The sequence below is a fragment of the Anabrus simplex genome, chromosome 2 (assembly GCF_040414725.1).
Source record: "Anabrus simplex isolate iqAnaSimp1 chromosome 2, ASM4041472v1, whole genome shotgun sequence".
NCBI classification, from domain to species: domain Eukaryota; kingdom Metazoa; phylum Arthropoda; class Insecta; order Orthoptera; family Tettigoniidae; genus Anabrus; species Anabrus simplex.
In genome coordinates, this window is record NC_090266.1 from 589,696,130 (window position 1) to 589,984,487 (window position 288,358).

The following is a 288,358-nucleotide window of genomic DNA, read 5'->3' on the forward strand; positions in this document are numbered from 1 at the left end:
TAACACAGACTTCGAATCTTACCACATCTTAAGAAATCGCACAAAGCACTTAATCAGAAATAAAAAATGTATATATATCCGGAATTTAACTAACAACTTGAATTTTTATCACGCGTGGGACCAACTTAGAGCTCTGGGAATAGAAAAACATCAACAAAGACAGACAACTCCTGACATTCCACTTGACGAACTGAACGATTACTTTAGTAGAATAAATACTCAACCTACCCCAATTAACTGCACCGATTCACCACCCTCCCCTCCATCCAATCCACCATTCACACTTCACAGTGTCACAGAAAATCAGGTTAAAAGGGCTTTGTACTCGATTAAATCAAAGACTACAGGTGTAGATGATATTCCTATTAGTTTTATACATAAAATTACGGGTGCTGTCCTGCCTATACTGACGCACATACTCAACTACAGTTTACTAAACGGAACATTCCCTCCTGTCTGGAAAATAGCCAATATTATACCAGTACCTAAGAGTTTACACCTACAATCACCCTCTGACTATCGTCCTATGGCCATACTCCCTGCACTTTCTAAAGCCCTTGAACGCTTAGTATACGAGAAAGTTCTGGAATACCTAAATAAAAATGCTCTTTTGGACCCTTTGCAATATGGATTTAAGAAGGATCACAGTACCGCGACAGCACTTTTGAAGGTTACTGAAGACATTAGAAACGCTATGTACAAGCAACTGCTCACTATACTTATCCTTTTTGAATTCAGTAGCGCCTTTGACACTACAGTAATTCTGACTATGATAAAGAAAATGGAACTGCTAACATTCGACCTGGCTGCGCTTAAGTTTTTTAGTTCTTATTTGAGTAACCGTCAACAGCGTGTAACAGTAAATGACAAAGCCTCTAAATGGAAAATGAAACTTAGTGTTGCCCCACAGAGCAGTATTGCGTGGCCCCTAATTTTCTGTATTTATATCAATGACATACCATCTGTGACAGGAAATAACACACACCACCTCTATGCTGAGGATCTTCAAATATATCGACACTGCAAGACATTAACAATGACCTCCGACGACTCAGTGTATATGCAAAATGAAACACTCTTATAATAAACTGCACAAAATCTCAGGCAATCATATCTGGATCACGAAAATTACTGAGTTGCTCAAACAATGTCGCAATCCCGCCTATCCTACTGAATGGTAACATTATTCCCTCGGCGTAATGATGAATGAAACAGTTGATTGGTCTGATCACACGAAAGAAGTACGTAAAAAGATATTTGGAGTTCTTCACCCTCTTATACGGCAGAGGGATGTATTTCCGTTTGAGCTACAGGCCAAAATAATACACGCACTCATTCTCTATATTCTTGATTATTGTGACGTTGTTTTAGTTGACATGACGAGAGAATAAACATTTAAACTTCAATGAGCACTGACTTCCTGCCTGCTATTTATTTACAATTTCGGGTACGATGTTCATATCACCCCGTACTATCAGGCTGTCTCATGGCTGATGTCTGATAAATGTCGGAAGCTACACAATTTAACGATGGTGTTTAGAGTGGTAGCTGAAAGTCAGCCCTTTTTATCAACATTTCACAACTTAAATACACGTTCCAGATTCATTCTTTCTATTCCACTGCACCGCACAAATAAAATTAATAGATCATTTGTGGTGACTGTCGCAAGATTATGGAATACCCTGCCAGCTCAGGTCAGAGAAAGTAGCTTTTTTATAAATCACGATTTAAGGCCACCTGCCGAGACTACCCGCTGAGGACAGCTGACTGAATTGTTGAAGTATGAATGTGTGCGTGCCTGAGGATTAGTCATTTTTAAGAGTTTTTAATATTGATTAGTTTTAATATTAATTTAGTTAGTAATATCTTTAAAAATACTTTCAATTCTATTTTAATTTATGTAGTTTCAACTATTTTAATTATCTCAGTATTTTATTTAAGATTCTGATTAGTATGTGGTTAAGTGTACGAGGGAGCTTGGAGCCCTAACTTCGCCACTGTACAGAAAGCACTAATAAATAAATAAATAAATAAATAAATAAATAAATAAATAAATAAATAAATAAATAAATAAATAAATAAATAAATAAATAAATAAATAAATATAGAAGGTAAAGCGTATGGATATAGATACGTATTTTGTTATTTGGTAAAGAAAAATTCACGCCACAACATATACTAGGTATGGTTTATCTTGTCCTATTAGTTTCCTTCGCGGTTAGGGCCACACAGCTGTAAGCTTGCATACGGGAGATGGTGGATTCGAACCCCACTGTCGGCAGCCCTGAAAATGGTTTACCGTTGTTTCCCATTTTCACACCAAGAAAATGCTGGGGCTGTACCTTAATTATTAACGCCACGGCTGCTTCCTTCACACCCCTAGGTCTTCCCTATCCACCGTCGCCATGAGACCTATCTGTGTCGGTGAGACAAAAGCAAATTATTAATTACTTTCCCTCGCAAGCCTGGGATACAACATATAGTACCTTAGTATAAAGTTACAGTTTTGTGGCGCTAATATTCGTATCTAAAATATTTTTATTAACGTGCCAGAAACCAACGACATGGAGCTGTTGCCAGTTCAACACCGTTTTAAGGGCCACCGACCCAAGTCGGGATTTGAACCTGGAAACTCGGACTCAGAAGGATAGCGACTCAACCAACTGAGCCACATGAAAAGGAGGCGTTTGTGATTATTGTTATGAATAGATGCAGCAGTGTTTTTACAAATGTTTTATGAGGAGCATTTATTAAGGCGTACGTTTTCCAACTGTCCTAAATCCATGAGGCCGGAGAGAAGAACTAGCTGGAAACTGAAGAGACTTGCAGGGGTGTCGCTTCCTTCTCTGTTCACTTTTCCAAACCAAACTCCATGGCTTAACAGCCCCGAAGGGCCATCGCCTACCAAGCGACCGCTCTTCAGCCCGGAAGGCTGCAGATTACGAAGAGTCGTGTGGTCAGCACTACGAATCCTCTCCGCCGTTATTCTTTGCTTTCAAGACCGGGGCCACCATTTCACCGTCAGATACCTCCTCAATTATAAACACGTGGGCCGAGTGTACATCGAACCAGCCCTCAGATCCAGGTAAAAATTCCTGACCTGGCCGGGAATCGAACCCGGGGCGTCCGGTAAGAGGCAGGCACGCTACCCCTACACCGCGGGGCCGGTTGGTTACTTTTAGGTCTCCTTATTTTAGAATTTGACTTAAGGCATCCTGCATTCGATTCCCGGCACTGACAGAGTTAAGAAAGGCATGGGATGGGGATGATACAGCCTTGTATTTGGGTGCATTAGAGTTGGAGTTGAGTCTCCCGCAATCGAAATATCTACGAGATAGAAGGTAGTCACCTTCACGGCGTGTAGTAACAAAGTGGTTCCTTTTTATAACAAGACAAATTAAATGAAGATTGTACTTCCTCACAAACGAAGAACGATATTACCAATTTTACGAACAGTTTCAATAATGCAGCCGGTTTATGCTAAGAGTACAGAAGCTATGATTGTACACGGTAACAATCAAAACCATCAATATCTACTGAAGATTTGTCACAGCACTCGGTAGGACCGGCTTTCTTTTCATATCCACCGGGCGAATTGGCCGTGCGGTTAGGGGCGCACAGCTGTGTGCTTGCATCCGGGAGATAATGGATTCAAACACCACTTTTGGCAGCCCTAAAGATGGTTTTCCGTGATTTCCCATTTTCCCACCAGGCAAATTCTGGGGCTGTACCTTAATTAAGGCCACGGCCGCTTCCTTTCCACTCTTAGCCTTTTCCTTTCCCATCGCCGCCATAAGACCTACGGTGCGACGTAAAGCAAATTCTAAATAGAAATTAACCCCTTCCAAGGAAAATGTGTATCCACGCTACTGGCCTGGACTTACACCCGACCCAATGAAATTATGTTTTGGGTACGCCACTGCATCCACTCACCATTTAAGGTACAAGGTAAATCCGAAGAATGGCGGGATACTCAAAATACACCACCATAAATGATGCGAGTATGGCTCAAAAGTATAAAGAAAGGTAAGGGATGGGATCTAGTGTTTTAAGTAGAATCCGTATCATCAGAACGTGACTTCCCATTTTAAAAATGTTTCATGCATCGACTGCGATTCAAGCCTGGGCCGTCCTGATGAGAAGATAGAACCACTGGAACTGAGTTATCACGCCTGCCATTACAAAATAGTTACCCTCACTTTTGATGGTACCATTTGAGGTTCCAATCAGTTCCCGGGCATTTGACAAAATATATAGGCCTACCTATCGAACTTAGGCACGCATCCGCGATTGTCTAGCTACTGTTAGAATAAAAATAAACCTTTTTCGTAACTTATCAAGGATGAATATAGTTCTGGCTTCTCAGTGACAAAACGGTCCCTCTTCAAAAAAAGTTGCGTATATGGCACAAAATGAGGAACTAAGTGCAGGTCACAATCCTGTTACAGTCTTCCCAACGCTGTAACTTAAACACAGCACATCTCTCAACCACGGCACAACCCGAAGACCCCTAGGACATTGCTGTTTCCGGGAACCGATGTGCAAAAGCTGACACGATGTTGTAAGCTTGCAACTGTTCATGGCCGTGGACCCCGTTATCTTGGTGATCACGTTCTGGACCCTACTGAGTAATCTCTTGCTAATTGCCCCTTTCCTCATGTCTTGACATTTGTCAACACACGGTTACATTCACAATACTGAGGCCTTCATAGGGACATATCCCCGCACACCACAATCCTAAGTGTTTTCCTTTCATTCAAACAGTACAAATATGGAGAATTATGTATGGCCCTATTGAGCCTTGCTAGTAGATTATTTGTCGCTACATTAATTTAACATTTCGGCGTAAGTTTTTAAGTTGATCATACCGTACGTAAAACAACGGCTGATCCTCGCTCTAGTTTCAGTAAACATTTTTGGGGGGGCCGGCCCCCCTGCCCCCCCTTGGCTACGCCAGTGCATGAGCCATTGGTTGATAATGACAAGATCATTCTCGTTACGTCTTATTTTGGGGTATGTAACCGACGTTGTGCAATGAATTAGTAACGTCACCAAGAAGGTAACGCTAAACGGTAATGTAGACGAAGACGAATTATCAATAAAGTCCCAGTAAATGTATATCAGTGCGCAGTGGAATAGTAAGAGGGGCTCAGAAAAGGAGGACCGTCAGGACCGATAATCGTAAGGGCGAAACAAGATAATAGGTTTTCAAATACCATGTATATTTATTTTTTCTTGTCGAACCAGCGGAAAGATAACAATATATACTCTAGAAAGAACAATTTGGCAGGACTAGTATTTTCTTATAAATAGATATACTATACAGTATAAAAAAGGAGCGTAGAAATAGAGATTAATTAAAGTTTGGCAAGACTGACAAAATGGAATGTACAAAAAATGTAAATATACGGTAAATTAAATAAGATCATGACAATTAAAGAGGAATAGACTATAAATTGAAAACTGTACAATGAGAATGGAATGTACAAATAGCTATCAGTAAATTTACAATATACATGAATTCTCAAAACATGGCTGATAATTAGCAGGGGTACAAACTTGAAGTAAGTTAATATATTTAAAACTTGTTGATAAATAATAGATTTTCCAAATATATTAAGTAAACCTAACAGCGATGCTAAAGGTAAACATGTGCTAAATAAATGCACTGATGGATAAATATGTGATACTGACGAAAAGCGTTATCAACAACTCAAGTATATTTTTAGAAGAAATATGTTATAGGAAAATTCGTTAACATAAGACGTGAGAAAAAGTTGATCAAAGGATCATAGCACATACTTATAATGTATGCTTATTATAACAAGTTCCATAATAACATGAGTGTGCCATAAAATGTTAAACATAAATAGGAAAGTAGTTCCAATGGATCATAGTACATGCTTAGGATTTGTAGTGGCAGCCACATGTTCCATAATAATACAAGTACGCATAAAAATGTGAAATATGTCGGGAAATCTTATACGAGGTACTTAGCTAGTACAACCTCTGGCATAAAGGGTCAGGATGGGAGAAATAGGATACCAAAAGAACACAACGCGAAGTGTACGTCAGATAGTGGATATGGTAGACGACCATCCTGTTCTATGGTTGCAATTTGACATGAATAACGGTAAGTTCTTAGCATAAGTGTCTTGATTGTCCACAAAGCGTAGACCACTCCCCCAACTCCCGCCAAGATGCCCGCAGAAAAGAAAGGTTATGTATAAAATGTGAATAAGAAGGTCTCCATATCTCTCACCTCAGGGTAGCAGCAGCGAAGTGATGGGCAGAGAAAATCTCATGCCCCGACGAGATATTTTTCTCTTTCAAGTTCTAGACTCCACCTGCCGAAATAGGCAGGGTGGCGAGAATATATAGGCGAAGAGATCATTCCAGAAAATGTATTGTGACAAACTGCTGAGCATGTGATGTATGGCGTCAGCGTAGGAAACAGATGAGCATCAAATATGGCGACCAGACGAATATCAGCGGGAGGGAGTGGATGAATAAACGCAAAAACATATGCAGAGTAGAGATGAAGAGGTAAGTTCACCAAAACTGTAAAGTCAGTATATATAGCACACAGAGTAGGAAGACACATTCTCCCTCCACTTCATATACAGCTAGGCCTCATGAAGCAATTTGTTAAGGCCTTGAACAGAAATTCAAATTGCTTCAAGAACATTTGTAAATCTTTCCCTGGACCCAGTTGTGAAAAACATAAAGCAGAAACCTTCGATGGTCCTCAAACTCGCAAGCTCATCAATGATTCAGATTTCAGTAAAGTAATTACTGACATCGAAGCATCTGCCTGGTGTAGTTGTGTCTGTGTTGTCAGGAACTTCTTGGGCAATCATAAAGCAGATAACTACGAACAGTTGGTCCACAACATGCTCACATTCTTTCATAATTTGGGGGATAATATGAACATGAAGGTACACTTCCTTCATACTCACCTAAATAGATGTCCTGACAATCATGGTGATTTCAGTGAGGAACAATGAGAAAGGTTCCATCAAAATATCCAAGTCATAGAGGAAAGGTATCAGGGAACGTGGGACAGGTCCATAATGGCAGACTTCTGCTGGAATCTCCAACGCAACTGTCCTGATAACTTACACAGGAGACAACCATACATACAGAATTTATCCAAGCAATAATTGTGAAAACTATTATGCGTTCGGTTATGAACTGAATCTAGTGTCACTGTATAGTCATATGTCCACTTTATAATGATTTTCCTTTGTTTTCAGGCTGTTTGTGAGTATATTATACTTTTCATATTCATTTTCCTGTTTTTAATATATTTTCCGGTAGGACATTCAATATCACAAAAACTAGAGCCAATTGAGCAAAACCGTTATTATGTTCGGAATCAGCATGCAAAAGTCAACCTAAAATCACTCAGATCTGACTGGCTCCAAGAGGGTTGTTGACCGGTATAATTAATCCAAGATATTTCACTTTATTTGTTTTATCTATTTCCGTATCGTTTACGAGAAATTTATCACTAATTGAGTTAATTATTTTATGTTTAGAAATAATTAAGTATTTATTTTTCCGCAGATTGGTTGTCAATTTGTTACACTGATACCAGTATAAGAGAGTGAGTAAGTCCTGATGCAAGTTTGTTAAAACTGTATTCTTATTTTTGCCTGTATAGAAGATATTGGTGTCGTCAGCATTTGGTAAATTTAGTTAAGTCGCTGCAATTATGTTCCTTTCTGCATCGCTCCGCACTTACATTATTATCATATCAAATAATACTGCATCAGCATCAGCGTCACCATTTCCATGTATGTACACCCTAAACATCAAGTCGCGTATTGTCTTTAGATTTAGGCCGTACACCTAGAGTCCTCATGCGTCCGTTTATCGTAGCTATTAATGTATGTGTAATGATGTAGTAATAAAAATCACCACTATCAATGACTACGGTACTTGTATATATTTTTACTAAACGGACATACAATATAACACATAGAAAAATGCACACAGTAATTATCAATTGATCCATCAACCTTTATCTGTACTAAACTTGCTTCATTCAGCTCGCATCATAACAAATGGACTCTTACAAGTAGACTGAACTCACTCACAACAAGATCACCACTCTTTATTTACAGTCTGCTTACATTTCCAGATAATTCTGATTTCTCATAACATCGTTTTACCTTAAGATACCTATGGTTCTGCAATTACATCGAGATACTCTTGCTAAGTCCATGTTCTAGACCTTCCTTGAAACAAATTGATCATTTTGACGTATTGCCTCAAGATTACCAGAAAGACCTAGAATTATTACATGGACGTCCTTAGAACATTAATGTTCCTGAGTTCTCTTAAGTCAAAACACACTTACACAACGGTAATTTACTTAAGTACTTGGAACACATAAAGGATTATCTAGAAGTTATAAGCGTAACTAACCTAGATACGTAACTCTTAAACACAAAACCTAACCTTAATACCTTACATAACCTAAAACATATTTGAAATTTGTTTTCCGAGTTACACACACATATCCTAATTTGCGACAATATCTCCTTATAACTTAAAACAATGTCTCACTTCTTATCGACGCTTCCTAGGTGATAAATTGTATTTTGCCTAAGCGTTATCATCCAATGTGGCTCTTGGATGCAAGTCTCCTTCCAGTTCAGTGTGATCGGTTCATCATCATGAGTGGATTGCTCTGTGTCTTGGGTCATTGGTGCCACACTGCCATCACTTCTCCTCCAGCTAGAACAGATTCCGTCACTGCATCTGGCTCGCCCTGGACTCTTACAGGTTTATTCACAGGCCGTAGCTCCGCTACATAGATCATGACTGCAGGGTGGTATTTCCAGCCTGTTTTCCATTTCGATGGGTCCAAGCACGTCAGCGAGAGCCCTGTATGTAATCTGCCCATCTTGTTACCGAATAGGTGTTTCTACTGCAGTGCCTCATGCTCAAGTAGAAGGACCTGGTCTTCTTTGGGGTCAAATGTCTTGGCCTGGGAAAATGTTCTCTTCTCGGCCAATACATGCTTCCTCTGTATGTCCTGCTGTTGTTGTGCCACCATTCAGTGAGGGAGAGTATTGTGTCATCTTGACCATAAGTAAGAGATGATTGAACCTTCCCGTCACCGAGCAATTCAGTTGGTGTCCATGGAACAGCTCTGCTGGGGAATATCCAGTGACAAAATTGATGCATCGTCGTAAGGCGAAGAATGATTGCCGTACCTGATGGTCCCACAGTTTGTGTTTTTTGTCGGTCAGTGACAACCAAAGGTCTTGCCCTTCGGTGTTCTGGGGTATGGATCTCCCACGGGCATTTTGGCCGTAGTCCCTGATGACTCGAGTCTGTTTTCTGGTTGCTCGTCTTGGTGCAGGCACAAGCATATCACCTCTGGATGTAGTTCTTGGCAATTGTTTTTAACAATTTGCATTTGATCAACATATACTATCCGCCAGATGTATATATAACGGCCTCACAATGGTCCAGATTTTTTGCGCAATTTGATTCGCTAGAACGTGTCATTATATCGGGAGACGTTAATTGCCACCATACGTTCTGGGGAAGCGAAAAAGATACCTCTAAAAGAACAAATTTATTACGGGAGTCCCAATCACATAATTTAATTATTCTCAACGATGGTCACCAACATGACTTTCCCCACCAGGTGCCCCACCTAGTGCGGTGGATCTAACCCTCTATAGATAACATATAACCCCCAATATTGAATGGCAAACGCTTAGCGACACTCACTCCAGTGACCACTTACCCATATGCGTCACATATGGTTTAGGCAAATTCCCCTTTAATTATAATACTAGTACCCAGGGGCGATTTCTCCGAGCATGCTACGCTTGCTGCGCAAGCGCAATATTTTTCTAAAGCAGGCGAGTTAAAAAAATTACAATATGTACCGTATCTGTAATAGATCTGCATTATACAAATCGCATGTTGCATTTATCTTGGCGAGTCCAGCGAGGCTTGCTCGTATCTTAGGAGCTTCAGCGGAGCTGTCGACAAAGCGAGAAATGCATGCGCGCGCAGGTTTCTTCTCTCCAAGGCCGGTTGCATGCTGTCACGTTTGTAATGTGTAGTTGGAAGCTCTGGTCTGAGAGCTACAGATCTAGTGTGTTGTGTCAGTGAGTAGTGTACTGTAAGTTCCTGATCATCTATTCTGAATGATTTGACGTGCTGCAATGGGTTCCGAACCGTGCATTATTGACAGCTTGTTATCAAATCTATTTTCTCGGAGGACTATCCAAGAGAAAACAGACATTATTAAGAATGGTAGGCCCTGTCCGGCGCTGCCAGATTTAAAGACACAGCACAGGGAGAAAAACAGAGAATATGTACGTTCGTTCTCTGTATCTCAGCTATGTTGTCGATTGAAAAAGGATTGCTTGCAAAAATTAGATTACAGTCCTCTTTCTATGATGAAGTTATTGATGGTTTTGTAAAGAGAAGTCGCAGAGTAGTGTTTGTTTTCAAGTAGGAAGATCTAATAAATAGTTGCAGTTTTTCTGTGCACATAGTTTGACGTTTACTTCTTTAAATTATATAATCACTGGCTTGTCATGATTTGTTAATAATTATAAAATGTGTCTGATTGTTATTCTTTTGGCCATTCTTGAAGGTGTGACGTAACCAGTTTGAATGCATGATTAAAATGTTCATGTGATTTAGCGATTTTTGGGTTTATAAATTTTATTCATTCAGAACTATGCATGTCCCACCCCACCAACTTTCACGAATGGAAGAGCAAGCCTGACTTTCATGACCAGCATTCGCCCCTGCTAGTACCCATCTTAGTAATATTCGATCCTTTAGTAATTTTGACAAACAAATTTACTGCACATTTTTGTATGAAAATCTTCACAATATACTGCCAAAACACTCGATTATTCGAACCTCATACTTATACACTCAAAGTACGTGAATGCCCTTCATCCTTACTCCTAAGTTATCGCGCCCATTTCAGAAGATATATTGGTGGAATAGTGAATGTCACAATATGATCATTCAACGCAAATTTTTATTTAAACAGTTTAGAAAAGACATGATATTAGATCGTTACTTAGCGTTAAAAAGACATAATGCTCACATCAAACGAGTCTTTCTTGAAAAATGACGTGTTTCCTGGAGATCTTTTATCTCATCGCTTAACCATCATATTTCCGCGTCAATCCTCTGGAATGCTATTCGCGCACTTAACTGTGATGTGACCTCACATAATACCGTTCGGTTATAATGCCCGACATTCTCCTTTCTTTCCTTCACTCGCTAACACCGGATTTTAAAGTTCCTCGCCGCTTCCAATCATCTCGTAACAAAATCCTCTCAATTTACCTCTTTCTTAAATCCAATCCAATTCAATGAGTTACAATATGTACTAGAATCCGTCAATAGTACTCCTGGGCCAGATAGCATTACTTACACGATGCCCAGATTATTACCTTCCTCAGCCCATATGGTTTTGCTTTCCCTTTCCAATAAAATTGTATTCACTTCGCATATACCGGCCCAACGGAACATTTTCCATTTAGTACCGAGACTAAAACCAGGAAAAGATCCACATTCCCCTGAAAATTATAGAGGTATTGTTCTAAGTACCTGTATCCGAAAAACCTTTATGAAAATTCTTCTCAACCGATTCGTGTGGGTCCTGGAACAATAAAATTTGCTTCCAAAAACCCAATATGCATGCCTCAAAGGGAGAAATACGCAAGATCCCATCAATGTTTTGATCATTGTCCTCTTATTGGCGCGTCGTAGAAAGCATAGTACTATTACGTTCTTTCTTGACATTAAAAGTGCCTATGACTCGGTACCCTTAAATCTATTATGAACATATCTAGATTCGCAAAGATATCCTCTCCCTTCATAGCATTATTGGAACAGTTATACACATATCGTACTCTTATTGTTAAATCAACCCATCCACCAATTCCCGGTCGCAAAAAATCCCAGGTTGTGCCTCAAGGGGATATATTAAGCGGTGATCTATTTGCTCTCCTTATGAGTGACCTTGAGCGTATTATTACAACACGAGCAAGAGTACTTTCTTACGCCGATGTATGTTTCCCACGAAAATATCGATGAATGTCGTAGGATAATTGTTCAATTAGTGAGTGAAATCATCGATTGGTTACAAGAGCATGGTTTCACTCTTTCTATCCCCAATTGTGCTCTATGTTATTTACACATAAACGTGCATATGATAGATCACCCTTAATCTTGAAAGGATTTTCAGTTCTCTTTGTTTCCCAACATCTTTATCTAGGTGTAATCTCGGACCACAAATTAACGTGGAAACAATACATATCGATGATTAAACTAAAAACTGATAGTTTCATTAAAATCTTACGAACAGTTACAATCAGAAGTTTGGGGAGCTGACCCCAGAACAGCTATTCTTCTATACTGTGCCACTATCTGATCAATAATGGATTACCGTGCTTTTTTATCGATATAGCTTCCGCCACCACACTAGCACATCTAGATGTGATTCAATTCCATGCTTTACGAGTATGCATAGGAGCTTTAAAAACTACCCCTACTAATGCATTACTAATTGAAGCGGGCGAATACCTTTTATGGATTCGTCGACAGATTCTCGCTATCAAGTACCTCCTCAAGCATTTTACCTTAGCACAGTCTCCACTCATTCCCATGCTGAGACTTTTGCATACATATTATTCTCAACATGCTGCTCGTGGGAACCGAGCCCATGCCATATATACCGCTTATACGCCCATTAGCTCACAAGGAATCGACTTTCTTCGAATGCCTAAACTTCCTATGTACTCTATACCTTATGAAAGTCTACGTTTTATACCATCCATCATCTTTTCTTCAACTGATGCTTTTTCAAGTAAAACAAAATATTATTATCTTCCTGCCGCTAAATTTAAACGAGTTCGAATCTACTCCTCTGAGTTGGAACTTAGTATCTATATCGATAGTTCTAAATCTATTCATGGCACTAGAGCGGCTATCTTTACCCCAACCATATATGCTTCTTGCGTTTCACCTCCCCTTTTATTGTTCTATATTTACTGCAGAAGTATTTGCAATACGTCAAGCTCTCCTTCTCATTAAGAGTAGTTCTTACAAAAAGGCCCTTATCTATACGGATGCTCAAGATGTTCTACAGGCCTTATGCTCTAAAATGCCCTCATTTAATTGGTATTTATATAATGTAAAATATTTACTATATTCCCTTGAACAGGCTGGTACGTATATCACACTAGTATGGATACGTGGACACGCAGACATCCCTGGCAACGAGAAAGACGATTTTGCCGCTAAACAAGCATGCGATCAATCTACCTCACCCATCTCCATTGCAACATCACCCTTAGATTTTCTATCTGCGACTAATATTGAAGCTTACCAGAAATGGCAACATGCTTGGATGCATTCGTCTTGTAAAAAGGTAATTTTTATTATCAACTATAACCCACTATCCCTCATAAAACCTGGTACTTTTACGGAACTTATTCTCGACGGTCATTACAAATATCATCCGCTTACGTTTCAATCATGCATTAACCCCTCAATATATAAAGTCCGTTTTCATCTTCCTCCTCAAGCTCTATGTGTGTGTGGTTTGTCATAGCAATCACATCATATTTCAATGTCCGGATTATGAGGTACTCAGACGCACTTTCTTATCACGTTCAGTGAAAATTGCTATACCCTTGCCTACCAGTATATCTTGCGTATTATCCTCATTTTCACCTATTCTCATTGACAGTTTAAAACAGTTCTTGATGACGCTAACATAGTGTTATAATAATATATCTAGCCTAACTGTGGCCAAGTATTTTCCTTATGAACCGTGTCACATACCTTTAGGATCGACTACGGGTAATCTTACCCACATAATCAGTGAGCTACGGGTGCTACGTGTGCTACTTCCCTACTTAGCATTTTGGTTTCTTAGTATTAACTCGCCCCAAGTGCGTATTACTCCAGACTTATCGTACGGTAGATGAATGAGTGTAGTTATTACTAAGGTTATAGTGACCAGACGATAATTAATAGCGTCCAAACACACCACTCAAGAAGAAGAGAAGGAGAAGAAGAAGAAGAAAACGAGCAAGCAGTATAAGCAGCGTTGCCTACGAGATATAAAAGGCCGGGACATAGCTACTATTTTGCCGCTGAAAAGACGGCCCGACCGTGTTCACGGTTTGGCCGCCAGATGCCAGGTTTCTGTTCTGCTCTTGGCGGACTTTCACATTGTGATGTGCGGAGTAATTGTGATGTTGTGTTGATTTCATGCAATTTATTGTGCGTATTGTTTCTGTTGGTGAGTGTCCGTGAGGTTGAAAAGCGTGTATCTCTATATGCTTGGGATACCGCTAAAAGCAAGAGAATGTGACGTTCCATAATTTTTCTTCGGAGTGCGGTTTAAGGGAGTAATGCAGGCAAGCTATTTCGAGGCACGAGTATGTAGTTTGCATTTTAATACATCAGATTTCAGTGTAAGCATATCAATCAAGCGAATTCTCCCTAACGAATTTCCTTCTGTTTTTAGTGTATATCCTGTTCACAACAGAAAAGTGTCAAACGCAGGAAGGCTCCAGCTCCAAGAAATGACGTATTGCCATCAACATTTAGTAAAATTTCTGATTCAGATACCGGTAACGATGAACATACCATATCTTCAGCTTATAACTGAACTACGTCACCTACAAAGAACAAAGAAGTACCTACAAGTCCCGTTTCTATGTCAAGAAAATGCTACGAATATCTATGTTAAATCTAAATATATATTGATGAGATTTCAAATAGGAGATTACGAAAAACAGTCTTCATATTGAGAAGTAGGATACGGTAATGAAATCAGAAAAATGATTTAAGATATCTGAACTTGACCAAAATGTAAACCAAGTTCAAAATAATGGTACAAATGATCAATTAGGAGCTTTATTCCTGATAGAACAAACTGAATCTTACGATAAGAAAACTTGAAATACAGAGGAAGGACGGTAACAATTTGCGTCATCTGGCATAGGAAAGCACCTACCAGCTACAGATTTGAGATCCTTGCACTGCCTAACTGTACCACATCAGAAGATGCTAAAAATTATATAGGACTAGCTGATGTACCCGTGCTTCGCTACGGGATTCTCAGAAAACTGTCTTTGTGACTTTTCTAACTGAAGTCAACTTAGGCCATTACAAAAATGTCAGCAGAAATGTAGCGATTAAAAGCAATGTTATCATATAAAATACTCTATCAAATGAAAAACCGCACATTTTCTCACTTTTAACGAAGATTACAACGCTGCCGATTTAACAGTCCGAAGTTCCAGTGATGGAATGACCAGCCCGCAGACTGCCGTGAACACTCCTCTGCGACATTATTCCGTTAAATATGCACACTGCCCATTCCAATCAGTGCCTCAGAGTGGGGTTTGAATAGCTCGAACGTTATGAGGGACCATTTTGTTATGTACCACAAGTATCAGAAAAGTTAAGAACCAGAGGAATGGCACGCTTAAGAAGACTGTTATCTAACTCCCCAGCTACTTCCCGCCAATATTCAGGCAGGCTCTTACAGTCGGTACGACCGGGCGAGTTGGCCGTGTGGTTAGGGGCGCGCAGCTGTGAGCTTGCATCCGGGAAATAGTGCATTCGAACCCCACTGTCGGCAGCCCTAAAGATGGTATTCCGTGTTTTCCCATCTTCACACCAGGCAAATGCTGGGGCTGTACCTAAATTCAGGCCAAGGCCGCTTCCTTCTCACTCCTAGCCCTTTCCTATCCCTTCGTCGCCATAAGACATATCGTGTTGGTGCGACGTAAAGCAAATTTAAAAAAATACTCGGTATACAGCAGTAACCCCATCTATCGGAGATGAGTGGCAACAAAAGACACAAAGCACATCACACCAAACAATGGTCCATGTAATTTTATTGTTGATCAATGTTATGAGCTTTCTGTATTGTCGGCCTTCACATTTAGTTTTTCTTCGACTCTATGATATTAGGGCGTCTTATAAAATTATTTATAGCGTAGACTAAAGTTCCTTATTCTCCGACTTTACATACCGATTTTCATTAAATTCTTTTTCTCGTGACTCGGCGCTGACATGGAATTAGCAAAAAAGAAAAATCCAAAATAATGATTATCTCCGTTATCATAGCCGATACGGTAAAATGTATACGACATAAATGATCGGAAATTTAATACTATATAACTTTAGTTATTTAGTAGGCCTATTTGTCGATAGAACCACTGATAACACAAATATTTGAGAATTAAATGTTAGGCTTTCCCTTAAACTACCATTTCACTCAGCGTGAATAAAATTATGTATAGCCTAGATTGTAGCGACTTATTCACCGACTTTGCATACTGATTTTCGTTAAGATAGGACCACTAATAAAATAAATATTTGAGAATTAAATTTTAGGCCTTTCCCTAAACTACAATTTTTCTCAGCGTGAATAAGATTATTTATAGCCTAGATTGTAGCGACGTATTCCCGTACTTTTCATACCGATTTTCATTGAGATAGGATCACTAGTAACATAAATATTTGAGAATTAAGTTTTAGGCCTTCCCCTAAACTACCATTTCTCTCAGCGCGAATAAGATTATTTATAGCCTAGATTGTAGCGACTTATTCTTGGACTATACATATCGATTTCATTAACATTATCTTCAGCCGTTTTCTCGTGATGCGTGTGCAGACAGACAGACAGACAGACAGACAGACAGACAGACAGACAGACAGACAGACAGACAGACAGACAGACAGACAGACAGACAGACAGACAGACAGACAGACAGACAGACAGACATTACGGAAAATTGAAAAGTGCATATCCTTGTTACTATGGACACGACCAATACAGAAATACCATCCTTTTTAAATTCTAACCAATGTACAGACAAAACTCTTGAATATATATATTCTAATGGTGAAACGGTCATAACATTGCTCTCCAAACAGCGGCTTCAATACGAACGTCGCAACATCAGATGTGTGGAGGAAAAGGTAGGATAGCTGATAATTTATAAGATGGTGATTAAACCCAAAGTTATTTATGACCGCAGTCTCGATCAGTTTATTGGATACACTGAGGCAGAATTAGAGAAAACGGGAAGAAGTGACAAACTCGCTAATAGACTTCTCTGCTTCTTTCGTGAATTACTTATTTCGTTTAAGCAAAGTGTAAGAAATACGTTATAGAAAGTAAGCCATACAACTGCTCTTGCTCTATTTTTTATCTCACATCTGTTTGGTGTCTTCTGAAATTGCTAGTTTTAATGAATTTTTATAGGTTTTCGTACTGGTACGTGTTGTAATGAGCGGGCGAGACAGCTCAGTAAAGAGAACTCTAGCGGCACTTGTCGGAATTATCTCGAGGACGAGTCTAGTGTGCTGTATTATTCGCAGCCCAGCGCTCAAGCAGTGCAGTCCTGTAAGCACTAAGCTCCGGCTACCAAGAAACCAGTAACCAGAACGCTAGTTACCTGCCGCTAACTGCGATACCTATGCTCCAGCCAAAACATAGGGTTCTACCAGAGAGCCCCTTCACCACGGGAATAGGCCACCTGCAATACTGCCTATTTCAAATCAACAATTGCTAACTGCCACGAACAATACGCAGAAACCGCAACCGCCTGCTAGCCAAGTTCACGGCAGGCCCAAGCAAATTTGTCAGAGCCCTCAGTGAGGTCACTGGTTCGAGGCTTGTCCCGTTGCGATACGGCAAAACTAAACCTGCTTTGACCGTGCCCACTGAGAGAGCACCTGGTATGATCCTTTCATTTTTCCAATACCTTACGAGGTCCACCTATCCAGACACGCCCGGTTCCACCACCGCCGACGCATATATACAGCCATCCAGCCAGTCATAAAACATGTCCAGCTCTTAGAGGAGCTCTCTAACGGATGCATAATTATTTTCCCTATGGATATTGAGGGCAGCTATAGCGCCATTCTTGAACATCTACAAACTCAGGACATCCGTTACAGAGTGGGTTTTGGGTACGCGCTAGACGTCGAAGTAGCTACCCAATCCGAGCTGGACGCAACACATGCACATACAGCAACTCAAACTAACCCTACGCCTCAAACATTCACTAAACTTTCACAAACTCACTCAAACCATGCACATCAGTCAGTACAGACAGACGATCCACCAATCATCACAGACTCACCCCTCTCTCCCCCACCAGCATCCGAACCCGGGACTGAGACCCCATCAGTCTCACAACCGAGTACGGAAACACACTCCAGATACACTCAGACTGGGAGCAGGCGTAAAAAACCTGCCCCTAAGTCCAAGAAATCACCAACATCCAACACCAACACCACAGAGACTCGAACCCGCACCCCCTCCTACACATCACTCATCACACAGTGTTTCAATTGTCTTCGACTGAACCACTCTGCAGCCTCGTGCTCAGAGGCTCAACGGTGTAATCGGTGTGGCGGTCCCCATCGTCACACTGAGTGCCCTGTACCACGCAGCCAGCCGAGGTGCGCGAACTGCCATGGCAGTCACGCCGCCTCATTTCCTGGCTGCCCGTTCTTGAAGAAGGCAATTCGAAGCCATTACAGACGCGCCAAACACTTACAGGCTCACCACAACACACCACAGACACCACTCAGCCATGACACTCTGCACCACTCGAACCCAGGACCTTCCACCAATGCACATACCACCCAGCCCTGCCAAGCTTCCCACGCCCTGATCAGTATACTCTCCAAGCTATTAACAACTCCGGATCAGCCTTTACTCCCTACTATGCCTGCCAAGCAACTGATACTCAACTAAATCCCGCCCAGTAAACCGTCCCTGCTCAGTAACAAGCAAAGATCTCACTTCTCACTTCCCTTAAAAGACTGGAACATACGGAAACCGAGGCGGGAGCACTACACATTAATGCTGCTTAATTAATAATGCTGCACTTTCCAAATTTAACACCTACAGATGCTGTCAAATTATTAATTAACATCCGCAGATACTTGCACTTTTAAAGTAAAAGTGCAAGTTGCGAACTCAAGATACGATGAAGCGTTACAAACCTCCTAACGTAACAATAAGCTAGGCAAACTCTGCTCCAACAGGGTGAGCCACATCGTTCACTAAAATAGCTGTGCTAGCCATGGTCACCGAATGTGAATTTTGCCTTAGGCACCTAACACACAAAAACACTACTCGCACTAACAGTTAAGCAACACCGGGAGTGGTCACCCACTGGATGGTTGTCCGCAACATGTACACACACATACATTCAACAATAATACGTTACTATCAATATACTATAAATATTATCAATATACTGAGAATTAACACACAACAGATAAATTAAATATACCAACAATACACACAACTGCATAACCAACATTAAAGGCCGACAGAGGAGTCTCGAAGAGACACCGGTATCGGCACAACACTACCACCTATCTCTCGAGATAGGTAAAACATGCAGAGTCCTAGTGTGCTGTATTTCCCGGCCTTGTGTATCTCGTAGGCAACGGTCTAGTGTGCTGTATTTCCCGGTCTTATGTATCTCGCAGGCAACGATAAGCAGCCATTGGATGCAGATCGAACAGGCAGAGCACGTAGGCAACGGCAAGGGTTTGACAGCGGCATAGATCCTACCCTTCCGAGAACCCGGCTCAGACTGAATAGTTTCGCCCTCCACTCGTTTGGGCGCGCTGTTGTACATCACGTCACTCACCCAAGCCCACAAGACGAATACGGCAGCTCCTATTGGTAGAAACATCTCCCGATTGCTATTGGTCGATTTGAGTTTGACAACTTGGACCACGTTGGACGACCACGTTTCTGACGTTTGTGACATTTTACTTCACTTTGATTTGTATGCTATCTGTTATCTTCGTTTGCGTGTTTGAAGAAAAAGTACAAGAAATTTGAGGTAAGCATCCTTACTGTTCTTGTTTTACTAATCTCCTGAGGCCAGAACATGAAAACATACCACACCAAGGCAAATGAATTTCGGATAATTTGAAACATAAGTGCGGCCAGTATCCAGTATTCGGGAGATAGTAGGTTCGAACCTCACTGTCGGCAGCCCTGAAGATGGTTTTCCGTGGTTTCCCTATTTTCACACCAGGAAAATGCTGGGGCTGTACCTTAATTAAGGCCACGGCCGCTTCCTTCCCAGTCCTAGCCCTTTCCTGCCCCATCGTCGCCATAAGACATATCTGTGTCGGTGCAACGTAAAGCCAATGGCAAAAAAAAAAAATTGAAACATAATCGCCTAGGCCTAAATTTTCTGTTTTATATCTTATTGTTTGAATAATGTTTGAGGATATTCCATTCTATTTATAAATAAAATCCTATTAAAATGATACTAGGCCGCAGGAGGTTAAGTAAGTTAATAAGTTAATGATTGACAGTTGCTATTATTTTTGGCTGTTACATTTTTGGTACCTTTTTGCATGGTGGTTGATATGATAGTTACATAAGCCTACTTGAAACAGACACCTTAAAATTCAGTTGATGTAATGTTATATTAGGCCTATGTCTGATAAGCCACTATCGTTTTGATAGTATTGATATTAGCAGTAAAAATATAAACTGATTACAATGTCCTTAATTATTTTCTTCTATTTCTTTTCATGTCTCAGACCATGCACGAAAAGTGCCAGATCTGTGGAATTTACACAGATAGCGAAGAAGGCTGGCAACAGGGAATTTTATTTCATCATTTCCCTGTTGCTAGACCTAACCTTTGCAGAGAGTGGTTGGTCGTTGTGGGGGTCGAACGGTTGCGGTAGCTTCCTCCGAAGCAGCTGAGGAACCGCACTGTGTGTTCGAGGCACTTTCGTCACTCCAGTTATCCAAGACCCTTATCAAGGATGCTGTATAAAGATGCTGTCCACATATCCACAGCAACCGAGTGGGAGGTCGGGTGTTATATGATTTGGAAGGAGCAATAGAACACTAGAAGTTCAACGTACTCTGTTATAACTTGTTTGTGATCATAACATTCAAATAGTTCAATTGTGCAGTTAATATTTACCTGTCTGATATTATTGTTAACGCCCCGAGGGGAACGAATTGAAATTTATATTCATATTGAAGTTTTACGTAGTATTCACCACCCGGCTACTCATTCTTGCCACCCGCCTCTTTGCATTCTCTTTGGGCAACGGCAGAGCAAAGTCCACGTAAAAGCGAAGCAGCAGAAGAAGAATAATGTTTTTGTTTCAAAGTGACATGCTTGTTTAACTACAGCCAGCTGGTTCTTGTGCTTGCGTAAATGTAATGGGAGGATGACAGCTGTGAGGACGGTCAATAATAATAATAATCATTTGATTACATCCATATGTGTTATTATTTGATTTCATCATGGCTATTTACGACAATAAACATTGGCTTTTATCTCACATTCGAAACTCCTTTATGTCTTCTGACGATACAGGTAGGTCTAATTTAGAACGTTATAGTAATCCTGACAATTATATTGTGTCCCATAGAATCAACTAACGCAATGGAAATTGTGGCTACCCGTGTATTAGTAGAGGACGCGCTTTAATATCCACTTATGGTTCGGGGTAATAGGTATTTCTTATTAATTTTCCGCGTAGAGACTTTCCATTTTTATTAATGTGAAGGGAAAGTGTTCTCCAAACTTAATTGAATATTTGTTTACCATCTTAGATTGTTTACTGAGTTTAGGCCTATATGTATTTCGATAATATGTATTTATATCACTTCGATTGCTGTTAGTTTTAAGGGGCATGGGAGTGCCAGAATTCAGGGTTCTTCAACATGCCCGTAAATTACTGTCACATTTATGTACGTTTAGTACTGTACTTTGATCTTGCAGACTTGAGCATAGGAACTAAGCCCCTAACAACAATGGTACGGAGTGCTCTTTCAACCTTTCAAATTGAAGAAGGCCTACATCTTGGAGTGGACACTTGTAATGGGGTTAGAAACACGCGATCTGGAGGTCAGCCTAGCTATTTCAGTTTATTGTTAACTTCTGTGGGTTGTTACAACCCACCGGGGATAACTTCATTTAAAGTTTACCCTCTGTCATGTTCATGCGTTCCAAGACACATTTGTTCAGTGGACTCAAATGCTACAATTCTGCTATTTGGTCTTGGCATGGGACAGTTTTCTGTTATTAGGAGTGGTATATCTCCACTTACTTCTTTTAGGTTATCTTTTATCTCCAAACTCTTATCTGCAAGTACCTGTACCGGTTGCAAAGAGTATGGGCACAGTTGCAATTGCTTTTGTAGAATTTTCCACACTCTTTATTTCACTTCAAATTTTGATAAAATCAACTGTTGACTGGTCCTATATACTAATTTTTAAAGGCTCCAAACAAAACTTTCACATTCTCGATCAACCCTGCCTTCAGTAACACTTGACCTCCACACGTATCCCTTTCCTTGACAACAAATGCATCATCCTCTGTTAAAAAACTATTTGTACCACATTGTGGCTATTAACATAATGAAATATTGCTTCATTACTCTCAACGATATGTTCCAACAAACCCTCATCCCTTCCGTCATAGCCAACAAACACACGATAAGAGATGTCCAAATTACTGTTATAATATGGACTGAACGACGGCACTGTTAAGTCCCTAGAGTCTGCAGTCAAAGTAGCCATTTTCTCAAACAGTGACGTACACATTTCCTGCCCCATTACAAATAAATAAAACTCAGATGGTAGTACGAAACATCATATATCCCTCTTTAAAGCAATGATATATCCTGTCTCTTTGATGTGAACCATGTTTCTTGGTTGCCGTTTTATTGTGAACATTGTGACCTTTCACACAATTCTGTGAACAATACTCCACCATTCATCATGGCGTTCTGCTGTGTGCATTATTCTTTCAAGTGGAGATTTGTCAAACTCTTTATCTGGTCATTATAGAGGTTTGGGGCACTTGTTCTCTGTCTTTTTCATTCAACATTGCCCTGGATCAGATGCTTCTCGATGGCGTCTCACTGGATGACATGGCTGAAAAACTTTCATTGTTTGGATGGTTGGAAGTAGGCCTGCGTTAGGGGCTATCGTTAGATCCTTCAGAATAGAGTCATTTGTTCCTCTTGCTACCTGTGATATTTGTAGCATTCTGTGATGGCATATCATCTCAAAAACCTTGATTCTCCTATAACATACAGAACTTATAGTCCAGGACTCAGTGCCATACTTGACAATAGGAAATACCAAAGCTTGAACCAGTCATTTCTTTGCTTTGTATGATGATATTTCCATATCGTTATTAGAACAGACAGTACATTCATAGCCAACCTGTTCTTCTTTTCATTTCACCTTCACGTATGTTATACTGGAAATGCAAACTTCATGATAGACTGTATTTTACTTGAGATCTATATCCTGTGTGAGTTGAAAAGGGCAAGGTACTGCACCCAGTCTCTTCACTACCATCAAGTAACACCTGTTTGGTTTAATTTAAGGCCTGCTTCTGCACTAAACCCTTCAAATTAGTCAGCAGCATAGTATCGTCTTCATAGCAGAGGATGGAGGTAGTCTTGCCATTTCTCTAGTCCTTTGTGGCTTTTCTGAAAATCCACTCTCCATTGATTTTGAATGGGAGTGGTGACAAAACACATCCCTGTCTAACGCCTTTTCCTGCCTTAAAGGGTTCTGATAGGGCCTAACATCCTATCGATTCTGACATATGCTTTTTTGTTGGTATACAATGATTTTATCAGTTGTATAAAATGACTTGACATTGCCATTTCTTGAAGCACTTGGCAAAGATAGTTCCAATTAACATTATCAAATGCTTTAGACCAGGGCATCTCAAACGCCCCAAATCTCACGCGTGCAAATTGAGGTGCAGAGTTGCTGTGCACAGTGCATCGGTCCCATTCGGCTCAGCACGGACCAACGCTTAGTCTCTGGGCTACTCAGCTAAGCTCGGTTCAACTCGGCTCGGATTTGGAGCACTGCGGAGCAAGTGAGGAAGAGGGAGACAGGCGTGGGGAAAGAGAGAGACAGCGCTATTGCTCCAAATCGAAGAGTGGGGGTCTGCACTCTGGTCGACAAAGCAAAGTCGTCTTTTGCACCGTGCACAGTGCATGCACCTGGTGCATGCACTCTGAGAGGCCCTGCTTTAGACAATCAAAGAAACAGAATATAGCAGGCACATTAAACTTGTAGAATTTCTGTATCATTTGCCTCATGTTTATTATCTGTTCTCTTGTTCCTGATCATGGTATGACAAAATCTGCTTGCTCTAGGGGTATTTGCGGAAGTGCTCTTGTAAAATATTTAACATAACCTTGCTGATATGGTTTATTAGCGAGGTGGTTCTGTAGTTTGCACAATATTGTTTTGATCCATTTTTGTGTAGTGGGATATATGTTGATTCCTTCCACTCAGTTGGTCAGTTGCAAGTGCTCCATATTTTGCTTCATGTCTGTAACATGTCAATCGTGGGTTCCTTTGGTGCTTTTTTTCATTTGTGCTACTGTTCCATCTTACCCACCCAATCTGTTGTTAGCAAGCCATTATACAAAATTGGCACTAATAATTTGTTACTATGGAATGACACTGATACCTATAATAAGGTACCGCATTTATGTAAGGAACATTAAAAAGAACTAACTCATATTTTGCACTTTGAATGTATCATATACAAACGGAATTCCATTACAGTGCTTTTATTCATCACTATTCCCGTAGTTTGTTTTACGATAGCCATCAAGCACTTTTTCTAGCTTATCCGTGAAGAAATTGTAGCACTTATCACTCAAAATAAATTTAAAATCGAAAAAGGAATTTTTCAGCTTTTGGAAAACACAAAGTACTGAACCTAATATTAGAGTGAAAAATTGTGAGTGTATGTTCACGTTTGTTCCTCATATTTCCTCTGTTTCAGAAGTGAACAATATCTTGCCTTTAGTTCTACACTTAGTAGTCAGTAATGCCAAAATGTGTCTGCCAGTCTATCATTTTGTTTTATAAGTGGAGATAAGTAAACTGTTTTGCTTGTATTTACATGAAATGTTGAGGAGTAGGTAAACTTTTGTTTCTGACTATATATTGCCATCCATCGATTAAGCCACTGATGAACTATCAAGCTTTTGGTTATTTTCTTTTCAGTATTACACAGTTCAAGTTATGCACACAAGTGATTCTAAATACTTGCAAGTCAAAGGACAAACTGGTTTCTGGTAGAGAAGATGTGCCATTGCTATTTTGGTGAAAATTGGAATTTTAGGATAATGAGAAGTTGTGTGCTTCAGGTATTTCCCTACTGCTTTGTTCATTGCAGGACTTTCAGATAACGTGAAAGATAGGGGTTGTTATCCGTCTTGGAATGTAAGCAGAACAGGCTCTTGAGAAAAATAGTGGACAGTTGCAAAAATATGAAGTGAAAAAATTAAGTTAAAATAGACCCTAACATCAAAATAGGCATTTTCAGCATACAGTACAGAACACGTTTATTTAGCCCTAATTTTCCATAACAATGTAAATCTAATGATAGGGTGAGAGGGAGAGTTTGTGTGTGCATGCATGCACGTTTCTGATACCCCACTTCACAGGTTGGTATCTTATGGTATGGTGTAATTTGTTTGACTTTTGACGTGCTTTTTATGCCGCTGTAAGTATGCAGAATAAGACACTTTCCAATGTATTGATATTACTCAAGCATCACTCTTGTGTACTACAGCCTGCTGAATTTAATGCTGGGAAAAAGGGAATAGTACAGGGAAATCAGATTCAGGCACTCTTTTGTTGATTGAATGCTCTGCGTTTGTTCACCTTTCTCACATCCAAGCACATGTGAACACTCCCATCCTTCTTGGCTACAACCATGTAAGGGTTCACATACTGACTACCGGTATATGAAGGTTCAATAATTCCATCCACCCAACATTTCTGAGAGGACCTCGTTTACTGCTCTGTCGTAAACACAAACTCAAGCAATCAGTGATATCAAATTTCTATTCATACAAATGAGTCTTTCTTGGCTTTGCACTAAAAACATCTCCATATCCTACTAATGATGAAAACAAACCAGCCCTCTGCTCCACCACTAAATAAATTTTATTCATAGTCTCCAGGAACTGGCCCCTCTCGCGACTCCACAGGCATGTGACGGGTTTACCTGTGACCGACTATCACAACTTACATATACTTCTACATCGTAAGCAATCTGGAAACAACCCAGCTTATGAACAAAAGTTCCCTCATCAATTTTATACTCTAATCTTATGAAATCATGAAAACTATCTCCAAAAGAATTTAACCATTGTGCTATTGTAACCTGACTCAATCCCTTGAATACCCAACCATTCAGCCTCAAAACTCACAAAATATTCTAAATTGGGCACTAACATACACACCTGAAAAACAGTCTCACTACCTGTCTTACCTGGAATTGCTACCTGGCTTTCAATCCTACGAGATTTACTGCCCATAGCAGACAAAGTGAATGTGTTATACACCAGAATTTCTTCAGATATATATTACAATCTTAGTATTATTATAAAACTTCAGGTTTACACATGACTTCTCACTATGAGAATGCAATAATGTCTTGACCTTCTCGCCCCAAAATCTCCACTTCAGGTACAAGCATAATGAAGATAGCATCAGGCTCTTCCTTGTCACCAAATACTTTTTGCACAATAACTCCGCTTTTATGTCACTCATAATTTACTTTTTTCATAGCACAGATACAAATTTTGGCACTGGACTGCCTATCTGACCCAACTAGAAGTGTGATTCTGGTTTTGAAGTATTAGTGGTTTGGTGTACATTACTACTCCTATTTACTTGGTCCTGTGGTCTCAGTTCCGTGTGGTCCCCTACTTTCTAATTTCAGAGCGTATGATCCACAATCCGTCTGGACTGAAGCTTACTGGAAGCTACTTGGTGGTGATGAATTCTCTATAACTGTTGCTCTTAGGAATTTTTCTCGGTGGTTTTACACCACAGTGTCAGATTAAGTGAACCGAGATATTGTGGAAACTCATGTAATTATATTCGCAGTGTAGTGCAGTTTTATAATTTAAAAAATTATAGTATATTTTAGGATGCTTTGAGCTACTTCTAACTACGACTCAGAACAAATACTACTTAGAAAACCGTACTAGTCCAGCTGCCAAGCCTAAATGGTATGCTGTGAGGGTAATGCTGCACGTACACATGGCTTAATAACCCAAGATTGCAGTGATTATTCGTTAGGTGGCGTGAAAGACTTTATTGGTACCACAAGTTTCATTAAAATCTATGTATATAAAATAAGAGTTTTGTATGTACATTGATCAGAATTTGAAAAGAATGGTATTTCTGTATCGGTCATGTCCACAGTAACAAGGAAATGCACTTTTTACTTTTCCGTAATTTCTGTCTGTCTGTCTGTACATGCATCACTAGAAAAAAAAAGAGAATTTAATGAAAATCAGTACGCAAAGTCAACGAATAAGTCGCTGCAATCTAGGCTATAAATAATTTTATTTTCAAATATTTGTTATTAGCGGTCCTATCTCAATAAAAATTGGTATGCAAAGTCGAGGAACAAGTCGCTACAATCTAGGCTATACATAATTTTATTCACGCTGAGTGAAATGGTAGTTTAGGGGAAGGCCTAAAACTTAATTCACCGAGCTCGATAGCTGAAGTCGCTTAAGTGCGGCCAGTATCCAGTATTCGGGAGATGGTGGGCTCGAACCCCACCGTCGGCAGCCCTGAAAATGGTTTTCCATGGTTTCCCATTTTCACACCAGGCAAATGCTGGGGCTGTACCTTAAATAAGGCCACGGCCGCTTCCTTCCCACTTCTAGCCCTTTCCTGTCCCATCGTCGCAATAAGACCTATCTGTGTCGGTGCGACGTAAAGCAACTTGCAACTTAATTCTTAAATATTTACATTACTAGCTGACCCGACAGACGTCGTTCTGTCAAATATAAATGACAATGGAACGAACTGAAATTCAATCTGTACTGCACGCAAAAATCGGAATAATGCAAATGAGGAATCATCAACATCAAATGAGTTAATTTTCTACTGCTACCAAAAGTTAGTAACAAACTACTGGAGAACGTGTTACCATTACCTGCAATATTAATATCTTGATTGTAAATAGGAAAATGCTCAAATAGGTCACAGCATATCACTACCCAGAAATAACCCCGATTGACTGTAACGTAGATGGGAACTGTTCAACAGGTCTTCAAATCCCTCACAGAGCCATAATTATCCCCTGTTGCAAATCAAGTAATTTGATGAGTTGATGGCGTGAAGATAATGTGGCAAAACTTACTCCTCTTTGTTCGTAGGGAATAACTATCATAGAAAACACTGATTCCAGTGAACACTATGAAGATATTTTTCATTGTAAAGCTTTAAGGTACCGTACACGATATTTTTTGTTTGATTACCTGGCGCGTAAATAAACAAAGTTGATAGTTTTCTAACACGGAAACAGGCTACATACAATTTTCCATGCGAGAAACATGGCTTTTCAAGATTAATGCTGCAAACACTCAATGAATGCCCCTGGGATAATTTATGGTCATAGCAAAGGCGACCCGCACTGTAAACTGCAGTCGTTTAAATTCAAATGGTATGTCAGTCGGAATCAAAGGGATGCGTGGTATCAAAACGTCTTCTCCTTTGTACTTCCCCGTTAGAATTGTTGCTTCGATCACGTTGTTCAGTAATGTTTTCACCGCTAGCCTTGTGCCGTTACAAAGACGCGGTTGGTTGATATTTTGTAACATTATGACCATTGATCCGACCTTCAATTGAAGAATGTGAGGCGGCAATCTTGGCAAATCCAGCGAGTTCAAAAATCTGTAAATTAAGGGCAGGTTTATTATTTTTGCCACAAAAAACTACAGAATAAAATAAACAAAGCAATACGTCTGTTTGTTACATGTTAAAAGAAAGCAATGTTATATGTTACCTTGAAAGTTGGCTTGAAATTGTCACGAAGTACCGTACATCTGTTGCCCCAAATGAAGTCATTTGAAAGCAGTTGTTATATTTTTGGATATTTGTAAGGAAATGTATGGAATCTGTTCCTGAAACCAATGAGTACAATGGATCTGATGGTGGAATCAGTGGCACTAATTTCACTTTGCCATTTGCGCAACACAATCCAGCGGCTTCATTTTTGTATTTCAATGCCTTACAATTTTGGCAAATTGAGTGCATAGATCCAATAGCAACGCATTGGTAGGCACTGTAGTCAATTGAAACATCGTAACTGAAAGCTGCTCGATTCAAACTTGCAATATTATTAGCTGAACGACGCGCTGCACGGGTTTGTGATAGTCGAATCCTTTCAGTTTCATTTCGCTCTTCACGTTGTTGTGCAGCCCGATTAGACTGAAAATTAGCTTGGCTTGTAGCATTTCGAGTTCTTCGACCGAAGTTTCTCCGCCCGCGTCTTATAGGCGGCATGAGTCTTGAAATGAGTATATTGTATATGGAAGCACACTCAAAATAAACCAGTCAACCAAAGAAATCGATGAACTTGTTTGCTGAGAAGCGAAGATTTAAAAACAATCAGGGTAGACAAAGGTCTTCAACTATAACAAAACACGACAATGCATGCGACTGTCTGGAGAGCGTGTTTGGAAGATCCGTACCGGAAGTCGAGGCAGGCAGACAGCCAGCCCGCCCGCGCGAAACCAAAACCCAAGGAGACATTCTTCCTGTCACAAACTGAGAAATGAGCGAGATAAGAACTTGGGGTTTGTTTTAAAAATAACTTCCATATCCGAAGACCATATTCCTCGCTTTGACACCCCCCCCCCCCCAATGCAAATTCAATAGCAAAGAAGTTGGCCAGCCACTGACTTTTTCGTGCCTGCACATAAAAATCTCTGAACATGACTGAAAAGAAACACAAATAGTGCATGTTCTTATCATTTAAATTTAAAAACAAACTTACCTACGTCGAGCTGAAATGTTCCTTTACCAGCAGTGAAAAAATTACAAATATAGTGAATGTAAAATAGGAGTTATGACATGATAAGTTCTATGCAATGAAGATTTTGCATTTGAGGTAACATTCCATTATATTAACATTTTCACACTCAATTACTTTGTAAACCCTGTTTTGTTAACGGCATCAAATGCGGCTTGAAATTTTGTACATAATACGATATTCACCCAATTTAACCGATAACATTGAGATTTACGGACATTTGGCAAACGCGCTGGATTAGAAGAGGACAGCGCTAAGCGCAAACGTGGGAGAAGGAAAGAGAGACGAACAGTTTGAATGGAAAAAGAGAAATGAGGCTTTTACGTTTTTCCAGACATTTTTTCCAGTTTTTCTCTTCGTAAAAACCTTACTCGGACTTCGACGAATATTTGAAAAAAAGAATTAGCCGAATTGCTCCAGCCGTTCCCGAGTTTTGCGCTTAGCAACACATTTAGCGATTCATTTTTATTTATATAGATTAGTGGTCCTATCGCATTGAAAATCTGTATGCGAAGCCAAAGAATGAGCCACTACACTCTAGGATATAAATAATTTAATTCACACTGTGTGAAATGGTAGTTTAGTGGAAGGCCTAAAATTTAATTCCAAAATATTTATATTATTAGTGGTCGTATCGATAAATACTACATAACCAAAGTTATATATTATTAAATTTCCGACCATTTATGTCTCATACATTTTTACCGTACGGCTATGATAACACAGATATTCATGAATTTGTAGTTTTGTTGCTAAGCCCATATCAACGCCGAGCCACGAGAAATTGGGTTAACAGAATTTGATGAAAAACGGTATATAGAGTCGGGGAATAAGAAGCTACAGTCTAAGCTATAAACAACTTTATTCTCCCTGGATGAAATTGTAGTTTATGGGAAGGCACCTAAAATATAATTTTTAAATGCCTATGTTGTTGGTCCTATCGAAAAGTACTACATAACAAAAGTTATAGAGAATAAAATTTCCGGTCATTTATGTTTTATTCAGTTTTAACTACCGAGTATGATACGAGTGGTATTTCAGAGTCGGAAGAAAACTAAATCTGAAGGCCTGCAATATCGAAAGCGCATAACGTTGATCAACAATAACATTATATTGACCATTGTTTGTTGTGATGTTCTTTGTCTCTTATGCTGCCTCTCAACTCCGATAGATGGGATTACTGCAGCGTACCGAGTGTAATAGCCTGACTGAATATTGGCGGGAAATAACTGGGGAGTTAGAAAACTTACTTCTTTATTATATCATTCCTCTGGTTCATACATTTTCTGATACAGCTGGTACGTAACAGACTGGTTCATCACAGGATTCCAGCTATTCTATCCCTACTCTGACGCGCTGTTTTGAATGAGCGGTGGGCATACATAAGGCAGAGGCTCACTTAGTAGAGTAGTAGTAGTAGTATGGCCTGGTCTATAATAACTGTACCGGGCGGTACACCTCTACACCGTTTATTTAAAAGTTGCGCCAGTTGAAACTCCTCTTCTGGAGGAAGGTTGAACTTTATCTATTCTATTAATTCTCTACTTTCTCAGAAGATGTCACCACGTGGAAAATTTTGAGTTTTTGAACGGTGTCACTTTTGATGTGTTTTTGTTTCGCTTGAAGTAAGAAGTGTGAACTTTCTCTTCTAGAGGACACTACTGAAGATCAACAATAGCGCACCCTAGTGCGGAGTCAAAGAACTATTTTGTTGGAGAAATTTTTATTTCAAAAGTTTGTTTCTTGTTAAATTTCTTTCTGTTATTGTTTAAGTTGGCTGTATACCCCTCTTTTTCCCCTTGTTTTAGATTTATCCAATCCCGAATTTCTTTTAGTAATTTCTGACCAATCTGGTGTATCTTCCCCCAACTTGTATCTGTTGCGGGGTCCTATCCAATAAAAACATTGTGGGCGGGTGTTTTCATTCCCCTAACGCCTAGAAACTTCCGCGAGAGTATTTAAACTGCTGATTTTGGGGTCTCCGGGCCACTTCTGTTCCATCTTTCAGTGTATTAAGTACATAGCAGGAGGCGGGAAGCGCCTCTTTCTTCTTCAGCCGTTCAACACCAGGTAATGGCCTATTAATAACTTCTTTTCTTGCTAGGTCGGCAGTTTAACACTCGCGGCGGGTTCGAAGCATTTCCATCATGTAACCTTTTCCTAAAATGTAATTACTCTTTTCATCTTTTTCTTGTAAAGCTACATATTGGGATAGAGAGTGCTAACCCTCTCGAGCTCCCACTCACATTTGTTTTGAGGTGAACTTATTTTCTCAAACTATTCTTCGTTTATGTAATGTAAAGTGTTCTTCTCTAAGTCACCTCTGTAGTATGGGATTAGCCCTTGCGTTAGCGGCCCAGAGCCAGATTAGGTTTTAAAAACAAAGTGTATTAGGAGTGCAAGTTCGCCTCCTCTCAAATTGTTATTTTAGAGGTCATGTAATCAACCTTCTTTTCATGTAATAGACCTCCGTAGGTTGGGTATTTTACCCCTGTGAATACGTCCTTAGAGGACAGCTTGAAGGTAGAGTTTGGTGTGGCCTTGTGATAGGCTTACAATTTTGAGAGCGGATCGCTCTTTGAAATTTGTTTCTGTATGCCTCGTGCAGGCTTTATGTGTAATGTTTGGAGCCAGTGCTCCTGGGCATGAATGGGGTTTTCTGCCCCTTGGCTAAAATTTTTTTTGGAGTAAGGCGGGGCTGATTGCCCAAGAGTTATGAAGTAAGGGCACTGAGCCCGAATCCAGTAATATTGTACCTACATTTTTGCTACTCTGTACCTGTTATGATTGTTATCTCTTGTTTTTGAAAAGAAAATATAACCTAGTTAAATTTTAAATTAATTTTACATTGCACGTAATTTCGTAGCTTGAAACCCATTCACACCCGCACCTTCTTTCACCTCTACCTACCACGGATATCTCCGTAACAAGTGGTAGCAGAGCGTGGTTGAATGGGTCTCAATTTAGCCCCTTTTGACGGCTAAACATTGCTTTAATTCGAACTCTAACAATTTTCTCAGTTGCTGGAATTTTTGAGTTTTTTTTTTATTGTTCTGTCATCATGTCCGGCCCTCGCGATGTTCTCCTCCTTAACTATTTGCGCAAAGAGGAGTTGATATACGAGTTAACTATCAGAAACGTTCAATCTGGAGGCACGGTTGCAATAGACACTAACAAGCTTAGAGAGTCCCTTGATTTGCCCATTTCCATCCCCAATTTGGGAGAGAAAGAAATTGACGACTCTCTTTCCACGATCACGGAGAATATTACTGGGCTAGCTTCCGTAGTTAGTTTTTTTGATGAAAATGATCCGTCTCCTAACCAAATTAAGCGTGTGCAAGGCAGATTATATCACTTTTCAAATAGAGTTAATGATCTGTTGTCTCTGAAGGTGAATGACGTTGAGAGGAAGCAAGCTAATACGCTCCTTGAAACTATCTCTGAATTGTCTAGTAAAGTCACTCAATTGTTAACTAGGGAAGTTCCTCCCAAATCTGATCAGCCCACCATAGTGAATGTAAGTAGTGAGGAAGAACCTGCTAAGGGAGAAGGCAATAGGATAACCGTTGCTGCTCAAACTATCTCTGCCCCATTGGACAATGAGTCTGAACGCCGCACATCGTTGAACAATGTACGTGCTGAATTAACTTCCTTGCCATTGAAACCTTTACCTACTATGTCGCCCGGGTTTAGCAGCTTGCCTCATCCATTGGCAATGTTGCTCAGAGGTATATCCAAGTTTTCCGTTAATACCACCAGTGACGTAATTTCATTTTTAAGATTTCTAGTGGAATTTCAGGATCATGCCCTTGTGTTTTCTCTTTCCCCATGTCAAATTTTGCAAATTATCTATCCTTATGCTATTGGGGTTCTCTCAGATAAAATAGTAAGAGCCATAGCTGAACAGTCATCTATCGAAGATTTCCATGCACATCTGCTTGCAAATTTTATTCCTGCCCGCGCGAGGTCATCTCTTATTCAGAAATACTATTATCGGGTACAGCGCTTGGATGAAAACCTGGCAGACTTCATCCAAGATATTAAGTTTTATACTAGGGTGTTTGCTCTCCACTTCCCTGAGGATCAGATCGTGCAAGCTATTATCGAAGGGATTTCACCACCCTACAGGTCATATTTGTGTTTCGCGGCGTGCCCGCAAACCTTCTCTGAACTGGAAGCATTAGCCGTCTCTGCGGAAGGAGTTAGGTATGCCGATTCCTTGCGTGTGGCAAAAGAACCCCCGCCTTCTTTTAGTAATACTCGGCTTCCACCTCGCCGATCAGTCACCCCTCGTAAATGTTATGCTTGCGGGTCGCCTGACCATCTGCGCAATAAGTGTCCTCTGATCAAGTCTAGTAGGGCAAATAATGGAGCTGGTTCATCACAAGGCTGTTTTAAGTGTGGGGCCTTCTCACGTATCGCCAAAAATTGCCCAAACTCAAATAGCACCCCCTCCTGCTCAACTTCTGGTGCAAATTCCACCTATGCCAATAATAAAAAGTGACTAGTGGCATCGGCTGAGTCGACTAATCCATCTTCCCGAGACTCAGCCCCTAGTAAACAGGTTGTAAATGCAGAGAACAATCAGCCTTCAAATTCATCTTTTGAATGCCCTAAAGAATGTCTTAGGATTGCGGCGGATACCCCCGCACCTGTTCCTTTTCTTAAGATTGAGTTAAATAACGAGCCTATAACAGCTCTCTTAGATTCAGGCAGTGTTTGTTCGATTATTTCGGCTGAATGGTATTCTAAATTGAAATCTGTTTGTAAACTACCTGACCATGTCTCAGCTCTTATTCAATATGTTTCGGCTAATTCATCGCCATTAGAAATTCTAGGTTCCGTACTGGTCAAAATTCGTATTTTTAAATTTACATGGAAAATCAAACTGTTTGTGGCTAAGCACTTGTCTTGCCCCATCATATTGGGAGCGGACTTCATTTCTCACACTGGTCTTGTGCTCGATCTCCAGAGTAGGTCGTGCACATTCAAATTTGCGTCCAATTGTAGAATTCCCTTGTTAAAGTGTAATTCTGTATCATGTTCATCTATTTCGCCTACCCAGGATGAGATGTTGTTAGACCTTAGACATCTACCTGAGGAGCAGGCTGATAGTATTCGGAAACTGTGTCAGTCGTTTCCCGAGGTGTTCTCTGATACTCTTGGTGTTACTGACCTTATTGAATACAAAATTGAGGTCACGGATTCGATTCCTGTCCGTTTTCCACCGTATAGGCTATCTCCACCTAAAATGAAGGCTCTGAAAGAAATCATCGATCAGATGTTGAAGGATGGTATTATTAGGCCCTCTAAGTCAGCGTATTCTTCGCCTATTTTTCTAGTCCCGAAACCCCAAGGAGGCTTCAGGCCTGTCATTGATTACAGGGCTCTCAATCGGAAGGTGGTGTTGCAATCTGTGCCCCTTCCCGACCTTCATTCTTGCTTTTCATGGTTTCGTAAGGCCAAGTTCTTCACCATCTTGGACTTGAATCAGGCCTATAATCAAATTCCCCTTGCCGAAGAGTCTAAACATCTTACAGCGTTTGCCACGGACTGGAACTTATACGAATACAACCGCGTGCCTTTCGGGCTCCCCACGGGGGCAGCTGTGCTCACTAGGCTACTAGATAGGGTCTTTTCCGACATCAAATTTGAGTACTTATATCACTACTTGGATGATGTCGTCGTATTTTCCGAGACTTTTGAAGAACATCTAGATCATCTGCGAGAAGTTCTGAATCGCCTTCGTAAGGCTGGGTTAACTGTCAAGTTGTCCAAGGTTGCCTTTGCTAAGCCCTCTATGTCATTCCTAGGGCATATTGTGTCACCCGATGGGGTAGCTGTCGATCATTCTAGAACACAGGCCATCCGTGATTTTAAACCTCCTAAGGACATCAAAGGTATCGCTAGATTCATTGGTATGGTGAATTTCTTCAGGAAGTTTATTCCTAACTTCGCTAATAGAGCGGCGCCCTTAAACCTTCTTCGTAGGAAAGGCATCAAATTCGAGTGGGGACCTTCTCAACAAGCCGCTTTCGAAGATCTTAAATTAGCTCTCTGTAATGCCCCTGTACTTGCTATGCCTGATTTCTCGAAGAAATTCATCGTCCAAACGGACGCGTCGTCGTCAGCTGTAGCTGCAGTCCTTCTTCAAGAGACTGAACTAGGGAGGCGTCCCATCGCCTATGCATCTAGGACTCTATCGGCTCAAGAAGCCAAGTATTCCATCTATGAGCTCGAAGGGTTGGCAGTCTTATTCGCCTTAGAAAAGTTCCGTCTCTATCTGGAACATGTCAAATTCGACCTGGAGACAGATAACCAAGCCTTAAGCTGGGTCTTAGGTAGACCGCGTCGTACTGGTCGTATAGCCCGTTGGGCCATCCGTATTTCCGCCTTCCAATTCGATGTCAGGCATATCAGAGGTACCGAAAATGTTGTGGCTGATGGACTCAGCCGTATGTTTTCAGACGAGGTCGAGACCCATGAACCGGTCGACAGTTCATCACCTTCCGAGTCCATACTATCCGAGGTTAATGCCATCCTAACCGATGCTCCCATGCTCTTTAGGGATATCGAGAAATACCAACGTGAAGATCCTACGCTGGCTCCGATAATGGAAACCCTTTCTTCTGGGGAACATGCTGTCCCTTATGTTCTGAGGAATGGTGTTCTATGTTGCCCTTCGAGGCATGATAAGTTGATGAAAGTTGTTGTTCCAGCGGTTCTTGTACCTATGATCTTCAAATACTATCATGAGACCCCATTGGGGGGGCATCTTGGAATCTTTAAAACTCGTGAAAAGATTCGTGAAATGTTCATATGGAAAGGTATGGACGGTGAAATTCGGGAACTCGTAAAAGCTTGTAAATCTTGTTTGATCAGTAAACCCACCATGTCCACTAAAGTAGGCCTTTTGTCTTCTCATCAAGCGTCGCGCCCCATGGAACGCCTGTATATTGATTATGTGGGACCCTTCCCCCAGTCAAAGGGCAATGCCAACAAGTTCATCTTTGTGTGTGTAGATGGTTTTACAAGATTTTCCTGGTTATTTCCGACTAAGCTGGCTACCGCTCAGTCAACCATTACTTGCTTAAATTCTATTTTTGCTTCTTTTGGTCCGTGTCAATATATTGTATCTGATAATGCTAAGGCGTTCACATCAAATTTATTTCGTAAATTCTGTTTTGACTTGTCCATCTCTCATGTAACTACTTCTGCTTATTACCCTCAACCATCTCTGGCTGAACGGGTTAACCGTAATCTCAGGTCCGCACTCATTGCCTATCATCATGAAGATCCTTCCAGGTGGGACACGTCCCTGCATTGGATAGCTTTTGCTTTGAATTCGGCGGTTCATGAATCTCACAAGTTTACTCCAGCTTCTTTGATGTTCAAGTTTGTTCCCAACTCGCCGCTCTCTAACCTCTGGTCTTTGAATGACATTCTACCCGAGACAATAGATCCGGATAACATTAAAGATCTTTGGAAGAAACCTAAAGCCAATCTTAAAGTGTCTCATGAAAAGGTTAGGGAAAGGTATGATCGTGGACGGAGACCCACCACTTTGAAGGTAGGTGACCAGGTTATGGTCAAAAATTTTGTTCCCGCGGGCAAGCTTGCCCCCAGATTTCATGGGCCTTGTATCATTCTCGATTTTCTTACGCCGGTTACCTTATTGCTAAGTAATCCAGCCACCGAGAGGATATTTAGAGTTCACCTGTCCCAGGTGAAACCGGTGTAATTTCTGTGTTAACTTGCTTCATATTATTTTGAAAGGATATGAAGGTTATATTTTTTTTGAGTTTCACTTTTAAGGCATTCTGCCCCTTCTGTAATATTTTGGTTTTAGATGTAAGCCTTGTGTAAAACCTGCCCCGACCCGTTAAACTGCCATCCTGTTCTTGCCACGGCCATTACCACGCTCCCGTCTCCTGCTCCACCTTACACTGTGGCTTCATAATAGTAAATGCCATGGATATCTACACGCCGCTGGCCCCTCAACCTCTCCACAAGCCTGTACCCTCAAAGAAGATGATAGTCCAACACAATTCTGCCGCCTAGCTTTAATGTTTCAGCGCCCCCGCAGCCGCGCAGCGCCGTGCAGCGACTGGGGAGGGGGATGGGCCCCCTCCTCTCCAGCGAGGACGACATGTGCACGGCGAGCCGGAGCTCTCCTCCCGGCCAAGGCTGATGTGCGGCGCACGACCTGCTACATGCCCGCAGCCTGTATCTGTTCACCGCGGGCGCGGCGTACTTCAACACCTCTGCTCCCCTCATAGTGCGGGCGAGCGGTATCTCAGGGTACTTGAGGGGTCCGAGCGGCCTCCGTTGGACGCAAGCTGCAACGGCCGGTCTGGCCATCCGACTCAATCTACATCAACTACATGGACAGTCACCATAAGCAATAACTACACTTGGGAATTCAACAACAATATTTGGTGGACATTGCAAAATTTTTCTTCACCTTTAAGTATTAAAAGTTTATCTTCAGAAATTCAAATTCTACAAACATAAAGACTTTCATTCACCTGCAACAACAACATTTTGAAACTGAATTAAGAAATCTTGTAAATGCTTCTGCTATCTATCTTCGTATCAACATCATTACTTGGACTTTGTTTCAAACTGATTTCATGTGTCACCCCTGGAGGAACTTTTGGGGGGGGAGGTCTGTACCGGGCGGTACACCTCTACACCGTTTATTTAAAAGTTGCGCCAGTTGAAACTCCTCTTCTGGAGGAAGGTTGAACTTTATCTATTCTATTAATTCTCTACTTTCTCAGAAGATGTCACCACGTGGAAAATTTTGAGTTTTTGAACGGTGTCACTTTTGATGTGTTTTTGTTTCGCTTGAAGTAAGAAGTGTGAACTTTCTCTTCTAGAGGACACTACTGAAGATCAACAATAGCGCACCCTAGTGCGGAGTCAAAGAACTATTTTGTTGGAGAAATTTTTATTTCAAAAGTTTGTTTCTTGTTAAATTTCTTTCTGTTATTGTTTAAGTTGGCTGTATACCCCTCTTTTTCCCCTTGTTTTAGATTTATCCAATCCCGAATTTCTTTTAGTAATTTCTGACCAATCTGGTGTATCTTCCCCCAACTTGTATCTGTTGCGGGGTCCTATCCAATAAAAACATTGTGGGCGGGTGTTTTCATTCCCCTAACGCCTAGAAACTTCCGCGAGAGTATTTAAACTGCTGATTTTGGGGTCTCCGGGCCACTTCTGTTCCATCTTTCAGTGTATTAAGTACATAGCAGGAGGCGGGAAGCGCCTCTTTCTTCTTCAGCCGTTCAACACCAGGTAATGGCCTATTAATAACTTCTTTTCTTGCTAGGTCGGCAGTTTAACACTCGCGGCGGGTTCGAAGCATTTCCATCATGTAACCTTTTCCTAAAATGTAATTACTCTTTTCATCTTTTTCTTGTAAAGCTACATATTGGGATAGAGAGTGCTAACCCTCTCGAGCTCCCACTCACATTTGTTTTGAGGTGAACTTATTTTCTCAAACTATTCTTCGTTTATGTAATGTAAAGTGTTCTTCTCTAAGTCACCTCTGTAGTATGGGATTAGCCCTTGCGTTAGCGGCCCAGAGCCAGATTAGGTTTTAAAAACAAAGTGTATTAGGAGTGCAAGTTCGCCTCCTCTCAAATTGTTATTTTAGAGGTCATGTAATCAACCTTCTTTTCATGTAATAGACCTCCGTAGGTTGGGTATTTTACCCCTGTGAATACGTCCTTAGAGGACAGCTTGAAGGTAGAGTTTGGTGTGGCCTTGTGATAGGCTTACAATTTTGAGAGCGGATCGCTCTTTGAAATTTGTTTCTGTATGCCTCGTGCAGGCTTTATGTGTAATGTTTGGAGCCAGTGCTCCTGGGCATGAATGGGGTTTTCTGCCCCTTGGCTAAAATTTTTTTTGGAGTAAGGCGGGGCTGATTGCCCAAGAGTTATGAAGTAAGGGCACTGAGCCCGAATCCAGTAATATTGTACCTACATTTTTGCTACTCTGTACCTGTTATGATTGTTATCTCTTGTTTTTGAAAAGAAAATATAACCTAGTTAAATTTTAAATTAATTTTACATTGCACGTAATTTCGTAGCTTGAAACCCATTCACACCCGCACCTTCTTTCACCTCTACCTACCACGGATATCTCCGTAACAATAACAATTAGGGCTATTCCAAATTATAGCACCACAGTTCATTTATTCTTCTTCTTAAGACGCCGTCTCCGAGCGGAGGTTGGCGATCCACGTAATAAGCTGTAATAATTGATACCTGTCACCTCTCATGATATGTCCTAGGTGTTGTGTTTTCCTCTGTTTTATGGTGAGCAGTAGTTCTTTTTCCTTTTTCATCCGACGAAGGACCTCGGCATTTGAGATTTTCATTACCCAGAATATCCGCAAGAGACGGCGATACAGGAACATTTCGAAGGCATCAATACGTTTTTCTGTGATTGGATCCAGAGTCCAGCTTTCACATCCATATAGGAGAACAGAAAATATATAATAGCAGATCATACGAATTCGTAGTTGGAGACTGAGATCTGACCTCACAAAGAATTTCTTCATGGTAATGAATTGTTTCCTGGCCTGATCAATTCTAGATATCGTCCCTGTTTTGCTAAAACGGCGAATGTAACAATGCTCTTCCTCTCCATTATGTTCCTTAAGTCTGGTCACGCCCCCAACCACATATTGATATGCAGTCCATCAGAACAATTTGCGTTGAGTTCATTTTCCTATGCGCATGTGTGAAGGAAAATGAACCTTAAATACATCACACTCTAGGAGTGCTTAAATGTCATGCAAACATACATTCCTTCAGTATGGTACAGTAAAGGAAAATGAACTCAACGAAAATTGTACTGATGGACCGCATATAAATATATGGCTGGAAGGCGTGGCCAGTCTTAACGGGAAATAATGGATAGAAAGAGCAGTGTCACATTCGCCGTTTTGGCAGAACAGGGACGATATTATCTCCCGTTTGGAGTTACGTTGGTCATCCAAGATGGTACTCAGATATTTGTGAGAAGACACTTGCTCAACTATTTTATCTTTTATTGTGAGATTTGTCCGAATTGTCTTCTTAGAGAACATCATCAGTTTCGTCTTTGAGGGGTTAACATATAATCCAAACTCTTCACTAGGCTGAACTAAGGAGTTTATCATGCACTGAAGGGCAGGCATGTCATCAACTCTTACAACAGTATCATCTGCATATCCGATGTTGATGATTTTCCCGTTAATTTTGATCCCACCATAGTCTGCCAATGTTTCTTTAAATATTGCCTCTGAGTAAATGTTAAACAACAGAGGTGACAGTACACAACCCTGGCGGACGCCCTTGCTGATCGAAGCAGTTTCTGAAGTTCCTTGATCAGTTTTGACATTTGCAAATTGATTCCAGTACAGGTTACTGATTATACATAAGTCACCGGAGTCAATACCTGTTGATCTCAGAATCTCTATCAGCTTATTGTGCCTGACACAATCAAAAGCTTTCTTATAGTCTCAAAATTCTTAAGAATAGCTTCTTCCTCTTCATTTTTATTAAATTCTGCATTCATTTTATTCCAAATTAGCAGTCAAGAGGGGGTTGGAGGAAAAATTTGCCTCCGGGTCAGACAGATTTATACCCCGTCAGTGTAGTGAATTGATACTCTCCGACTCATCGGGTACTCCTAGGAAACAGATTAGTAAAAGGGCGTAGTTTTTTCCCTGGAGACTCCACTATTCAATACCTCCCCTGCCGAAAAAAAAGACGAAGAGTGTTCACGAATCATGGCTGTCTGTGGCTTGGTCATTCCAGCTCTGGAACATTGGACTGTTAGATCGGCAGCTTAGTCCTGTTCAGTAAAAGTGAGAAAATGTGTCGTTTTTCATTTGATTGAGTATTTCATATGAAAGCATTGCTTTTACTCGCGCCATTCCTACTGACGTCATTGTAATGTATGATAATTTCAGTTGGGAAAACTACTAAGACAGTATTTCTGAGGATGTAAAAAGGCAGGTGGAGAGTGAGTGTCTACCGTTATAATGAAAGCTCCCCAACCTGATTGTGACTGATGGTAGGCAAGTGGGCCTGCCATTACAGTGGAAATACCCTAACTCAGACTTCACATGAGAAAAGATGTTTGGTGATTTCCCCGTCGCATTTCTAGGGTAACGTTAAGAGCTATGCAATTTCATAAAATCTTGCTCACAACGTGTACACTACCTAACCTAGAATTCTGTACACAATGTAGAATTCCATAGCGAAGCACGGGTACATCAGCTAGTAATTATACAAATTGATACAAAGAACTTGCATTTTGTAGAAAGTACAATATATTTGAACAACTGATTTCAACTACTGCCATTAAACCAATTTTGTCACATTACTACGCAACACTTCGTCATCAAAATCTCCACGTTTGATTTCATTACTGTATAATTCTCAATGTGCTAATTGACAATGAACTAATTTCTTTGCTTACTGCCTATGACAAGAATTTTTGTGATAGCATAGGAAATACAATGAGAATGGGGCAGATTCTAACTCCTAAAGGATCCAGATCAGTGGTAATTGATTGATACAAAGAACTGTCTAAGCTAAAGATTAGTACGTGGTGTATCCTCCAAGGGCGACAATGCAGGTGCTGATTCTGGCATCCATTCGATCATACAGATGGCGAATACTGTCTTGGGATACATTATTCCACACCTATTCAACCTGTTCACGTAGTTCTGCAAGAGTTATGGGTTGACGAGTCGCACGTGTCAGTTGTCGTCCCATCATATCCCACACGTGCTCGATGGGAGACAGTCTAGAGATTATGCTGGCCAGGGAAGTTGCAGCACATCTTTCAGAGCACGCTGTGTTTCAAGTGCAGTGTGTGGGCGAGCATTATCCTGTTGGAACAACACATCACCTTCCTATTGCAAGAATGGCAAAAGAACAGGTCTTACAACATTCTGCACGTATCGAATGCTGGTCTGCGTTCCCTCCATGAACACCAAAGGTGAATGAGAGTTATAGCTTATCGCACCCGAGACCATAATGCCTGGGGTGGGGCCAGTGTGTTTTGGACGAATGTACTCTATGAGACAGCGCTCGCCAGGTCTACGTTGTACACGCAAATGACAATAACTTGCATGCAGGCAGAATCTGCTTTCATCGCTGAAGAGCATGGCCCGCAATTCCATCTTCCGAGTGATCCTCTGACTGCACCAGTCGAGCCGTGCACGTCCATGCTGTGGTATGAGTAAAGACGGGCTAGAGGTGTGCGTGCCCATAGTCCCACTGCTCGTAACTGATTGGCAACAGTTCGTGTTGACACTTCTGAGCTCACAAAACCTCTTATCTTTGCTGTGGTAGCTGTACTATCTGCCACTGCTGCCCTTAAAATACGACGATCATGGCGAACGTCTGTGTTGCCTGGATGTCCAGAACCTCACCTACGGGTGTGATAATGTTCACGAGACCATTGCAACCAGCATCGTTGCACAACTGATGCAGCATGTCCAACTTGTGTGGCAATTCTCCAAAAGGACCATCCCGCCAATCGGAAGGCCACAATGACCCCTGTCAAACTCGCTCAATTGGCTGTAGGAAGCACGAGTGCATCTCCGTGGCATGGTGCCTGTTTGCTTCACACGTTAACACCACACTGAGCCTGAGGGCTGTAAACATTCCATATTAAGAGGTACACGCAGATAGCACTCTGGCAGCGATGTGACTACGCTATCTGTTGGCAGGTGACGTTGGGACCATTATCAGTACGTCTACTATCCCCCAGGTGATATCTGCCATCATCAGATCAAAATCAATGTCATCTTTCCAGGTGTACTAGTTTTTTTCCCGGCAGTGTATAAAGAACAACGTAGAATGCTGATGATGCATGATGGAATAGAATCAACCTTTCATATACCGGTAGTCTGTGTATGCAAGACTATTGCCCGCAGGACATACATTATATTTAGAAATACAATCATTGAACCAAGGAAATTAAATACAGGCTCATTGCTGGGAATGTATATTTTTACTAAGAACACACAAATTATGGACTGGTACTAATTCCAAACGGGGTAGTATAGTAAGCCTATAGGCTGCAGTGAAACCAGATTGATGGGAATGAGCCCTTGTTAAGAAAACAAAAACCACTGTATTCATGACCCCAGATTTTATCTGAACATTGATGGTTTTTATAAATGACTTTTTTTGCAAATTGGATCCACTGATTGTTTTTAATTTCGTATTCATTTTTCATCATCATTTTTAAAATTCTAGTCAGTGGATATATTTTAAAATTTTTGTTAATCATTGGTAGTTATTTCCCCCCTCCGTGATAAATATTATTTTGTCTTCAGAGGCATGGCTTCCAATATCATTGTGTCAGATGCTTTTACCTGGTTCAGCTAATAATCTGAACAAACTGATGTTAGTTCTCTGTGCCTTGTTGATCACTAGTTTTACTAACGCTTACTAACAGTTTCTTCTCTTATTTCACTGTGTTGCTGTTCTTTCCCCTCTTCATGAAAAAGGATGATTATCATGATTGTTTGCTTTCGGGAAATGGTGGTTTCAAATCCCACCATCGGCAGCTCTGAAGATGGTATTCTGCAGTTTCCCGTTTTCACACCAGGCATATGCATGGGTTGTATCTTAATTACGACCACGGATGTTACCTTCCCAATTCTGAATCAGTGCAACGTTAAACTACTAGATGATAAAATTAATATTGTTGCTGGCTCTTTGTACAATATCTTCCTTGATGAATTTGTTGCCATCTTTGCTCAGTGGTGTTTTAATGCCCGTTGTACTTCTTCATGCTATTTAATACCAGTAAAACTGCAAATATGCGTTGGGATCGACATACTGTATGTGAAGAGTACTGATTGGAATCTTTTAAATTCACAGTCATACTAATCTTCTATCCAAAGCCGGGAGGAAATACTAAAGGTGCAACATGATTACAGGTCACAGTATATTGTATCATTACTAAATGTGCATTTTAATGACGAAGTCCACCCAAAATCACATTGAACAATTAAGAGAATCATAACTTGCATTCATCACTATGTACAGTTGCTCAAGAATTGCAGTTGCACATAATTATGGAGATAACACATGGGCCGAAGGCAAGGAAACATATTTTATCCTTCTAGGATTAACATTTAGTGATTTGTCATGGACCGCATATTGATCACTTAGATGGCTTCCAAACATCACCATTATTTCTGTGTTAGGTGAACTATTTTCTTTACATAATGACACTTTTTTTACCATTGTATCAACTGTTACTATACAGGCTGTCCCAAAAAAAACACCGACAACACTTATAGTATGTTCTGCGGGTAGGCAAACAGATCCATTTTCAAGAAGGAACCCATATCCAGAAACGCACGGCTTGGACGCTGTAACGCATCGAAGTGTGAGATGGGTGTGTGTTCTGCATGTTGTCAATAAACCCAACATGAGTAGCACATCGGGCTCACTACAAACGACATTCAAACTGTGTACCTCCTACGCCATTGCAGAGCCTACATTGGCAGTGCTGAGCCTCTTTGAAACATTTCAGTCGCTCCATGGACTCGAGCGATAAGGTCCTCCGCTGACGTTACAGGAGTGTCATACACCATACTCTTCATACTACCTATCTGGAACTGTCCGGCTTCTCTTAGTCGTCTCTCGATGGCCGCGAATGTGGAATGATGTGGGATACATCTGTTTGGAAAACGTTCCGCACACAATCTTGCAGCAGCTCTACCATTGCAATCCGCTTTGCCGTATGCAAGCACCATGGCAGTCGTTTCTGTAGCTGTGAACTGGTACATGTTGCACTGCTGTTAACAACGTTACTGCGCTGGCAGACTACATTACACAAGTAACGCGGTAGGATGCGTGTCAAGGACTGTGCGGAGGAATGTAGTGCATGCGCAGGAATGTTATTAGGCTGAAGTTGTTCATCCGCAGTACACAGATGGCTAAAGGGTTGCATACTTTCCGTATTAAGACACCAAATCGGAACAAAGTTTTACAGCCGTTCTCAGACTTCGACGCACTCCGGCGCTTAAACCATGAATTTCCATACAGGGGCTCCTTCTTGAAAACCGATCAGTCCGCCATCCCGCACAACATACTAAGCCTTGTCGGTGTCTTTTCGGGACACCCTGTATACTTAGTTTTCACACTCTCAGCATTGTTTTATACTGTCACTATTTCAATATAACCTGCAGTTACTCTTCAAAGCAGAATGCATTTTGACCTTTTTTCTTCTCTTGTAAATTGCATTACTTGATTTGACTGGTTTTTTTTTTTTTTTTTTGAAGTTTCTTTACTTCGCACCGACACAGAGAGGTCTTATGGCGACGATGGAATAGGAAAGGGCTAGAGGAGGGAAGGAAGCAGCCACGACTCTAATTAAGGTACAGCCCCAGCATTTGCCTGGTGGGAAAATGGGAAATCATGGAAAACCATCTTCAGAGCTGCAGACAGTGGGGTTCGAACCCACTGTCTTCCGAATGCAAGCTCAAAGCTGCATGCCCCCAACTGCATGGCCAACTCACTCAGGAAAGGGTCTCTAAATGTGTGAAGTAATTTGGATGGCTTTTGATGGTATAGAGAATGACTTGACTGGTTTATCTTGGTGACATGAAAGTGAAATGATAACTGTAATTAAATATCTTTTAGGGTGGTCAGAAAGCAGTACGAGGAAATCCTTAAAAAGAAAAAATATTTGAATTTGGAATGCAAACCTATTTTGGATACATCCTTTGTGCCAGGCATCTGTACATTAAATTTACTTTCTACTTTCATCTTGGGTATTTACTATCTGTAAGGAATTTTTACTTTTTTCTCCGTAGGAATGTGTGAACTGATGATGCTTGGGGAAGATCTACCTCGAAAACTTAGCACTTTGACAAAGTTCGATTGTTATCCAGGTGTTGATGAGGGTGATGAAGAGGAAGATGACATGGATGCAATGGCACAGTCCTTTGATATTCAGTCAGGTAATATTTTACTACACTTACTCTTGGTTTGCTTTCATTGTATGGACTGTAAGCATATGAGAACAATTTTTGTGAATTTTAGGAGTCATATTTTCCAGTGTGCCTTGCTGTAGTTCACAATAATTTGCACTTTTCTGTTAGTTTATACATTAAGTAAAGTAAGAATTCTTTCTCCAGTAAAGAGTTTAGTAGTTATTGAAGACCAAGGTTTCAAATTTAAATGTTACATCAAACAAATACTCGACGACATAAAACATCAATCATCTCATAGCTAAGTAGTAGCAGTTTGCAAAAAAGTATTCAGACAAAAATGACATTGAAACACACAGCAACCAGTAAACCTCTGAAGACCTTAAAACAAAAAAGGCTGAGAATATTGGGAAGAGAAATAGCTGCTGGTAAGATGCTACCATAGGAAATGTTACTGCTGGACTGGTAATCGAAACCGGGACCTACTGGATTGTAGTATGGAATGCCATTGCAACAATGCTAAGTGGATAAAAGCTGTTAAATAAAAATTGATACATATCTGAAGCATTCACTAAACTTACTATTTTTTTTTTTTTTTTTTTTTTGCTAGTGGCTTTACATCGCACTGACACAGATAGGTCTTATGGTGACGAAAGGAAAGGCCTAGGAGTTGGAAGGAAGCGGCCATGGCCTTAATTAAGGTACAGCCCCAGCATTTGCCTGGTGTGAAAATGAGAAACCACGGAAAACCATCTTCAGGGCTGTTGACAGTGGGATTCGAACCCACTATCTCCCGGATGCAAGCTCACAGCCGTGCGCCCCTAACCGCACGGCCAACTCGCCCGGTAAACTTACTAGAAGTGTAGAATCATCTTCTGATGTTGAATCTGGAAGTTGATGCATTTCTTCATCGGACATAATGTTCAAAGACTCGTCCTTGGATTGATTGTCCGAAATGTCATTTACGGCGTCAATATCTTGTTCTTTCATTAGTTGAAGCACAGACATAATAAACAGCCTTGTCGTAACTACAGTTGGTTAGAAATATTGCACATTGGTACTACAAGGGGAGTTCAATATATAATGCAACACATTTTATTTCTCGGCCAAATTTGGTTAAAAAATTATAATTTTGTTTGGGAAATCTTTGAATATTCCTGCTTCGTCTCATAGAGTTTCATTAATTTTCGACTAGTGGCAATGCTATAACTAGCCTTCAAAATGGCGTCTGTAATGAAGGTATTAACTTGTAAAAATCCTTACAAAAAATGTTCCACCCTTTCAATACCATAAATTGTCCTTATTGAAAAGACTACATTAAAATATAATAGTGTTACATGTTTCGTTCCACTTTGGAGACATCTTCAGTCACACACTAAATCATTTTGAAAATACGGTAAGTCTGTGGGTTTTGTGACGCGACGTATTTGCGTCTTGTCGATTCTTGAGTCATAAAATGTACAAACATGAATGTGATGTGAATCACAAAGTCCAACTAGTACACGGGTTAAAATATTGCTGTGTACATGGATTGCACAGATGTAATGCAACATGAATGGCTTTATAAAATGAATTAATCATTTAGATAACCCAACATTATATACATAATACCACATTTAAATTAGCTTCATGCGGTGAGTCATTGAAAGAGGGACTTTTGATGAATAACACAAGTTGATCATAGCCGACGTTGTTAACAATATGGGCCTAAAAAAGGGGAAGGGAAATATAAATGAATGAATAAGTGCAATGTGAATTATAATGTGTGTGCCCTTCTGGTCACTCACCTCCTCGCCTGTCCCGTGCCGTCCGATTCACTAAGGTCGTTGAGAATTGACTTGGAGGGGAGGTTGTGGAGAGTTTGAAGTGGGAGGCGAGATGTGGCGTTGTATTGCATTACTGTGGTGCCTCCGAGTAAATAATTTAATGATTATCACTTCGATAACTGTGAGGGCAGATCAAATGTAAACGGGAATTATTTTTTAAATGTATAGCATCAACCAAGAAAATACACATAGGGAGAGTACTTTTCTACATAGTGTCCTGCCTTCGATACACATTTTCTCCATTAAATTGGTACACTTTTATGCCGTCCCGAATAAAAGAAGACATACGTGTGCATAGCCAGTTGCGCACAAACTCTTCTACACTTGCATCATCAGTGAACCGCTGTCCTCCTAGGTCTTATTTGAGTTGTCCAAACAAATGGTAGTCGCAGGGCGATAAATCTGAACTGAACGAAGGGTGTTCCAGAAGTGTCCAGAATTTCCTCCAGTTTTCCCCGCATTAAAGTGGCAGTATGCGGCCGTGCATTGTCATGGAGAGGAATGACGTTTCAGATCGGTTGCCGGTGTTTCTTGTTGTGATATGCAGCTTTTGTGTCATACAAAAGGTGGCAGTAACAGGCTGCATTAATTGCCCTTTGTTCCTGAAGAAAATCCACCAGCAAAACACCCTTGGAATCCCAGAAAACTGTTGCAAGCACCATTCCAGCAGATGGGCGTGTTTTGGCCTTGACCAGACCTGCTTCGTCTCTTCGCCGCCACTCCATGCTTGCTTGCTTTGACTCTGGAGTGTAATGATGCACCTAAGTTTCATCACAAGTCACAATACGATGCATGAAATCCTCTCCTTCCTCCTCGTAGCGACGCAGGAGTCTCTGACAAACTTCCTGGCGTAAAGTTTTTTGTTCCTGGTTGAGGAGATGAGAAACCCACCTGGCAGACAATTTTCTGATATGGAGTTCATCTCAGATGATGGTTTGAACACTTCCATAACTTATTCCTACGGCTAAAACAATTTGCGACATTTTTATTCGCCGATCTTCACCAACAATGTCAGGAATGGCAACAATGTTGTCTGCAGTGATGCTTGTTCGCGGTCCCTTTTCATGAGGGTCATTTTCCACAGCTTCTCTTCAGGCCACAAATTTTTTAGCCCACACATACACTCGAGTCTGCAAAAGTGTTTCTTCCCCAAACTGTGCGTGGAGCCGTCTCAAAATTTTGGAAGGTTTGGTTCCCCTTTTGCGAGAAATTTGATAATGATGCGTTTTGCAACAGACGTGTGCACCTCTTGCTCACTCATGGTGTACTGAAGCAGCCCAGCTCTCCACCGTCATTCGCGTGCACAAACCCCTTCTCCAGACACCCCCACCAACATCCTGGCAAAGCCCCGCATCGGAATTATTACTAACAGCAGCGGTACATTCAAATTCCCATTTATATTTGATCTGCCTTCGTATGTTAATTTCCTCCAATATTTCATTCAGATTATGTGCCGGTTTACATTTTTGATCAATATTTATAAAAATATTCAATAGATTCCCTTTCCTACTGAGTTGGAGAATTTGAAGGTCTTGCTTTGTATCAAAGTAATAAACTTCATGGTTATATCTGTGAATGTATGATTGGTATCCACCATATGAGAACCCATTGCCAAGAATCTGCCGTATTTCGACGCATTAACATGTTCCTTATATCTGATGGAAAAATTGCGCTCTGTCTGTCCAATGTAACTTGCGGGACACTGCTGGCACTTCAATTTACAAACACCTGATTTCTAAATTTATTATTGAAATTGTTGATACTGTGCTGATTATAAAAAAAAAGTTGAGCATTATTGTTTGTTGTCTTGAAAGAAACTCTCATATTAAGGTTTTTAAAAACATTTGTACCATAATTTCATAGATTTTGCTATGACTAGGTCTTTTTTAGTATCTTTAGTTAATGTCAAAAACGATTTCTTCTCGACTTTGCTAATAATTTTGTGAATGAACTGCCTGTTGAACCCATTTCTTTTTGCTATTAAATAAGTAGTATCCAATTCATTCTTTTGATCCAAGTCTGTCATAGGCATACTATAAGCCCTATGAATCATGCTATAAAAGGAGGCCCTCTTATGTGCTTCTGGGTGCATGGAATCTTGTCTGATTATGTTCACTGTCTGAGTGGGTTTTCTAAATATTTTATATCTAAGCTTATTCGAGTCATTAATGACTGTAATATCAAGAAAATTTATTGTCTAATTATTCCCACTTTTTAAAGAAAATGTAATCTGTGAATCCATATTATGGAATTGTTCCAATACCTCCTCCCCATTTGTAATGCTGTGATCAGTTATTGTAATCGTGTCATCCACGTATCTCAACCAAAATATTATCCTTTGGCATTGTTGATTTTAGTATTTTTGAGAAAATCCATGTAAATTTCCACCATGATCCCCAAAGCCCATGGGAAGACCTTCCTGTTTATGAATCTGACCATTAAAGGTGAAATAATTATTAGCGGTGGCGAACTCCAAGATATTAATGAAATCCTCTACCTCTTGCCTGCTTAAATTACTATACAGTATTTCAGTAGATTGTTTTTTACTAGTCTTATCGTTTTTGATACTGTAATATTCAGGAACATGTTTTTGACATCAGATGAAAAAATCTTCTGGTCCGATTGCGTGTTTAAATCTTTGGTCTGATCACAAAATTCTTTGGAATTCTTAATAGACTTATTACTTGCAAATCTAGGATGTTTAAAAAAAATTGTATATAAATCTAGAGGTCTTGTATGTAAGGCTATTTTTGAAATTGATGATAGGTCTTATGCACCTTCGTTAGTGCCCTAGCCGCGGGGATACTGGGGTTCATATTCATTAGTTTTTGAGACTCCCTTTCATTAAGGATGAAAGAAGATCATTTAAGAAGTTGCTTTTAAGTTTCTGTGGATAATACTGGTCTGGTCTTCTTTTAATAACTTTAAATGAATTCTTGTTAAAGAAGGCTTCAGTTTTCTTTATGTTTGATTCTTTACTCATAATGACCCTTGCATTCCTCTTGTTCACCTTAGTCAAAATTGAATCATTCTCCTTAATTTTCTGTTTCAGTGAACCTATTATTTGGTTGTGATGTGAAGGAACTGTAACTTTGTTGTTACTTATTAAATTAGTAAGTTTTTTCTTAATATAAAATCTAGTCTCGGTTTGGTTCTCGGTTGGTAAATTATGTACTGCACTTCCAGCTTCCGCTGTGATTGTGATTGCGTCGTTGAGTTTGAACTGAACGGGCTAATGGAATTTGGGACTTTTCTCCATAACTTTTATTTCAGACTCATCAAATTGGGTCTTGGAAAGATTGATAACAGGCTTCTGAAATTCGGTGATGGTTGAAAGGGCCTGATTATTGTAATCCACGAACGACGGAGAATAACAATCGGTTCTCTCATTGCGCCTGAGTGTATTAGTTTTGTTAACTAACTTGTTCTGTTTATCTCCAAGTAGGTCCAAACTTTTACCATTGATGACATTTTGAAAAGAATTTCATTCTGTTGGGACAAAGGAGGAAGAAGCAACTAGATGGGCCCCATCTAACTGAGTGTTAAGCAATGCTTTTTTTCTTTAGAGGAATTTAATTTCGTTCCTCATCAATAGACTGTTGGATTTCTCGTGTTTTTTTTATGCCAGTACGACAAAACATTCTTGTTTTGAACAAATTTCAAAATATCAGGGATGAGTCCCCCTTTAAAACAGTTTTTAAAAAAAATAATGTCCTTACCCATTTTTGCAACTTTGGTGTTTAGACTTAAATATTTGTTAGCTCTACATGTCTGGTTGGCATCAGCACATGTATTGTAATGAAGGTGCAACCAAACAGGGAGCAGTTATTGAGTTTCTTTTGGTGGAAAACCAGGGCATCACAGATATTCATAGGCACTTGCAGAATGCCCGTGGAGACCTGGCAGTAGACCAAAGCACTGTGAGTCGTTGGACGAGGCCTGTTTCATCATCGCAGCAAGGTCGAGCAAACCTGTCTGATCTCTCGCGTGCCAGTCGACCACACACAGCTGTGACGCCTGCAAAGTTGGAACGTGCAGACACCCTTATTCGAGGTGATCGACGGATCACAGTCAGACACCTCGCTGCTGAACTTGACATCTCTGTTGGTAGTGCTGACACATTTATCCACCAGTTGGAGTATTCAAAGCTTTGTTCCCGCTGGTTTCCTCGACACCTAATGGAAGACCATAAAGAGCAAAGAAGAAATATCTGCACAGAATTGCTTGCTCGTTAGGAGGCTGAAGGTGACAATTCTTGTCTAATATTGTCACAGGCTGTGAAACATGGATTCATCACTTCGAACTGGAAACAAAACTGCAATCCATGGAATGGCGCCACACCATTCGATGTCCTTCCTTGTAGTGAAACTATCAACTCTGAAGTGCATTGTGCTACTCTAAAAAATTGAAGAAATGACCTCGTCGTGTTCGTAGCTACAAAAATGCAAACAAACTTCTCCTCCACGACAACCCAAGACCTCACACAAGTCTGCACCCCCAACAGGAGCTCACAAATCTTCAGTGAACTGTTATACTTCATCCATCCTACAGCCCGAATCTCGCGCCTTCTAACTCCCATCTGTTTGGCCCAGTGAATGATGCACTCCATGGGAAGCACTACATGGATGATGAGGAAGTTATCGATGCTGCACAGCGTTGGCTCCAACATTGACCAGTCGAGTGGTACCATGCAGGCATACGGGCCCTTGCATTATGGTGGAGTATGAAATGGCGTATGGCTTTTAGTGCCGAGAGTGTCCGAGGACAAGTTCGGCTCGCCAGATGCAGGTCTTTTGATTTGACCCCCGTAAGCAACCTGCGCGTCGTATTATGGTGGAGTAAGGCTGTAGCACTAAACGGATATTATGTTGAAAAATAGGGTGTTGTAGCAAAAGGATTGGCGGAGTAACATGGTGTATTTGAATCCTCAATAAAACCAACCTGCTTTTAGAAAAAAATGTGTTGCATTATATATTGAACTCCCTTCGTATATATGTCACCAAACGATGAGGAAGTTTTGTGTCAACGCTCAGTGTATTCAGACATGAATACTATAACCAATATCAGAGGATACTTCTCCTCTTGCACAGCTGGCATGCTTAGTTGCCCAGTTGTGATAGTGTGTGGTTGTTGGGAGAACAGGAAGAAACAAAAGACACATAAAAGGCAAAGTTCTATGAATGTATATGTCACTATAGCTAATGGGTCAAATCAGACCCATCTGCGGTTCTTGGTATATGCAGATATTTTTTTTGCTAGTGGCTTTACGTCGCACCGACACAGATAGGTCTTATGGCAACGATGTGATAGGAAAGGCCGAAGTGTCGGAACGAAGCGGCCGTGGCCTTAATTAAAGTACAGCCCCAGGATTTACCTGGTGTGAAAATGGGAAACCACAGAAAACCATCTTCAGGGCTGCCGACAGTGGGATTCGAACCCACTATCTCCCGGATACAATGTTGATATTTCTCTTAGGGCCTGTACTACAACTGTCAGATAAACAGCCAGATACGTAGGCTGCAGTTTTGCAAACTAGAAGTTAAATATTTCCTTGCGTACTACCAACGGATTTTAACGACATTATTGTAATGCGGAAGATGTAGTAACATTTTTATTGGGTTGGTAATAAGGTTACTGAAAATATAGTGAAATATAGTGAAATTTAGTGCGGTGGTATACGTGTTCCCTGGTGTTTTCGTTTATTTAGCTCTATTGCTTTTGAAATTGTATTACTAAAATCCAATATCAGACTCTTATTAAGCTATAATGTGGAAGTCCAGGTCAAAAACAGAATTAGGACTGAAATATACACATACGAAGAAATGTTAAAATTAATTAACTGTATAACGAAACTGAAGCTGTTATAGAAAATAAAAAGACTGCAAAATGTAACCTGGACGCAAAAGTTAAGATTCAGGTTATGTATCTTTTTTGTCTGGTACTATTTACGAGGTTGCGCGTTACGACGAAAGTAAAGTTTTGTCTATATTCGTAATTAATGCCACTGATGCAGCGTGGGATCATTAATTTTATTATTAATTCAATTTATTGTTTGCTCATTGAATAAGTAGTTAGTTTCTTTCTTTTCAATACAATGTGAGAATAGTAACTGGCAACATTTATCTCACTTTAGCGTAAATACTTTTGTAGCAAGTTGTTATGAAGTAAAAGAAATATAACCTCCTTAACATCCTCATTCGACGGACGAATTGTCATGAACAACGTTGTATACCTTTACTCCATATGTGCGTCGCGGATAGATTTAGAATAGAACCCACGCTTTTGATACGCATTTTAATGATTAGGAAATGTGTACTGTCACCTCTAGTGCCCTACCGACTACCATTTACAAGGTAAAAAAGTGTTAGACTATTGGGGCTCAAACCCACGAAAAACTGCTTAGCAGCAAACTACGTTGCCCTAACGACCACGGCTACCCATGAAGCTTATGGCTGACTGCTTGTGTGCTACTGATATACTCAGTAGCAACAACTTGCTAGCTTGGGAAATCTTTAAGAATTCTGTGATAGCTGGACAGGAAGCATGACATACTTTATAAATATATACATAGATTACATTGTAACAACTTAATTTCGTACAGCATCATGCAGATGTAGATTCATCTTGATGAGTAGCCATCTTGATTCTTTACAGTAGCGTCCCCGATAGGAGCGAAGTCCCAGATAAGAGCGTTAACAGCCTCTCCAACTTTGGCATAGCAAAACTCGAGAATATTTTCCCAGATTGAACATAAACGAAAGTCGTAGTACGCGTTTTCAACCAAACTTCCAGATAAATGTCCAAACTGCCACATAAATTTATACCGCACTTTTATCTGGCTGTCGTAGTACAGGCCCTTAATGAGTTGTTCCAAAATTATGAAATTATGTATGGATGTTTATTTTAATTATTGATGAAAAGTCTTAAAAATTTCAGGATCCCAAGTAAAATAAAAAGAACTGTATAAAAGAATTATCAAACATCAATGATCTGCAGTTAGGGCTGTCGCCCACGTAAACATTCCAGTAATGACCCACCTGTCGTTCTAGTGTGGAGCAGGAGATTGAGAATGGTGAAATGGTGTTAATGTAAACAGATAAAGGTAACACCGGCATTTAAATTTTCTAATTGAAAACATTAATGACGAGATAAATAGCTATACTGCCAACAATTTTCAATATTGTTGAAGAGGGCTTTTAAGGATAAAATATATTTTTTCAAGTGCTGCAACTCCTACAAGTGCTACAAATCAATCTTCATAAAGAGACGTTCTTCATTTAGACTTATAGTTAATTTTTAGCATTGCACAATTTACAATGCACAGTTCCAAGTCAGCTCATTTATGAACACAATCAAAGTTATGAATAAGCTAAGTTTTGTCACAAACAATTGGCCAATAAACTTGCTTAGTTCAGTTGTTAGGAATGTGACAAGCAGTATTTCGGTTTAAAAACTTATTCTTAACCCAATGTGGGCAGAAACATTTTATGTCCGTACGCGAACCGAAAATTTGGCAAATTAAAACTCACCCAGAAATATCGAACTTTAGCTATAAACACGCATATTTACATAAGATTAATGACTTACCTTGAATATTGGATGTAATCTGTCGCAGAGGTGTGTTGGAAATTATCAATTTTTTTTTTTTGCAACAACAAGAATAGGATAGTGCTAATGGGCGATTTCAGTGCGAGAGTTGGAAATAGAACTGAAGGATATGAAAGGATGATTGGTAAATGTGGGGAAGATACGGAAGCTGATAGGAATGAGAAGCGTTTACTGGACTTCTGTGCTACCATGGGTTTAGCAGTTACGAATACATTCTTCAAGCATAAAGCTATTCGCCGCTACACATGGGAGGATAGGAGTACTTGATCCATTATAGACTATATCTTAACCAACTTCGAATTTGGAAAATCTGTTAGGAATGTACAGGTTTTTTGGGGATTTTCTGATGATAAAGACCACTAGGCCTATATGATCTGTAGTGAACACAGTATCTCTAGGACTAGGATAAAGTGAAATCAGTCTGCAAATGAATAAGAGTAGAAAATCTCCAGGATGAGCAAATTAGACAAAAGTACATGGATATGATTAGTGAGAAGTTCTGAACAGTGGGCATTAAGAAGGTTCAGGATATAGAAAGAGAATGGGTGGCATACATGGATGCTGTAGTAAAAACAGCAAGGGAATGCCTAGGAACAACTGTGTAAAGATGGGAAAAAGTGATCTTGGTGGAACGATGATAGCTTGTAAACGTAAAGAGAAGGCTTATCAGAAATGGCTCCAAACAAGAGCTGATCCAGACAGAGAATTGTACGTAGATGGAAGAAAGAAAGCAAAACAAATAGTTGTTGAATCCGAAAGGAAATCATGGGAATATTTTGGTAATAATCTGGAAGCAGGTCAAGCAGCAAGGAAACCTTTTTGGAATGTAATAAAGAATCTTTGGTAGGGAGGGATAAAGGAAATGAACAGTGTTTTGGCTAATTCAGGTGAACTCATAATAGATCCCAGGGAATCACCAGACATGTGGAGGGAATATTTTGAAAATCTTCTCAGCATAAAAGTAAATCTTCATGGTGATGTCGCGAACAACGGAGCTCACAGGGGGGAGGAAAATGATGTTTGTAAAATTACACTTGAGGAAGTGTAAAGGATGGTAAATAAACTCCATTGTCATAAAGCAGCAGGAATAGATAAAATTAGATCTGAAATGGTGAAGTCTAGTGGGATAGCAGGGATGAAATGGCTTCATAGAGTAGTAAGATTAGCATGGAGTTTTGGTAAGGTACCTTCAGATTGGACAAAAGCAGTAATTGCACCTATCTATAAGCAAGGGAATAGGAAGTATTGCAACAACTATCGAGGTAGCTCATTGATTAGTATACCAGGCAAAGTATGCACTGGCATCTTGGAAGGGAGGGTGCGATCAGTGATTGAGAGGAAGTTGGATGAAAATCAGTGTGGTTTCAGACCACAGAGGGGCTGTCAGAATCAGATTTTCAGTATGAAAAATGTTCCAGAGGAATAGGCAGTTGTGTTTATGTTTCGTAGATCTAGAGAAAGCATATGAGAGGGTACTGAGGGAAAATATGGTTACCATAATGGGGGACTATGGGATTAAGGGTAAAAATCAATCAAAGGCATGTAAGTTGACAATTGGGCTGATAGGTAGAATGAGTTCTTGGTTCAGGTTACTTACAGGGGTTAGACAAGACTGTAATCTTTTACAGTCTTGTTTTGTAGTTTACATGGATCATCTGCTGAAAGGTATAAAGTGGCAGGGAGGGATACAGTTAGGTGGAAACGTAGTAAGCAGTCTGGCCTATGCTGATGGCTTGTTCTTAATGGCAGATTGTGCCGAAAGCCTGCAGTCTAATATCTTGGAACTTGAAAATAGGTTCAATGAGTACGGTATGAAAATTTGCCTTTCGAAGACTAAATTGATGTCAGGTAAGAAATTCAACAGAATTGAATGTCAGATTGGTGATACAAAGCTGGAACAGGTAGATAATTTCAAGTATTTAGGATGTGTGTTCTCCCAGGATGGAAATATAGTGAGATTAAATCAAGGTGCAGTAAAGCTAATGCAGTGAGCTCACTTCTGCGATCAACAGTATTCTGTATGAAGGAAGTCAGCTGCCGGACAAAATTATCTTTAGATCGGTCTGTTTTCAGACCAACTTTGCTTTCCGCTAGCGAAAGCTGTATGGACTCAGGGTATCTTATTAATAAGTTAGAAGTAACAGACATGAAAGTAGCGAGGATGATTGCTGCTACAAGCAGGTGGGAAGAATGGTAGGAGGGTACTCGGAATGAGGAGATAAAGGCTGAGTTAGGAATGAACTCGATGGATGAAGCGGTATGCATAGACCGGCTTTGGTGGTGGGGTCATGTGAGGCGAATGGAGGAGGATAGGTTACCTAGGAGAATATTGGACTCTATTATGGTGGGTAAGAGAAGTAGAGGGAGACCACGACGATGATGATTAGACTCAGTTTCTAACGATTTAAAGATACGGGGTGTAGAACTAAATGAGGCCACAGCACTAGTTGCAAATAGAGGATTGTGGCGACATTTAGTAAATTCACAGGGGCTTGCAGACTGAACGCTGAAAGGCATAATGGTCTCTAATGATGATGCAGGTATGTATGTTTTTTTTTGCAGCTGCATGCTAGTGCATACAATGCATGAGTCATCCCACAAATAAGTTATTAGTCATGAAGTTATCACTGGTGAAAACTTTCACAATTATGGTACTCCTGTAATAACTTTCTACACTATTACTAGATATTTACACTTGAGATAGAATTTAGTTGCATATTTCTATCAGGACACTGATACCAGATTGTAGAAATTTCCACAGTTTATGACGTGAGAAGATCTTGAAACATTTGTGAGGATGGATGCAAGGAAATGCACTAGTTCTCTGGTCCCTATTATCCATTAAATGGGGCATCCCATTCAATCTCTCACTTGATGGGCCTCCTGATGTCTGTCACTTGCTGGATCTTTCTGAATATTTGCATGTGGCCATTCGTTCTGCCACCAGGGATTCAACTAGATGATTTCTAAATGCCTTGTGTTTGATTGGAATTCTGTTGGCTTCCTTCTGTACCATAGAGTATAACAAATATGAATTTACTATGGATATCTCCAAAAGCCAAAAGAACATCTTTCAGTGCCCTTTGTGCGGTCTCCTCAAGAATGGATGAGAGGCTAAATAGTGGTCGGTTCTGTCTACCCTGCCCAAATGTTTGGTGTAAATTAGTGCTTGATTTGGCTTGGAAGTTGAAGGTTTATTAGGAAATTTCAAAGGGACATCTGTGACCTCATTTTTGTCCCTTTAGTGACCTGTGCTGAGCATACATATCACCCTCTTGTCCTTCCAAGCCAAGACTAAAATTTGTGCTTTCCGTAACTCACTATATCACCTTTCTTCACTTTTTTAACCTTTGCAGGCTTCATATTTTCTGGCATACCTTTCCTGCTTGGTATGACTGTACCAGTTGCTACCATTCTCATGTCGAACAATTCTCCTGCCAATTGAGGTGAAGTGTAGTCAGTGTATATGTGGAAACCTGAGGGCAGGTAATTTGGTTTATTTATGAGAGAACATAAGTTCTTATCCACCTCTGTGGTCTTCAGTGGGATCTTCATTTTTGAGTCTTTCCCATATAAGGCTCAAAGTTAAAAAGATAGCTGTTAGTGCTATCTGAAAGTGCAAAAACTTTCAATCCAAACTTTGTTGGTTTATTTGGGTTATACACTTTGAAAGCCATTCTACTTTTGAAAGAGACTGTATTCTCATCCACTGAAATTTGTATAAATTTGAATTTAAAAAGCATACATTTCTCCCTGATTTTTTAGAATACCCTGTATTAGTTCCCCCTTTCTAAATTGTTTATTTCCCTCTGCATGGCAAAATGTAAATTCCAGAAGAGGAGCAAAAATTCATCACTGAAGAGAAATATCACAGAGAAGAATAGTCTTGGATGTCAGGAAGGGGGTGGAGACCAGGGTTAATATTTACGCCAGTCAAAGCCCTTATATTGGATAGTAATGGAGATGACCTGTTTTTGATTCTACATCTTCTAAAGCTCATTCCACGTTAAGAAAACAGTATTGCTCTTATGGACCTACAAGCAGTGAACACACCCCCTCTGAGGCACCCATAATTCCTCGTGATTAAGGGATATTATACTGTACCTTGTAATGCATTATGAAAGGTAGATAAAAGGTATGAGGCATTTTTGCCTGCGAATTATTAAAATAACTACATAAGATTCTCTTTTTCATAAATACATTTGTAGGGAGGAATCACAATGGCAGGAACAGCTATCGTTTCGTTGCCTTCCTTCATTTTCCTTCTTCTGTGTTCCTCTGGTACAAGCCTCGTGTAGTCCCTCACTCTGTGAACCACCAGCAGCTCACTTCTGTAGTGAAGTCATCTACAGTATTTATTTGTTGCATCTGTTTTCTAGCCTTTATTGCCTGGAAAAAATGATTAAATGCATTTAAATGCATCCCTCACCCTTTCTGCCCATAACAATTATTTGTCTCTCCCCCAATTTGCTTCACACTTCATTGCTGAGGTTTTTTATGTGCCGTAATTTAAATCTGATTCTGTACAAACCAAAAATAGACACTGTAAATCCCCCATTCCCTTTAATTCATAAAATTAATTTGTAGCTTACGGCACCCCCTCTGAGGCACCCATAATTCCTCGTGATTAAGGGATATTATACTGTACCTTGTAATGCATTATGAAAGGTAGATAAAAGGTATGAGGCATTTTTGCCTGCGAATTATTAAAATAACTACATAAGATTCTCTTTTTCATAAATACATTTGTAGGGAGGAATCACAATGGCAGGAACAGCTATCGTTTCGTTGCCTTCCTTCATTTTCCTTCTTCTGTGTTCCTCTGGTACAAGCCTCGTGTAGTCCCTCACTCTGTGAACCACCAGCAGCTCACTTCTGTAGTGAAGTCATCTACAGTATTTATTTGTTGCATCTGTTTTCTAGCCTTTATTGCCTGGAAAAAATGATTAAATGCATTTAAATGCATCCCTCACCCTTTCTGCCCATAACAATTATTTGTCTCTCCCCCAATTTGCTTCACACTTCATTGCTGAGGTTTTTTATGTGCCGTAATTTACATCTGATTCTGTACAAACCAAAAATAGACACTGTAAATCCCCCATTCCCTTTAATTCATAAAATTAATTTGTAGCGTAGTTTCTTCCGCTTTTTGTCTTGAACTTAAATACTGAATTTCACAAGTTTATGTGCCGCCGTTTTCCCGTGGTGGCGTTGAGCAGAACCATTTGATATGGCAACCCTGTTGCCATAAGAGCAATACTGTTTTCTTAACATGGAATGAGCTATAGTTGGAGGTGTTGCCTTTTGTTTCAGTTTGTTACCCTGAATTACTGTTTCCTGGTGTAGTATGTTAACAATTTTGGTATCAAAAATTAGTGAAAAGTACTCTATAGGCTTGGTCGCCATGTCAAAGTATGAAGGTAAAATTGGTCCTTGATTAATATTGTACCGGGCGAGTTGGCCGTGCGGTTAGAGGCGTGCGGCTTTGAGCTTGCATCCAGGAGATAGTGGGTTTGAATCCCACTGTCGGCAGCCCTGAAGATGGTTTTCCGTGGTTTCCCATTTTCACACCAGGCAAATGCTGGGGCTGTACCTTAATTAAGGCCACGGCCGCTTCCTTCCACCTCCTAGGCCTTTTCTATCCCATCGTCGCCATAAGACCTATCTGTGTCGGTGCGAAGTAAAGCCACTAGCAAAAGAAAAAAATAGCGATTAATATTGTATATCGGAATGGTATTTGAACGTTCTGGATCTATGTTACTCACGTCAGTCCATTTGTCAGCTGTTTTGTTCTTGAGTCTCTCTTGCACTGAGAAGACACTGTTCCAGGATTCCCCTTTCAGCCAGACCTAAAAGTGTCTTTTACTGCCATCTATTGAGTTATTTAAGTACTGCATGCTCCGGTACCTCTGGATCTCTGATGATCTAATGTATTAAATTCCGCTCACTGGCAACCTGTTATGGGATTTAACATATTAAATACCGCTCTCTAAGAGTTAGAGCTTAGAAGTGCACCATTTTATTGACAGAGTGCATGTAAACATCTGTGTTAACTAGCCAAGAAATCTCTTCGATAATGTGCCTCTTCTTTTTGATGTGCTTATATTTGGTGAATTTGGAAAGTTTCAGCTAATAACTTTTGTGTCAAGAAGTCGACATCATCATCATCATCATCATCATCATCATCATTTCCCTTTATCCAGCTGTAGCCGAGTAGGGGCAAATATGGTTCCTCTCCACTTTCTTCGATCTTTCCACCACTCCTCCTCCAACACTGTGTCCCAGTCCAGGTTTCTTTCTTTAATACTGCGTTGGATTGTGTCCTTCCATTTCAATCGTGGTCGTCCACAGCCTCTCCTTCCTTGCATTTGTATTTCCATCACCTTTTTTGGCATTCTTTCAGCACTCATTCGCTTTATGTGCCCAAACCATCTTAGTCGGCTCTTCTCTATTCTATTGTTCATTTTTTCCACTCCAATTTCTTCCCAGATTTTCTCATTCCTTATTTCGTCTCTCTACTCTTCTGTATCATACTCCTCAAGAACTTCATTTTGGCTGCTTGTATTTGACTCTCATCCTTCTTTGTCATTGTCCAAGTTTCTGCTCCTTAAGTTTATGGGTTCGTAATACATCTTGTACATAGTTTCCTTTGCTTCCATTGGCACATCTTTGTCCCACAGCATGTTTCTTTCACTATGATAGAAACAGCTTTCAGCTTGAATCCTCTTACTAATTTCAGCATCCAGTCGAGCATTCTCCATTAATTCACTCCCCAGGTATTTGAACATCTCCACTACTTCCAGGGGCTTGTCTGTAAGTCTAATCTGACCTTTTCCTTCCTTCTCCCCTCTAGTCTTAACAAGAGTTTTACTCTTTTCTACACTTATTTTCAATCCATACTCTTTCATCTTCCCATTCACCACATCCAACTGTTTTTGAACCTTAATGTCGTCTTCTACCCAACCCACAATATCATCTGCAAATAACATGATGTTCATTTTTCTTCCTCCATATGCTGCTCTTGCTGTTTTCATGATGTCATCCATTACTATTGTAAACAGGATTGGTGATAAGTATTCGGGAGATAGTGGGTTCGAACCCCACTGTCGGCAGCTCTGAAGATGGTTTTCTGTGGTTTCCCATTTTCGCACCAAGCAAATACTGGGGCTGTGCCTTAATTAAGGCCACGGACACTTCCTTCCCACTCCTAGCCCTTTCCTATCCCATAGTCGCCACAAGACCTATCTGTGTCGGTGCGACGACGTAAAGCAGCTTCCAAAAAAAAAATTTTGTGTTAGAACACTTCCCTGTCTCAGCCCACTAATGATTTTGAACCAACTTGTCCTGCCAACTTGTGTTTGCACGCAACTAAAACATTCCTTGTACATTGCCATGATAATTTTTATTAATCCCTATCCAATTCCTTTTTGCACCAGACTGTCCCAAACTTTAGTCCTGGGGACACTGTCATATGCCTTTTCAATGTCAGTGAATGTCATCACCATATCATTCCCATACACCCATTGCTTTTCCATTAGTTGTCTCATAATGAAAATGGGCTCTATTGTTGACCTTCCACTTCTGAAACCAAACTGATTTTCCTGTCTCTGATTTTCAACCCTCATCCTTATCCTACTTTCCAGTATCTTCTCCATTATCTTACCAACATGGGATATCAGAGTAATTCACCTGTAGTTCTTCATTACTTTCTTATCGCCTTTATTGAAAATTGGGATGATTATATTCCTTTTTGCCAATCCCCAGGGACCTCCTTATTCTCTCAGACAATCCTGAGAACTCGATATGTCCACTGCAGGCCTACAGCTCCAGCTGCCTTTATCATCTCAACTGAAATTTAATCTATTCCAGCAGTTTTTCCATTCTTCATCTTTCTTACTGCCATTTCAATTTCATTAATTGTAATTTCTTTATCCATTTCTTCAAAACTAATTGCCTTTCCTGGTCGTCCATTGAATGACTGTCATTAGTTCTCATGTTCAGCAACTTTTGAAAATACTCTCTCCCTATTTCTTATTTCTTCTGGCTTTGTTAATATTATGCCGCCTTCATCCTTCACAAATCTGGTGTTTACTTGATCTCTCTTTTTGTTTCTTAAAATACCGTACAGTAATTTCTTGCTGCCCTGCATATCATCTCAATTTCTGTGTGAATTAGGCCCAGCTTTTCCTCTTTTCTTCCTCCACTACTTTCGTGGTCAGATTCTTTGCCTCCACATATTTTCTTCTACTTTCTTCAGTCTTAGATGTTTTCCATCATACCCGAGCCAAAACTGCTGGACATAAAGAAATGAAATTATGAGGATACATTTATATTACAATGTAGGTGATCGTTAAGGGAGGATTTTTGGATATTTTAAAAATGTAGAATCTTGTATTTATTTTTCACCCCCTTAGCAACGGAAATAGCTATAGGTATACCTTTAAAGGAGATTCCAAATACCTATTCCACACATCTGTAACATCTTCAGATTTTTAGATATACATAAGTATCTCCATAAAAAGAATTCAACCCCTTGATAAGTCCTTCCCCACCCCACCTAAGTGTATTTTCCGAAAACAAAAATACATGTCTCTTTATTTTTAAAGGAGAGTCCAAATACCAATTTTCACGTCTGTTACTTCTTCAGTTTCTAAGATATAAGTATCCTCATAAAAAAATAATTCAACTATTTTTCACTTCTTTTCAACTCCCCGTTAAGTGCCTTCTCCGAAAACAAGAAGGTACATGTTCCTGTATTTTTTAAGGAATTTCCAAATACCAAGTTTCTTGTCTCTAACATGTTACGTTTTTGACATATAATGTAGATATACTGGTACTCATTTTTATAATTCACCCACTTTTCCAATTCTTTCCAGCCCCTTAACTGGATTTTCCGAAAACAAAAAATACGTGTTTCATCACTTTTAAGGGGATTCCAAATACCAGTTTTCATGTCTGTACATCTGTAACACCTTCAGCTTTTTAGATAAATGTATACTCATAAAAATAATTCAACTTCTTCTTCACTTCTTTTCACCCCTCTCCCGCCTTAATTGGACTTTACGAAAACAAATAATACGTATTTCTTTATTTTGAAAGGAAAATCAAAATACCAACTTTCATATCCGTAACAGCTTCAGTTTTTAAGATAAAGTACCCTCATAAACATATTTCAACTCCTTATTTACTTATTTTCAACCCCACACCCTTTACATCGATTTTCCGAAGAAAAAACAAATGCGTGTTTCTTTATTTTTAAAGGAGATTCCAAATACTAATTTTCACATCTGTAACATCTTAAGTTTTGAGGTATAAGTATCATCATAAAAGTAATTCAACTCCTTTTCCACCCCCACCCTTCCTACCCGTTAAGTTGATTCCCCCCTCCCCAAAAGTGTGTGTTTCTTTATTTTAAAAGTAGATACCAAATACCAATTTTCACATCTTTAACATCTTTGGTTATTGAGATGTAAGTATTCTCATACAAAGAATTCAACTAATTTTCAATTCATTCACCCCCCCTTAAGTGGATTTTCCGAAGACAAAAGAACACGTGTTTCTTTACTTTGAAAGAAGATTCCAAATACAAATGTTCATGCCTCTAACATCTTCAGGTTTCGAGATATAAGTATCCTCATAAAAAGAATTCAACTCCTTTTTCACCCAGGCCCGTTAAGTTGATTCCCCCCCTCGGAAATACGCACGTTTCTTTATTTTTAAAGGAGATTATAATTACAAACTTTCATGTGTGTAGCTTTAAGTTTTTGAGATAAAAGTTTCTCCGTAAAAAGAATTAAATTGTTTCACATCCTTTCACCCTCCCTCCTTAAGTGAATTTTCCGAAAACCAAGAATACTTGTTTCTTTATTTATAAAGGAGCTTCCACATGCCAATTATCACGACTGAAATATGTTCAGTTGTGAAATATATGTATCCTCATAAAACAGAATTAAACTCCTTTTTCACTGCCTCCGCCCCCAAGTCGATTTCTCCCAAAAATGTGTGTTTCTTTATTTTTAAAGGAGATTCCAAATACTAATTTTCACATCTGTAACATCTTTAGTTTTGGAGATATAAGTATCCTCATACAAAGAATTTAACTAATTTTTCAATTAATTCACCCCCTTAAATGGATTTTCCAAAGACTGTTTCTTTACTTTGAAAGGAAATTCCAAATACAAATGTTCATGTCAGTAACATCTTCAGTTTTTGAGATATATGTATCCTCATGAAAAGAATTCAACTCCTTTTTCACCCTACCCCCTACCCAAAAAATGCATGTTTGTTTATTTTTAACAGAGATTCCAAATACTTATTTCCATACCTGTAACCTTCAGTTTTGAGATATAAGTTTCTCCAGAGAGGAATTCAATTTTTTTCACTTCCTTTCACACTCCCCACTAAGTGAATTTTCCAAAAACAAACAGTACCCGTTTCTTTAAAAGAGCTTCCAAATACCAATTATCACGACTGTAAATTCGTCAGTTTTGGAGATATATGTATCCTCGGAAAAGGAATTCGTCTCCGTTTTCATCCCCCCTCCTACCAAGTTGATCCCCCCCCAAATGCGTGTTTCTTTATTTTTAAAGGAGATTCCAAATACCAGTTTTCACGTATGTAACATCTTTTAAATTTTTTTGTGTATACATATTCTCATACAAATAATTCAATTAATTTTTCAATTCTTTCACCCCCTGCCCCCCCCCCCACGTTAAGGGTTTTTTCCTAAAATCAAAGGATATGTTTTTCCTTATTTATTAAGGAGATTCCAAATACCAATTTTCACGTCTGCAACATGTAAAGTTTTTGAAATATACTGTAGATATGCTAATTTTAAAAATTCACCCCCTTTTTCAGTTCCCCTTAAGTGGATTTTCCAAAAAAAATTTGTTTCTTTACTTTTACAGGAAATTCCAAATACCAGTTTTCAAATCTGTAGTATGTTATATATCTGAGATAATTTACAGATATAGTCTTTTTTTAAATTCACCCCTTTGTCATTCCTGTTTATCCCCTATTCATCGGATTGTCCAAAAACACAAAAATACGTTTTTCTTTATTTTCAAAGATGATTCCAAATACCAATTTTCATGTCTGTAACATCTTCAGTTTTTGTGATAAAAGTCTCCTTATGAATGGTGTTCAACCCCTTTTCCCCCTTTTTTCACCCCCTCTAATGGGATTTTCCAAAAACAAAAAAATATGTGTTTATTTTTAAAGGATATTCCAAGTACCAAATTTTACGTATGTAATCTTTTAAGTTTATGAGATACGGATATCCTCATTTTAAAAATTCACCCCCCCCCTTTTCACTCCCTTAGCGACAGAATATTGAAAAATCCTCCCTTAGTGAGCACCTACACCCTAATATAAATGTATCTCCAAAATTTCATTTCTTTATGTCCATTGTAGTTTTGGCTCGGCGATGATGAATCAGTCAGTCAGGAAATGTTATTTTATATGGATAGATTCACGTTTTAACATCGTTAAATTGTTCTACTTTGTTTGTAGATCATTTTTATCGTTGTATAGCGTTCCATACTGTCATACATTGGTTTTACACTTATGTAATGACTTAAAGTTAATATTAACAGAACAATTAAAAGTTAGATTAGTTTTAAAGAATATGTAAAAGCAATATCAACATACAGCTGTGTTGCACTCAAAGACAGGCTTTGACAATTTTGGGGTACTTTAACCAAGGTTTGCCCCTGAGCTTTGTTAATAGTCATACAAAAAACAGTTCTTGTTGGGAATTGCTTTCTTTGAAAAGAGAATGTCAACTTTTTGTCAGTTACAGCCATTTCACTGAGGGATAAGAGAATAATTGCATGACAGCTTATAACCTCTTAATTGTAGTAAATGTTTGTACATATTTTGTATCGCTAACCATGTATTTGTAAGTTCTGACACAGTGTCAACATTTTCCAGTAGCATCATTATCGCACCTTTTTGTTATTTCCCTAATTACTCGTCACTTCTTCCAGTAATCTGATATTGTATTTCATTGCTGCATACTTGACTATAATGAAAGAAGAAACCACCACCACCACCCCCATCCCTCCCAAAAGAATCTCGTCACCTATGATGACCATATAGCTGTTAGCATGCATTCAGATGATTAGTTTGAATCCTACTGTCATCTGCCCTTAACCCAATCACATCATTTGACGACCCTAACTCGTCATAGTTATTCGTGGCATATGAATCAAATGACGAGCTTTGCTTGTGGCGATGTACAGCTGTACATCAATCCGTGTAGTTCAGTCACTAACCCACAGATGCCACTTGTACACATTCTGAGCTGAAGTTTACACATGTGGCTTCGGTTTTTTCCATTTCACCAGGTTCTCACACACTTCCGGAACAAGAGATAAGAGAATCTTTTTTCATATTATTTCGCTCTTGTCAGTTGCCATCATGGCGTTAAGCAGATGTGCTGGTGTTGATGAAGAAGGAATACGGAAGCTAATAGATAGTGTTTTAGAGAGTGTTATTGAATTCAGTGATGTTTGTGATGACGAAATAGACCCTGAAGTCTTTAGTTCGAGTACTAGTGATGCGTATAATAGTTCTGATGACGCGGAAAGTGATGCAAATAACGACGGTGTGCTGAGTCTTTCGAAACGGGCTCGTACCTCGGTAGAGACTAACTTGACTGACTGGAACTGGACAAAAAGTGACAATAAACCTGTTGTACATAAGTTTAGTGAATACAGTGGGGTTAGTGAAAACTTATTGAGAAAGTTTGATACGCAGCCACTATCTGAACTCCGTTTTTTGTGAATACATGAACCCTTTGTGTGACAAAATATCTGTCGAGACAAATTCATATGCAGCAAAACAGTTGAGCAATCCTGACAGAAAAATGTTGAAAGACGATGACAAATGGTTTGAGACTACACCCGACGAAATTAGGGTATATTTTGCGTTAGTTATACTAATGTCACAAGTGCGAAAGTCAAGAATACAGTTATACTGGAGTAAAAACAGGTGTATAAACACTCCTATTTTTCGTGAAACCATGAGCAGGGGAAGATTTATTATAATTTCACGATATTTACATTTTGTTGACGATGAACAAGTCGATAGTAGTGACAAACTAAGAATTAGGCCTATAATACAACATTTCTGCTCCAAATTTTCAGAATTATATTTACCTTCACAAGACATTGCTCTAGATGAAAGTCTAATGAAATTCAGAGGCCGCCTTTCATATGTCCAGTGTAATAGGTCTAAACATTCTAGGTTTGGAATAAAAATTTACAAAATTTGTGAATCAAGTTCTGGCTACTGTCTGTCTTTCAAAATTTATGTAGGTGATGATGTAACGGATCCAAGTCTGCCAGCAAGTACAAACGTGCTCAACATGTGTGAACCCTTGTTAGATAACTGGTATTCTTCCCCAGATTTATTCAAAAGGCTACACGACAAGCAGATGAATGTAATTGGAACTGTTAGACAGAACCGAAAAGACATGCCTCGCGATATCAGTAAGACGAAACTAAAACGTGGAGAGTATGAGACGTGGGCTGCCAACAGTATGTTGTGTGTGAAGTGGAAAGATAATAAGGATGTTTTCTTTCTCACCACTAAACACAAATCAGCTGACATGACAGGGACAGGTAAACTCAGACGAAAGAGAGGACAAACCCCGAGGGAAGAAGTGATAAAGCCCAAGTGTGGCCTTGAATACCAGAAGGGGATGGGTGGTGTTGACCTTCAGGATCAGGTTACAGCTCTGTTCCCCATCATGCGACGCTCAGTGAAAGGGTATAGGAAAATATTCTTTTACCTCCTAGATATGTGTATTTTCAATTCCTTCACTGTGTATCACAAGATTGCTGCTAACAGAAAGACGAGCTACACGCACTTCAGAACTAGCATTGCACAGCAGCTACTAGAGACTGTTCAGTTGCCGGAGTACTCGGTTCGAGGTCGACCTTCAGCAAGCACCACCCCAACCAGATTACAAGGTAAATCATGTGCCCACTTTCCCATGCGTATTCCCCATACAGAGAAGAAATCAAAAGTCACAAGAAGGTGTGTTGTGTGCTACAGCCGGGGTAAAAGAAATGAAAGTTGCTGGCAGTGCAAAAAGTGTGGCGTAGCTCTTCACTTAGAAGAATGTTTTGAGGTGTACCACACCCAGCAGACGTACTGAAATAACGGCATTGGTAAGTTTATTACTTCGTTATCATGCATGCCAATTTTCCGAAAGGAATATTTACTGGTTGGTTTTGTATGATTTTCTAAATAATAGTGTGATGACGACGGCCGTAGAGCGGTATTTAAATGTGATTTCTTAGTGAACTCCTATGGTATTTAAATGTGAGGTAAATGGGTTAATATGGTTTTCTGCGGTTTCCTATTTTCACACCAGGTAAGTTAAGGCCACAGCCGCTACGTTTCCAATCCCAGCACTTCCCCATCCTTCTATATGTTAGTGCTATATTAAACTTTTTGCAAGAAGAAACTGGTGTTACAAATGTGACAGACTGCACGGTATAGCAGTATATTGCGATGAGAATGTGGAGGTTTCCAGGTACCAGGATACTATTTTAGGTTTTCCACAATACTTAACTTACAAGCTGTCTGTGACTGTGAAATAAGTTTCAGAAATATTTTGATTAGGTTGCCAGGATTAGTAAATCATAACTATATTTTTTACAACTCGCATGTCCATTTTCAGGAGAACATTCTGAATGTGTTCTCACTGGAGGTATTGGTTATTCCAGTTGCAGCTGTTTATTTATTCATGATTATGATGGAAAGAATTGCTGCAATGGATAACTACAACAGGACTCAAACATAAAATGAATAATTACAAACCAGTCAACTTGACGTGTTGCATGTAAGCTTTGCAAAAGCATGCTTTTTCATTATATTAGACAAGTTTGAAAATTACTAATTGGTTTGGTAGGAGGTAGTTCAGTTTTAGGAAAGGTTATTCTAGTGAGGCTCAACTTACAAGATCAAGAGGTCAAATATACTATTTCGCTCTTGACCTCAAGGCTTTTGATAGGGTAGGTCATCGGGGACTGCTGATGATAATGAGGGTTATTGGACTTGACAAAAGAGTGATTGAATAGGTGCCTAAATTTCTAGAATATAGAACTCATAGAATTAGAGGTAGTGAAGTATTAGCTGATCCAGTAGAGTTTAAGAGGTGGGTTCTGCAGGACAGTATTGTTGGATATGTATGTTTTCTTATACTGTGTATATAGTGTACTAGCTGCAGTACCCATCGTTGACTCCCTAGCTACTTTCCGCCAATATTCAGGCATGCTGTTTTACACGGGACGTAGCAGTAATCCTGTCTATCAGACGAGTTGCAGCAGAAGAGACAAATCACATCAGTTGGGGTTTAGGAAAGGTTTTTCCACTGAAGCTCAACTTGTAGGATTCCAGCAAGATATAGCAGATATGCTGGATTCAGGAGGTCAAATGGACTGTATCGTGATTGACGTATCTAAGACATTTGATAGGGTAGATCATGGGAGACTACTGGCAAAAATGAGTGCAATTGGACTAGACAAAAGAGTGACTGAATGAGTGGCCATATTTCTAAAAAAAACCTCTGAGAATTAGAGTAGGTGAAGCTGTATCTGTCCCTGTAATAATTAAGAGGGGAATTCCTCGAGGCAGTATTGTTGGACCTTTATGTTTTCTTATATACAGCGTGTAACTAAATATGTGGGAAAGCTCCGGGGATTCGATAGAGGACCTGACAACAAGCAGATCATGTCCTGTAAACATATCGTTTATTTGCTTTCGTTTCCATGTTACAGGCATTGTTTGTGGTGTACATAACTCAGACTAGTTCACTATGCATTTGTGTTGATAAAGTGTAATACAGTTCTCTATGCAAGGTGCTCAAAATAGGTACCACGAGCTGTAATGCAGGCGTCCAAGTGCCGCATCATTGACTGTTTCACTCGTTCCCATATTCCAGGCGTCTGTCGTATCTGCTGACACCCTTACTCTATTCGCTGACGCAGGAATTCCACGTTATGAGTAGGTGTGGCATACACAATGGCCTCAAATGACCCCATAAATAGAAGTCTAATGGTGTGAGATCAGGAGAACGAGCAGGGCACGGTGTCGGTCCCTGACGCCCTATCCATTTGTTTGGGAATCGCTGATGTAAAATTGCTCTAGCAGCAAGAGCAAAATGAGGCGGTGCTCCATCATGCATGAGCCACATGCGCTGAATTGAATCCAGTGGAACGTTTCCAACAAACCTGTGTGGAAGTGTGTACTTTGCTAAGCAACTGACATCACCTGGCTTTGAAAGCAAAACAAATGCACACAGACTTGAATAGGGACGAAACACACGAGTGGCCGGTGTGCCCTACACAAATGACCAAATTGCATAGTGAAATGGTCTATGTTATGTACACCGCAAACAATGCCTGTAACGCGGAAACGAAAGCAAATAAACCGTATGTTTATAGAACATGTTCTGCTTGTTGTCAGGTCCTATATCGAATCCCAGGAGTTTTCCCACATATTTAGTTACCCCTTTTTATCAATGATATGTGTAAAGAAGTGGAATCAGGGATAAGGCTTTTTGCAGATGATGTTATTTTTACAGAGTAATAAATAAGTTACAAGATTGCGAGTAACTGCAAAATGACCTCGATAGTGTTGTGAGATAGTCAGTAGGCAATGATATGATGATAAACGGGGTTAAAAGTCAGGTTGTGAGTTTCACAAATAGGAAAAGTCCTCTTAGTTTTAATTACTGCATTGATGGGATGAAAGTTCCTTTTGGGGATCATTGTAAGTACCTAGGTGTTAATATAAGGAAAGATCTTCATTGGGGAAATCACATAAATATGATTGTAAATAAAGAGTACAGATCTCTGCACATGGTTATGAGGGTATTTAGGGGTTGTAGTAAAGATATAAAGGAGAGGGCATATAAGTATCTGGTAAGACCCCCAACTAGAGTATGATTCCAGTGTATGGGACCCTCACCATGATTACTTGATTCAAGAACTGGAAAAAATCCAAAGAAAAACAGCTCTATTTGTTTTGGGTGATTTCCGAAAAAAAGAGTAGCGTTACAAAAATGTTGCAAAGTTTGGGCTGAGGAGACTTGGGAGAAAGGAGACAAGCTGCTCAATTAAGTCATATGTTTTGCAATAAATCAGCTTCATTTCCCGTATAAAACCCTATTTACAATGAATCAAAAACAGTAAATTTCTACTTTTTTGATACTTATATTTGCATTAAGCAAATCAATTAATCATACTGTATACAGTGCATGTTTCATTTCATTTGGAACATCTTTAGCTGTATTACAACGCTTAGATGAAAGAAGATAATTACTTTGTAATTTCATCTAAGCGTGAACAGATAAGGAATCTGCTATCTGGGCAACTGCCCTAAATGCAGATCAGTAGTGATTGATTGATCACAACAATGATCAATATAATGTTACTGTTGATCAATTTTATGAGCTTTTGACATTGTAGGCCTTCTCAATTAGTTTCCTTCCGACTCTGGAATATTAGAGCATCTAATGTAAAGGCAGTCCTTCCTTCTTTCATGACTCCCTTTTTTCTTATTCTTCAAGCGATCGTTCCTTTACGACATTTTCCCCCATTTTTTATAATCATCTTCACATTTTTACTTGTTAATACTTTATAAGATATTAATTGACTGGAACTTGTATTCTGTCTGTAAGTTTTGTTTCGGTATGTAATACTTTTTGATAGGACCAATAACATAAATTTTAGGCACCTTTCCCGAAACTACCATTTCATACAGTGTCCATAAAAATTATTTATAACCTAGACTGTGGCTTGGCATTGATAATGGCTTAGCAACAAAAATTGAAATTTACGAATATCTCTGTAAAAATGTATAAGACATAAATTATTGGAAATTTAATTCTATATATCTTTAGTTAGGTAGTATTTATCAATAGGACCATTAATAACACTAGCCTGCGATTATAAACATTTTGTTTGTTGCCTAAAGTAAAAAATGTGATTTTGTATAATGTCGATGTGCTGAATCCGAATTTTCAATCCCTTTACTAGTATCACGTAAGGTTTTCTTGCAAAATAACTGTACATGTATTGTATAAATTACTCGAATTTCATCGCAAACGTTTTCATAATACTTTTTTATTTTAAAAAATTTAATATACACAACTTGCTGAAATGAATGTGTATGGTTGTTAATACCACTATAAACGGTCCGTTGTTGGACATTATAAATTTTCCAGCTAACTCATTGCTGGTTGCCAGCGTTTCGCCCCAGTGTGCTAAGTTGGGCTCATCAGTTGGTAAATAGCATACCCACCAGGACGCATGGCTAGTGCATACCGTGGAGGCCATTGCATAGGCTTCTTGGAGCCAGTGGCAGTGGCAGTGCCAGTGCACTATGAGAAACTTGGTCTCATTGCCAAAAATTGACGCCTGCCTGGCCATCAGATGATATAGATGTTGATTCCCATAGGGAACTTGAAATATTTCTCCCGAATGAGTAAATTTATAATACCCACTTAATTGGGACAAATATTTCAAGTTCCCTATGGGAATCAATATCATATGGTTGTTAATACATGTCACTAGAGTGTTTTTGCTTTATTTTGTCTTGTTTACTTCACTATTGGAAAGTTGCACACAAATTTTACACTCTTTTTTTCTTTTTACTTGAGACAGTCCTCATGTTCCTTTTTCTTTTATGTTTGTCTTCAGGTATTTCACGCTTTAACATCCAGCAATAGTCTGCAAGCATACTGATGTTCCAACGTCCCTGGTATCTTCTTTCGAACTCCAGCACATCCTTGTGAACTCATTCGCTTTGTTCTTCGCTCAAAGATCCTAGATTTTCAGGAAATAATCTAGGTGAGAAAACAGGAAATGAATCTTCATATTCATGTTACAACCAAGTTCCTTGTATGCTTCAAGTATGTTAGCCACAATGTTTCGGTAATTGGGATCCTTGTTGTTACCTAGAAATTTTGAAACAACTTCACAGAGAGATATCCATGCTGCTTTCTCCTTTTCATCCATAGTGCTTTTAAATGCTGCATCTGACATCAATTTTCTTATATGAGGACCATTAAATATACCTACTTTTAATTTTGCTTCAGATAGCATTGGAAATTTCTCACATATGTACTTGAAACAGTCTCCTTCCTTATTTAAAGCCTTTACGAATTGTGGAGAGGTGGCACCAAAACTTTAGAAGGACTCCCAAGGCTTTGGCACACAACATTTTTAAAACCGACTTCCAAACTTTCTCGAGGTGGCCAGTTTTTCTTAGTCCAGTGATCAACTCATGCCCTGCTATCCCACAGGCAATGAAAGCATGGAAATTTGGTAAAACCAGATAGTTGACCCAGCAGCATAGTAAGAACTTTAAAATCACCACAAACTTGCCAGTTGTGTTCACTATAGTTCACTTTCAATAACATCAGTTGCAAATTTGCATATGATTCTTTGAGGATCTCTGAATAGGCAACAGGCACTGAACCAAAAACGTTTCCATTATGAAACTTAAGTCCTTTAAACTTCAGGGGCCATTGAACTTTGATGTTAGGCCCCTTAAAACAACAAGCATCATCATCATCAACCTTTAAACTTTGCCTGGAAGCAGCAATGAACAGTCTCCATTCACTTGGATCCTAGTTTGGAAGTCCAAGTTTTAGCATAAGTTATTTCACATTATTGCAATATACAAGGTAGCCATCTTCAGAGAAAAAGGATTTAAATTCTATTTCACATTATCTGTACCAATAGAATGAAGTTTTGGGACAGAGCAGATTTTTTCTTGGAGTCTAGAACCCAACAACTCAGCTAATTCTTTAGAGAGGGCAAGATCCCTTACCAGGTCATTTAATTCACTCTGGTTAAAACATCGGGGGTTCTGCAGCAGACGATCCTGGTAGGTAGTCACTGTTACTCACCTCAATTTCCATCACTTCTACATCATACGTGGGTAAAAACTGTTCAAGATTTTCTGGTCGCACAGGGATTGGTACATCAGGCCCATGGGGGACAGGTAAACTTGCTGACTGAACAACTGGATACACAATTTGCCTTTTATTTTTAGAATTGAATCCCTCCACATCACACGAACAGAAGTAGTAGTCATTACTATGGTTTGACTGCTCTCTCTAAACTGTGGGTATTCCAAAATATAGCAACGGTTATTTGCAGTTGACCCAATGATGAAGATCTTCAATGCATACTCTACATACTTTGTGGGGTGCTCCCCACAGTCTCCAAGTTTGATTCCAAAATAGGCCAGATATGATTTTTTTTTTTTACAAAATCTGCAATATTACGCCTTTGCTAAGGCAATGTGTATTTCCCACATATATAACAAAAGTGGTCTGGATCATTTATACATGAGCGATGCAACTTTCGTACTGAACTACAAACTCACAACATTCTACTTCACAATACAGCTTGAAACTGATATCTTTTCCAGATGACACACACACTACTGTGTGAGAGAAACTAGGACAGGATGTGTAAGTTTTCACAAAGATATGAATGTGTCTGTCACCAAGGAGTGGCTATCTATCTCCCACAAATAAACCTAAGATGGCAAGGGTGCACGTTATCTCGATCTATCTTCCTGAACTTCATATTACTTGTCCGTATTGAACTGAGATCACAATTGAATTAAAAATCGAACAAGTTCCACCTTTTTCAATACAAAATACAATGTTGTTGGATGGTTTTTTCCAACATAAATTTCATTACAGAACTAGTTTCGGTGTTCCTCTAGACACCATCATCAGCTGCATAGTAAATGAAAAAACTTGGCGATATAAACATGAACAACAACAACATATTGCTATACTTAACTCCTTAATATCTATATTATGCTAGGTTAAAAACTCTAATTTTATATTTTATTCTATTTTAAATTTTTGACTTACAAGGTTTTTCTGTTACAAATTAGAGTTTTTAACCTAGCATAATATAGATATTAAGGAGTTAAGTATAGCAGTATGTTGTTGTTGTTCATGTTTATATCGCCAAGTTTTTTCATTTACTATGCAGCTGATGATGGTGTCTAGAGGAACACCGAAACTAGTTCTGTAATGAAATTTATGTTGTAAAACACCATTCAACAACATTGTATTTTGTATTGAAAAAGGTGGAACTTGTTAGATTGTTAATTCAATTGCTATCTTCTTGAGGCGCGACACCCCGTATCAGGTAAGAAACATCTGGTGCCCTCGGGGTTTACTATAATCACGTTAAAAGCATTCTGAATACTTTTGGTGTTCAAATCCTGACATCATAAAACTACACATGGTACAGTATTACAGTTTACATAATTACTCTTTGGGCATACAAAAATTAAGTTATAAGGAAAATAAAATAAAATTTAAAAAAATTAAATGGTGCGTGATAGAACTTTCTGGTTTTGAATTCAGCATGCTAAAAATACCCCACAAACAATTAAACTTTGGAGGCAGAAATTTGATTGCAGACCAGTCAGTGTAATGTAATTATTTGAGAATTAAATTTTAGGCCTTATCCTAAACTACCATTTCATTCAGTGTGAATAAAATTATTTACAGCCTAGATTGTAGTGCATCATTCCCCGACTTTACACACCGATTTTCATTAAATTCACTCCCTGTGGGTGGGGGACGCACATGTAGAATACACCCGCGGTCTCCCCTGCCTGTTGTAAGAGGCGACTAAAAGGGGCGACCTAGGCGCGGACATGGATTGCGGTTTGGTATAATGTGTCGGACCTCCTGTGGGTGGGAGAGGCTGAATACATCCACAGGTAATCCCTGCCTGTCGTAGAAGGCGACTAAAAGGGTCATATGGCCATGGTCCCCTCTTTATTTTTTATTGTTTTTCCGAGGGTCAGTTGTAGACCATTTACAAATTTTTAGTGTGCGTGCTGCTCGGCGATGGAGCTCCTTCATGTGCGACTACGCTTGAAAGCCCGTTCCAGCGACCACCCAGGAAGCGGCGGGTGTGAGTGTCATCTACCTGGGCAGTAGTATCCGCCTGACAACACAGGTCCCCGCACAGCCGAATGCCAGAAGGACATATTCTTATTAATTTTTTTAATTTATTTTTACTTATATTTAGTGCTCTGTACACGCTATGGGGTACATGCTATTGCGGGTGACTGGAGGAAGGGAGTCCTCGTGCTCATTGCCTCAGTCCTCCCATATAAGGCATCGTCCAACATCGGACGCAGGCAATACCAGCTATGACCAGGTGGGCATTGCCTTGGCTGCTTGGTTCGGCTACAGAGACCCCTGATCGGAGTGGGTGGCATTCGGGGAGGACGATTTCGGGCGTGGCGTCGAAACAACTTCTGCCTGCCACCTCGGGTAGTTCGCTACCCAAGTCTTTAACTTTTGATTCCCTAAGGGGGGCAACCCCTTGGGAACAAGCACAGCGAATTAATCTTGATTCCAGCTTCCCTAGGTTCCTGGTTGCTACCAGAACCGATGAGCAGGATTTCAAGCTGGTTAAATTGATCCTTTTCAGTTGCTACATCGAAGGTGTATATGGTGAATTGAGGACCTGAAGAAAATGCGCAATGGTGGTTTGCTTCTGAAGACGAGCACTGCACTCCAAGCTGATCAATTGCTTAAGTGCAACCACTTTGGCGATATCCCCGTCAAAGTGGAAGAGCACAAAACCTTGAATCTGGTTCGTGGAGTTATTTTCCACCGTGATCTCATGCTGAACACTGACGATGATTTGATGGAAGACATGAAGCACCGTGGTGTGACCCACGTCCAGCGTATCACACGCAAAGTCATCGGTGAAGACGTTGCCACAGGTGCGTTCATAGTCTCCTTCAAATTGTCAGTGTTGCCCGAGAAAGTCAAGGTAACAACGTATCGTTGCGATGTGAGGCCGTACATCCCACCTCCTATGCGATGCTATCAATGCCAGAGATTTGGGCACATGGTATCTTGTTGTTCGAATCAGTCAGTGTGTGGTACATGTGGGAAAGTAGCTCACGGTGCTCACCTCCGTACAAGTGCACTAACTGCTCTGGTCTTCATTCTCCTCGGGATCGGAACTGTCCGACCTATCTGAGCGAGAAAAAGATCCAGGAGATCAAGATCCTGGATGGTCTTTCCTACCAGGAAGCGCGCCGTAAGTTTAATTCTCTGAATACACCGGCCAAGACACTAGACTTCAGCTTGATAGCTCAGTCCCTGCCAGGTTCCTCATTTTCATCTGGAACACCTTTCCAGAAGATCGCTGCGCCCAAGGCTGCGATTGCTCCTGTGAGTAACGCCGCAAAGAGAACAAGCTCGAAGGTGGGTCCAACCCAGCCTTCGACCACCAATAAGCCTGTGCCGGCTAAGAAACCTACTCCGGCACAGAAGGAGAAGAAGACCACGTCTCCTTCCCCTACGAGGTCGGCGAAAGCCGCGTCTAAGCCGGCGGAGGCGGCATCGTCGACCAGGGCTGGGAAATCCCCTCCCAGCCCGTCTAAACAAGAATTGACGGCGGGGAAGAAGAGCTCCCTTACCAGGCGTTCTTCCAAATCTCCTACAAATGTGGCCTCACGCCCTCCACCTGGATGGCCTGATTCTGCACCAGCAGGTCTTCCTTCTGGGAAACCTGCACGCTCCCCTCGTGGACAGAAACCCCGCCCCCGGACTACGTCGAAGAAATTGAAGGCCTGCATCACCTCGTCTAGTGACGAGGCGCTGCACATGGAGCATGAATCTCCATCTTCGGATGGGAATGTGAGTGTAGGTTAGGTTAGGTAGCATTACGCTGCTTTTCTCCTAAACCTCAGAAGTCCACACTTACAATATGGCACTGTTACAATTGAAACATGCTAATTTAGCATGGTTTCTAATGTGATTATACCGATGTCTCCAAGAGTAGATATCTGGCTGTTCCTATAGTTATTGTATTTCAACCTTCTGTCGACAGAGGGCAGCTCCCTCTGTCGCGAGCGTGAAGGATCTTTTCTCGGCGAGACCTTTGTAATATCTTCTCCTTGAAGTAATGTTGGGCTGTTTATGCTGGGAAAAGAAGAGATGTGTCACACACACACAGGAGCGGCGTTTTTGCTTTTCTTATGGTGGTTTTACAAGTATAAAACTATGCAAAACTGCTGCATCATTTGCATGCTTCGATGAATGATATTGACGGTAATGTAATGTTTTAAATTTATTTGATGTATTATCTTTCTTTTTATTATGGCCGACCGAAGTCCATATCGGTACTCGAAGCGAGAATGGCATGTGTATGAGTTGTGTAGGTGATTGTGGTGCGTCAAAAATCTGGTCTCTGATTATTTTAAATGAATTTCTCGATGAAGCATTTTGCCATTATTTGGAGGTATGGCCTATGTGTTGGCCAGGTCTATTCTAGCCGTACGCAGTATGTAGGTGATGGATCTACGCCTGACCGTGGGGTCACAAACGTCCTACTGTCATTTGCCCTAGGTGGGCTATATATCTACTACTGACGTGAGACCTTATTGATGAAATGTTGAACTGCACTCCACGAGTTGCCTTGATTTTATTTACTCGCACCAATCTGCCGGAATTTTTTGCCTGTGGGGCAAAAGGATCGCGTGATTGAATGAATGTGTAGTTGAATGAGCCGAGTGCCAAGATGACGTATCGATCTGTTGAATTTATGCCTATTTGTTCCCTATCACGCCTCCTTTTCTCCTGGGTGCGAAATCTTTATTTTGTATGGTGTGCATCCTAGTTGTTTACGACCTGGAGCTCGCCATGTTGGTTTATTTCTTTCATGGCCGTGTGCAGGTCCATGTTTTCTGTTATTGTTTTGCTTTGCGTTCATTGCTCCATGGAGCATTGTCTTTGCCCCTCGTGGATTATTTCCTTGGTCTGGCAGTTTTCTGATTTAATCACTTTATTATTTTATCTGCTCCTTGGTGTGTGGGAATCGATATGAGAGGGGTATTGTTAAAAAAAAAGGTGGATATTGAAAATGACTCCCACGCTTGAAATTGCGTTTCTATTCCTCGCCGAAGGAAAGATTGAATAAAGATTGAGTTAATGATATTCAGCTCGCGGTTTTTAGTAGCGAGGTCAGTGGTGGAATAAATGCTATCATCTCAAGAGTAACTGTGCTCTATGCATGTAAGAAAAGATGAGGTCACGAGACCTTGGTACGATTATCTTTTGGGCTCACGCCGAATATGTATGTATTACCTTGTTATTATTTCTGGTTATTTCATCTAATTAATCCCTTTGATTTACATTACATTACAATAAATTCTCATCTATCATTTATACGGATTCTTACTCGTAGTAGTGCTAGTTGTTAGCTTTTATTGTTTGAGGAGAATAACGTTTTCAGCTCAGGGCTATGTCTTTTGCCCTTGCTGATCGGGGATCCACGGCAAATTTGTTTCCCTACGATGGTCGTGATTCACTATGTGTGTCCTATAGTTAGGGAGGGTGTGGCTCAGAAATGGTAGCAGAGACGTGCTCGATCAGAATATCTCATCTGGAAAAGTGCACGGGTGAGATAGAAATGGGAATGGTATTCTGTTTCGGATGCGTTAAGAAAAATCGTTATTTCTTTTCGATTTAACCTATTGAAACTTGCTATAGTTATTCTGATCTTGTGTGTCGTTTATTAATTAACTCTTTCGATGACCATTGTGTATGTGTGGGTTTTTCATTGCTGACGAAACCTTGGCTGAAATATGGAAAGTGATAAAGTTGTTGACATGAGTGGTGAGAGTGCTGTATTTGCTGGAGAGGTCTCCGATGTCGAAAGAGAAAGGCGTGAACGTATTAATCGGGATAGTGCTTCTGCCCTATCAGGTAGTGAGAGTAATATGTGCTTAGGAAATAATGCTGTTGTTGATAGAAATTGTGCCCTCGATGAGAATCGTGTCGATTTGGTTTCTCCCTGTTATGGACCCAGTAGTGAACATAGTCCTCATATTAACCCCGTTTTCGATATAGTTAGGAAATGGAAGCTCAATATCTCCGGGGAAGGGGAAAATTCTAATGTGGTTGAATTTCTTGAGAGGGTCGAGGACATCGCTGAATGCAGCTCGATACCCCTTAACCTTTTTGTTCCTGTAATTCCGGGGATGCTCGAAGGGCCGGCGTTAAGATGGTTTAGGTTGGTTAAAGCAAATGTCCGGTCGTGGGAGGATTTCGCTGATCGCATTAAAAAACGTTTCGGGTTGTCCGATATGGATTATTGCCTGAAACAAGAGATCTTTAGAAGAACCCAAGGCGTTGGGGAAGGTGTTGACGACTATGCAACTGGTATTTTGACCCTGTATAACCGATTGGGTTTGAAGGTTCCTGAGTGTGAAATTTTCGACCAGTTTTACCGAAACCTGTCCCCTCAATACAAATTATTCATTAAGAGATCCGAGGTTCAGACCGTCGATGATGTTATTAACTTGGGTCGCGAGTTTGAATCGATCGTATGTCAAAATAAACAATATCGTCCCCCTCCGACTCCGTCCGAATGCTCTTTCCCCGACGTCGCCTGCCGCACGTCCGTCAAGTCAGTATCCTTTGATGCCCCCCCTTCGCCGTCGCGCCCCTCGAGTAGTCCCGAGCGAAGGACCAGCATTGTGTCTCCGGCTCGACGCTGTATTAGCGCCATCCAACCCTCCGAGTCGTCTGTTGAACGTGGTTCCGCTACAAGAAAGTGCTGGAATTGTTGGTCAAAATCGCGACTGAAGTGTTTTAAATGTGGCCTCGTTGGTGTCACTGCGCGTGTATGTCCTAGATGTAGTTCCGGGCAGGGAAACTGAACGCGCGCCGGCGAAATGGCCCTTCGTTGGCGCAAAACGTCGGTGTTAACAAAAGGATCTGGGGCCTTCCTTCGTCGACACCCTGGGCCAAAGTTCGTATGGTGTCCCGCACGCTATGCGCCCTGCTGGATACTGGTTCCAGCGTTTCCTTCTTGAATCTGAGCCTTGTGTCTTCCATGCATGTAAAGTATTTCTCGGATTGCAGGAAGATAGATAAGTTTATGTCTGCTGAAGGCCGTCAAGTGTGTCCGGTAGGCCGCGTCGTATGCCACATCAAAATTCATAATCTTTCGTGGAATTGGAAATTTTGTTGTTACAGATCTGTCTGTCCCGATCATTTTAGGGACTGACTTTATGCAAGCGACGGGTCTATCCATTGATTTCATTACTCGAAGTTTCGCCTTCCGTTTCCGGTCTGACCTAATTTATCCTTTCGAAACCCCCTTTCTGCGTAATATTGTGTGCCCTCTTTCTACTTTTGTGACTCCAAGTGTGTCGTGTGACCTAACCGACGGGCAGAATTTGATGCTAAACAGTTTAATGGAGGAATTTTCTGATGTTTTGACGCCTGAGTTGGGTTGTGCGAAAAACTTTTCTTATTCAATTGAGCTCAAAGATAAAACCCCTGTTAGGTCCCCTCCTTTCGGATGTTCGCCTCTGAAGTTGTCCGCTATGAGAGAATGTGTAGACGAACTTTTAGAAAAGAAGGTCATCAGTCCATCCAAGTCACCTTATGGTAGCCCCGCCTTCCTAATCCCTAAAAAAGACGGGAGTTTTCATTTCATTGTTGATTACCGCAAGGTAAATAGTAACATTGTGTTTGACAGCTTCCCATTGCCCACCATCGAAAGCGCCTTTCAGCATTTTCATGGTGCTAGGTTTTTCACTGTCTTCGACTTTAACTCGGCGTATTACCAGATTCCTTTGGACCCAAAAAGTCGCCCTTGTACAGCCTTTGTCACCCCTTTTGGTCTCTTTCATTTCAGTAAAGTACCCATGGGCATCTCGATCGGGGGACAAGCGCTTAGCCGGGTCATGGATTCGATCTTTGGCGATCTAAAGTTCTCCTATGTATTTAATTTTCTGGATGATCTCCTCATATACTCTGCAAGTTTTGACGAACACTTGGCTCACCTACGTGAGGTACTTAGTCGTTTGCGCAAACACGGGTTCACTATCAACCCCAAAAAGGTCTCTCTCTGTTCCAAACGATTGAATTTCTTGGGGCACGTCATCTCGGATTCCGGCATAGCTGTAAACCCTGAGAGGGTTAAATGTATGAAAGAGTTTCCTCAGCCCTAGAACGTCCGCGGCGTAAGAAGGTTCTTGGGTATGGTGGGTTTTTACAGTCGGTTTATCGAGAATTTTTCTCAAATTTCGGCCCCTTTGAATCTTCTAAAAAGGAAGAATTGTCGTTTCGTCTGGGGTGAAGCCCAAACCCTTGCCTTCAATCAGCTGAAAGATGCCCTTTGTCGAGCCCCTGTTCTCCACAGCCCCGATTTCTCCTGCGATTTCGTTCTCCAATGCGATTCCAGTGAAATTGTGATTTCCGCTGTGCTAAACCAAACCGACGAGGACGGAAAACTAGTCCCGATATATTTTAGCAAGCTACTACACGGGGCCGAGTTAGGTTACTCCATTTACGAAAAAGAATGTTTGGCCGTCGTGTTGGGTGTTGAAAAATTTAGAACTTACCTCGAACACCGTCACTTCTTTGTCCACACTGATAATCAGGCCCTGTTGTGGATGAGTGCCAACGTCAAACGACTTGGAAGAACAGCCAGGTGGATTCTTCGACTGTCTGCGTATAAGTTCACCATTGTACATGTTCGCGGAAAGGAAAATGTCGTGGCTGACTGTCTGTCACGTATGTTTGACGGAATAAACATGAGTGAAGCCGAGGACGCGGAGAAATACCATAGATCTGATAGTGCTGGATGTGTTAATATTTTGCAGAAATATCCTTGGTCATTTTCTGATATTTCAGAGCACCAGAATACTGATGACGAGTGTCAAAAACTGATGAAAGGTGTCGCCGATGGGTCACATCATGATAAATCATTTTGTATTACATGTGGATTGTTAGTTTGTCGTTGTGGTAAAACGGGAAAGGACAAGATTTACATTCCAGATAACATAAGACGCATGGTATTACATTATTACCCTGACTCTTATTTAGGGGCGCATTTGGGTCAGTACAAGACATTGCATCGCGTTTCTCGTGACTTCTACTGGCCAAATATGAAAAAAGAAGTGCTCGAATACGTGAAAAGCTGCGACATGTGTCAACGGTCTAAACCTGCCAAATCATCTCAATTTGGGTTGCATTCCGCTGATGTGGCAACGTACCCCGGAGAAAGGTTATTCGTAGATTATTTCGGCCCTCTCGTCAAGTCCCGTAAAGGCAATGTTGGAATCCTATCTGTCATTGATGGTTTCTCAAAATTCGTCTGGTTGTTCCCAGTGCGCAAAATCAACTCTAATAACGCCGTTCACTTCTTGTCTCGTCACATCTTTGCAATTTATGGCCCCCCAAAAAAGTTGGTAACTGACAATGCATCCACTTTCAGCGGTAGTAATTTTCGTCAATTGTGTTTTGAGTGGGGAGTGAACCAGATATTTCTCAGCCCTCACTACCCTAAACCGTCTCATGTAGAGAGGTTTTATTGTAATCTTAAGGCCTGCCTAACCGCGTTCCACAGCGCTGATCAGCGCAGTTGGGACGAAAACTTAAATTTCTTTGTTCTAGCTTTCAACAGTGCCTATCTGAGTTGGTGCGACGTAAAGCAACTTGTTAAAAAAAAAAAACCCTAGCAGTCTTTTATTACAAGTTTTCCACTTATATTACAAGGGTATATTAATAGTGTTTTTTTTCTCACAAGACTAGACAATTGTAAACAAATTTAGCAGTTTTATTTGTTATTCTTTGAGGAATAATATAAGTAAAACAGAAACACTGTTTCAACAATTCTCTTCTCTTATAACATACACTGATTAGGTCTTACAGTGATGATGGGATAGGAAAGCAATTATAAAATTAGGATCTCATCCTTATTTTATTGCTTAATTGTTAAAACATAGGACGTTTTGTTCATACACTGACTGACAGTGACAATGCAACACCAAGGAGGAGTGGTTTGAAAGGGATGAAAGTTGGGGAAAAAACAGAGACGGCACGGATGAATAATTGATGTTTATTTCAAACCGATATGCAGGTTACACAATGCGCACGGCATCGACTCAGTAGGATGTAGGACCACCGCGAGCGGCGATGCACGCAGAAACACGTCGTGGTACAGAGTCAATAAGAGTGCGGATGGTGTCCTGAGGGATGGTTCTCCATTCTCTGTCAACCATTTGCCACAGTTGGTCGTCCGTACGAGGCTGGGGCAGAGTTTGCAAACGGCGTCCAATGAGATCCCACACGTGTTCGATTGGTGAGAGATCCGGAGAGTACGCTGGCCACAGAAGCATCTGTACAACTCGTAGAGCCTGTTGGGAGATGCGAGCAGTGTGTGGGCGGGCATTATCCTGCTGAAACAGAGCATTGGGCAGCCCCTGAAGGTACGGGAGTGCCACCGGCCGCAGCACATGCTGCACGTAGCGGTGGGCATTTAACGTGCCTTGAATACGCACTAGAGGTGACGTGGAATCATACGCAATAGCGCCCCAAACCATGATGCCGCGTTGTCTAGCGGTAGGGCGCTCCACAGTTACTGCCGGATTTGACCTTTCTCCACGCCGACGCCACACTCGTCTGCGGTGACTATCACTGACAGAACAGAAGCGTGACTCATCGGAGAACACGACGTTCCGCCATTCCCTCATCCAAGTCGCTCTAGCCCGGCACCATGCCAGGCGTGCACGTCTATGCTGTGGAGTCAATGGTAGTCTTCTGAGCGGGCGCCGGGAGTGCAGGCCTCCTTCAACCAATCGATGGGAAATTGTTCTGGTCGATATTGGAACAGCCAGGGTGTCTTGCACATGCTGAAGAATGGCGGTTGATGTGGCGTGCAGGGCTGCCACCGCTTGGCGGCGGATGCACCGATCCTCATGTGCTGACGTCACTCGGGCTGCGCCTAGACCCCTCGCACGTGCCACATGTCCCTGCGCCAACCATCTTCGCCACAGGTGCTGCACCGTGGACACATCCCTATGGGTATCGGCTGCGATTTGACGAAGCGACCAACCTGCCCTTCTCAGCCCGATCACCATACCCCTCGTAAAGTCGTCTGTCTGCTGGAAATGCCTCCGTTGACGGCGGCCTGGCATTCTTAGCTATACACGTGTCCTGTGGCACACGACAACACGTTCTACAATGACTGTCGGCTTAGAAATCACGGTACGAAGTGGGCCATTCGCCAACGCCGTGTCCCATTTATCGTTCGCTACGTGCGCAGCACAGCGGCGCATTTCACATCATGAGCATACCTCAGTGACGTCACTCTACCCTGCAATTGGCATAAAGTTCTGACCTCTCCTTCTTGGTGTTGCATTTGCTCTGTCAGTCAGTGTATTTTGAACATCTTCAGCTACAAACATTCTTACAAGGTTAAATTGGTATTGCTTTTAATGTACTGAATGTATGTATTTTAATGTATTGAATAGGTGGAAATCAAAGTTTATGAGGATAGTCTCTTGCAACTCGCCCTGTGGTGACAGTAGTGACGATGAACAAGTAGTTGTAAGATAGCCAAGACATTTCAGGGATAGAACACGTTACAATCACGTGTGAGTATAATGAACGTTTTAGGCTAGATTTTGCAAAATTTACTTTTCTGTTGCATCAAGTAGAGGGGGTATTAAAGTGCTCTACCAACAGAACTCAGGCTCTGACACCCCCAAAACAACTGCATTGCATTGGCTAGAAAGTGGAGCACAATATCACTGCATTGGTGACATGCATGGTGTTTCTGAGGCTAGTGTTTGTAGAATGATCAAAAACGTTGTACAAGCCGATAACATGCACATGCTACCTGATCACGTGCATTGGCTTGATGTTGGTCAAGTAGTCAATCGGTTTAGTCTTATTTGTGGGACTGTGGATGGAACCCTAATTAATATGAATGCGCCAAGAGATTTTGAACCTATCTGTGTTGACAGACATGGAAGTTATTCCATAAGTGTGATGCTAGTTTCTGGTGCTGACATCATTTTATTATGCCTATGCAAATTGTCCAGGCTCTACAAGCGACGCCAGAGTTTAACGCAACAGTGAACTTTTCCACAAGATGGAAGAAGGATGGCGACCATTTCCAAGAGCGGTTCTTTTAGGTGACTCGATTTATCCTCTCAAACCCTGGTTAATACCACCCATAATTAGAAATGAAGGCAATCAGACTCAAAGAGCATTTCTACGAGCACATTAAAAAAAACTAGGAGAGTTGTGGAGTGTGCTGTCGGTCTCCTAAAAGAGAAATTTCCTTGCTTGAATCATTTCAGGCTTGAATCTGATTATGTATGCAATGTAGTTTTGTGCTGTGTTGCTCTCTGTAATCTATCTAAGGATGAGAACCTCGTCTAGAACTTAGAGGATGAAGAAGATGCAGGACAGGGAAAATAGGGGAACAATTCTTGACAAAGCGGAAGAGGATGAAGAAGTTAGGGAGGGAAGGGGACTATTACGGTGAACTTGGAGGACCAGAAAAGCTGACTTTCTTTTACCAACACTTTGCTTAATGCTAACGAAAGTTAGTAGGTTATATCCTCCAGAAAGTATGCAGTACATCAAGGTCAGTAGGATAATACTGAAACAGTGTCACTCAATTATTTCACCTTTAATGATAAGCTAAACATAAACCTTGACACTACACAACTTACATTTCATTGCTTGTAAACTACGATAGACAATTGACCTATTCACCTACATCATTAATCGCTAAAAGAGCATTGTTCATGACAAATTAATCATTAACTGTCCCATTGAGAACGCTGGCAGATTCGTTTTCTCCTTATAATGTTTTACTGCCGATATGATTAGTCAAACTGCAGTGTGCCAGTCCCAGGATCTGCTCATTCTCCCAAACATTCCTAAAACTTCCACACGTATCTGCATAATAAAATATCATAGTGAGTTTCCAGAAACCCCTATATGTATCAAAATTATAGCGGAATACATGTCGTATACAAATATTACAGAGACTTCTACAGTTTTTGACTACACAGATTTTGAGGTTAGACGTATTCACAATAAGTATTTGAGGTTATACAAATTTACAGTACATATGCACAGGGAAATCATATGTTAGTCGTACTACATTTAATAAAAGTGAATTAATAATTGAAGGTTTTACAAGAGTTAGGCTAGGTGTATGATGGCGTACATGTAAGAACTGGCATGTCACACTTATTACAAGCAGTTCATTTTGGCAGCAATTTTATGTCTCCTATAATTTATTTATGCTAAAGTGATTACCTCGAAGTTGCAGACCTTTGTCAACTGCTGTGTAAGGAAAATTCTAAACATCTACACTGGCCAGAAGTAATCTCCAATCATGAACTATGGAGAAGGACGGGTGAAACCGAGATGGCCATACAGATAAAGCGGCAGAAATGGAAATGGATAGGGCATACGTTGAGGAAAGGGAATTAAGCCATTGAGAGAGAGGCACTGAATTGGATCCTGCAGGGTAAAAGGAGGAGAGGAAGGCCCAAACAAATGTGGCGAAGATCTGTACACATGGAGGCAATGGAAGAAGGCAAGACCTGGAGGGAGGTGAAGAGGTTGGCTGAAAACAGGGTCAGATGGAGATGCTTTGTTGATGCCCTGTGTTCCTCAAGGAACAACAGGAAATTAAGTAAGTCAAGTATAATTTATTTATGAAATCAATTTAGGACTGCTACTGAAACAAGTTTTATAACTTGTAAATTTAAATTAGAAGCTTCTAATTTTATGAAACAATGAGCATGTGTCTTATAATATGTGTGTTTAACATTTATGAAACAGGCCCCATTCTCCAGACTGATTGAGTGAGTGTTGAGAAGAAAGAATCAAAATGTTATGGATTGAAGAACTTGAACAGTCATGCAGACTTGTGGAAATATATAAAGCAGTAGTCTTCCATTAAATGACCTGCATAAGCAGAAACGTATCAGGAAGAAGAAGAAGAAGAAGTGGTCTTTCATATTAGTTTCCTTTATGAGCACAGTTCAAGATAGACACATTTTAATATGATTTACTACTGCTAACATCACTACAGTAACAACTTATGGTATAGGTGCAGTAAGGTTCATTTTCACAAGTTGTTTGGAATTGACAGTCATAGAAGCAGCTCATTACTTCAACCATGCCATATAGGATGATTTGTAAGTAGTGTGTCCACTTGCAGTTAGATCATATGAATGTTCTCATTGCAGCAGCCTTTCTTTTTTTTCATTTTTGTGGAAAGGTACTACTTGGAAAGGTGTGTGAGGTTATATGTGGAATAAGGATAACTGTGACGTGGGCTTCTTTGGCAGCAACGATTGACAAAATGTTCTTTATTAGTTGTTCAGGTCATGGGATCACATTAAGATGATGACTGACAACCCTAGCAGACAGTCTTTCAGTTGATCGTTTATTTTTTGAGTTGTTCTTCATTTAGGTTGAATATTAGGTCTGTGGAGTTTTATTTTAAGCACATAGATGATTATTCTGGTTGAAAGTTTGAATTAAGTAGATAGAGGTATCAGGTGATCTCACAGACTCATTCTATTTAAGCTGTTGTGATTTCCTAATTTGCCTACTGCTTAGGAATATTCTGTAACCAGACTTGGATGACTGTTATCAGGTTGTCAGAGTGGCAACAAACCTAAGAGATGAGGCAGCATGTCTGGCAACATTTTTAAAATTTCAGATATTGATCTCAGTGGTCTCCAGCACAGAACAGAGTGGACAGTAGAACAACCTTCACACTGGCATTAAGGTGCTTGTAACGTACCGTTGGTTTTGGAAGAGGGTGTGGTTGAGGATGTAATTCAAGCTAGAGGCAAGCCAGCAAGGGTTTTTATTGTGCCAACTAATAGCAGTAGTATCATATAACCTATTCATAAACAGTGTATTTTGCACTGTCAAGAATGTATCCTATTTTCTTTCAGCAAGGTATATCTACATGAGCATTTGTATGTAGGTGTCTTTGTTAAATTTGAGGAAATTGCTGTAATTATAGTTTACATGAATATCTGTTCAGTAGTTGTACTTTAATACAGTGGGAATGTTCAGATATTGGAATCTCTTGAATATCGGATGGGGTGTGTGTTGGTAACAATGGACATTCAAATTACCATTATAAGTAGCTTCCAAACATGCTACTATACAGAAGGTGGAGTTGACCCGTATGTAAAGCCGAACACGGTGCATGCTTTGTGCCGTAACAGGCTAACCTTTGAACTGAAGTGCATTTACATTTTAACACTCATGTTTGAATTTTCATTGTTTTAAAATTTGTTTTGCTGCTAGGATTGTAAAACTAAATAACTTTTAAGAGAACTGGCATAGTGCTGTATGAAGCACTGGAATTCAAAGTACTCTGTTACACTAGACATTTGGGCATTATCTATATATATAAAAGAACATGTCCTGACTGACTGACTGACTGACTGACTGACTGACTGATTCATCCTCGCCAAGCGAAAACTGCTGGACATAATGAAATGAAATTTTGAGGATACATTCATAGTACAATGTAGGTGCTCGCTAAGAGAGGATTTTTGGATATTCCGTCGCTGAAGGGGTGAAAAGGGGGTTAAAATTTTAAAATGAGTTTGTCTATATCTCAAAACTTTAAAAGTTTACAGATGTAAAAATTGGTATTTGGAATCTCATTTAAAAATAAGGAAACACGTATTTATTTGTTTTCGGAAAATCCAAATAGGAGGGGTGAAAAAGGGTGAAAAAGTGGTTGAATGCCTTTAATGAGGATACTTATATCTCAGAAACTGAAGATATTACAGACCTGAAAATTCGTAATTGGAATCTCCTTTAAAAATAAAGAAACACGTATTTTTTTTTGTTTTTTGAAAACCCAATTAATGGGAGGGTGTACAGGGGGGTGAGTTTTTAAAATGAGTGTATCTATATCTCAAAACTTTAAAAGTTTACAGATGTAAAAATTGGTATTTAGAATCTCCTCTAAAAGTATAGAAACATGCATTTTTTGTTTTCGGAAAATCAAATAGAAAGGGTGGAAAAGGGTGAAAAAGTGGTTGAATGTCATTAATGAGGATACTTATATCTCAGAAACTGAGGATATTACAGACCTGAAAATTCGTATTTGGGATCTCCTTTAAAAATAAAGAAATACGTAATTTTTGTTTTTGGAAAATCCAATTAATAGGAGGGTGAAAAGGGGGGTGAATTTTTAAAAAGAGTGTATCTATATCTCAAAACTTTAAAAGTTAACAGATGTAAAAATTGGTATTTGAAATCTCCCTTAAAAATAAGGAAACACGTATATTTTGTTTTCGGAAAATCCTAATAGGAGAAGTGAAAAAGGGTGAAAACCGGGTTGAATGCCTTTAATGAAGATACGTATATCTCAGAAACTGAAGATATTACAGACCTGAAAATTCGTATTTGCAATCTACTTTAAAAATAAAGGAACATGTATTTTTTGAATATCCAATTAATGGGAGGGTGAAAAGGGGGGTGAAATTTTAAAATAATTGTATCTATATCTCAGAACTTTAAAAGTTTAAACATGTAAAAATTGGTATTTAGAATCCCCTTTAAAAATAAAGAAACATGTATTTTTTTCCGGAAAATCCCAATAGGAGGTGTGAAACTGAGGGTGAATAATGGGTTGAATGCCTTAAATGAGGATACTTATATCTCAGAAACAGAAGATATTACACACCTGAAAATTGGTATTTCAGATCTGCTTTGAAAATAAAGAAACACGTATTTTTTTTGTTTTTGGAAAATCTAATTAATGGGGGTTAAACAGGAGTGACAAATTGGGGTGAATTTTTAGAAAGACTACATCTACAGTATATCTCAGAAACGTAAAATGTTACAGATGTAAAAACTGGTATTTGGAATCTCCTGTTAAAGTAAAGAAACAGGTATTTTCGGAAAATCAAATGAAGGTGGGGGGTGGGGTGAAAATCGAAAAATTAATTGAATTAATTGTATGAGGATACTTACATCTAATAAAACCTAAAGCTGTTACAGACGGTATTTAGATCTTCTTTTTTAAAAAACAACGCGTTTTTAGGGGGGGGGGGGCGGGAATCATCTTTGGGGACGGGTGTGAAAAGGAGTTGAATTCGTTTCATGAGGACACATATCTCAAAAACTGAAGATAATCGGTAGTTAGAAGATCCTTTACTGTTAAAGAAACAAATATTTTTTTCCGGAAAATTCACTTAAGTGGGGGGGGGGGTTGAAATTAAGTGGAAAAAATTAATTATTTTTATGGGAATACTTATATCTCAAAGCTGAAGGTAACACACGTGAACACTGGTAGTCTATTTGGAATCTCCTTCCTTCTTTTTTGGGAGAGGGGGGAATTAACTTAACCGCGGTTGGGTGAAAGAGGAGGTGAGACCAATTGATTTTAATGTTCATAATGCACTTATAAGAACCTCCGTGGCTCAGGCGGGAGCGCGCCGGGCTCTCACCACTGGGTTCCGTGGTTCAAATCCTGATCACTCCATGTGAGATTTTGTGCTGGACAAAGCGGAGGAGGGACAGGTTTTTCTCCGGGTACTCTGGTTTTCCCCGTCATCATTCATTCCAGCAACACTCTCCAATATCATTTCATTTCAGTTGCCATTCATTAATCATTGCCCCGGAGGAGTGCGACAGGCTTCGGCAGCCGGCACAATTCCTATCCTCACCACTAGCTGGGGGCTTATGCATTCCATTCCTGACCCAGTTGAATGACTGGAAACAGGCTGTGGATTTTCAATGTACTTATTCTGATCATAAACCGATCATTTTAACCCTTCCTGGGATCGTTTTCAAGAGCCATCTTTTCCTTTGGAGAACCTTCTTAGATTACAGTAGATTCTTCTGGCATATAAATAAAAATGTCAACACATTTGAAATAAACGATAGGAATGAGATTGACCGTGCAATTGTTCAACTCTATAATAAGGTCAATAATGCACGGAAGTATGTCATTCGTATCGCCAGAAATCCTGCGCACTTGCCTACGGGCGAAAAATGGTGCTGGTCATACTGTCATCAATGACAATGGCAGCAGATGTAATTTACCGCCAAGTAGCGGTCTTGCATCTTGCTGTGGATTCCAGAACATCAATAATAATAATAATAATAATAATAATAATAATAATAATACCTAAATTCAACTAATTTCACCCACCCTAATAATAATAATAATAATAATAATAATAATAATAATAATAATAATGTTCTGGACCGTCGTCAAAATGTGCGGACCACGCTGGAAATGGGTCCTGGCCTGGTAATGACTACGATTGCTGTCCGGCCGCGGGTTCAGTACCGCCAAGGCACCCAAGACGACACCAAGCCGGATCACCTCAAGGATTTGATCCATATTAAAATGCTTATAGGAAAGGATGGCAAAGATTTAGGGACCCAACTGGCCGGGTGGAATACCTGTACCTAGCCCGGGAAGTACGAAAACGATTGCTGGAAAGAAAGATTGAAAAATTGGGAAGAACCTTGCCGTAATCTCTCAGAAAACGAGTCAGATCGCGAATTTTGGCGGATTATCCCAGAAAACGAGTTAGATCGCGAATTTTTGCGGATTATATATAAAACGTTAAGCATTTAATTATAAATTTCATTATAATACCGTAGCCAAGCACGGTATCTTGCTAGTAACTAATATGTTTACTGGCTGTAAAATGCAAGTTATGTAGAGTTCTAACTAGACAAATTTGCAAAATTGTTCTCTGAACAGAATATGTAATCATTTGTGTATATTTTCTTTGTTTGATTTTAAGAACTTGGCTGGTTTATTGATAAATTAATTTTTTATTTCAGATATTGATTTTGGTGTAATTCGTCCAAGATCAAACACAGCACAGCGTCTGGAAAAAATGGATCAAGATCGTAAGAAAGCTGCAAGAATTAAACATATTAAGTGGGAAATGAATTCAGCCACATTGACAGGTACATGAAAATTACATATTACTCTTGCAGATAAATAATTAATTTCTTAAATTAATTAGAAAAATGTTTGTAGCAGAGCTGAAACCAATTTAATATGTTAAGATAAATAACTGAAATGACTCTAATATTTACAAAACCTTTTATTTTCGATCATGGTTTAGTTGAGTGTATATGATCTCTCTTTGGAGGGTAATTTGTGTGCAAGTAGAAATTGAAATATAAGGTGTGCTCATTATCCTGTTCTTTGATATTATCTTCACAGATCCTCATGATCTAATTAAGATTACTGTAGAAGTCCGCTATAGCGAGGACGGCATATAACGAGAACCCTGTTATAATGACAGTTTGTGTCCGTCCCTTCAAAATCCCTAAATTAAACTGTGTATTATCCTTCAGTTACAGCGAGAGCCCTATCACTGACGCATCAGTTGTTACGAGCAATTAAGCATACACGATTTTCTCCGTTACCGTTATTTATGCATCCTAGCGATTATGTTGCATGCGATCAATCAACCTTCAGTATTGTTTCCTCACTATGTCCATTAGTGAGTTCTCTCTTCGACATTCGAAGGCAGTGTCGGAGTCGATTGGTAATACCCATTGACTGTTCTTCCGTAAAGGAATTTTGACATAAAAGAGAACAGTTTTTCATAATAAATGCGTAAATGTGTCCACAAACATTTCTTAACTCGTTAAAAATAAAGGTTGAATAAACGATCACTGAATTTTAATGTTAAATACTGCAATTAAGTAAGAATGGGATACACCTCAAGATATGTCAGAGTGCATCATTGATTTCAGAGGTTCGATTATACGTTCTCGTGTCTGGTTAAATTTTGGAAAGGCTATTCCCACGTAAATTTATAGCAAGAATGTTATCACTTCTGTACTGGCACTTGTATGTGTTTTCATGGTATATATACGGTTAAGTTAGGTGACACTGTTTGAATAAGGGTACAAGCGTTTGCCACAAAATGCAATCTTCGGTATCGTTTTCTCACTATGTGCACTTACAAACTCTCTCGTCAACATTTGAAATCTATTAAAATCAAATTTAAAATCATATTTATAACAAGTAATTTGAAGGTGATGTCGAAGACGATCAGTCATACCTGTGAACTGCTGTTCCGTAAAGAAAATTAGAAGTGAAAGAAAAGAACATGTTTATGTAATAAATGCATAAATGACGTGGTCGATAGCAGTTGTCAACTCGTTATAAATAAAGGCTAAGTAAATGAAGACTTAATTGTAATACTATACACCAAAATTAAGTAAGAATGCGATACACATTAAGATATGGCAGACCGAATCACTGACCTCAGTGGTTAGTTTATATCTTCTTGCGTCTGGTTAAACTTCGGAGAGGCTATTCCCACGTAAATTTGTAGGAGGATTGTTATCACTTAACTAAGGTTAAGTTATAAGGAGAATCCCACCTTGCAATACTTGTCAATTACTTATAACTGTTTTATTGTTTACATGATATGATCTAAGTTAATCTCTACATGTATACTAAATAGATAGAACATGTTTCGTTCCGATTATGGAACATCTTCAGCTAAAAGAATAAACAAAAATGGCAAGACAATTAAAACACATGTAATTATTATGGTGATGAAATAAAATGTTCATTCATGTTGGGTTAAAATTTCCAACAAGTCAGGGTCCAAGTAACGAAGTAAAATCGGCATAAGGGGTCTTCTTTATGCTGGAGACGTGTATACTTATTGATCTTGAAGATAAAATTAGTAATTTGAAAGATTTTCTTAGAATATGGTTGTCGGGGGAAACTCATGTAAACAACCATAGTTGAAGTTGAGTTTTGGCGTTAGATTGTTAAAATGAGTCGGAAACAAGAAGAAATAAAGTAAGGAGAGAGATATTTTAAATGAGAAAACCTTGTATGTTAGTGAGGTATAAAAGGATATATGAAATTGTTTTACCTCACAGTTGGCCGTATTGTATTTAGCGTCCTCCCTTACACCGTGTCATCAACTGACTGAGTTCTATGTGTGTGTGTGAGGAATTTGCAGTAGGCGAGGAGAAGCAGAAGGAGAGGTAGAGGAAGTGGGGGAAGCAGGGGGAATGTTGTGTAGGGTGGAGCTAACCGAGAAGTGGTGTTGTGATAGGCGAGGGGAAACGGAAGGAGAAGTAGGGGGAATGTTGTGTAGGGTGGAGCTAACTGAAAGGAGGTGTGTTGGAATTTTTTTGCATATCTTTTTTGATGGCTTTTCTAGATTAGTCTAATTTGGTAGCCTCTTCTAGCAATATATTGATATTCTCCGTTATTTCGTTAATATTCTGGCTGGGGTTTTGTTTCTGATCAATCTCAATATAGATATTTTCCAAAATATTCATTAATTTACCTTTGTTTAACATTTGCTGAATGGTAAAGTCCCTTACTATTGTCATAAAATTATGTTTATGTTCAGTCATATGAAGGCTTATGGCCGAGTATTTCCTGTGTTTCTCAGAATTAATATGTTCCTTGTATCTTACTAAAAAATTACGTCCTGCTTGCCCAATGTATGAATTGGCACAATTTGAACATTTTAAGTTTTTATATCCCCGAATTTAAATATCTGTTATTACTTGCAATGCTTTGGTAATTGAAAATTAAATGTTGATTGTTGTTATTGGTGCAAAAAGCAATTTTGAAATTAAGTTTCTTAAAGTATTAGTAATCTGGTAAATGTTCCCATTATTATAAGTGAAAGTGGCAAAGTTTTTCTTTTTATGTTCTTTTATCAGCTGCGTTTGAGGTTTATTCTTCATTTTATTTATTAATCTATCTATGTAATGTTTTGTGTATCAGTTACTTATCACTATATGTAAATCAGATTAATTTTTTTTTGGAGATCGTTTCTGGACAAGGGAATGTTAAAGGCTCTATTTTACATGCTTGAAAAGGAACTCCTTTAATGTGCCTCAGGATGGTATGAATCTTTTTGTATGGTATTTATAGGTTGGGTTGGTTTTCTAAAGATTGAAAAGGATAAATTTTTTTCTTTTCCTTCGACTGTTAAATCCAGGAAATTTAGTTTTTTATTGTTCTCCATTTGAAAGGGTCTAAACTGTTGATTTGGTCTATTAAATTAGTGCTACTATTGATTTGGCCTATTATATTAGCGCTACTATTGATTTGTTCATCTACAATTGCAAAAATGCCATCAACAAACCTTAGCCAGATAACGATACCTATTTCTTCAGTTAAAATTTTATGTTTTTCTAAATGATCCATGTAGATTTCAGCAAGGATGCCTGATGCTGGGGATCCCATTGGGAGACCTCTCTGTTGATATACTGTGGTATTGAAGGAAAAGTAATTATTGTTAAGGGTAAATTCTAGGAGTAGCATAAATTCTTCTATTTCATGGTTACTAAGTTTCTTATGTGTCCTTAAGTTGTTCTTAATTATATCTAAGAGTTTCTTTTGTGGGGATGGTAGAATACATATTGGTAACGTCGAATGAGTTCAAGGTGAAAGATGGTTTTAATTTAGTGTTCTTAATACTTTTACAAAATTCTATTGAATTACTGATTATGGTTCCACTTTGGAATTATAGTATTTTATTAGAAAACTATTGATAAATTTAGAGGTTTTGTAGGTGGGGCTGTTTTTAAGGTTAATAATTGGTCTTATGGGTGTGTCAAGTTTGTGTATCGTAGGCAAAGCTCTTGCTGTCAGTAGTCTTGGATTCATGTTAATTAAGCTTGATATTTCATTCTCATTAAAGACGAAATTAATGTTTTTATGTATTTGTTTTAATTTTCTTTGGGCAGAGTTAGTCCAGTCTTTTTTTAATTGTAGTGAAAGTATTATCTATATATATATAAAATAACTTGTCCTGACTGACTGACTGATTCATCATCGCCGAGCCAAAACTACTGGACATAAAGAAATGAAATTTTTGGTACATATTCATATTAAGATGTAGGTGCTCGCTAAGAGAGGATTTTTGGATATTTCGTCGCTAAGGGGGTGAAAAGGGGGGTGAAATTTAAAAAAGAGTGTATCTATATCTCAAAACTTTCAAAGTTTACAGATGTAAAAATTGGTATTTAGAATCTTCTTTAAAAATAAGGAAACACGTATTTTTTTGTTTTCAGAAAATCCCAATAGGAGGGGTGAAAAAGGGTGAAAATGGGGAAAAATGGGTTGAATTTCTTTAATCAGGATACCGGTACCTATATCTCAGAAACTGAAGATATTACAGACCTGAAAATTGGTACTTTTGATCTCTTTTAAAAATAAAGAAACACGTAATTTTTTGTTTTTGGAAAATCCAATTAATGGGAGGGTGAAAAGGGGGTGAATTTTTAAAATGAGTGAATCTATATCTCCAAACTTTTAAAGTTTGCAGATGTAAAAATTGGTATTTAGAACCTTCATTAAAAATAAAGGAACACGTATTTTTTTGTTTTCGGAAAATCGCAATAGGAGGAGTGAAAAGGGGCTAAAAAGTGGTTGAATGCCTTTAATGAGGCTACTTATATATCAGAAACTGAAGATATTACAGACCTGAAAATTGGTGTTTGGGATCTCCGTTAAAAATAAAGAAACACGTATTCTTTTGTTTCTGGAAAATCCAATTTAGGGGGGGGTGAAAAGGGAGTAATATTTTAAAATGAGTGTATCTATCTCAAAATTTTTAAAGGTTATATATGTGAAAATTGGTATTTAGAATCTCCTTTAAAAATAAATAAACACACGTATTTTTCGTTTTTGGAAAATCCAAATATTGGGGGTAAAAAGGGGGGAGGGTAAATTTTTTAAAATGAGTGTGTATACATCTTAAAACTTTAAAATTTACAGATGTAAAAATTGGTAGTTAGAATCTCCTCTAAAAGTAAACGAAAACGTATTTTTGTTTCCTGTAAATCCCAATAGGAGGGGTGTAAAAGGGTGAAAAATGGGTTGAATGCCTTTAATGAGGATACATATATCTCAGAAACGAAAGATATTACAGAACTGAAAATTTGTATATGGGATCTCCTTTAAAAATAAAGAAACACGTATTTTTTGGTTTTGGAAAATCCAATTAATGGCGGTTAAACAGGAGGACAAATTGGGTGAATTTTTAAAAGACTATATGTACAGAATATCTTGGAAACGTAAAATGTTACAGACGTAAACAGTGGGTGTTTGTAATCTCCTGTAAATCTAAACATAGGTGATTTGTGTTTGGAAACTCCACTTAAGGGGAACTCAAAAGGGGTGAAATTTTAAAATGAGAATTTTTACAGTTTATCTCAAAAAACTTAACATGTTACAGAAGTGAAAAATGGTATTTTTTATCTCTATTAAACATAAAGAAACGTGTATTTTTAGCTTTCGGAAATACCACTTGAGTGGAGGGGGGGGGGGGGGGGTAAAAGTGACTGAAAATGGTGTTGAATTCTTTGAATTAGGCTACTGATATCTCAAAAATGAAGATGTTACAGACGTGAAATTTGATATTTGCAATCTGCTTTAAAAATAAAGAAACACGTATTCTCGGAAAATCCAATGAAGGGGGGGGGGGGGTGAAAGAAATGAAAAATTAATTGAATTAATTGAATGAGAATACATACATCTAATAAAAACTAAAGTTGTTACAGACGTGAAAATTCGTATTTGGATCTCCTTTAAAAACAAAGAAAAACGCGTTTTGGGGGGAAACCATCTTGGAGGGCGGGAGTGTAATGGAGTTGAATTCCTTTCATGAGGACACATAAATCAAAAACTGAAGAAGTTAGAGTCGTGATAATTGGTATTTAGAAGATCCTTTACTATTAAAGAAACAAGTATTTTTTGCGGAAAAATTCACTTTGGGGGGGGGGGGAAGAGTAGTGTGAAATGAAGTGAAAAAAGTAAATTATTTTTATGGGGATACTTATATCTCAAAACTGAAGGTAATAGACGTGAACATTGGTGTTTGAAATCTTCTTTAAACATAAGAAACAAGCCTTCTTTTAATTTTTGTGGGGGGGGGGGGGTGCCGGTAAATAAACTTAACGGCGGTGGGGTGTAGAAGGAGGTGAGACCAATTGATTTTACTGTTCTTAATGTACTTATAAGGATCCTCGGCAGCGCGCCGGCCTCTCACAGCTGGGTTCCGTGGTTCAAATCCCGTTCACTCCATGTGACATTCGTGCTGGACAAAACGGAGGCGGGACAGGTTTTTCTCCGGATACTCCAGTTTTCCTGTCATCATCCATTCCAGCAACACATAATAATAATAATAATAATAATAATAATAATAATAATAATAATAATAATAATAATAATAATAATAATGTTCCGGACCGTCGTCAAATGTGCGGACCGCGCTGGAAACGGCTCCTGGACGTGTAATGACTAAGAATGCAGTCCGGCCGCGGGTTCAGTGCCTTCTAGGCACCCAATATGACACCACGCCGGATCACCTGAAGGATTTTATCCATATTAAAAATGATTATAAGAAAAGATGGCAAAGATTTACGGACCCAACTGACCGGGAGGAATACCTGAGCCTAGCCCGGGAAGTACGAAATCGATTGCTGGAAAAGAAGATTGAAAATGGGAGGAAACATGCCGTAATCTAATAGAAAACGAGTCAGATCGGGAATTTTGGTGGGTTCTCGCAGAAAACGAGTCAGACCGCGAATTTCGGCGGATTATATATCTAAAACAATAAGCATTCAATTATAAATTTCAGTATAATACCGTAGCGAAGCACGGGTATCTTGCTAGTCTATATATAAAAAGTAACTTGTCCTGACTGACTGACTGACTGACTGACAGACTGATTCATCATCGCCGAGCCGAAACTACTGGACATAGAGAAATGAAATTGTGGGGATACATTCATATTAACATGTAGGTGCTCGCTAAGGGAGGATTTTTGGATATTCCGCCGCTAAGGGGGTGAAAAGGGGGGTTAATTTTTAAAATGAGAATATCCATATCTCAAAAACATAAAGGTTTAGAGTAATAAAAATTGGTATTTGATTTCTCCTTTGAAAATAAAGAAACACGTATTTTTTTGTTTTCGGAAAATCAGATGAAGGGGGGTGAAAAGGGGGGGGAGTTGAACACCTTTTTTGTGGAGACTTACAAGTATATCTCAAAAACTGAAGATGTTATAGTCATAAAAATTTAAATTTGGAACCTCCTTTAAAAATAAAGAAACATGTATTTTTTTGTTTTTGGGAAATCCACATAATGGGGGTGAAAAGGGGGGGGGGGTGAATTTTTAAAATGAGTGTATCTATATCTCAAAACTGTAAAAGTTTTCAAACGTAGAAATTGGTATTTAGTATCTCCTATCAAAATAAAGAAACACGTATTTTTTTGTTTTCGGAAAATCCCAATAGGAGGGGCGAAAAGGAGTGAAGAATGGGTTGAATGCTTTTAATGAGGATACTTATATCTCAGAAACTGAAGATATTACAGACCTGAAAAAAGGTATTTGGGATCTCCTTTAAAAATAAAGAAACATGTACTTTTTGTTTTTGGAAAATCCAAACAGTGGGGGGTTGAAAGGGGGGTGAATTTTTAAAATGAATGTATCTATATCTCAAAACTGTAAAAGTTTACAGATGTAAAAATTGGTATTTAGTATCTCCTTTCAAAATAAAGAAACACGTAATTTTTTTTTGGAAAATCCCATGAAGGGGGTGAAAAGTGGGGGGAAATGGGTTGAACACCTTTCATGAGGAGACTTATATCTCAAAAACTGAAGTCATGAAAATTTAAATTTTTAACCTCCTTTAAAAATAAAGGAAAACGTACTTTTTTAGAAAACCAAATAATGGGTGGGGGGGGGGAGGGTCAAAAGTGGGGTGAATTTTTAAAATGAGTGTATCTGGAAACTGTAAAAGTTTACAGGCATAGAAATTGGTACTTAGAATCACTTTTCAAAATAAAGAAACACTTATTTTTTTTGTTTTTGTAAAATCCCAATAGGAGGGGTGAAAAGGAGTGAAAAATGGGTTGAATGCCTTTAATGAGGATACTTATATCTCAGAAACTAAAGATATTAACAGACAAGACAGTTAGTATATGGTATCTCCTTTTAAAATACAGAAACATTTACTTTTTTGTTTTTGGAAAATCTAATTAATGGGGGTTAAACAGGAGTGACAAATTGGGGTGATTTTTTAGAAAGACTATATCTATAGTATATCCCAGAAACGTAAAATGTTACAGACGTAAAAAGTGGTATTTAGAATCTCTTGCTGAAGTAAGGAAACAAGTATTCTTGGAAAATCCAATGACGGGAGGGGGGTGAAAATAGAAAAATTAATTGAATTAATTGTATGAGGATACTTGCATCTAATAAAAACTAAAGTTGTTACAGACGTGAAAATTGGTATTTAGATCTTTTTTAAAAATAAAATCACGCGTTTGGGGGGGGGAATCATCTTTGGGGGCGGGTGTGAAAAGGAGTTGAATTCCTTTCATGAGGACACATATCTCAAAAACTGAAGATAATCGGTATTTAGAAGATCCTTTACAATTGAAAATGAAAACCTACAACCTGTTTTCCAGTCATTGTCGGGGCAGGGATGTAGTGAATGAAACTTATATAGGCTGTTATCACAATGGGGTTGCCAATCCCAAGGTGATTTATTAATGACTGATAAATGCTATGAAATGATAATGGAGAGAGTTGCTGGAATGAAAGATGACAGGGAAAAACGGAGTACCCGGAGAAAAACCTGTCCCGCCTCCGCTTTGTCCAGCACAAATCTCACATGGAGTGACTGGGATTTGAACCACGGTATGCAGCGGTGAGGGGCCGACACGCTGTTAGCCAAGGAGGCTCTATCCTTTACTATTAAAGAAACAAATATTTTTTCCCAGAAAATTCACTTAAGGGGGGAATGTGAAAGTAAGTGAAAAAAAGTGAATTATTTTTATGGGAATACTTATATCTCAAAACTGAAGTAAACACACGTGAACATTGGTATTTGTAATCTCCTTTAAACATAAAGAAATACGTCTTTTTTTGGGTGGGGGGGGGTTTTAAGTAAACTTAACCGCGGTGGGGTGAAAACGGAGGTGGGACCAATTGTTTTTACTGTTCCTAATGTACTTATAAGGAGCCTCCATGGCTCAGGCAGCAGCGCGCTGGCCTCTCACTACTGGGTTTCGTGGTTCAAATCCTGTTCACTCCATGCGAGATTTGTGCTGAACAAAGCGGGGGCGGGACAGGTTTTTCTCCGGGTATTCCGGTTTTCCCCATCATCATTCATTCCAGCAACACTCTCCAACATCATTTCATTTCATTTGTCATTCATTAATCATTGCCCCAGAGGAGTGCGACGGGCTTCGGCAGCCGGCACAATTCCTATCCTCGCTGCTAACTGGGGGCTTATTCATTCCATTCCTGACCCGGTCGAATGACTGGAAACAGGCTGTGGATTTTCAATGTACTTATTATGATCATAAACCGATCATTTTTAATCTTTCCTGGGTTCGTTTTCAAGAGCCATCTTTTCCTTTGGAGAACCTTCTTAGATTAAAGTAGATTCTTCTGGCATATAAATAAAAATTTAAACACATTTGAAATAAACGATAGGAATGAAATTGACCGTGCAATTGTTCACCTCTTAATAAGGTCAATAATGCAACGGAAGTGTGTCATTCGTATCGCCAAAAGTCCTGCGCACCTGCCTATGGGCGACAATGGTGCTAGTCATACTGTCATCATTGACAATGGCAGCAGATGTAATTTACCGCCAAGTAACGGTCTTGCATCTTGCTGTGGAGTCCAGAACAATAATAATAATAATAATAATAATAATAATAATGTGCGGACCGTGCTGGAAACGGGTCCTGAACAGGTAATGACTACGATTGCAGTCCGGCTGCCGGTTCAGTACTGCCAAGGCACCCAAGACAACACCACGCCGGATCTCCTAGGATATGATCCACATTAAAAAAGCTTATAGGAAAAGATGGCAAAGATTTAGGGACCCAACTGACCGGGTGGAATACCTGGACCTAGCCTGGGAAGTAAGCAATTGATTGCTGGAAAGAAAGATTGAAAAATGGGAGGAAACCTGCCGTAATCTATTAGAAAGCGAGTCAGATCGCGAATTTTGGTGGATTCTCTTAGAAAACCACTCAGATCGCTAATTTCGGTGGATTAAGTATAAAACAATAAGCATTCAATTATAAATTTCATTATAATGCCTTAGCGAAGCACGGGTATCTTGGTAGTCTGAGATAAATGCTTCGTTTTTTTTCTGTGTACTCTTTCTTGTGCATGATAACTGACATGTTACCTTTATCCGCTTTTGTGATTATAAGGTCATTACCTTTTATTTTTTGTTTTAAGTCTTTAATGTCTTTAGAAATTAAGTGGGGTGTGTTATCTTTCTGGAAATTTCTTTGTGACTTCGAATTTAGTTTCAAGGTGTTGGTTTTTTTTTTTTTCTATTTTGCTTTACGTCACACCGACACAGATATGTCGTATGGCGACGATGGGATAGGAAAGTCCTAGGTTCGGGAAGGAAGCGGCCGTGGCCTTAATTAAGGTACAGCCCCAGCATTTGCCTGGTGTGAAAATGGGAAACCACGGAAAACCATCTTCAGGGCTGCCGACAGTGGGGTTCGAACCCACTATCTCCCGATTACTGGATACTGGCCGCACATAAGTGACTGCAAGTAGTTGGTCTATTGGGAGCTGAGCTATGACTTGTTCCACTTTGACAATGGTTGTTATGTATTGCTTTTGGTTGTATGGACTAGACCAATTATGTTTGGGTCCTTTGTTGATGATCTGTAACTCTTTGTCCTCGAAAACGTCAGTTAGATTCTTAGTTGAAGGGTGAAAAGTTGAATTGGGTTCGATGTTAATGGGGGATTCTTTTAACTGATTTATGCTTTTTTGATTTAGAGTAAGATTGTAAAGTTTTTCTAAAAAAAGTACTATACTTTCCAAAGTGGAACCACAGTCAGTAATTCAATAGATTTTGTAAAATTATTAAGAACACTAAATTAAAACCATCTTTCACCTTGAGCTCATTTGACGTTACCAATATGTATTCTACCATCCCCACAAAAGAAACTCTAGATATAATTAAGAACAACTTAAGGACACATAAGAAACTTAGCAACCATGGAATAGAATAATTTATCCTACTCCTAGAATTTAATAATAATAATAATAATAATAATAATAATAATAATAATAATAATAATGCTATTTGCTTTATGTCCCACTAACTACTTTTACGGTCTTCGGAGACGCTGAGGGGCCGGAATTTAGTCCCGCAGGAGTCTTTTACGTGCCAGTAAATCTACCGACACGAGGCTGTCGTATTTGAGCACCTTCAAATACCACTGGACTGAGCCAGGGTCGAACCTGCCAAGTTGGGGTTAGAAGTCCAGCGCCTTAACCGTCTGAGCCACTCAGCCTGGCCCTAGAATTTACTCTTAACAATAATTACTTTTCCTTCAATAACACATTATGTCAACAGAGAGGTCTCCCAATGGGATCCCCAGCATCAGGCATAATTGCTGAAATATACATGGATCATTTAGAAAAACATAAAATTTTAAATGGAGAAAACGGTATTGTTATCTGGCCAAGGTTTGTTGATGACATTTTTGCAATTGTAGATGAACAAATCAATAGTAGCGCTAATTTAATAGACCAAATCAACAGTTTAGACCCTTTCATAAAATTCACATTAGAAACGGAGAACAATAAAAAACTAAATTTCCTGGATTTAACAGTCGAAAGAAAAGAAGAAAATTTATCCTTTTCAATCTTTAGAAAACTGACACAACCTATAAATACCATGCGAAAAGATTCGTACCATCCTGAGGCACATAAAAGGAGTTCCTTTTTAAGCATGTAAAATAGAGCCTTTAACATTCCCTTGTCCAAAAACGATCTCCAAAAAAGAAATTAATCTCATTTACAAAATTGTGATAAGTAACGGATACACTAAACATTACATAGATAGATTAATAAATAAAATGAAGGATAAACCTCAAATGCAGCTGATAAAACAACATAAAAGAAAAACTTTGCCACTTTCACTTATAATAATGGGAACATTTACCAGATTACAAATATTTTTAAGAAACTTAATTTCAAAATTGCTTTTTGCACCAATAACAACAATCAACATTTAATTTTCAATTACCAAAGCATTGCAACTAATAACAGTTATTTAAATTCGGGGATATATAAACTTGAATGTTCAAATTGTGCCAATTCATACATTGGGCAAACAAGACATAATTTCTTAGTAAGATACAAGGAACATATTAATGCTGAGAAACATAGGAAATACTCGGCCATGAGCCTTCATATGACTGAATAAGAAGGTTATGCCGAAAGTTTTTAGCAGCGCATAAACCGTAATTCTGAGGACAATGGGATTATTTTCATTTGAAAGAGCGATGTTTTTCAACCTTGGAACATGCGCGCGCAACCCCTCCTAGCGGTAGTTCCTTCACAGTGAGGGAAGAAAGCACAGGCAGTGCTGAGTCAGACACGGTGCAAGATGGATCTGTCGCGCCGTGATCTTCGAGCAATGACTTTTTATGATTATAAAAAAAATTATGTGTCGAAGAATGCCATTCTTCTTTGCTGCGCGTTTTTGGTGAGGCTGCCCCTTCTAGAGTCACAGGTGGAAATTGGTTTCGAGAGTTTTCAAGCGGTCAGCGGTCAATTGAATATGAACCTCGTCCCGGTCGTCCAGCAACAGCTGTGACTCAAGAAAACATTGATGCTGTGAGGGAAATGATCAAAGCAGATCCACATCTTACATTTTGTGACATTGAAGGGACCTTAAATATTGGGTCAAGAGCAGCGCAGACTATCGTTCACGATTATTTAGGCCTTACCAAGAGATGTGCCCATTGGGTGCCACATTCCCTGACAGAAAGCCAAAAGGAGGAGAGAGTGGACTGGTGTCATTTCATGCTAGAAAAATTCAATGGAGGGCAATCCGAAGACACCTACAATATCATCACAGGTGATGAAACATGGGTCTACCATTATGACCCTGAAACGAAGAGACAGTCTTCTGTGTGGTGCTTTCCAGGCGAGGAACCACCCACAAAAGTTCGACGAAGTCGGAGCTCTGGAAAGAAGATGGTGGCAATTTTTTTTTACGAAAATGGGGCATCTCAACTCTGTGACCTTACACACGTCATACAGTCAATGCTGAATGGTATGGGAATGACTGTCTTCCCAAAGTCCTCGCCACTTGGGGGTCATAGTACCCAGAGTCCAAGAGTGGGCACCTTCTGCTGCATCACTACAATGCATCTGCACACAGGGCTGCCAGAACAATGGACTTTTTGGAAAGGGAAAATATGCTAGTGTTACCTCATCCCCCCTATTCACCTGACCTGGCCCCATGTGACTTCTTTCTGTTCCCTAAGACCAAGGAAAAAATACGTGGGCAGCGGTTTTCGTCAGATGAAGAGGCCATTGTAGCGCATGAGAGTGCACTAAGTGACATCCCGAAAGAAGCTTGGACTGAAACGTTTTCTAAGTGGTTTCAGAGAATGGAAAAATGTATACGTGCTAATGGAGAGTATTTCGGATAGTTGTAATTGTTGTTTCGCAAATAAAAACATTTTCTCACACTCTGCTAAGAACTTTCGGCATAGCCCTCGTATAAACATAATTTTACGACAATAGTAAGGGACTTGACCATTCTGCGAACGTTAAACAAAGGTAAGTTAATGTATATTTTGGAAAATATCTATATTGAGATTGATCAGAAACAAAATCCCAGCCAGAACATTAACGAAATAACGGAGAATATCAATATATTGCTAGAAGAGGCTACCAAATTAGACTCATCTAGAAAAGCCATCAAAAAGGATCCGGAAAAACATCCAACACACCTCCTTTCAGTTAGCTCCACCCTACACAGCATTCCCCCTACTTCTCCTTCTGTTTCCCCTCGCTTATCACAACACCACTTCTCAGTTAGCTCAACCCTACACAACATACCCCCTGCTTCCCCCACTTTCCCTACCGTTCCTTCCGCTTCCCCTCGCCTACTACACACACACACACACACACACATACACACACACATAGAACTCAGACAGTTGACAACACAGCGTAAGGGAGAATGCTAAATACAATACGACCGACTGTGAGGTAAAACAATTTCATATATCCTTTTATACCTCACTAACATACATTCTACAAGGTTTTCTCATTTAAAATATCTCCCTCCTTACTTTATTTCTACTTGTTTCCGACTCATTTTAACAATCTAACTCCAAAACTCAACTTCAACTATGGTTGTTTACATGAATTTCCCCCGACTACCATATTCTAAAAAAATCTTTTATATTACTAATTTTATCTTCAAGATCAACAAGTGTACATGTCTCCAGCATAAAGAAGACCCCTTACGCCAATTTTACTTCGTTACTTGGACATTGACTTGTTGGAAATTTTAACCCAACATGAATGAACATTTTATTTTATCGCCGTAATCATTACATGTGTTTTAATTGCCTTGCCATTTTTGTTTATTCTTTTAGCTGAAGATATTCCATAATCAAAATGAAACATGTTCTATCTATTTAGTACGCACATAGAGATTAAGCTAGATCAAGTCATGTAAATAATAAAACCGTTATAAGAAATTGACAAGTATTGGAAGGTGGGAATCTCCTTATAACTTAACCTTAGTTGCATTGAGCTAATACGGGACAAAAGATGAGATTTATAAGATGTTATCACTTCTCTACTAGCACTTGAAATAGATTTTCATCATGCATATAGCACGGTTAAGTTAGGCGATTCCGTTTGAATAAGAAAACTGACACATTTGCCACAAAATGCGTTCGACATCTTCGGTATCGTTTTCTTGCTATATACACTTGTGAGCTATTTCGTCAACATTCAAAGGCAATGTCAGAGTGAATTAGTAATACCTGTCGACTGCTGTTTACTAAAGAAAATTTGAAATGAAAGAGAACTTATTTTCGTAATAAATGCATAAAAAACGTGGCCGATAGCAGTTGTTAACTCATTCAAAATAAAGGCTGAATTAAACGATATTTTAATGTTAAGAATGTGATACACCTCAAGATATGCCAGAGTACATCACCGATTTCAGAAGACAGTTTATGTTTTCTTGCATCTAGTGACATTTCGGGAAGGCTATTCCCATGTCATACCTGTCAAGTATTCCGGTTTTATGTAAAATGTATGGATTTTGAGTGTGTTTTACGGTTGCACAGATGAACAACGTTATTGTATTGTACAGATGTTGAATATCAGCACTTGTTTTCGCTTTCTGTGGTCAAATCGGATTTGTTTGACTTTCGATAGTAGCTGGTAATATACATGTTGATTCCCATAGGGAATCTGAAATATTTGTCCCGAATGAGTAAATTTATAATAGCAATAACGGACCATTTATATTGGTATTAGTAGCTGGTAATACGAGATGCAGTGTTTGAAATTAGACCGGTAAATGTATTGATTATCGATTATCACCGTGCCTTTGTCACCTGGTCGACCTCAACTGCTACTTTATTCACTGAGATGTTCCGAAACAAGTAGCAGGCTGTGATTTTGATGAAAATAATTCTGTAAAAAGTAGCTGTCTGTGAATTTATATATAACAACTGTAGTAAGTGCGTCGTGCTTTGTAGCAGCTGAAACGCTTTGTTTGTGTGTGGGGGTGAGTAACATTGGCAGTAGTTCTGAAACTCGTGGAATTGTGTGACGAATTTGTAAGCAATTTAGTATTTTTAGTGGTGTTTGTAGTGAGTTCAACTTAGAAACGATATTATCAATATTTTAAGGAGGCATATTCTACTGACTTTCCTTGTTTTATACGATCACGGAAAGGCGAAACATCGCATTCTATTCCATGTGCTCGTGTGATACAAACGTTTCTCACGGAGGAAGAACAGAATCAATAAATCACATTAAATCTGTTAAACACGTCTCCAATACAATATTTAAGGATGACAGTCAGAACATTAATTCGTTTTTACCTCTTCTGGAGCCGACCTTGATACAGTAAGAGCGGAGTGCTTTTCACTTAATTTTCAATTGAACATAATATCCTGTTAGCTGCTGCCGATCATGCTGGTGCTCTGTTTAGGAAACTGTTTCCAGGTTCAGAAATTGGAAAATATATATATATGGTTGTGGTTGTACGAAAACCACTCACATTTTGAAAGTAATGGCTATGGATTCTAGAAGTGAACTCATTGGTTACATGCAACACGAACCATTTTCTTTAGCTACGGATGGAAGCAATAAAATAGTAATGCTAAGCTTTACCCTATTGTCGTCACCTGTTTTACGGCAAAGCAGGAAAAGATAGTTAGCTCATTGTTGTTTTTCTCAGCCTTTGTGGGTGATACGAGACGTAATATTGGTAATTTGGTAATTTCACAGTTAGAGTGTTACAAAATACCTATTCAGAATTGTGTAGCGTTCTGTTCTGACAATGCTCCAGTCATGATTGGAAAGCAGAATGGAGTTATTGCTGTTTTAAGGGAAGTGCAGTCATCTGTCTTCGTACTGGGTTGCTCATGCCATTTGATGAACTTGGCTTCTGAGAAGGTTGCAAGCAGTTTTCCTGGTAAAGTTGATGAACTATTAGTTGACATCTTCTATTATTTAGAAAAGAGTTGTAAGAGGAAGAAGTGCCTTAAGAAATTCCAAGAGCTTCACAACAAGGAAGCAAAGAAAATACTGAAACATGTTTGCACAAGATGGCTATCGTTAAGATGATGCCTGCAGAAGCTGTTAGAACAATGTGAACCACTACTTGGTTTCCTTAAAGATGAGGTGCTTGTTAATGTTCAGTGTGCATCAGCTACCCGCTTAACATCATTTACAATCCCAAAAGCCGAGCCTGGTAGTTCCAACACTGTTTGTGTACTGTGTGAACTGTTCCTGGTGTTAAGTGAAAACAGATGAGCACTCATCAAGATGTAACTGTCTAAGTATTTAATTTCAGGGATGATCATAACATGTATTTGACTTGTATTAGTATTGTTTGTAATCTCCCCCTTGCCGTTCTTTTTCACTATGTCTCAAGACTTTGCGACGCATGTGCATGTTAAAATTTTTCTGCTTTAGGATCTTCTGGATTTCTCTTTTTGAAAGTTGGCAGGTATGCGTTGTACATTTTTAGCGAGGAGGTTATCATTTCTTTACACATGCACTTGAAACATGTTTTCGTGATACATATACGGTTAGGTTAGATGATGCCGTTTGAAGAAGAAAACTGACGTGTGCCACAGAAGCCTTTGGAGTGATACAATAATTTTTTCAGAATGAAGTTAAACATACACTTTCACGTAGTATCGGATTTCGAAAAATAACCAACAAGTAAGCCGTAGTGTGGATATCATCTGCAAAAACACAAGGTTTGAACAAATTTTCATACCGATTTTAATGTGTATGGGGTTTCTCCCAAATTTTACAAAAAAATCTGATATAATGACAATCCGCTATATCGAGTAAATTTTTCACTGTTATGAATTCTCGCTATAACGGACTTCTACTGTATTTATCTGACTGTTAGATAAGAGTCTTCACAAATGTTATTGTGTGAATATCTATTTGTAGTGAACTGTACTTATTGAAAGATTATAATGCTATTAACACTTTAATGGAACAGTTGCTACAAACTAGAAACGATTACAAACTGATACACAGTGGTATATTAATAGACATCAGATTTATATGCTGTACAAAGTACCAATATAAGCATGCAACTATGCTGCAAATAGTGGTGAAATATGCATTTAAGTATGCACTTATTTTCGTGTTAATAAATACTTTTGTGAAATGCAAACATAAGATTCCTTTACTAGACTCACATGATTCACACACACCATTACATAAAATTATTGATCGACTGAATGACAAGCAAAAAATCACACTGCTTACAACTGCAGCTGTGCATAGTTTGTGCAATGTATCAATTATCAGTGTTCAGTATTAAAACATATGTACGAGTCTCCTAAATAAGTCACAGTGTGTTAATCAATGCAAATGATGAATCATAATATGTAAGGTTGTAAGAAAACGGTGTAAAAAACCCCACAAATTTGAAGAAACACTCTTGAATACACATTCCTCTTCCATTTTACACTGCACACCTTACGTTTCCTCTGCATAGTTTGCTTTGCACTACAACAAACTTTTCCAAGTTTTCTGGTATAAATCTATGTTGTTAGTTTTTTAAAAGTAGCTTCGCCATAAGGCCTATATCTGTGTCGGTGCGACGTAAAGCCACTAGCAAAAAGTAGCTTCAATGCGGAGAATTCTCTCTCTACATCTACGGATGTGACAGGACAGTACTTGAATTCGGGAGCGAGTGTAGGTGTTAAACATTCTGGTAGATCCATATTATCAGTACCAGCCAAAATACTTGTTTGTAGCTACCATGATGTAGCCCAGATTTCATTTGAGGACATCACAATATTTTGTTTGCAGATGGAGTCTGAGGTTTCCTGGGATACCTTCCAGTTCCCTCTTCACTTTCTCCATAATCTTCAGTGAATCACTAAGACTCAACCATGTGTTTCTATCTTCTTGATTGCTTCTGGTATGACAGTTCCCTTTGAACTGTTTCATTGTGAAAGCCACTTTTGCCTCCTGAATAGTGAATCACTGACATAAAATCCTTCAATCGCACTCTTCGCTCCATCGGAATGGTGACAGTAGAAAAGCGCAGCTTCATTCCAAGTTCCCTAGCGTGATAGGCTTGTCTCCGGAGGAAGAGGAACATCTGGTAGGAAATTCCTGTAGGTCTCTCTGTGAAGTGGCATTTTAACAGACATTTTCCTCATAGTGGATATTAGTTTATTCACATTTAGAAATTGTGTCCTTATTTCTTCTACAAACTTGTTAAGTCTATGAGGTGCACAGATTGAGTGAATCAAATTAGGATAAAGTACCTTCATGCTGTAGTGGCTTTTAACATGTAGCTGACAGTCATCTGAAATAACTGGCACTCTCCTCATAAGGTCGTAAGGTCAGTGGAAGCAAGGACGTGTTATTTTGGTTTAGACAAGCAAAATTGTGTTTTAATTTGACAAATTTGGATAATCGCTGAAACTAAAGCGAGAAGAACTTGACGTTTATGGCTTGCATGGTCGCACATGATTAATAGGAGAAAATCCTGTTTTTTATATGAAAGATCTTACAACCTTAGCAATGTAAAATAAGGAATAGGATTTAAGGAAAGGGGAAGTTTTTTCAAGAATAGGGCAGACAGCCTTTCAGTATTTTAGCATGTATAGTAGTGACTGATTTAATAGGTTTTTATTAATTTTTTTGTGAATTATAAGTTTTGTAAGGGTTTTTTTCTAAATGACATGGTAGGGATAAATGATTCAACAGTAGGGATAAGTGATTGAACAGTTTAAACACAGAAAAGGGATGTTTCAACGTTTTCAAATTATTAAATTATGTATAATTTATCTTACTGATCACAGTGTTGTACAAATGTGTCAGCCGGGCTGAGTGGCTCAGACGGTGGAAGCGCTGGCCTTCTGACCCCAACTTGGCAGGATCGATCCTGGCTCAGTCTAGTGGTATTTGAAGGTGCTCAAGTACGCCAGCCTCAGGATGGTAGATTTACTGGCACATAAAAGAACTCCTGTGGGACAAAATTACGGCACCTCGGCGTCTCCGAAAACCGTAAAAGTAGTTAGTGGGACGTAAAACTAATAACATTATTAACAAATGTGTCACTGACTTCAAGATTGAACAAATTTGGAAAATAAGAGTTAGATAAGACTTCAGTAATGGATATTTAAATTGTACAATGAAGAGTATAGTGTAGAATTAAGACATAGATTATAATAGCTAGTCCAAGGGTTTTTGTTGATGTTTTGTACCACTGAGGCAGGGAGCAGTTGAGCTCTCGAAACATGTTCGGGAACTAATATAATAAAATGTGTAGTATTGACAAGGTGGAAAGTGCTTTTCATAGAGTTACCCCATTCTCGGTATTTTGGTGTGTAAATATCTCATAATGAAGTGCTCAGTTTATGCTGGACTTTCGCTCCATGCAGTCACCAGTGAATGCATTCTCTACAATTTTGACAGGAATTGACGCATGTTATGTTCTTGTCTTGATTTTCCCTTGAACTCTTACCACAGCTTTATTTATTTATTTATTTAATTAATTAATTAATTAATTAATTAATTTTTTATTTATTTATTTATTTATTTATCGTATGGCATGTATACAAAAGAAAAAAGAAAATTTACACTATATACAAGGACAAGAAGCCTCCGTGGCTCAGACGGCTGCGTGTCTACCTCTCACCGCTGGATACCGTGGTTCAAATCCCGGTCATTCCATGTGAGATTTGCGCTGGACAAAGCAGAGGCGGGACAGGTTTTTCTCCGGGTACTCCGGTTTTCCCTGTCATCTTTCATTCCAGCAACACTCTCCATTCTCATTTCGTAGCATCTATCATTCATTTATATATCACTTTAGGAGTGGTGACCTCATCGTAATAATAGCCTATATATGATTCATTCATTTCATCCCTGACCCTGTCACTGACTGGAAAACAGGTTGTAGGTTTTCATTTTCACAAGGACAAGAATGTGGTAGTGTTCACATTTACAAATCAATGTCCAGTTGCTGTAGCCATTCTAAGAAGGGGGGTGTAGAACTGATGACATCTTGGGCTGGTCCACCATACCTCCTCAGAGGGCACTCCTCAATAATGTGCTGCACTGACTGGAAAGGGGCTCTGCAATCACAAGCAGGGGATTCTTGAAGTCCCCACTTATGTAGCATGGCATTACATCTAGCATGGCCTCTTCTTAACCCGTTGAGTTTAGACCATTGGTGTCTCTTCAGGTGAAATCCTGGGAGTCCAGTTGTGGGGTCTTGGATGCCTTGGTGTTTCACACATGCAGAGCTCCAGCTTTGACGCCATTTTTCCTGGATATCGAAGCCAGTTATGTCATGCCGTTTGGGTTCCTTGATTTAAGACGAGAAGGAGGTAGGTCAGTAAGGACCTCATGGATTGGGAGATTCTGTGGATGATCAGGATGGTGTAACTTTTTCCACTCACGTATAGTTGCTTCCTGTCGTCTCAGTTCAGGAGGTTGTATGTTACTGATAGTTTGTAGCCACGGGATTGGGGTGGATTTTAGTGTGCCTGTTATGGTTCTCATACATTCGTTCAAATGGACGTCGATCTTCCTAGTATGAGCACTACGTTGCCACACCGGGGCACAATATTCAGCCACTGGATAAACCATGGTGAGTGCAGTAGTAGGTAGTGTGGATGCATCGGCTCCCCATGTCGTACCAGCTAGTTTCTTCATGATGTTGTTTCTTGACTTAAGTTTCTGACGTGTATTTTCTAAGTGTTTTTTGTATGTTAAAGAACGGTCTAAGGTGATACCAAGGTACTTGGGGTTGAAATTATGTTTAATTCTTTGTTGGCAGAACACAACGTTGAGCTTTTGGTGAACTATTTGGTTGCACAGATGGAATGAGCATACTTCTGTCTTAACCAGATTTGGGTGAAGTCTCCATGTTGTGTAGTATGCGCTCAAGGTTTCCAAGTCATTGGAGAGAATGCTTTCCCCCTCTTCTAATGTGACAGTTTGGACAGCGATGGCTAAGTCGTCAGCATAGCAGAATTTCTTGCTGATGGTGTCAGGCATGTCACTGGTGTACAAGTTGAAAAGTAGTGGGGCTAATGCAGACCCTTGAGATAGTCCATTTTTTACTGTAAAAGACTTACTTGTCTTTTGCCCATGATGACCTTAAAGTAACGATTTGTTGGCATGATCTTCAGAACGGCTGTAAGTTTTCAGCAGCGTTTATGCTTTTCAATTATGAATAGTAGTCCATCCAGCCATACTGTATCATATGCCGCTGTCAGGTCAACAAAAGCGACAGATGTCTTTAGCTTCTTCTGGAATCCTGCCTCAATATATGATGTTAATGCTAATACTTGTTCACAGCAGCTTCGTTTGGTTCTGAAACCTGCCTGGTATGTTGGTGTTATGTCATTTATTATTTCCTGGATTTGGTTGAGGATGAGGCGTTTCAACAATTTGTAGCAGACACTCAGTAGTGCAATAGGACGGTAGCTTGAGGGGTCATCTGCTGGTTTTCCTGGTTTGAGGATTGCCATGGTGTGAGCCATTTTGAACTCCGGGGGAATGATTCCATTCTCTAATACGTCACTGAAGAAGTTCTTGAGCCATATTTTCCCAAGATATCTTATGAATTCAGGGAAAATACCATCTGAACCTGCAGCCTTCCTCATTTTTAACATGTTGATGGCTTTCTCAATTTCTTCTTGGTTGAATGAATTAGCAAGAGTAGAGTCATTTTGGAGGCTGTTGTCCAATTTCTTCATCTCTCTCTCAATGTGTTTCTTCATAGTGTGGTTTATTGGAATTTTGTCAGCTCTTGGTTTTATATGTAGTGCCATTTCATTTGGTGTTATACCTGGCTCCTCTTTGCGTATGTTTGAAGTAGCGCCAAGTTTCCTAAGGAGGGTCCATGCTTTTCTGCTGGAGGTTTCTCTGCTTTAGCATCAAAACTGAGATACAGGTCTTGGCTATCACACCACATAGCCAGTTTTTCTCTATTTTCATCATTGTTTGGGTAGCCCCAGGATGTGTGACGGCTGTTGAAGCCTCCTACATATATACAAGGAGTGGGCAGTGAAGGCAGTGGTGGAGTTGGCCAGTTGGAGTGGGGTGGTTTGTAAACTGATGCGATAGTCACATGACCTAGTTTGGCAGCGATTAATTCTATATCTTTCATTCTTTGGGAGTTCTCTTCTGAAGTGTTGCAAATATTATTTCTGGTATACATGATTGATCCATGGACAGGTGAGAAAAGACTTGCTATAATTCTGTATCCTGCAATCTTACCCCTGCTTTCCATATCTTTCTCTGTCATATGAGTTTCTTGTATTGTTAGGATGTCAATTTTCAGGTCATCAGCTAGTTTACTAAGGTATTCACATTTGTCTTTTGACAGGCCTTCTTCATTTGTCTGTAGAATGTGAGCACTGGTTCCAAGCTTCCAAGCTGTAATGTTCATTCAGAACAAGGCCACTCGTTCCAAAAGAGTTTGTAGCATTAATTACATTTTCTTGAAGCCTGCTTTTAAAACATGTTAAAATATGCATAATAAAAGTCGAAAACATTCACAATAAATCCCAAATTTGAAATGTGTGCACTAATCTCAAAAATACACACACACACTCTCTCTCTCTCTCTCTCTCTCTCTCTCTCTCTCTCTCTCTCTCTCTCTCTCACATCAAACACACAAGGCTCATAACTGTCCATAGATCCTCTCTGATGTGGATGTCGCACTCGCATTGCTCCACCTTGAACACAGAATAAACACTAGACCTGGCATAGTAGACAAGCATCTGGAGTGCTACTTCATACTGCCTCTCCCCTCTTAAGCTCACTGGCTGTCCAGGAACCTGGCTGGCATTTTATGTATGATTCCATAGCGAGAACAGGATCTGGTCTCCAAATCTTATTGAGTGGAAAGAAATATCACTGGTTGATTAGACTGATTAACTGCAGGTAACTCTTCTCTGAGTTGACGGAGCATGGTTACGTTACGACGGAATGTTCCTTCTGGAGTCTGCACATTGACTGAACGGGGGAAACATTTCTACTCTCCACTATCCCTTCTGATAGGCTATCGTATTGAATACTCAAGTACCAGGTTCAGTTGACTTCTCTGGAGTGGAACGATGACTTTTGTCATAGTCATTTGCCTGACATTGACAGTGGAATGAATCCCAGGATAAGAACTCATCATGATCATTGAATTGTGGTTGCAACATGGATGGCAACACAGGCAAATGCGTTCTTAGCTTATGTCCCATTGATAGTTCAACAGGGCTCTAACCTGATGCATTGGCAGTTGATCATTGTACTAACAGTGCTAGAAATGGATCAGTTGTATTCTTATTCAACAGCTGTTCGAGTGCTTTAATGGCTCACAATATGGACTACTGGTGCTGATTTTGAACCTGAACTAGTGGACACCAATGAACTGCTTGTCCAAGTCGAAGAAAATCTCCATCAGTATACCGAATGTGGCAACAACAAAAATTGGGCTGATGACCTAGATGTTAGGCTCCTTTAAACAACAAGCATGATCAAAAATCATTCTGCACTTGCTGTTGTGTTGACACATACTAGTTCTGTGTAACTTTAATAATATTCTATAATGACATTGGATCTGTGTCATTCTGTCTTTAGGAAATCGGTACCAACTTTGACCCAAGGACCAACAGGTGTTTCCGAAGCAGTCATTGGATGAGTTCACTTAATGTTTTGCTTATTACAAGTATCACTTCGCTCAGTATAACAGTTAACTTCAGCTGTAATATTTGGCCAAATGACTGCTGACTTTGCAAGTTCCAGACAATGACATAGATGTTGATTACCATAGGGAATCTGAAATATTTGTCCCAAATGAGTAATCCACTGGGTGGATTCGAACTGCTGCAATTTATACCCTATCACCCATATATAGCGCCTCTACCAACTAAGCTACTACATCCCACTGTTGGAATAGGTCGCATGACCTCCACTTAGCGATGAGTAATGCGAAGATGTCCATCGAGGATATGGTTAAGGACTTCTTTTTTTTTTTTGCTAGGGGCTTTACGTCACACCGACACAGATAGGTCTTATGGCGACGATGGGATAGGAAAGGCCTAGGAGTTGGAAGGAAGCGGCCGTGGCCTTAATTAAGGTACAGCCCCAGCATTTGCCTGGTGTGAAAATGGGAAACCACGGAAAACCATTTTCAGGGCTGCCGATAGTGGGATTCGAACCTACTATCTCCCGGATGCTTAAAGACTTCTAGACGCATACAGTGAGGAATGATAATCTGACAAACTTGTCATAGAAGGCCCTGGATGACATTCATCTCCTGGTGATAAGGATGCCTCTAGCGTATTTCGGTTGGTATGTCGTTAATAAATTGTGCCTAACACTCTTGAGTTAGTAGCTTGATTTTACGACATTCATCATCTTGCTGTTGAGCTTCAGCAATTTCCTTCTACTGTATTTTACAGGCTGAGCTATTATTCCCCTGGTCAACCCATCAGTAAATCAACATACTTCTTCTAAAATACAGCATTTCTCGTTATATGGCTATTGCCTTCCGTTATAGGAATCAAAGACAACATCATTGATTTTATGCTTAATGGAACAAGGAACTAACATGTTTTGTGCATTAAAGCATAAAACATGGACCAGATACTATTGTACTGCTATACAGAGAAATGAAGCAAAATAAGGGAATTTGATAACTGTTCGCCGTTGATATTGTTACTGTATTCCAAAAATCGATTGTACTTATAAGTTGTTCCAGTTAGTGTTAAAAAAAAAAGGGTAGTGACCACTGGGTGGATTCGAACTGCTGCAATTTATACCCTATCACCCATATATAGCGCCTCTACCAACTAAGCTACTACATCCCACTGTCAGAACAGGTCGCATGACCTCCACTTAGCGATAAGGTATGTTACCCTTTACTTTCTAGAAAAAAAAATTCCTGCGCTATTAGTTGTTTGTATTATGCGTCAATCTAGAAATCAGATCTCAGTGATGTCTACAAGGCAGATACAATGAATCGTCCTGTTTCATGGGCTTTATTGCTCAGGTTTGCCCTGATTGGTGGGACTCTAATGTGGCACATTCTTAGATTAGCTAGCGGCCAAATTTTGTGCTGTTGAGTATACATTCTCACTCCCTAATAATACACTGGTAGACAAAAAGTATGGATCACTTTAATTTAAGAGCAAAAACTGTATTTATCTTAACCTTTTAGTGACAAGTGAAAATGTAAAGGTGCAGTCTAGAAGTGCCGGGCTGTTTTAATGGAAAATATGGGCTTTCAGAAAATATAATGCAACTCTGTTTTTAAAGATATGACAGCAAAACTTAATCAGGCAGTGCAATACATAGTCATCTAAATTCAGGATAACTTTCTGATCATCATGAAATTTATTCCTCATATTATTAATTAATTAATTAATTAAAAGAATTTATTCAGAAAAATAAAACTTGGAATATTTGATTAATCCTGTTACCACAAGCTTACAAATTGAGTAAAAATGAACACAGGAGGGCACACATACATAATAAAACAACCAGGAAAAGCATTTTGTTTGTACTAAAAATATCTGCAGGGATGTCAAAAATCTGAAATTCTAAAATCTAGTATATTGAAAAAATACACCAACAATGGCAATCACACAAGTAAATACAATTAAATGATGACAGTGAAAATTAACAGCAGTACATACATACATACATACATACATACATACATACATACATATATACATACATACATATTGTTAATTGCCAACCATAGTACGAGGGCAGATCAGAATATAAGTTGCACTTCCCAGTTATGGCCATTTATTACACCACCTACACAACAGCAACACGATTATAACGACATACACTGTAACGTCACTTTTCCACATAGTTTCTAAGAGACTCCAAACATTTCTGCAAACGCACAACCAACTTGTCGATGCCGGATGCATAGAAATTTCCTCCAGTGTTCTGCAACCACTCGGAGACAGCGGCCTTCACCTCCTCATCGGTCTGGAAACGTCGACCACCGAGCTCCGTTTTGAGCTTACCGAACAGATGAAAGTCACATGGCGCTGGGTCGGGACTTTAGGGTGGATGTTGCCAGACCTCCTACTTGAAATGCTGCAGTAGTTCTGTCGTTTGGTGGGCCTTGTGAGGTGTTGCGTTATCGTGCAACAAAATCACACCGGCGCTCAATTTCCCCCCGCGCCTCTCTTTAATCGCTTTACGCAACCGGTGCAACGTTTGACAATATGACGCCGCGTTGATCGTCGTTCCTTTCGGCATGAATTCCACGTGCAGGAAACCCTCCATGTCAAAGAACATTGTCGCCATAACCTTACCGGCTGAAGGTTGAACCTTGGCCTTCTTTCGTTGTGGTGATGAGGGGTGCACTCATCCATTGATGTTCGCTTCGTTTCGGGGAGTGAAGTGGTGGACCCACGTTTCATCGCCTGTGACGATTCGCCGCAGAAACCTGTTGCCGCCTGCGGCATAGCGTTGCAAAAATGCCAGGAAGGGTTGGAAAAGTTGTCCCTTGTGCTCATCGGTGAGAAGACGTGGGACCCATCTTTGACACAGATATCCAAGGTCCTCGTGAACAATGGCAAACATACTGCCATACGACATGTTCACCTGCATCGCGATTTCTCTCAGTTTAATGCGCCAGTTCTGTCTAATGATGTCATTCAAACTGTTGATCTTTTTCACGGGTCCTAGACGTTGCGGGCCTTCCTTTGCGATGGTTGTCCGTGATATCCGTGCGTCCGGCTTTGAATTGCTGACACCACTTTACGATACCTTGCCGGGAAATGGCCCACTCCCCATACACAGCACTAATTTCACGATGAATGTCCGTGCAATTCTTCCTTTTGGCCCATAGGAATCGGATTGTCGCATGCACCTCATATTTGGAGTGAACGTCCAGTTGACGAGCCATTGTATTTGGCCGCTATTCACACAATACTAGACGAGACACCACAGCGACCTGCCTAACAGACATGTGGGCAGTGTCTGTCCCTTTCTCCGCTGTGCCCACGGTTGCGACACACAGCGTGGCTAACCTTTTGATCCACCTACGTACATACACCATCGGTACCGGTTATAAAGAAAAGATTGACCCACTACTTAACCCACTAAGTCTATAACTAATTTCTCTAATCTACTATGCAGCATTTCACACATGAGCGGATAGCCAGCTTCATGTGTAAGACACTACCACTACAACAACTAAACTAATGATTTAACTACATACTACTGTATTCTAAACTGACTGGTTGTGGCATCACCCCTGATGAGGAACAGTCCATCCTTCCCAATTATGCCCCAACCAACCCTGCAACGTGAGGCTGGAAAACCGCATCCTCAGATACCCCTAACGCTGTCAATGCATATTCCTCATCAGACCTTATGTAACAGGCCGCATGTGAGTGGAAATCAGCTCAACACGCGGCCTGCCAAACACTCTCCTCCAACCAAGACAGCAACCATACTCGGCTCTTTCAGTTGTTACATTGACAGCGTGTTTCCCCTCACCTACTCTCGCACCCTGTGCAGACATACTTAGTCATCACACCTTGGGATAGGTCAGACCTATCCCTCCCTGTAACCACTTACATCATACACTCCATCCACTCACCTGAAGCATCTCACTCTGGGCGAATAGCCAGTCCCTTTAGCAAGATGATAACTCTACATCTAACAAAACCACTACACAGCCAGACTCCTGCTTTTTTCGTACACACAGTTCATCCTTCCAATCTCATTCTGTGTTACTCTCTTCATTATATTCTGCATAAACTTCCACACAAAAACACACACACATTTGAATCTCTACTCTGTTTGGTCTTTCTTTTCATAGTTCTTCCCACACTGCCTCTCTCTTCATACCTTCATACTATACCTTTATCCTATTACTATTTATTTCTTATAATCTACATAAACTTACACAGCTCATCAATCCAATCTCTATTCCATTCAATCTTTCTTTTCGTAGTTCTTCCCACACTGTCTCTCTCTTCATTTTTACACTATTGCCTTTATCATATTACTACTTATTACAAACTTTTGTTCTTGCATTTCACATCAGTTCTGTTTTTTTTTTTCAAATGAAATTTTCAAACCAATATTTTGAGCTATTTCCTGTAAAGAATTTATTTGTTGTTTTGTTTCCTGAATATCATTGGCTAGAAGAGCTAGATCATCAGCAAATCTTAGACAGTTCAAATGTATGTTATCCTTTTGGGTTCCAATCTATTTTTATATTTTTCAAGTTTTTCTTGTACCATTCCCTCATAATATACTCTAGTGCACAGTTAAAAAGAAGAGGTGACAATCCGTCACCCTGTCTTAAACCAGTTGTTGCCAAGAATGGTTCAGAAAGTTCTCCTCTGAACTTAATTTTAGTAATTGTATTAGAGTAAGTTCAATCAATTTGATTAGCATTGGGTGAAGTCCGAAATGTCTTCACATTTTTAATAATGATCGTCTGTGGATGGAGTCGTAAGCTTTCTTGAAATCTATAAACGTTATTGAAAGGGGCTTGTTTTGTTTTTTGTAATATGCCCTGACTAGCTTCATAGTTATTATTTGTTCAGAGTAGCTTCTCCAAGGTCTGAAGCCTCCCTGGTATTCATCTAACTCTTGATCAAGTTGTTCTTTAATCTAATTATATAGTATCTTAGAGAAAATCTTATATGTGCAGTCAAGGATGGAAATACCTCTATAGTTGTCTGGATTACTTCTTTCACCTTTCTTATGAATTGGATTAATTATGGCTGTTGTCCATTGTTCTGGGAATTTTTCTGATATCCAAATTTTCTGTAATATCATATGGAGGTATGTTTGAGTTGCACTGCTGGCATATATCCACATCTCGGCAAAAAACCTGGTCTTCTCCACACGCTTTGTAGTTCTTTATTTCTTTAAGCACTGTTTCAACTTCTTTTGCTGTAGGTGGGTTTATATGTTCTGGTTTAGTTTTTATCAGGGTATGTGTATCAATTAATAAGAGCTTTTCAGGTTCATCACTGTTCAAGAGCTTGTTTAATGCTTCCGCCATGATTTCTGCGTTCTCCTTATTGTTATGCGCTATTTTTCCATCTTCATTATTCAACAATAATGTGGGGGGGGGGGGGTTGTATTTTTGCAGTTGTTTACAAAAGGCTTTGTAATAATCTCTAGAATTGGTTTTGTAATAATTTTCCTCAATAGAGTTTATTAAATTTTTTGATATTTTCTCTTTATTCTTCTAATCGTTTGGATGAATTCTTTTCAGACAATCTTGAGGTTCATGGCATTTTCTTCTGTTTTATGGGCTTGAAATTTCAACCAAGCTTGATATCTTTCGTCATGCAATCTATCACAATCCACCAGGCATGTCTTTTCCGTGGATTTAATGGAGATGGATCTTCTGCATTCGGTTTAAGAATTGGTATTAGGTCATCTAAATTGTCTGTTAGTCTTGTAGTTCCTGTTCTTTGCCGATACTGGGCATTCTGGATTAACTGGTGAGGGTCTTGTGTCCTTTTCTTCTTAATAGAGTGAATTTAATCTTGATTTTAATTAAGTAATGATCTGAACCAGTGTCCATTCCCCTTAGAACTTTGAGATTGTAGATTTCCTTGTGAAGGAATTTGTCCATGCATACATGATCTAGCTGCCATTCTCCTTTTGTCCAATCAGGATGTTTCCAAGTTTTTAAATATGTAGATGTGGAGATTTTCCATGGGTTCTGCAAATTACTATGAGTCTTTGCCCATTTCTGTTAGTATATTTATGAGGAGCCCACTTTTCTACTACATCTTGATACTTCTTTTTCTTACCCAGTTGAGCTTTAAAGTCCCCTAAAAGGATCTTGATGTTATTCATATTGATTTTATTCATTGTCTGATCAAGGAGATCCCAGAAGTTATCGACTTCTTGCAGAGTTTTTGTTAGGAAATTTTTTTCATTGGTATGGTCATGAGCATTTATAAGTTTGTTTGTGGTTTGTAAAGTTAGAATTGCAATTCTTGGTGAGATGGCTTTAAAATTAATTACGGAATCTATTATGTTCAAATTTTTAATCCTGTAGCAAATTGGGGGCAATGTTTCATGACCTTTTGGCCTGGCTTCCCATTGTACACTCTATAACCTTGAGATTCAAATGGATCTTCTGTTAAATTTCTCATTTCTTGGAGCCCTACCACAAGAATATTTTGCCTATCTAATTCATCTGTGAAGTTCTTGAGCTTTCCGGTTTTCAGTAAGAACTTTATATTGTGCGTTGCAATGTAATTAATATGATTATGTTTGACTCTATTTTTGTATGTTTGGTTATATGTATGTATTTTTGAGTGTTCAAATTCATTCTTGTCTTTTAGGCGACTATCCACCGAATCCAATGTAGTCTTCTCCGTCCTTAAGGAGTAGGATGGTGGAATTCTTTTACTAAAAATCTTTCCCATATCTGTCTATCAAAGGTTATCAACCCTAAGTGGACCAAGCTCTGATTTACAACTACGGTGTTAGCCGCAGAGGATATTTATTCAGCCGCCACTAACATGTGAAACAGACGCTGTTGGGGTACCGCCACTAACATATGGAACCATCGTGTCCTTTCCTGCCTGAAGATGTTTATTTTCTGGCTGTAATTTTACGGCTTTAAGCCATTTTATCGGAGAGTTCAGTTTATTTGTGTCTTTGCCACACCAAATTTATCTGCATGCACATGCACACTGAGCTTATTTATTACGCGCACTTGATAACATGGACCTTTTTCAGTATTATTAAACTTTTGTCTTTTAAATGCCGTATCTATGTGCAGAAAGAAAGTGACTACAGAGAACTGATGTATTCACAAAGAGATGCACACAAAATGCTGTCAGTTGCATACACTAATTTTATTTATAATATTTTACACATTACACATCAGTAAGCCACCATTTTTAACAACTGCCCGTCACGAAGAATCAGAAGACTAAGACTGCCATCTTGCAACAGTTGACTGCTACTTTAGCATGTCGGCACAAGCACAACATGAGTTCGCAAAACAACTCCTGTTAATAACTCAACTCCACCATCGAGACTGTCTCTTTGTATAGGTTGCCTGGCCAGGCTTCTAGAAGGATGTTACACAACACCTTTTCTTGTAAATTCTAGAGTGTTTAATACATGGTTGTAGAATGTTCTTTACATTATAACTGTCTAGTGTCAAAGATACGTTATTCTGGATGGTACAGTGTGTTGCACAATGTTACTGTGGATTATACATCATATATACAGGTAATAATAAATTATATACTATTAATTACAGGTTCTTATATTAACTAAACTCATATAAATATATATATAGCACATGTTTCATGACATAACCTCACAAATTAAATGATCGTCCGACTACATAAATAATAATAATAATAATAATAATAATACAAGCTCTATACTTGCATTATTTATCCATAGGTTAAAGAATATTGTTTTCAAGTTATATCAGTCTATTATACTTGCGTCAGAGCTACTGGGCTGCTTTGTTGTCTTGCCTTGATGGTTGCATTGTCAGCACTAAGCATGGATTTCCCTATGTTGAAATGTAGAGTAACAGATTTATAACACACCTTTCAAATCCGTACTAATGACAGTGTCATTGCCAAGACTACTGCGTACAGCATAAGTACACAATCATTTCCAGGAAATACCTGTAGTAGACTGTATTCATTTTGCATTCTCAAGTCTTTTGAAATGTATAAATGTACACTGTTGTGAAGTTCCATCTTCTCTCTATTTGCATCCATAGTGAAGAGGTAAATGCATACTTTAGGACCATGGAATAGGTGCCCGTGTCCGTACCTATAAGTACCCACAAAAGAGAGGTAATCCATTATCATTGTTGGCATAGGATTTATGTTGGGACATAAAATTCTGTCCATATCAAGGGAGTGTCCACATCTTAGATGTGTCCATAAGGAGAGGCTTCACTGCATTCCACAATATATAAACATGAGTTGAAATGGTTGACTGGATTACAGGTATTTGGGAAAAGCACTTGCCCACGTTGTATATTCTGCAGATGCAGCAATTCATTGCAAGTGGACATCAGTTGATTCATTAATGATGTAGAGCTATTCTGTTCTGTGTTTGTTATGCTTTTAATTAGGTAACTTAAGATTCTACAAACGCCTTTCAGAATTTTTAATCACTGCTACTTTTAAGCTTTTTAATATAAATTTGTTTATTTTCAGATTATGAAAGAGTAGACCTTTTTGAAAGGAAGGATTTCCGCAATAAAATGAAAGAAAGCCACAATGTGAAGAAAATCTCACTTCTGGCTGAACAGCTCGAAAACTGTCCTTCGGTGCCTCGGAACCCTTTTTTGGAATTTGCCAAATTTGACGGCAATGTAAGTTTTATGTATGGAAGTTTATTTTTGACAGGAATGTAGAATGAGTATACTGAATACTGCCCAGTGTGGACACCACAAATGTGTTAGAGTGAAGGGACAAGAGTTCAGTACTACAGTATTTCTCCGAATCCAAAACAACGATTTTTAAAAATATTTTTTAATGTGAAAAATCAAGGGTCATCTTGCATTCGCGACCTAAAGTAATGAACACCACCGGTAGCTACCACAGTAACCACGCTGCTTCCTTTCACCCCCCCCATGCACGTGCAAATTCTCGTTAACCTTCAATGTCCACGTCTTTATTATACATAAGATATAAACTTCATGTTTTGATCCATATTGAATTGTGATCACAATAATAATTATTATGTCTGAAATGGTCCACCTTTTCAATACTATATTATGTAATGCTTACATTACATTTTGTAGTTGAGGAACATGCCAGCTATTTAGACATATTTTTGTGTGCTGTCCTTGACTTAACCATTTGAAAACTTCCAATAGAGGAACCTTTCAGCATTTTCAAGACAATTACTCAAGAAAGTTTTAACGAGAAGCATTAATGAAACATGTATTTAACACGATGCAATGCATCCAAGGATTTTAGATCACACCAAAAGCCCTATTTTTTTTCCATTTTATACTTACGTGTTGTGCCCATTGTTCATTTCATGATCTCTAGATGCCTTTAATACCTTTTAATGTCATTTGTGTATGTTTGTACATTTGTTTTAGTTATTAGATGTGTTTGTGCTTCTTATACAGTGCTGGCTGCTGCAGCAGGTTATACAGTGCCCCTATGTAACGTCACTGGTTCTCGGAAAATGGTGAAGAGAGAATGACATTCTATTTGTCTCTACAAAAACATTTCTCAAATCCACAGAATGTCATAAAACCATTATTCTCTTGAGCTAATTGTAAAGTCGACCAAAATGTACTTCCGAGCACCAGCTGTGCAGGAAATGTCATTCGAATTGTACTAACAAGGATGCGACCCTCCGAATTCTTTGAGAAAGGCCACGACTACTCAGTGGCAGAGTTATAACATGTCTACAGTACCTGATGCTTTGGAAAAGGAACAGTTTGATAGACAATAGGATTATTTTTGTGATAGATCGTCATATTGTAGAGACATGTGGAACAGGTATTACTGTAAAATTTTCAGTGGGTTCTCTTCGATATTATGATGACAGTTTTAAGTTAATGGTTATTAACCATGTGGAAATGAAGAAAAATTGTGGGAAATAAAATACCTGTCGCGGACCAAACACACTACCCCCTGCGGGTGGGGGACGCACATGTAGAATACACCTGCGGTATCCCCTGCCTGTCGTAAGATCCGACTACAAGGGGCCCAAGGGGCTCTCAACTTGGGAGTGTGGTTTGGTGACCACGGGGCCCTTACCTGAGTCTTGGCATTGCTTCCACTTACTTGTGCCAGGCTCCTCACTTTCGTCTATCCTGTCCGACCTCCCTTGGTCAACTCTTGTTCCTTTCCGACCCCGACGGTATTAGAGCATTCGAGGCCTAGGGAGTCATTCATTTTCACGCCCTTCGTGGCCCTTGTCTTTCTTTGTCCGTTACTTCATTTTTCAAAGTGACGGATCCGTTCTTTCCTCTTCTATTTTCTCTCAACCCCCTGTTGGTGGGGGACGCAGACGAAAAATACACCCACGGTATCCCCTGCCTGTCGTGAGAGGTGACTAAAAGGGGCAACCAAGGGATGATTGAATTAGAACCGTGAAACTACTTTTGATTCATACCATCACGCGGGGAACACCATGGGTTGCCTGTACTTGCGAGTAGTACCACTATATTAGGTACGGAACAGGTTTGTGATTAGTAGCAGCAGTGAGTTGGTTCTCCTGTGGGTTTCCAATACCCGTGAGTCGTAACCATGTGAGCAACACCACGGGTCTAGGCGTTGCCTGTGAGTTGTACCACTATATGAGCGACACCGTGGGTCTGCGTTGCCTGTGATTAGTACCCACTATGTGAGGAACACCACGGGAATACCGGCACCTGTGACTAATACACCTAGGTGAGGAACATCATCAGTTTGCGTTGGCTATGAGTGGCGCCATTGTGTGAGAAACACCATAGGTCTGCGTTACCTGTACGATGTAGAATACTTGCCAGTAGTACCATCATGTGTGGAACACCGTGAGTCTTCGCTACTTTTGATTAGTACCCCAACATGACAAATACCATGGTTCTACTTTACTAGTGGTAAGTACCATTCTGAGGGGCCTTTGACCTGGATTTTGGACCCCTTTAGACATCAAGCATCCTCGATTCAGGATTGTGTTTTATAAGTGGTCCCCTGGTCAGTAATACTATTATTTATGGTCTTTTTTTAAGTAGGGTCCACTGTTTTTTTTTTGGGGTTCATGTCCATCCATTCATTCTTCACATTTTTGAAAATTTTGGTCAGTGGATGATTTTGACCTTTTTGTTTGTCATTTCATTTCTTACCATTAGGGGCCGATGACCTCGATGTTAGGCGCCTTTAAACAACAAGCATCATCATCATCATCAAAATGTGTACTGTACAAGAAAGGCATTCTGTGGCCCCCAGCAAGGATGTTTTAAAGAAGTTGAACATGATACTGTATTGTGAGGTATGTGCACGAAAAATGCAAGGTCGGAGTGGCCATAACACAAGATGGGATACGAATGCAGGTTCGCGAAGAGGAATTCCCTGTGAACTTTCAAAGGCAGTATCAGATACGTTTAATGAAAATTATTAGGGAAGTGATACTTGTGTGGGTTTATTTTTTCTCAAATTAAATTTGAAATTTGTCATAAGTAAAATTATGACAACAAAAAAGCACTTTTTAAGCCTGATTTAATTTCTTACAGGAAAAAATTAGGGATCGTCTTGGACATGGAAAAATATGGTATATCTGTGATTTCAACATAGGGTGAGGTGTTTGAAGTGATTCAATAATTGCACGAAATTTTTTGGAGGGAACTGGTTCATGATGCTATTCTGCATGAGCTACTGTAGGACAACTGTCAGTGAATGACATTTACTGTGTCTGACAAGTGTATATTGTTCCTCCACACATGAAGAATGATGTCAAAATATTTGAGTGGTAGTTTACAGGAATCGTCGCCATAAGACCTATCTGTGTCGGTGTGACATTTAGTGAATAGCATTAAAAAAATAAAAAAGTCTACAGGAATGAATTGTTCGTTCAGACAGATTATCCACCGGGCAAGTGGCTGCACTGTTTGGGTCACGTAGCTGTCAGCTTGCTGGTTGAACTCCACTATCTTCAGCTCTGAAGATGGTTTGCTGTGGTTTTCTTGGGCCGATGACCTCTAAACAACAAACACAACAAGCTGTGGTTTTCCCATTTTCACACCAGGCAAGTGCTGGGGCTGTACCTTAATTAAGGCCATGGCTGCCTCTGTTTTTTTTTTTTTTTGGTCATGTTAATTAAATCACACCAAGCTCGATAGCTGCAGTCGCTTAAGTGCGGCCAGTATCCAGTATTCGGGAGATACCATAGTGGGTTTGAACCCCACTGTCGGCAGTCCTGAAAATGGTTTTTCGTGATTTCCCATTTTCACACCAGGCAAATGCTGTAGCTCAATTAAGACCGTGGCTGCTTCCTACCCACTCCTAGGTCTTTCCCATCCCATCGTCACTATAAGACGTATCTGTATCTGTGTGATGTAAAACAAATTGTAAAAAAAAAAAAACTGCAACATTTTCCCTTTTGAAATAAGTAGAAGGCCCAATATTTTTAAGGAAACCTGGAATACTCTGAAGTTAGTAATTGAAGAGGAAATGCTGAAATTGAACAAGAACAACAAATTTTGCTGAGAAGCCTGCAAGACCAACATTAGATTCGGATGTGCCGTAAAAGTGATGGTGGACGAAGTGGAGAAAGAAACATGAAATTTTATGTTGTTACGTGATAATGAAAATTTGCAATATTCAATAAATTGACCTACAGCTTGGCCTGTCATATTGATTTGCAGAGAAGAATTTTTGAAAATGGTTTGTCACATAATCGACAGAATGTAAAACAGGATCATTTAAGTACGTTTATGGCTTACCTGCAGTTTGGCAAGACAGTCACGTTTGCGAGATGTCTTACAACATATAAATAAATTAATCATTTGTTGTCATTAGCGTTGTGCATTAACGGTTTTGCCGGGCTTCAAGAATTCATAATACACAATATCGCTCTGGTCCCAACAGACACAAATCATGTTGTTCTTGCCGAAGCGATTTGGCCTTGGTGTTGAAGGACTGGCTTCACCAGGTGACAGGCACGATTTTTTCCGCTTTGGGTTTTCAAATTAAATTGATTTTTTGTTGCCCGTCACAATTCGATACCGAAATGATTATCTTTCGTGGCGTTGAAGCAGCATTTCATAAGTGACTTTGCGATTTTTCCATTTGCCATTCATTCAAATCTAGTGGGACCCATTTACTGAGTTTACTGATCTTCCCCATTGCTCGTAAGTGTCTGCTTGTGCCAGTTGCTGTTGAGTTTCAGTTGGGTCATCATCCAGAGCGCTCACTGTGTTTGATATTGAAATCACCACATTTACATTGTCGAAAACATGTCTCACATGTTGTAATCGATGGAGCGTGTTCACCATATGTTTCTACAAGCAAACAATGACTTTCCATAGCCTTTTTATTTTGATTAAATAAGAAAAGTAATGCGTGACACAAATGTTCTTTTTCAGGCACAAACATCAACATGATCACTGAACAATACAACACAGACACCAGTGTTTGGCGGACTCAACTTGTGCGTATTGGTAGGTTAATGTCAGACAAACAAACTGACATATGTGTCAAATTCATACGCTGCGTACTGTTTGCTGGTGCCATCTCTTCGTGAAACCGGAAAAAACTTATGCATACACCTGATAAAAAGTATAACGATTATGTGGTGAAAGTAATGTTATTTGCTTTACATCCCACTAACTACATTTTTTAAGGTTTTCGGAGACACTGAGGTGCCAGAATTTTGTCCAGGAGTTCTTTCACTTGCCAGTTAATCTACCGACACGAGGCAGACGTATTTGAACCCCTTCAGATACCACTGGACTGAGCCAGGATCGAACCTGTCAAGTTGGGGTCAGAAGGCCGGCGCTTCAACCATCCGAGCCACTCAGCCTGGCATTATGTGGTGAAATACGGTAGTTCAGTAAGTTTGACATCTTGACCCACTGTTTAATGATAGTAACAAAAATTTGCAATTGATCTGGTAAAGATCTGTCATATTGGGGAAGAGCTATCATCATGCCTCTTTGCTGTGGTGTCATCTTATGTCTTACATTTGAACTTCAAGCTGGTTTACAGCCAGCAGAACTTTATCCTCCTTGGTGTAAGGATGTAATATCAGTCAAGGTATTGGACAGTGCTTGAGTTGGTACAATAGATCATTTGAATATAGGCCATAAACAAAATCGCATCTATATTTTGAAATATTTTCTTGACATTTTTATTGCTATTGTTTTTTTTTTCTAATGAAATGAAAAATGAAAACCTGTTTTCCAGGCATTGACCGGGTCAGGGATGTAATGAATGAATAATATGTAGGATATTAGTACGTTGGAGTCACCACTCCCAAAGTGATTTAAGTAATGACTGAGAGATGCTATGAAATGAGAATGGAGAGTGTTGCTGGAATGAAAGATGACACAGAAAACCAGAGTACCCAGAGAAAATCCTGTCCCGCCTCCGCTTTGTCCAGCACAAATCTCACTTGGAGTGACCAGGATTTGAACCACGGTATCCAGCGGTGAGAGGCCGACGTGCTGCCGTCTGAGCCATGGAGGCTCTTGTTGCTTTTTTTAATTCCACTATTCATCATTATTGTTTTCAAGTAGAAGATGTAACAGATATTATGGCATTATTGAATTTCCCCTCTTAATAATTACAGGATCAGATAATCCTTCAACTCTTTTAATTCTCTTGAGTTCTTTTTCCTAGAAATTTATTAACCCTTTCAATCATTTGTTTGGTTCAAAGGCCCATATTTTTGTCAGTAGTGTTGCATGATCTAGCCATCAAAAGCTTCAACCCATGTTGGTTAACTGTGTATTTGTTAAATATTTTCTGATGCAATAACTTTCAAGCTATTGATTGAAAATACATGCTGTATGGTACATTATTGTTTGCTATTAAATTGTCTTGCTAACTGTAGAATTGACGGTGATAAAATCTTGAAGGTTTTTTGTTTTCTATATTCATTTGAACATTTTATCAAGATGTCAGGTTACTTCCATAGCAATCCTTCATTCTCTCTCATAAATATTCACTACCTATGAAAGTTAATGGCTATAATCCTAATTTATTTTTAATTATACTCTTTCCATGTTACAGGCTCAGGTTGGTATACCAACTAGAAAGTATGGGATATTTATGACCATGCTTCCTCAAGCAGAAAAAAATTACCCTCTCTATGTAGTAGTATTAGCATCAGCTCGAGTACTAGATTTAATTGGTCTAGTCTGTTGGAAGTATACGATGGAACATGGAGAGAATGTTCTTGGGTGAGTAATTAAGCTATCTGTATGTAAGTACCAGATTAATTTGTGTGGTCAATATTTGTATATTGTTATTAGTAGATTTTAATAACCAGAACATCTATAACATTGAACTTCTTCAGTCTGTCAAAACTAATTCAGGATAAATCAAATTAAAAACTACCTGAAAAAGATATTTTAGTTAAAAACAGAATACCGGTAACATGTTATCACATCTGCCAACCCTTCCGATTCACCCAGAAACTTTATGTTTTTAACTCTTCTTCCGCTTCTCCGCTTTATTTGTACATCTTTCTATTTTTGACCAAACAACTACCTCCAGTACGGTTAACAGTCTTCCCCTAGGATAAATGATTGTGTGCTTGCATAATTTATGCAACCTCATTTTCAAGCATATTTATTTTATGCTTCATTTGGTGAGTGTAAAACAAATAACTGTTTGGAATATAAACATTGCAGATACATAGAGAAGTTGGTAGATGGAGTGAAATTGCTACAGCTTCCAAATTAGTGTTAACAGTAATTTCTTTGGCATTGATATTTTTTTAAAAATATAAGTAGCTACTCCTCCACTCGCATGATTCACATTAGTTCTATTTTTGTGGTAGACACTGTAGAGGCTTAGATTGGCAGCAAAGTCGTACTGAAAGTTTGTTTCTTGGAGACAGATAACAGATGGTTGGTGTTTATTTATTAGGAGTTGTAGATATTCTAACTGCGATCAATAACTATTAAGATTCCATTGGAGTAATGTTGTTATAATAATGATCAAAAGCAGAATGAGATTTATCTCCATTATTATACTGGGCAGGAATTGTCATCACTGAAATAGTCTGGCGTTACATTGATATGCGTTGGGTCTTCACTTCGACTGGCGGATTTCAGTAGTTTTTTTTTTTTTTTTTTTTTTTTTTTTTTTTTACTATTCGAGTGCTTTTGTTTTTTATGCTTTTATCGGTATAGTAAGGATAGAGTTTTTGTAGGGCTTTAGCAAGACCTTCTATGTCTTCTGTGTAGTTGGAAGCAATTGCTGATATGTCCTTGGCACCAACTGTATTTTCGAAGAAGGATTGGAGCTGTAGGCAGCTGAGGGGGAATAGTGATGGGTCAGCTTCCAGAACTTGTTTTACTGGCAGGAGCATATCACTTATTGTTGATTCTTGCGTGTCTGTCTTAGGTTTCTTGGAAGTGTGATTTGTCTTATGGTTTTTGATTTGTTGCTATCAGGAGGATTTGGATTAGTTGTTTCACTACTAGCTAGTGAAATTGGCCTTTACATCCAGGAAAATTTACTGTTGCAAGGGTGGAGTGTGTTTCCATAGGTGCAACAATTTCTCTCTCAACTTCAATCAATCAATCAATCAATCAATCAATCAATCAATCAATCAATCACTACTGATTTGCATTTAGGACAGTCGCCCAGGTGGCAGATTCCCTATGTGTTGTTTTCCTAGCCTTTTCTTAAATGATCGCAAAGAAATTGGAAAATTATTGAACATTTCCCTTGGTAAGTTATTCCAACCCCTAACTTCCCTTCCTATAAACAAATATTTGCCCCAATTTGTCCTCTTGAATTCCAATTTTATCTTCATATTGTGATCTTTCCTACTTTTAAAGACACCACTCAAACTTATTCGTCTGCTGATGTCGTCCCATGTCATCTCTCCACTGACAGCTCAGAACATACCACTTAATCGAGCAGCTCGTCTCCTTTCTCCAAAGTCTTCCCAGCCCAAACTTTGCAACATTTTTGTAACGCTACTCTTTTGTCGGAAATCACCCAGAACAAATCGAATTCCGGAGGAGGGAGGATCATTACAGACTTGGCTAAGTGCTAAGTCGGGGTTGGTCAGTGAAGTAAGTGGCTTCTTGAATAGGCCTATCTTTTGGGAGGGAGCTAGAAGTACTGATGACAGTTTTGGGGTTTTTGATCTCTGACTTTTGTGAAATCTATTGGAGCTGAGGAAAATGATTGGAAGAGGATTCATCTTTTGGAAGTGAAACGTTGTTAGGACAATCTTTGGCCAGATGTCCTTCGGTATGGCAAAGAAAACAAGTGGGTGATTCGGATGATAGGTAAATCCAGTAGTTAGTATCGTGGTATTCAATATGAAGGGATTTTGGGGAGTTTATCAAAGTCTTCATTTTGAATGTATATTTGTCTTCGAAAGCTTAAAATGTGGGAGAATCCTTGAATTGACAAACCTGCACTAATTTGGGTAATCCTAGACATGATTTTCACACCTAGTTTTAACAATTCCTCTTTGATAACATAGTTTTGGATCACAGGACAGACGTTGGATAATATAATACGCTTGTTTTTGGTTAGAAGGGGTCGTATTTCCAGTTTTTATTTACTTGTGTCAGAAGCATACTTAATCATGCAGTTAAGAATAAAGTAATAATTAGACTATTTACAATTTTAACATACAAAGGAAATTGACCAAATTTATTGTTCATCTAGATGGTATTTTTCCAAAACTGAACCACACCGCGGGCATTGTCATTAGCAAGCATTAAATCTTGCTCTCAGCATGAAAATGGGCAGAGAGGACATTGATACATATGGCTCACTGTTTGTTCTTCACCACAGTCGCACTTGCTGTCCTCTGATCTGAAGCCCCATAACTTAAGTGAGGACTTAGCCCTGCCGACACCAGTTCTTAATCGGTTAGGGGACCTCCAAACACTCCAGTCTTCATTGTAGCCAGCCGGAAGTTGTTCACGTGGCTCCATCCATCCATTCTTGTATTTCCAGTGATACATTGTTTATTAAGATCTTAGGGTTTGTCACTATCAGATGTTCAACACTTTTCTTACTAGAGAGAAAGATGCATATCCTTGCATTCGATATACTGTCCCCTTTTCTGGGGTCGCTCAGTCGGCGGAGCGAGAGTCCCAAAGGGTGGAACGTTCGCAGGGCCAACTTTACTGTTTCGGGACAGACCTTCGCATTATTTGTATTTGCAGGGCTATAGGTGACTGAATAGGTGACACAGCATGAAAAAAAAAAAAAAAAAAAAAAAAAATCGGAACAAACTAACAATAACATTTATTAAATAAACAACAGTCTGGACAATGCAGATGAGAAAAGGAAAAAAAAACTATTTACACAAATACAACTCAAATTGACTGCTTCCGATTTGTAACATGAATATATGTACACAGCATGCTTATGGGTTCCATTTGATTCAACCTGTCTTCATTTAAACACCATCCAAAATCATGTTTCAGGTCAAAACCTCGATTTACGGAACTGTAACATTGGACCAATCATAATGTTAGCGACACCGAGCTCGATAGCTGCAGTTGCTTAAGTGCGGCCAGTATCCAGTATTCGGGAGATAGTAGGTTCGAACCCCACTGTCGGCAGCCCTGAAAATGGTTTTCCGTGGTTTCCCATTTTCACACCAGGCAAATGCTGGGGCTGTACCTTAATTAAGGCCATGGCCGCTTCCTTCCAACTCCTAGCCCTTCCCTGTCCCATCGTCGCCATAAGACCTATCTGTATTAGCGCGATGTAAAGCAACTAGCAAAAAAAAAAATTATGTTAGCGACAATGTCATTATGACCAATAGTGCTACATTAGATCATTAAATTATACAATATTCCCTTGTGGGATAAATTTTTACTAATTTTACTATCCCTTCATATAAGTTCTGGGTAAATCCCCATCAATTTATTCTCACTAAATCATCATGGCTTTTTGGAAAATCATTTGATAAATTTTCTAGAAATTTCCTTTACCAATTTTTGGAGAATTCAGCAATATTTCTATTTTTAAAATTCTTTCACAATACTAAGAAAATCCACTTACAAATTACTTGGAAAATCTCTGAACATTATCGTAAGAAAATCCTTTCAACATTACATGGAAATACAATTTCATTGGAAAATTCATTTAACATTTAATTTGGAAATTCTTTGGCAAGTTTCCCCTCCTTCACAGATTACGTTCGACTGTATTATTTCATTGACAATTTTTAACGATTATTCACTTACTAATACACTGTGGATAGATAGCAGGGTATCACGTAGCGAAACGCGCAACCAACGTAAACTAAAACTCCATCTGACAATAAACCACATAAAAAAATCACTAAAAGAATAACACTTGTTGAAACACATGGATAAGCTGTCACACAATTACACAATCTCCCCCAATTATTTATCAGCAGATTATATCATAGTACCAAGGTTATCATTATCATCATCATCATTATTATTATTATTATTATTATTATTATTATTATTATTATTATTATTATTATTATTATTATTATTATTGTTGTTGTTGTTGTTGTTACTATCTCCCTTCAGAATTAGGTTGAAGACCCTCACATTATTTGCAGATAATAGCAATGAATCACCATGACCTGTGATGAATGACCAACATAGGATGAATAAGAAAATAGAAGAAACAATCATCACCACCATCAGTTGGGGATACATCAAAGATGCAATCATAACCTCAGGGAAAGGAAAAAAAACAAATTATTGAGTCATTATTTTACACAATATAAGTTGTTGAGCGAATGTTTATTATTATTCCCTGAATAATTAACCATATCACTATAAATCACAATATCCTTACGACTAACATGTACCCTAGCGGTCATCATGTTGTCTAATATCATCATAAAAATTTTATCATCGCAATCGTCGCTCACATTTAACTCTCAACAAAAAGTTTAAATTGTTCTGACTCATTATTATTATTATTATATCCCTGATTATTACTTCTAAACATATCATCTCGATGAGCTGCTTACTGTCCACAGCTATCACCTTCCCTTCTAAGGTCAGACATATTTTACAAGTCATTTCTTTACCAAAGCTATGATTTAATTATTGTTTTAACATAATCCAATAATTTATTATTATCATCATGATTTTTAATGAAGTCATACATCACATACATCATCCTTATTATTATTATTACTATTATTATTATTATTATTATTATTATTATTATTATTATTATTATTATTATTATTATTATTATTAGCCTTCATTCCCCCATAATTCATTTCGAAGACCTTAATTACACGTAACCTCGTGAAATTCACTAACAACTGGGGTTATCAAGCACTGGATCAACACAGCAATATTCCAAGAAATGCACAAAATGAAACCAATAAATCAATGAATCAATGAGTACTCTACCATCGCCACGACTTAAATACTATATCTCTAACTAATCTACGTTTCATTATATAAGAATACAATCCAACTAGCAATCTACTGAAAGAGAAGAAAATGTGACAAGAGTACTTATTATTCCGATGTAAATCTCCAGCGCCTTGAATATAGGTTTAGATGTAGGTTCCTCCTCCGGATTATGGCGGATTGTAGATGAACAGATTCATCGTGCTGGCTCACACATGACGGCTTAACACATCAGGATTCCTGTGCAGTCAAATTGTGTAGAATCACTCCAGCAGTGTTTTAGAGTTCCCCAGGATTTCCTTCTTGGTCGGTCCATGATGACAACTGGCCTTCGTTGATGTTGCAGAAACTAAAATTTATTTTTAAAATTTGATCCACACTCGTAGATTAACAGTTTGCCTTACGGTACTTAACTGGAGCAATGATATACACCGTGGTTCAACCCTACAGAAAGCTTAAAAGTCTTGACCTCATTTATCAATTTACAGCACATCGTTGAATTGTCGGAATCTCGAATAATCCACTATATTACTGTTGAAACGATGTTCCTCTGCCAGGTTTATTCTCGAAGATTCCAATTCAGTGATAATCTTCCCTCGTAATTCCTACTAGAACATTCCATAAATTTCTGCGGCAACACTAGACGTAACGTCGTGTACTGACTGTCCGTGGTTTGGAAACTTCCACCCAGGAAAATGTGCGGCATTAATATATCACACTAGGCTGATCCGTCTAAACAGAAAATTAAATTAGCACACTCGAATCCCATATTCGTCGTGCAGTACTATCTCGATTCTCTGACTATAGAACAGCTTCACTAATTCTCATTGGTCGTCAGCTATTCTGCGACGTGATTCGTTATTCCAAATTTGGAGCAGATCTTTCTGGAATCTCACTCCCCTTTGCCTCCGGCTCGCTATGTGATGTAAACCCTGTGACGTACGGTGACCTTCACCGCCTGACACAGTTCCCTCTCGTCCGCAGCGGAACCGCACGGTAATCAGCTGGTGCTCGCTTGTGCGTAGACCCGTGTTACATTACGAGAATTGAACCAACTTCTCTAAATCCAATAAAATACCATTCGGATGGGTGCAATACGTGAAACAAACCGAATGTTGCTAGGGGTTGTAAGTTTCCCCCATAGCTAGCACATAATCCTTGATACTGATCCCATCATGAGATTCGATTACAATAGCTTGTTCTTCGGAGGGGTACGACTCTATTGCAGCAGAATAGCTTAACCTTGAATTACGTTCGTTACTGGGCCTAGTTGTGACGGTTGTCATTTGGTTACCTGATGCACTGTTAGGATGTGGAGTGTTATTTACGGTGTTATTATTATTTGTTGGTTTACTTGGTGCCTGTTGAGGAAAAATATAATTGATTTCTTCATTCATTGAATTTGATAGACGCCGACCTCTATCAGCAGAGGTGGCCATTTTGAGTGGGTAAACAAAGGGTTTAAGGTTATCTGTGTAGTTGTTCACTTCTCACAAAGACCATGGATATAGTGTCAGGTATCTTACTTTCAAGAATGTAGTAGGTGATCTAAATATTTACTTTGATCACTCATACACTAATGTATCGATTACAAACCTCTATTATATAGCAAAACTTTAGCAAGTTAATTACTCGCGAACATCATCAGTCACTGCCTTCTCGATCCTCATTCAGAGAATTGTGTTGGTGACAGTTTCTGGTATTTTCTCTTCACATTATGGCCACAAAACATGACAAATGTTATCTCCGAGTGTTCAGAGATACCTATAAAATTGAATATCCGTTCACTTTACAGTTTAATAAAGGAAACTATTATGCGTTTTATTCCGTGTTTGTTACATTTTCTTGTAACCATTTTTATGTTTTCTTAGTTTTTGATTTTACATCTAATGGTCATTTCACCTTGTAACTGTAGATATGTATGCCTTTTATGGTGTCCTTTTTTCATGGAGACTATGGCACAATATACGTGATGAAATCTAAGAATTTAAAAAAATCTTCCTATTTTTGATTTCTAAAAGTTGGCAGGTATGCATGTTATGTTCTTGATGAAAGAACATCAACAAATTCTACCAAATCACTCTTTTTAATTATTTTTTAATTTTTAATTATCATTTTTGTTGTTTTCATTGTTGTTATGAATTGATGAATTTAGCTAGTCAACTGAGGTTGGCATCAAGAAAGGCATCCGGCCATAATAGCATGTATATAATTTCATTTTACGTCATCCCCAATCCTGTATCAGGAAATGGGACTAAGGGGTAGGCATACATTATTATGAATTGATGAATATTATGAACAAGTGAAAAAACATATAAGCTAAATTTATATGTATTGCAGTGTACCTCTGCCATACATGATAAATCAATTGAACATGTGACTTGAGACCGACAATGTCATCTCCATTCGAGACGACAACTTTTAGTTACAAATGTTATACACGTTTTATTCATAGTATTGACGGTCTCACTACACTCCTCAGCATAGTGTTTTTATTTAACAGTCAGCAAGATCTATTAGACGAGAGGACTTTGTACCTCAATGTGTTTTTAACTCACTAATCATGATCACTGTCACTTCACATCATTACGATTTTTAATTTGTTTGTATATTATGTAATCATTGTTTTACTACTGAAGATGGCCTTGAGATTAGGCTGAAACATGTATAGACTTTGCTTCATCTAACAGATGACTTGACTTGTATTGATAGGAGGATTTTATAAATATTTTCTTTTGTAAAGTGATAACCGTCAATACGGAATAAGATTCATAACTTGCAATAGCTTAGTGATGTCATTGGACCGGACGAGCTGGCCGTGCGGTCAGAGGCGCGCGGCTGTGAGCTTGCATCCGGGAGATAGTGCGTTCGAATCCCACTGTTGGCAGCCCTGAATATGGTTTTCCGTGGTTTCCAATTTTCACACCAGGCAAATGCTGGGGCTGTACCTTAATTAAGGCCACGCCCGCTTCCTTCCAACTCCTAGGCCTTTTCCTTCCCATCGTCGCCATAAGACCTATCTGTGTCGGAAAGGCAGCTGCGGTTCAAATTCTTGCCAATGCACGTGGGATTTAAAAAATGAAAAATCACGTTCCTGTGGCTCATTTTTTGTGTTAAACTGGGGGTCCCTTGGTTGTGATTGTGATGCCAAAAATCACATAAAACTAGAAGCTTGCTTAGTCTTGAAATGCAAGGAATGAACTGAATCCTGTTAAGCTTTGTAGTAGTCGTCGTCATTGTTTAGGGTCATCAGTGCATAGACTGGTTTGATTCAGCTCTCCATGCTACCATGTCTTGTGCTAAACTTTTCATTTCTGTGTAACTACTACATCCTGCATCTACTTTGATCTGTTCGTCATACTCATGCCTACCATTCTTAACCCACGAGGGGTTGTGTCAGAAGGGTTGTGTGATGGGTCGCGTTCATTCAATTTGACCAGGGAGTATAAAATACCAGTTTTTGTAACAAAATACAGTGAAACCTCGTTAGTTTGTTCCTCATTAACACAATTTCCTGCTTAACACGTCGTAAATTCAAAGTCCCGATTCTCATTGTATTAAATCTATATAAAAATACCTCACTTGTCGCATCACAAATCTTCGCTATTACCGCTTAGTATGGTCACATTTTTCCTAGACCTGAAAATGTTACTGTATTTGTCGTCCTTTGTGAAAGAAACGTGATTTCCAATTCGAGTTAGAGCTGTCGTCACAGGGCGTGATTACAGGAAGAGACATTCCTGAACTTCAAAGGATAAGTTGCACTTTCAGGGAGCAAGCCGTTAGCCTCAGGAATGTTCAGTTTTGCTTGCTGGTTAACAGCGAGATCGCTGAATAGCAAAGTGAGCCTCTTCATGCTTTTATTTCACATTCCATTCCGGAGATAGTAATGTATTTTGTGTTGAGTGGTACGGTGAAGTGTGGTTAATGATACGGTAGCTTATATCTGGATTAGGAACATAATCGTGTGAAATTGACTAGCGTGGTACATATTTGTCTTGTGGTAGCCCAGTTATGAATATGGAAAATATTGTAAAATTCCTTAATTATGAAGGCAAATTTAAAATCTGGCAGAAAGTGGACTGACATATGCATGCAGAGGTCGCGAATGTTGAAACTCGCACCTTTGAGTTTCGACTCAATCACTCAAGTTGGTCAGAGTTATGTTTGATTCAAAATGGCGGCCAAAATTTCCTCACAGTTGCATATGGTCGAATGTAACCTCCAATTCATTGTTTATGACTGTGACCAGAAAATAGTGTTAAATAACCCACTGGTCCAAAATAAAAGGCTTCTACTAACATTTGTTTTAGAAAGAGTGTGATCTACAATAATACATCGAAATTTTTGTTGGCCACTGTGCACATGTTTCCATATTTGTTGTCTGGTGTTTTTCATGCCTTTCAGTGTACTTGTTATTTTGTAATCCCCACCAGAAAAGATTTTCATATTTGTTCTCATGTTTTTCTCACCTTTAATACTTTACTATCATATTTAGAAATGGAAGATAGGCCTATAATTTTCACTGTACCCGCGGATACATGACGTAAAATGCCTTCATGTCGGAAAAAATCGTATCTAGTATTTCCATATCCCTGTTGGATAGTTTTTATTCGTATATTAATTAGTGCGTTTTCTCGCTTAACATGTTCTTTTTCCTTATCCGCTGTAGAATCATCTTAATGAGGTTTCACTGTACTAGTTTTTATATTAAAACAAGTTGTATTATTAAAGAAGAGCATTGAGAATGTTCCTAACTCTTTTACTTACTTGAAAACATACTAATCTGAATTTAAATTGAAAATTATGAAATTGATATTCATTAAATAAAATACACAATCTTTGGACCTTGTACTCACACTTACTTCTTACCTGCTTACTTACACATACGTTATTTGATGGGCGCCAGCTAGCACTCAGTGCAGCAATAATAGAATGAGAATCTTGACTATCTCTAGGGTGTGGGGTAATAAGCTTACTTTTGACAACATACCATGTAAGTTCTGGGAAAAGGAGATTGGCGTTCGGTTTCCCCATTTAATTAGAGGTTAAGAAATTTTACTGTTTAAATGAAACGAAAGATGAATTTGTTAGAACAAAATATATTCTTGAAATTGTATATAAAAAAACAGTAAGTCTTGTTGCGATAAAACAGATGAAAATATGAAATTATGACATTGCAACTGAAAGAAACTAGGCATGAATTTGAATTCTTCTTGCCTGGACATTTAACAATTTTATACGAAATATATCCCTCACTGTTTCACTTGACTGTACCTTCAACACTTTGAGTGTAATTACGACGTATTCCTTTGCTCTGGTGTTTACTGTAGATGTGACACACCTAATTTGGTGATGTATCCATGTGACTGCTTTTTCTCCATATCATATGACTTCTTTGTAAGTCTGTATGGTATGACTTCATTGCAAGTGTATCCTTCTATGACTCCATCACTGTTCACCATCCATTTCTTCTCTTCACCTTCCGTTTAACTAATGACTCCCGTTGACTGACTGAGGCCACTCCATCTCGTTCACTTAATGGCCGACTGTGGCCTCTCCTTCCAGTAGAATAACGATTGACGCTGCAATATGCAGCCACCTTTTATAGACGTTGGTTGATGCACCTACGTAATCTCCAGAAATAACTATGATCTACTCCCACCTCGCGACAAATATTACCTACAATGGTGAAATAGCCCGGGGCGGCCTGGGTAACTCAAAGACCGTGAGCGCATCGCTAAATAAGCACGATGACGTAGCGATGACTCTGCATTTACTCCAGCAGTATTGCACAATGTAGCAATGTCACATCCACATCTGATATACAGTAACTCTTTACTGTAAATGTCTTTAGTATTAATCTACACACACATATATTTGCATACATTTTAACTACAATCACGCAAGCAACAAGCATTGCAGAATGGAATTGAATAATAATTATAATACAATAATAGTAATCTCACAGATAAAATAATAATAGTATGGACATAATAATAATAATAATAATAATAATAATAATAATAATAATAATAATACAGATATCATCTTGTAACGGGATTTGACCGTTACAGCATATCCATGGAACAAAATACAATTTTTCACAGCAAAACACATTGCATTATTAATGAAAATATACATCCATGAAACAAAATACCAATTTTCTTGCTAAACATATTGTACTGTTAATGTGAAAAAAGAGTCCCCAAGCTTGAACTGGTGAATCAATTGGAATGCCCACTTTTACGTAAGGAAGATGTCTGACTGTGTTCATAGCAGATTCCCCCCCACCGACATACTGAGGGCCGGTAACATTTGCCGCGTCTTGCACCTCTTCACATGTAGAAGTCTCTCTTCTTCAGTAGATTGCTGAAGCAGATAGCGTTTAATTCTTTTACTTCTGAATTATCATCTCTTTCATCATCCAAAGTGACATCAATAAATTCAATTGCACTTCCGTCACGGAATGGCTGGTGCCGTATAGCTCCTAGGTTCACAGATCCTTCTTCTTCTCGTTCTTCCTCTATACTCTAGATGAATTGTAAAATTCTATCTTCTTCTCTCTGCTCCATAGTCAACTATATACAGTTTACAGTATGTGCAACTATACACCATTCTGCGTAGAAATTAACACATTAATAATACAATGAAAAAATTAAACCTTAAAACAAAACACTTCTATACCAGCAACAAAGAACGCGGATGTCGAACACCAGAAGTCGCGCATGGTGGAAACGTCCAGGTTTACAGAATAAGCTTTCCACTCACTGACTGCTGAAGGGGGAACAGTGGACGTAAATATGTGTAGTGGATGATTGCCATTGAAAGGTACAGGAGGTAGCTTTATACTTTAAAACTATTTTGAAAGTGTCACAGGTGTAGAATATGTTGAAATTGTTATTGAAGATTTTATTTTAAACCTTGTAAGTAGTACTTACTGTATGATCTGGAGCATTGTGCTAAAATATTTTATTTGTATTCCATGTAACGACCTAACCTGTACAGTGTAAATATTTTGGTAATATACGGTATTTGTAACAACTAGATTTCATTTCTATATTTACTGGAACTGTCCAGAAAGATTACATGAATTTTCTGAACAGGGTGTATTGGCCTTTGTTAGTTATGTATTCTAGAATGTATGTTCTGACGGTTCTGGAAATGGAAGATTCGCAGTCGTGCGTATTCGAGAAAATTATTTAAAGTTCGCGACTGAAGTAGGAGTTGTGATTGGTGAATCTGGGTGGCAATAGGCGGGCTCCTGCAATCTGATTGGCTACTCCAAGGCCAGGGTTTCCCTTTTAAAGAGAGCGAGGCAGCATTTCGTGGTCGGTCTGACTGTCTATCCTCTATCACTTGACTGTCCGAAGTTTTGACGTCGTCTCGCTACCAGGATGGGCCACTTTGGGGTAAGCACTCTCGATTTCTGTTCCTCCTTAAATTTCACGTAATGTTTGCTTACTTTTTCATATGGGAGTTTGCTGTAACCTCACCCAGACTCGCCGCTCAATTATTTCGGATGCCTTAGCTTTTCAGCTGGGCTTGCCTGTTTGTTTCCGAGGCATTCCCCTTTCCTTGTTTCACTAAACATGTAAATTGTAGTTTTATGTATTTACCTTGGGGTTTTGCCTCTAGTAGTTCCGTGTCACTTGACGTGTTCAATTATGTTGTTCAGATATTTTGAAAGGTACGCTTAACTTCACTCGAAATTGTATTGTATGACTTGGGTTGTAATTAGATGTATGGTATTTGCTTGACTCTGTGAATGTATAGAAGCTATTGTCAAGGAACGTACACTTTGTGTGTCTCAAGGAACATGTAATATGTAGTTCATAAGTTTGGTATGACTGAAATTGTTCGGAATTTGCTTGTAAAGTCCTTTGAAAATAATATTTTGGTAAATAATATATTTTGAAAATCAAGGATCAGGGTTGATTTAATGGAATCCGCAACCTAAGCCATCTACATGCCCTTGGTAGGTTCCCAGCTCCTTTCACGTTCCTTGGGTTTTATCGTCAAGTTGCCCCTACTGACATTTACCAGTGTTGTTATCGGCGAAGTTCCGCATAGTTAATCAGCTGTTTTCTTGTGTGTGTAGTGTCTTAGGTACCGTGTAATTGCACTTACTTTCCTCCCTTTACTATGTTTGTTGTAGCTGCTGAAGTTACGGTTACAGAGAGAATAAAAACAAAAAATGTATTCACCCAGTCTAAAAGACTGTGACCCGACCCCTGGCGTGTTAACTGCCTAAACTTGTGTTGTAAGATGTGCCCTATCATTCTGCCTCTTCTCCTGGTCAATTTTTGCTATTCATCCTCCTTTCACCAATTTAGTTCACTATCTCTTCATTTGCGACTTGATCCACCCATCTCACCTTCACTTTTTTTTTTTCTTTCTGTAACACCACATTTCATAAGCTTCTATTCTTTTTCCTTCTGAGCTAGTTATTGTCCATGTTTCACTTTCATACAATGCCATGCACCTGCTGAGCAATGAGGTGTAAATTTAGACTCTCTGTTGATAAGTCAAATTTAAATATACCACCCATCCCCTCAGATTGTGGGCAAGCTTTCAAAACACTCATGGAAACCTATTAGTCCAGTAGTATGTTGGTCATCAACTCTTACGTAGCATGAATGATTGAAATAAACCCTACCAGGATGCTTGCCCTCAACCATCAAGTAACTTGGCAAAAGGAGATGAATATATGGAGAGTGTACAATAGGAGACAGGGAAGTACACATAGTATGTTTTCTTCAGAATAGAAGTCTATTTGTTTGGTCTAGGCATTACCACATCTATATATTAAAAACATTTAGCAAACTAAAGTCAATCAGTCCGGCCATTCTATCTGGTCGATTTCCTTCATTTTTTTTTTTTTTTTTTTTTACTGATAGGTATTCATGCACAGATTTGTCACTATAAATCATTTAACTTCTGCCTTCCTCAAATTATTTGATTTTTTCAGTTTTTTGTCTCTTTGAAGCAATCATATCTTTGGTTCTAATTGAGGTATGGAGTTTGTTTTGGCCTAAGAACACTCAGTGGATCAAGCTCATTCATTTCAGCTCTTTACTATTCAAATCGGAGGAACGTTATGAGTGCACATTCACTTTGACGTCTCATTTCTTCAACATTTTTTCTCATTGAAGCAATCATATATTTTGTTCTAATTGAGGTAAGCAGTTTGTTTTGGTCTAAAAACACTCCGTGGATCATGCACTTTCTTTTGAGGTATTAACTACTTAAATTGGTAGATTCTGAGAAAAGTTATGAGTGTACATTTGTCTCCATGACGAAGATCTTTGAAGGACTTTTTAACAGTTCGGCGTGTAGTGTTGTTACATGTAACTAATCTCATTTTGTTCCGTATTGAAGATACAATAAGTAAAACTCTTTCAAGATAAAAATTATTGTGTCCACCTTTTCAATACAAATATATTTTTTAGTGATTAAATTCATGTAGAATTTATGTAGAATTCATGTAGAATTTAATCACTAAAAAATATATTTGTATTGCGTAGTGTTGTTCCAAGGAACGTTTAATTCCATTTCTTTGTGTGATGTATTTTAAAGTGTTTTGTTGACATAATATTACATTCTATTACCACAGCAGATCATGTGCTTTATTTCATTAACTCGAAACTTTGCAAATACATCCATGAGGATAGTAACGAACAACACCATACATTGCGGGCGGAGCCAGCGGGAAACTGCTAGTATGTCTTAATTTCATCTCTATAATTCAGATATTTCATAGCTGGGATGAGTGACCAAGACGGTTGAGGCGCTGGCCTTCTGACTCCAACTTAGTAGGTTCGATCCTGACTCATTCCGGTGGTACTTGAAAGTGCTCAGATAATTCAGCCTTGTGTCGGTAGATTTACTGACACGTAAAAGAATTCCTGCGGGATAAAATTCCGGCACCTCCGCCTCTCCGAAAACTGTCAAAGTAGTTAGTGGGACAAAAAAGCAATTACATCATTGTCAAATACTTCTAAGAAAGTTCATACCTACCAAATGATGAATGAAGAAAGCTAGGAGAACACAGTTATAAATACAATGACAGGCTGATATTGGAAGAGGGAGCAGCAGATAGGGGAGACAAGGTGAAACACTGAAATCATGTAGGAGCACTGGCATTCTCCAAATGTTCACACACTGTCTTTTTATTAGATAGTCTCTCCCCTCAACAATCTATGTTCATCGATCTTCCAGATCTCTCTCTTTGTGGGCACTTATGAGCTTGATTCTAAGCCTGTAGCTTGACCCACTATCTTGATCAATTACTAACTGACCGTGCCACCGAGATCAGTTGGTAGAAGACAACGAATACCGAAGGTGAAAAGAAACCCAGGTGGATTTAAAGTAAGTAATGGATATGGAACAAACAAGTGTATGAGTATAAATCATGAAAGAGAGGAAGCCAGGAAGGAAAATAGGAACTTGCACAAGGATTAGCCCATTGCATGGCTGGTGTGGGTAGGGGTAGAAACAAAGAAGAGAGAGCAGTGACAGCGATTAGAGGATGATGGCAAGATGGGGTCGGCTTCCCCCTACTTTATGGAGGAAAAAATACCTTTTAATTCCATTTTAGCCACCTAAAACTACAAATTAAAAAAAAAAATGTAAAGGCTTTAGCATTGTCAGAAACTATATATTGACAGGGACCAAAGGCAGCAAATATGGTATTTAAACAAGAAATGGTGGACTGAGCGGTAGCCAGCTTAGTTGGAAATAACCAGGAAAACCTAATGAAACCATCTACACACACTAAGATGAATTTGTTGGCATTCTCCTTTGATTGGGGGAAGGGTCCGACGTAGTCTATATATAGGCACTCCATGGGGCGCGACGCTTGATGAGATGATAATAGACCTAGCTTAGTGGACAAGGTGGGCTTGCTAAGCAAACAAGATTTACACGCTTTCACCAATTCTCAAATTTCGCCGTCCATACCTTTCCAAATGAACATCTCTCGGATCTTTTCCCGAGTTTTGAAGATGCCTAAATGCCCCTTCTAATGGGGTCTCATAATAGTACTTGAAGATCATAGGTACAAGCGCAGCTGGAACCACTACTTTCATCCTTTGATCATGCCTCGACGGGCAACACATAAGGGACGACATGTTCCCCAGAAGAAAGGGTTTCAATAATAGGGGCCAGCACAGGATCTTCAAGTTGATATTTTTCAATATCCCTAAACAACATGGGGGCATCAGTTAGAATGGCATTTACACCCAAAGACATGGGCGCGGGAAGAGAAGAACTATCTTCCTGTTCAGTGGTCTCCACATCATGAGAAAACATGCGGCTTAGGCCATCCGCAACAACATTTTCGGATCCTCTGATAAGTCTAACATCAAATTCGAAGGCAGAAATCCTGATGGCCCAACGGGCTATACGACCAGTACGATGCGGCCTAGCTAAGACCCAACTTAAGGCTTGATTATTTGTTTCCAGGTCGAACTTGACATGTTCCAGATAGAGTCGGAACTTCTCTAATGCAAATAAAACTGCCAAACCCTCAAGTTCATAGATGGAATATTTAGCCTCTTGGGCTGATAATGTCCTAGACTGAAGAAACCACTATTAGTTTTAATTTTTCCCGTGTGTCCATGACTTTCTGCTTTGCTTCCGCCTTCGCTTTTAAGTCCTTCCTCAGAATCTTAACTTGCTCTTCACTGCGCATTCCGTCACTCAAAGCATTGAATTTTTCTCTCACAACTGTCCATGAATTTCTTTTCTAATCCAGCATCTTTATGTTGTGTTTGTTACACCCTGTGTCCTTTGCATAGATCGTCATTATCTCTATTAACAATCATTTATCTTTTTCGCTTACGTTTTCCCCCCATTTCCTATCGCACATAACCTTATCCATTTAGATTTCTTTAAAGAAGGTACACAAACACAACAGTACTCCACGAGTAACGAACACTACTTCTATAGTAGTAACTAAAAGAGTAAATTTTACTTCAACTCTCCGATGTTACTTCCGGAGTAAATAACTCCCGTAGTAATTTACTCCTGTAGTATGGACTTCTTTAGTAAACGCTACTTCCATAGTAATTTACTCACCGAGCTCGATAGCTGCAGTCACTTAAGTGCGGCCAGTATCCAGTATTCGGGAGATAGTAGGTTCGAACCCCACTGTCGGCAGCCCTGAAAATGGTTTTCCGTGGTTTCCCATTTTCACACCAGGCAAATGCTGGGGCTGTACCTTAATTAAGGCCACAGCCGCTTCCTTCCCACTCCTAGCCCTTCCTTGTCCCATCGTCGCCATAAGACCTATCTGTGTCGGTCCGACGTAAAGCAACTAGCAAAAAAAAAAAAAGTAATTTACTCCAAGATGGTGCACGCCACCCTAAATTAAACAAACAAGGAACTCGCGTAGATCAGAAAGATACCAAATACTCAAGATAGAAAGAAAATTCAGACCTGGTATCAAATTGCTTAGAAACTACAGAAAGAAAAACAACAGGATACTTCAAAATATAGAGTTATTTTTAATTCAAGAATTTTTCATAAAACAGATGAACGAGGTAAGGTAATCGTCCATTTTAGCTGAATTTCAAAATAAACTATTGATGAGATATTCAATTAAGTATAAAACATAAACGCAGCTGGCTGACTTGATTAAATTACAAGGAAATAAAATTAAAATAAACATCAAATTGAGCATACATTACTTCCTGTTAGTACCCCTTTTCAAAAATTATTTAAATGTACTTTACAAATTTTTAAGTTTCTCTCTTTTCTTAAAACCAGATTCACGTTTTTTGAGTGAAGTTTCGCCTCATAAGTTTCCACAATATTTTATCGCGACCCCAAGAAGGAACTTATAGGTTATTAAATCACTCACAAAGAATGAAGAAAAGTAACACAAATGAAGCAGAAAATCTGCAAAAAGCTTAAAGATGAATAAATAAACGAGAAATCACACCATCAGATTCTACCCCGTATCAATGTAACTCCATAAAATCAACCTCATGAATCAACAACTCAACAGTTGTAACTATCATCATTGACATTGCCATGGCAACATAATCACACTAACATGGCAAGGAGCAAACATAGTTTACATACACTAACAAGGCAAATCTAATAGACAGAAAAACACCAAAGAAAAGTAGAATCAAATAAAGATAATCAAAGGCAGATATTAAGAATAAACCCAAGTGATTAAAACATTGTAGAAATTTATGTGGTTGTTTTAACAACCCATTCACAGATTTTCTTTAGGCATACAATATTATCATGAGGTAACTCTTCTGAAATTAAGAATAACAATCATATCGTGGTAGTAACCTGATCGTAAAATGCAAAATAATTTAGAACCTGATAACACTTACATAGATCGAAGATAGGTGATTTTTAAAAGTCCAAAAGGAAAGGAGGAATTTCTAGTAGGCACTGCACACAAGAGATTACAATGATTTCTATGGTTTTCCACAAAGGCCAAGTTCGTCGTGGTGAGATAATTCCAAGGTGAAGAGAATAAATGTTAGAGACTTACAGTATCAGTTTTTGGCTTCCCATGATGCGGTAACTTGATGCTCATACTCACAAGAAGGAACCTTGATAAAGTATATTCAATCTGCAGAAGTAATCAAGGACGAAAAAAAAAATATTAAGAACTCTTTCGAGGATGAAGAAATCCTCTCGCTAGCATGGTTAGCCAGGATCCATTTTCCCATCCCAATCCAGGACAGAACGCTGACCAAGAACGAGTCTTTCTCTCATGGTAGTCAAACAGACAATAATAATGGTTGCTACAGTCATGCAAGAAGAAATGCGTATTAATAATCAAGCTGTGCTCTCATTGGCCGAAGAGCACCAACAAGGTTACAAACAAAGTTACACCACTTGCCGCCGAGAGCAGCACAACCCAGAGTCAGAATATTCTCTCTCTAGTGCCTAGAAGGCGAAATAGAACATGGAAGGTTTTTAAAATATAAGAATTAGTCTCTCCAGCTGAGTAGACTATTAAATTTCAAAAACATGACACTCAGTCACGTAGAGAAATAATTGGAAAAAGACAACTTGGGAAATAAACAAAATGTGACACAGATTTCTATGGCAGATAGACCACAACGAAAATGTAATTGGGGAAGGCTTTCAAACTCGATATGAGTGTATCAGTTGTGTGGTCCTAAAAGAGAAATGTTTAATGTAAAGTCCGATGTGGATCCTCTACTGACAACTGATGCCTGGTTTTCACATAACTGTTTGTGTTAACACTCAAAACGTTCAGAAATGGAGTTTATTCAGATAAACTAGATGCTTTACTTCAGTTACGGTTGCATGTTTAATTTGCCTGAGAGCTTTGAGAATAGTCTAGTCCATTTACTTCCATGAAATTTACTCTTTCAAGATGCATTGAAAATATTCTGCTACATTTTCCTGGAAGTTAGTGAAGAAGAATTTTTTGGGCCTTTTTTTTTTTGGCAGAACCGTTTCAGAACTTCATAGAGAATATTTCACCTCCGCTGTGTATAGTAGTAGTGTACAGATTGAGCTTCAGTCTACTACAGACCTTCGGAGAGTGTTTTCTCCTGAAGATATTGGGCACGTTGGTAGCTATAAACCTAATTTTCCCATGGCCTTCAAACCCAGATACTTACCACTGCCAATATCGTACATGTCAATAATGAATGTGATTCCGAAACAAATTGGTCAAAATTGCATTAAATTGTTATCGATACTTCCCATGTGAGCTCAAATATTTAACCTCTTTACCAGCATAATGTGAAGTTCCTCAAGGAGAAAGAAGATACGTGCATTAATACTGTTTTGAGCATTCTCTGGTTTCTCATTTACATTTGCGTGTTCACCCCTCTTGTCATATGGCAGTATCAGCTTGCAAATTCAAAAATCTCTTGAATTAGTTATGGCATGCAAAGCTAAGAAGGCTCTTCTACATACCTTCCTTCTGACACCACTAAGTATTCAAAAGATGCCTTCTTACTTTTGCCATCAAATTTATAAGGCCTCTTTGGTATTACTTCCCTCTTTTCTATAAGCTGCTACAAATGTAAATCTTGGGCATCCTTTGTTAGCAGATCGTTGAATAATGTCAAAATTGCAGTTTGTTTGTTTTCATACATGCTGAGTAACACTACACTCTGCAACTAAAAATGAAAGCTGTTACTTTTTCCCATTTTCACACCACGCAAATGCTGGGGCTGTACCTTAATTAAGGCCACAGCCGCTTCCTTCCCAGTCCAAGCCGTTTCCTCTCCCATCATCGCCGTAAGACATATCTGTGTCGGTGCGACGTAAAGCCAATAGCAAAAAAAATAAAAATAATTTACATTAAATCCTTACCACTTATTGAAAAGAACAATGCATAAAATAAGAATATATTAGGTTAACTTACTTCCAAGGTGCTCCTAATGATTTTACAGGAATATTCCTTTTGTGATTAACATAAGGTAAACCCTTTAATCTTACAGCAGTTATTTTATTCCTCTTATGTTTGCAAGACTGGTTGTTTTTGACTTTCCCATTTTGTGAACTCCACTAATAAACCAGCAGCACAATCATAAAATACTCAGCAGTGAACAGTATTTGGTGCGATAACAAAAGATTACCAACATTACAAGTGTAGCGCTGCATGTTGTTTTGTATTAAAGACATAAAAGAGGTAGGACTTACTTGCTTTTAAGACAAATCAACAAGTAAGAACAGAGCAAATACTGCATTAAGTTTCCCATGACATCTATTTTAATGCCAATCGATAGGCACACAAGTATGCGAATCGGGGAAAAAATGAAAATCACCATAATCTTACTGATTTGGTTTTAACAAAGACTAATTCAGTTCTGATAGAAGTTGATCTCATACTCAGAATGATTCAGAAAATACTGGCTTTTGTGGCCATACAATATACATATTTATAATCTTCTTCGTTTCTAAATTTGGCCATAGAACTTAAGGCTTCTCGGCCTTTCTTCTCTTCTCTTCCCAAAACCTCTTCATTCTTTTGCTTCTCATCTTTCTCTCCTCTTCGGAAATGATCTGTTCGGGCCTCCGTTTCAGTGGTTTCTCTTCAAATGATTGTAGACTGTTGGCTCTTCTTCTGAACTCTCTTCTATTGTGGATCATCTGCAATGTAATTCCAATTTCTTTCACATCCTTCTTGACCTCTTCTACCCAATTGGAGGCAGGCTTTAACCCCATGATGTATTTGACTATCCTTTTGGTCAGCTGTTTGTCATCCTTTCTTACTAGGTGTCCATTGAATTTCAGCCTTCATTTCTACATTGTGTCTGTGATCTTTTCAGTGTACTTGTAGAGCTCCTCATTTCTCCTTTTCTTCCAAGTCCCATCTGCAGTCTTCTGTGGTCCCAGAATTTTCCTCAGAATCTTCCTTTCCTTCTTTTCATGTTCTTGCAGCTCCCCTTTTTTATTTAAAATCAGACACTCTGAAGCATACAACCCTTCCAGTTTTATTACAGAGTTATAAATGTCTGATTTTAGCCTTGTAGGATATAGCCCATTTGTTATACCTGTTTGTGTTAGCTTGTAGGCCAGATCTAATTTTCTGGCTCTTGCCTTGTTTGCCTCTTTATCCAGTCGGTTGAGTTGGATCCATTCACCCAGGTATTTGAACATGTCTGTCCCTTTAATCTTGCCATGTTTTACCTCCATATACCTCTCACTTTGGTGCTTGTACTCCATATATTCAGTCTTTTTATAAGAGACTTTAAGACCCACTTTATTGGCAATTTCATGCAGGCTCTCCAGCATCTTCTTGGTTTTTGGCTAAGGTGGCAAGGTCACCTGCGAAAGCTAAACACTTGATTTCTAGGTTCTGTCCTTTCTTCCCCAGGTGTATTCCACTTATTCCTTCCAATTTCAGAGCTTCTTCCCAGGTTTTCATGATTTTCTCCAGTGCGATATTGAAGAGGATTGGGGATAATCCATCTCCTTGTCTGACCCCTGTCGCTATTTCAAACTGAGCAGAGATTTCTTCTAAGAACTTTATTTTCGAGATGGTCTCCATTAGTGCTAGTTTGATGATTTCTCTCGTTTTCTTGTCAATTCCAAACTCCTCTAAGACACTAAATAAGGTTTGTCTATCATGCCTTTATGAAGTCAACAAAGTGTACCCCAGTGTTCTGGCTCCTTATTGCTCTTGTTCTCAGAATGCTTTTAAGGTTGAATATCTGTTCCGCGCACGACGTCCCCATTCAGAAATCAGCTTGGTATTCTCCAATGAGGTGATCAGCTTGATCTTCAAGTCTGTTCAGCAGCACTTTAGAGAGTATCTTATAGGCGATTGGAAGTAGAGAGGTCCCTCTGTAGTTGTTCGGGTCTGTTTGGTTACCTTTCTTGTGGAGCAGGTGTATGAGCTCACATTTCCAGTCATTCAGCATCTTTTCAATTTTCCATATGTCTGCAATAAGGTGGTGGATTTTTTCTGCAATGATTTCTCCTCTGATCTTCAACATTTCTACCATAATACCATATTCACCTGCCACTTTTTTTGTCTTTGACCTCCTTGATTATCTGCTTGATCTCGTGAAGGTTTAGTGTTTGGAATCTGGGTTGTCGTAAATTTGTTTCTGGGAATCTAATCTCTCCAGAGGTTCTTCGCAGTTTAGCAGCGTTTTAAAATAGTCTGCTAAGAGCTGGCATTTTTCTTTATTGTTAGTAACTATACTTTCCATTTGTTCGCTTGAAGCAAAGACTTGGTTGTTGGTATCCCTGTAGCTCCTCTTTGAAGGTTCTTTAAAATTCCCTGGTGGTGTTCTTTTTTTAACCTCTTCTTCCATCTTTTCCACCCTATTTCTGTCATATTTGTCTTCTCGGCTCTTATGATCTTGGCCGTTCCCTTCCTTTCATTCCTGAAGTCTTCCCACTTTTCCTTAGTCTTACGTTTCCAGGATTTTAATCTTCTTTCAAGTGCTTCGTCACACATTTCATTCCACCACCTGTGCTTCCATTTTCTTGGAGGGTTCCCCAAACTTTCGGATGCTTTGATCAAGGATTCTCCAATCACTTCCCAGCTATTCATCTCTAGGTTAGACAGGTTTTCAAGATACTTATGTTTATTCTGCTTCATTGTCCTTGTATTGATTCTGGTCTTCTTGCTGGCTCTCGGTTTCAGTCTGTCTGGCTGGAATTTTAGTTTGATCTCTGAAAAATGGTGTTCTGAGTCAATGTTGGCGCTCTTTCTTGCTTTGACGTTTGGAATTTATTTTCGATTTCGGGCTGTTATTGCGACATGGTCGATCTGGAACTCCCCTAGCATCTTGTTGGAACAGATCCGTGTTTTCTTCTTCCTTGTGAATGCGTTGAAATATGTGGACATTGTTTTAAGACTGAATTGTCTACAGAATGCAGTTAGTCTTTCACCATTTTTATTTGTTCGTATATATGCTGGGTAATCCCCCACGATTGCTCTGTACTCCATTTCCTTGTGAACTTGAGCGTTGAAGTCACCGACCATGATTTTTACATGATATTGAGGGGTTTTGGAAGCTGCGTCTTCGAGAGTTTTCAAAAGTCATCCACCTTTTCTGGGTTTCTTTTATTATCTTCACTTATAGGAGCATGTGCATTGATAATTGTATAGGCTTTATTACTAGACTTGAAGGAGAGGAGCGGGATCCTCTCTGATGGTGAAGTGAAATTGATGATGGATTCCGTTATGCTCCTCTTAACTACAAAAGCTGTCCCTAGGATTGTCATGTCGGAGCTATTCTTTATCGTGGGTTTTCCCTTGTAGGTTCTGAACCTTTCTGAATCTATTGGAATTTCATCCAGATATCTGGTCTCTTGTAGTGCCAGTTTGAATCTTCTGCGTTGAAATTCTGGGAAGGTCCGACTCTTCCCTACATGATGTTCCAGGCTCTCCAGAATCTGACAATTTGGTTGCACCTCCTGGAGTAGTCTTTACTGAAAGTGTTTCCATCATGCCTAAAGTTGAAGATAATTGGGAGGGTGGGTATAGCCCACTCCTCAGAGCTAAAACTGGAGTTGTAAGACGCGGAGTTTATTTTAGGCCACCCTGTCCTGCAGAACAGATGCCTTTTGTAGCCATTCCCAACCTGGAGAACAGACGCTACATGCTGAATTTCAGTGGCATTTCCTCCACTGATGGGTCCAGCATCCACCTAAAGGACTCCTCTGCCCAAAAGCCATTGGTCCCCTAGGGGGTCGGGTTATTTTCCGCCACCTGACACTCGGCATTGAGACGCTGGCTGTACGGTCTACTCTATTACTGCTGCAGGGTGAGCCTGCCCAGACAGTTATAATCATGAATGAAGAAATTGCAGACCTAGAATTCTTTTTTTTTTTTTATCATACCAATAACATGCAGGTTTTCAGTGACACTAGGATGTGGTTGGGCTAAGACTGGGAAGTGGCCATGATCTTAATTAAGACTTTTGCCTGATGGGAAAATCGGAAACCAGAGAATACTCTCTTCAGGGCTGCCAGTGGTCGGATTCAAACCCTCCATCTCCTTAATACAAACATAGAGCTACATTACCTTCACCATGCAACCACCCCACTCAATACCTTGAAAGAATGGTAATGAAAAATAATATAATACTATAAAACTTATTGCCTCTTTCTCTGTTCATATGCTAGAACACCGAGCAAGTTGGCCTTGCGGTTAGGGTTGTGCAGCTGTGAACTTGCATTGGGGGTAGGTTTGAATCCCACTGTTGACTGCCCTATATATGGTCTTCCATGTTTTCCCATTTCCACTCTAGACAAATACTGGGGCTGTACCTTAATTAAGGCCATGGCCAATTCCTTACTGATCCTAGCCATTGTCCATCCTTGCGTCGCTGAAAACTTTCAATGTATTAGTGTGACGTTTAAACACTAGCATAAAAAAAAAATCTAGAACCACTTAAACAGAGCTGTCATCGTCATAAACGAAATTAACTCCTTCATTTCCTCTTACTCAAAGATACTTTATTTTGTCGCTAGTATATCATATTTCATTGCATCTCTGCCTCCTGTGCTTTCTTCTATTAATCCTTACCCCTCGAATTAAAATTCTCTGTGTTGTCTCTACTACTTGTATTTTAAAAGTAAATTTCTATCTTATATGACCTGTATTCATCTTTCATGATTTTGGAGATAGCACTTGCTTTTAAATGATGTATTTAGGCTATACACGTTTACAGCAAGCTATACTGGAGGAAATAAAAGCAATATATGCAATTTAAGAGAAATTATTTTGCATTTTTATATTATTGTTATTACTGTCGTTATCGCAAACGGATTGGTCTCGTTAATAATTTCACTGAGCAAATTATCGGTAAAAAGCAATTGTAAACTTTAATTCAGTCTCTGGTTTCATACCTCGCGGTAGTTTGTAGGCTGTAACCACTGTAAATGGCGATTTCTTGAAATCAGGATCTGTTGATTTATAATTGTGCCAACTGTCAGCATCAGGCACATGTTGGGTTATGGTACACAAGCCCACCATCGCCAGTTCACTTTTAGGCATCGTCAAATGCTATTAGGTATATTCATTAGGGCACAAGGAAGGAGTAGAGGTGCGAAAATACTGTGGTTTTGTGTGTTACCTGACATACAGTATACAACATTGAACAGTACACTATATATGACTAGAAGATCACATGGTGATCATGTTTGTTTACTATCACTTGAGCTTTCGTGTGTGTGAGTGGACAGCTGACGGCTACACTGCCATCTAAATAATGGATTTTTGACTGTCAAATAGTATCTGGATTCTACAAAGTTCCACGCTGAACCAAAAGATGGCAGTACAGTATAGCATTGTGTATTTCGTCGGCTAAGAGACGGCAGACGAACGGTGGGTGATAAAATGTCATGTTGGACCTCGCTCGACATGCGACTGGAACAGGAATATTGTAATGTCGGGCCTCACCTGACAAACGAGGGGTAAGGGTTAAAGTGGAATATTATGATATCTGACTGGTTCATTCATCTTTGTTTTATTTTATCTTTCTAGTGATAATGTGGAACGTTATGGTCTCTACATTGCCGAGGATGATGGTGAGGTGGACTGGGATTTTCCATGTCTAGATCCAAAGGAAACCATAAGCAAGTTTGGCTTTGCATATCTGGCTCTTGTGGAACGAAATACAAAAGACAGCCCAGAAGACAGTAGAACTGAAGATGGACAAAGGTTTGTGTGGGCTTTACTAGGATAACACTCAAATCTTTTTTCTGTGAAATTTGATGTGCCTATTTTAATATTTAGTGTCCCTGAACATAGTACTAAAATCTATTTCTTTCTATCAAACTTACTTTATGAGAAATAAGGTAGTTAGAATTAGACTTTTTTAAAATTATATTGCTGGACTGAGTGGCTTAGACAGTTTTGAGGCGCTGGTCTTCTGACCCCAGCATGGCAGGTTCGATCCTGGCTCAGTCCGGTGGTATTTGAAGGTGCTGAAGTATCTCAGCTTCATGTTGGTAGAGTTATTGGCATGTAAAAGAACTCCTGTAGGACTAAATTCCAACACCTCGATGTCTCTGAAACTGTAAAAGTAGTTAGTGGGATGTAAAGCCAATACATTTTTTTAAAAATTTATTATATATAAGCCATGTGTCACAGTTTTTATGGTGGTGTGGAAATCTGAGCTCCACTGTGAGTTCTTTCTTTAATAATGAATAATTGTACAAGGATAGCTGTTGTGACAAATTCCATCTGCTAATCAACTGTTGGTGGCTACTTATGCATGTGACGTCCCTGCCGGTCTATTGGCAGCCGCCTACGCGTTCACTCAGGTAGGAGGAGTTCATAGTGGGATGTTCCGATCTCCCTCGAATGTCTCTTGTGTAGGTGCTAGCTATGACCAGAAACAACAAGAATCGCGAATCCAGGGACTTCCACGGGCTTCTAGCGTCCGAAGTGTCTCGAAAGGCTGTCTGGCTGTGTAGGACATGTGAGACTTGCCAGTGGCAGTTCAGTTGGAATGGAGAATCCAGTTATGCTCTGTTGGTGAGGGAGCCTGTGTGTGAGTGAGTGTCGCTGTGTACGTTGATAGTCTGAGGTTGAGTAGACAGTCTGTGGAGTGTTCTCTCTATCGTGAGACTATTGTGTGTGGGCTGTGAATGGAGGACTTTGAAAGTGGCACGGAATTTAACTGTGGGATTGAGTGAGACTGTGTTAGTGAACGAAGACTGAGTGTGAATTAGTGTGACTGACCACTGAGAACTGGGAGAGAGCGTGAACTGTGTAATTGTGTGTTGTGTACTGTATCATGTAAGTTGTGGTCCTGGTATGCTTGTATGTTAGTGTGTAAGTAGTTTAGTAGATGATAACGCTACTGATTTCTGTATTTATTTATTTATTTATTTATTTATTTATTTATTTATTTATTTATTTATTTATCCCACCAACACGTAATAACTGGCATCAGAAGTGGGATAAACTGGTAGCATATATCATAGTTGGTGAAATCTGCAGTGAACAGAAAATGGATACTGAACCTCTCCAGGCTTTTCTCTTTAAGATCGCAAGTAAACTCAAGAATGAACTTACAGCCAACCTGGACCAACTAGCTCAGATGAACTGGAAGGTGAAATCAAATCCAATTATGACCAATACGTTAGCAAACTGAAATCTGAACATAAATCTAGCCAGGACTGACTCGCTATTGAACTGGAATTTGAGTCAGGAGGAATGTAAGAGTGAACCGGAGGTAGATTGATGTGAACTGAAGGCTGGACAGTTAGTAAAAACATGAACTGCACTTTCTTGAAACGATAGTGAGGGGTGAATGTCGTGCAGGACGAGAAGCGGTCCGAAGTAATTCCCAAGGTTGTGGAGTCTGAAGTTCGAGACTCGATGGCGGAAATGATTGCCCTGCATGAGAGGACGATGGCTGTGGAGACCCAATTATAGCCCACCAGCAGTGATGGTGGCTTCACGTGGAAAGCCCATATAATAACGGGACCACTTCCTGGGGAATATGCCGGAACCCGTTCGAGACCATCTGCATGGACAGTGGAGGAATGGCAGAGGAAAGAGCAGAACACCCGATTGCCAGACTATGTGTACAGAAGATGGAGGTACTGCACGGCCCCCAGCCATATTCGACCTACAATGAGGTTGTTGGAGTCCCCAACGAGCATTGTGGTGACCACCGACTGAGAGCCTCCTCTCATGTCCAGCTGCAGGAGGAGACTCAGCGCGCTGATGGAACGCCACAGGTATTCGCCGCTGAGAAGTGTGACAGTGGAAGTGCCACCCTGGAATCAAACCCAGTGCGAGGCGGCTGATAGCTTCTGCGATAAGCTCTGCGGTGGCGAGACCGTCCAGGGATGATGTTTGGCAGGGAGCAGAACCTCAAGGGGGCTCTGACGATGGCCCCACAGATAAAGGAGACGAAGGTGACGGCACGGCTGGAGGGACTCCCACTATGAGACTGCATGATAATTGAGTCCGACCCGACGACCCATGAATGAGGGTGCCACTTGACGAGGCCACTTGTCCTGACACGGAGGTGTGTACCAGTACAAACATGACACAACAGAATAAGAGGGAACCCAGACCAGCCAAGCCTGAGTTGTATGAGCCCGTCACGTGCGTTGCGCCGGTGGACAACAGAGGCTATAGGCTGGTTATAGATGGAGGTATGAATGAGAATATCACCTGAGCTTCGGCTGCTGTGCAAGGACCTGTGGATTGTTGTCAACCGGAATAAGGACATTACTGACTGGACCCAGCAGATCCCCCATGGAGATGCATTGGCCACCCAATAAAATTGTTTGGCACCACATCGTAGAGCAAGGCGAGAGATGACATACTCTGAAAGATGGGACAGTGTGGCATGGGCCTAGCGAGCTACTCCGGCCTCGCCCACCAGCAGTGCCGTCCCCGCTGGGCTCTTGGTCGCCATCTACGTGTTCACTTGGGAAGGAGGAGCTCGTAGTGGGATGTGCCAGTCTCCCTCTATTGTCTCTCATCTAGGTGCTAGCAATGACCAGAAACAATGAGAACTACAAACCAAGAGCCTTTGATCACCAGAGGCTACCACGGTCTTCTAGAAACCGAAGTCTATCTGAGGGACGTCTGCCTATGTAAGACACGTAAGACTTTCCAGTGGTGGTTCAGTTTGGTTCATTTGGAACGGAGAGTCCAGTTGTGCTCTGTCAGTGAGTGAGGGCCCCCCCCCCTCTCCTCTCTCTCTCTCTCTCTCTCTCTCTCTCTCTCGTCATGGAGTTGTCTCACAATTACAGTGTTGTGTCTCGGGCCAGTTGCTGTGAGTGAACATCGTGTCTCTGGGGCAGCATGGAAGAGATCACTGGATATCAGTATCGGTCAGTTGATGAAGTCAAAGGGGAAATGAGGACAGCATACATCATACCAAGCTGTGAGAGTGTCATGTGCGGGCTGTGAACTGAGGACTGTGAAAATGGCAACAAGAGTAACTGTGGGACTGAGTGAGGCTGTAAGTGTTAGTGAACAAAGACAGAGTGTGAATTAGTGTGGCTGAGAACTGAGAGAGAGCGTGTACTGTGTAATTGTGTGTTCTGTACTATGTTGTGTAAGTTGTGTTCCTGGTATGCCTGTGTGTTAGTGTGTAAGTAGTTAAGTCGATAGTTAATAATTTTTTAGAAGTTAAGTGCTATCGTTTTGTGCTCATTTATTTACCCCGCCAACACGTAACAATGTACTTTCGACAAAATGTTACAACTTGTGTTTTGGGGACTTGTTAACAGTTCTTCAGTCACTTGCACATAGCTCTCATTATTCGTTCCCCTCCCCTGCCCTAATTTTGGAGGTTTTTTAAATGAAACCCATCCCCCTCTTGTCAACTTCATTGAGTGTGTAGACTTTTTGGATGCATATTGCAGCTGGTTAGATGTCTGCCTCTGGCATCCAATTCACTTAGTTAGCAAGTGGCGAAGTTTGGGTTTGTAGCCCGCTCTTGAACACAACCACGTAAATTACAAGATAATAAAAGAATATTAACATTCACTTACAGAACAAAATAAATAACAAGCTATGCTAAATAAGTTTGAAAAATAAATGATAAGGAAAGCAAGCAGTGCTCAGCAAACGAAGAGAAATATGAAGCATAATAGGAAAAATGTAATTAGAAACAATGCATCATTATGGAAACAATAAAGTGCAATAGGAAAGCATAAGCATAATGGAACACTGTACACATACTACACATTATACATAATAAAACAAGCATAGAAGTAAACGGTGACTTACTTAAATTCTGTATGCATTAATTAAAAGCTGGATATTATGCAGATACATGCTATTACACTAAATAATAAATAATATTCCTCATATTAATTAAAGGGATAAAGAGAATATCTTAGTTGTAAAATCACAATGTTACTACCTTACTTGCTATAATTGCATGCATTCACACATCCTAGAAATCAGCATTATTCAGATGGAAATCTCTGCAAGCAGTTTTAAATTTGATGTACGTTTTACAGTTCCTGAGATCAACTGGAAGTGTATCCCAAAGTCGCAGCACAATCACAACAAATGACCTGTTGTACTTAGATGAACAGTTGTCAGAAATAGCGAGGGAGGGCTAGTGAAACTTCTGTCACAATTTGGCTTTTAGCCAGGAAGGGGCTTAGGAACTAGGAGTTCAATGCCTATTGCAGTTTTATAATTTGCTGACGAGTTGCATCAACATGGCCTACATCACAACAGTCAAGTATTGCTAGCATCAGAGTCTGGAGAATTTTTATCCTCTCATCTTGTGTCAAAGTGTCCTTGTGTCGTTCGAGTGGATTTAGTGTTCCACATATCTTTCTACAGTACATGTGTTTCTTATATATGCAGACCAACTCAGGAGTATGTCAGTCATACCAAGGTTCTTCACTATTTTCTGGAGTGAGATTACAGTTTCATTTAACTTCACTGTAGGGATGATATAGTTTTTACACAGAGCATTTATTAATCCCTGTGAACTGATTTTAAAAATATGGGTCTTTTTGCCGGTATCGAGAGCCAGGAATAATGGCCGAGAGGATTCGTCGTGCTGACCACATGACACCTCGTAATCTCACATCCTCAAGGCTCATTTTATTCACAAGCGATGTGACAGGTAGTTGATCATTGCAGGAGTATATGATTATAAATTCAGATCAAATGAAACACACGTCGCAGTAAAGGGTGCCCAAACAGTCGCATCAATACACAGTGTAACCCTCTCTGGCAGTAATACAGGCATGTATTCGCGCATGCAAATGATCATAAAGTTGCCGAATGGCATCCTGCGATAGATTGTGCCAAGCATCTTGCACCATTTGGTGGAATTCGGCAATGGTTCTTGCAGGCTCTGGAGAATACGTAAGTTCCTGCTTCATCATGTCCCATATGTGTTCAGTTGGCAAATGATCCAGTGATCTTGTTGGCCAGGGCAGTTATTGCACATCACATAGAGCACATTGCGTTGCAGCAGCTGTATGTTGATGCACGTTGTCCTGCTGAAAAAGCACATCACCTTCCTTGTAAGAATTGGCAGTAGCACGGGAGCAACAACTTGTGCAGTGTAGCGGGCACGGGTTACGTTACCCTGCAGAAACACCAACTCTTATCACGAGTTGTAACTGATGGTAAATGCACTCTGGAACAGGCCACTCATCAGGTCTACGCCATACCCGTGTACATCCATAACTTGCATACAGGCAGAACCTACTCTCGTCATTGAAGACAAGAGTGCCATTACCCTTTCCAGTTGATTCTATCCTGACACCAGAGTAGCTGTAGTTGAGGGTGTCATGGTGTCAGTGGCACCCTGGCCAGAGGCAAACGTGATCGTAATCCGGCTGCAAGCAGACGGTTCACAATGGTCATTGGTGACACAGCAGGTGCACCATGGGACCGGATTTCATTCCCGGTTGATGTTTCTTTGCCCACTGCTGCTCGCACAATGCGTCAATTTTGATGTGCATCTGTACTATGCGGATGTCCAGAACCTGGTCTACGGGTGTGGGAATGTTCCATAGACCACTGCTGAATGTAGTGGCACACGTGTAGCAATCCATTGACATGTCCATCCAGCTTCCTGCAGGCTCACAATATGACCCTGTTCAAATGGCTGCAGTTGTTCAACAGGAGCACATACTCATCGGCAGGGCATGATTGTACCCTAGAATGAATATTATAAACGCTGTTCACCTCTAACCTCAGCACAGTTACTGCCTGCAGAGTCAAACCAGAGTGTGAACGGACAAGTCCCCTGAGTGCCATCTGATCACAGATATCTGTGACAAATGAATCACTAACAACCCGTCATATGCACATATTATACCCTGGTGCCACTGAACACAGTCCTCGAGGATGTTGCATTTATTTCCCGGCAGTGTACAAAGTGCATCCGCGTACAATTTGATACTAACGTATCCAGAGAGACAAATTATTGGGAGCGAAGAAAACATCTAATTTCTTCCAAGGTGTAAAGAAAGTAAAGTACAAAAATTTTGGGCCTAAACGTTCTGGAGTGGATTAGAGATGAACATGAAATCTATGATGATGTTAGACAGCTTCTGCTGCCACTTAGGGGATGCTGTGAAAAAGCAGATGAACATGATGCAGACTTGTCCAGCCATCATCCCAGGAGGCCTTACTTCAATTTTACAGCCATTCATAGACCATGTTAGGAGGTTCAGTGCAAGTTGGATGGTAAAGGAAAAGCCCAAAACAACAAAGAGCAGCATAGTTTTGCATCACATGCCATTGCAGCTAAATCACACCTGGATATCTGCTACGTAGACATTTTGAAAGCTTTCGATTCTGTAGACCATACTCTGTTGCTCCATAAACTCTCCAAACGATTTAATATACATGGCAGTCTTCTGACCCTTGCTGGCTTCCTACGTAACCGTTGGCGGAGAGTGGTAATATCAGGCACTTCATCCTCATGGTTACCAGTCACCTCCGGTGTCCCACAAGGCAGTACTCTTGGCCCCTTGCTGTTTTCTTTGTTTATGGACTATCTGCCGTCCGAACTCAATGAGACAGCGTATACCCTACTCTTTGCTGACGACTGCAAGATATTTAGGGAGATCAGGAATCCAGCAGATGCAGCTCTGCTACAGTCCTCACTTAACTGGTGCCGTACTTGGAAACTTATCCCCAATCCACAAAAATGCATCCACATGACCATAACACAATGTAAATCTCCTCTACCGACATCATATTACCTACTCAACAAGCCCATCACCGTAGTTACACAACAACGTGACCTAGGTGTAATATTCGATACAAAATTACAATTTAAGACCCACATAGAAACATATACAACCATACATACATACATACATACATACATTATCATTATAGACTGTTATGCCTTTCAGCGTTCAGTCTGCAAGCCTCTGAGAATTTACTAAACGTTGCCACAATCCTCGATTTGCAACTAGTGTTGTGGCATCATTTAGTTCTATACCTCTTATCTTTAAATCGTTAGAAACCGAGTCTAACCATCGTCGTCTTGGTCTCCCTCTACTTCTCTTACCCTCCATAACAGAGTCCATTATTCTCCTAGGTAACCTATCCTCCTCCATTCGCCTCACATGACCCCACCACCGAAGCCGGTTTATGCGTACAGCTTCATCCATCGAGTTCATTCCTAAATTAGCCTTTATCTCCTCATTCCGAGTACCCTCCTGCCATTGTTCCCACCTGTTTGTACCAGCAATCATTCTTGCTACTTTCATGTCTGTTACTTCTAACTTATGAATAAGATATCCTGAGTCCACCCAGCTTTCGCTCCCGTAAAGCAAAGTTGGTCTGAAAACAGACCGATGTAAAGATAGTTTCGTCTGGGAGCTGACTTCCTTCTTACAGAATACTGCTGATCGCAACTGCGAGCTCACTGCATTAGCTTTACTACAACTTGATTCAATCTCTCTCACTATATTACCATCCTGGGTGAATACACAACCTAAATACTTGAAATTATCTACCTGTTCCAGCTTTGTATCACCAATCTGACATTCATTTCTGTTGAATTTCTTACCTACTGACATCAGATTAGTCATCGGAAGACTAATTTTCATACCATACTCATTGCACCTGTTTTCAAGTTCCAAGATATTAGACTGCAGGCTTTTGGCACAATCTGCCATTAAGACCAAGTCGTCAGCATAGGCCAAACTGCTTACTACATTTCCACCTAACTGAATCCCTCCCTGCCATTTTATACCTTTGAGCAGATGATCCATGTAAACTACAAACAGCAAAGGTGAAAGATTACAGCCTTGTCTAACTCCTGTAAGTACCCTGAACTAAGAACTCATTCTACCATCAATTCTCACAGAAGCCCAATTGTCAACATAAATGTCTTTGATTGATTTTAATAATCTACCTTTAATTCCATAGTCCCCCAGTATGGCGAACATCTTTTGCCTCGGTAGCATCCTGCTTCATGAATTTACCGAGCTCAGAACACTTTAAACATATACAACCAAGGCTATGAAATTACTAGGCATTCTCTATCGCTGCACAGAAATTTCTGACCCCATTGCTCTTCGTCACTTCTTCCTCACGAGCATTCAACCTCTCTTAAACTACTGCTCTCCGATTTGGACAACAGCTGCCCCCTCCAATACTAAGCAGTTAGACAGAGCAGTGTCCTTCTTTGCCGCAATTGTAAGGAATAGAAACCGCAAGCTCAGAAATCTGTCTATGCAGCAGGTATTAATGGCAATCAATATGTCACCACTGCACATCAGGCGACAGGTAGCTGACCTGAGTTTCCTCCATGGGATCTTAAATGGACATTACCGCTCGGAACACCTTGTCTCACTCTTCTCTCTCCGTGCTCCTTCCCACTCCACCAGAACAAAAGACTCTCCACATTCCCCACACTCAGCATTCAATACTTCAACAATCTTTCCTAATCCGCCTCCCAACACTCTTCAACAATATTAATAGGGGACAAGAGCTTGATATAGCATCAAAATAAAAGCATATTCGAGAGGAGTGTAAATAGTCTCTTAAAGATAAGTTGATGTGAAGGGATTATGCAGTCATATTGACCCACGACGACTGGCTATGAACATGTACATTCTCATGGTTTTCGATTTGGACAGTTATTAGTAGGCTTTGTACCTGATCTTGTTATATTTTGTTATGTTTGTTATATTTTATTATGAAAGTTTAAGTTTGTTAAATAGTCTGTTGACAGTGCAAGTGATATTTGCTCAGTGTAGCTATATCTTGTGCTTCTTGAATAAATAAATAAATAAATAAATAAATAAATAAATAAATAAATAAATAAATAAATACATACATACATACATTATCATTATAGACTGTTATGCCCTTCAGCGTTCAGTCTGCAAACCTCTGTGAATTTACCAAACGTCACCACAATCCTCGATTTGCAACTGGTGTTGTGGCATCATTTAATTCTATACCTCTTATCTTTAAATCGTTAGAAATGGAGTCAAACCATCGTCGTCTTGGTCTCCCTCTACTTCTCTTACCCTTCATAGCAGAGTCCATTATTCTCCTAGGTAACCTATCCTCCCCCATTCGCCTCAGATGACCCCACCACCAAAGCCGATTTCTGCGTACAGCTTCATCCATTGAGTTAATTCCTAAATTAGCCTTTATCTCCTCATTCCGAGTACCCTCCTGCCATTGTTCCCACCTGTTTGTACCAGCAATCATTCTTGCTACTTTCATGTCTGTTACTTCTAACTTATGAATAAGATATCCTAAGTCCACCCAGCTTTCGCTGCCGTAAAGCAAAGTTGGTCTGAAAACAGACCGACGTAAAGATAGTTTCGTCTGGGAGTTGTCTTCCTTCTTACAGAATACTGTTGATCGCAACTGCGAGCTCACAGCATTAGCTTTACTACACCTTAATTCAATCTCACGTACTATATTACCATCCTGGGGGAACACACAACCTAAATACTTGAAATCATCGACCTGTTCTAGCTTTGTATCACCAATCTGACATTCAATTCTGTTGAATTTCTTACCTACTGACGTCAATTTAGTCTTTGAGAGGCTAATTTTCATACCATACTCATTGCACCTATTTTCAAGTTCCAAGATATTAGACTGCAGGCTTTCGGCACAATCTGCCATTAAGACCAAGTCGTCAGCATAAGCCAAACTTCTTTCTACATTTCCACCTAACTGAATCCCTCCCCGCCATTTTATACCTTTGAGCAGATGATCCATGTAAACTACGAACAGCAAAGGTGAAAGATTACAGTCTTGTCTAACCCCTGTACGTATCCTGAACCAAGAACTCATTCTACCATCAATTCTCACTGAAGCCCAGTTGTCAACATAAATGCCTTTGATTGATTTTAATAATTTACCTTTAATTCCATAGTCCCCCAGTATAGTGAACATTTTTTCCCTAGGTACCCTGTCATATGCTTTCTCTAGATCTACAAAACATAAACACAACTGCCTATTCCTCTCGTAGCATTTTTCAATTACCTGGCGCATACTGAAAATCTGATCCTGACAGCCTCTCTGTGGTCTAAAACCACACTGGTTTTCATCCAACTTCCTCTTAACGACTGATCGCACCCTCCCTTCCAAGATGCCAGTGAATACTTTGCCTGGAATACTAATCAATGAAATACCTCAATAGTTGTTGCAATCCTTCCTGTTCCCTTGTTTATAGATAGGTGCAATTACTGCTTTTGTCCAATCTGAAGGTACCTTACCAACACTCCACACTAATTTTACTAATGAAGCCATTTCATCCCTGCCTTCCCACTATACTTCACCATTTCAGGTCTAATTTCATCTATTCCTGCTGCCTTATGACAATGGAGTTTTTTTTACCATCCTTTCCACTTCCTCAAGCGTAATTTCACCAACAACATTTTCCTCCTCCCCATGAGCTTGGCTGTTTGCAACACCACCAGGATGATTTCCTTTTACATTGAGAAGATGTTCAAAATATTCCCTCCACCTGTCCAGTGATTCCCTGGGATCTATTATGAGTTCACCTGAATTACTCAAAACACTGTTCATTTCATTTTTCCCCTCCCTTCCTAAGATTCTTTATTACTGTTAAGAAAGGTTTCCCTGCTGCTTGACCTAGCCTTTCCAGCTTATTACCAAAATCTTCCCATGAGTTCTTTTTGGATTCAACAGCTATTTGTTTCTCTGTTTCTTTCATCTACGTACAAATCCCTGTCTGCCTCGGCCCTTGTTTGGAGCCATTTCTGATAAGCCTTCTTTTTACGTTTACTGGCTGCTCTCATTTCATCATTCCACCAAGATGTTCGCCTTTTCCCATCTTTACACACAGTTGTTCCTAGGCATTCCCTTGCTGTTTCTACTACAGCATCCCTGTATGCCACCCATTCACTTTCTATATCCTGAACCTGCTTACTGTTTACTGTTCGAAACTTCTCACTAATCATATCCATGTACTTCTAATTTCCTCGTCCTGGAGATATTCTACCCTGATTCGTTTGCAGATAAATTTCACTTTTTCTACCCTATGCCTAGAGATACTTAGTTCACTACAGATCAGATAGTGGTCTGTATCATCGAAAAATCCACGAAAAACTCTTACATTCCTAACATATTTCCTGAATTCAGAGCCTGTTAAGATATAGTCTATTATGGATCTGGTACCTGTAGCCTCCCATTGGTAGCGGTGAATAGCCTTATGCTTGAAGAATAAATAAATAAATACATAAATAAACAAAATTGAGCTACCCACCTTTCATGTAATCTATGAGTGAATCGTAAGTGGGTGGGGACTGATCACTCCTAATATCATTGGAAAATGATTTAAGGAAACAAGAATCTCTTCTGCTCTGGTAAGGGGAGAGTGAAAACAAGGATTTGGACCACCGATGTGACTACAAAAGCAATGATGATAGCGAAGTGGCCTGAAGTACAGTTGTACAAAAATAAGAATAAATTAATTTTTAATAGTTATATTAAGATATTTTATAAAGGTCAGTCTGTATTAGAACCAAATGTTTGGTATTTTAAGCAGTTTTCACACAGCCTTGAATTCATTGTCGAGCTTAGTCATGTGTAATATGTTCCCGACTCTCTTACTAGTTTTAACAGTATAATCCAGCATTTAAAATAAAAGATCTGAAAATTAATATTCATTAAATAAAATACACAATCGTCGGACCTTGTACTCACACTTACTTCTTACCTGCTTACTTACACATACGTTATTTGATGGGTGCCAGCTAGCACTCAGTGCAGCAATAATAGAATGAGAATCTTGACTCTCTAGGGTGTGGGGTAATAAGCTTACTTTTGACAACATACCATATAAGTTCTGGGAAAAGGAGATTGGCGTTCGGTTTCCCCATTAAATTTGAGGAAAAGAAATTTTACTGTTTAAATGAAAGGGAAGATTAATTTGATAGAACAAAATATATTCTTGAAATTGTATATAAAAAAATAGTAAGTCTTGTTGCGATAAAACAGATGAGAATAAGAAATTATGACATTGCAACTGAAAGAAACTAGGCATGAATTTGAATTCTTCTTGACCGGACATTTAACAATTTTATACGAAATATATGCCTCACAGGTTCACTTGACTGTACCTTCAACACTTTGAGTGTAATTACAGCGTATTCCGTTGATCTGGTGTTTACTGTAGATGTGTCACGCCTAATTTGGTGATGTATCCATGTGACTGCTTCTTCTCCATATCATATGACTTATTGGTAAGTCTGTATGGTATGACTTCATTGCAAGTGTATGTCCGTATCTTCAACTAAGTGACCCACTAACTGTAGCTTCACTCTCTCAATGACCAATGATTAATGACCGACTGAGGCCTCTCCATCTCGTTCAGTTAATCGCCAACTGTAGCCTCTCCTTCCAATAGAATAATGACTGACGCTACAATATGCAGCCACCTTTTATAGACGTTGGTTGACGCATCTACGTAATCTCCAGAAATAATTATGATCTACTCCCACCTCGCGACAAATATTACACAGTATGGCGAAATCCCCTGCGACACCCAGTAGGTATCTCCAGAACGTGAGCTCAGTGCTAAATACGCACGATGACATAGCGATGACCTGGCAGAAAGGCCAGCAGTATTGCACAATGTAGCAATGTCACATCCAACGTCTGATATATAGCAATTCTCACTGTAAATGTTTTTAGTGTTAATCTACACAAACATATATATGCATACATTTAACTACGATCACGCAAGCGACAAGCATTGCAGAATTGAATTGAATAATACTTATAATACAATAATAGTAATCTCACAGATAAAATAATAATAATAATAATAATAATAGTATGGACATCATAATTATCATAATAATAATAATAATAATAATAATAGTAATAATATCACATATGTAATAATAATAATAATAATAATAATAATAATAATAATAATAATAATAATAATAATGATGATGATGATGATGAAAATACAGATATCATCTTGTAACGGGATTTGAACTGTTACAATTCGCCTCCCTCATAAATAATCGAAGAACAAAGAATTGATTGATTTATGAACAAAATTATATATAACACTGACACATATAAACACTTTAAATGAGTATACAACAATAATTTTCTTTTTCAACATCCATACCTTTTATAAAATATCGCAAATTTGAGAATTTTTCTCGCACATTGTCATTGTAGATAACTGTCCAGTGTCCCATTCTCTCCCTCTCGTACAATTCTCGAGTACAGCACTCAGTTTAACACATACAAATAATTTTAAATGAATGTACAACATTCTTCTTTTTTTTAACATATCAAAACTTTTAGTGAAATATCACTTATGTGAGTACTTTCCTCGCATATGGTTATCGTAGATAACTGTCCAATGTTTTGTTCTCCGCTTTGTCATACAGTACATGACAACGTAGCACTTATTCTTCCAATACACCAATACGACACGTGGTTCACATGCAAATTCACAGATAGTTTTATTTTGCCAGTTTCTTACAAAAATTAATCATCTTACTAATATCACAACAAATCTCATTTGAAGTACTTCTTCACATTTATAATACTAGAAATACAGACAATTTCCCTTCCTGATCTTTCAAGGAATATGCACACTTCCCGATACGGTTCACAATAGTGAAATACCCCTGATACAAAAGAAAGAATTTAGACATATTTCCCGCCTCTGCAGATGATGAAAATGGAACTCTGAGTAGCACTCTGTCACTCAAACTGAATCAATTTTGCCCTTATTAACTTACATATCACAATAGATCACATCCTTCTTGGCAACAATAATTAAAGAATCAGTACTATGGCTACAAGATGGTTCAGTTATTCCGTAATCCAGCATAATGTTTATTTGTTCTAAGACGTCACTAGCATATTTAAGTTGAATGGGGTACTTACCTCCCACAAATGATGAATGGTCATGTACAACAAATTTATGTTCATATACGTGTTCTTCCTGACTTACCACTAAATACACCTCGATGTTTACCTAACATCGAACACTATTGCTCCTCCTGTAATTCACTCAAATTACCTCACGTCGCTGCCTCATACAGACTATCCCTCGGATCCTGGTCACATAGACACGTGACACACATCACAACATTTCCTCTCACTAGGAACACCTTCACTTACCTCTCTTATATCTTTAATAGAACACACGTTACCTTACCTCATCAGACCCATCATAACTTACACTTACTTCTTTGCTAGTGTTATCCCAGAACAAACACACACTACCTAAATCAGAGTCTATTCTACCTCCATGATTTGCAACCAAGTCAGTTCCTAAAATAATTGAGTACCCAAGATTTGGTACAACAAAGCATGATTGAAACTTACAAGTATCTTCAATCGTGATTAGTACCGCTATCATCTTTTTTTACTCGCTGTGACTTACCCAACAGCTGTTATAATATCTAATAGTACCTTCACTCACCTTTTTCGTATCACAATTTCTATCGTCGGAGTTACTACCTCACTACTTACAGTATATTCTCAGTATTACAAGTACTTACATCACTTAACCGATCACTTCTTACGTCTAACTTACTACTACCATTAATTACTTCATTATCTACGACTATGTCATTACTTAAATATCTCACTTAACATTACTTAGGTCACAATCACACTATAGTCTTAAATCTATTTTCACTACATAACTACTTATACTACATACCTGTTCATCTTCTACCTTGAGCCTGTCCACTTAACTTACCCGATTCCCTGTGCGTTTGGAATACTCTGGCACGATAACCACCCCTGAATAACATTCATATTTGGCCAATCATAATCCCTCTGATAACTCAAATCCATACGCCTCCCATCTTCTGATTCTCTCTGGTTAGTCTTCTGACCCCTATCACCATTGACACAATCCTCAGCTGATAATTACCTCTCCTCTGATACTCGGCTAACCTTTTTTCCCCTCTCTCTACTATCCTACATTTCCCAGCCATCATGCGCTCTCTCTCGCGCCCCTGTAAACATTCCTCCCAAAGCCTGTCAATGAACTTCTCTTTAAATTCTCCTAAATTACACATATTATCCCAGTACACTCGAAACCATATTTTACTTTCACTGACAAAAACATTCGACAAGATTTCCAGCATGTATTCCCATTCAATAACATTATTCCTCAACTTACCTTCAAATCTCTTCTCAACTAGTTTTACAAATTCTATAGGTTTGAACTGTTTTCCAGGAAACCTAGTTAAATCACGATCCCTACTGAACAAACCACTCACTACTATCACATCTCCCACTATCGCACCTGTAAATTCCTGCCGTATCACTCCCTGGCAGTTCCAAATTTCTTCTTCCGCTACTCTCTCTGCATTCTCTTCCACTATTCTCACTTCTTCCTGCAATTCTTCCTCTCTCTCTCTCTTACCTGCTGTGATAGCGTTTCCTGTTCGTTCCGTAGTTCAGTGACCCGCCCATGTTTGCTTTCAATTTGTTCATTTCTACTAATCTGTTCCCTCGTCTCTTCCCCAACTGCATTGTAAATCTTGTCCAATCCTTTCTCGACTACCTCATGAATTACTTCCCAATTACTAGAAATTGTCTTACTTAACAGTACGATATTGATACTGTCCCCTGTACATATTTCCTTAACTTGCTCGGTCTGAATATGAAGACTGCTCCGATTCAACTCCATTTCGCCTTCAATTTCAACACACACTTCATTTGACTTACTTTCTAACTTAGATGTTTGATCATTTACCTCTAATATCTTAGTATCTATTTTACTACTGATCGGACTGTTACTACTACTACTCAATTTTATTTTTCTCCTTAGAGAGTTAGTGTGTTTATTAAAATCTTCATTACTCCTAACAATTATTTGATCCATTTTGCTACGCAGAGAGTTAATCTGTTTATTAACATTTTCACAATTCATTTCACTCAGTTTCTTATTTTCATTACTCATCTTGGTAAATCTGACATCAGAAAATTCATAAAATCTTGGTTCATCCCCCCCCCCCCCGTGACTTCCTTTTGAGTTTCAGTGTGCTTCTCAATTTCTGCACTTTCCTGAATTATCTCAGAAGCTTCCATCATGTTCATCTGCTCCCTGTTTTCAACTTCGCCTTGGATGTTCTTAGAAGCAACAGCCTCGTCATCACGTGACTTGCTATTGTCTTCCTTGTCCATCTTTGGTTCACTAGTGATAGTGCACGATCTCAAATTAATTTCCCTCTTCAAATCCCTTGACATGCCACCAAAATACAAACATATATCACAAAATTACACTCCTGACATTTACCGGTAATAATTCCGTTGGCTTAAATGTGCATACTCTTCTCAAAATGAACCTATGATATGCTGTCATTTAGAACAAGTTCTGAATTTATTCGAGCACCACTTTGCGGCGACACAATGTAATATGTTCCTGACTCTCTTACTAGCTTTAACAGTATAAAACTGCATTTAAAATAAAAAATCTGAAAATTAATATTCATTACATAAAATACACAATTGTCGGACCTTGTACTCACACTTACTTCTTACCTGCTTACTTACACATACGTTATTTGATGGGCGCCAGCTAGCACTCAGTGCAGCAATAATAGAATGAGAATCTTGTCTATCTCTAGGGTGTGGGGTAATAAGCATACTTATGACAACCTACCATATAAGTTCTGGGAAAAGGAGATTGGCATTCGGTTTCCCCATTAAATTTGAGGTTAAGAAATTTTACTGTTTAAATGAAACGAAAGATTAATTTGATAGGAAAAAAATATATTCTTGAAATTGTATATAAAAAAAATAGTAAGTCTTGTTGCGGTAAAACAGATGAGAATAAGAAATTATGACATTGCAACTGAAAGAAACTAGGCATGAATTTGAATTCTTCTTGACCGGACATTTAACAATTTTATATGAAATATATCCCTCACTGGTTCACTTGACTGTACCTTCAACACTTTGAGTGTAATTACGACGTATTCCTTTGATCTGGTGTTTACTGTAGATGTGTCACGCCTAATTTGGTGATGTATCCATGTGACTGCTTCTTCTCCATATCATATGACTTATTGGTAAGTCTGTATGGTATAACTTCATTGCAAGTGTATGTCCGTATCTTCTACTAAGTGACCCACCAACTGTAGCTTCACTCTCTCAATGACCAACGATTAATGACCGACTGAGGCCTCTCCATCTCGTTCAGTTAATGGCCGACTGTGGCCTCTCCTTCCAGTAGAATAATGACTGATGTTACAATATGCAGCCACCTTTTATAGACGTTGGTTGACGCACCTACATAATCTCCAGAAATAACTATGATCTACTCTCACCTCGCGACAAATATTACACCCTATGGCGAAATCCCCTGCGGCACCCAGTAGGTATCTCCAGAACGTGAGCTCAGCGCTAAATACGCACGATGACGTAGCATTGACCTGGCAGAAAAGCCAGCAGTATTGCACAATGTAACAGTGTCACATCCAACGTCTGATATATAGCAATTCTCACTGTACCTGTTTTTAGTGTTAATCTACACACACGTATATAGGCATACATTTAACTACAATCACTCAAGCGACAAGCATTGCAGAATTGAATTGAATAATAATTATGATACAGTGATAGTAATCTCACAGATAAAATAATAATAATACGGACATAATAATAATAATAATAATAATAATAATAATAATAATAATAATAATAATAATAATAATAATATACAGATATCATCTTGTAACAGGATTTGAACCATTACACATGTGACCAATCAGCTACGGTTATGCAGGAGGGGGCTGTTACAAAATTGGTTAAATGTGCTAATATAACTTTTTACATAAATCATAGATTATAGATTCTTGAGGCAGTGGTTAAAAATAATGGTGAGAATTGGGAGAATAGTGCCGGTAATATTACGTATGAAAGTTACAGAAATGTTGACGCTACTTGCCCTGAATTTAGTAGAGGACAAGATTTTCTTAACTCTGTTAGTGCTGACCGAAGAAAAGCACAGGCAATTTTGTGGGACAAATGATGGGCCATTGTCTAGATGTGGTCTGTTCAGCGGATTAGACTGAACCCTCTTTTACGTGAGTGGAATGTCAGATACCCAGAGTTGTTCTGTGTTTTGCTTATGCCCATAGTTCGGCGATATCTCTAGGTACTAGCCGTATTTAGGTTGATTACTGATTCGTGAAATTAAAAAAAAAAAACGGAGTATTGAATTGTCTATGGACAGCATACACCACTTTCACAGATTGGGCCATGCAAAGAGGACAGCGTGTGTCATCTTGAGTTTGGACAAAACATTTAGCAAAGATATTTATATCCTATCTTAGAAGTAAAGCTTCCACGGTGTGTAGAATTATTATTTGATTTTTTTCCGGGTTAAACCGTGTTGTTGTTTTCTGTACGTTCCGTACAGTTTGCTGATGTTTCAAATACATTTCAGTATACTTATATCCTATTTATTTACTAAATGGTACAAGAGATTTCCACTAGTATTAATTGTATTAAAATTTGTTTCTCAGAATGGCTGTCCTTTTGAAAATTCACTTCAGTCACGGAAGTAAACTACAGTTTTGTGTACCATAGTTTTTGTTAGAAGTTATGTTAAGTCGGTGATCAGCTATATCTCTGTTTTTAGTTCCAGTATGCTTCTTAGGAAATAGATATAGTGAAATGCCACCAAAATCTGACCTCTTAGACTCAACACTTCCTCAAACTTCATTGTCTTATACAAATTTGAAATGTGAACATGTTCATGGTTCTTTCAATGTGGAAGTTATACAGTGTGATAAATAAATATTGTAATTGATCATGTTGATGATATGATTTGAATGTTATATGTCTTACTTATTTAATCACACTCCATTTTCAACTCACTGCTCCAGTGTTTGATTTTGCAAACTTGATTATAGGTAATAAATGCCTGTCCTATTAAACTGCACAGCTGGCCTATTTTAACTCAATGGCATATACTTACAGCTCCCAGCTGTGCAGTAGTGAGCGGGATACAACATAAACACACGGTTCTCAGTCGCGTGATAGAACCAAGTGAGCTTGATCAGATTTGAGTACATATTTTTGGTGTTCTGCCAAAAGATGTCATGTTATGTAGCATTCGAAAGGGGAAGAATGCATTCTTTCTCTAATTTATGTTCTGTTCGACACTGTGTGTGAATGCTTGTTTCACAGATCTCCATCTGATGGAAGGCCAGAAGAAGTCATATTGCATAAAAGGTAGTTATTAGCTGGCTAGGATGTTTCTAAAATTCTACACAGAAGTGAGAATGAAAGTGAGTCAGAAATGTGAAGAATTGTTTAGTGATAGTGGAGATAGTGAAGACAGTGGTGGACCTGAGATAAATAACAGTGAATCAGAAAATTCTGTAGGTGAAGAATGTGATGTTAAGCGGCTGGGTTCGAGTAAAAAAAAAAAAAAAAAAAAAAAAACTCTGAAAAATGGAGAGGGGGCAAAAAAGTCCAAACGTGTAACATTTGTGACTCCTTAATTAGTTAGTTAATTAATTATTTATTATAACTAGAGGCACCTGGTTGTGTTGAAAATTTTTGCCTAATTTTATAACAGTTATTTTGGTATATTTAGCTATTTTTATTTTATTTCATCAATAATTTCGCTAATTTTTATGTCCACTTTTCAACAGTAAAATGTAAACAAATAACTTCATTGATAGCATATTTGCAGTATAACAACATTGTATTTTTGCATAAGTATATAAATACATGAGTTATGCTTCTGCTCAGAATACATACAGTATTACACATTATATCAACGAATGGAAATTTAAAAAACTTGTATCAGCTATCACTTTAACAAGTAGAGCCTAAAGTATATAATTTACATATCAGTCTAAGGGAAGACAGAGATATCATGAGCTCCATATTACTGGGAGTCAGAGTTGCTCCCCTCTCAGACATTACATTACAATACATTGAGAATGCCCTCTCACTATCAACATTACTGACTGGGATCCATAGGCCTTCACTGCAGCTTCGACAAAATACTCATATTCTGGTTTCAGGCAAAGAAGAATGGCAATCACATCAATATATCTGTCTGCTCTACATGAACTAGTAACTAGATCCCTAAACACGGTGTATGTTTCAAAGTATTCTGACATTGAAAGTTCTTGTAAGATGGGAATTTGCTTTATTAGCGGAGAGAGTTCATAATTTTCTAAATCACCTTCCATTATGCTGCTTGGATCACAAAGTTTACCGAGAAAAGAAATGATAAACTTTCCTGTGTCAAACTCTATTAAGTGGTTCAGCTTTTTCAGGCTTGCTCTACCTACAGGTTGAAACAAAGATGCTGTGTCTGCATTTGTTTTGGTAGTCTGGAAGGTTTATCCGAGGTTGTCTCAAAAAAATGCAACCTGTGGTAATTTAAAGCCCTTTGAAAGGGAAGAGCTCTTTAATGTGAGAAGCAAGTTACAACATTTTGAACAATGCTCAACAAGAAAAATAGCTAGGTAATGAATTTTTGTTACTTTATTTGGGGTCAAGGCTTTAAAGTAGTTCACAACACTCTCATCTTCATTAGTTTCAACAAAGTCTACTAGATCATGAAGATATTCTCCAAGGTACTCAACACTTTTAAACCATGAGTTCCACCTGGTGATCACAGGAATAGGGAAGAGTTTAGCCTCAGTAGATTCGTTTTCATATTTTTGATTCAAGAATTGAATGTATGTATGCTTTCTCTTCCGTGTAATAAGGAAGATGTGTTTTGCCTGTACAACACATTGGTTCAAAGCACTAAGTTCCACAGCCCACACACTGCCCACCAAAGTCAGTTTATGAGCCCAGCACTGCGTAAGTACTGTAATGGTCATAGCGTCCGCCATGCCAACTGGCAGTGGGCCCGGCCCGGCCCGGCACCGTATAGGCCCGCCCCTTACGCTTCAACTGTGCCAATCACAAGCAGCGCTTAAGTGCTAGGCCAGCCCCACTCGCTTCCGCTCGCAGTCCCGTAGCAGAGGAGTGTGGAAATGACTCCACAATTAATCTGGAGTGTTCCATCTCGCGATGTTCCTGGATCCATCCAGCATCCAGACGATTCTAGAAAGGCCAGCGCAGGTATATAAGAGAGGAAAGACCTGCCTGGAGTCAGTGAGAGTTAGACGAGTTAGAAGTTGGTGTGGTTCAGTCGTGAGCGACTGCCAGTGTAGTGAAGTATGTGAACTGCCGTGATTATCGGACTAGTGTGCTACGGTGCGGACTGTCGGCGAAGGAGAGAACGTGTAGCCGTGCGACGTGGGACCTTGTGTGTGAGTGTAAAACTGTGTAGTGTGAGAACAAGTGAGAAACGAAAGGAGAGAGAGCCCGCGAACTGCGTAAGTGTGTGTTATGAGAAAAAGTTGTGTGTAGTCTTGTGTAGTTTAGTGCGTAGCTAATAAATCTTAGTATTGAAGCTACCAGTCTAGTATTAATTGATCCTACTACCCCGCCAACTCATTACAGTACTAACCCATCTGAAACTAAAACCCTAACTGCGTTTATACACGAGGTCATGTAACGTGCTGAATCTGCAATTATAGAAACTACTTTCTGGTACTAAATTTCAAGTTTGTGAATTACACTCATAATTACTTGTGAACATTCTGTAGCATTAGCATTTGCAATAACTTTCACTCCCTCTACAAATAACTCGGAACTGTACTATCGCCACAACTAAGCACTTTTATCAGAACCATAAACACAAATTGCCCTTTTTTTATCAGTCGTTTCATCACAAAGAATTGAAACTCTGTCATCTTTCACAGCTTCTTTTAATCTTTCTCCTCCTCTTTGATGATTCGAGGTACATAAACTTCCCGCAATCTTCCAGATGTGGACAAGTCTCCAGCATCTAAAAAAAATCAATAGGCTTAATATTAGAGGGCTATGTAACATTATTTGAAAGAATTAAATGATTTATAATTATAAGTAAATTAGGTATCCAGCATGCATTATCTAGGCCTAAATGTCATCAAACGAGAAAACTAGCATAACCAGACAATGTTATTAGAAGAACATAACCTCAAATTTCTTCCTTGGAATAGTTATATAGTAATGTACAAACCTGGTATATAATTCTCCATCCACTCTCTCAGCTTTGGATGATCAACTTTTTCCAGTGGAATATTTGCCTCCATAAAAGCTCGAGTTGTAGATAAAATGAATGTGGCTTTATCGTATTTCGTTCATTTTCTGCTGAACTAGTGTCTGTGAGACTAGCTTGTCTTCTGATGCCTGTCGTCGTTAGCGCCTTTTCCTTGTTCTCTTTATGTGAAACTCTGTTAATAATGTGTTTCAGGCACGTGTCCTTTCTCTGCCACTCAATTCGCACATTATAGTATTTGCACATCGGTATCTTTCTAGTTTAGTCAAACATGTAAAATCCTTCCGATGCAAATTCTTTTCTCGATAAAAACATCCCATTTTAATAAACTGAGCACAAAATAGGAAATTAAACGCACCGATCAGCAGGGATTTTCAACAGGCAAGATGAAATACACTGTCACGCCGTCATGTAATTATGAATACGATAAATTTCTCGCTTCGCAGGAAGCTAATCTAGCGACAATCGATATACTATATATTAGCTTTCAATATATATCGAAAGGGTATAAAGTCGATTGTGACATCAATTATCAGATTTTAATGCCACAACTCGCCTTGAATCTCCATCTTCAAATGATCCAATTCGAAATAATTTCGTAAATTATTTCACAATTTTGCTTAAAAATAAATAGTTTCACGTTTCTGAGCCAAATTTGTAAAATTTTGCAAAAATTTCACGATTTCGCACTTTGCGAAAAACATGTGCCTCTAATTATAACCTGTGAATAGCTGTAGGTAATAAATTTAATTTCACATGAGAATCTGTGAATAGCTGTTACTCACCTAAATCAGATGCTAATTCCAGGTGTCCAGAGGGCAGAAAAAATAGTATGCTAGTGGGTTAATGAAATATCTATTATATGTTGTATAAGGAAACTCTCCTCTCTCTTTGTAACTTATTTCATTTGAGCCTCCTCATGATGAAGTGTACAATTCAATTAGTATTTTTCTTTTCTTTTTTCAGGGAAGAACTAGACGTAATATTTCATGGTACTAAAATCAACAAAGGTGAGTAGTAAATCACACTTACCTTCCACTTTGAGCTGATGAGGATGCTTGGTCCTTTGTTAAGATGGAAGCCATGCTTTTTCAGTATCAACTTAATTCATCTGTCGAACACAAGACACAAATTTATAAAACACTAGTACATATCTGAGAAAAGTAAGACTGTTTATTAATGGTAGAATAGCTTGTTTTGTTCTTAAAGAACATCCTCAGATGCTTCTAAATCACTTATTTGAATGTGCATGTACCTGTACGTACAGCTGTCAAAAGAAAAGTTACCCTGTGCTGTTACACGATGCATGTACTTGTAGATGTGCAGTAGAAGCACTGTGAAGTATGCTGAACTATAATATTTCTAAATCTGCGTCTTGCGGAACAGCGATATAGCCCTCACTGATTCAAAGGTTGAGAGTTCGAGCCTTGTTCAAGTTATCATTTTTATTTGTGTTATTGTTTCTTAGCGCCAGCCATGCAGTATAGGGGTAGCGTGACTGCCACTTACCGGAGGCCCCGGGTTCGATTCCCAGCCAGGTCAGGTATTTTTACCTGGATCCGAGGGCTTGTTTGAGGTTTACTCAACCTTTATAATTACAATTGAGGAGCTATCTGATGGCAAAATAGTGGCTCCAGCCTAGAAAGCGAAGAAAAATGCCCAAGAGTATTCGTCATGCTGACCACGACCTCTCATAATATGCAGGCGTTCGATCTGAGCAGTGGTGACTTGGTAGGCCATGGCCCTGTGGAGCTGTTGTGCCATGGGGTTTGTTTGTATTGTTCCATAGCAATATAAATAATACAATTGTTAGTTTGGAAACAATACAGGTACATACTGTTGTACTAGTATTATAGTTTGTTTTCTTCTTCTATTAAACTATCTTCTAACAAAATAAAATGAAAAAGAGTGACGAGGATTTAAACCAAAGAGGTTGCCGTCTAAATTTCAATGTTCTTCTGACTTAGCTATAGGGGATTTACTTCGTACTGATGAAGGTCAATGTATTTGCAGAATCACTACAACTTAACATTCATTTAAATTATACAGTAGAAGTCCGCTGTAACGAGTACGGTATATAACGAGAACCCCCTTATAACGACAGTTTTTGTCTATCCCTTCAAAATTCCTATATTGAACTGTGTATTATCTTTCGGTTACAGCAAGAGCCCTATCAGTGATGCACCTGTTATTACGAGCGATTAAGCGTGCGTGATTTTTTTGTTACCGACATGTATGCACCCAGCGATTATATTCCATTTGATCAGTCATTTTCGGCATCGTTTCCTCGCTGTGTCCACTAGCGACCTCTCTCGTCAACATTCAAAGGCGATGTCAGAGTCGATTAGTAATACCCGTCGACTGCTGTTCGATAAAGGAAAATGGAAACTAAAGAAGAGAACCTGTTTTCGTAATAAATGCATAAATAACGTGTCCGATAGCAGTTGTTAACTCTGAAAAATAAAAGCTGAAGTAAACAATCGCTTAATTTTAATGCTAAATACTGCAATTAAGTAAGAATGCGATACACCTCATGGTATGGCAGAGTGCATTTGTAGTTAGACTAGAAGGTTATCACTTTTCTACTGCACTTGATATATGTTTTCATGGTAGACTAGAAGGTTATCACTTTCCTACTGGCACTTGATATAAATGTTTTCATGGTACATGAGTGGTTAAGTTAGATTAGGTGACGCTGTTTGAATAAGAAAACTGAAGTGTTTGCCACTAAATGCGACCTTTGGTATTATTCTCTCGCTATGTGCACTTGCGAGCTCTCTCGTCAACATTCGAAGGCAATGTCGGAGTCGATTAGTAATACCCATCAACTGCTGTTCTGTAAAGAAAATAAGAAATGAAAAAGAAGAACATGTTTTTGTAAGAAATACGTAAATAACGCGGTTGATACGAGTTGTTAACTCGTTACAAATAAAGGCTAAGTAAACGATCGCTTAATTTTAATACTCTACACTGAAATTACGTAAGAATGCAATACACCTCAAGATATGGCCGAGCGCATCACTGATTTCTGAGGTTAGATTATATTTTCTCACGTCTGGTTAAATTTTGATAAGGCTATTCCGATCTAAATTTATAGCAAGAATGTCATCATTTCTCTACTGGCGCTTGCAATATGTTTTCGTGATACATATAGTACGGTTAAGTTAGGTGACGCTGTTTGAATAAGAAAACTGAAAGATTTGCCACAAAATTCTATCGTCATCTTCGGTACTGTATCGTTTTCTCGCTATGTACACTTGCGAGCTCTCTCCTCGATGTTCGAAGGCAATGCATAGCCTATTAGTAATGGCCATCAACTGCTGTTCTCTAAAAGAAAATTCAGAATGAAAGAGGATGTCACGTTTTCGTAATAAATGCATGATACATACACGGTTAGGTTAGGTGACACTGTTTGAAGAAGAAAACTGGAACGTTTGCCACAGAGGCCTTTGTGAAATTAAACATACACTTTCACATAGTATCGGATTTCAAAAAATAACAAACGAGCAAGCCGGAGTGTGGATATCATTTGCGAAAACGCAAGTTTTGACCATGCTGATTTTATTGTGTATGGCATTTTTCCAAACTTGTATGAAAAATTGGATATAACAATCCGTTATAGCGAGTAAATTTTTTCTCGCTATAACGGACTTCTACTGTATCCTGATTATTTAATAATGCTATACATGTAGGTTTATTTTATGAGAATGTTATTATTGTGTAGTTGTAGTAGCAGAACTATTAGAACTATGAAGCAAACTACTCAAAAGGACGAAATCAGGAATACAGAAAATAGGAGGGTAGCTGGCATTTGAGGTCCCTGTTACCAGTGTAATAAAGGAGCATGGACTTCAATGGTATAGGCACATTATAAGAATGAAGGGCGAGAGATCTGTCAGAAAATACTTCGTCCTTACTGTCAAAGGAAAAAGCCCAAGAGGAAGGCCAAGGAAATGTTGGATAGAGATAGTGAAATCAAATGTGGAGGAGAGACGTCTCAGATGGGAGCTGGGCTGAGCGGCTCAGACAGTTGAGGCACTGGTCTTCTGACCCCAACTTGGCAGGTTTGGATCTGGCTCAGTCCTTTGGTATTTGAAGGTGTTCAAATGCGTCAGCCTCATGTCGATAGATTTACTGGCACGTAAAAGAATTATGGGACTAAATTCCAGCACCTCGGCGTCTCCGCAAACCTTAAAAGTATTAGTGGGAGGTAAAGCAAATAATATTTTTTTTTTTTTTTTATCCTCGGGTGACAAGATGTCCTGGAACAGAAGATGTATGCAGACAGGAAGAGATGGTGAGCTCTTGTACACCACACCCGGGAAACATGTTGCAAAATGATGATGATGATGATGATGATGGTGATGATAAGTACGAGCTTCAGCTGCAGTAGTATTTATAACCAAAACAGTAGTATTTATAACCAAAGCAGTGATTAAGGAATTACAGTTATTCTCAATGCAGATCTCTAGAAAACTAATTATGGTTTTGAGGTTGAGATCATAAAATATATTTCTTTTAAATCTTTGGAATTTATTTCTGAAAATAATATAGTAATTAGTATATGTATTTATATTAGTTTTAATTCTAAAATTTATATTTGTATCATTGTGAATACTTTGCCATTGTTCAAAGACATTGCTAGAGGCTAACACCATTTCTGCCTGAGACTTAGCAGTCACTGTGATGTATGAGATATACTATTTCCCAATACTGACGTACGTTGCAGGGACCTGAACATTGACAGAGTGTGAAATAAGTACGTAAAGAGGTAAAGAGGTAAATCAGAATAGGAAAGCTTTTTGGCAGAATGGAGAAGGATAAAATTAGATAATTTGGATGTGTTAAGAGGATGGAAGAGGGAAAGTTGCTTAAGTGGATGATGGAAACCCAAATAGGTGGAGGGAGGGCAAGAGGGATAACCAGACTAAGGTAACTGAAAACGATCAAGAATAGTATAATTATTGTATTACATAACTGAATATTATGCACATGATGGTAAAGTGCTGTGTATACAGTGAGACAGAAATTCAGCTTTGTGACATATGATGATGGCTAAAAAAAAATGCAATACAAGATATTGGTTCAGTAAAAACAAGACACCACTTGACACAAAGTAAAATAGCCAGTTACCCTAAAGGGAAGGGATTGCAGGTATGTGGGTAGTTAAATGTATCTGTAGCAATGACTTTCATAGTAGGGCAGATAATAGTTATAATAATTTTCTACCGGGCGAGTTGTCCGTGCGGTTAGAGACGCGCAGCTGTGACCTTGCATCTGGGACATAGTGGATTCGAATCCCACTGTCGGCAGCCCTGAAGATGGATTTCTGTGGTTTCCCATTTTCACACCAGGCAAATGCTGGGGCTGTACCTTAATTAAGGCTACGGCCGCTTCCTTTCAACTCCTACGCCTTTCCTATCCCATCGTCACCATAAGACCTATCTGTGTCAGTGCTATGTAAAGCCGCTAGTAAAAAAAAATAAAAAAGTTAATTTTCCGTAGTTTCCCATTTTCACACCAGACAAATGCTGGGGATGTACCTGAATTAAGGCCATGGCCACTACCTGCCCACTCTTGGCCCTTTCCCATCCTTCCTTCACCGAAAACTTTCAATGTGTTAGTGCGACGTTAAATAAGTAGCAAGAAAGGAAAAAAAGGAATAATTGTAAGAGAATCTCTCAGTCTTGTTTAAGTCATCTGTATCAGTAATTGTAGTCCTAATATTTTAAAGGGGCTAAGTACTAAAAACTGCTTTAAGGGAGCTTGATTAAAAACATTACCAAATGCTCCAATTAAATAATTTTGCATTTTGTTGTGTGACAAACCCATCGTTAAATCACATATACAACCATCCCTGTACATATAAGGTGTTATATTTATGAAATCTCTTTGAGAATAAAATCTAAATATGAAAATTGCAGAAGGAGCTATGACTGATACATTATTCATTCTGTATGGGCTCCATCCTGTATACATACACAGCTTCAGCATGTAAAAAAATAAAAATAAAAAAATATTAACTTTGGTTCAATATTTCTGAAATAATAATAGTAATAATAATGATGATAATACCTTCAGTCCAATATGTTAATTCACTATGGGAATACTATTTTATTTCCTTACTACACAAATCAACATAAATGTGGCGATGTTCAGGTGGGAGATATTGAATCATTGCTTCCAAATCCTTAATTTTCCGGGGGTAACTTGTGATCGTCTCGTTCTGTTAAATGTCTGCTCATGAAATCACTAATGGTTTTTCCTGTTTTAAAGACATTTACTGTTTGCCAATATTCTGTGTCTGAATGCGATCTTTTAATGTGCACTATACCAGCACGAGTAATCTGAATACCTGATGCCGAACCTATGATTAACACATTACCAGCTGCAGCTTGGAAGTTAATGAAGTCATCCGATAACACCCGGCATGATGTAATCATTTCCTGTAGATCATTAGGTACAAATGATATCAGTGTCCTATTGCACTTTTCAATTGAAGTGAAATGGCGATCACAACTATGGCCTGATTCCAGATACTGTATTTATGTTCAATGCATTCAAAACAGCTGTGTCCTACTAAAAACAGATACATAGAGAGCAATGCATGGTTCTTGTTTTGTGCACAGCAGTTGTCACTTTACACTGTTAGATTATTGTTATATCCTGCAATATATGATGTGGAATTTAATGCACAAAATAGACATGAAGCTATTTGATTTGCCCTTTGGCTGCCTTCATCATCATGCCTTAAACAGATTGACTTGCTAGTGTCATGGACATGTACACAAAAGTTTCAGCATGACATCTGATATAAATAAAATGTGTCTGCATGGGTAAGAGGAGGTACAAATAACACTTGCTGCAAGTCTATTGCAACTGTACAGGTGTCACTGCCTGGCATTGTTGATGAAATTGCCTCTCTCTTCATTTCGTCCATTGCACGTTGTTCCTTCCTCTGATGCCGTTGTAGTTGGGGTTTTACAGTCTTGTGCTGAGTTAACTGGTCTTTGGTTGCAATATTTAACTTGTCACATGTTTTGCATGTGTCTGCTCTAGGTCGTTGAAATGGCAACTTCAGAAAATACTTCGGAAACACTTGTCTGTAATGCATTTCTGGAACACATGTTTCAGGGTATTTTATTTTAAATGCTTGATACAGACTATGGATGCTTAAATCAGGACTTATCGTTGCCATAAGACCTGTCTGTGTTGGTGCGACGTAAAGCCACTAGCAACAAAAAAAAATCTGGACTTAAATATTCTTTGGATGTACTCTTACAAGTGCAGTGGTTCACATTTCTTGGAATTGATAGAATATGTTGTTACAGGGTGAATTGGCCATGCGGTTAGGGGCGCGCGGCTGTGAGCTTGCATCCAGGAGATAGTGGGTTTGAATCCCACTGTCAGCAGCCCTGAAGATAGTTTTCTGTTGTTTGCCATTTTCACACCAGGGAAATGCTGGGGCTGTACCTTACTTAAGGCCACGGCCGCTTCCTTCCAACTCCTAGGCCTTTCCAATCCCATTGTCGCCATAAGACCTATCTGTGTCGGTGCAACGTAAAGCCGCTTGCAAAAAAAAAAAAGGAATATCTTGTTTTACTAGTGCATTGTCATCACCTGTATATTTTTTATTATATGCTCCACCATGTTCATCATGATAAGTGGTCTTGCCCATCTTGAGTTTCTTCACCAATAGTTCAATCCTTTTCTTATTTTCTCCAGTCATATTCATAAATGTTTCCTGGCACACTCTAGAATGTCCACCCTTTCCATCAGAAAGTGTGTACTGAATTGTTACATTGCGATGATACGGCCTATCTTATATTTGTTCATTTCTGCCATGGCGTCTCCTGACAACAGGTAATATGTGCATTAAACACATTAAAAGGATTCCCTGTGCAGTTATAGTTTCAGTGTAAAAGTCTTTAAAGAGAGTCAAGTGCTCATTTGACACTGAACAACATTCATTGTTTGCTATTGCATCTGCAGACAGTCTGAAAATACAGAGAACAAAGAGCGGTTATGTAACATTAAAATAACATTTTTTTATATGTATTACACAGAGTTTGATAGCTGCAGTCACTTAAGTGTGGTCAGTATCCATTATTCGGGAGATAGTGGGTTCGAACGCTATTGTCAGCAGCCCTGAAGAAGGTTTTCCATGGTTTCCCACTATCAAACCAGGCAAATGCTGGAGCTGTACCTTAATTAAGACAACAGCCGCTTCATTCCCACTTGTAGCCCTTTCCTGTCCCATTGTCGCCATAAGACCCATCTGTGTCGGTGCGACGTAAAGCAACTTCTAAAAAAAAGTATTACAAACTAGTGTTGGCTACTGAGCATATGATTCAAAGCAGTGTATCGATTCGTTCAAGTGTCTGAGTGAATGAATTCACAGGAACTGCGAGCTCACGGCACAATTCTGCTGACTCGCAGCAGACATTGCGCACTCATGGATCAGTGAGACACAATACACACACGGCTTACTAGAGGGACACTGGACTTTGGTGGGGAGCCAAACGTCTGCTGTAGCGAGACATACAAAGCCATGGCACACTGAAAGAATCGTACGCAGTCACGGATCAGTGAGACACAACACACACACGGTTCAATTATCCGTACACTGGACATTGGCGGGGAGCTGAACTTCTGCTACAGCGATACATACAGAGCCATTGCACACTGAAAGAATTGTTCGCTATAATGGACTCTTGCGCTGAGCTCATTTGAAAATAATACCCACTAAATAAAAGACGGATTTATTTGCAGTGTTAAAAAGGTAGTCAAAACATAATTCCAAAGTCCCTAGCTTGTAAGTAGGTAGGCTATTAGGTTATTCTATTTACCGTATTAGTTTAATCAATCAGTATTTTTATAACTAGTTGACATTTGACAATGAATTATATTCAGCTCTCTAGCCTACCCGCCTGGCTCAGATGGTTGAGGCCTTGCCTTCTGACCCCAACTTGGCAGGTTCGATTCTGGCTTGGTCCAGTGATATTTGAAGGGCTCAAATACGTCAGCCTTATGTCGGTAGATTTAATGGCATGTAAAAGAACTCCTGCGGGACTAAATTCTGGTACCTCAGCGTCTCCAAAAACCGTAAAAGTAGTTAGTGGGACGTAAAGCCAATAACATTATTATCTAGCCTACCCAATGACTATTAGTCATTCTCATGACCACTCAGAATCGTCTGTTTTATATTGGGAAGAACCGTTCGGTATTCTCTCAGTTCGTATGTTGCATCATTGCACAATACTTCAATAATTGAATCACGAGATCAGTGTACGTGGACAGTGAGTAAGTGAGCCGACTGATTCCGTAGCTTAAATAAAAAACATGTTTAATCAGAAAACCAGTGGGCTACTGTACATCTCGGGTAGCCTATATAAAATATGACTATTTAAAAAATCCTCTGATGATAGAAAAAGATATTTTCAAAGACGACCGAACTAGCTGGTCGTGGGTTTAGCATCGCGTAGCTATGAGCTTGCATTCGGGGGTTGGTGGGTTCGAATCCTACTGTCGTCGGCCGTTAAGATGGTTTTCCGTGGTTTCCCATTTTCGCACCAGGCTAATGCTGGTGCTGGACCTTAATGAAGGCCACGGCCACTTCCTTCCCTCTTCTATCCCTTTCCTATCTCATCGTCGCCATAAGACCTATCTGTGTTGATGTGACGTAAAGCAACTTATTTGATTTATATTTAATATGTAGGGTACTTATTGTGGACACAAGTATTTTTACATCTATTTCTGTATATATAATAGAGATGTGACTTTCAGGGAACTGTGAAAAACCATGTACTGTATAAAATTTGAGTTATATAAATTATTATTATTATTATTATTATTATTATTATTATTATTATTATTATTATTATTATTATTAACTACATAAGTTTTGTGTTGTAATAAGCTTGTATAGTATTGCACAAGTACCTGTTTTATCCTGCATTTCAATTTTTTACTTATTTATTTTGTATTATGTACTTACCAAGAATGTAATTAATTTTCCAAGTTCTTTGAAATCATTTAAGAAAAGACTAGGCAAACAATTGATAGGGAATCTCCCACCTGTGCCAAAGCTCTAAATGCAGATCATTTATGATTGTGTGTACAAATATTTTTCATCTAACTCTATATAGGCTACTTATTGAATGGAGTTGTCACTCTTGGGGGGAAGGCTTTATAACATCAAAACTTGAATCGAAGGAGGATCGAGAATCTGAAAGCCAGGTGACGCATAGGAAGCAGTTCATAGAATGAAGACCAGATGGCAGCAGCAAGCATTGAATGTTGTTGCTGCTCTCTTCTCTGTCTTACATCCTAATTTACCAAATTCACATGATTTTCACTACTTTATATAACAAAATTTTATACAAAAATTTCCTAAAATAAAATCGGGAGATCGTCATTTACAACCCAAAATTGGGTACTGTACTTTGTATGGCTATAGTACGAACTAGCTAACACGTCTCTCATAATCAATGACATATAATGTATCCCTGCAAAGGAGAAGGTAAGTATGGCCAAGCATTGGGACATTGATTGACTACACAGATGCAGTAGGATCGATGACTCTAACGAGCCGTGAATCGGCTCACTGTATCTATTCAGTAATGTGAACAGAATCAAAAGAAATGATTCAGTAAAATGAATTGAATATCCGATCAATATTTTAAACAGGTAAGGTCAATAACATTATTTATCAAATCATATTTCACCCTACTTTTACATTAACAGCACGTGCTTATAATAAATGTAGTATAAACATTTCACAATACATACCTTTGGTGGCATTTTAAACCAAACCCCATGACACTGCAGCCCTTGAAGGGCCTTGGCCTACCAAGTGACCGCTGCTCAGCCCGAAGGCCTGCAGATTACGAGGTGTCGTGTGGTCAGCACAACGAATCCTCTTGGCCGTTATTCTTGGCTTTCTAGACCGGGGCCGCTATCTCCAGGTAAAAATCCCTGACCTGGCCGGGAATCGAACCCGGGGCCTCCGGGGAAGAGGCAGGCACGCTACCCCTACACCACAGGGCCGGCTTTGGTGGCATTTTAGCAGGGATTTATTTGCCGGAGCATGCTGTATACGCTAAATTGTTATTATGACATTTATTGTTCTTAGATACATGTTCACCGACAGCTCTTCCTTCACTATTACACTCCATTATATCAAAACTAGTATTAAGCAGTTGAACCTGCACATTACTGAGCAGCAGACAACGTTTTTGGCTGGTCCTAGCCTTAACACGTTGAGTGCCAGACCGATATTCATGGGTGTGCCATCTAGTGTCGTGAGCTAATAACATCGAGTTACTCCCTGTAGCCAAAAGGTTCACAGTCTTAACCAAGCAAGTGATTGCTGAAATGAGGATATATTTATGATATATTAGGTTAATATATTATGTATATTAGGTCAAATACTGTTGACCCCATATGGGGGTCGTATCGGTCATTACGAATTATACACGTACACGCATCCCCATACCTTCTCCTTTGCAGGGGTACATTATATGTCATTGATTATGAGAGACATGTTAGCTTGTTCATACTATAGCCATACAAAAGTACGATCCCCAATGTTGGGTTGTAAATGAGGATCTCCCGATTTTATTTTAGGAAATTTTTGTAAAAAATTTTGGTATATAAAAGTAGTGAAAATCATGTGAATTTGGGTAAATTAGGATGTAAGAGTATAATATTATAAGAAGAATTTGTAGTTAGGGAATATTGAATATATATATTATCATTATGTTTGTATAACTTTTAGTTTGGGTAAGAGTCTGTTACACGTGGTTGAAGTCAGTTAAGTGTTGCTTGGAAACCTGGAGTACAGTCAGGAAACGTATGCTGAAGAATGTACTTTATCAGTGTGGATGAATGTGCAGGGTCGCTATTTGCTCTGTACTGGGTTCAAAATCATTGTAACTACTGTCATTACTGTCCGACTTGTTCTGTAAATCGTCCAGACTATCTGCACTAAGTCTTTTACTGTTCGATTCACTCATAATGACCTAAAGATAGTAATGAACAAACTAACTCACACAAAAGGAAACTCGCCGCACTGCACACTTACGTAAACAATCTGTGCGTGAGATGGACAATGACTTTGTCACCCTACAAAGCACTCCTGACGTACCCGTATAGGGTCGCACCCAAACATGAATTGACGAATGAAAAGTGGGCTATGCACGTAGTAAATAAGACGGCCAACATATGGCAGGAAGAGGCTTTATACAGCTTCAAAACACACACCTACTGTGCAACCAAATGGTTTCGCACAGTTCTTTATATCGAACAAACTTACGACCCAATATGGGGACGTGAAGTTAAAAAACTTGACTACTCTCAAGTACCCAAGTACTCAACGTGTTAAGTCAACATATGGCTCCAGTGGAATGAGGGAGCACGGGAAGATACCTCTAGTACCATCTGTCGGCATATGAATGAGTACTTGCCGTTGACCTACGACAGAGCCCTTTTAGTATATGCTCATATGGATGTACTACTACCAATAGGTTCAATGAAATGAAATCTTAAAAACTGGCACTCAGCCCCTTTAGAATGTTAGGTCTACAGTTCTTCATGTGTGGAGTTAACTTTTAGAAATGTGACTCCTATTAAAATGAACACACACTCATGAAGATTACAAAATACTATTCAAAAATTTGCAGTGAGGAAAGGTATCCATTTATAAGTAAGGATACTTATGTCTTCATTTAATTTTTTTTGATTTTATTCTGTTATTGCAGTGATTGATAGGTAACTCATAAAGTGGATAATTATCCATACTGGAATTATTTTCCTACCTCGATACATGAGATCTACTGCTGCATGGGTGAGCAGTGTTGTCTTTTGAGCTTGAGCAAAAAACACTGGAGTGGATCTAGAGGTGACTTGTCCTATATTTTCAGAGATTTTTGAAACTTATATTTCATAATTATATTCATATTTTTTCCTGAATAATTAATTTGAAAGATGTCTGAAGAATGTTGAATGCTTTACTTCTCCCATAAATTTCTTGTTATTTGTTCCTGAAATTCTCCTTTTAATATTTTGTTAAAACAGGGTAATTATTGTTCCACCTTATTGATACAATATGTTGTGTGCCTTAAGCAAGTTTGCAAATTAGTTGTAGTACATGTTTTGTTTTATTATAAACATCATCAGCTACAGATATCTGTGTTTAGGTAAAAACATTAAATGTGCTGTACCCGGATGAGATGGACCATAGGTATCATGATTTGATATTATAAAATAAATTCAGGCATATGAAATATTGAAATGTACTCACTGTCAGTCTTGTGTAGACGGGAAGATTTCAACATTGTCAGCCGTGCTCGCCACGATCTGGCACCAAGATTTAAGCCTGTCATAATGGGTGATGTATTTCCATGTTGAAAGTTAAGAGGATTAAATCGAGTGCTGATTGCTACAAGGAAGTGAAGGAGCGTTTATTCCTGAACAAGGTTGCAACCCATGCGTCACCAATACGGAGAAATGTCGCAATAAAGTTTCCCGTGCCTCCAGGCATATTGTTGTCAAGTTGTCAAGGGGAGATATTTAAACTAACCGCTGCAGTTTCAGCCAATGATAAAATTTCTAAAGGGCTCGCAGATGCACCAACATGACAGAATACAATATGAACTCAAGTTATCTTCTCAGATAATCATCATCATCATCCTAAACCATCTCCAGTTTCCCGGCTGTGGTATCTCAGATAATAATAATTAAAATATTCCAACCACCGAATTGAACAGATGGGATTTTTTAGATATCATCCCCATGTTGATTAATTGTAAATTTGATGAATTAAAATTCAGAATTCTAGGAATAGACCCACGCTGTATCGCTATTGGTCAGAAATATCACACCAGCATAGACGCCGACTTAGCACGCGAAAAGTGGAAGACAGAAATTAAGTAATATCTTCGTGATCTCCTAACGATATGAGATCAGTATACGACACGTGAAATGTGTCACCAGTTTATTAAGTGGGATAAATTAAGAGATCCAAATCAACGTGCAAGTGCTGATTTAGTATAATCAACCCCCCTCCCTCTGGTATGACCGCGGATGACCCATGCGGGAAACCATATCATCCATAAATACTAGGAGTGGAACCTCACAAGAACAGTTGTTTGAAATAGTTTGATACTCTGACACGTTGATACTGCAAGTCAGTACCTCGAGACGTATTCTGAGTCAGAGCTGAAAGTACGTGAGTCGTTATGAAAGTGAAGATGAACAGTGAGATTATTCATAGTACCGAGTGTTAATAATCAGTATAACTGTATGTTGAAGTTAATACATTTATAAAGGTTTCATGTGATTGAAAATAAATGATCAACGAAAAGCCGGTAGTACTTATGAAGGCAGTGTGCGGAGCCTGAATTAATTTCAAGAGAGTTGGTGAAACAATTATCCGGAGCAGGGAACTGTAGGAGCGTGGTGATCACTAGGTGGCCTGGGAATATGTCAGGAAGTGCCGGTTGACAACCGCGATGCACGCCGGGTCGAATAAAACGACACATCATCGTAAGGTGTCATGGCTTGTGGTTCGAGCGCAAGTGAAGAAAGAATTGTGAAAGTGTCATGGGTCTTTAGGCACCTAGAAATGTTTTGTTGTATAAATCATTGTAAACTCATAATTAAGGTGTTAATAATGGGTAATCGCCCAGGTGTGTTTTTTTGTTATATTAATATTATAAAGTGCGGTAAGATGCATGAGTAAACCAATATGGGGCCATGAGGCTTCTGAACCGCCACAAGACAATGTAATTCTACATAGGAATGAGTACACAAAATTGATATATTTGGGGATGTTATCGCGATAAGACAGGGTTCAGTGTAAAGTAATCATGGTTACTTAACGTAACGCATGGATCGCTTCCCGAGTCCATGAATTTATTTAAGATAGACGGGTGAACTAATTTACATTAACGTAATTATGGGTTAGACTAATTAATTGATTATTTGTTTGTTGTATATAATGTAAATATTGGTTATATCTTTCAATTAATGCATGCTGTTTGTGAATACTTTGATTGAAGTTCATTTCAAGTGTCAGGTTTTTCTTTTATGATAATCCAGTTATTTTGATTTCTCAATCACTGCTGTGATTATTTGTACATTAGTTAGGCATATTTGTTACCAGACATCCAGATAATTATGTGTTTGCCTATTATGGGAATCAATATCTATATGATCTGATGGCCAAGCAAGCATCAGTTTTTGGTAATATGACAAAGTCGCTCATTGTGCATTGGCACTGCCGGTGGCTTCAAGTAGCCTATGCAGTGGCCTCCACAGTATGCCCTAGCCAGCGTCTTGGTAGGTGTGCTAGGTACCAATTGATGAGCCCAACCTAGCACATGGCGGCAAAACGCTGGCAACTAGGAATGAGTTAGCTGGAAAATTTATACTGTCCAATAACGGACCATTTATATTGGTATTACAATTCTGTAATACGGAAGAATATATGTGTATTCTCACCATGAACGTAACCCAAGGTGGTTTTGATATTGAAATTAGGGCCTGTCACCACATTATGTAATGAGTATTATAGAAAGTGTTAAGTCAGGAAAGGCATTGTCCAATTAGTGGGCAATGCACGAATCAGAAATAGGACTGGTACCTGCTACGAGAGATGACCTCTGCAGAATAAGAGTATCATCAAACTGCGTGTCTGACTCGTTGGCTGAATGGTCAGCGTACTGGCTTTCTGTTCAGAGGGTCCCGGGCTTGATTCCCGGTAGGGTCGGGAATTTTAACCATCATTGGTTAATTTCCCTGGCACGGGGGCTGGGTGTATGTGTTGTCCTCATCATCATTTCAACCTCATCACGACGCGCACGTCACCTACAGGTGTCAAATCAAAAGACCTGCACCTGGCAAGCCGAACCCATCCTGGGATCTCCCGACACTAAAAGGCATACGCCATTTCATTTCATTTATCATCAAACTGCATCTACATCATTGAACGTGTGCAGATACCAGAATCTACAAATGGTGAGCTAATGGCATAAATTACTGCAAGTCTCCGCATAACAATTCATTTTCTTAAATTTTATAAATTTTATTCATACATACATACATACATACATACATACATACATACATACATACATACATACATACATACATACATTATCATTATAGACTGTTATGCCTTTCAGCGTTCAGTCTGCAAGCCTCTGTGAATTTACTAAACATCGCCACAATCCTCTATTTACAACTAGTGCTGTGGTCTCATTTAGTTCTGTACCTCTTATCTTTAAATTGTTAGAAACTGAGTCTAACCATCGTCGTCTTGGTCTCCCTCTACTTCTCTTACCATCCATAGCAGAGTCCATTATTCTCCTAGGTAACCTATCCTCCTCCATTCGCCTCACATGACCCCACCACCAAAGCCAGTTTATGCGTACAGCTTCATCCATCAAGTTCATTCCTAAATTAGCCTTTATTTCCTCATTCCGTGTAGCCTCCTGCCATTGTTCCCACCCGTTTGTACCAGCAATCATTCTTGCTACTTTCATGTCTGTTACTTCTAACTTATGAATAAGATATACTGAGTCCACCCAGCTTTCGCTCCCGTAAAGCAAAGTTGGTCTCAAAACAGGCCGATGTAAAGATAGTCTTACATTTTATTTCATTCAATTTTTCTTTTGTTTCCAGAAGTTCTGTTTTCGTAAATACGCCGTCACGTTTATCATCCTAATAAATACCTACTTTAATTGGTACTTTTCATAAATTCTTCTTAATGATCCTTAATTTCCAAGTTAGTGTGTACTTAATGCTTAGTGTTCTGTTACCCCACCTCTGGAAGTTCGTATTTGGAGTCTCATTACCTATTATTATTATTATTATTATTATTATTATTAATTATCAACTATCGTCTTCAAGCCATAAGTTTGAAGGCTGGCACCATGGGATATTGTTTACAGAGAGTGAAATGAGCAAGTATTTATTTATATTAAAACTAGCTGATGTACCCGTGCTTCGCTACGGAATTCTACATTGCATACTGAATTCTAGGTTAAGTAGTGTACACCTTGTGAGCAAGATTGTATTATTTTGCATGGCAACATTACTCTAGAAACGCAACGGGGAAGTCACGAAATGTCTTTACTCATATGAAGACTGGATTAGGGAATTTTCATTGTAATGGTAGGTCTGCTTACCTAACATCAGTCACAATCAGGTTGGGGAGTTTTCATTATAATGGCAGACACTCACTCTCCACCTGCTTTTTTACATCCTGAGAAACACTGACTTAGTGGTTTTCCCAAGTGAAATGAACATAGGTCATTACAATTACATCAGTAGGAATGGCGTGATTAAATGCAATATGAAATACTCGATCAAATAAAAAAACACGCATTTTCTCACTTTTCACGAACAGTACTACGCTGCTGATCCAACAGTCCAAAGTTCCTGAACTGGAATGGCCAAGCCGCAGACAGCCGTGATCCGTGAACACTCTTCGTCTTTTTTGTCGGGTGGGGGGTCGAATAGTGGAGAGTCCCAGGGGGAAATCTATGCCTTTTTATTCATCTCTTTCCTAGGAGTACCCGATGAGTCGGAAAATCTCATTTCACTACACTGGTGGTGGAAAAATCTATCTGACTTGGAGGCAATTTTCTCCTCCAAGCCAGAGGAGAAAACCCCTCTTCACTACTAATTTGGAATAAAATGAATGTAGAATTTAATAAAAGTGAAAATGAAGACGCTTTTCTTAAGTAACGGGTCTTTTCAGGGTTGAATTTTGAATTATTTAGTGAATTGTAATGCTATAATTTGGAATGTGCCTTAATTGTAATTCTAGACCAGGTTATACTACTATTACTAAGTGAGCCTCTGCCAAATCTGCACACTGCTTATTCAAAACAGCGCATCAGAGTAGGGAGCGAATAGCTGGAATACTATGATGAACCAGTGTGTTAGGTACCAGCAGTATCAGACAATGTATGAACCAGAGGAATGGCATGCTAAAGAAAAAAGTTTTCTAACTCCTCAGCTCTTTCCCGCCAATATTCAGTCAGGCTGTTATACTCGGTATGCAACAGTAATCCCATCTATCGGAGTTGAGGGCACCATAAGGGGCAAAGAACATCACAGCAAACAATGGTCAATGTAATGTTATTGTTGATCAACGTTATGCGCTTTCGATATTGCAGGCCTTCAGATTTAGTTTTCTTCCGACTCTGAAATACCACTCGTATCATACTCGGTACGTTAAAACTGAATAAAACATAAATGACCAGAAATTGTATTCTCTATAACTTTTGTTATGTAGTACTTTTCGATAGGACCAACAACATAGGCATTTAAAAATTATATTTTAGGTGCCTTCCCATAAACTACAATTTCATCCAGGGAGAATAAAGTTGTTTCTAGCTTAGACTGTAGCTTCTTATTCCCTGACTCTATATACCGTTTTTCATTAAATTCTGTTAACCCATTTTCTCGTGGCTCGGCGTTGATATGGGCTTAGCAATAAAACTACAAATTCATGAATATCTGTGTTATCATAGCCGGTACGGTAAAAATGTATAAGACATAAATGATCGTAAATTTAATTCTATGTAACTTTAGTTATGTAGTATTTATCGATAGGACTACTTATAATATAAATATTTGAGAATTGAATTTTAGGCCTTCCCCTAAACTACCATTTCACTCAACGTGAACAAAATGATTTATATCCTAGATTGTAGTGGCCCATCCCCTGACTTTACATACCGATTTTCATTAAATTCTCTTCATCCGTTTTCAAGTGATGCGTGTACATGCATACTCACAGACAGATAGACAGACAGACAGAAATTACGGAAAAGTCAAAAGTGCATTTCCTTGTTACTATGGACATGAACGATACAGAAATACCACTTTTTTTTCAAATTCTGAGCAATGTACAGACAAAACTCTTATTATATATATATATATATATAGATAGATATAAGGTGACTCGGCACTTCACATATAGTTGTATATAATTATGTGGGCTAATGTGGGTACGACACACATTGGCACCGCAAGTGTGGAGCATGAAAACCATTAAGTACTTGTATAGAACAGCTCTAAAGAAAATAGAATTAGTGTTTTGGGGGGTAACTTCTGTGTATCCAGAGTGTATTTTGTTTTGTGTGTTTGATTTTGGGGATAGCGTGGCTGAGCAAGGGGAGAAAGACATGACACTGCGTAGTGAGCACATGCTAAAGGGTAGTACTTTAAGTAATTCTAAGGAAGAGGTAGATAAGTGTATAGAGGAGGAAACAGATAATAGGAGCAAAGATAGCGAAGGAAATAAGAGTTGGAATGACGAAGTTACTACAGATTCAGACGATAGTACGATGGGGAGTGAGGCGGAGGTTAGCCCTAACAATGAAAGTAATAATAATCAGTTAGTAGAAATGATGCAGTTAATGTTAAGTAAAATATACGATACTAAATCTGAAATAAAAAATGAATTGAAACTAACTAAATGTGAATTAAGTAGGGAATTGAATGAACACAAGGTCGAAGCTAATAAAAGGATGGATGAACACAGCAAACAGTTAAACGAATTATTTAAACAAAACGAAAGATTTAACAAGCAAATAGAGAAACAGAAGGAAGAAACTAAGCAAAACAAACAAGAGGTAGAAAATGATATTGTAGAGCAGAGGAGTTTTCGAATTAATGAAAAAAGAAAGCAAAAACACCAGAGAGGAGTTCAAGAAACAGGTGACAAGTATTAATAATAAAGCTGAGACCCAATAGGAGGAAATAAGGGAATTTAAGGAACAGCTACAAAACAATATCGATACAGTTAAGTGTATGATAGAAGACAACACTAGAGAACACAGGGAAAAGTTTGCGATTGTAGAAGGCATGAAAGTGGAAATTAGGGTTGAAAGAAAAACAGAATACTTTATTGAATGAAATTTTTTTTTTTTTTTTTTTTTTTTGCTAGTTGTTTTACGTCGCACCGACACAGATAGGTCTTACGGCGACGATGGGACAGGAAAGGGCTAGGAGTGGGAAGGAAGCGGCCGTGGCCTTAATTAAGGTACAGCCCCAGCATTTGCCTGGTGTGAAAATGGGAAACCACGGAAAACCATTTTCAGGGCTGCCGACAGTGGGGTTCGAACCTACTATCTCCCGAATACTGGATACTGGCCGCACTTAAGCGACTGCAGCTATCGAGCTCGGTTTGAATGAAATTGAAAGGAGAAAGGTCTAGATAACCGCATAGCTTTAGCAGAAACACGCATAAGGCGAAAAGTAAGGGAAAGACAAGCTAAGATTAAGAGGCAAAGTCATGGAGAGATTTACAGTAAGGAAATAGAATTACCGAAGTTCAATGGGAAACAAACAAATCCACTAGAATTTCTTAAGATAGTAGAAAAACGATTTGGGAAATGGATTGAGGAGGGGTTTATGGACAGGGAAGAGGCAATTGACATCATTGATCATGCTTTTGTGGGAGAGATGCATTCCTGGTTTTCAGTATATAAAAACAACATGAAAAGTCTGAAGGAATTTAAGATGAAGTTCACAGACAAATATTGGAACGAACATGTTCAATTGCAAGTGATAAATATCAGTATGGTTCTGTATTGAAGATACTATACTTGTAATTTATTATTAACCACTTATTCAATACATTAAATTTTTATACGATTAGGAATCGATCATTGTCACCTTAAGAATGTGGGACATGTTTCGCCTTTCATAGAAAGCATCATGAGTCACTGTACCTCCTCAAGATTCTCATATCACCTGACTGCTTTTCCTAACATCGCAAAAAATGTAATATATTAAAAACTCAAATTTAGGCAACTGCTACTAAACCCCATTCCAAGTTCCCTTGACACAACAATTATCAAAAAGCTAACGGCTGTTATTGTTGTCGTTCACAATGCATCTTTCTTTTCAATTGTGCGTACTTTAAGTTTGCAGACAATTTAAGACACTCCAGTCAAGTTTTACACCAAAATTAAATCACCAAATACCTGCTGCAAACTGAAATTCTCGAACCTAAGACTTCAACCAGATAGTTTTTCCAATTATCACAACTTTACTTCTGAATAAGATCTCATTTATCATTCTCTCATTCTTATGACTTTACTTCTGAATAAGGTTTCATTTAACATTCTCTCAAGTTACTGGAATATTTTCTCTAACATTCCAAATAATGTAATATTTAAATTTTCAAACCAGACCACTGCTACCAAGCACTGTATATGTACCTTTGTCACAGCTAGCAGTCAACAGCCAGCAGCTGATATTGTTGTTACACATTAATACTGATTATTGTATTCTTGTTCCTTAGACTGCTGCTATTGTAAATATGTTAATATTAAACTTAGTAATTATATTTCCTAGCATTCCAAATAATGTAATATTTAAATTTTTCAAATCAGACCACTGCTACTACCTGTAAGCATGTATATGTACCGCTGTCACAACTAGTAACATTGTAGTATTGTTATACACATTAATACCCAATATTGTATTCTTTTTCCTATTACGCCAAGTTAAATCACCCATTACTTATTGCAAGCCATAATTCTCTAACATAAGACTTCAACCTGATAGTTTTTCCAATATTACATCTTTACTTCTGAGTAGTCTCATTTAACATTCTCTCAGATTGCTGGTATATTTTCCTAACATTTAAAATAATGTAATATTTAAATTTTCAAATCAGACTACTGCTACTAAGCACTGTATATGTTCCTTACACAACTAGTAATCAGCAGCCAATGGCTGCTATTGTTGTTATACACATTAATACCAAGTATTGTATTCTTTTCCTTAGTCTGCTCCTATTGTAAAACTGTTAATATTAGATCTTAGTAAATATACTTTAATTTTAAATCAGGTGCCTGATTTAATCTTGAGGAGGTACAGTCACTGATGATGCCTTCTATGAAAGGCGAAACATGTGTCACATTCTTAAGGTGACAATGATCAATTCCTAATTGTATAAAAATTTTAATGTATTGAATAGGTGGTTAATAATAAATTACAAACATGTTCAATGCCGTGAAAGAGAAAGGGTAGTATTTGGGAAGTTCAGACATAATGAAGGTGTCTCTATGACTGAGTATTTCTTGGCACATGTGATGATTTGCCAGAATTTAGATGGAATCACAGCTGAATGAGATGTAGTCAGATTACTGTTATGACATTTTTGACAGGGTACGCAAAGCAGCGTACATGCAAAGTATTAAAACTACCCAGGAAATGGAGCAATTATTAGGGAGTTTTGACACATTAGGTAACATTGGGCAGAGAACAGGAAACCCACAATTTTGTTGCTCATAGTGAGCCAAGGGACAATAGGAGACAGCAAAACTATGAGAGTCGTAGTCATTTTTAACCACAGAATAATGGTAGGGGTGGAGCACCTGAAAATAGAACAGGAAATACCCAGCGAGATAGAGGACAAGTTACTAATTAGCCAAGTGTAGGTACGCGAGCGCAACCTATAAACTAAATGCAGGCTGTAATGAAGGGTCAGAATTCCAGCTTTATGTGCAACTAGTTAGAAACTGTGTTCTGAAACTATTGCCATTTGACCTAGATGTTAAGAAAGATATTATGTATGAAGCAGATCATAATTATTTAGATTTGGGTGATGAAGTTGTTAACCCTGTCGTTAAATTAGAAGTATGGGGGGGCGTATATTAATGCTTTAATTGATACAGGAAGTCAGAAATCATGCATTAGCTTAGAATGGTATGATTCTTTAGTTAAACAGGGTATTAAGATGGAAGAGATGCCTGTTAAGTCAACATACATTATTACAGCTGTTGGTAAAATGTCGAAACAAATCTACAAGCAAGTTGCGGTGCCGATTAGTATAGAGGGTTTTATTTCAGTACAGGTATGTTTGGTTATTCCTCACCTGGTATTTGATCTTATCCATGGATGTGACTGGCTGACCTTAAAATCGGCCCAGTTAGATTAAAAAGAAGCAATGGTAAATCTGAAGTGGGATGATAAGTATATCAAACTCGAGCTGTAAAGTGGAATTTGGAGGAAAACGAATGTTTATGCCATGTGGAGTGTTATTGAGGTTTCTAGATTTGAGGAGGAACCCAGAGAGGGGTTTAATTTATGCCAATTGTGGTTGAGAGAGGATCAGAAGGATGCTTTCTTTGAAGCTGCAATTAACAGTAAATTATAGGAAGTCCACAGGGACGAATTGTTGGGAGTGTTATGTGAACACGCTGAGACTTTTTCTGAGAAACCTGGCAGGACACATGTCTATGAACATTCTTTTTCACAGCTGGATGACAGTCCTTTCAGCAGACCACGGTATGGTATACCACACAAATATGCCAAGGCAGTTGACGATGAGATTCAAGCGATGTTAGCCGATGGGGTGATAGAAGTGTCAGATAGCCCGTATTTAAATCCTTTAATTGTTTTGCCTAAGAGTGATGGAAGTGTCAGTCTCTGTATCGATGCTAGAGAGATGAATAAACATATTTGTGCTGACCGGTTAAAATCAGAGACAGTTGAAGAGTTAATTCAAGGTTTTCAGGTTAAAAAAAGTTTTTCATCTGTTGATTTAAGAAGTAGCTTTTGGCAAGTCCCTTTGAGAGTAGAAGACAGGTAGCATTTAGTCATAAGTATGGTTTGTATCATTTTCAGCGCGTTCCCTACGGGACTAAGATGAGTTCAGTAGCTTTAATTAGACCATTAAATATAGCATTAGGTAATGACACAGGGGATTTCACTACGGTTTATATTGATGATCTGATCATATCTTCTAGGACTTTTGAGGAGCACTTGAATCACTTAGAGAAGGTTTTTGTTAAGTTAGAGCGGCCTTTGAAGCTAGAGAAGTGTGGTTTTGGTAGACAGGAGGTGACTTTTTGGGACACCGTGTATCTGCGATAGGGGTTACGCCTGAAGAGTGCAAGGATTGAGAAGATATTGAATACCAGTACACCTAGAAATATCAAGGAATTAAGGTCGTATTTTGGGGTTTGCAATGTTTTCAGACGCTTTGTACTAAGATTTGCAAACTTACTTGAGCCGTTTAGAGATCTGTTAAAAGCCAGCAGTAAGTGGAGATGGACAGAATGTCATCAGAAAGCTTTCATTGGTTTGAAAGAAGGTTTCAGGCAAGTGGTTGTTCTTAAGTACTCCATGGCAAATAAGAAGTATGTGTTGCAGACGCATCTCACTATGATCTGGCTGGATTATTGTATCAAGAGGATGACAACGGAGGCTTAGGAATTGTGTCTAACGTCTAAAGGTTTAAGTGCACCGGAGAAACGGTATTCTATTACCAAGCTTGAATTCCTAGCTATTGTGTACTCTTTAAGTAAATTTAGGATGTACATCGTAGGTGTAAAATTTGAGATTAGGACTGATCATCATGCTCTTTCGTTTATACCTACATGTAAGCTATCATCCAATAGGGTTAGTAGGTGGATATTGGCCTTACAGGAGTACGATTTTTCTGCCATGTATATAAAAGGAAAAGACAATGTCCTTGCTGATCTGTTGTCTAGAGATCAGAAATTGTGTGATGAAGGAAGTCTTCTGAAAATACAGGAAGGCATTTTAATTTGTGTGTGCCTTAGTAAGGACAATAAGCCTGCTTTAAATATTTTATTCAACCTGTTGCTGGAACAGTCTGTAGACGAAGAATGTGGGGAACCTCTGTCTGTACTTTAGGGAGATGAGCAGTTTACTGTGACTCACAGTGGATACATTTTAAAGTTGTTAGATGTGTTTCTAGCTAGAAAATTTAGTGAACATAAGTGCGCTATTTGCGTACCCAAATCGTTTCGAGTGGAGTTAATTTTGTTCATCCACAAGGAGTTAGGGTATTATAGTGCTAATAAAGTTCTGTATGAGATCCAACAGAATTTTATCTGGGACAAGATGGGAAGAGAAATCAGAAAGGTTCTTGCCACTTGTGATCTATGTCAGCGAAGCAAAATTCCAAAACGTTATTTAGAGGGACCTCGTCAGGCAGTAATTGCAGAAAAGCCTGGCGACTTCATGTGTGTCAACCTCTTCGGACCTGTAGATAAAGGTTAGTGCGGTTTACAATATATTTTTGTTTTGATAGAGGTTTTTTCGAAATTGGTCAGATTATACCCTATGGTGAAAGCAACAGGAAGATCCTATAGTCGTGTAATCCAACAGAAGTATGTCCCTGAATTGGGTACTCCTCAGAGAATATTGTCATCCATAAGAAATCCTCAGAGTAACATGTGTGGGTGATGAAAGAACTTTTGTGTATATTCAGATCACTAGTGCACGAGAAGCATTCCGCTTGGGTAGCACAGGTATCCCTTATTGAGACATGGATCAATGCTGTACAGCACGAGAGCACCAGATTGACACCATTGCAAGTTTATTTTGGTAGGAAACCACAAAATGAATTGTTGAGAGTATTAGGGATCACCGAAGAGCCACAGCGTGATGCTGAATTTTATATAAGATTGGCCAGAGAAAATCTAGTAAAATCTGGCAACCTTCGAAAGAAGCAGCAAACGCGTAAGGTACTGGATGAATTTGAGGAAGGTGACCTTGTTCTTTTAAGAGTTCCTATGCTGTCCAACAGTGAAGATAAAGTCACGAAAAAGTTTTTCCTTTTTTTATCAAGGACCTTATCGTATACATAAGGAACTAGGACCTTTTGCTTATAAATTAGCTGATGGAGATAGCATTCTGCTTGGGTCATACAACATTAGAAGTCTGTGTAAGTATATTACAGGTCAGGTGGATTTTCCATAGACACGTGATGTGGGTCAGTAGGCTAGGCTACTCTTATCTCTTACATAATGTACCTGTCATGAAGAGGAGTGACCGCTCTCTGGAAGGTGGATTTTCTGACATTTGTTTTGCTGTCAAGACGATGTGTGTGTATACGATAGACGTGAGTTCATTAACCAATGTTACGTCTGTTTTCCTTATGTAATACCATGTATGATGTCACCTAGAATTTGATTTGCTATAACAAGGATTACTAATATTGGAGATTAACATTTTTAGATTCCCTGTGGACAATATGAAGTCATCCTAAAGACTTGCAATAATTTTACCCTAGGCTAAAACCACTTGAATACGTTAGCGTGTGTGAAGTGGTAGTTGTACAACAAGAACTCATAAACACTTGATAGAGTGAAAGCGCAGGATGATTATCCAATACAGTATATTTTGTGTTATTTCTGCACAGGTGAAAATTGAATTGTCAAGTGTTTCAATCCTTGCATTCAGGAAATCAGCAAGATATGATGAACATTTGGAAAAGTTAGATATCAAAAGCTTGCTAAGTAAAATATTGTGTGTGTGTCGTTTTTTAGGAAATTTTGAAGTGTTAAATATTATCTGTTGTAATTAATTTGTATATGGAATCATCAAGATGACAAACACTCAGTCGTAGAAGAGACCTAGAAGTAATTTTACCGGGCGAGTTGGCCGTGCGCGTAGAGGCGTGCGGCTGTGAGCTTGCATCCGGGAGATAGTAGGTTCGAATTCCACTATCGGCAGCCCTGAAGATGGTTTTCAGTGGTTTCCCATTCTCACACCAGGCAAATGCTGGGGCTGTACCTTAATTAAGGCCACGGCCACTTCCTTCCAACTCCTAGGCCTTTCCTATCCCATCGTCGCTATAAGACCTATCTGTGTCGGTGCGATGTAAAGCCCCTAGCAAAAAAGGAAGTAATTTTGTAACATATTGATTCATGTGTATAATGTTGTACAATGAGGGAATTTTGAGTTGCTTTACACACAAGTGTAGGCATAAGAGAAATGTAAGTGGCAGAGTGTAGGTGTGAGTGAAAATGGTTTTCTGTGGTTTCCCATTTTCACACCAGGAAAATGCTGGAGCTGTACCTTAATTAAGGCCACGGCCGCTTCCTTCCCACTCCTGGTCCTTCCTGTCCATCGTCGCCATAAGACCTATCTGTGTCGGTACGATGTAAAGCAACTAGCAAAAAAAAAGTAGGTGTGAGTCCTCAACTGAAGTGCCACTCATTTCGAGCTCAGAGGCGTGAATGTAATGTTTTCAACATCACAGCAAGTACATGAAATTATCAAACTGTGGAATTAATTGGAAAGATGTATATATTTCATTTGTGGTAGGTCATTCTAAATTATTATGCTTTTATATAGGGTTTTTTAGTTATCCATTTCACATTATCATCTCATTTCTTTATATCATGGCAATAATGAGTTCTGTACAAGATAATTCTTTAGTAAGGTATTACAACATTACCCATATTAATAGTGTGCAGTAAGTTTCCGGTAGCCTGACCTCAGCCATGCTAATTTTAACCCTTTTCCAGGAAAAGGACTTCATCTAGATTGCAAGACTGCTAAGCCCCCTCCACTAACCCAATAAAGGAATCTCAACCTCAAAATCATATCAATCTAAATAAAATAATCAGTGACCCTACAGAAAACGAAAATAATTTCTCTTTTCACTCTGTCAGTTTAAATGATGTAAAGCGTATTTTGAATTCAGTTAAGTCACAAGCTAAAGGAGCAGATAACATTCCAATAGGCTTTATATAAAACGTTATTGGCGCGGTCCTACCAATTATTACCCACACTGTAAACCACTGTCTCATCACAGGGACGTTTCCAACTGCATGGAAGAATGCTCTAGTAACCCCAATATTAAAGCATACTGGTACCACAGCAAATGCGCCATCTGATTACCGGCCTATTTAGATTCTTCCCCTCTCTCGAACGTTCTTGAACGAGTTATACACGAGCAGCTAGTAGAATTCTTAACCAGACATTCTCTTTTTGACCCATTGCAGTTTGGCTTCAGAAAGGGACACAGTACTACGACTGCACTTCTTCGGGTAACAGATCACATAAGACTAGCAATGGACAAACGGCAGGTGACGATACTGACACTCCTTGACTTTAGTAGTGTGTTCGACACGGTAAATATAGACATACTATTATCCAAGCTATGCTCTCTGCATATCGGCCCGATAGCCCTTAATTTTTTAAAGTCGTACCTTACAAATCGTCGCCAGTGCGTAGTGGTAAACAATCAAAGATTCCAATGGGCTGAAAAACCATCCGGTGTCCCTCAAGGGTCTGTTCTAGGGCCCTTATTGTTCGTGTTGCATATTAATGACATATCTTCCACACTTCAGTATTGCAACTACCACTTATATGCTGATGATATGCAGATATACAAACACACTACTACAAACAATTTACATGAAACAGTTCAGCATATTAATTCTGATATTGAAAGGCTTACCGCCTATGCTAAAAACAACCACTTGCTCCTAAATCCTCGTGAAACACAAAGTATTATCATAGGAAACTCTAAATTATTACATGTAATAAGCAATATCAATCCTCCTCCAATCATAATCAATGACATTGCTGTAGCGTACCTTAAAAATGTAACTAATCTTGGAATCTCCGTTAATGAGAATCTGACCTGGAATGAACACGTAACAAATGTATGTAGAAAGGTTCATGCAGCTCTATATCCCCTGAAACGTCACAAGAATTCTTTTCCTCAAAAACTTAAATTAAAATTAATCCAAGCACTACTATTCCCAATTTTAGACTACTGTGATGCGGTACTAGTCAATCTAAATGCTGAACAAGCTTTGATACTTCAGCGAGCACAAAACTCATGCATACGATATGCCTTCCATGACGCTCATGTTACACCATATTTCAAAACATTGGAATGGCTACGCATAAATGAACGAATGAATTTTCACCTAATGACACTTGTTTACCAAGTGTTCTCGACGAACACTCCTACTTACTTCTCTTCTAATTTTCGTTTCCTTTCCTCATTCCATGAAATTAGTACCCATTCTGGTTCCTTACTTGAAATTCCACCAAGTCGAACGAATTCCTACAATCATTCCTTTTTAGTTACCGCATCGAGACTCTGGAATACACTACCAATGGACATTCGGCACCTTACTTCCTCTCATAAATTCAAATCTGCCTGCAGAAGGTTTTTCCTGGTAACATAAAACTGAGTTGTGTGAGTCATTGTGTGTATGTTGTGTGAATGGGTTTTCTTCATTTATTATTATTATTATTATTATTATTATTATTATTATTGTCACATTAATTGCCGTACTGATATGTAGGCCTAACTTATCGGTAGTCTTAGAATTATCTGTCTGTAGTATTATTTCTTTTTAGAATTTCTATGTCTTACTTTTATGTTTACATTTTTAAATTCTGTTTATAGTAGTTAAGTGTAAGAGAGGGCCGCGAGCCCTAACTTCGCCACAAATGTAAGTCAGGAATAAATAAATAAAAAAATAAAAAATAAGTATTCTGAAGAGACGGTTAACTTGTTAACTCCTACTTTTCGAAGTTCGCTACATGCCGCTTTGATTGCCCGTGAAATTTCAACCTATGTGAATGAATATTGTGAAACAAGATGATGGATATACAGCGATGGATTGGAGAAGGGATAGAACATGAGATCTTACTGGATCATGTGAAATGAGAGATTGATTTGGAGCCTATGTACAACAACGAAAAAAACTCGAGGAGGTCTTAATAAATGAATAGCTTAGCATCTTTACTTGGGAGAAAGTCTTAACTGCTGAACATCTTCGCATTGAGAGCATCTTGACATTGGAGCGTCTTTACATCGGAGGAGGTCTCAACGTCTGAAGGTCTTAACGTAGTTCACTTTGCATCTGAGTAGAGCACTACTCAAAGTTACTCTCAATGAGACCTGGTTATCTCAATGACGAGAGAAAAATTCAGCGAGAGGCCAGTTTTGACTTGTCTAGAACAGGAGATATCTTTGTCATGTATTTCGTTATGCTAAAATTCTGTAATAAGGAAGAATACAAGTGTATTCTCTCCATGAACGTAATCCAGGGTGGTTTTGATATTGAAATTAGGGCCCATTACCACATTATGTAATGAGTACTATAGGAATTATTAGTCAGGAAAGCTGTTGTCCGTAATCGGGAGATAGTGGGTTCGAATCCCACTGTCTGGCAGCCCTGAAGATGGTTTTCCGTGGTTTCCCATTTTCACACCAGACAAACGCTGGGGCTGTACCTTAATTGAGGCCACGGCCGCTTCCTTCCCATTCCTAGACCTTTCCTATCCCATCGTCGCCATAAGACCTATCTGGGTCGGTGCAACGTGAAGCAAATAGCAGAGAAATCTGTTGTCCAATTAGTGGGCAATGTACGAATCAGAAATAGGTCTGGTACCTACTACGAGAGATGACCACTGCAGAACAGGAGGCTCATCAAACAGCGTCTACATCATCAAACGTGTCCGGATACTGGAATCTACAAATAGTGAGCTAATAGAATAAATCACTGCAAGTCTCTGCGTAACAGTTCATTTTCTTAAATTTTATTTCATTTAGTTTGTCTTTTGTTTCCATAAGTTCTGCTTTCGTAAACACGCCGTCACGTTTATCATTCTAATAATTAGCTATTTTAATTGGTACTTTCATAAATTCTTATTAATGATCCTTAAATTTCAAGTTAGTGTGTACTTAATGGTTACTGTTCTGTCACCCCACCTCTGGGAGTATTTAGTGTCTCATTACCTATTGTTATTATTAATTATCTACTATCGTCTTTAAGCCATAAGTTTGAAAGCAGGCGCCCGTGGGATATTGCTTACAGAGAGGGAAATGAGTGAGTATTTATTTATATTAAAATTTAAGGTGACCCGGCACGTCACATATTGTCGCACATATGTGGGCAAGAGGGGGTACGACACAATGTCTACTGATTGTTTCTTGTAACACATTTAATGCTTCACAGTTTGCTTTACGTCGCCCCGACACAAATAGGTTTTATGGCGACGATGGCATAGGAAATGCCTAGGAGTGGGAAGGAAGCTACCATGGCCTTAGCCTCTCAGCGTGGGTAGACTTTCACTACCTGGCTACCCTGTGCTGCGGGAGGAGTAGAGCACCAAGCATGCTATGAGTTCAGGCTTTTAGTTAATCGGGCGTAAATGACAAGCATTTCAATTAATTTTACCAAAATGTTCAGTTTGTTATTAGTGCATAAACACAAAAATATCGTAATTTACTGGAATTACCTAAGGTCAGTGAAGTAGAGGAATCTTCTAATGCGTTCATATCGAACAAGAGATATTGCTGACCGGGCGAGTTGGCCGTGCGCGTAGAGACGTGCGGCTGTGAGCTTGCATCCGGGAGATAGTAGGTTCGAATCCCACTATCGGCAGCCCTGAAAATGGTTTTCCGTGGTTTCCCATTTTCACACCAGGCGAATGCTGGGGCTGTACCTTAATTAAGGCCACGGCCGCTTCCTTCCAACTCCTAGGCCTTTCCTATCCCATCGTCGCCATAAGACCTATCTGTGTCGGTGCGACGTAAAGCCCCTAGCAAAAAAAAAAAAAAGATATTGCTGAACCAAATATAAGAGTAGCTAGTACCCATTTTCTTGAGAAATAAGATCTCAATGCAGGTTTCTGACTATGCTCATTAACATACACAGTGCAGAAACTATATACATTTCCTCCACAGTAACCGGTACACATTCATTTACCCGCGATCAGAGCGGAAATAACATAACCTGTGACCGCATGTGATGTTTAGCATGAATATCCGCCTATTCTACTATCATCTTTACGAAATCGACAGTAGAAAACAACTGAAAAATGTTCACACAGGATATAAGCAGTTCTTTGCAGCATTCTGAGACACATAATCTGCCGTAATCTGCCTCTAATTATCCATGTCTTCTCACACAAACCCACCATCAATAACATTATGGAAGATATTGTCCCGTGTATCAAAAGCAACTTCAATGTCACGATCCCTACTTTCACTCTCAAATTCGATATCCTAGTCCTTGTTTATCTAAACTAACCTTTCTGTATCTGTACCATCATTCGGTAAAATATCGTTAATTTTCAAATTCGCGATCAAACGTTTAGCTGCCATGATGTCAACAACAGAACTTGTTGGATTTTCAGATGCGATATTGTCCCCGTTTTTACCATCAGGGTAATTTGCCCCAGACTAATCAGCCGATCCCTGGCGTGCTCAGTCCGAAATATGATAAAAATAATGCCCTAAAATGCATACACCCTGGATCTTGATGGGGAACATATAACCAAATACAGACACGGTGAGGTCGATTAAAACTACAAATAAAGCAAGGCGAAGCATGACGTCAGTTTTGGAGGAAAATCTGTTTATTAAAATAAACATGATAAATGTTTAAGAAATAGCAAAAGTATCAAATAATCCAGATTTACATGACTCAGATTGTTGTTTTCCTTTTCAGCTGGATAAGGTCCATCTTGAGAATCAGAATATTTTACAAATTCACAAGTATGCCGACACACATACTTACCATATCAAATCAAAATTTTAAGTTTTTTATTTTATTAATTTTAACACACGGGCTTGCGTGCGCGCACCACGCTCCTGGCTTTACTTGTTTTAAACACTTTTAACTGTAGATGAGTACGTTCCCCATTTCTGCACACTTGACATTGCAGTGGGGTCCCTAACCTAAAGAAAGACGTGATCTAATGCGCAAAAGGGGGGGGGGGACAGAACTAACCTAACTGTACAATATATAACACGCTGAGTGGTAAAACATCCTACGCACAAAATATATACATCTCGAGTCATGAACAAACTCATGAACACAGCAAACAATGTGGATTGGAACCACACAAAATCAAAATCATATAAATGGCAATATATACATTCAAAGAAACAAAACATGATGTCATATTTTCCAGAGCTCACTAAGAAAAGCATGCGGCATTCACGCAACTCGCATCCGCTCAAAGCCTCAACGAAAATAAAAGGAAACATAATTAGACGTTAAGCAATACTTCCTATTCAACCCAGGTTCCTGATACAAAATCAATAAAAAAAGTGACAGAGTAGCTTTACATTTCAACACCTATTTCAATGTTGTAACCTGGAAGAGATGACATGACACAAAATATTCCTCCGCGATTATATCGTAAAAGAAAATCCGAAACAAACGTCGCGATATAAAACTCTCGTCAACTACAACAACCGTAGAGACATGGACAGAAACAATAAAATCACGAAGTATAGGCCGCTCAAATAAAACTCTCCTCGGTAGACAAACGTATCACCCTCGCCAACACACGGCAGAATGACTCAAAGTGGAGATTAACGTTTCCCAAAAAATGCAGCAAACATCAAAACCACAGGGTCCAACCCTTTACACACGCTGCTCAACAGTCTACCCGAGGCAAGTCACATAATCAAGAAAATGCAGGTCTTTCAAATGAGGAACGCGTCCACTTACTCAAAATCACTCAAAATAACATCTCGTCCTAAAGTTGCCTAAAAACCGAAGAAATATGGAGGACGTCGTCTAACATTCGCTCGCATGAAAAGAAACAAGACCGCGCTGGTCACAAATCAAAGCACACGCGCTCGAAGTAAATATGAATAATAAAGTGGCCAACTCTGTGATCAATATGGTAAACTGAAACTAAGAAATTGCCACATTGACAATCGGTCATGTCTCAACATCGGAAAGTTACTGAAATATCTCAATTCTACATCGCGAGAAACTCATATGGATAATAATAATAATAATAATAATAATAATAATACATTTTACAGAAATTTTATTCTAGTAATCGGAACTCGTGAATCAATTACTAATTTACAACCTAGATATACAAAATAGTCGTGAAGATGACGCTAACAACTTCGTGGATCCACACTCCACCATCTTACACACTCTCATTCACACATCATGCAATAAATCCCAGAAAACGTGACGGCATGTTTCCGTACACTTTGAGCTCCCATTAATAATACTTTAATCTAGTCCTTCCTGACTTTAATTTGCGTCCTTATTTACAATTAAAATTAAGCCCCGAGACGTACACTGCGTCTCAACATCAAAGCAAACAAATCTAAATATTATATCAGGCTAAAATAAGAAACTGACTCGTAAAGAAATGACGCTAACCACTCAGCTAAATAAATCAGAATAAAATGTAAGAAATCAAGCTGTGACCTCATGCAAACTGTCCACATTTATGTTACAATTTGTATTTACATTAACAAGTTACTTTAAATGGGACGTAGTCCTTCCAAACAAAGCTACATCTACAGAAATTAACTATCAAACTAACCTATCCCCTTTTGCAACATTAAACACGTTCACACTCACATAATTACATTAACCCTAGAACTGCCAAACGTCGCGCATGCGACTCAATAGTGTGTCACTAGAATGCCAACGTCGCACGCGCGACGCATAGTACATGCATTCACTTAACCAGTCATAACACCATTTATCGTTCACTTACGCTATTTTAATAAGTAAGACATTGAAGAGGAAGCTTCAAGTCTTTCATCACACATTCCTTACTAGCCGAAAATGACTCAGTCAGGGTCAGGGTAGGTATAAATTCAGCTACTCTTTCCTCATTCCCCTGTCGTCTCAGTCGCTATGTAACTTCGCGCTCGCTTATTCTTCGTTATCTTTCAACAGACTGAGTTTATTCTTTAATTGTTTCGTTTGAAGTGTAAACATTCATCATGGATGATGAGTTACGTGATTCAAGTGATATTCACAAAGTTCTTGAACATGATTGGGATCCTTCGTCTTCCAGCGATATATTTTCTTTGGCTGATGGTTCTTCTGAGAGCGGAGAAGAATATATTCCAGAATCTGAAGTTGAAAGTGATTCCGATGAAGAGAGCAGTGCAGGCCTGCCGACGTTTCATTGGATGATACTGTTTCCGTAACACCAAAGTGGTACAAGGTTTATCCACCCGAACCGGAGTTCGATGTCTCCGGGAAGTTCCGTGTAAGGGTTCCTGGCATTTGTATCTGTCCGCCCCGAAACAGTCCACCTATTATGGATTTATACTTTACGGATTTGATTTGGAAGCTCTTGGTAAAAGAAGTAATGACTATGCGGCGAAAGAAAACCTAAGACATTCTTGAGAAATGTAGGCCTTTTCTCGTATGCGAACCTGGTTTGATGTAACTGTCTCCGAAATGAGAAAGTAAATTGCCATTCTAACAAATATGGGGTGCACCGTGAATGCTGTTATAAATTGCAGCATTTCTGGAGGCCTATGTGGCACGGCAGGAATGACTCCCAGTAGTGCTCGGCGGCTGACGGAACTGTGTGCAGCTCGGAAATTTTAATTCTTTTCGATTTTAATTTGTTTTTACTTTTGAGAACTTAATATTTTTAAAAACTAGAAGAAATTTCGCGTGTTTTGTATATAGTGATTTTTTAAAATGAGTGGTTATTTATTACTAATGGTGAACTTGAAAATATGAAAAAAAACGTTCTTTAGTTTTCCAAATATTTGATCGCCTGATACGCACCAGATATGCAAGTAAATGATCTAATACTTATATAAGCATCTTAAATAAAGCTTTATGAGTAATATGGTGTGCTGCATGCCAAACTTTTCTGCACTAAATGTGCTTAAATTTGTTAAAAACAAATGTGTAATACATGCGAAAATGGCCTGGCATTTAGGGAAAAGCACTCGGCACTTCTAGGGTTAAAACTCTGTACTCATCTGTTTGTTGACTTATGGTTGCTCGTCTTCAGGAGACAGCCAACCCCATCTTGTTTTTAGCCGGTCATATCGATGATGATGCTGCTGCCTTCAGAAAAGACTTGGATCAGTCCTTTTGTCTCCATCGAGGGCTTCTGGATGTCGTTTAAAACATCCCCTCGTTCACGATGTAGAAACTAGGTCAAGATCAACCGGCCGGTTACTAGAATCCTACAGCCGGGTAAATTCCACTGACCGTGAAACCAGTTCCCATTCGGTCGCGGAACCGCTTCTCTTATCTACACCCGTACCTACGTCAAATATTTCCCATTTATAGAAGGCCTGGACTGGAAATTTTACGCCCTCGGAAAACTATTACACAGGCAGGCTACTATGCGTTTTGAAATGATTAAATTGAACTGTTCTCACCCTTTGGTAATCGTAAGTTAAATGCTATTCTCCCAGTATTAGAAAACATGAGTATATCAAATGCAGACTGAGCATCTTCCAACAAAATCTTACGAGTCCCCACACGATCACTCGCGTAAATAAAAAAAAAAGACTTCTTCTTACGATGTTACCTGCACAGAATCTCGCCGAATAATGGGGTAACTAACTGACGCGGTCATCGTTTTTATTAACTCGTCCTCGAAGACGCCGTCATATCCTCGATTGGGGCCATCTTTTCCCTAGACCAATGCCTAGCCATATCGACGGTGGCTCTATCGTTTCATTAGCTTTGTTCGTAGTAGCCTACGTATCGCGTACCTGACGCTTACTTCAAACATTTCTCATAAGTGACCCTAGCCTCTCGCCCGGGCATCCGAAATGTTGTCCGTTGGAATTATATTGTTCCCTTGTTCGGCTTTGTGTGCGTCATGTCGAAATTCCACCTTCCAAACTTAGCTGGAGAGCAAACAAATCCGAGCTCCAAGCTCCCTGCCGAAATTGCGACATGTGCTGCTGAATGTAGATGTTTCCTGCCAGTTACTAGTACTTAATAAAAATGGAATATTCACTGTACATTCGAATAAATGACTGATTAATTAAATGAGCACTTCAATAAGGGCTCAGTATATCATATGTAATCGATAAAAACATGGTAGGGCCTAAATATACACATCAAATGAAAGATCGATGCTTTGTCTATAGTAGTACCGGTATCTCATTACATTTTGTAACAGATCAAGGACTATTCGGTAGATAGAAGCACAAAGCAGAGCTGCTACGCGCGTGCAATGTACATAACTCCGCGACAGACGGCATTGGGGAGTCTGCGTGCAGTGTACGGCACTCCACGCTGAGTGGTTAATTAAGGTACAGCCCCAGCATTTGCCTGGTGTGAAAATGGGAAACCACGGAAAACAATCTTCAGTGGTGTTCGAACCCACTATCTCCCGGATGCAAGCTCACAGCTGCGCGACCTTAACCGCATGGCCAACTCGCCTGGGCATTTAATGCTTGTGTCTGTTGCTGTTGAGTTTGAGTTGGGTCATCATCCATTAACTCCTTCAGTTGCTAGTCTACCAGAGCACACAATGTCTTTCACATTGAAACTATGTCTCACATGTTCTAATTGATGAAGCATGTTCACCATATGTCTCTGCCAGCAAACGATGACTTTCCACAGCGTTTTTCTTTTGATTAAATAAGAAAAGCCGTGCGTGCTGCGAATTTTCTTTTTCAAACACAAACGTAGACATGATCACCGAACGATATAACACATACGCTAGTGTTTGGCAGGCTCATCTTGCGTGTGTTGCTATGTTAATGTCAGACTAACAAACTGACGTATATGTCAAATTCATATGCTGTGTAGTGTTAGCTGGTGCCATCTTTTAGTGAAACCGGAAGAGTCTTATGCATACACCTAGTACTTGACTACTTAAAAATATTGGAAAAGGGTCATGATTGGCTAAGGAGGAGAAGGTGAAATAGGAGACCTGAAAACAATTATTAACTACGAACTTAAAAAAATTATGTAAACTGTGTCAGTTTGTCATACCGTACATAAGGTTCAACAAAAAAAGGCTTTGACCGAGCTCGATAGCTGCAGTCGCTTAAGTGCGGCCAGTATCCAGTATTCGGGAGATAGTGGGTTCGAACCCCACTGTCGGCAGCCCTGAAGATGGTTTTGCGTGGTTTCCCATTTTCACACCAGGCAAATGCTAGGGCTGTACCTTAATTAAGGCCACGGCCGATTCCTTCCCGCTCCTAGCCCTTTCCTGTCCCATCGTCGCCATAAGACCTATCTGTGTCGGTGCGACGTAAAGCCAATAGCAAAAAAAAAGCTTTGTATACAATTGTACACCATGATCAATAACAAATGAGGGTAAAATGTATCTTCTTATTGCACTATGTTCCTGAAAAACTCATTAGCAGATCTCAAAATGGATGGGAGTCATAGTATTTGTTTTTTGTAGAAAAACATGACAGCTATGTGTGGAACCTTTCATAATTGAATGATTATGAAGTTGATAGTTTGCAGTTGTGGCCTCAAAATGAAAGTATCCCAAGATTAATTTGCTAGTCTTGGAGCAGTCATTATTACTTCGCTGGATGTAATGCCGTATTAGCAGTGGGGAGAAGGCATCTGTTCATTCATGACTTTTGCTGGTAGTGGCTAATTTCTTTATGGAGCATTTGAGGAGGTGGCTATTGCTTCAGCGCCCGTCAAACCTGTGATTTTGTGGAGGTATGTTGATGATACATTTGTGGTATGGACAGAAGGTCCTGAGAAACTTCAACTATTTCAAAACCACCTAAATTAGCAACATCCTTCAATTAAATTCACTATGCAGATGTCCGGTTCCATGGCTAAATAGCTAGTTTTCTGGCCTTGGGTCTAGAGGGTCCCGGGTTCGATTCTTGGCCAGGTCGGGGATTTTAACTTTAATTGGTTAATTCCAGTGGCTTGGGGGCTGCGTGTGTGTGGCATATTCAACATTAGAAATCATCCTAGGTAGGCCCCTTATCTTCACAGACATGCAGGTCCCCTAATAGGCCATCTACGAGAAAAAGACACTCACCAGGCCTCCCCGGGGGCCATACGCCATTATTTATTTACTATGGAGATTGAGTCGGATGGATGCCTTCCTTTCTTGGATGTTTTAGTAAGAATGAAACCGGACAGCTCCTTTGGACATACCGTCTATTGTAAGCCTACCCACACAAATCACTATTATCATGCAGATTCTCACCACCATCCAGCACAAAAACAGGGCACTCTCATGACACTCACCAATAGGGCGATAGGAATTTGTGAGCCATCAATTATCCAGGAGGAGATGGACACACTCAAAGTCACATTCAAGGGTAATGGTTACAGTGATGCACAGATTGATAGAGCCCTTCATCCCAGAGGGACAACCAAGCAAAGTTCTCAGAAAGGAGAAGTAAAGGGAACTGCCTACCTGCCTTACATTCACAATACCACAGATCAAATTGCCAAGTTCCTCCGCAAGCACTATATAACATCCGTGTTTGGCACTGTCACAGTTTAGGTAAAACCAAGGACAAATTGTTCCCACTATTACACCCAGGGCTGTACAGAATTCCCTGTACTTGCGGCAAGGTATACATTGGCCTAACATGCTGGTCCATTGGTATTAGTATCAAGGAACATGAACAAAATATTCGTCTCAACCAGCCAGACAAATCAGCAGTAGCTGGGTATGTCCTATCATCGGGTCATGATGTTGTGTTCCAAGATGTTCGACCTCTTACCCACACTTGTCATTGCAGGTCTAGGATTATACGTTAAGCTGCGGAAGTACATAGAGGTCCTCATAATTTCAACAAGGACACTGGCTATCAATTAAGTAATACGTGGTTGCCAGCCGTTAAGGATTTACGTAGGTAGTTCTCTTCCTAGATGTGTGTACATCTGTTATGACCCCCCCCCCCCCCTTTCCCACACCGACTCTGATGGTTATGTCAGCTTGCGCAGAATGCTAGCGCTGTACCAGCGTACGGTGAGCCATCTGGTGATGAATGATCATACGTTTTACACCTCTATTACTAATGGCTAATTCATACTTTCATTATTGGAGAAGTCTTCTTTGTGAACAGCCGAGATTTTCTTGTGAAGATGCGGAGCAAGGTTCTCTGCGAAACATACAGAATTTCACCTTAGTTTCTTGACATGCCATAAGCCCACAAAGCCTGTATCATGTCTATAATTACGGGCTGTGAAAGCATCAATGGTAACATTAAAGTATAACAACTTATTTTTCCATAGAGTATCATGCAGATGCAGATTCATCACGATGTGCAGCCATCTTGATTCTTACTGCAGAGTCCCAGGTATGAGCAAAGTCCCAGTTAAGAGTGTTAACTGCCTCTCCAACTTCAGCATAGCTAAAACTAGAGAATTTTTTCCCAGATTGCACGTAAACGACCAGCAAGTTGGCTGTGCGGTTAGGGGCACGCAGCTTTGAGCTTTCATTCAGGAGATAGCGGGTTCGAACCCTACCATCGGTAGCTCTGAAGATTGTTTTCCGTGGTTTCTCATTTTCACAGCAAGCAAATGCCAGGGCTGTACCTTAATTAAGGCTACGGCCACTTCCTTCCCATTCCTAGACTTTTCCTGTCCCACCATCGCCATAAGCCCTACCTGTGTCTGTGTGATGTAACATAAATTCAAAGAAAATGCGCACATATTAGAAAGTTGTAGGACGTGTTTTCAACCAAACTTCCGAATAAATGTATAAACTGCCGCATAAATTTAAACCGCGCTTTTATCTTCCTGTCGTAGTACAGCCCTTAGATTTTGAGTGTGCTGCTTCTGTTGCAGCTGCAAAAGAAGTTCATGATGACAAGACTGGAAAAGTAACATAGCTTATTTACAGCCAAATGTTTCAACATTAAATTGTGTTCCAGATCAACATCCTTCATTGTATGCCAGTTTAGAAACAATGAACAGTACTATTCGAATTTTAAAAGCTTGCAAATGGTACAGTTTCATATAGCCTTAGAGTAATATTTGTCCAAATGCATTCCAAATATTCAAGAGTATAATGAGTTTTGTAAGTTAGTGCAGTACTTTGTGGAAAATCAGATATTGAGATCAATTCAGATTCAACTTCAGCAAATGTTATAAATTTCAAATATCTCCCTATTACCTCATGTGATGCATAGAGAAGTGTAATTAGGTATAAGTACTTCTTAGGTGATTGTAGACAAAGAAAGTACTTTACTCATCATCTTTCTTATTCCCACAATAGTTGCTAGTGTAGATTACTTCCTCCAAATGTTCCTGTATGCAACCAGATTTTCCTGTTGGTTCAGCTCTGTCATATCCTCCTTGTTTTGGTGTTCCTTTCCTCCTGTTACAGTGCACAGCCATCTCCATCATGCCCATTCTACATAATCTTTCATTCTCCTGTTAACTTGGCCAAACAATGTAAATCTTGCTTCCCTGACTTTTGTGCTCATTTCCTCCACACCTATTGTTCCTGTGATTGTCTCATTCTGTACCTTATCTCTCCTTGCCAGTCCACACCAATATCTCATCATCTTCATCTCTGCAACACACACCTTTTGCAGCATCCCTCTGGTGACTGGCCAAGTTTCTGCTCCATATATAAGTGCTGATCCCACAATTACCTTGTGTATTTTCTCTTTCAATTTGGCTAGAATTCTCTTGTCACACAACATGCTAGAAACTCTTCTTTACACATTTGTGGAATGCTTGGAGAATCACTTTAACATTTGGTGTTAATTTTGTTCAGAGTGAAATATGATCCTGTAATATACTCATTTGAAAGAGAGATTTTTGTAATTGGATTTTAAAACCATAATAATATGAATTATTTATAATGTTGGGAATATTTATCGTAATGAGATTTACAACTACCTAAAGTAATGAAATTTTATTATGTAAGTCTCTGGTGTATACTTGGGTGTGTGAGAGTTTTTTCTGTTATGATGCTTGTTGTTTAAAGGGGCCAAACATCTAAAGTCATTGGCCCCATTTTTTAATTTTTTAAGATAGTGTATCTTCCTCCTTCTTTCTTATCCATACTAATATATATTTCTTCACAGTTTAATTATTAACAAGGAAAATCACTATTCACCTTTTCATTATAGTCCTATTCATTATTAAATGTTTAATGTGTAAGTGCCAAGAATTGTTACGTCCTCAGTTTAGCATCAAAATCAACAATCCTGATCATTGCAGATAACATGTAAATCTCAGACTCTGTAACAATAGTCTGGAGTAGGTTATTGAGAGAAATAATACATTTTACTTTTGATTATCAAACAAAATTCAGAGTACAGGTAATAATCAGTCTTGATTAAAATTATAGATATGCCATATATATAAGGATACTATTTTCATTTTGTGCAATATATCACAGTATCTCTTAGAACTTCCTGTATTAAGAAGTACTTTTAGTGTAATCTGGATATGAACAGATGAGTCTGTGTTTTTGATCATTGGAAGAGGGGTCAGAAATGAGTCACTTAATGCAAAATTTATTGTTATTATTATTATTATTATTATTATTATTATTATTATCATCATCATCATCATCATCATCATCATAATCATCATCATCATCATCATCATTATTATTATTATTATTATTATTATTATTATTATTATTATTATTAGGATAGTCTGGAAATAAGTTCCCCATTTTATTTTTGGAGAAAGCTAGAAAGCTTAGAACTGGTGGATTGTCAGTATGCTGTATTTATACAGTCATCCTTCCTCATTTATTTTGGGACATATGACCTTCATCTCACAGGTATGGTTCTGTGTCAAAGAGGCCAATGGAATAGTGTGTGCCCTGTGCCAGTGCAGTGCTGTGTTATAGAAAGGACAACAGAAAACGAGGTGCAACTGTATAACTCAAAAGGCTCTTAATGGGTCCAATATTGAGAGGGCAGACCCGGGAAGAGCCTTTTGAGTTATATAGTTGTGTCGTAGTCAATACAGACCATACTAGACCAAAAATTGTCAAATTCATTAATTCTGAAAACTAGGTGCTCGGCAAGCATGGAGTGGCCAAAAGAGAAGATGTGGGCTGTTGTTCACTATAAATGGGCATGTGTACAGAAATCCTTAGCCGTCTAGTGGAAGTGTGTGATTTTGATGATGTATCAACGCAGTTGGCATGGATATAGTCCCAGCCATTCCCAGATCGGCATGTGAGTGTGTTAGATGATGCGAGACCCAGGTGCCCGGCAATAGCTACAGTAGACGGTACCATTACCAGATGAATTTATTTGCTGATTCAATGAGACAAACATGCTGGTAGATCACATTGCCGCTGAAGTCTGTATTGGCCATGAGTCAGCCCACAAAATCATCTATGACTTGTTATTACAATGGCTGCCTCACCAGCTCCAATTAAACCCCAAGTAACAAAGATTGAGAACAAGCCTACAGCATCTCTTGCTACAGGACAAAGGGGAATGCATTTTTGTACCTAATCGAGTCTCGAGATGAGAGTTGGTTTCCCCATTTCACCCTGATTCCAAGGCTGCTTCCATTGTATGGAAGCATGCGATATCTCTCATTCAAAAGAAATTCAAGACAACCTCCTCGGCTGGTAAAGTGCTTTTGACTGTGTTTTGGGATGTGGAAGGGGTTGCTTTGTTGGATTTTGTAGGGAGCGGAGGATGGGGATGAGGGCAGAAGAAATCCTTCAATGCTAAACGCTGCTGCTAAAAAAATGCCATTGGATGACGAGGGACCTGGCTTTCTGATAGCATGAGTCATTGTTCTGCATGACAGTGTGATACCCCAAACGGCTGCAGAAACGGTCAACCATATTGCCACCTTCAGTTACAATCACCTGTATCTCGATCCTGTCCCAACAGTCCCGACCTGGTGCCCATCGAATTCCACTTCATTCCTACATTGAAGAGGACACTGTTTCACAACCAATGATGACTTTAAAGCAGTCATACATTCATCCATATCCAGAACATCAACTTATACCAGCAGAGGTTCTTTCTCTAAGCTCGTGAAGCGGTGGGGCAGTTGCATCAATGTCAGTGAGTACTACATAGGAAATCAGAGGATTCATGCCGTTTTCTGCCCACATCATTTTGTTTCTTGTCAATAAAGTTTCCTGCAGGTGGTAGGCTAGGGAAACTTATTTCCAACTAACCCTCATGATGATGATGATGATGATGATGATGATGATGATGATAATTTAATTTAATTTCTAACTCATAACAGTCTTAATAGATGTAAAGATGTCAGAATTTTGTCCATGTGCTGATAACCAACGTAAAGTTGAAGCACTTAAATATCCTCATATGTTACTGACCTTAGTTGGGGTCATCTTATGATCATCTCATTGTTACATAGTCTAATGCCCTATGACTGTAATAACTGGATGAACATTTATTGATTCTTTGTTTCAGTACAACAGCAAGAGGTGGAGGACCTGCAGAAGATGAAGGGTCATATGTCTGCAATGGAAGCACCTCGTTATCAGTCTTACAGAGTCTTCATCATCAACAAAGTGAGAGCAAAGACGGAAATTCAGTTAGGTAATACAAACATTATAATTGAATGGGGGGATTTTCATTACATATGTCTTTTGGGAATATAGAGTTCTGTGTAACAACAGAAAAGGAAAATGCTGTCTACATCAGAGCTTGCTGTACCATTCTGGTTCATAACTCACTAAGAATCACTGCAGTTTTTTTGTGTTATTCTAGATCATATAGTCCAAGTCCTTGGATGAATGGTTAGCATACTGATCTTCAGTTAGGAGGGCCCTGGGTTTGATTCCTGGCTGGGTCAAGGATTTTAACTGTGTATGGTTAATTCTTCTGGTTCAGGGACTGGGTGTTTGTGTTCATCTTAATACACTTCTCTTCATATACACACAATACATTACACTACTAACCACCACAGAAACACTCAATAGTGAATGCATCCCTCTACATATGGTTGGCATTAGGAAGGGCATTCGGCCGTAAAACTGGGCCAAATTATATCAAGTGCTAACTGCAATAAATTGATTTTGTTGCCTAGTAAGAAGAAGAAGAAGATTCTGGATCAAAGAAATACCTAATAACAGTTAAGACTATAAAACTGATTACCTTTGTAACTTAGCCACTTCGTTGTTTCATTTTATGGAATGGACAAATTCCTTTGTAGTAGTTGTAAATTATCTCTATGATCTCTATGTTAGCAACCCCCCTATTTTTAATGTTATTCTTTACCTAAAATTCCATGTTTGTATGATTGGGACTACTAGTACAAAAGTTAACCCTTTGCTCTTCCTAATGCTTCAGAGCCCTCCAGTTTTATGACTCGCCTGCCATGCTCGTCACACTCACGGTGATTAGAAATGTGTTGACAGAAGCACTGAAGGGTCTTGTGATACCACAATGCATTCCCGTGACTTTGGCAAGCTCTCAGCACCTTACTGACTATCCTTCTTGCGTTTATTTCACAAGTAAACCTAGTTTATAAACATTGTCTTCTGGTTAGAATATTGTTCATATTCGAGTTCACACCCTGTTGTCTACTTATCGCTGAGTAGTGTTGAAAGGTTTGAAAAATGCAAAATTAGAGGTATGTTAGAAGTTAGTGGTGATAGTGAAGTGGAATTGGTTCAGAATTGTATTCTGATAACTTAATTTTTTTCTTAATATTGTGTGGCTGATTACCTTTGTAACTTAGCCACTTGGTTGTTTCATTTTATGGAATGGACAAATTTCTTTTGCAGTAGTTGTAAATTATCTCTATGATCTGTATGTTAGCAACTCCCATATTTTTAATGTAGTAGTGGTAATGATTCCAAGATATTGTGTGAAGACCAAGGAAAATGTTGGTAGTGATGTTTGGATTTGCAATAAGCATTTTGGTGAACTAGAAATGTGGGAAAACAGTGCTGGTCCAAATCAAGATTTATCTTCCAGGAGTTCAGAAAAAAAAAAGGTTTTTTATTATTTGTGGGATGGGGATTTTATGAGCTTGTTACAAAGCAGGCAAGTATTCGTGCTGAATATTTAGAAAGAAAAACTGGTACTGTTGATCTTGCCTGGCAAAACACTAACAATGATGAAATAAGGGCACATGAAGGTGTTCTAATTTATATGGGTTTGGTTGTTGTACCTGAAATTGATAATTACTTCCTACGAGACTTCTGTGCGTGCCTGTTATCTTTATTCATTTGACTTCTGCGTTGTTTTTAAAGGGTGGCTTTAATGCCCCTGTGTCTATTGGGATTTAAATGATCCTGTCAGAAAACACTGTAATTCTGGCCAAGCAGCCACCCTTAAATAGGGAATGGCAAAGGGTTAACATTTCTTTGGTCATTATACCGTGTGATTCATCTGCCTCTTCCAATATAGTTTTATGTAACCCAACTAATGTGCGACATGGTTATAAAGTGACTATTCCCCTGCAGGCGTACCTTGTCAGTTAGCTTGATATTGATGTGTGTGAGATAGTTCAGGATGTTTACAACGAATACCTTGGTCTTCTAGTATTAGCATTTAAGTGTGAATCTGACAATACTGATGGATGACAATACCTTCATCAGTTTGGATAACACCTTCTCGGAGTCTGCTACAATTGCTATGTCGTTTGCAGATCAAATGTGTTGGGTATGGTGCTCATTTATTTGAACTCCTTTTGTATTTTCCTTAAACTTCTTTATGTCTTCTTCAATAAATACATGAAAAAGGTATGGTGAGTGAGAGAGAGAGAGAGAGCCCTGCCTTACACCTTTTCTTATTTTTGCTGTCTGTATACTTCCTCCGATATCTACCATCGTGGTCTGCCCTTCATAGAGTCGCAGTTATTAGCTTTCTGTCCTTCCAGACCAAACCTGTAGCTTTAAAAATTTTGAATAGTTTGCCCCAACTCAAGTTATTGAATACCTTTTCAATACGTACAAATGCTACATAGATGTTTGTACTCATCTCTAACTCCTTTCTAAAATTGTTCGGAGAGCCAAGATTGCTTCTCTTGTTCCCATCCCTGTCCCAAATCTGAACTGGTCCTGATAAGTTTGTAAATGTAATTTTTTATTTATCATGTTTTTTATTATTAGTAGTATTTTGGACGTATGAGACAGTAGGCTTTTGGTTCTGTGTTCTGAGCATTCTACACTACTTCCTTTCTTCTGTATCATAACCGTTCTGCTTTTGATGAAGTCTTCTGGAATTTCACCATCAGTGTAGCATCTGCATGTCATGGCATATAGAAGTTCTTTCAGTTTCTCTGTATGTACTATGGTCTTTTTAATATTTGAGCTGAAACAAGAGACACTTTATAGATGTACGAGGTGTGTTCAAAAAAAGACCGAACTGTGGCTAGAAAAACTTTATTATGTAGCTTACATCATTTCACAGACTGTCCCCTTCAAAATAGTCCCCTGCACTATCAACAGCGTGTTGCCAACGTTTCTTCCACTTTTGGAATGCTTCCTGGAATGCACTTTCTTTGATGGCATGAAGTTGCCTCGTCGCATTCTCCTTGATCTCTTCAATGTCTTGGAAACGATGTCCTTTCAAGGTGGTTTTCAATTTGGGAAATAAGAAAAAGTCTGCTGGAGCCAAGTCGGGAGAATAGGGCGGATGGGGCACAACAGGAATTTGGTGTTTTGCCAGATAACTGCGGACCGAGAGAGAGGTATGTGCTGGCGCATTGTCATGGTGCAACATCCAGGATTTGTTTTCCCACAGTTCAGGCCTCTTCCTGCGCACAGCATCTCTCAAATGCGTTAAAACATTCTGGTACAGTTCTTTGTTCACCGTCTGGCCTCGGGGTACAAACTCGTGATGGACAATGCCTTTCCAATCAAAAAACACAATCAGCATCACCTTGATGTTTGAACGATTCATTCGTGCTTTTTTCGGTCGAGGAGAACCTTTCCCCACCCACTGTGATGATTGCCTTTTGGTTTCGACATCGTAACCGTACACCCACGTCTCATCTCCAGTGATGATGTTCTTCAGGAAGTTGTCATCAGCATCTGCGTTAGCAAGCATTTCCTGACTGATGCTGACTCGGTTCTCTTTTTAATCGTCAGTCAGCAAACGAGGGACAAATTTAGTTTTTCGGTTAAAATTGCATGACATGATCCTACGCTGATGCACACCTGATCAGCAACCTCTCGGACTGTCAAACGACGATTTCCACAAATCACTTCACGAACTCTCTCGACATGGCGGTCGTCTGTTGATGTGGAAGGTCGCCCAGGCCTAGGGTCTTCAGTGACAGACGTTCTACCGTCTTTGAAACGTTTAAACCACTCGTAGCATTGTGTACGACTCATGCATTCCTCCCCGTATGCTAGCTTCAACATTTCAAATGTTTCCACAAACGTTTTCCCAACTTTGAAGCAGAACTTCACGCACACGCGTTGTTCCTCAAGCTGTTTCATTATAGAATTCGACGAACATGTGACACACGCAATCACTTCAGAGGCTCTAACTAAACTGATAATGCAGGCAATGGAATGTGGAAAGCAGCGGTCTGTTGTCAGAAGTTGCCGCTAGGCGCCGCCACAGTCACAACTGTCTCAATGTTGCGGTTTGCGCGCAATTTACAAAGTTCGATCTTTTTTTGAACACACTTCGTAAATAACAGAACATTGAGGAAGAAGTTTCCAGAACACTTGATGGTTTGACATTACGGAACATATGATATTTTATTTGTAACTTTTTACCTGTATGTATGCATGTACTGCGGTTCTTATTTTTTAATATTTGAGCTGAAAATGACTTCATGATGAGTTGAAACTGGTCCTGTAGCGTAATAAACTAGTTCAGTACTTAACAAGTGTTGATTTGGTGGAACATCATTTTTAAGTTAGTTTTGAAATAAGTAGCATCAACACAGAAATGAAAATTATTTATGAAGATAGCGTCTACATATCAGTCTCGTTCGATCATTCCATTCGGGTCCAGAGATTGAAAGCTTAATTTCGATGTGACAAGTCATTTCCCTGTATATTTTCTGCATTTTTATTTCCTTGTGCTTTCCCTGTTTTTCCAGAAAATGAGTATCCTCGTCCAACAATGCAGCCTTCGGTTCAGCATCCGGTAGGAACTTTCAGCGATGCAATGGCCTTTGTTACTCTCTCCTTTCCTAATGCCCTTCCAGTTTCCGAGCTCCATATCCTGCATGGCCACGTGTACTGCGTAATTAGCACAAAACAACTTTTGTAGCCTTTGCTACTCTCTCTTTTCTCAATGTCCTTCCAGCTTCTGAGCTCCGCATACAACGCGGCCGTGTGTAGTGTGTAATTAGGAAGTGCCCCGTACACACAGGGAACAAGTTTTATGGCATCCTTACAAGTTGAAAATTGTTAGAATATGCTGCAGAAAATGGGGTGAGAGCAGCGAGTTGTAAATACAAAGTGCAGCTGTGCATGATTCGTTAATGGCATAACCAGAGGAACAATTTATGGGGAAGAAAAAAAACCATCTAGTTCCCTCCGTGGCGTGAAGAAAGGAAAATACAAAAATGTGGACATAAAAGTTCTGGAGTGGGTTAGAGAAGCAAGAGAAAACTGCAACGCTGTAAATCACCGAATGATGCAGTTTAAAGCCCGTGAAACTGCACAAAATCTTGGTATTGTGGGGAAGGATTTTAAATGCTTTATGAGATGGAATGGTCTAACAAGGGGGCATTCCCTACTCGTCACCACCGATTTCGCTGAAATTTATAGAACATTCAGGGCTTGGCTAGAAATGAAAGTACCCGAAGTGGGAACTCCAGATGGCCAAGCGTATAGAAAATAAAAATAAGAAATTAAAATGTTGACGCAGCTCTCACACCGTATAAGCCACTTACGTTAGCGCGCACCGCGAGCAGTTGTTGGCGTAGTGGTAAGAGCTTGGACTGGTAATTCGATGGTCATGGGTTCGGCTCCCCGTGTGGAGACTGTTTTTTTCCTGTCAAATTTTATATTATTCATTTTCCAATTACGCAAAGAGGTGAATAATTCATTTTATTTGTTTATTTATATACAAAAGGCATAGAAATGATAAAAAATGGGATTTCATTATCAGACTTTTTTCTACCTGTGCCAAGAACCGATTGTTTGTGTACAGCCGCCAGGAGCAACCTTCACTTGTCAGGTGAAAACGAATCTTACAGCGAAACGACTATTCACGTTTATGGCACATTCCCCAAGGAGGGGGGATAGCCAGTAAAGGAGGAAAAAGAAGAATTTCTGTTTGAACACGCCGGGAAAATTCGCAACTTCAAATTTTCTACAATTGTGCGCTCATTAAAATGTCTTTTGCATATAAATAAATAAAGTAAATTAAAATAAATGAATAATATAAAAATGGAGAAAAATATTCTCTACACGGGGAGCCGAACCCACGAACCACTATGCCAACAACTGCTCGCGGTGCGCACTAACGTAAGTGGCTTATAAACATTTTTTTTTTTTATTTATTTATTTATTTTCTGTACCCCTGGCCATCTGGAGTTCCAACTTCGGGTACTTTCATTTCTAGCCAAACGCTGCACGTTCTATAAATTTGAGCGAAATCGGTGGTGACGAGTAGGGAATGCCCCCTTGTAAGTTTGTGGAAAAGGGCATCTCTGTACCAGTGGCTTCTATCAGATTATACCTAGAAAGTGATTGAATTTTACTTTGTCACAAGACTTCGAAAAGAGCATTAGTTTCTCTAGTCTCAAATTCTCAACGCCGATCAGATGCCACTGATCACTGTTACGTCATCAAATACTACAATCAATGCAACCGGTCTAACAAGCATTCTAGTTAATATTACTGGAAATGAAAAATCATTATATACTATGATTTTAACAGTGACTGTTGAGGGCAGAAAGCTTCTGCCGCGTTGCATATTTACAAACACGGCTGAAAAAAGATTTTCTGAGTACAAGAGAAAGGTTGGATGGAGGCTGAATTATTGAAGGACAAGTTGAAGACAGTTGATCAGGAGTCCTTCTGAACAACAAGTCTTTGCTGGTATAAGATAATTTCTGCAGCCACATGAAGATAACGCAAAGCTGCACAGCCTTGAAATTCACACGGGGCTTTGTCATGTGACCATGCACTGTATAAATGTGCTAATATTTATAGATTTAAATAACCAAATTTTGTGTTGATTTAAAGATGCTAGATGTTCCTTTTTATGCTTTTAAACCATGCCAACCTAACCTGTATTATAGGTGAAGTTTTCATGTATTATACCCTTCCCTATTTTAGATGTTGAGAATTATGGGGTGTTATAGGAGAGTAAATAAGGTAAATAATTAGAACAAAAAATGCCATTTCCACTCATGCGCAGATTCATATCCTTTCTCGGTTTGGCAACGACCACAATGTAAGAAAGAGGAGAAAATGGCGTAGGCGTAAAAATGACATTTATCATTACATTGCATTTCTTGAGATGGATAAAATCAGTATAGTAGTTAACTGGTGGAAATTTCTATTACATTTGTATACAGATTGGACCTCCAGTCCCCCATAATTTGCGACGATGTGCAGCATTGCTATCTACATGTCAGCAACACACAATGAGCCAGCATTACAGAGGAAGAACAAGTACGTTCAATCATCACACCAATATGAAAGGACCATCCACAAGCTTACTGTTTACTGTGTGTTATTACAATAAAAAGGCTGCTAATACGATCACATGAGTAGGTTGCGCAAAGCGATCTATTGTGACAGAACTGAAATGAATACTATAAAACATGAAGCAGAGGATTCAACACAGACGAATGGGACAGTGGAACGAGAATTCAAGCTAAGGGTTACTATGCTACCCTGCAAGACTCTAATTTCTATTTCCTACTAGATTTATTTGCTGAAGTGTTCCCTCAGTCTGATGTTCTGTATCAGATTCTTTTGAAGAAAATACGTGATATTGCTTCCTGCTTCATTAATTTTACACGATTACTTCCCAACTCTCTGTGTGATGTAGGAATATGCCAGTTTAATGCTGCATGTTTCATTCAAACAGTTGTCCTTTATTTCTTGGAATATCATGACATTCCTGACATTGTCCTCATACAAGGAAGGAAATGCTGGGGCTCTACCTTAATTAAAGCCATGGCCGCTACCTTCTCAATCCTAGCCCTTTCCCATCCTTGCTTTATCGAAAACCTTTCATGTGTTAGTGTGATGTGAAACCACTAGCAGGGGGGCAGGGGGAACTAGGAAGGGACTGGTAGTAAAATGTTCTTTCTTTTGTTTTTTAACCAATATACCATGTGTCTGTGCTACTTGATTTTCAAACAATTGAAGTTCAAATTTAACATGTAAAATAATTTTGTTGTTGTTCATGCATATAATCCAAGATATTTCCTTTTTCATAATTATGTCTTTGAAAATTAATTCACTTGTACTGTTGTATTAGTAATGAAATGACACTTATTCCAGTGTTTGAATATTTCAGGCATATCTGGTGAAAAAGTTGAAATCGATCCTGTTATACAACAAAAAGTGAGTGCAAAATTTTGGAATAGACAGAAACCAGTTAGTTATGACATGGAATGTGTTGCTGCGTGTGATCTTACTGATACGAAGTCGAACGGTCGGTCTACATTTAGATTAGTGTATCATCATGCAAGTAATTCTGCTGGTGCAGAACAGGCTAGCTCTTTACACAATCATTCTGCTTTAGCAAGTTATAAACACCATGATTTCGAGGCAGACCATAGAACTGCTGAAGAAATTGTGCAAAAGGTTAATCATATCTTGGAACTAAGTTCCAGTGTTAGAAGACGAGAATATTTAGCTCTCAGGGAAAGAAAGTCACACCGAAGACGGAGTTTTCATCTTGGACCTAGATGATTACTGGACAGTGTACTTAGGCAAGTAGGTTTCATTATCTTGTTGAACTTTCAATCTTGTTTAAGTGTAAACTATTCCTAAGTACATGGTATCCAACTTAAGTCTTTATATGGGAATGCTTCAGGAAAGAAAGTGTAGTAGTCATAAATCTGTGATGGTTAATGGTGTAGTCATGTGAGTTTATCTCTTTAAGTAATTTTTGTTTAAATTATTGTGCTTGATAGAATCGGTGTTTGTCTTAAGTTATCATCACATTGTTGCTATTGATGCTTTCACGGCCCGTACTTATAGATATGATATAGGCTTTTAAGCTTATGCCGTGTCAATAAAATAAGGTGAAATTCTTTGTGTTTTGCAGAGAACTTTGCTCTGTGTCATCAGAAGAAAATCTCGACTGTTCACGAGAAAGGCTTCTCAAGGAATGCGGGTTGAATTTAGACATTATAATAGAAGTAGAAGTGGTACGTTCATTCATCATGAGATGGCTCACCGGACGCAATACAATGCTAGCGTTCGAAGCGTAAGCTGACTGAACCATCAGAATCAGTCTGAGAGGGAGTCACATAACAACAGGAGTACACACATATGAAAGTATGACCTAGATACAAGACTGGAATGAAACATCTGGCGATGAGGAACGTACGAATTTGGAAAACACCGAAACAAAATAACAATAGTGAAGGGACAGGGGAGGGGAATGACCAAGCAAAGCTCACACAAGGAAGAAGTGAAGGGAACTGCCTACCTGCCTTACATTCAACAACACCGCAGATCAAATTGCCAAGGTCCTCTGCAAACACAATATAAAAACATTGGCCAAACATGCCGGTCCATTGGTGCTCGTATCAAGGAACATGAATGAAATATTCGTCTCAACCAGCCAGACAAATCAGCAATAGATGAGCACGTTCTATTGTCGGGTCATGATGATGTTCCAAGATGCTCGAGCTCTTACCCACACTAGACAATACAGGTCCAGGATTATATGGGAAGCTGTGGAAATACATAGATATCCTAACAATTTCAACAGGGACACTGGCTATCACTTAAGTAATATGTGGTTGTCAGCCATTAAGGATTTACGTAGGTAGTTCACTTCCCCTGTCCCTTCACTATTGTTATTTCATTTCGGTGTTTTCCAAATTTGTTCGTTCCTCATCGCCAGATGTTTCATTCCAGTCTTGTATCTGTGTCATACTTTCATATGTGTATACTCCTGTTGTTATGTGACTCCCTCTCAGACCGATTCTGATGGTTCCGTCAGCTTCCGCTTCGAACGCTAGCACCGTATCGCGTCCGTTGAGTCATCTGGTGACGAATGAACGTACCACTTCCACTTCTATTATAACGTCTAAATTCAAATCTCATTCCTTGAGAAACCTTTCTCGTGAACAGTCGAGATTGTCTTCTGATGACACAGAGCAAAGTTCTCTGCGAAACGTAAAGAATTTCACCTTATATTCTTGACATGGCATAAGCCCAAAAGTCTATATCATGTTTATCATTACATTGTCTTTGTTGCTATGAAAGGCTCTATATTTTCATTTTTGTAGGGAATCAAAATTACAGATGTATAATTAAAGAAATTCTTGTTAAATATGAAACATTTTTGTGAAATTTGATCTGTGACCATTAGGTATGGGTGCTAGTGTTTTTATGAAGTACTTCAGATATAAAATATGACTCTACAACTTGCATATCTACTGGTAGTATGGAAAGTAAGTAATTGAATAGTTTGGTAAGTATATTTTATGTGGATACGAAGGTCATTTAAAAAATTCTGCATACCATAAAATTATGGTTCAAATTTTTTTCAATTTCACTAAAGGGCAATACAGGCCTTCAATGTAATCTTCAGTCATCTCAATAACAGCTGCCCAGCATTTCAGCAAGTCTTGTATTCCCGTTAGGACTCCATCTCTGTTGATCTGTCTGATCACTCGGGTTACTGCATCAGAAAATGCCTCAGTGGTTTGAAAACATTTCCCTCGGAGTGGTTTCTTGAGTTTTGGGTGAAAAAATCATAGTTTGGTGGGCTAATGTCATGCTTGCTGGGTGGATGGAGAAGGATTTCCCATCCATAATTCTCCAAAATTCTGCGTACTGGTTCAGAAGTATGCAGTCGTGTGTTATCATGCAGAATGAGCATTGCAACTGCGAAAGTGTCAGACCTTCTTTGGTAAATCTTGGGCTGCAAAACATTTCCCAGAAAGTCCATGTAGTATTGCCCTGTTACAGTGGTTCCCTAGAGCACCCTTTTCTGTTGCTATCACTCCATTCTTATCATAAACCATAATCATCATTGGCTTGATTTTGGACTGTTGGCAACAGCTTTTGTTTGGCATAGATATCAAGGATAAGCTTTTGTTTGGCCGAGGAGTCAGGATGTTTTCACTGGGAAGGCTGAGATTTAAATTCTGACTCAAAATCTCGAATCCATGTTTCATCTATGGCAGCCGAATTAACCTGGTACTCATTTTTGGCATCTATGGCAACAATCCTGTTTAAAAACTGACCTTCCTCAGTCTTATAGCATTGAAGCAAGTGTTGTGTAATTCTCTTGTGATTTGCTTTTTGTTCTTCACTCATATGATGAGGAACCCATTTTGCAGCGACTTCACTTTTCTGTAGTTTCACGGTTATGATTCTGAACACCGAAGAGACAGACAGGTTTGCTTCATTTGCAGTTTGTTCACGTTTTGCATCAATCTTACAAAATAATGTCAATAATGACAGCAGAACTCTAGTCTGTTACAGTTACTGGCCGCCGACTCCTTGGGTTGTCTTCAGTACTTGTCCGGCCTTTGTGAAAATGGGAAGCCCACCATGACACTGTGCTTTGATTCAGTGCACTTTCCCTACAAACTTCAAGTAGTGTGTTGTGAATTTCAATTTTTGATATAAGACCGCTGGTCAGTACGTGAGATTTGACCAAAACCATTTTCTCCCTCCATTTCAAAGCAGAATTTCTCACTTGAAACACAAATTATCATAACACTGAAAACATGTGATGAATAGCTGAAAGTCTGGTTCACAGCTAACACTTTGCGCTCGGGAATCATTCCACTGTTGTGGGTATGCGTGTGCTCTGTGTGTAAGTTTTGAATTAGCCCTCATATTAAATGGTGTTTAATATTTAAAACTTATGTGTGGAACTTCTCAACACTGCACTCATTCCTTACATATCTTCAGTTCTTTTTAGGAGGGGAAATATGTTTTGTGAATATTTTTGTGGGAGAGAATGATAGGGAAGAGACATTGTCACTGACTTCTCACCAAGGCAGCTACAGTTCAAACCCCATGCACTGTATACTGAATTTTTGAAATAAAGAGAGATGTCTTTGTGATTTGGATTACATGTTTCATGCAGCCATAATTGTTATCTGAACAGTCAAGTCCACTGCAAGTGAACCTTTATCATTTTTTTTTTTTTAACTGTTCTACTCAGTTATGTGTGTTTCATTCATGCCCTTGCGTAGGTAAGTCCATCTTCTCTATTTTGTCTTTGCCTAGCTTGATTTTGTTGCTGATATTTTGCCTTTGTATAATAATCTCATGGTTACTACCAACCATTGATGCTGACATATAATAAATTCTGTATGCAGTCACACAGTAAGTTCTATCAACTTTACACAGGTCTCTATGATATGTGCATTCACAAATATGACATAACATTAGTTGATTTCAGTGGCACTGTAAGCTAGTTATTGACCTTCTGTTCCCAAGTTAGCAGGTTTGGTCTCTAATGAGTCTGCTGGTGGCATTTGAGGGTGTTTAAATGGTCAACCCCTTATTGTTGCTGGCACATGAAAGAACTCCTGAGGGAAAAAATTCTGACAACCTAGTTTCTCTTAAAATATGTAGTAGTTGAATAGACGTTAAACAAATTGTGGAGCCAAAGTGTACACTATCACTGCATTTGTTTTTTTGCAAGTGTTACAAAAAACAGATATTTTAGATCTGTTATTACCATTATAAGTGACAATAATTACCAGTATGGCAGTCGTGTACAAGTGTATATGAATGAAGCTCCGTAAATTGGACAGAGTAAGGAGACACCAGCAAGGACATTACCATAAGTATTATAAAATTGTGTAAATTAAAGAAGGTGTGGCCAGTGTAAAGTGTATTTTCTGGAAAGTAACATGGGTAATAGTTCTACAGACATTTTTTAAAAAAGCTATGTAGAGTCCTAACCTCTAACATGGCTCCATGCAAGATCTATGAAGACTCGATTACAGGAAGTCAGATGACTTTTGGTAAGTATGGTACTGTGTACCATGGCAAGTGTGTAAAACTTAATAAAAGTGACAGTGATATAATCGTGAAAAATAAAAACATAACATGGACTTGTAAGGACTGTAACAAAGGAGAAATGAAAACAGGAGGGTGTGATAAACCTTCTAAAATTATAATGGAGGCCATCTACAGGCAATTGACAAAAGTAAGAAGTGAGCAAATGTAGGGTACTCTGTAGATCTTTGTCACTGAAAACTAGATGACACACAGAGTGTGGTGAATGACCAGAAGAGATCACTAGTGGACCTGCTACAGGTAACTGACATTCTAAAATCTGAAAATAACAACCTTAAACAGGAAGTCAATGACTTACAGGGATGAGTGGAGGATATCGAGCAGTACTCCAGACAGAACTCCGTAGAAATTCATGGAGTTCCAGAAACACAAGGTGAAACCACGTAGAAGGTAATTGGTGAAATTTTTTCTGTCACTCGGGTAAATATCGATTCATCCATGATCAATGTATGTCACAGACTTCCCTCAAGAACATATGCCGGACCGGGTACTCCAACATCACTTCATGGTATGATAGTGATGTTCGTGCGAAGAGTGGATAAGGAGAAAGTGATGGATGCCAGAGCTAAAAGAGGAAGGACAAAAAGAAACCTCAACCTTGGGTGAACAATAGGCCAGCTGGTATTTATCAATGAATGCCTCTCCCCTTCCTTGAAGAAGCGCTTTGCGTCTTTGCGTAGGTAAGAGCAAAGAGGGAAGCAGCCACTACCAGTTCTGCTGCATGCAGAATGGGAGAATATTTGTTAGGAGGAAGCCAGGCGTTCCGGTTTTACAGATTAAATGTTCAGAAGACATTAAAAATATAAAGTAAACTGCCAAAACAAAACACGAATAATAGTATAGATAGGTATAGTAGTAAAGTGGAAGTAACTATTAGTTATCAGAATATGAGGGGAGTTAGGACAAAGATTCAAGAACTATATTTAGCTGCCTATGAAAATAACCATAAGACAGTTTGCATAACGGGAAGTTGGCTCACTAAGTCTATATATGAGGAGTGGAAATTTCAAAGGGTCTAAGTGCCATATTTTGGAAAAATTGTTTTTATGCACCATGTGCTTCCAATGCCAATAACCTGTGTAGGCACCAGATGCTGTTCATTGCTACAAAAGTTTCTATACTTGTGAACAGGTGGCAACATGTTCTAACTCCACGCCCGTTGGCCTTGGTTGGGTCTAAGTGCCGTGCGTACGTAGTCAGAGTTACGTCGTGACTTTGTTAACAGTACGTTGCAGCTGCGCGAGGTGCTCATAAATATTGTGTATTATAATGAGTGAACCTACTCTGAAAAGACGAAAGAAAGGTGAAGGTTCTTTCCAAAAGGAACAACATCTGTTACGTGTACAAGGGAAGGCATACACAACCAGGAAAGGGGAGCATATACCCCCCTCATCACTACCCAGTCCAAAGGTACGTTATAAGCAGCCATACTGGAAATTTACCACTATTCTGACATATAGTGCGAACGGGGTCAGTAGATAAACATGAAATTAATAACATAGCATTGTATGTTTTAGTACAGTATTTTTTATTGTATGTCGTAGGTAATCTGCAAATATCGATTCAAATGCAGTTCTCTATTACCCGATTGAAAACTCCAGCTCTTTGAAGATTATTACTGGTTGCAAGGTGAAAATACTCAGGGTACATATTTGCTTGGACTCATTCACGTTGCTCCAGTACAGTGGTGCCGTCATGGGAGTTATCAGGATCCAGCTGACGGTCATAAGCAACTGTCCATTATACTGTCCCAAGTGAAACAGGTGAAGGGATTCAGGTTTGTAAAGCAACGTTCCAAAATATTTTTTCTGTTGTTCACAAAAAGTTGCAGACATTGCAGAGCATTATGATGATGATGATGATGATGCTTCTTGTTTAAAGGGGCCTAACATCTGTCATCAGCCTTGCAGACCATTCTAAAATGAGGTGAACGTATTTATGAAAGCAAGAAAGGGAGAACGTCTAAGTTCAGAAAGTTCTCTTCACAGGACTGGGACCTTATAAAAACACACATTGACTCATTTCCCAGAGACATAAGTCACTATGGATGTGCCAAATCTAGCAAAGAGTACTTCAGCGCAGATCTCAATATCAACAGAATGCATAAAGCATTCATACAAAAGTATCCAAACAGGAAAGTTACATACAAATTTTACCGAAAGGTTTTTACTGCAGAATTTCCAAATGCTTCATTTCATTGACCACAATTAGATACACGCCGAACATGTGACCACTTTGCTTGTAGTATTTCTGTAGTGAAAAATGACATCGAATTACAAAAACACAAATCACAAAAACAGGACACACATCATAAAAAAATATAAAACCGCAATAGATGCTATAGGATTGTTACGATGCATGTTTCCCACATTCTGACATGTCTGTAATGTCTATAGGTCTGCAGCAGGTATTATTGGTGCCACCTTTCACCTATTGCAACATATTTACAGTAGGCAACTTAATTGCTACAATCTAGGCATACATATTGCAGATTCTGATGATGGAGTGATGTGTTTTTGGGATGAGAGTGTTGCTTCTCGTGGTGCTAATGAAATTGCATCTTGCATTTTGAAGCTGATAAACAATGGTGATATTATAAAGAGAAGAAAGCTTATAATATGGTCAGACAACTGCGCAGGTCAGAGTAAAAAGCGTGTCTTGATTTTCTTCATGCTTTTCTTGGTGGAGCATGGTCATTTTGAGGAGGCCTATCACAAGTTCCTCGTCAGTGGTCACAGCTTTCTTAGCTGTGACCGCGATTTCGGACTGATCGAAAAGAGAGAGTTTCGAAGGCATACTCTCCAGACAATTTGCATGCAATTGTAATGACAGCTCAGCCTTCTAATCCATTCAAGGTTATAGTGATGGAAGCAGGCAAGTTCTATGATGTGAAACATGCTGCATACTCAGTTATAAGTACTGCGAAGTGCAATACAGTATATCAAAATTGAGCATTGTTAAAATATCAAAATTCTTTTCTGGTAAACTTTTTATTAAGAAAATATTCAAGGAAGCAGAGGACTGGAAGGAAGTAAACATTGTGAAACATGGAAAGCACCCTTCTGATATAAGATTCACTTATCTCTATAGTTTGTCTCCCAGGAGTCTACCTCCAGCAAAGAAGAAAGATCTCCTTAATATGCTGCCATATCTTCCCGTTCATGCAGTCATTTTATGAACAGTTATGCTCTGTGTAACAGGTGCTGTAAGTTAGCATTTGTTGGTAGTGTTCTGTTCAGTTTATATTATAGAAAGAACAGATATTTTTGTTTATTGTTCATAATAATGTCTTATGGCACTTAGAACCTTCATAACGAACAGTGAAATGGACTTGGAACCTTCTATAACTTTTGTGTCACTGCTTTCTCAATAATACAATTTTGTATAACGTACCCTAATATGAAGTATCATATATTTCCTTCAAGTTGTAATGATAATAAATAAAGGAAAATCAAAACTGTACTTAAATGGTGAGGTTTTTTCTCCCTACTGTAAAATTTTCTAAAAGGCACTTAGGCCCTTTGAAATTTCCACTCTTATATGGTAAAATGAAATCATCCCTAGTAATTACTGTGTGTTTAAAGCAGATAGGGAACATGAAATAACAGGTAAACGGAGGGTAGGTGGGGTGGTTGTAGTCATTGATAAAATACAACGTGTGGCAATAACGTTCGGTGAATGATGTCAGAACGGTCGATCCGGCAACACTGGCGATACACAACGCTGCACATGCATAGCAGCAGGTTTTGACCACCTGCTCCCAGCGTTGTTCAGTTGAGCATCGTGTGTGTGCCGTGTAAGACCTGTTTGACACAGTGCATGTTTAGTGCGTTGGTTCTGAACTGCGAACTGGAACATGAATGACCAAAAGATCAATGTACAGTTTTATTTTAAGCTTGGCAAGACACCAAAAGAAACGCATGCGATGCTGGTACGTGTTTATGAAGATCAAGCACTGTCCTTGAAGTGTGCGTGCGAGTGGTTCACCCGTTATCGAGGAGGCCGGGAAAGTGTTTCTGACAACCTCCGTAGCGGATGACCAGCGACGAAAACATTGAGAAGGTGAGGACATTAATCATGAACGATCGGCGATTAACTGTGCGCATGATAGCAGATGAACTGCAGATTAACCGTGAATCCGTGCGACAAATCGTTACCAAGAAGTTAGGGAAAAGGAAAACTTGTTCTCGTCTTGTGCCACATCACGTGACGGATGATCAGAAGCAGGCACGTTTAGAGGCTTCACAGGATTTTGTCGAAGCAGCGGGTGCGACACCAAATTTCTTGAACTGTATTGTCACTGAGGATGAAACCTGGTGTCTCAGATACGACTCTGAAATGAAACAGCAAAGCATGGAATGGCGTTCTCCGGGATCCCCTCATCGGAAAAAGGTCAGAGCCGAAAAGTCATGCACCAAACTCACTTTGAAAGGAAAGAGATTCGACAATATTCCTGACATTACATGTGATAAATATCATTCTTGATCCGTATTGATGATACTTGAATGGAATAATATCAGTAAGTTAATTTATTGAATTTACCACCTAATCAATACAAAATGTCATACTTTAGTTGGTTTACTTTGGCATATTAACTAAAATGGTACATGTTTCGCCTTGAATTCAGGCATCATCAGCCATTATCTTAACTTTAAAAAAGAAATAGGCATCTGTTTTATATATACATGAAATAAAATGAAAATCTCTAGTCAACAAATATTGACAGTCATGTGACCTTATTTCACTATTATTTTATGCTACATTTTTATTAAATACGACCATCATTGTCATTTTCGTTGTAACCGCTGGTCGGCCAACTTAATTTTTAGCAATCCTATCACTCGCTTATGACAGACTGTTGCTTTATTCTTTCTTTTTAACTATAATAGAAACCTTCTAATGTCATATCACCATTACTTTCACCAATTGTAATTTTACTCACTCATTGTAATATCTTTATAGCCAACTTAACTTTAATTCTTTTACTATATGTTAATTATAATTTTAGTCTCTCCAAGTTTTTTTTCATTTAATTTTATTTTTTCATTTTATTTCTTCAAAACAAGATAACAAAGAATAACAAGAAGACCTCACTGCACTGGTTGAATGGGGAAAACACAATTTGTTTCAATTCGGTGTTAAGAAATGTGAATCAAAGATCTCTTCTTATAAAATGAACAGTATCAGCTTAAAACAAGTTGAAGAAAAGAAAAATTAGGAGTAATATTTGATAGTAAACTTAATGTTCAGTATACGCTTAAATAACTCTCTTACTAAGGCCTATAGGAACCTAGGCTTTCTGATGAGAAACACAAACAAATTCATAAATATCAAAGCCATTATACAGGTATACAATTCACTAGTTAGAACAGTAATGGAATATGCATCTATAGTCTGGAGTCCATCATGTATTATATTCATTCATTCATTCATTCATTCATTCATTCATTCATTCATTCATATCCTAAAGGCAAGGCCTTGTCACTGCAACCACATTTCTGTATCTTGGTTCTAAAGGGGCCAATGTCAAAAACCTGTTTCTCAGCTATGAGTATTTGAAGTTTTGCTTATAGTTTTCCAATTATTTTTTTCAACAACTAACTTTAAATAACGTTATACTTTCTTTGTGGAAGTCACCTTCTTAAACGCTAATTTTTTCTATCGTATTCTTTAAAAATTTCCAGGTCTCTAATCTTTATTGGTAATCTAACATTATTGGCAAGGGCTTATTTAATTAAATGTTAACTGTTCGTTTAGTACTTAACAGAGACATTAGCCCTTTTAACATGTTGCAAGCCAGGATAAAACGCGTTTGTATCAGTTAATATCTCTATTTCGATAAAAAATTACATTGGCCCTTTTAGAACCAAACCACAGATTTGTCTCTCCTGTGCTGAGCGTTTCAGGTCAACATGTAATATATAAAAGAATAAATAAAAGAAATAGAAAATGTTCAAGTTGAATACCAAGAGACCGGGCAAGTTGGCCGCAGGGTTAGGGGTGCGCAGCTGTGAGCTTGCATCCAGGAGATATTTCAGGCCAGGGGTACTTCCTTCCCACTCCTAGGCCTTTCCTATCCCATTGTCGCTATAAGACCTGTATCGGTGCAACTTAAAGCAATTTTTTTTAAATTCTAACAGGGGAAACATCAGGTAAGACAAGATGAAACCTAGCTTGAAATTTTTTGTTACAATCGTTGTACTATAAGAGGACAGTGTGCAGAAAATATCTCTGAAATCATCTGGTGAATCCCTCATATAGATCAATGGGATGTCGCGTGAGTACTGTAAATGTACGTGTTGACTGGAGTGAACAGCCCTGGTAGCTGACGTACCCAAGGCCAGCGATAAGCAGAGCCACACACACTAGTCAGCTGTGGGGTGTTTTCACTGTATTCAGCAGTAACGTAATGGTTTTGATGATTGTTTTTAAGAAAGCAAGACAGTAAAAATGAGTTCCTCGGAGGATGATGTTTTAAATTCTGTTAACAAAGAGGAGTCTGTAATGAGTTATTTTCAGGAAAAGGCGTTCTTGTTTTCAGGAAAAAATAGCTCCAAAGAAAAGGAAATGGGACAATATCGGATTGATTTGATGGAAAACAACCGTAGAGGAGTGCAACGTATTCAGGTGGTTTCTCCACAGTTGAGAGAGTGAAAGCGACTCAAGTGATTCCGTTTGTCAAAACCTTCTGCCGATCCCAGGGAATCACCAGACATGTGGAAGAAATATTTTGAAAACCACCTCAGCCTAAAAGGAAATCTTCCTGGTGACGTTAAAAATAACCAAGCTCCTGTGGAGGAGGATAATGATGATAGTGAAATTACGCTTGAGTTAGTGGAAAGGAAAATAAATTATCCCCATTGTCATAAAGCAGCAGGAATTGATGAAATTAAACCTGAAATGGTGAAATATAGTGTGATGGTGGGGTTGAAATGACTTCACAGACTAATAAGATTAGCATGGAAAGATTGAAGGGGTCAGGGCAAAAGAGTGCCAAGCAACATTTTTTGTCAAACAGAGCTGACTTGTGCTAACAGTTGGCGATTATGATAAGCTATCAGTTAATACTGGAAATGTGCATAGAAACACTCTGAACAGAACTGTCAAGCAACAACGAGACCCAGATTATTATGGATTGTAGGAGATTCTAGTGATTCTGAAGAATATCCTAGTGGTTCAGATGTAGACCCTGACTATCTTCCACAGATAGCATGTGAAATTTCCTCTGAAAGTGGAAGTGAGATAAGTGTTGCTTGGCATTATTTTAACCATAAAAAAAGCTTCCAACATTGTTGCTGAGGTTGTGTAACTTATTAAGTCATTAAGTTACGTTTTAGGAACCGTTACCAGGTGAGGTGGCCATACGTTTAAGGGCGCGCAGCTGTGAGCTTGCATTAATACTTAAATAAATTTTGACAGTCCCACCTTTTTCAATACAACACTTTATGCAATATGAGTTACATTACAAGTTACTTTAAAAATGGTACTAGTTTCGACCTAGGTCAAGGTCATCAATCAGTCAACAACTCAAATTATGTATACAATTACATCAAACAGTCCAACCACACCCGGGCGACTGGAATGGGACATTGATGATGATGATGATGATCAAACAGTCCAAAAACAATGTACAAGTACAATAATGTTAAATAAAACATGTGAGAATTAAAAGTTGAGCAGATTTTGGTTACTATAGTGTAACCTTGCAAAGTTAAAACTGAAAATAAGAAAAAATTTAATCATAAAAAATTTAAGCTGTACACATAATATATTAAACATTAAAATAAGGCTCAAAGTAGCCGATAGAAAACGTTTCTAGTGAAATGTTCTTGATGGAGAAGGATCTTGAAGCTAGTGTTGCATTTATAATAAAGTTCTAATGACCAAATGACATTGTATGGTAAATGTCATATAAGATTCAGTTATGCACATGATGTAAATAAAGTCGAATACAATACAATGATGTTGAGATAAGTTACATAGAGATTCTTCATGCAGTGGGCGAATGTTGCGCATGAAGGTCAGATTAGTTCAAAGGCCTAGGTGGTAAAGACTCACAGTTCAATACGGAACGAGTTTGACCTAATGAATAATAAAAGCCGAAATTAGTGTGAGGACTTCTGAGAAACAAGGGGCTGGAAGAATAGCATAAGTAATATGTGTGATTCACCTTGTGTAGTGGTGTGAAGAGCATAGCTAGTAGGATATGACAGAGTAGATGTGAATGAGGAGTAAATGGGAAGGCAGAGTAGGACAAAAGGAGGGAGAGGGGAGGAAGGAGGGGCTATCTTAAGGCGGAGCCAAAGGGTGAGGGAATAGGGGTGGTTGTTGCGGGAAGGTACCAAATGGAACGAAAGTTTAGGCTCTTATTTGTTGGCTTAACATTTCTGATTATGTTAATGAGAAGGTCAAATAAAATATTGGGTTTCTCCTAAATGTCATTAAGATTGTAGTTTGAATTGAAATACTGATCTAAATGTATGAAACAATTTTCCATATGTTTAAAAGGGGTCCTTTATTTATTATTATTATTATTTATTATTGAATTGAAATACTGATCTAAATGTATGAAACAATTTTCCATATGTTTAAAAGGGGTCCTTTTAATCTTAAGGATTTCCATATCTTGTACTATGTCGGTAAAACTATGATAATAGTCATGCATGTGTTGCCCGAATCCCAAGAATTTGTTTTTTTTTTTGCTTTACGTCGCACCGACACAGATAGGTCCTACGGCGACGGTCAAGAATTTGTTGTGCCTCAGGGCATTTACATGTTCCAAATATCTTATGTTGAAACGTCTTCCAGCCTGTCCATCGTACGGAAAATTACAATTATTACCTTTGATTCTGTAACCTCCCGATTTTGAGAAACTGTTATGCTTGTTCACTGATGTAGAGTTATGTAAGATTTCTGTGTTCATGTTGTTATTGTCCGGACCACCTTTTGAGCAGACTAAAGCGAAAGTGAGTGTATAGACCAGGGGATGGCGCGGGTGACAGGGGCAGCGCCTACGGTGTTGTCACACGGTAGGTGAGGAGGCAAGGGGGGTGTGCTTCTCAGAGCGAGTTTTGGCAATGGTGCAGTCAATGCGGAGCTGCCATACTTACTCACTCTGTGGATGTCTTGAACACGTGAGTTTAGTTCCAATCATAGTCTGTTTAAAACAGCAGTGAGGGAATTTTATCAGTGTGCTTCGCTTTTACAAAAAGAATGTATGTGTGTATTGTGTGCCAATTCATAATTCTTGTAGTCCTTTGTACGTTTGTAGGTTTCTTCTTACTCGTCATTGGATATTATTGTGCAATGGATCCGAACAACACTTCCAACTGTTATCAGTTGAACAAGAAACGCAAGATTTTTACGTCCGGCGAGAGAAACATGATTCTGTCTGATTATAAACATTTCCGAGCGAATAGTATTGACGACGGGATTAGTTTACCTCATGTGCTGAACCCGGCTCTGATTCCGACTTGGATGTGCAGCCACTCGATAGTGACACAGATTAATTACTGCGGCACAAGGTAAGCTGACGCTGAAACCTCCTGCATGATGGTAATAATAATAATAATAATAATAGTATAATATGTAATAATATTTTTATAAAAATATATTTGTAATAATTAATTTATTGAAATTGTGCTGGACAAAGCGGAGGTGGGACAGGTTTTCGCCTGGATCCCTAACTTCATCTGTCAGTTTCAAGTTAATTCCAGTACGAGTACATAATCCTCACTTCTCTCGCTTATTCATAAATCGCCCGTGAGTAGCAGCTCATTTCAATCAGGAATCAGGCCATATATTTAGATAATAATAGTGAATAATAAATAATAACATATTAAGTTATATGCAGTATATATATTGATAATAATAATAGAATAATTTAATGAATGCAATGCTTACTGTTTATGTCAAAAGAATTCGTTCGCAGTGCTTTAAGCGTGAAATTGTAGTTAGTACATTAAAATTGTGAAAGCCTTGTGGCTCAGGTGGCAGCGCGTCGGCCTCTTAACGCTGGGTTTCGTGGTTCAAATCCCGGTCACTCCATGTGAGATTTGTGTTGGACAAAGCGGAGGCGGGACAGGTTTTTCTCCGGGTACTCTGGTTTTCCCTGTCATCTTTCATTCCAGCATCATTTAATTTTATCTGTCAGTCATTAATCATTGCCCCAGAGGAGCGAGGCAGGCTTCGGCAGCCGGCTCAATTTCTATCCTCGGCGCAGGATGGGGCTTCATTTATTCCATCCCTGACCCAGTCATTGACTGGAAAACAGATTGTAGGTTTTCACATTTAAAATGCAATTCAGTAAATTAATTGTTTAAGGATGTAAGCCCTTAAAAAACTATGGGATTCTAACATGCATACGTTAATGTATTAATTATTTTATTATTTTATTTTATTATTTTATTTTATTATTTTATTCGAGCTTCAATCCATGAGCTGTGCTGTATTATAGTGGCGGAGTACAACTTTGAAGCGTGCGCCGGCTTATTTGGCAACCACGGCAAGTGTGACGACACAATGACGTCACTTCCGCTTTAGTCTGCTCAAAAGGTGGTCCGGAGAGTAGTTTTAAAAGCTATTTTTACATTGTGTTTCTTAAAGATATTGGTAACTTTATAAATCTCTTTATTAAAAGTGAAAGTAGAAAATGAGGAGAAGTTACATTTTTCTTTCTTTAGCGTACTCAAAGGGCGATGTTAGAATTTGTTAATTATTCTTTCTATGAAATAGCTATTGTAACCATTGGATTTTGCGATTATGTGAATAGTGTTCAATTCATTTTTTAGGTAATTTTTAGACATAGGCACATTGAAGGCTCAGTGGATCAAGCTATTGTAGGTTGCTCGTTTGTGAACCTGAGGGTGTATAGCATCTTGGCAGATTGTAGAAGCTGTTTGCGTGGGTTTTCTGAAAATCTTGTTAGTTAAAAAGGCTGGGTGTCTGATAATGGTTAGATCTAAAAAAAATATTTTTGATCATTTTTGGATTCAAGCGTGAACCTGATGTGTGGCTCAATGTTGTTGAGGCAGAGAAGAGTGGAAGCTGTGTCTGTTGTTTTTTCATCCATAACTTCTCTTAATTTTCTACTTTCGCTTTTAATAAAGAGATTTATAAAGTTACCAATATCTTTAAGAAACACAATTTAAGAATAACTTTTAAAACTAACAACAAGAACACAGAAATCTTACAAAACTCTACATCAGTGAACAAGCGTAACATTTTCTCAACATTGGGAGGTTACTGAATCAAATATAATAATTGTAATTTTTCATACGTGGGACAGACTGGTAGGAGTTTCAACATAACATATTCGGAACATGTAAATGCCCTGAGACACAACAAATTCTTGGCATTCGGGCAACATATGCATGACTATAATCATAGTTCTACCGACATAGTACAGGATATGGAAATCCTTGAGATAATAAACAAAGGACCCCTTCTAAACATAACAGAAAATTGTTTCATTCATTTAGATCAGTATTTCAATTCAAACTATAATCTTAATGACATTTCAGAGAAACCCAATATTTTATTTGACCTTCTCATTTACATAATCAGAAATGCTAAGCCAAAAAATCAGAGCCCGATCTTTTGTCCCATTCATGGTACCTTCCCGCAACAACCACCCCTATTCCCTCATCCCTTGGCTCTGCCTTATGATAGCCCCTCCTTCCTCCCCTCTCCCTTCCCTGCTCCCTCCTTTCGTCCTACTCCGCCTTCCCATTTACTCCTCATTCACTCCTACTCTCAGTTATGTCCTACTAGCTATGCTCTTCACACCACTGCACAAGGTGTGTCACATATTACTTATGCTATTCTTCCAGCCCCTTGTTTCCCAGAAATCCTCGCACTAATTTCGGCTTTTATTATTCATTAGGTCAAACTCGTTCCGTATTGAACTGCGAGTCTTTACCACCTCGGCCTTTGAAATAATCTGACCTTCAAGCACGACATTCGCCCACTGCATGAAGAATCTCTATGTAACTTATCTCAACGACATCATTGTACTGTATTCGACTTTATTTACATCATGTGCATAACTGAATCTTATATGACATTTACCATACAATGTCATTTGGTCATTAGAACTTTATTATAAACTAGAAATTACCCGCGGCTTCGCTTGTGTGGATTTCGCAATTTGATCAAAGTAATCGTTCCTCGTCATTATACTAAGACATTATCTGAAAATTCCTAAAGCATAAAAACTCGCCCAAAAATTGAGTTTCATTTACCCCAGAAATTCTTTGTAAAGCACATTTGTGGGCTAAGACGACCATGCGACATAGAAATGTACATGTGAGAAACAGTCTTCTCTTAAGTCGAAAAAATTAATATATGTTTCTTTATTTTTAAAGGAGATTCCAAATACCTATTCCCACATCTGTAACATCTTCACTTCTTAAGATATAAGTATCCTCATAAAAAATAATTCAACTATTTTTCACTTCTTTTCACTCCCCGTTAAGTGCCTTCTCCGGAAACAAAAAGGTACGTGTTCCTGTATTTTTAAAGAACTTTCCAAATACCAAGTTTCTTGTCTCTAACATGTTAATTTTTTGCATATAATGTAGATATACCAGTACTCATTTTAAAAATTCACCTGCTTTACCAGTTCTTTAAAGCCCTTTAACTGGATTTTCAGAAAACAAAAAATGCGTGCTTCATTATTTTTAATACTAATTTTCATGTCTGTAAATCTTTTAGTTTTTGAGATATAAGTGTCCTCATACAAAGAATTCAACTAATTTTTCAATCAATTCACCCCCCTTTAGTGGATTTTCCAAAGACAAAAAATTACATTTGTCTTTACTTTGAAAGAAAATTCCAAATACAAATTTTCATGTCTGTAACATCTTCAGGTTTTGAGATATAAGTCTCCTCATAAAAGGTGTTTAACCCGTCTTCCCCCTTTTTCACCCCCCCCCCCCCCCAATGGGGTTTTCTGAAAACAAAAACATACGTGTTTCTTTATTTTTAAAGGAGATTCCAAATACCATTTTTACATATGTAATCTTTTAAGTTTTTGAGAAATAGATATCCTCATTTTAAACCGCCCCCCCCCCTAGTGATGGAATATCCAAAAATCCTCCCATAGTGAGCACCTACACCCTAATATAAATATATCCACAAATTTTCATTTCTTTATGTCCAGTAGCTTTGGATCAGTAATGATGAATCAGTCAGTCAGGACATGTTATCTATATATGTATATAAAATAACCTGTCCTGACTGACTGATTCATCATCTTACAAGTTACAAGTAACTAATCTCATTTTGTTCCGTATTGAAGATACAATAAGGAAAATTATTTCTTGAATAAAATTACTGTGTCCACCTATTCAGTACAATTATATTTTGTAGTGATTACAATCTACATGAAATATAAACACTAGTTAGGGACATGTTTCGCCCTAGTTTTGGGCATCTTCAGCCTAATACTAAGGTCAAGTCTTAACTATATTAACATTGGAACTTAATACTAAACTTAAATTAATATCAAATACTAAATACAATGGTCTTATGCTTATTACATATTTACATAGTTTACAATGTGTACATTAACTAAATGCCAGAATTTGTGAACAAGGGAGTAATAAAATATTTTACGATGACTAGAAAATGTCTGAGACATCTGGATGAAAGTTATGCACATTTGTACGTATTGGCTAGAGGTTGATCACAGCGTGAATTGGAGTATCTCAAACTGTTTGACTAGAGATTGATCACAGCGTGAATTGGGACTTCTCCAACTTATGGATGAACATTAGGTTGAAGGTTTTACAGCTGGTTCATTGAAAGGTGGTTATGGTCATTATCATAAGTATATTGTTGCAAAGCCGGAACCGTGGTTAAAGTCGATTGTGTTGGATTTGAATATTCCTTTAGAAAGAAGCATGGTTGGACGGTAATGTTTAATAGGTTAAAGCATGTATGTTGGAAACATATTGTTGTATTGTTCATTGGTGCTCATCTGATAATTTTTTTTTTTTTTGAATATTGTGCCATTCTTGTCGATTAACGTTCCCATTGGTGCATTGTTCAACCTAGGGAGGAATTATGAGATGTCTGTAAGTGAATAAGAGAAAAAAAGGAATTTAGAATGTGAATGTAGAGCCCAATATAATCGTAATAGTAAAGTGAAAGTGTTTACTGTATAAAAGTGGACAAACTTACTTAACTTGTCGATGTTAGCCAGAAACATCTGTTCCAGTTGTGTCTGAACGACTAACCTTGCTACTCCTAGTGAAGTATTGAAGCGGGAACAGAGGGGAGGAGCGTAGAGGGGACGGGGGAGTGACTTTCAATTTGTGCGTCTGGGTTGTTGCTTGAGAGGTGTTACTCGAATTGGATTGGGCGTGCCTCGCATTAGGCGTGGCAATTGGAGCGCATGAGTGCTGTGATTTAAATGAACTGGGGACTTTATTCTGATTTACGGTCTGGATTAACCTCGGAGTTGCCTTGTTGTCAATAACGTCGTAAGATTATTATTATTTTTATTATGAGTTTGTTCGAAATAAATGTATAAGTTTTCCGTCTCGTTCAATAACTTCCCCTTACCTAGGTTTCTAACAATCGTCACAACTTTCTCAATTGAGGTGAATTTATGGCCTGTTTCACTCATATGCTGGCTCATGGCCGAATACTTCTTATGTTTGGAAGCACTGTAATGTTCCAGATATCTTGTGTGAAAGCTCCTCCCTGTTTGTCCAAAATATGTAAACTCACATTGTGCACATTTGAACCTATAAACACCAGACCCTGAGTAAATGTTATTATTATTATTATTATTATTATTATTATTATTATTATTATTATTATTATTACTAACTTTATCGTGCGCACGTAGCGAACGATAAATGGGACACGGCGTTGGCGAATGGCCCACTTCGTACCGTGATTTCTCAGCCGACAGTCATTGTAGAACGTGTTGTCGTGTGCCACAGGACACGTGTATAGCTAAGAATGCCAGGCCGCCGTCAACGGAGGCATTTCCAGCAGACAGACGACTTTACGAGGGGTATGGTGATCGGGCTGAGAAGGGCAGGTTGGTCGCTTCGTCAAATCACAGCCGATACCCATAGGGATGTGTCCACGGTGCAGCGCCTGTGGCGAAGATGGTTGGCGCAGGGACATGTGGCACGTGCGAGGGGTCCAGGCGCAGCCCGAGTGACGTCAGCACGCGAGGATCGGCGCATCCGCCGCCAAGCGGTGGCAGCCCCGCACGCCACGTCAACCGCCATTCTTCAGCATGTGCAAGACACCCTGGCTGTTCCAATATCGACCAGAACAATTTCCCGTCGATTGGTTGAAGGAGGCCTGCACTCCCGGTGACCGCTCAGAAGACTACCATTGACTCCACAGCATAGACGTGCACGCCTGGCATGGTGCCGGGCTAGAGCGACTTGGATGAGGGAATGGCGGAACGTCGTGTTCTCCGATGAGTCACGCTTCTGTTCTGTCAGTGATAGTCACCGCAGACGAGTGTGGCGTCGGCGTGGAGAAAGGTCAAATCCGGCAGTAACTGTGGAGCGCCCTACCGCTAGACAACGCGGCATCATGGTTTGGGGCGCTATTGCGTATGATTCCACGTCACCTCTAGTGCGTATTCAAGGCACGTTAAATGCCCACCGCTACGTGCAGCATGTGCTGCGGCCGGTGGCACTCCCGTACATTCAGGGGCTGCCCAATGCTCTGTTTCAGCAGGATAATGCCCGCCCACACACTGCTCGCATCTCCCAACAGGCTCTACGAGGTGTACAGATGCTTCCGTGGCCAGCGTACTCCGGATCTCTCACCAATCGAACACGTGTGGGATCTCATTGGACGCCGTTTGCAAACTCTGCCCCAGCCTCGTACGGACGACCAACTGTGGCAAATGGTTGACAGAGAATGGAGAACCATCCCTCAGGACACCATCCGCACTCTTATTGACTCGGTACCTCGACGTGTTTCTGCGTGCATCGCCGCTCGCGGTGGTCCTACATCCTACTGAGTCGATGCCGTGCGCATTGTGTAACCTGCATATCGGTTTGAAATAAACATCAATTATTCGTCCGTGCCGTCTCTGTTTTTTCCCCAACTTTCACCCCTTTCGAACCACTCCTTCTTGGTGTTGCATTTGCTCTGTCAGTCAGTGTATTGTAAACTATGTAAATATGTAATAAGCGTAAGACCATTGCATTTAGTATTTGATATTTAAGTTTAGTATTAAGTTCCAATTTTAATAGAGTTAAGACAAAAGACAAAGTCACCTCTGTACAGGCCATGAAGGCCCTTGGAGGAGTGGAAGGTAAAGGCTTCCACCATTATTAACCGCGGCACGTGATGGGTTAGAGTGGTTAGCTCTACGCCCGGCCGCCTTTGCCCCCAGGAATTAACCTGGTACTCATTTTTGGTGTGGGCTGAGTGAACCTCAGGGCCATATGCACCTCCGGAAGTGGAAATTTTGTTTCTTAAATTTTTACGACTTCCTGACGGGGACTCGAACCCACGTCCTTCCGGGCGAACCGAGCACGCCTTTACCGCCTCGGCCAGGCAGCCCATAATAAAGTTAAGACTTGACCTTAAGATTAGTATTAGGCTGAAGATGCTCAAAACTAGGGTGAAACATGTCCCTAACTAGTGTTTATATTTCATCTAGATTGTAATCGCTACAAAATATAATTGTCAAATAGGTGGACACAGTCATTTTATTCAAGAAATGAATTTACTTACTGATTCATCATCACCGAGCCAAAACTGCTGGGCATAATGAAATGAAATTTTGAGGATATAATTATAGTACAATGGAGGTGCTCGCTAAGGGAGGATTTTTTGGATATTCCGTCGCTAAGGGGGTGAAAAGGGGGGGATGAAATTTTAAAATGAGTGTATGTATATCTCAAAACTTTAAAAGTTTACAGATGTAAAAGTTGGTATTTAGAATCTCCTTTAAAAGTAAGGGAATCGAACTCGGGACCCCTGTGACCAAAGGCCAACACGCTAACCATTTAGCCATGGAGCCGGACACCAGGCTACAAAAAGGAATAGATATCTTAATCTCAAATTCAAGGTCAGCAAAATATCTAGTGATATCCAGTTTTTAAAAGAATGTATGAAGCATGGACTAATTCCCAAATTTCTAAAACACCTTCAAAGAAAAAACTTTTCGACTCCTGATTCATGTAGAACTCAAAAGAAAGTTAATGAATTTTGGTTAAAAAACGAAATCAAGGCGCATTACAAAAATAAATCGTTCCTAAACCTACAGCTTTATAAGACGCATCTTGAAATATCCTCTAGTATGTCCCCATTAGAATGGAGTTCATACTCTAGGTTTGTCAATGAAAAGGTATATAACATATTGAACAAGAAACAAACAACATTAGACAATAAACTGATACAATTGCATAACACTAAGAACAAGCTGAGTAATGTTAACAGTAAAACTAACCCCCCTCCACTGAATTAAATCATTTTCCTACAACAGTGAACTTATCTAATACTGACTTTTCAGATAATGAATTATCCCTCCTTGATAAAGGGCTGAAATATAATTGGCGTAATCCGGAAGAAAACAGACGATCCGATTACTACAATCGCGGAAATCGAATCTAACATTCAAAAACTCCCCGTAGAAGAGCATAAAGACATTAAATATGAGATAAAGAAGAAGCTCCCTTTTCTGGCAAAGGAACTGAAAACTACCTCGAACCTGACTCTTGGCAAACAAATACATGATGTAAGAAATAAAATTAATGATAACAATATCATCGTCACTAAAGCTGATAAAGGTCCCACCATAGTATTACTACATAAAGATGATTACATTAAAAAAACCGAAGATTTCTTTGTTAATAGCAGTTATACTATTGTTAATAAAGATCCCACCCCCAGAATCCAACGAAATTTGAAGACCCTATTGAAAAATCTACCGTTATTATTATAGAACACGAATATCAGAAACTTATAATAATGAACCCAAAACTCCCAACTGCAAAAGCTTTGCCAAAAATCCATAAAAAAGACGTACCTATACGCCCTATTATTAACTGCATGAACAGCCCTTCTTACAAAGTTTCAAATTTTCTGCATAATTCTCTCAGTAAACACTTTAAATTCAACAATATAGCTTATATAAGAAATTCCGTTGAGTTTTGTGAAAAATTATCGAAATTCAATCTTGAGCATAATCACATAATGGTATCCTATGATATTACTAATATGTATTCCAATATTCCGGTATGCAAAACGGTCAAGATTATTAAAACAACCCTTTTAAACCACAGTAACCTTAGCAAATGCGAAATAGATAATTTCATCAGTTTGTTAGAATTTGTACTTAATAATAACTATTTCACCTTCAATAATAGAATATATCATCAAAAGGGCCTAGCAATGGGTGACCCGATGTCAGGCATTCTAGCTAATATCTTTATGGATGATTTGGAAAATAATAAAATAATCAATAATATCAACGGTCTTCAATTATTTATTTATTTATTTATTTATTTATTTAATACATGTGCCACCAACAGAGACACGCTCCAATTATAGGTGGCTTTTACAAATTATTTGAACAAATAACATAGAAATACCAAAAAGAAGAAAATGTGAAAACGCTATGTAAATGAGATGATAATGCTCTGTATGAAATGGATGAGACAATATATCGTATACAGAAGCCTGTTAATAAATCAAACAAAAAATTGTAACAAAATCATGTAAATATTATACATATAAACAAATCACTTCGACGAGGAAAATTCTTTTAATATATTTACATATGTGTCATATTCATAAGCAAAGTCAAGATCTATATGATACTTATTAACTAAGTTATTGTATGTTTCACACATATTGATAAACGGAGAGTTCTTAAAAAATACAGTTTTGGAGACTGGAGTAATAAACAATTGCCGAAATCTTAAATTTCCTTTTCTAACATTAAAACATAACTCGTGAAGCGAACTATTATCGTCAATTAATGCATTAACCATCTTATAGAGATAAATTTGTTGGGCTATTACACGCCTACTGGCTAGCGATACATATTTAAATTCATTCAACAAAAATTCATATGAAATATAATTTCTAAAGGGGAATATCTTATATTTTTTATAATAAATATATCTTAAAAAGCGTTTCTGCACCCTTTCAATTTGATTTTGGTAAGATTTATAACATGGAGACCAAATTATACATGAATACTCAAGTTTTGATCGGATAATACTATTGAATAATAAGGTGAGTGCATACGTGTTAGAAAAATCTCTTGAATTTCTAATTATAAAACCCAATTTCTTATAGGAATCATTAACCATTGTATTAATATGCTCTTTGAAAGATAAATTTCTTGTAACAATTACCCCTAAGTCATTAACAGAGTGGACAACTTTAAGTTCTTCATTATTAATTTTATATTTATAATTCAATGTATTTTTCTTATTTGAAATCTGAAGGAAACAGCATTTATTTATATTAAGTTGCAAACAGTTTTCAATACTCCATGCGTATAAGTAATCCAAATCATATTGCAATTTCAACATATCATCAACATTTTTTATCTCTTTATAAAGTTTGACATCATCAGCATATAATAAACAGTGAGAAAACCTAATTCTAGTGGGCAAATCATTAATATATAAAATAAAGAATAAAGGGCCAAGGTTAGACCCTTGTGGTACACCAGAAGTAACATTGTATGTGAAAGACTCATGTTGATGAGAGTAAACATATTGTTTCCGTGCACTAAGATAAGATGCAAGCAGTTTTAACCAAGGAGGGGTCAGACCAAAGCATGACAATTTTTTCATTAAAATGCCGTGATCTAATTTGTCGAAGGCTTTGGAAAAATCTGTGTATATTACGTCGACCTGTCCTTGATTATTCAAAACGGTATACGCATATTGTATAAATTTTAATAAATTAGTCGTAGTTGATCTACCTGGCATAAAACCATGCTGATTGATATGTATACCGACCCTCACATGATTAAATATACGCGTGTACATTATTTGCTCAAATACTTTAGGCGGTGCACACAAAATACAAACAGGGCGATAGTTTTCAATATTTTTACTGTCCCCACATTTAAAAACTGGACACACTTTCGCTATCTTCCATACTTTTGGAAAGGTTTGCGTTTTTACCACAATGTTATATAAGGCTCGTAAGGGAAAATCCAACAAATTTGAACATGCTTTCAGTACGTACGGCGGTATTCCATCAACACCACATGACCTTTTAGGTTTTAAATTTTTAATAGCTAACTTATATTCCTTTTCGTCCACTAATTCTAAAGATAACGGATAATTAACATATACATCAGATGAATCAGGAATATCATAGGTTGGTGGAGGTTTCGAATATACCGATCCAAAAAAGGTTGCAAAGCCATCAGCTATACTTTTATTATTATTAAGTAAGATATTGTTAAATTTCATGCCCTGTTGCAGACCCTCCTTGGTATTTCTTTTGCATTTTATATAGCTCCAGAACTGATTAACATCACTTTTGATATTCTCTTCAAGTTTAGAAATATAATTCTTATACGCTTTACTGATCATATGTTTCGTTTCTCTCCTTAACTGGTTAAATATTACCCTACTATACTCTGAATGTTTCCTTCGCTTTCTGTGGATTTCCTTCAGTTTCAAGTTATTTATTATGTCTTTAGTAAACCATGGAGGATACTTTTTCTTTGTGTGAAAATTCTTCATAGGTACCGTTTCACAAAATACAGAGTGTACCTGAGCATAAAAATACTCAACAGCCTGGTCAGCGTCTGTAAATTCTACAATCCTAGACCAATCCATTCGCTCGAACCTTTTATACATTTGAAAGAAATTAGCCCTTCTAAAGTCAAATAACTGCTTAGGTTGTTCAGGATGTTGTGAAACATGGCTACGCTCTCTGTTTAATAGTAGCGTGACTGCAATTGCAGGATGATAACTATCCTCCTTAATTAAGGGGCACTCATCTCTATATACTGTTAATGTGTTAACATTCGTAATAATAAGATCAAGTGTATTTCCATTTGCATTAAGAATATTATTGACCAAGTGCAAATGATAGAGTGACATAAACTCAGCTAAGGTTCTATATGCAGGTCCAAAATTTACAATATTACTTTGCTCACCAGTAATTAATGGCAAATTAAAGTCACCAGCTATAATAAGATCTAAATTGGAAAAGTCCTTATTAACTTCAAACAATCTATAGAAGTCCAAATATGCTTCCAATTTGGATGCAGGTGGAAAATACACTGTCATTATTACATAACTGTGACCATTAACTATAATTTTTACACAAACTGCTTCAGTATCACCAAAATCTAACGTTATTTGTCTTGATACTATAGAACCTTTAACAGCTATCAATGCGCCTCCTCCTTTTCTTGTACCTCCACGATCTTTTCTATACACATTAAAATCCCTACTAAACAGTTCGCTGTTAGCAACATGAGATTGTAACCATGTTTCCGTAATCAACAGAATATCGTATTCTGATTCACTATTGTTAACATAAAACTCCGAAATTTTAGTGTTTAACCCTCTTACATTCTGGTAGTAAATATTAATTGCATTAAAAATCATTTTTCTCAAAACAAAAAAGTTACACAGTCTCATTTAATCCATACACATCGTCCAGGGTTTTTAGATTAAACACCTGCCGATCACCCTCTCTTTTTCGGAGTTTAATGTTACCTCCATGATCTACCCATAGAAAAGCATAATTTCTCTCCTTCTTAATTTTTCGAGCTTGGCCAAGAACCTTTCTTCGTAGGGACGTCAAACTGTGGTTTATATACACCGTCTCATACTCAGAAAATCCGAGATGAGACGCATTTAAATCCCTTTTAACCTTGCGTTTTTGAATGAGTTCATTCTTGACACTACGGTGTACAAACTTCACTACAATGGCACCTGAAGCTTGATGCAATTGCCTCTTCAACCTATGACATGCATCAATCGATTCATTCTTGATCTCCACATTTAATACTCGACCAACATGCTTAACAATTTCATAAACATCCTCATTAACTCGTTCAGGTACGCCTAAAATTTCAACCGTGTTACGACGACCATACTGATCAAGTTCATCTAACTGTATTTGTGTGTCTTTTAGTAGCTTCTTGAGATTTAAATTTTCTTCTCTCAATTTTTCCATTTTCTCCATGCACTGATTTATTACTTCCGATTGCTTTTTAATGAATGTTGCATTCTCATCCAATTTTACGTGAGCTAACTCCAAACTTTTGCCTAACTCTCGCTCCGCCTCTATACTTGATTTCTTAACCTCTGCAATTTCTTTCTTCAACTCAAGTAAGAGCTGATAGACGTCGCCAATAGATGGTGCTGTTGCTAGTTCCAAGCCATGTACACTATTTCGTCTTTCCTTTTCACAACAAGCACACCTCCAAACTTGATTTTCAGATTTTAAGAAATTTAATTCAACGTCTCCTATATTAACACATTTGCAATGGAACCAGCCTTGACAGTTACTGCACTGAATCTTAGAATTTATATCCTGCCTAGAAACAGCCTTCTGACATGCTACACAAGAGCTCATGGTGGCGAAGAATGGTATCACGATCGATATAAGAATCGATTGTGTAAGTTGACGGTAACTGCTCTTCACTACTCTTTGGAAATAAGTTCAAGTTGGTAGCACTTCACCTCAATGTTTACATTAACAGATTCTTCCTCAAATAACATAAACTTGGCTTGTAATACATCACTAATTAAGATCTAATAAAAATGCAATACGTACATCAATTCTTCAAACCTTAAAAATCCAGAGGCACACGGTTTCACTTTGTTATTCAAACTACGTACAACCAAAATTACAAGATATTGAGGAGCACTACCGTCACACACCCACTACTCAGCCATGTTGTTGAGTTACATTATGGTTAAGGTATGTTGATGGCACATTTGCCATTATAGATACACAGAAAAATGATAGTCACAGCGTGCTAACATCCCTTAATGAGCTTGACAATGATGTCAACTTCACTAAGGAAGACGAGATCAATGGTTCTCTAAACTTTTTGGATTTAAACGTTTCAGGAGAGAATAATAAATTCATTTTTCAAATATTTAGAAAGCCTTTTTGTGCCCCCATCACTATAAGAAACGATTCCTTACATCCGCAATCTCATAAACAGGCTGCATTTTTTAGTCTTGTCTATAGAGCATTAAAAATCCCGTTTACAACTGAAAATCGCAAAAAAGAACTAAACTTTATCAAGGATTTGGCCAGAATTAATGGCTATAATCCCTTGATGATTAACAAAATCATCAACAAGATAAAATTAAAAACCGCAACGAAACTGATTCCGGACAAGCCTAAAAAAACGAAATATGCTCCCTTTACCTACACGAACCCAGGCCTATTTCAAGTTACTAACCCTCTAAAGAAATACGATATTAATATCGCTTATAGAACCCGATATACGAACCGTAATATATTCTTCAATTCAAATATAGTTAATATTAACCACAATAAATTCTCGAACTCTGGTATCTATAGGCTTAAATGCACCCATTGTGGTTTTTCTTATATTGGACAAACCGGACGTAGCTTTTTGACCAGATACCTTGAACACTACAACGCTTCGAAACATAAAACGTATTCCGCCATGAGCACCCATATGGAAGAAACTGGTCACAGTTTTACGACAATTGAAAAAGACCTTCAAATCTTGAAATACATCAATAAAAGTAAACTTATGACAGAGTTTGAGAACATTTACATATTCTTAGACCAGTATATTAATAGAAATCAAAATTTAAATGAAACTTCAGAAATTAAAAGTCCAATAATCGAAAAAAAAATCCAGAACCACTCTCTCTTTTCAATATAAATAACAATAACTTTATGAGAATTTTTAATTATACAACCGCTAATAATATTTCGTCTGTAACAACAGCTACTGCTCTACCGCCCTTTCATGCAACACCCCCTCCACGAACATTCGACCCGCCCAAAGAATCGGTCGCCCCTCCGCCTCACATGACTCACTCCCCGCCTCTACGTATACATACATATAACACTAGAAGCAGCAATAAAGCTACTCGCCAGTTTGCTTCACGCAGCCAACGCTAGCGGACACCTCACACTAGTCCGAAGGGTGCCTCCTCTTTCAATGTTTTCTTTTCTCCTTCATTTTCCGTTATAACATAATTTCATTTTCCTCCCTTTTCTTTCATTCCAGATTTCAAACTCCAATTGTGCCATAATCTGCTTCATTCATCTACGGATTGCCTGAACTCTCCCTTATTCAAGATCACAGTTAGTCCTAAGTGAGTTCATCGTTGATGTTCTGCATTGTATGCGTTTTTAGTTTTGTTGCTAGCGCGTGAGTGTGGACTGGTTCAACTTGTATTTCCTTCTGGCATTGTGATTCTCTCTCCTACAGAATTCGCAATTACCGCAGATCACGTCATATCATCCTTGGTTGCGTCGTTATGCGCCTTCTGACTGGTCCTATTTGACTCGTACTATTCAATTAACTCTAATTCAACATTTGTTTTCGCACAATTGTAAGAACTCTAACGTCAATAATTAACCCACGCTTCACGCATTGACGTATATTTTAATTGTCTACAATATCTATTTTTGTTTTTTTACTTTAACAACCCCATGATTGTTTTTAACTTCACAGACTGACATCGTTCAATATATTTCATCACAAATTCTCGCTGGTGATCTGTACATACTGTTACTAATTAAGTCTAATGTTATCATATTACTTTTTATTACGACATTGTTATTCTTTTAACAATTTTAATCACTTAAGTTCAGGGCCCTGACCTAGTCTTTGTACTAACGGCGGATGTTGTTCGCAATGCCGAACGAAACATGTTCCGTTATTTAAGCCATTCTTTAAGACACCTCATTATTATTTTATAATTCAATGAGTGTATTATATTGTATTGAGTAGGTGGTTGTCAGTGGCGTATGCTGGTATCAAGACGTGGACTACCACTAGACTTAGGCTACCCTTTTTCGATAGTTGGTTTAGGGAACATCAAGCATTCTGAGCTGCAACCAACAGCCAACGGAGCTGCCTGCTGTGTTGTCAAGGCTACTTCACAAGCTACTGCCCTGGCCTCTGCCACCGTCAATACTCAACACCTGATCGATCGAGTTGGTAGCCTAAGGTTTTGCAAATTGAAGTCCAGCTTTGAGGCTAAATGGATTGAATGCTTGCCATTGGCCCGACGGTCCCGGTTAAATTTTCAGAATCAACCCCCTCATACTGTTAATTCCCCTGGCTTGGGAACTGGGTGTTTATGACGTCGCCATTCATTTTATCCTTATTATGTCACCACCAAGCCTATGTAGATGCCATGCACCATTATTATTATTATTATTATTATTATTATTATTATTATTATTATTATTATTATTATTATTAACATCATCATCATAATCGTTAAATAACAATATTGACTTTTACAGCAGTCATACCCATCGTTCAATGGTTAATTATCTTCCTCGGAAGATCAGTGGTGGTGTCAGACTCATGATCACGGGTTCGATTCCAACCAACAAAAGAGAACACTAAACCTGAAAGATTGCGTTTTATTTTAGCAGATCCACCAATACAAAGAAAACTATACTACTCCTATAACAGCAGCCCTGCAGTCTCTTCCTACAAGGATGTAGAAGTAAGCCCAAGTGAAATACCAGCACTCCGTTATCTATATATGTAAGGCAGAAGGATGAGGTGATGAAGTATATACGATGAGTAACGCATGGTGATAGCAGTGGCGATCTGATGGACCGAAGCCTAGCACAGCTATCCTCCGCCGGTCCCCGCACCTGTAGGCAGACAGCAGCAAGCTGCTTGAGGCGAGTCGATGGGAAGGGACGAGAGTCTGGGCTGCAATATCAATCTCCGAAGCCTTGTTCTCAGAAATACGTGCGACGTGTTTTCTCATTCCTTTCAAGGTTTGCAAATGGAACAATGTGTCAGATGCTTACAATATAATGTGCTTTAGATTTCCATCGCTCGCATTTGAGGTTTGGGCTTCACTGATAGCCTTGGTAGCCCTCAGTATACGCCACTGGTGGTTGTTAATAAACGAATTTTATAATTTTAATTAATTATCCTCAATACGGTTCTATTACGAGATTAATTACATATAATTTGGTTTCACAAACAGACGTATAGATGGAATAGTTAGATGAGAGCCTCCAAAAGACACTTACCAGGTTTGAAGTCTCTCCCTCCCTACTTTCATTTCGTCACCGGCTGAACTCATAAAGCATACGGGCAACGGAATGTTCGAAAAAGAAAATAGGCACTACGTAAAATATAACGAAAGTAGGATTCTATAATGTGAGATGAATACACTAATATTATTAAATGAGAAGAATGTTCGTTAAAATATTATTTGCTGAACATTTTATTATACTGATAAAATCACACAAGATGTTGCCATACTACAACATATGAACAAGAAACAGTCAAGAATAATGCAAAAATTATATATATATATATATAGTATGCTTTCGTGTCCCTGTAGTTCATTCATAGTTGTAGTTGGTCCTCGGCATACCTCAAATCATTTGGTTAATTATCATGGTTGTAGAAAGTATGCTTTCCCATAAGTACATTTCCTTTAAAACACGAGATTGCATCGCCGTATATCAAACACATGGTCTATTTGACCACAACAATTATATATTTACACTGAACACATACGTGTATCCTGGGTTTACCTAACAAATTATATTCAAAGAAAAATCAACCAACGCCGGAATCGAACCCATCACCATAGAACATTTTGGGAAATAATAAAACACATAAACACATTACATAAAAAAATCAAACATATATCACACAATACATCTCGAAGATTATGGCTTAACCAAGCCATAGAATCTGGTTAAATTCTTCGCTCCAACATGGGTCGAACTCAAGTACTTCAGCTTCTAAGGTAAAAAATTTAAAACTCCAATCACGAGCTAATTCAATGCATAACATGGGAAGGGACCTATCCTTCGCAAAATTAGAAAAATATCTGCATTACTTATAACGTACCATCAGAATGGATTTGAGACTGCTCTGGTGAATGAAAAGGATCTCGCAAGTAAACCTTAAGCTTTGCTGGAAACTACGGAATGTTCCTCGACCCTAAATCGCACGTAGTAAAACTGCCAATTATGACAACAGCTGTGTGACCAGCTCCGTGGCTACAAAAACACATTGAACTCGTCATTTCATTCTTTCTTTCTTTCTTTCTTTCTTTCTTTCTTTCTTTCTTTCTTTCTTTTATATACCATCTCGGCTTGTTCTCAAGTACGCATTCATTTGAGAGCCGCTACTTCTTATTATTCATTATTTGGCTATATATTCAGCCCAATTCAATATATCACAACAGCCATAATTATTATTATCCTTTATCATTCCAACAACATAACATGTTACAGCTTCACCCTTCCATATCATACCACCGCATCTCAAATCCGTTCTATTAAATTTACAGAGAAGACTCCATTCTTACAGGTTATTTAATTCTTCTCGCATATCTATATAATTCGCAAAATACCTCGGTTTGGGACATCTTCAATGATCATCTATTATCATTCAGGATTTATAAATACCTGAATCACCTTGAAGCAACATATAGTTTATATTCAAACTACTATGAAAATCTTTACCAGATAGTAACATTACGAAGAAATTATAAGTTTAGCTAAATCGCTATTCTTCCCAATTATGTGCTTCATATAAACTAAGAATTTATGGGATCTATATAATAATTCATGCAAATAAACCTACTAATTTGCCGGCAATATGGAAGTCTCGTGCGTCGGACGGTCCCGAAAACGGTAAATATATGTGTTAAAAGTGATAAAAGACTAGCTTACATACTTAGGAAGTGCCTGTTAACAACAGAGAAGAAAAGTGACGGAAGAAAAACAACCGAAAATCCCGTAAGTATGCGAAAATCGAGAAGATCAATACTCGTAAAACTGGTGAAATTCTAACCTCAAACATGTAAGTTGCACGCTGGAGCTACATGCCGGTGTGTTGAACAGCGAAACCACTAGATCGCAACGCTGCCAACGCAGGCTGCAGAGAAGACAAATTCCCATCTCTTGTTACAAGTGAGACAAGACTTTCTAGCGCAACACACACGGGAATCTCCCATCTCATGTAACAGATGCAGTTAGACAACCCAGAACGCATAGAAAGGAAACTCTCTCCACCTGCCACAAGTGCAACAAGACGTTCTACCATCGCACAGGGGTGAAGTATTAACTTCTTGCGACAAATGCGACTAGACATTTAGCACCACACAGAAGAGATACTCCCATCTCATGCTACAAATGCGACAACGTGCAGAAGTCATGGCGGAAGAAATGGAAGTACAAGCAAAAAGCGCTCTACAAAAACTAAGAAATATAGCTGAAACGGGAGGATATATGAAGAAGGACACCAAAGACAACATTCTGAACGCAGTGAGTACTCTAACAGAATATATCAAAGCAATGGAGGAAAAGGTGAAGCCAGGAAATCGCGTGGATATTTTCGAAGCAAATACAACAGTAGAGGTTAGAAAACATCACATTGACTTGGAAGAAGAAGAAGGGGACGAAAGCAGCAGCGCGAGACAGGTGGCACCATCTATAGACGCAACAACAGAAACACGAGGGGAAGACAACCAGGCAAAGGCGCCAACAACTGGAGAGAGCAGCAATCCGGATGGTAAAGATATAGAGGGCATAGATCGTTCCCAGAAAACATTCGGGGAAACAAATAACATGAGGACATCTCTCGGCCGCATAAATAAAAGTGCAACTGGGAGTCAGAATAGCACACCATCTGCCGATGACGAGGAAAACCACCAAGGAAGAATACAACACGCAGCAAATCCTACATTTCCAATAACACAAGGCAAGAAACGCAATAACGCTATAGTCAAGCAGACGACAATAAATGTCGAGACAGTAAATGAGAAATTATAAAGCATAATGGAATTCCTGGAAAACAAGCTAGATCAAATAATTGAGCAAAAAGTTAACCAAAGTCTAAAAAGCAAAATTACAACAGAAATAAACCACACGGTCAGGACAGCACAAAATGCATTCGATGAAACAAGCACTAGTACACGCGAAGAGAAGAATCAAATTCACCAGAGAGAGACAATAAGGGAAACGAGAAACAAATGGAATAACATATTGCCCTTAACCAATCAAAGACAAAATGATGACGGTGAACTAGAAGCGGCAGAAAAAATGGCATGGCTGCACGTAGGTCGGCTTAAACAGAGCACCACGGCAACAAATATAAGAAAATTCTTGGAAAGGAATGGCATCATAGGACACATAGAATGTGAAGAACTTCATACACTGGGAGACAGAAAAGCTTTTAAGGTCGGCTTCCCATATATCTATCTGGAAGATGCACAGAGCGCGGATTTCTGGCCACCGGGAATAAAAGTCAGAAGATTTCGCTTTCGGAGATATGATAGGAGACCAGAGGAAGAACGAGGGGTGGAACTCCAGTAAACATCTCACCCAATTGCCAAAGAAGAAGGGACCTTGGTCGAGCACGGAAATAAGTGTATTATTATGGAATGTAGAGGGAATAAGAAACGCAATACCCCACATATCACAGAAGACAATAGACGACACAGATGTTATGATACTGACAGAGACATTCCTCACGGAACCAATGGACTTGCAAGGTTACTATGGTATACATACGCTAGCGACCCCGACGGAAGGAAGACCAGCAGGGGGAGTCACAATCTTCATAAAAGGAAAACTGGGAGATATCAAGCGAATCATCAAGGAGGAAAACATGGTCACAATAATCACATCAGAAATTACGATAATAGGAATTTATATTCAGCCAAATACACCTATAGAAAACATAATGGATAAAATATCTATAGCCATAGAACAAACGAAAGCAGAAAGGAACGTTATAATTGCCGGAGATTTTAACTGCAGGATAGACAAAGAAAATACCAAAACTCGCATCCTTCTTGAGACACTGGAAGAAGAAGGCTTCAAAATAGCGAACAAAAAAGAAACACCAACCTACTTTGCACATAACGGTCATAGTGCCATCGACCTACTATTTTTTAGAGGAGTACAACTACAATTGTGTAAACAAGAAGGCCTATGGAACTCATCGGCAGCACCAATAAGGAAACACATACCTATAATGACACGCCTACGCATGGAAATCCAACAAAAGAGGAAGGAAGCAAAAAGACCAAGTATATATACTAGAAAAATCCAGCGGGAAACAGTAGAAGAAAGCGAGGAAAACATCGGGAAAGCTAGAAACCTAATAGAAGAAGAAAGACTAGAAGAAGCCCTAGAAACAGCCACCAAAGTAATAACGAAAGCTATTATAGTAAAGGAAAGAAGACACGCACAAGCTTGGTTTGACCAAGAGTGTTACAAGGAAAGAAAAGCAACTCTAAAGGCCCTGAATGCAGCAAAATTATACAGACGCCCAGAAGACTTAACAGCATATGCAGAGAAAAGGAAAAAATATAAAGAACTAATAAAAAAGAAAAAAGAAGAATATACAGAGAAACAAGGAAGGAAACAAGCCGAGGAAGCAAAATCAGACCCATACATAGCGCTGAAAAAGAAGACGTCAATTGCAACAGGAGAAATTCATATGGAGAAGTGGGAACATCATTTCTCGAACATACTGAATAAGGAAGGGCTGAAGCAAGCATATGACATAGAAACAGCAGAACCCGCGCATGCTGTGGAGCCAATAACAACGTATGAAATTAGGAAAGCAATACAAGGAGGGAGAAACAAGAAATCCGCAGGACCAGACAAAATTTACATGGAACACTTAAAAGATTCACTTGGCGAGATGGAAGAACTGTGGAAAGACCTAATGAACAAATGTATACAGACTGGAAAGATACCAGAGGGATGGAACACAGCGACTCTAAAGATATTGTTCAAAGGAAAAGGGAGCAGAACATCACTAGACTCATTTAGAGGAGTAGCACTAGAAAATGCATCCTTTAAAGTTTTCACGAAGATACTAAATGAAAGATTACTGGATGCCTTCAGTGGGTACATTCCAGAAAATCAATTCGGTTTTATGAAAGGCAGGAGCACGGTCCAGGCAGTGAAATACCTAATAAATCAGGTAGAAGAAGCCTTAAGACACAAAGGAGGGAAATATCACGCAGTCTTTGTTGATTTCAAGAAGGCATTCGACTCAATCGACAGGCGAAAGCTAATCGAGAAAATGAAATTGACAATCGGCGAGAGAGACCCACTAGTGAGAATAGTTGAAGCATGTCTACGGAGGAACATAATCCGAATAAACAACAACGTAGAAATTTCTGAAGACATAATACAGACGAACGGAGTTATGCAAGGGGATCCCATGAGTCCCACACTTTTCAACATTTATACAGCAGATGTGAACCGCATAGTAGAGGAAGGATCAAAAGCAGAGCTGATCCTATACGCAGATGACATGCTGATCGGAGCGAAAGAAAAGGAGGATGTGCAAAGGGCAGTCCGCAGACTAGAGACCTGGGTGGAGGAAAACAGCCTACAGATAAATGAAGAAAAGACAGTACAAATGACCTTCAGAAAAGGTGGGAAATCAACGCCCAAAGACAACATAACATTACACCAAAAGCCATTACAAAAGGTACGAAATTACAAATATTTGGGAATAACACTACAGACAACGGCGGCGTCCTTTGGTATACATATTCAAGAAAGAACGGCAGCAGCAATCAGAGCCTCATACAGCATCCAAAACATTTCAAACCTTTCAATCAGCACGGCGATGAGACTTTTCAAGACGACAGTAGCGCCAGTGATAACATATGGAATTGAGATCGTGTGGGAAAAGCTGAAGATCGGAGACCTGATGAGAATAGAAAGAATAAAAGCAATGTTCATGAAGAGGATTACCCGAGTCGGAAAGACAGCGCCATCCCGGATGGTATACGAAATGCTGCGGGAGACGTATTTCATAGAAGACATACGATCACAGTTCTACCTACAATCAACGGAAGCAAGCAGGGCACTAGTAAACATCAGGGAAAGGAAGAAAAGTGAAATCGACCTCGACTTCTACGCCTCACCAGCGATGACGGACGATAGATGGACTAGAGAGTGCAACACACAGCGCCACGTGATAACACGACTCTCCATACATGGGTTTCACCACAAGGTATGCGTAAACCAGAAGTTCCATGAGCCAGACGAAGATTGTAAGTGCATTTTGTGTGGACAGAAGTGTAGTAGATATCACATCATAACATGCACGAAAAGAACCAGGACAATTACAGACTATAGCAAAGACTAAAATGCGAAATTTATTTAATGCTCAAACTTGAGTGTACATTTCCCCTATTAAATTTTAAATATCAATGATTATTCTTAAATCACTTGAAAATCGTAACTAAAATAATAAATCTTTTCCCAGTCACACGCGTATAGTGTTCCCTACATTTAATATTGTTAATCATACATTTTTAATATTTACAAAATGAAAATTGTTACTGGCATGCAAATCTCGTGGTTTAATATATTCAAATATGTACTTATCAAATGCTAGGTATGCTTTGCCGTCATCTCGAGGTACATCTTAGGTTTTTACTCCGTCATGATAAGCGGTCTTCTCTTTGATAGTCCTTGGTTCCTCATCGTACTACCACGTTCCATGTCTCGAACTTTAGCCTTCTTAGTTAAGTCTCTGGGCGTGTCCTGTAGAACTGCAGGCACTTAGGCACGATTCTTGCAGGCTCCAGATCTCGGATTCTACGACCACTCACGAACATACAGGCAAAATGGGAAATCAGTTACTAAACACTGTTTATGTTCTTTCAAAGGAATCTACATATGATAAAATCCACTACTGACTTTAAATAGATCAATGCAAATAGTGGCAAGTTTGTAGAAATCACTGTTCATTTCCCCATTAATCACGCAGTCTATCACCACGAATGTCCGTGGAGTATGCAAACGCTAATTTTGTCAAGAATAATTCTTTAATTTTACTGAACGTCACTCACTCGTAAAATGCGTTGGATCGGTTATTGCTAATTACTGAACGTAATTAGCTGTCTCACTACCTCTAAACAACCTGACGTGTTTGCCCTTTCATTGATGATTGCACCATGAGCCGCAACTGACTGTCGCTAACAATTAAAATGTTAAATGTTGAGATAAGGCTTCTATTCATCAATAATGTACATTACCTTGTACCACACGGCTTATTCTGCGATATTTTACATCGCACTGATGTGGTTTTTCTTCTATGACACAACACTTCATACACTGATATCCAAGTTCACTCCTAACGTGTTAGTACTGCAGCTACACAAATGACAATGGGATACTGTACCTAGGTCCTGGCTCTACTTATAGCCTCCGGACAAAATGATCAGCGGGGAGGTAAATTATGCCCCTGCTGAATTTGAAGGTCCGGTAATCGGAATCTTTCAGCGACGTGAAAACACTCAAATTATAGCTTGTGACCTCTACTTTCTACTGATCGCATATAAAACTAAAGCGATCAGTGGGTCATTCACAATCTCTAAAGCGTCCTTTTAGAAAATCACGCGTCATGGTTCGTCACGCAAGATCTCCCACTTTTTTTCCACACGTTGTCAGATTTCAGCAGTCATCTTTAATCTGCGTACTGCTATTTGACAAGCGTCATTACCGACCCACCATTAAAGTATTGCATTTATATACATCAACAATTAGCATTAAATACATTGGTTCGAATGAGACCTGACTCATAAATTTCCAAAAATTATTTCAGATGAAGGTGTTCTTCTTCTTCCACTTTTTAGTAAACTATAGTGAAATGGCACCAGTGAATGCGGTGTTGAATTAGTAAAGGACATTTATTTCTCAGGGGTTAACACACCTTAACTCAGCCCACTCTCCGACAACCTACATTTCCACGCGTAGCGTTATCCTTCCACCTCGCTCACACGAAAAGAGAGCGCTAATTCAAGGTTCAGCAGTACTACGCTATCCCTTTCTCGTTACAGCGCAGAAAACTGCTCCCTTCGGGCTGGGATATCGCAAATCACATCCCGGTTCGGCATGTAGACTGCTAATTACTACATTGTATGTCACAGAATGTTGCGGAAAACGGCGTATATAATTAACTAAACCTCCTAACATGCCTATGGCATGGTGATGAACGGTTACAGTATAACAGCCCAAAAGATTTTATGCCTGTACATCATGCACAATGAATATTAATGAACCTTTGAATGCTATTAATACGTCATTCCCTTGAATGGTACAATTTCACGTTTTGAACAAATTTTCTAACTGCTCTCCCTTAAAATAAAGAAAATGTTGCTTGGCACTCGTTTGCCTCGACCCCTCCGATTGGACAAAAGCAGTAATTGCACCTGTATATAAGTAAGGGAACGGGAAGGATTGCAACAGCTATCAAAGTATTTCATTGATCAGTATACCAGACAAGGAGTTCATTGGCATTTTGGAAGGAAGGGTGCAGTCAGTGACTGAGAGTGATTTGGATGGAAATCAGTGTAGTTTCAGACTGCATAGGGGCTGCCAGGATCAGATTTTCAGTATGCTCCATGTAGCTGAAAAATGCTACGGGAGGAATAGATAGCTGTGTTTATGTTTCGTAGTTCTAGAGAAGGCATATTGTACCTGTCCCGGGCATCGACAGAGTACTAAGTATAAAAATCATGCCTCACAAATATGTCACAGATAGAAATCTTATGGATGAAGAACCTCGGAGAATCAAACGGGCATTGAAGTACCATCCTCCCTACTTTCATTCCGAGCAGCAGCTTTGCTCGAGATCATATGAGTCATGGTTTTGTCCGACGAAAATAAAGTGGGCATGTACAATAAATATCTTGAAAGTAAGGCACTATAGTAAGAGGAATAAATTAATCTAATAAAGAAGAAGAATGGATTTTTACCTAGTTCGAAACAGTTTTATTCACTGAGAGATCATCTATAAAAAAATTCTCTACACACATGAAATGCCAAGTTATCTGTGTGGCATTTTTTGAGATATGCTACACTTAACTTACCACATGGGTGATGCCATCTAATGTCTTTATGAGTTCGTCATTCACTCTTGAAATGCATTCGGACATTCTCAAGTCTAAACCACTCAACATCGCACATATTACAGATTCACCGCCAACTATTAAGGACTTTTCCCTTTCACTTCGACAATGGTATAATTAGGATATCCACACTTCTTAACAAGGGTCAATGACCCTGTTTGCCCCTAGAGCAATATACCATCTACTTATTACTGTAAAAAGAAATCTAAATTATTCAAATACATTTGGCATAGCTAGTGGTTCTACGTCTTTTTTTGTTTTGAGAGTATTTGATAAGTATGTTTCACATAAATCAATAAAATGCCTAATCGAGAAAATCCCACAGTTGCCTATTACTAATGGCTCCTATAATATCTCATTACAAATTACCATAGGCCTAGTACCGAACACTCGTGTCTCTCCGGGGTGACAAACTTATTACTAATATTTACAAATGTGAACATTACAACGCTGGTGAGCCTGTAACTCCAGAAATGACTCGCCAAGCAATTACACATGACCCAAACACTAAAATACATAATAGGCCTACGGCAGAGCATCTCCCTGTAAACAACCATGAAATACACTCAATGCTCTCAGAGTCTGTGACCCCACAAAGGTCTTCTGGTATCGAACCAAGAACTTCAGTACCAGTCGGGTATCGAACCACGCCACTATGACTCAAGCTATTATCTGAAATTCCCTAATTATGAATTTATTTTAATGTGCTAATTGGAGGGGAGGGGCTGCCTGGCCGAGGCGGTAAAGGTGTGCTCGGTTCGCCCGGAAGGACCTGGGTTCGAATCCCCGTCAGGAAGTCGTAAAATTTAAGAAACGAAATTTCCACTTCCGGAGGAGCGAAAATGAGTACCAGGTTAATTCCTGGGGGCAAAGGCGGCCGGGCGTAGGGCTAACCACTCTACCCCATAACGTGCCGAGGTTAACAATGGTGGAAGCCTTTACCTTTCACTCCTCCAAGGGCCTTCAGGGCCTGTACGGAGGTGACTTTGCTTTGCTTTAATTGGAGGGGATGCATCAACTACCAGCTCATTAAACACAGAGCCTTCTGGTGATAACGACAGGTAACTATGCAAGTGAATATTGTAAGTACTGTGCGTTTAAATATGCAAAAATATCTCTGCAGGTCAAGAACATCACATGCTCGGAAACAAGGCCAGAAAAAAAAAAAACACCACGAAGGGTCTGGAGTCTCGCCTACTTCTCACCCTCCCATTTTGAGTCCATATTTCACTCGCCAGGGAAAACGCCTTGGCCAAGACAGCTGAACGGCTGTACAATGTTGCATCCGGAATAAGCGATTAATTATTAATTCATATCTGTCGCATATTTTTCCGGGCACATTAGGCTTAGTGGAAGTTAATCACATATTACTCACTTCCAATGCCTCTGCAAATTTCACTACTGGTTATGTTAGTAGGATTGTTCGCAGAGCGAATCCGTGATAGTTCGACTTATTGAACATATGCGCATGCGCGGTTGGCAATACGTTTGAAGCGTGACGAGCTGATTTCTTCTACGAACGGAAGTGGTGGTTGGAGACATCAGCTGTTTTGGTCCACGTGTTGTATTGCCTGGGTGTTGATTGTGTTACGTACTCTGTGAACTGAACGAATTAATTCGGATTTTATTCTCAACTTCAAGCTTTGAAATGGATGAACACGGTAAAATAACGTAAATGACTAAATAGTACTAGTTTGAATGTCCGAAATATATACCGTATGCTTAGACATAAATACAGAAGTGGGCTTATATTTATGTAATTTTACTTATTTTGTAGGTTACTTGAGCAACTTCCTGGTATTCCATGGAGCAGAGAGCCCTGCAGTTAATCAGTGTGTAGAAGCACATGAGATAAATCTGGATGAAAATGTTTCACAGTGTGTGAAGTGAAGTAATAACACCACCAAGTTATTGCTTGATTCCTACAAGACCGAGCTCGATAGCTGCAGTCGCTTAAGTGCGGCCAGTATCCAGTATTCGGGAGATAGTTTGTTCGAACACCACTGTCGGCAGCCCTGAAGATGGTTTTCCGTGGTTTCCCAGTTTCACACCAGACAAATGCTGGGGCTGTACCTTAATTAAGGCCACGGCCGCTTCCATCCCACTCCGAGCCCTTTCCTGTCCCATCGTCGCCATAAGACATATCTGTGTCGGTGTGCCGTAAAGCCAATAGAAAAAAAAGAATCCTATAAGAAACATAAGAGAGAAGTGGGAAGCCTTAAGATCAGAAATTTTAAGATGTGGGAACTTATTTCCGCAGAATTAAATTTAAAATACAAACTTAATGTAAATGCTGCTAATTGCGAAAATAGATGGAGGGTATTAGAAAGAAATTTTAAGAAGTACGTGGATAACACGAAAAAGACGGGCCGAGGACGCAAGGATTTTGATTTTGCGGAAGAAATGTTCGATATTTTAGGAGGGAAGAGTAACATTTGCCCCGAAATAACTCTGTCTACTGAAACCATTTCGCATCTGCCTAAAGCTGGAAATGTACAGTGCAGAGCTGAGGAAAGCCAGTTGATTGAACCTGGCACCTCTTCAGAACGCGATATGGCCCCAGTCTCGAAGAAACTCCCAAAAAGGAAACTGAAAGGAGACATTTTGCAGGAAATGAAAAACTACAGAAAAGAATACTACGCCAAGAGATTGAAAAAAGAAGAAGAGAAACTAGAAGTGCAGAAAGGGATTTTTGAAGAAAGAAAGGCTAGAAATAGACTAATTCAAGAAAGAAATGAAATAATGAAAATGGAAAGACAGTACAGGCAAGATTTAGCTTAAATGAGTGAGACAGAATTTGCAAGTGCAAAAGGACAAAGAAATTCATTATCTTAATAAAATGGTGTACACATATTTTTATTTTATTATTATTATTATTATTATTATTATTATTATTATTATTATTATTTTACTACTTTTTACATTCATATACAGCGTGAAGCGAAATTCGCGCACTCGGGCGTCGCAGCGCGACTCCTCACATGCCATCAATAAAAAAAAAAAAAATCTCTGACAAAAGTTCGTCCTGCGAGTATATCCGGGAGAAAAAGGACGTTGAAGAGTGGCAATCTGGCAACACTGTAACCTCATGTAGGGTAACTACCTCTGTCAGCACGTATTAGTTGTGCTATACAGTTGGTGCAGTGGATAGTGTGTTGGGTTAGCATGCAGGAGGTCGAGGGAGTCAATCCTGTTTAGAGGAGTACGTTTTTTATTTCGTAAATGTAGTCCAGGTGGTATGGTATCTGGAATCTTAATCGTCAACAGCGATTGCAGCGCGTCCTCTAGAAACCATTTGCACTTACATACTACGATCCTAGAAATGCACGAACATTCGTTTTCATTGGTCAGCTTTGAAAGACGCCCTTTCCACGTCGTGGGCATGAATTTATTCGCACCACTTCATCTACTAGATGCATTACAACGTGATCAGCGTTACTAAATTTTATAAATGTAGGATACATGTGATCTAAGAAGCGGTGTCTTACTGTATTACAGTATGTAATGTCCGATGGAAATTAGCAAATAAAAAATTGCGCCTCAACCCAGGATCGAACTCTCGACCTCTTGCATGCTAACCCAAAAACTCTATGCACTGCACCAACTGTACAGCATGACTAGCATGTGCTGACAAAGGTAGTTATCCTACATGTGGTTACAGTGTTGCCAGACTGCCACTCTTCAACGTCCTTTTTCTGCCGGATATATTTGCAGGACGAACTTTTGGAGGGAGGTATTTTTTATTGCTGGCATGTGAGGAATCGCGCTGCGACGCCCGAGTGCGCGAATTTCGCTTCGCACTGTATTGTATGTAACAGGACTGCACATTATATTCATAAATGTGGGTGCATTTTCATGGAGGTGATTATTATTATTTCTAATGAAATTTTCTTCTTCTTAATCTGCTTACCCTCCAGGGTCGGCTTTCCCCTCGGACTCAGCGAGGGATCCTACCTCTACCGCCTCAAGGGCAGTGTCCTGGAGTTTCAGACTTTGGGTCGGGGGATACAACTGGGGAGAATGACCAGTACCTCGCCCAGGCGGCCTCACCTGCTATGCTGAACAGGGGCCTTGTGGAGGGATGGGAAGATTGGATGGGACAGGCAATGAAGAGGGAAGGAAGCGGCCGTGGCCTTAAGTTAGGTACCATCCCGGCATTTGCCTGGAGGAGAAGTGGGAAACCACAGAAAACCACTTTGAGGATGGCTGAGGTGGGAATCGAATCCACCTCTACTCAGTTGACCTCCCGAGGCTGAGTGGACCCCGTTCCAGCCCTCGTACCACTTTTCAAATTTCGTGGCAGAGCCGGGAATCGAATCCGGACCTCCGGGGGGTGGCAGCTAATCACGCTAACCACTACACCACAGAGGCGGACATGAAATCTTCTACTCTACTTAAGATGGCTTACCAGACTAAACTTTATACAGTAGAAAAATGTAAAAATCTCATTCAAAATTTTTCAAAAATTTTCAACAATTTTTTGAATTTTTGTAAGTATTTCAAGCTACAATAATGAAATGGAGGAGAAACGAAGGCTGTGTTTTGAAAAAATTACTGAAAAAAGTTACCAATATTTACTGGAATCATTAAGAAAAATCATGTCGTTACCAAGATGTAAATCTGCTCAAAAAATTAATGTCCCCACTGTCGGCAGCCCTGAAGATGGTTTTCCGTAGTTTCCCATTTTCACACCAGGCAAATGCTGGGGCTGTACCTTAATTAAGGCCACATTTGCTTCCTTCCCACTCCTAGCCCTTTCCTGTCCCATCGTCGCCATAAGACCTATCTGTGTCAGTGCAACGTAAAACAACTAGTAAAAAAAAAAAAAAAAAATGTATAGTATTCCTTGTTCCTCCCTTTTAATATTCTACCAAATTTCATTTCAATTATTTTCAAAATATAGCTCATCTTCCATATACATACAAATGGTTTGGATAATTGCAACAAAATTCATATCTATAGGTTCACTTGTTTCTGAGAAAGTTGTGACTGCGAGGAACTTTTGTTCTTAAACTACTTCAGACACACAGGATTCAACACATCAATTAACTTCACAGCTGACAGGAAGATGTGCTATGATCTAATCACGGCCGCGAAGTAATTCTCAGGTCAGTTATGAAACTAACTGATGGCACTGGGGTATGCGCGCGCATATCCTGACTTGCTGACTGAAAGAGTTTTTGTCCAGGATCAGAAACTGTTCCAACAGTTTGCTTGATGCTCTCCAACAGTTTGAAAAGCTTGCACAAAAAACACACTAGTAGTCAGCAACTCTGATGATCGCTACTACGAACATGAATTGGAATGTGCGCATGCGTCTGATAGTTTGCAGCAGTTTTTCACTGTACTACGAACAGTGCTATTATTACTATCATCTCTCATATCCTGCATATCCTTGCACATATTCTCTCTATCACCCTTAGTTTCAAACACATGTACTTAATATCCACACTGCTGAAATACATCTAGAATATATTTTGATGATCCTTACCGACAGGGAATTCAAGTATACTTCACACTCGCGTATCTTTCTAGGTCAATAGTTCGTACCTCAAGCCATTATTTTCTTTCTTCACTTGGCAGCGTCCTTAAACTAAGGGAGGATGTCTACAACCGTACAAATGTTAATTTGTGAAGCACCTGGCTACCAATACATACATACATACATACATACATACATACATACATACATACATACATACATACATACATACATACATACATACATACATTATCATTATACACTGTTATGCCTTTCAGTGTTCAGTCTGCAAGCCTCTGTGAATATACTAAATGTCGCCACAATCCTCGATTTGCAACTAGTGTTGTTTGCCTCATTTAGTTCTATACCTCCTATCTATAAATCGTTAGAAACCGAGTCTAACCATCGTCGTCTTGGTCTACCTCTACTTCTCTTACCCTCCATAACAGAGTCCATTATTCTCTTAGGTAACCTATCTTCCTCCATTCGCCTCACATGACCCCACCACCGAAGCCGGTTTATGCGTACAGCTTCATCCATCGAGTTCATTCATAAATTAGCCTTTATGTCATCATTCCGAGTACGCTCCTGCCATTGCTCCCACCTGTTTGTACCAGCAATCATTCATGCTACTTTCATGTCTGTTACTTCTAACTTATGAATAAGATATCCTAAGTCCACCCAGCTTTCGCTCCCGTAAAGCAAAGTTGGTCTGAAAACAGACCGATGTAAAGATAGTTTCGTGTGGGAGCTGACTTCCTTCTTACAGAATACTGTTGATCGCAACTGCGAGCTCACTGCATTAACTTTACAACAACTTGATTCAATCTCACTTACTATTTTACCATCCTGGGAGAACACACAACCTAAATACTTGAAATTATCGACCTGATCTAGCTTTGTATCACCAATCTGACATTCAATTCTGTTGAATTTCTTACCTACTGACATCAATTTAGTCTTGTACTATACTCATTGAACCTATTTTCAAGTTCCAAGATATTAGACTGCAGGCTGTCGGCACAATCTGCCATTAAGACCAAGTCGTCAGCATAGGCCAGACTACTTACTACATTTCCACCTGACTGAATCCCTCCCTCCCATTTTATACCTTTCAGCAGATGATCCATGTAAACTACGAACAGCAAAGGTGAAAGATTACAGCCTTGTCTAACCCCTGTAAGTACCCTGAACCAAGAACTCATTGTACCATCAATTCTCACTGAAGCCCAATTGTCAACATAAATGCCTTTGAATTACCTGGTGCATACTGAAAATCTGACCTGACAGCCTCTCTGTGGTCTGAAACCACACTGGTTTTCATCCAACTTCCTCTCACCGACTGATCAGACCCTCCCTTCCAAGATGCCAGTGAATACTTTGCCTGGTATACTAATCAATGAGATACCTTGAAAGTTGTTTCATTCCTTCCTGTTCCCTTGCTTATAGATGGGTGCTACTACTGCTTTTGTCCTATCTGAAGGTACCTTACCAATATTCCATGCTAATCTTACTACTCTATGAAGCCATTTCATCCCTGCCTTCCCACTATACTTCACCATTTTAGGTCTAATTTCATCTATTCCTGCCGCTTTATGACAATGGAGGTTATTTACCATCCTTTCCACTTCCTCAAGCGTAATTTCACCAACATCATTTTCCTCCTCCCCATGAGCTTGGCTGTTCGCAACACCACCAGGATGATCTCCTTTTACATTGAGAAGATGTTCAAAATATTCCCTCCGCCTCTCCAGTGATTCCCTGGGATCTATTATGAATTCACCTGAATTACTCAAAACACTGTTCATTTCCTTTTTCCCTCCCTTCCTAAGATTCTTTATTACTGTCCAGAAAGGTTTCCCTGCTGCTTGACCTAGCCTTTCCAGGTTATTACCAAAATCTTCCCACGACTTCTTTTTGGATTCAACAACTATTTGTTTCGCTCTGTTTCTTTCATCTACGTACAAAACTCTGTCTGCCTCGGCCCTTGTTTGGAGCCATTTCTGATAAGCCTTCTTTTTATGTTTACAAGCTGCTCTCACTTCATCATTCCACCAAGATGTTCGCCTTTTCCCATCTTTACACACAGTTGTTCCTAGGCATTCCATTGCCCTTTCTACTACAGCATCCCTGTATGCCACCCATTCACTTTCTATATCCTGAACCTGCTTACTATCTACTGTTCGAAGCTTCTCACTAATCATATCCATGTACTTCTGTCTAATTTCCTCGTCCTGGAGATTTTCTACCCTTATTAGTTTGCAGACAGATTTCACTTTCTCTACCCTAGGCCTAGAGATACTTAGTTCACTACAGATCAGATAATGGTCTGTATCATCGAAATATCCCCGGAAAACTCTTGCATTCCTAACAAATTTTCTGAATTCGAAGTCGGTTAAGATATAGTCTATTATGGATTTGGTACCCCTAGCCTCCTATGTGTAGCGATGAATAGCCTTATGCTTGAAGAATGTATTCGTAACTGTTTAACTCATACTAGCACAGAAGTCCAGCAAACGCCTCCCATTCCCATTAGCTTCCATATCTTCCCCACATTTACCAATCACCCTTTCGTATCCTTCAGTTCTATTCCCAAGTCTCGGATTGAAATCGCCCATTAGCACTGTTCTATCCTTGCTGTTGACCCTGACCATGATGTCACTCAATGCTTCATAAAACTTGTCTACTTCATCCTCATCTGCACCCTCACATGGTGAATACACAGAGACAATTCTAGCCCTAATTCCTCCAACTGACAAATCTACCCACATCATTCGCTCATTTACGTTCCTAACAGAAACTATGTTGCGTGCAATGGTATTCCTGATAAACAGCCCTACCCCAGACTCTGCCCTTCCCTGTATAACACCCGTCAAGTACACTTTATAATCTCCTGTCTCTTCCTGTTATCTCCCCTTACCCGAATATCACTTACTCCTAGCACATCCAATTGCATCCTCTTTGCTGACTCAGCCAGTTCTACTAACTTTCTTCCACAAGCCCCATTAATATTGATAGCTCCCCATCGAATTCCATTTCGTTCGCTAAGTTGTTTCCAAGGAGTCCTTCGCCTGTCAAATGGGATTGGGACTCCGTTACTCCCATAGGTCTGAGGCTTGCTTAAAATATTCTGAGCTCGGTAAATTCATGAAGCAGGATGCTACCCTACTTGCACATAGTCCAAGTGAAGATCTGTCCTCTAACGGCTTGTGGACCACCGGTGAATTGTACAGGGAGGGTCATGACTCAGAATATATCCGAGATGCCCACTCCATTTCCATAGCAACTGGTATCCCAACCCTCAGGACCACTTACTAGGTCACTCAGCCGTTGCCCATGGTTCACGAACTAGGACGTGACTACAGTAACCGACACCATGTACCGATTCATCACAATTAATAATCGGAACTTAGGAAAATCCTACCAGCTGATTACATACATGCGTACATTATCATTATAGACCGTTATGCCTTTCAGCGTTCAGTCTGTAAGCCTCTGTGAATTTACTAAACATCACCACAATCCTCTATTTGCAACTAGTGCTGTGGCCTCATTTAGTTCTATACCTCTTAGCATTAAAACATTAGAAATTGAGTCTAACCATCATCATTTTAGTCTCCCTCTACTTCTTTTACCCTCTATAACAGAGTCCAATATTCTCCTTGGTAACCTATCCTCCTCCATTTGCCTCACATGATCCCACCACTAAAGCTGGTATATGTATACAGCTTCATCCATCGAGTTCATTCCTTACTTAGCCTTTTCTCCTAATTCCAAGTACCCTCCTGTCATTGTTCCCACCTGTTTGTACCAGCAGTCATTCTCGCTGCTTCTATGTCCGTTACTTCTAACTTAGGAATAAGATATCCTGAGTCCACCCAGCTTTCACTCCGTAAAGCAAAGTTGGTCTGAGAACAGACCTATGTAAAGATAGTTTTGTCCGGGAGCTGACTTCCTTCTTACAGAATCTGTTGATCTCAACTCTGAGCTCACTGCATTAGCTTTATTACAACTTGATTCAATCTCACTTACTATATTACCATCCTGGGTGAACACACAACCTAAATACTTGAAATTATCTACCTGTTCCAGCTTTGTATCACCAATCTGACATTCAATTCTGTTGAATTTCTTACCTACTGACATCAGATTAGTCATCGGAAGACTAATTTTCATACCATACTCATTGCACCTATTTTCAAGTTCCAAGATATTAGACTGCAGGCTTTCAGCACAATCTGCCATTAAGACCAAGTCATCAGCTTAGGCTAGACTGCTTACTACATTTCCACCTAACTGAATCCCTCCCTGCAATTTTATACCTTTCAGCAGGTGATCCATGTAAACTATGAACAGCAAAGGTGAAAGATTATAGCCTTGCCAAACCCCTGTAAGTACCCTGAACCAAGAACTCATTCTACCATCAATTCTCACTGAAGCCCAATTGTCAACATAAATGTCTTTGATTGATTTTAATAATCTACCTTTAATTCCATAGTCCCGCAGTATGGCAAACATCTTTTCCCTCGGTACCTTGACATATGCTTTCTCTAGGTCTACGAAACATAAACACAACTGCCTATTCCTCTCGTAGCATTTTTCAGTTACCTGGTGCATACTGAAAATCTGATCCTGGCAGTCTCTCTGTGGTCAGAAACCACACTGGTTTTCATCCAACTTCCTCTCAATGACTGATCGCACCCTCCCTTTCAAGATGCCAGTGAATACTTTGCCTGGTATACTAATCAATGAGATACCTCGATAGTTGTTGCAATCCTTCCTGTTCCCTTGTTTATAGATAGGTGCCATTACTGCTTTTGTCCAATCTGAAGGTATCTTACCAACACTCCATGCTAATCTTACTACTCTGTGAAGCCATTTCATCCCTGCCTTCCCACTATACTTCGCCATTTCAGGTCTAATTTCATCTATTCCTGCTGCTTTATGACACTGGAGTTTATTTACCATCCTTTCCACTTCCTCAAGTGTAATTTCACCAACATCACTTTCCCCCTCGCAATGCGCTTCGTTGTTCGCATCACCACCAGGAAGATTTCCTTTTATGTTGAGAAGATGTACAAAATATTCCCTCCACCTGTCCAGTGATTCCCTGGGATCTATTATGCATTCACCTGAATTACCCAAAACACTGTTCATTTCCTTTAAGTTTACAAGCTGCTCTCACTTCATCAATCCACCAAGATGTTCACTTTTTCCCATCTTTACACACAGTTGTTCCTAGGCATTTGTCTAATTTCCTCGTTCTGGAGATCTTCTATCCTTATTCATTTCCAGACAGATTTCACTTTCTCTATCCTAGGCCTAGAGATAGTTCACAAGAGACAAGATCTGTATCATCGAAAAATCCCCGGAAAATTTGTACTATATTCTTAACAGACTTCCCGAATTCAAAGTCGGTTAAGATATAGTCACTTATGGATCTGGTACCCCTAGCCTCCCATGGGTAGCAGTGAATAGCCTTATGCTTGAAGAATGTATTCATAACAGCTAAACCTATACTAGCACAGAAGTCCAGGAAACGCTTCCCCTCATTTACCAATCGCCCTTTCGTATCCTTCAGTTCTATTTCCAATTCTTGCATTGAAATCACCCATTAGCACTTTCCTATCCTTGCTCTTGACCCTGACTACGATGTCACGCAATGCTTCATAAAACTTGTCAGCTTCATCCTCATCTGCACCCTCACATGGTGAATACACTGAGACAGTTCTGGTCTTAATTCCTCCAGCTGCCAAATCTACCCACATTTACATGCCTAACAGAAACTATGTTGCGTGCAGTGGTATTCCTGATCAACAGCCCTGCCCCATACCATGCCCTTCCCTTTCTAACACCTGTCAAGTACATTTTATAATCTCCTTATCTTCCTCGTTACCTCCCCTTAACCGAACATCACTTACTCCTAGCACAGCCATACAAATTGTAATTTGTGAAGCACCTGGCTACCGATTCATCAGAATTAATAATATGAACTTAGGAAGATCCTACTAGCTGATTTAAATGGAAATATTATGAAAGTCAGCCGAATTATTTAAATCCAGCCCATCTACGAATGCTTCAGTAAACACACATAACAACATATAGGGCACCAAACACTTATTCATGCAGATTCCCAGAGATAAATTTAGTGGTTAACCAATAATCACCATGAAGACAAGTAAAACAAAGCTTATAAAGAAACTATACCCCTTTGAGACTCTTGTATCTCGCTATCTACACACTATACAAGAAATCAAAATGTATGCTCTTGAATTTTTCTACAAAGTTATCATATTAATGCGACCTTTGTTGGATTTTCATGCTAAGATGTGATTGGAATGTACTTATCGTTTTGGTGTGGAGCCTGCTGTCATCAGGCAATACCTGTATGGATTTAGTTGTCCATGACCGCCATCTCACTTGTAGAAGATCCTGGGTTCATCTGGTTCCGCGCTGGCTTCATGATGTACTGGAAACTGGTATCTCCAAGTCATTGAAAATCCCATGCTGTCTATCCAATCAGGAATACCGCTGGCACATAAGCGCGTTCTCGTAGTTGCTGGTACTGGGTTCAAGGGGTATTTGCATACATGTGAACACAAATTTAAGTCGAGTTTTTCAAAGTACTGTTTATGTTACTTCTAAAGTACGATAATGGTAGTGAGCACTCATAGGCTTGAGATGGACTACCACAAATAGCGGTTAACGTTCATGAAGAACACCATTTGTGCCCTGTTCATTGCAGATAGCGATACTTGATACTCCTTTTATCCCAGAAACTGAGCGCCATTATTCAACTCACTCATCCCTGGCTAATATGATAAAATTTATCTGATAGTGCTTATGGCCTCTAGTAGCTGTACACGAGCTCAGTCTAGCCCTATGATCTTTAGTTTTCACTAATGACAGTCTCACTACACACTGTCGAGCACAGCTAGTGTGACCTGGTCTCTAAATGAAACTCATTTATTTAGCCTGGCTAGAATATCACTTATGAGAGTATCTTGCATTCACTCCATCACTAGAGGAGTACTGATCGTACGTAATGCTGCTGATACCACACACACCTATCGCACAATGACTGTAGATATGTGCACAAAGAAACACTTAATCTGCACTGCGATGTGAGTCGCACAAACCATGACATAGAACAAGCTGAAATGCGCAGGGTAAAATGCCTTATATAGCCGACTAGTAGCATTCGCTATGGAAAGGGAACGCCCTCCCACTTTTACATATTCACTCCGTTAGTCATCATCTTCCAAAGTTGAATGGATACTCAATTTGAAGCTCTTTACACACACTATCTACTGAACTATTTTCATTCAAGTCGGATCGTGTGTTTCATAGTAATTACGAATGCATCTTTTGGATTTTAGGCGGGCATGGTGGGGGTGATGGGGACTCCCCAGCTCTTATTTAAGAAACCCCTTAGAGCCATCTTGTATTTATCACTGTGATGATGCCCCAAGTGGCATCATTGAAACTGCGTCGAGAAGTGAACCAAATTTCTACATCATTGGATACTGCAAATCATGTGAAGTTCATTGATCCTTCTTATGCACTTTTCCTGGGCCTGTGACGAATTATCATTATTGTTATTGTTGGTGAGCCCGCAAAGTCTGTGGGTTGATATCCAAGAAATAGGCTGGGAAGTGATGGTAATATACAGTTCTTAGGTTGAAACCCTGTAATGCTGCTGATACCACACACACCTATCGCCTTCTGACACAAGTAGCACCCTAAGCCTCGCACCATATCATCAACTCTCTTGCACGATAGAGAGGGTAATACAAAGGTCACAC

At 39.1% G+C, this 288,358-nt stretch overlaps 1 protein-coding gene across 3 annotated transcripts; it reads left to right on the plus strand.

Moving 5' to 3' along the window:
- Positions 1-21,194: 21,194 nt before the first annotated feature.
- On the plus strand, positions 21,195-236,114 carry Sin1 (SAPK-interacting protein 1). 3 transcript variants are annotated; one of them, XM_067140978.2, is made up of 9 exons: positions 21,195-21,422; positions 46,795-46,941; positions 95,050-95,178; positions 127,985-128,142; positions 134,507-134,676; positions 160,808-160,984; positions 184,326-184,369; positions 227,272-227,400; positions 235,261-236,114. In XM_067140978.2, exons 1-9 carry the CDS (start codon positions 21,350-21,352, stop codon positions 235,656-235,658), a joined length of 1,425 nt encoding a protein of 474 aa, XP_066997079.1. In that variant the 5' UTR covers positions 21,195-21,349; the 3' UTR covers positions 235,659-236,114. The 3 variants fall into 3 exon arrangements, with proteins under 3 accessions (XP_066997079.1, XP_066997081.1, XP_066997080.1); XM_067140980.2 differs by lacking the exons at positions 21,195-21,422; positions 46,795-46,941 and adding an exon at positions 70,423-70,522; XM_067140979.2 differs by lacking the exons at positions 21,195-21,422; positions 46,795-46,941 and adding an exon at positions 75,080-75,211.
- The last annotated feature ends 52,244 nt before the right edge of the window (positions 236,115-288,358 follow it).

Coding starts and splice junctions, on each gene's coding strand:
- Sin1 (XM_067140978.2), top strand. CDS start 21,350: ATGGCTATTTACGACAATAAACATTGGCTTTTATCTCACATTCGAAAC. Junction 128,143..134,506: donor TTGCCAAATTTGACGGCAAT/GTAAGTTTTATG, acceptor TCCATGTTACAG/GCTCAGGTTGGTATACCAAC. Junction 160,985..184,325: donor AGAACTGAAGATGGACAAAG/GTTTGTGTGGGC, acceptor TTCTTTTTTCAG/GGAAGAACTAGACGTAATAT.